Below are 286,882 nucleotides of genomic sequence, written 5' to 3'. Positions count from 1 at the left end.
CTGGCGATGCTGGTCTCGGTGGCGCCTATCATGCTCTTCATATCTGTGATCTATATACCGGAAACGCCGAGCTTCTTAGTGTTAAGAGGTTGCGATGATGAAGCTCATCGGTAAGTGATTTATTGTTTCGCTGATTTGCGGTGTTTTAACCCAAACAATTGAACGATTTCAGCTCACTACAATGGCTTCGGGGTCCACACAAAAACGTAGAGATAGAACTGGATACGATTCGTTCAAACGTACGAACGTCGCGAATGAACCTGCTAAATCGTATGTCCTCACTACCGGCTACAACGACCAGCACAGGGCAGCCACTTCCAACGCACCATCAGCAATCGGCGCCCAGTTACCTGCCAGGATTCGTACGCTCCTGGCAGCTTCCGCGTGTTTCGTTCGATGCCGTCGCGACCAACGTGAAAGCTGTCATGCGAAACGCACGCCTGGTCAAACCGGTTTCCATCACCTGTGGCCTTATGATCTTCCAACGTTTCACTGGTAGGCATTCGGTTTGATCTGCCACGAATTCTGATTAAATTTACCTTCTTCGTCACAGGTGCCAATTCGTTCAACTTTTACGCGGTAAGTATATTCAGCAAGACGTTCGCCGGTATGAACCCACACGGAGCAGCGATCGCTGTTGGATTCGTTCAGCTACTGGCCTCTATGCTGTCAGGACTGCTTATCGACACGGTCGGACGTATCCCCTTGCTCATAGTCAGCAGTGTTTTTATGTCGCTTGCCCTCGCCAGTTTCGGTTCGTTTGTTTACTACGGTCACACGAACAAGCTGTTAGCTACGGCCAACTTCGATCTGGACGAGCCGGTCGGAAACAACGATTGGATACCGCTATTATGTGTTCTAGTGTTCACAGTAGCTTTTTCGTTGGGTATTTCTCCCATCTCATGGTTGTTAGTAGGGGAATTGTTTCCCCTGGAGTATCGAGGAATCGGAAGCTCTATCGCGACCAGCTTCAGCTACTTCTGCGCATTCCTCGGAGTGAAAACGTTTATGGACTTCCAAGTAAATATCGATCATTATTTTGGAATAGTATAAGAAAAACTTATCCTATTAATCTACTACTTCATTGCAGAGTCTTTTCGGTCTACATGGAACATTCTGGCTCTACGCGTGTATCTCCTGTGCCGGACTGTTTTTCGTCATCATGGTCGTCCCGGAGACCAAGGGCCGAGACCTGGAGGAGATGGACCCGAAGTACGTGCGAACACTAACGATAAATCGATGAGATATGGGAACGCACGTAGAGTATCTAGTATAGTATTTAATGGGCCCCCGTGCTTCCTCCTTGCTTTTCCGATACATATGCTAGCCTAGCTGCTTTGCCGCCTCGGTTTCGGTAAAAGATCCCTGTGGCTGCAACAATTGCTTAAATAATCAACTAATAACTAAGGCGCTTAGAAACACTACTTATGAAAGGCAAGGATGTGGGAGTGAGTGTGAAACATTACAATGTTCCTAAATATGGTCGAGTGCGTGGAGACAAGTGATTGTATAAAAAAGAAAACGAAAAGTGTTGCTTAAGAAGGTTTTGTTATGAAGTGTGAAAAAATTTATTCTACGTGTAAATAAGATAAATTGACAGGAGTCCGTACTTAGCAAACAGTTGCATTTTAATTGGTACTAAACTTACTGCAGCAACACGCTCTCTACTGAGGTGGAAGAGTGAATCGCATGAACTGATAGTCGATTAGTTTGTTGGTATAAGTTTCAAACTGTTAACTACTAGGGAAACTACACTGTACATATAGATCCGTTAAACGCACAAAGGAGTATTGATTAACGAATAGAATATCGCAATTAGTGGCATAAATTCGCAAAGCTGGATTTACAACGTTTAGCTACATGTTCTGGTTAGGATGGCATTTGATGGGTACAGATGTATCCTGCGGAACTTGACTTCGGTGTAGAAATGCTGAGTTAGAAAGGAAACGGGGGTTGATTCCCATTTTAGAGAAACATTAGTCAAGCGGGAAATGGAAATTGACTATCACTTTTCGGTATTCTCATCTATGACCATTAGACTGCCAGAAAAATAATAAATTTTTGAAAACTCAATCGGCCCACCCCTGAGTCGATTGCTAGTCCCACCAGGAGTACTTGCTCCAAATTTGAAGCAAATCGGACAAGTCTAGCTCCTGACCAACGCTACTAAAGTTTGTATGGGATTTTTCGACAATTTACATGAAGAAAACCCACTATATCGCATTTTCCCCGCTAGGTGGCACTGTATGCATCGTATTATCACTGTAAGTGAAAGTAAGAAAGATAATTTAATTGTCTATAACTTCGCCGAAGACTGCTAGTCAACCCGGCTTTGTTAAAAGAAGTTATTAAACTTTTAACGAATTGATGTCTGAGTCAGTTGTTCATGGGGCCAGTAAATAATACAAGTCATATTTTGGTTAGAAAATTTTAGTTCAACCTGTAACCGCATAGAGGACCCAAACACTAACTTTTCATAGAAGAGAGATAAAACATCGACATGTTTGGAAGAATTACTGCAAAATGCCTGTTCTATAACTTTGTAGAAGACTCCTAATTTCTATCTCCGCATTAGGTCACCTGGGAGAGATTCTTCCTCTCCCAAAAGCTATTGTTTCTTCAGCCCGCTCTCTCAGTGTTATCCGAACTCTTCGAAAAGCTAAAGTGTGTCCCACATCAAATTGCATCATGGAAAATATGCTGTAGAAAATAACACATTGGGTATTTTCTCTTGAAATTTGGGTAGAAGCAGTTTAGAGTGTATTGTTTACATTGTATTTTTATCGCTGAAGTTTTTTCGAAAATTGGAAGAAATGGCGTCACCCGAAAAGCAACGTCGCGAATTGATTTTGCGTAAGCACCTGGTAAATCCTCAACTCTCATCGGGACATCGGAAAACAACTCGAAATTGCGCAGTCAACGGTGAGTCGTGTGATTAAACATTACTACCAAACTCTGAGCATCAAACGGAATGTAGTGAAAGTTTTTAAGCGGAATCCCAATGCTTCGGCAAGGTGTGGCCAAAAAGTTAAATGTATCCAAGTCTTTCGTTAAGAGAGCCAAGAACCAGGAAAGACTGCATACGCGTACAAAGCGCAGAAGGCTTTAAATGGTGACGAACGGCAAAATACGGTGGGAAAGTCACGGGCCCGGAAACTATACACCCAGATGCTGACGAAGCCCCATTGTCTCATCATGTATGATGAGACTTACGTCAAGGCGGACTTCCGGCAGCTTTCGGGGCTACTGTTCTTCACCGCCCAGCACAAGTTTGATGTTCCGCACGAAGTAAGGAAGCTGAAACTTTCAAAGTTTACCAATAAATACATGATTTGGCAAGCGAACTGCTCATGTGGCGAGCGGAGTGCGCCATTCGTGACTACCGGGAATGTAAACGAAGAGATTTACCTCCAGGAGTGTTTACAGAAGCGTCTGCTTCCTTTTTTGAAGCAGCACGAGAGCTCTACGATCTCGTGGCTAGATCAAGCTTCGTGTCACGAAGTCAAATATTGTCCTGGAGTGGTACGAAGCCAACGAGGTTACTTTCGTACCAAAGGATTTGACCCCCCCCCCCCCCCAACGGCCCGTCAAAAAATACTGGGTAATTATGAAGCAAGCACTACGGTAGCGTCCCAAGGAGGTCAAATCTGAGGAAGACATGAAGAAGAAGTAGGTTTCCGTGCAACCAGAACTTAATGAGGAGAGTTAAGCTTAAGGTGCGATCGTAAGGTTATGCTATTGAAGATGAATGAAAAAATATTTATCTAGTATCTATTGGCGTGCTTGTGATATTTGGAAGATATCCCATTTACAATTTCATGCGACATGGTAATGAAATTTTTACGTGAACTCTATCACAAAAGTTGGAGTATTATTCGTGGAATCATTTTTAGTTCCATGCACTTTTTTTTGAAATACCCAGCTGCTAGCGACCAGTAATAGGTACGAGCAGTAGATTTAAAAAAAACTTTAAGAAACACGAGCATCGTTATTTATTTGATAAGGTTCATTGTGATATCCGGACAGAAAACAAAAAATGCACAGAGAACCCAAAATCGTCGCTGTTGTTCTATCTTATGATAAACGCCATTTTGGGGTAAACTGAGTTAGATATGCCATATTACTCGTCTAACGAATCTCTACAAGATAGCGTTTCCAGAATTTTGAAATTTTGTTTGTTTACTGAAATATAGCGAGAAAAGTAATTAGAAATTGTGAATGTTTTGCTTCAAATCATTATATCTTGGGATTGACTCAAGTTATTATAATGTTTTAGTTGCTTTTATGTGTAAAAATGGCATAATAATTTTCAAAAGAAAAATACATGTATTTGGAGAAAAACGCAATTTTAACTTTAAACTGGAAATATTGCCTATTTGGCAACACTGTAACTAAAAATAACTATTTTTTCTAGATTCCCTGACTCATTTCCTTCGAAATGCATCTAACCGATTGTTTATAGACCAAATGAAGCCAAAGATATGAATAAAAGTTCATCATTGGTGATTTTTTTCTATAGAAAATTTTCCATGTACGATTATGACACGTCATACAAATTTATTCATCAATACACACCTATGATACGTGTGAGTGCGAATTTTGTTTACATTTTTAGTGAAAATTCGCAACATAGTCAACCGATGTTCGTAATATCTGAGAGATTAGTACAGAATAGGTAGAAGCATCAATTATCTTCTTTGAATTGTTTCTACCATTTATAAATTTCATGACATTCAATCTCAAACTTTAAAAATCGTTTTTCTCGAAATGTGCAAAATGGCGCTTGTCATAAGATAGCACAACAGCGACGAAATAGTATGCGCGATATACTTCACAGAACCAGATATCGCGTATGAGTCTTATTTTAATGGTCCAGTTCATATTATCACGTTATTCCGAGTAAAAAAACCATTAGTAACCAAAAAGTAATAGATCACGATAAGTCTAAGATAATTTACGAATACCATGATAAAACTGCTGATATCATGAACATTAGTTACACTACTTCCTGAAAATAAACTTTCAAATAAAATTTCATGATAACATGAACAGAAATTAAGAAAATCGTGACTAAGATCTTGAAATCATGAACAGAAATCACACAACTAGTTACAAAAATATTTAAAATCGTGACCAAGATCCTGAAATCATGAACATGAATTGATCTATTCATCACTAAAATATGACAATAACGTGAACAGAAATTACAAAAATCGCGACTAAGATCCTGAAATCATGAACTTAAATCACACAACTCGTGACGAAAATATTTAAATTCATGACAAAGATCCTGAAATCGTGAACATGAAGCAGTCTACTGATGACTAAAATATCACGATAACGTGAATGGGAATTACGAACATCGCGACTAAGATCTTGAAATCATGAACTTTAATCCCGCTAACGTCATGAGTATTCACAAGAATCGCGAATAAGCTTTTGAAATCATGAACAACGTTTGACTGTGTATTCCCAAATCATGAACAAGATTCACAACAAAAACTAAACATGTCCAGGGAACAACAACAGTAACCTAACCAACCATTCTAATGTAGCGCCATGTATATATGCGGGGCGAACTGGTTTTTAGAAAACACAAATAGTTTCATGAATACAAGGTTTATTATTCATGATTTCAGGAACTTGGTCACGGTTTTCGTAAATCGTTCAGTTCACGAAATCGTGACCTTTTGTTCACGAATTTATGAACGGATTTTTTTCCGTGTAAGCATGGGGCGTATCAGTTCGAATTTTCAATTTCCGTCACGACCGAATATCGTTCGATCAGGACTCTAGAAATCTTTCATAGATTTAATGTATTTTGTCTTTGGTCCGGAAGAAGATCACAAAAGATCCGATTGAGGAACTTGCGTATAGTTTCAGCCGAGAAGTCGTAATTATTTCGAAATCCATCTGACCTTGTCAGGGGGAATCATTTTTGCACGGTCCTAGAGCCGTATTAGTCCGGTCTTAGCATTCCCACTTTCTCATCAAAGTTGTGGAAACGCTTATACGTGGATGTGGATAGTTCTTTTTAGGATTTGAGTAATGAGCCTTAACACCGTTTTGATTTTGTTTCTGACAGCGCCTTCATTGATGTTTACGGCAAATGTGGCATTCATTCGACAATGATTTGAACGAATTGCAGGTCTATTACTGTCTTTAATTAGTATAAGATCAGTTTTCACGCATTTTTTCATTTTTCATGTAACCAAACAGAGTTGAAAATAATCGAAGCTCTTTTTTGACGGGTAAAAATGAACCTGATGCGACTGGTGATGAAAAGAAAAAATAATCATTACAACATGCGCGTTGTTCATTCAATTTAATATCGTACAACATATTCGTTTACAGTGCGTCAGAGACTGCTTTGATGCGTTTGATTCGCCGTTTCACGTCCGCTTCGTGCGACAATCGGAGACGAATGAAAACCTTCAATGAAGGAATGGGCAGTAGGATTGCCACATTCACAGATTTTTCTGTAATGTCACAGATTTATTTGATAATTTGTGGTCACATATGATTTTTCACAAATTTTCATGAAAATTTTACAGAATTTTAGAAATATTCCGTTATTTGCAGATTTTTTGGAAATTTCACACAGATTTTTAACGTCTCTGGAGTATAAGATGGCAAAAAGACTTTTTTGACTGAAACATAGTTTCCAACGTGGCATCCCTGATGGGCAATTGGTTCGTTTGACGATTTCGTTGCCGTCGCTGAATATTGCAGGTAGATATGATCAATTTTCATTCAAAGAATTTGACTGTTTGTAACTAATCTTCCCAAATGAACATCGTACACAATGTTCGCTTGGTTAAACACGTGCACATGTTCGCCTGCACAACCGAATCCCATGTACGTAAAGGTTCGTGTCACCAGTTTTCTGTATCTCACTCTCATCATCACTAGCATTGACTCTTATTGCCTTGTGCGATTTTTTTCGTGTATGCACCCGGTGTACGTACACGGATGTTCGAACTAGAGTTTGTACATCGTTCGCTTGGGTTCGATGTTCGAGACGAACCTGTACATCGAGACGAAGCATGTTTGAGGTTGAATGCGTGCACGAAATTATGTACACAGGTACAAACTTGACGATGTGCATGGGAAGTGTGTAACGTGAAAATAAAGAAAATAAAACAGAATACTCAGCTTCTCCAGCGGCGACCGTTCGTCTTCACCACATCAATTCACTGCACTAGCCGAGCCACCGACAAACAAAGGCTGTCTCAGACAAAGGCTGACCTTCACTATACTACACTATACTTTGTTATACACGCGGAGCTTTATTTATGCGACGATAGGATACTTTTCTATCTGCTTCTCGTTTCTTTTGCGGTAAATTTTATGCATTAGACTTGTTCGGTCTATCCACTCCTTGAATGCTTACTATGTATGTGCTAGAAAATGCATAAAAATCACACCAGAATAAAAGAGACGGGAAGAGAAAGTATGCTAACTCGTCGCTGTTGTGCTATCTTATGACAAGCGCAATTTAGCACAATTCTAGAAAAACGATTTTGAAAGTTTGAGATAGAATATCTTGATATATCTAAATGGTATAAACAATTCAAAGAAGACAATTGATGCTTCTATCTATTCTGTATTAATCTCTCAAATATTGGGAAGATCGGTTGGCTATGTTGCGAGTTTTTACTATAGATGTAAACAAATATTGTGCTCACACGTGTCATAGGTGTGTATTGATGACAAAATTTGTATGGCGTGTCATAATCGTGCATGGAAAATTTTCCATAGAAAAAAAGCATCAATTACTTTTATTCATATCTTTAACTTCATTTGGTCTAGATACAATCAGTGAGATGCATTTTGAAGGAGATGAGTCAAGGAATCTAGAAAAAATAGTTATTTTTGGTGTGTTGCAAATATGCTATATTTCCTGTTTAAAACTTAAACTAAATACCATTGTGTTTGTCAGATAGTTTTACACATAAAAACATGTTATACATCAGGATAACTAGAGCAAATCCCCAGGCACAGTCATTTGAAGCAAAATATTAAAAATTTCTCACCACGTTTCTCGCTATATTTCAGTAACCAAGCAGAATATCGAATTTCTGAAAACGCCACCTTGTAGAGATTTTTTAGTCAACTAATGTGGCATATCTAACTCAGTTTACCCCAAAATGGCGTTTGTCATAAGATAGCACAACAGCGACGAACTATGCATATTTCTAGAGCTTTTAATCAAAACGACATATCTACAATGAGTGACTCTCTTTGTTTACTTTCTCTTTCTTTTTTACGGCATCGCTATAGCATTTTTCACTTATTTTACAGTACAGATCGAAAGACGGTGGTTTTGACTAGCATATTATGCAAAGAATTGAGGGATAAATGTTAAAACGACCGAATTGTTAATAGAAAAGAAAGTAAACAATGAGAGTCACTCATTGTTGATGTCTTTTTGAAAAAATAGCCTCAAGATTTTTGTTTCTCAGTGTACAAACCACTCACAACGAAAGAAAACGATCTGATTCGATCAAAAGCTCGGGTACGAATGAAATAAGTCATTCTATTAAGTATAATGGGTGCAATTAAACTTAATCTTCTCACACTGCCTAACCGGTCAAAATTTTGATAAGCTCTTTCTGAAGCACTTGTTAATTTTGAAATGATTTTTGATTTTTTTAATTCAGAATCAAATAGTTGAGTTCTAAAAACACGTATGAAAAACACATTTTTTTCAAACAAGCACGATAAAACAAATAATTGTACAGAAATTAGCTAGGGTTACCAACCGTCATTATTTTGAAGCACGTGTCCTTAATTTTGACGAGCTTGGGAAGCGTCCTTCATTTTACGTCAAATGATTGGCTGGCGTCCAAAAGGCGCTAACCCACCTTTTTTTCGAAAATGACATTTTTGCATTTTTTGATAGTTCTATGTAATCCACGTGTACTGCCATTTAAGAATTCTGAAAATAATTTTTAGATTTTTTGCTATTAGCAATTAAAGTTTATATTGTAGGCAATCCCAATGCTAGCTGGCGTCCAAAAGGGGCTAACCCCACATTGAGTCTTATGGAAGTTTTCTCGTTCGTTTTCCGAGGTTTTAAGAAAAAGTAGTCTATTGATTCGCAATCAGCAAATTTTATGCTGTAGCTCACATATCGGTGCCCTCGATATAATACTATATGTAGTTGGACGTTGACAGGGGCGGCGAAACACTTTACGCCCGAGAGGGTAGAAAGCATAGGGTGAGGGGTCCATTAGTAAGGATTTTTTTCCCTTTTCGCAATGCACACGCTTACAATACATTCACATTAAATCACGTTCGTTTATGCAAATGGAATTGTGGTACATCGATGTTTTCAAATGTGTGTAGTGCGAGATACATGCTTTGCACATCTAAATTTTTTGAAATGGTTCAAAATTTAGAGTGGGTAATTACCCACTCGGTTATTTTCGAGTGGGTAGTACTACCCATACTACCCACGCTTTCCGCCGGCCCTGGACGTTGACGTTTCGGCCCAAACAGTCTTTCTTGAAGGTAAGGGCCGCTCACACACTTGCTATGTATGGCTATTTTCTATATAATATATATTTTTTGCACAAATGTGTATCATTGAGTTTATTTTTTCGAAAACTCCAGTGAAAGTGTCATGTCTCTACATTTTCTCATTCATTTCCAGAGCCCGACACTTGCCTGTCAATCACGCAATACTCTTCAATTTGGCGGATTTTTGTAGATGTGGACGAAATCCTCTTTATTGACACGATACCACTGTCCATCATTTATTTTGGGGCGAAAAGCTTGGTTTTGAATCCGCAGCTGGATATTCCTTGCTAGATTACGTAAAATCACTCCTTCATAAACCAAACTATCAATCAGACAATATTGCTAGATGATCAGTTTCTGGGCAACTTTATCGCCGAATACAATCTTGAATTTGCTTGGCATCTTGTTCTGGAACCAGATAATTTGTCCGGGAGCATGCAGACACAGGTTTCCTACATGGATGTGTACAGGATCAATTTTTGAAGTAGAATACTTCTAATGGTTCAATACAGAGGTCCCCTTTCAAAATTATTACTAACTCCGTAAAATTAGTGAAAATAACGAAAATGGTGGATTTTGTGAAAGCAGTAATTATCTGCGCCATGATTGGTCCGTACTATTCGTCTGAGCGAGTTAGCATTGTTAGTACGGCCCTTTGTCATCAAACGAACTACAACACATGTATAAGGCATGATCCAGAATAAAAAATTTATTTGTTTACTTTTTGATGCCAAAGCAGCTGCAGCATAATTGCAGTTTCTCGTCAAACGTGGTTAGCCTGAGCCGGCAATAAAGGATGTGTGGCACCTGAGAGACTCAATCAAATACGTGAAGTTATAAATAGAAGTACCGTCATTCGTCACTCGCTTGCCAAATGAGCAACATCATGGCTGTAACATCCGGGCGGTACAGTAAGCGGTTAAACACCGTTAACTATGTTCGAATTTGAACTCGGTTCTTTGCTGTGTGCAAAGCTTATCACGCGCGCGATTTGAAGCGAACGAGTATAGTAATGCTATGGTATGGTTCAAGTTGTGTACACTCGACGATTTGCAAAATGAAGTTGCACACATGTAATGTGCCATTAAGCGTTGGGAAAATATTTTTTTGGGCTGGTAATGCTCAAGTCATAACCTAAAGTAATGAGCCTATTGGAATACGTTTAATATTTCAGATATACGTGATGCGTTTTTATTACTAAAGCATCTGATAACATGCTTTTAGAAGTATTTCTAATGCACGGGTGGACTCAATCGGGTTTGTGCTTACATAAAAGTTAGTTTTTGGTAGGTGAGGAAATTAAGTTATTTTAGATTAGTGACCAAGAATGGATTTTAGTTTTATCACAGGTTTGCAAGCTTTAGTTTTTATACTGATCAAATTACATAAGGCATTTCCAGCAGCGGGTTTTTTTATAGAAGCTTCAAAGTGGAATTGAAACGGAAACGAACCCTAGCAGAGCGTTTTGATTTATTATTTCCAACAGCTTTTTTTAAAACTTGGATACTGATATATGCTGCCGTTCTGTTTGTTGTTTCTAGGCGGAACTTTTCCCACTGAACCTCGTGTATTTTTCAAGCAAATCGCTGCTAGGACTTTCCAAATCTAACCACTAAGATAGACCATTGCTACAGAATTAATAAAGTGTTTGAAAACTAAGTGCTGCATACCTTACCATTTGGTCTATTATGTGTTTAATTTACTCTAAGCCAATTTGATAACCCTAAATTAATTGAATTTATCAAGTGAAAGTCTTGTTCATAATTATGACGATAATTTCACAAAAACAGAAAAAAAAATTCTGATTCAACAATGTTAACGAAGTAATGCTGAAGTAACGCCCCAAACAAAGAAATTCAAACTCACATTAGTTCATTAATAGCGTTTTCGTTTTTTATTGGTGCTACACCGGTGTAGTGCACAAAAAGAGATAGACTGATTACACCCAAGTTTGAATGAGTGTAGCACCGACTACAACGGTGTAGTGCAAAGTCAAAAACGAAAACGCTATAAGATTAAAAGTCTACGTATCTGAAATCACGCAAAAAAGGGCCGTATTGTGCCAGGGCCTACTTTAATGCGTTGGATTCGTTGTTTCACGTTCGCTTCGTGCTATAATCGGAAACGAATGAAAACCTGCATTGAATGAATGAGCAGTTCGTTCGTTTGACGTTTTCGATAGCGTCATTGAATTTCGAAGATCCATGCAGCTGATTATGATCGATTTCCGTTCAAAGAATTTCAATAATTGTAACTCCTTAACCAAGTATGCATCCGTCTTTTGAGTTCCGTGGGAATATCAAGTGTATACTCAGAATAGCCATGCACCCATTTGTAATTATTTCGACTATACGCAGAGAACGCATTAGAAAATATCGCCGAAACTATTTCGTTTGTTGTTGCTAATGGCCCATTAAATACTAAGGTAGTATCATCGCGTGCCGTCATTAAGGACGTAAAACCCAATGTACGAATACTAATGGCAACAATTTAAGTGAACAAAGTTACACCAGTCAAATTAAACAGTTTTATCTAATAATCTGAAAACAGAAGAGGTCCTTTTCATAGTGACAATAAATCAATAGAATCAAATATAAATATAAACATTATCAAGTAAAGACTATGAAATCAATGAAAGAATCTCTATTTCTTTAGATAAGTGTAAACTATTGCATTTGTTTTTAACAAACCGCCATCTTGGCAGTGTGGCGAAACAATAGCGCTTGCGTGAAACTTAATTATTTATTTGTATCAAAAAGAAAGAATCATTTATACATATAGTCTGTAAGAGATGAAAAAATGGTAGCAAACTCTTTTTACATACTAAAGTAGCAGCTTAGAAGATGTATAGATTGAAACTAATCAAAAAGCTAGATAACAGCAGAAAGAATTTTTAACAAGTTAGTTAAAAGGAGTGATAATGTTTTTATTTCATCTCCCAGCATAGACCGAACAAATTTCCAAAACAGTATAGTTCAACTTGACATATCGTGGAATATGAAAACCCAAGTATCAACCTACACTATCCAACAAGTACAAAATTCTAACCTATCATTTTTTTACCTTTCGAGAGTATCAAATCATATCCTCATGGTGGTATAGAATAGACGTTTTTTTTTGGCTTAAATGTTTTTATTTGCTTTCTCCGTTCGAAATCTTATCGGTACTTATTAGAAATAAGCGTAGATGAATCGACTTCAAAAGTAAACGACAATAATAGATGTAAATTAGAGAAAGAATTATGAAGAAAACACTGTCATATCATGACAATAACTAGGATATAAAAATACTAGTTGACAGAAAATTATGTAAAGTATAAAAATATAAAAACAGAATGGAGAATCACTTTTTTAACGATTCACTCAAAATAAATAAAAGCATGACGTGAAAATCACTCGAACGCTTGACGATTCTAGGGTAAATTTTGCTAGACTAACAGAAATAAAAACAAAATTGAAAATATATACTCTAGCTTTGCTAAAAAAAAACTCGAAGCTCAGATTGAGAAAATGTTTCACGGTACCATAGCAATGTAATCGATTTAGAAGATCAGAAACCTGCTGTTTCGCAAAGTCTAATTTTCATCTTAAATACTATATCTAAAGAAAAGCTAGTTCTTGTTGATCTTTTCCAGATTTTATTACAAAAGGTCGTGAAACTAGACTGTTTTAAATCTTCAACAAAAAAAACTCACTTAGTATTTTTCGCAGGTTAGCAACTGAGTCTTTGAGACAATGAAGCAAATTAAAACGATAAAGGATCGAATCTTGTTACACAATCTTAACCAAATTGAAATCATTGCATCCGGATATAACAATTTATTGCTGTGAAGAAAACGGCTATATCGCTCGATGCTTACCGTACGTAACAAGCAGTGCAATTTCAGAACTGAAAGTGTTTGAATTTCTCATTAATTTAGCTTCGTATAATTTCCCTCATTAAAACTTTCATAAAACGTATGATTTTGTTTTTTTTATGGTACTTGCGAAAGAAATTCCTTATGATTTATATTGATTGGTTAAGAAAAGTTCACATCCCGTGCCTCAATAAATCGTTGCAGTTTCATAAGAACAGCTTGTTTGAGTTCCGTTGATCACATATTATTCTGAATTTGCATACAAATGATTAAGAATTACCTAAAGTCAAACTATGTTCAAAGCTTATTGTTAGGAACAAACGAGGATATATTCTAAATATAGAAGTACAGTATCAAAACTAATCATAACAAAAAAATAGAGAAAAACACCCAATTTACTGAAAACTCCAATAAAGTGTAGCTTTAAATGTGGACAATAAAATGATAGCGATACAATTATCAACCGACAACAGATGAAACTAGCAAACTCTGAGTAGCAAATGATAGAATCAAACAAGATAAATCCTGATGAAACGTTAAACAAGTGGTAGCGCTGTTGACCATTTTTATAAATGCCAAGTAGCGGACAAGTGTAGGATTTTTTTTTTGTTCACCGGCCTGAGGTTGGATTAATATAAAAAAACGAGAGTGCAAGTATTTTGCGTACTTAGTTGCGATGATGATAACCCGTAATACTGAAGTGTTCAAAATTAGTAGAAGATCGCGATAAAATATCAAAAAAAAACTAGTCAGAAGTAGCTAATTTCGTTCGAAAATGGTAGTATTTTGGTTCTACGTACGAATCAGTAAATTGCTTGACGAGATATAAACTTTTAACCAATTCCACGAAAAATAATCGCGTACGCCGGGACGGGTTCCAGTGTAGCTTGTGCTAAATTTGTAAGATTGACCTAAACAGAGAAAATAAAAATTATTTGCAAAAAGATTGATTGAAAAGTAATTTATTTATCTTCTATGCGGACTCCAACGGCTTATCCTCACCATCTTCGGTTTGTTTTCGATGTACATCGTAATGCTTTACAGCCTCCTCCAGCTGCTTGGTTAAGCAGTCCTGCAGAGTTAAAAGCGCAGAAATGTCGTTTTTCAACTTCTTGTTTGACTCCCGCTCACGTTCGAGTTCTCCCGTGAGCGTTTTTAGCCGATCTTCATACTGCAATTAGAGAAAATTTTGTTCTTACTGATCTGGTAAACCTGCTAAAAGGAACTAATGGAATTATAAATAGGAACGCTTACGCGTAGCATAGGACTGATGGACCTAAGAATAGTCATCCAACTATCCAAACCATAAATAAGAAGTAGCTAATTTCGTTCGAAAATGGTAGTATTTTGGTTCTACGTACGAATCAGTAAATTGCTTGACGAGATATAAACTTTTAACCAATTCCACGAAAAATAATCGCGTACGCCGGGACGGGTTCCAGTGTAGCTTGTGCTAAATTTGTAAGATTGACCTAAACAGAGAAAATAAAAATTATTTGCAAAAAGATTGATTGAAAAGTAATTTATTTATCTTCTATGCGGACTCCAACGGCTTATCCTCACCATCTTCGGTTTGTTTTCGATGTACATCGTAATGCTTTACAGCCTCCTCCAGCTGCTTGGTTAAGCAGTCCTGCAGAGTTAAAAGCGCAGAAATGTCGTTTTTCAACTTCTTGTTTGACTCCCGCTCACGTTCGAGTTCTCCCGTGAGCGTTTTTAGCCGATCTTCATACTGCAATTAGAGAAAATTTTGTTCTTACTGATCTGGTAAACCTGCTAAAAGGAACTAATGGAATTATAAATAGGAACGCTTACGCGTAGCATAGGACTGATGGACCTAAGAATAGTCATCCAACTATCCAAACCATAAAATAATTTTTTTTGATTTGGGTTACATTTTTTACCCACATCATAAAACAATAACTTAAACCGAAAATCATTTCGAGCGAAACAAAACAAACAAAAATTTGACAGATGACACAAAATCTAAACAAACCCTACCTTTCTTCCAATGTCGCCTTCATTTTCGACTGCCTCATGTTCCATGGACTGCACCGACACAATTTTAGCTAGAAATGATATCCCCTGAATATAAACCAATCGAAAATAATCTTTTCACCTAAACTCACCCTTCAAGTCCAGTACATGCTGCTCCAGTTCCTCGTTTTTGGTCCGAAGCTCTCCTAACTCGATCTTGCCCTTTTTCACAGCAGCTGCCGCTTCGTCAGCAATTTTGTTGGACGATTCGGCCGTTTGAGCGAGAACCAAGTGCTCGGCTTCTAACTTTTGCAAATGGCTAAGTAAACGATAAACGACATATTAATGAGTGCTCGCAACCCTAATTGCAACAATTCGAACCCATTCAATGTATCCATTGCCTTCCAGATACGGTCAGCACTTTCGGCCGGCTGGTTTCGTGCAACCTGGAGCACCCTGATCTGTTCCTGCAGTTTGTTGTTCTCTCTTGTCAACTCCATGGTTTTCGTCTGAGCAGACTGGAGCTTCACGTTCATCCGTTCCTGATCGTTTGTCTGTGGAAGTGATAGTGCCGAAAGTTAAGCTAAGCTACGTACACCCATCGGTAACAAAAGGTCATTTAATTTCAACCATTGTGAACATATTTCTGTGTCGACCGCACCATGCACAAGAATACGAATCCATCTCAAATGTAATCAACCCAAAGATTTGTCCGAAAAGATTTTTACGTGACCGAGATAGTAAAATTGATTTACACCCTGATCTTAGGAATTTTGAATTTTTACCAGCGCCTCCAGTTGCACACGCTGTCGAGCAGCGTTCTCCAGGAAGCCAGATCGAATTGCGTCCATTTGATTGAGCGCATCCAACGCGATCTTTAACTGATCTCTCAGATCAGTTATCTCGCGCTGAAAGTTCTTCACATCTCGCTCAAGAGTGGTCCTTGCTTGGTTAGATTCGTCCAGAGAGGATTTCATCGATGTAACCTCATTCTAACGCATAAATATCAAGTGTTAATGTTAAGATTTTCAGTGGATAGGAATGAACACTTAAAACGAAATTACTTACACGCCTTGACTGTAGCTCATAGATACATTTGATCAATCGACTGCGAACTTTTGCTAGATCGAAATCGCTTTTTGCTAGCAAAAATTCCTGGTTGTCCATTTTTGCACGGGTATTGCTCAACAAATCCATTGATTTTAAACAACAAACACGCGTATTTCAAGCCACGTGGCAATTATGACGGATGCGCCAAGAGATGGCTCCTTTGTGCACTACAATACGCGACAGTTACTCATCAGCTCACGCATACTAGGATGTCTGTTCTGAAGTGCAAACCCATATAGGTTTTCAAATAACAGTAGGTTAATTACGCTTTCGTTTTTACTTTGATTATAAAACTACTCCAGTGTAATGCGAGAAAGGGGTTGACAAGGGGGTTGACTTATTACACATAAAATTTAGCAAGCGTAGTCGGTGTTACACAGGTGTAGCTCAAAACAAAAGCGAAACAGTCATTAGTTGGCCTAAAACTGTATTTGCGTCTACAATCTATAAAACGCCAAAAATATATGGCGCTATAGGTAGCCTATTTTCACCATACTAAGGAGCGCACCTCACTGATTCATTAATTACTCGGACTACAAACAATGGAATGCGTACAAATTGGCATCAACAGCTTTGCTTCGTTGTTAAGTACCAAGATAATAACATACATGCGCTGAAAACAGTGAAATTCTCGCGTTTGAGCGCAACGAAAACACGAATTGAGTGCCCCTATTGTTGCGCTATCATTTGACTCAATGCGTTAAACAAAGATGGCAGACACTGCTCTAACCAACGGCTTCAAATGGGTAGCGTGAGAAACATAGCGATAATGGGCTCATCACCCTATTTCATTTTGTGTGATTGAATCATGGCTATCTTTGTTCCTTCTGTATTACGAACTAAATTATACACCGAGAACACTTTTCCAAACACGTTTCGGTTACATTTTAAAATTTGAAGATAGACTGTTTTGTATAAAGTATATCGACTAAAACAATCGATTGCTTTTCGGCCATCTATGGAAACTGTCCTTCAATATCAGCTTCTGTCTCCGAACAGCCTAGATAAAGAAAAATATAAAAATAGTTTAGCCTAGATAAACCGTGTAGTGTCAATAGTGGTTGTTTCAACCGGATAAGAACTATACTACGGATTACCTGTTCCGGTGGCAAAAACCCACAAAACAGGGAACTGTGGCTGTGGTCCACTAGAAGGTTGAAAAAAATCTATTATCTCTCTGGACAAAAGCAGCTTAGAGGCCGTGTGGCATTCTGCGGGTTGAAGTATCTCAACCAAGAATTGATCCACTGGGCTCCTGCTCCCATGTCGTAAGAGGCGACTGAAGACAGGAGTCAAGGTGTTTCTCCGTACCGAGGACTGAATGTCTAGCAGGACTAAAATATGCCAGTCGCGCACGGAGTGTCGTGGGTCTTACCCTTGCTGTGTTACACGAATCACTAACACAAAGGACGTTTGTTTCGTCGTAAATCGTGGATTCAAATTGTGGTCATGTCCCTAATACCCATTTCGGGGTTCGCTATAGACGATTATAAGCCAACGTGTTTGGTATCTTCTAGTTGCTGTACAACAAGTACTGATGATGAAATATGTAGTGCTGTATTCGAGTATGGTTAGAGTAACGTAAATTAATCTTCAGCATAAACGTGCAGCAACTATGAATCTATCCTGTCTTGTGGATGAAGGAAAAGCTTCCATAGCTTTAATTCAAGAACCGTATTTCCATAAAGGAAACTTCTATGTTGAAAAGCTACTTAACCCCGTCTTCGTAGCTTTCAACAAAAATGGCATGACAAATTCACGTGAAACTCGCGATATTTGTGCTGTCACGGGAAATATGACTGTTGATAACATAAACAAGAAATATTGTCTATTGTTCGGCATATTTGCCGCATAATTAACCATTCCCTTCTGATGATTTCAAAAGGGTTGTATCATACTGTGGCAGAAATGGCTTTCCCCTTATAATTGGCAGTGGTGCAAATGCTCACCCCACCATTTGGAGCAGCTCAGATATCAATTTGAGAGGCACTGAATTAATAGAATACTTAAGTAGTATACACCTCACATTCTTAATGCAGGAAACCGTCCAACATTTGCACGAGCTGGCAGAGAAGAGGTATTAGATGTAACTTTCTCCTCTGACAGTATTACGCATGAGTTGGCAAACTGGCTCGTACCAAACGAGCTCAAACCGTCGTTATCTGATCATAAGTACATTGTCTTTGATCATTTAAACGTCTCGCTAGATATCGTGACATATCGTAATGGTGGGCTCTACGAAGAGGGCTTGGCGATTAGGTTTCATGGGTATCTGCCGACGATTGAATCTTCAAATTACTTGGATGAGTTATGTTGAAGAGCTTGGAATCGCAGACGCAGGGACGGGTCGCAGGTATTTAAATTGGCTCGCAAAGCAAACAGAAATACCCTTCGATCCTCTGAGCGACGTGGTTGGAAAAGCCTCTGAACAAATGTTTCAAGTCTCAACGAGACTAGTAGTTTAAATAAGTTACTTTCGAAATGGAAAGACTTTCATGTCAGCTCGATTAGAACTGGTAATGGTGAATACTCGTGTGATGAAGATGTAGTACTCAACTGTCTTTTTGAAACACACTTTCCAGGCTGTACGGAGCCATCACTGACGACTGCCCCTGAGTTCTTTTCAGGTAGTTCTTATTATTGGACATTTGATCGTAGAATTGTGATGACCGAACCGATCAAATGGACGACTGAAAGTTTGCTCCGTACAAGTCTCCGGGAAAGGATGGAATCATTCCAGTTCTACCACAAAAAAGGATATGAATACTTCAAGCATATTTTGAAAAAGATTCTTACTTGTAGTCTTGCAACTGGATACATTCTATTAGCGAAGCGGGAAGTAACTGTAAAATTCATTCCCAAAGGTGGCCGCGTCACTCATGAGGAGGCAAAGAGCTTTAGACCGATCAGTTTAACCTCAATCCTTCAAAAATCAGTGGAACGTTTAATCGACCACTACATTCGGGACGTTAGCTTGGGCGAGCACCCGCTACATGCAATACAACATGCATATCATCGAGGGAAGTCTACTACCACCATATTACATAATGTTACCTACAACATTGAAAAAGTTTTTTTCACCAAAGCAATCAAGTTTAGGAGTTTTTCTCGATATTGAAGGTGCTTTTGACAACGCGTCTTTGAAGCCATTTTTGAAGTAGCACGAGGTCATGGAGTGCCTTACTACATCACGAACAGGATACACGCAATGTTTAGCAACCGACATCTGTGCTAATCTTTAAAACAAGTAGAGATAAGGAAACTGAGTGCACTGAGGTTTGCAGATGTCCTTAAGGTGGTATGGTGTCTATGGAACCTTACTGAGGAAATTTAATTAGCTTGGGTTTCCGACGTATGATTTCGCCGATGATTATCCTATTATGATCACCGGCATTTACACCAACACACTTTTTGATTTGATGCAACATGCATCAAATCAAAGCAACAACCAACAAGTGTTGTTGAACAATGGTGTCTTCATGTTGGACTATCAGTTTATCCAAATAAAACATTAATGGTACTTTTCACGCAACGAAAGATTACAACCGGAGCTCGTTCTTTGCAGTTTTTTGACTCTGAAATTAGTGTCGCAGATCAAGTCAAGTACGTTGGGATAATTCTTGTCTCCAAACTTAATAGGACAGCTCACATCGATTTACACTCACATGTAGTTTTCCTTTTAGAACTTTCAATATGAAAATTCCTCTTCGCGAGGAATTGTCGTGTGGCTGGATTCCCCAATCCTTCCCATCAGGGAAATGATGAAAAGACGATTCATGGCAAGGCACAAATCTCCGATCAACATGGTGAACGTGCCATTTGAGCCAGTCGCTACTGATTCCTGATTCCTGGATCCGCAATTTCTAGTGTTATAACCGGTGCAAAAGCAGTTCCAATATTATTTTCGTTAGAAGATTAACTCTGCATTCGGTGCTATTCGTGGATGAAAAAATCTGCTTCGAAGGTGCATTTATACCGGCCACCTTTATTTGAGTCGTGAACGTTGTAACGGTTCCGACGCGACGGGTTTCAATATTCATACTCACTGATATAGGAAGTCGACGAGGACGACGAAGATCATTTCCTCATCTTGACTGCTCCTTTCCTCCCAGCCAGGGGCCCCGAGTTTTTGGGGGCCCCCAAGATAGGATGAAATAAAATTATTCCAAAAAATAGCCGCATTCAATGTGTTATAACTCTCTACCGTGTTGATAATATTGGATAAGTAGCAGATCGGAACCGCACATTGCACCTTTTACCGTGTTATTAAAGAGCAGATAATCAAGCGAAATTGCGATGAAAAGAAAACGATGCATTGCATGGCCTGGATAGTATTGAACAAATTTACACGTCAATTAAACATCCCGATTCAAGTTTTTTGTGCAAAAAAATGGAATGTTTTGTACCACACGTATACAAATCTTGAAAGGTACCAACCAGGAGCGGCAACCATAACACAGTGGCAAAACTTGAGCAAGAAGCTATACAGAAAGTGGAGGAAGATTATGTCGAAATTCGCCACAAAATCCTTGTTTGGCAAGCGATTCTCGCATGTGCCAAATATTCAGTTCTTCACGACGTCTGGGACCGTGAACGGTAAAATATATTTATGGAAGACTTCAACGGTGACTTGTGGACCTCTTGAGGTATGGTACAGAAACAATAATGTTATTATTCTACTACACTCCGAAATTCAAAAAAAAAATTAAATTAGGCCACCATGAAGGCATATCGTTTTGCCGCAAAAAAAGTTTGAAAATGACTTCATGAAAGTGTGATTCAAATAGTCTACACAAATCCATCCGATCTTTACCCTAAATCTGATCTGAACATAAAAGTCAAGGCAAATGTGTGTACCTTTCATAATATCTGAAGAACATCGAGTATTTGGTAACCTATGTTGTGTGTACATTTTTTTCGATTAGTATTTTTCCACAAAATTCTTGTGCTGCAGAAATAAAATAATTTGAAATTTGAAATTCAGTTTTGCTTTGCTAAATTCAAAATCTCAGTTTACGGTAAAATGACAAATGCAAAAGTATATTACGCGTCATAGTGCGTGCAAGAATCAGAATCAGGAATCGGAATATATTGGCTCAAATGGAACATTCCCCGTATGTAGTCGGGGATTTGTACCTCAAGCCAACTCCATGTGTTTTCTCTTTCGATTGTTTTACATGATTGACGTTGAAATGAATTGTACCACTCATATTTATATAGTCGAGTAATTTCGATGTGTCGTTATGAAAACATTCTAAAATTCGTTTACGTAACAGTTTTTGTGTTTTCAAATGGTAGAAATGCTAGTTATAGTTATTATTTCTAATTTATTTTCCGTCGGTCTCTTTCTGCACTGAGTGCCTATCACCAACACCAGAGAGGCGACTCCATCGTCTGAATCCTAGACTTTCCATTTAACCACCAGCGTCGTTTTCGAAATACCAATTTGTTGAAATGGATTACTTAAAATGTACATGTTCGCTTTCCTCACCTTGCCAAACCGATTACAATAAGCGAGTGAACAAAATTTCTTTCAGAAAATATAATCTACCTCTACAACAATTCGTACAAAAAGAGGCAATATTTCAAAGAATCGTCAATTTTTTTCCTGCAGCAAAAATCCGAACATCGAAAATGAATTAACCTCATTTCGACTCACACAGTTAGGTTCAAAATAAAATGATTTTTTAGGCTGCAATGTTTAATATTGTCATCTGTAAACGAAGTAAAATTGTGCTTGAAAGAAAAAATGTGGCTTTTTCCAAATTTTGAAAGAGACTTTTTCCAGTTTTATCGTATTAGGAATATTAAATGAATCGTCAACATTGTTGTGCTTTATATCGTGTATATTTCTTTACTTTCAATACCATTGACCCTAAAGAAGGGTACTTAAAAATGTGTTGATACTAGAAACGACAAGCGGTCAAAATTGTTGTTGCTAAACTTTGGCAGCTACTTGTCAATTACAAAGTTTGATGCTCATCTATTAATGAAATTTAATAATCATTGAGCTAAAATGACCTCAGTGTTGAGAAAATCAGATTTACATGTGGAAACTACATGAAATCTTCCTCAAAATATTAGGAAGTGTGAAATGTGTTTAAGGTTACACGTTATGGAGTATGTACGAAGAAATTTTTACTAGTCTGGATAGCATTCAAAATATAGACGTTTAACCCGCCCTACTCCACCATTTCTGCTTCTTGGCGGATGCACTCTTCATCCTCAAACAACCTCTTACAACTATAAAGATCAGATTACACCGTCCGGAGAGAGCATAACGTAGTTGGTAATGCCATTATACTGTTCGAACTTCCATCACCGCATATAATGTGTTAGGCCCTTTGCCACTAGCCCTAATAGTTTTTTAGGATCTGCTCAAACCGTACTCCGTACTTGGACATTACAGCGACATCTATGGTGATTGAAATGTGATTTCGTATTTTTTCTCTATATATTTTGATTGCCAGGCTGGCATGGAGTAGAAATAGCTCCGTGATGCTGGGAATCATTTTTGATTTTCCTACCCTGCAGTCGTTTATATCTGTTCAATTATAGGGGCCCCTTAGCTCAGTAATGCCCAGGGGCCCCGAGTGGCGTTAAGACGGCCCTGGTTGTTGGATCGAGATTATCCCGGTATTCGATTGGTTCGTCCAGCTTAGCGAGAGCTCTTTTATGACGTTGAAACTCATCGTCGAGGTCATTCTTCATCGGTGGCAGATCAAATTTATGTCAAAAACTTATCGGTTAAGTAATTTTTGAATGGCAGATAACACCGCAAATCATGTTTTTTTCCGGAGACGTTCTACAAAAAGTTTCGTCACCGAGTCGTTTATCGATATTTTTACACAGAAAAATTACAGAATGTTATTTAGATGATGCTTTAAAACGTACAAAAGTTTTGATCAATTCGCTTCAGGCAAAGTTCTAAAAAAAATCGCGAAAAATATTTTTTTCACGCTGAAACCCTCCCCCCCTATCAGCAATGCATTTTAAGGTCAGCCCGTTCTGTGAGATAATAATCAAGACTGTTTCTCTCAATCTCACCTTGCATATCTATGAAAATTTAAGAACTATAATCAGGAGTTTACCCTTTTGGGATTGTTAGTTATAACAGTATATTCCGATAACATTTAAAAAAATTCCCACCGCAGATCATGTATTGAAAGTAATGTAAAATCAATAGTCATTTCGCAACACCATTCCTGAAAGCGAACGGATTAGAGCCTAATGAGATAATCACAGGTGTGGGATAAAATGACTTAATAGCTGGCGTCACATGGGTGTATCGTGTGAAGTCAACGCAAAGAGCTGCGAGGTTATAATTGTTATAAGGTTATATTAGGTTGCTGCTGAAGGGTTTGGTTGATCCGATTCATTTTTTTGCCTTTGCTATTTCTACTTGTCCTGCTCCAATAATTATGCGGATATTGGCGTTTAGATATGCATTCGCTTTTGGATTTCTATATTGTGTTGGATTGATTTTGTTATCTATTTTCAGCAAATTTAAGTTTAAAAAAAATGAAAGATATGGAAAAATTAAAGACGGATAGACAGTCTAGATCAGTTATTAGAACGGAAAAGTAGAGGTATGTGGGTCATTATATATTCGCGCCGACGCCGAGGGTAAAACATGATGATGAGTTATGTTTTATAAACGACCATGCCGTAGACTTGGAATGCACAACTCCTACCAGCAGAAGGCAAAGGATTATTCACATTTCCTTTCGATTATATCCGTATAAGCCTGTCTAGTGCTAGGTTTCCGTTCTATGTTTATATAAAATATGAAGGCTTTCTTAGATCTGGCACTTAAATCATATATGGAGCTGATTGCATCCTTCGTTACTTCTTGAGTCGATTCCATATGAGGTCGATTTTATAATATGAGGAAAGTAGCAGCTGATATGTGTTGTTCCTCGTTTCGCGATTATGATGGAGTTTGGCGATCTCTTACGTCCTCAGAAGAACGTAGGCGGGTTAGGATCGACTAAGTGGAATGGAGTGTGTGTGTGGGGGGGGGGGGGGTCCCCGCTCCAATAGGAAGTGGGGATTTGTTTGCATGTTAACTGCACTATACCTATTGGGTCGTTAGATTTCAGTTGTTGCACTGGTAGGTCACCATTATATCCTAGGAGGTACGAGTCGCCCTTCTAGGGCATACGCAAATACATACACCACTCACCCGAGCTGCCGCGTTTCGTCACGACAATATTATCGTTACAGTTAAAACTCCGCGACAATCGTTTTTTCGCTTGTTCGGTGCTAATCCACGGCATCGGAAGTAGTGCGCATTATAGCGCATTATTACACGAAAAATGCGTACTACTTCCGACGAAATTCCGTTGTTTAGAACCAGAGAACATACAATTATCGCTGGTTGGATTTTCCAGTTTTCAACTGCGTCCAGAATATCGGACACACGCGCGCTCCGTTTTGACTTTTTTTCCCTCTAGAGATCGATACTTCATTGAAATGCAGTGTTAAGTTTGGAAAATTTCTAAAAATTACATCGGATATGAAAGGGACGCTCGCGGGAGTGAACGCAATGGTGTGATAGGCCAATGTCGCCTGTTTACCGCTGTCACAAATAATTAACTGGTGTTAGCCTAAAAAGCGTGAAACATTTCAACGCTGACGAGTTTTCGAGTGAGTATCCACGAGCTGCCTTAGCCATCAAGAACAACCACTATGTTGACGACTACCTGGATAGCTTTGAGTCGGTCATCGAGGCGATCGCGTTGGTAAACGAAGTCAAGCTAGTACACTCGAAACGTGGCTTCACCCTCAGGCACTTCCTGTCTAACGAGACGGAAGTTCTGCAGAAAACAGGAGAGACGGATGAGCTAGAGCAGAAGAACCTAGATCTGAAACGGGAGGAAAAATCTGAGTCGCTCCTTGGAATGAAGTAGTTCCCATGCGAGGAAGAGTTCGTTTACGCCCTGGGGTTGAGGAAAGATCTGCAGTTTATTCTGCTCGATAATCATATTCCCACTAAACGAGAGATTTCATGGGTGGTCATGAGCGTGTTCGATCCAATAGGATTTATCGCATTCTTCCTCGTGCATGGTAAAATCCTCCTTCAGCATATCTGAGCGAAAGGAACAGAGTGGAACAGAAAGTAGCGAATGAAATCAATGAACGCTGGCAACAATGTTAAAATCTTTTTCCGCAGCTAAACACTTCGTATACTAAGATGCTATTTCCGCTCATCGTTCCCCAAAAACCTTGATAATCTTCAATTCCATGTTTTCGTCGAGTGGATGTGGGTGCCATTAAAATTGAACCACGCCGATCTTGCAACAAAATGGTGTAACGGTCCGCAGCTGAATATGAAATATGTCTGTTTCCAGAGGCAGAGTTTTAAATTCCTCCCAACGAAGTCGGTGGACTGTCGTATGACTTTCAGAAGCAGATGGAAATTAGTCAGATTCATCACCGACGACTTCTGGCGTAAGTGGCTGAAGGAATACCTTCCAGCTATCACACGCAGATTTAAGTGGTTCCACGACGTTAAGGTTTTGAAAATCGGCGACCTGGTCTTGGTGGTTGGCGGGACATCGAGCAACCAGTGGATTTAGGGACGGATTGAAACGGCCATTCCATGACAAGACGGCAGAGTGCGGCAAGCGGTGAAAAATTTCCATTAATGTAATAATAAAGCAGTTGGATGTCGAAATTCTACAGGGGTTCTAATTGGTTCAGAAGGGTTTATGCCTGTCTTGATGCAGTTTTGTAGAGTAATTGGTTTTGTGTTCGGTTTTACGAAACTAGTCTTGAAGATTTCTTCAAGAGTAAAATAAAACTAAATTTTTAACTTGGAATACGTGACTGTTGGTGTTTGACACGAGCTCGGCATATATTTGCGGATCTTTACGATGAGTATTCTCGACAATCCCAACTTACGTAACTCATCGTACTCATTCACACGATATACTAACACGCGCACATTCTGACGCAATAATCTATAAAAGAGAACACCCCTGTTCGGTGAACTCCACGTTCCGTTTGGAATGTAGTATGCATAGTAACTTGAAAAAATAATAAGATGATGAGAAGAATAAGAGACGTCTCTTTTTTACAACCGCAATACTAGAGAAGCAAAATAAGAATACAGCGATCACCCGTTTTTATCAGCCCCTCTGTTTATTTTAGGTTGACAAAATGGCTCATTAACCAAAACTGTTAATATATTCCTTCATCGTCCCTAGATGTAGCCCATACACTTACACTTACACTTTCATACACTTTCTAATTATTTGGTATAAATTTCCCTTAAGGGAGTATTCCAGTCCAAAACAATTTTTTTTTGCAGATTTTGCAACGTTAAGGGCCGATTTCTTCACCCTCGCTTAACTTTTAAACCATGGTTACCAGTACGCTTAAATCTAGCTTAAACGTTAAGCGAGGGTGAAGAAATCAGCTCTAAGACAAGAAAAGTATGCTCCAGAAAGGTTTTACTCGGATTTAACTTAATTCGTCAGCTAGAGCTCATAAAATATTTTTTCATATGAGGCTGCCAATATCGGGGGATGATGAAATCGAGTCTTCACCGTATTAACATTGTCCATATTACTCCCACTACAAACTGTTCATTTTACACCGCAAGGCATTTTATTTTTAATAGCCGTGGCGATAGAATCATTTAAAATACACTGTGAAAACCACTACACCATGAATGAATATAAAGTCAAACTCAAAACGTAGCACTAGGTATATTATATCGTATCAATTAATTTTTAATAAACTCATACGAAACTAAATCACACATCGGTGTCTCTCCGAACCATGTCCTTATCCTTGAAAAATATCTCCTCCCGATATGTCAACATCACACTCGAGCACAGAACATCAGTGTTTCCCGTACCATTCGCCTTTGGAACCGTCAGCACTACCCTGGTTGGGGTCTTCGGTCGCTTTGTGCGTGGTGATCCTAGCGGACGGAGCAGCTTTTCTCCCGGGGATACAGTTTGTGCGGCCGGTACAATAATCCTAATTTGGCTACTGGTGTCGACCTGTTCCTTTTCTTGTTGATGTCTCTTCGGTGCCGATCTAACTGTCGATGATACTGGGAAGTAGCTATTTCGGGGATCGTCGTCGGTATGCACAACGTCGGCGGAATACATTGTCGTTAGCCGTTTGGGATATATTGTCGGTTTGATCTGGTTGTAGCCGTGGTACACGGTAAGGAATTTTTCGACCTTACAGGAAAACTTTTCCGATTCGGATGCCAGGAAATTTTGTCCTCTCTCTTTTGCAAATTGGATTGCACGGGTAGGTGTTACCATCATATTTCGCGCCGCACTCGTTTGTATTAAAAGTGCTGAGTTACTGAGGGGTTCAATTGACTTGCTGCCACCTTTTATATGACCGTATGGGGTGGACAGCTGTATGTCAAGGCTTATTTCTGTTTGCCCCAGTTTGTGTGCTTAAATTGACTTATGTAAAACGTCTGTAGAACACAAAGACGAAGGGACTGCGGTTAGATAATTTTTATGTGGGGTAACTTGGTTGGTGAAATGCATAATAGTTCTTACTTTTTGCACCCTTTTTAGAAATATTTCCTCTTGTTATGGCACCAAATCTGACATTTGCTTGGTTGTGCATTTATTCCGTTTTGTGTATTCTGCATAGGAAGAACGGGACGCAACCCTTTTTGAAATAGCGAGTAGTAGGGTTTCAAAATAGCAAGGGTTACTTAAGGTAATTTAGTGTTGCCTGCTATGAGCGCCAAGCGTGCATGACGAATAATGGACAGATATATAGATTGCGTCCCCAACTAATAATTTGCGATGTTGTAAACGATTTTGCATAGTAATCGCCACCCATGCATGCTATCGTTTTCGATTCTATGACATATCGAATAAGCGCTTCTCAAAAAGTGTGGAGTTTGATGACCAATGTTTTAACATCTTGTCTATTGTACTCCAACTCTACATAGAATACATACTATACATAGTAATAAACAATCGATTATTCCACCTGCAAAAATATAGGCTTGGAAAATTTATTCAGCCTAACTATTTCAGGCATAAAAGTAAGTTTTTTAGCATTCATTCATCATAAAAAACGATAACATTATCATTACATTTGTTATTTCGTTTATTTAACACCGCTCAATGCGATAGCTTAACTGAGCCATGCATCGATTAATATTCACAATATGTAAATAAAATTAAATAAATATAATTTATATATTTTTCTTATTTCGATTATAGAAATTTTAACCTTAAGGTCATTCGACTCTTTGGGTTAGAAAAATCTATAACACTATGTGCGGGGTTGGGATTCGAACCCAGGTAAGTTGCGTACAAGGTAATCAATTTACCAACTACGCTATGCCCGCCCCTATATAGAATTTAATTATATTTTCATGAGATATTGTGTACACGATTTGTTACATAAATTTTCAAGACAAAAGAGTTATTTGATTTTTTAACGTTTATTTTAAAAGAAACGTACATAAACCCTCAAACTTTGAAGTTTATTTTAAAAGAAACGTGCAGAAACCCTCAAACTTTGAAGTTTTTTTCAGAGGCCTGGACCTAGTCTTGTGAACCAAACGACTCTGCTCAACAAATTGGGTAAATGTTTGTTATCGAGAAGAAGTCATCAAAAGACACCGCTGCACCGCTTTGGACGAATTGTTCGTAAGAATATTCCCCACAACCTGATAAAAATTAAAATTAGGCATGGCTTACCACGATCAAATTGAAAAATTGAACCTTTTATGCTGACTAGGTAGAAAGTTGGTGTCTTCGACAATGTTTTAGAAATGCTCGTAATAAAAAATTTTGTTGAACTAGTTGAACTTGTAGGATTTAATGTTATCGATTTGTAAAGCGTTTTCTATAGCAACACCCTCAAATTTAGTTTTTTAATATAACTTTTTCCACTTCAATAACTCTAAAACGAATGAGTATTTTTACAAGAGATGTGCGCGGCGCCGCCAATTTCAGGTAACATTTTTATATACAGTGTTCAACAATATTTTTACATGCAATCTTCAACAATAATTTAATTTTTACATGCAGTCTTCAACAATATTATGTGGTGTTAATACCTCAACATTTGTCTGGAACATCGTTTGCACGAAAAATCACAGCGAAAAAAGCTATATTAAATAGCTAAATTTAAGGGGTTTGCTTAGAAAACGCTTTTAAAAATCGTAACATCCTACAAGCTCAAGTTGTTCAACAAAATTATTCATTATGAGCACTCCTAAAACTTTGTAGAAGACACCCACTTTCTACCTTGTCTGTAAAAAAAGTTAATTTTTCTATTTCAATCATAGTAAGCCATGCCTCAATTTAATTTTTATCAGGGTGTGGGGAATATTCTAACGAACAATTCCTCCAAAGATACCCTATGAATATATTCAATAATTTGGCCTCTAGTGACGTTTTTGGCATTTCCGACCACTGTGCGTTGAATGCTGGCTCGTGGTGGATTCGGATTGGTTTGTAGTAGTTGTGAAGCCAACCGACTAAACTTAAACCTCTTATATCTCGTAATCCTCATCCATCAGGGGCAACCGTTAAGTACTGCTTTAGTAAGGATTGTGTTCTTGCTTATTTTGTTTTCTGTGAATCGTCATGTTTTTATCCATAGCTACTTTTCGTTACATGCTGTCAAACCTTTGCGATATATCTCACCTGCTCAGGTCTGCTGCAAATATCGTACCCTGTTGAGACATGAACCGGTCTGGGGGTGTCGACCATAAGGATTTACATCTGTTTACAACCACCTTCGACGGGTTTCTTATCCTTCTTGATGCTAGTCGTTCCTATTTATCTGCTAGCTGGTGCTGAGAACATCTTGGCGGCAGTATTTCACCCTATACCGATGCCAATTTTCGCGATCCATTCCGCTGCCGCTCTAACGGAATAATCATCGGCGGTAAAAAAATTTTAGACTACGATATCCCCATTTTCTCCAACTTCGTGTTTTTCCTCCTTAACTACAGTTGCTAGCCCTCTGACCGACATCTGCCGTCTCACTACTTTTGCTAATATCGAAGCTTGTCGATACGTTAACCGATCCTTCAGAAAAGCCGCCACCCTCGCAAAGTTTCGTCCTTGGTTTCTTCATTGACTTGTTTCTAAAGTGACCGAACTCAAATGACATTTTATGTGTCCAAACGGTTTGCAGTATATTTATTTTCCTGGTCAGGAAGATAATAAATTTTTAAAAGTATTTCAAAAGGATCATGGGGGGGGAGGGGTTGTTGCTAGATGTTTGTTCTAAACTGGGCGGATGGAGTCAACAGGGTATATTTTCAATTCTTTCGCTATTTTGAATTGATTCCGTCGCATGCTAATCTTCGGTGAAAAGCACAATAGTAGCTGTTCACAATTTCACAGAATGTATGTATGTATGTGGGTAGCCACCATCCTAGCTTGAGTCTTGCTCTTCATGCGGCTCCACTTAACAGTACGCTGAAATTCCGTTACCTTTCTGAATTCTGCATACCGCTGTATAAAGGGCCAAAATGGGGGTGGCGGACCCGTAGACAATTGCACCTACTAGGTATCCGCGGAAATCAAAGAGTTTTCTTCCAGCACACACTTAATTTTTTCTGCCATCTTTTACCGAAATCTCAACAGCTGAGATCTCAGTAAACCATTTTTTGGCTGAGATCTCCGTAAAAGTGACGTTTCATAGCTGATACTCGGAAAATATTTCACCGAAAATCAGCTAACAAATCTCACTTTACTGAGATATCAGTTTTTAATTTTGCTGATTACACAGCTGTTGGGAAATTGCCGAGCCGAATTGAGTGTGCAATATGATCTAACAGATTAAATAACGTATTTCGCGATACTTGTCCTGCTTTCATCGGAGTATCGGTTTGAATCGGAATTTGCTATATGATCGCACGCCACAACCCGCAACTCCGGATTCGGGATGAAATTGAATAGCCATTTACGGGGACGCAATACACTAAGGTTTTTTTTTACACGGGGGATACGTACCGTGTAAAAAAACCGTGCAAAAAAAAACCGCGTTAATTGCGAAATCCGTGTAAAAAAAACCGCGTTAATTGCGAAATCCGTGTAAAAAAAACCGCGTTAATTGCGAAATCCGTGTAAAAAAAACCGTGTTAATTCAGAAAACCGTGCAAAAAAAAACCGCGTTAATTCAGAAAATCGTGCAAAAAAAACCGCGTTACATTCAATGCAAAAGACTTAGACGATTTTAGGAAAAGGGATGATTTCGGAGTTTTATCAAAAATGTTCTAAGTCCTTTTGAAGGCAAAAGACTTAGACGATTTTTGAACAGGTTTTTTTGCACGGATTATGCAAGTAGCACGGTTTTTGCTTTTTCCAATTCCTTAGGTTTTTGGAAAAGTGGAAACGTCGGATCTTGAGGTTTCCTTTTGTCCCGCACTTTAACAATATGGTTGTTTTCGGTACAGTGTTAACGAGTAGGCACCAAATATCGATGCCTGAGGCCATTTGGAATACCAAGATGACGACTTCCGGTCTAACAGAATTTTCAATAACCCAATCAGTCTGCATATTTTCCGAGCGGGCCTAATGAGCGCATGATAGAGATCAATGTCTGAGGCCATTTTGAAATACAACATTGAGACTATCGGCTTAGCGATATTCTGTATAACTCACAACATGGAGTGTTTTGGAACTGGATTGACAAATATGTAGTTGCCAGAGATCTGAGTATAAATATCCAGCGTAAAACAAAAAGATACATTTATTTTTGTATATTTTGCATTTATAAGATAAGAAAAATGTGCTCATGAATGGATTTACTCGAATTTGAGTTGGTTCGTCTGCTAGAGCTCATCGAGCGAATCTTCATGCGAGACTCAAAGTCGAATCAAAAAGCTGACATAATCAGAGGGAAATAATAAAATCAGGTCTTCGCTGTATTATTAAGGGGGGCGTCTGGTGTAAAGTGCTCAAACCGAAAGTTATTTTGTTTTACGATTTTGAAGGCAAGGAAACAATGCATCTTTTATGTAATGTTAAGCTTTAAATTTGTACGTTTATTCTGTACGAAAAAAATATTTGCGCGGCCTTATTCTGCGCGGCGTGTGACGTGAGACGACGAAACTCACCTCACTTTACGTGATTTTTCTCACCCGATTCTGAGAGTCGACTCGGGTGAGGTGAGATTCCTCATTGCGGTTAAATGGGAGTCTCACGTCACCCGAAGTGACTCTTCAGAATTGGGTGAAGTCACGTAGAGTGAGGTGAGTTTCGTCGTCTCACGTCACACGCCGCGCAGAATAGGGTCGGCAGCCACGCAGAGCCACACATACGAGCGTTCCAAGAGTAGACGTCCAACCATTTCCACGTCGAGGAGCGCCGCGGCTAACACGATGACTCTTGATAAAATTGTTTGACACAGGAAATTAAGTAAAATTTGTAAAGCTTAGACTTGTAGTTACTCGATGAACCCAAAAAAAGTTCGAGTTTAGGAAAATGGCTTCATGTAAACCGAAAAATCTCATATTTTTCTGTAAAATTCGTGCACTTTTCTTCAAAATAATAGAGAGAACAATTTTTTCATTCTGTTTTCTGTGGTTCACCGACAGGCTACACATATTGTGCATTTTCATAAAAAAAAATCAAGTCAATTCTTTGATTAGTTTTTGAGTTATCGTGTTCACCAATTAGAAAAACGCGGTTTCGAAAAAACGCTATTAAAGGATACTCCATATCAAATTGCATCACGGAAAAAATGACGTGGAAAACAATCCATTTGGTATTTTCTCTTAAAAATTTGGGTGGAAGTAGTTTAAAGTGTATTGCTCACACTGTATTTTTTATCGCTGTCAGTCTTAAGAAAATTGTTGCCGATAGATTGAAATCTGCGTGTGTCACAGCAAATACGCGCGAGGAATGCATGGCTGTTTAAAACAAAAGAAGTTCAGCGTGGTCACCGAGATTGCGGGAGACTATTCTAGAGGCTCAATACTAACAACTAAGCGGATAAAAAAGAAGTCGATTTTTTTGCCCACTACACCAGACGCCCCCTTAAGATGAATGAGATGTACACTAAAGCAGAGATGATGCTTATAGAGATGCGCGAAGACTGAAGCCAAAAGTTCCAATCGAACCCAAAACAACGGTTCCAAACTAGCAATGTAAACAAATATGGCGGATTTAGGAAGTAATGCGTGGGGAGTATCGAGATTGAAATGAAAAGAAATGCATATCTGCATCCTGCATCCTCGATACATTTTTTCTAGTGCAACGAAAAACATGTAGACAGGCTCAGTAACGTAAATCAATGCGTTTCCAAGTTACATGATTGAGTATTGTGGGAAATATTTCAAAAAAGGAATTCGCCAAGCATTCATTAAAACTACAAGTCACTCGCTGTTTACACAATATTCCTGGTTGCCAAAACTAGCAGACAAATAATTTGTAAAACCGTGCAGCCAAATTTACTGTTTTTCTCGCCGCGTGTCTTTATATTTAAAACATCGTCTTGGCACTAAAATAGAAGTCACCATCTTAGATGAAAACATGACTTCCGGAATTGACATCCGGTATCTATTCATTAACGCTATTACAAAAATTCTCACATTGTTGTGGTAATTGAAAATTTTACTAAACCGAAGTAGCCATCTTGATTTTCGAAATGGTCTCAGACATTGATATTTGGCACCTACTCGTCAATCTCGTTCCAAAAATACTCATATTGATTGGGCTTTGGAGAATTCCACAGAACCGGAAGTCGCCATCTTGAATTTTAATATGGCACCAGACATCGATATCTAGCGTCTATTCGTCAATTCCATTCCAAAAATACCCATATTGATTCGATTTTAGAGAATTACAATGAACCTGAGGTCGCCATCTTGGTTTTCCAAATGGCCTCTGACACTGATCTCTATCATGCGCTCTATTAGGCCCGCTCTGAAAATATGCATGCTGATTGGGTTATAGAGAATTCCACTGAACCGGAAGTCGCCTTCTTGGTTTTTAAAATGGCCTTAAACATCGATATCTGACGTTCACTCATCAATTTCGTTCCAAAAATACCCATATTGATGGGGTTTCAGAGAATTCCATTGAACCGGAAGTCGCCATCTTGGTTTTCAAAATGGCCTTAAACATCGATATCTGACGTCCACTCATCAATCCCGTTTCAAAAATAACCATATTGATGGGGTTTCAGAGAATTCCACTGAACCGGAAGTCGCCATCTTGGTTTTCAAAATGGCCTTAAACATCGATATCTGACGGCCACTCATCAATCCCGTTCCAAAAATACCCATATTTATGGGGTTTCAGAGACTTCCACTGAACCGGAAGTCGCCATCTTGGTTTTCAAAATGGCCTTAAACATCGATATCTGACGTCCACTCATCAATCCCGTTCCAAAAATACCCATATTTATGGGGTTTCAGAGAATTCCACTGAACCGGAAGTCGCCATCTTGGTTTTCAAAATGGCCTTAAACATCGATATCTGACGTCCACTCATCAATCCCGTTCCAAAAATACCCATATTGATGGGGTTTCAAAGAATTCCACTGAACCGGAAGTCGCCATCTTGGTCTTCTAAATGGCCTCAGACATGAACATTTGGCATCTACTCGTTAATGCTGTTCCAAAAGCAATCACTTCCACTTTTCCAAAAATCTTCGAAATTCTTTGCATTCAAAATGGAAAAGCAGAAACCGTGTAAATTTGAAAATCCGTGCAAAAAAACTTGGTCAAAAACCGTCTGTCTTTTGCCTTCATAAGGATTTTTGCTAAAACCGTGTTAATTGCGAAATCCGCGCAAAAAAAAATTGATCAAAAATCGTCTAAGTTTTTTGCCTGGACTTAGAACATTTTTGCGAAACCCGTGCAAAAAAAATTGTTGAGAAATCGTCTAAGTCTTTTGCCTTTAAAAGGACTTAGAATATTTTTGCGAAAAACCGTGTTAATTGCGAAAACCGTGCAAAAAAAAACCGTGCTAATTGCGAAAACCGTGTAAAAAAAGCCGTGTAAAAAAAACCGTGTAAAAAAAAACCTTAGTGTACCTTTCATTTGAGACTTTTCACATTCACATTCCGAACACGAACTAGATAACAGTTACTCAACCCAAATAAACAGCAACACCGGAGAACAACTGTACAAATCCATGCTATACATTCCGCAACTGACTGAGGAGCTCGTAAAGATTCTACAGAAAGACTATCCAGATCTTTAAGTCTCCATCAGACAACACAGCACAGTTCAAAAACTCCACAGCCAGGCAAAAAATCCAAAAACAAACAAGATAAAAGCAACATAATATATAAAATTCCATGTTCCATTACAACAATACAGTACATTACAGTTACACTAGAATGAGTGCAACAGTTGTTACATTAGAATGAGCCACAACAAACTATCTACAACATTGTCCGGCCACAGATCACACATGAATAAGCTTGATAACTTGTCCAACTCAACCAACAGTGCAACACAAGAAATAAATAAGCTGAGAGAGGAAACTGCTCTCATAGAACACTGCATTGAACACAAACACCGCTTCGATCTTGTCCACACCACTATTGTAGACCGAAGTTTCCATACACTACCGTTCCTAGAAATGTGCCATATGCACAACACCCCAAACACTGTCAACAGGAAAATGGGCTCTGCCCATAGTATTGGAAAACACACACACACATCAGCAAACAAAACAACGTTCCAGTTATCAAATGTATCGATCCCAATATAACCCAAAGCAAATATCCCAAAAATAATAACCCTATCGGTCTAGTTTAGTGCCGCCATCAACATTGTCAATTTATGTCCGGACAGAAAGCAAAGAACACCAAAAATACATTACAGCGCCACAAATCATATTCGTGATACAGTTCTCAAAACCAAATATCGCGGATCAGTTACACCTTTATGATCCAGTTCATATTGTTACGCATACTTATTAGAAAACAGCATACCACAATCAGACGAAAAGAAATTACAAATATCAGGATAAAACTGCTGATATCATGAACATGAGTAAAAGTAATGCACGTGTCAAATTCGAAAGTGAGCCTAAGAATAAAATATCACGATAACGTTCATATAAAAAATTGTGACTAAAATCCTGAAATCATGAACATTTATCTAATCTGCCAGTAAAATACTATGCGAAGCAAGTGAATAAAAATTTAAAAAATTATGATTCAAGTTTTGAAATCTTGAACATAAATCGCGATACTCTGCCAAAAACATTCGACAGCAAACTCATGAATAAAATTTCACGGAAATGGGATGAGCAATTACGAAAATCGCGACAAATCTCGTGAAATCATATGTAAGTTGATGTGGTTTATACAAACCAGTGCATCCCCAAATTATGAACAAGCATCAAACAAAAACTAAACATGCCCAGGGAACAACCACAGTACCCCAACCAAACATTGGAAAGTAACGTCATGTATATTTTTGGAGCGAACTAGATTTTTGAAAACACAAATAGTTTCATGAATACGAGGTATATTAATCATTTATATTTTCGTAAATCGTTCAGTTCACGAAATTGTTATATTTTTTTACGAACCTATGAACGATTTTTTTCAGCAAAATAGAAGTAATAAACAAACTGATTGAATTGGTAAAATAATATTTCTTGTCCTAGTTTTTGTGTATTTTTCGCATTCTTTTTCATAGAATTAAGTTTCATCATCATGTTGATGGATTTTCAGAAATTATTTTGATGATATTACTTTGTAAGAAAATTAATCAAAGCCAATTCCTAATAGCAAACAGAAGTTTCCTTTTGTTTCGGTATCTAAGTGTTTAGGGTGATGATGGTGATTTACATCACATGATGGTGATGACTCTGGCAAAACAAATTGAAAATAGTAAACCTTCCTCCGGCTGGCGAATGATAACATATTTCTATAAATCAGCATTACAAAGATACTCAATCAATCTCCCACCCGAAGGCTCCGAATAAATGCCAAGCAAAAATAACACATCAAAATCCAAAATGACACTAATTCAATTGGTTCTACAATTTGCGCGGTGCAAACGCGTGCGGAATACTGAAACCGCCACTTCTACTTGGCCGTCAACAGTTTTACCTAATGACGGGAGAAAATAAGATAATTCAATCCATTGAAGAAAGGCACAATCTTAGTAAGGGTATAAATTGACACTGGATTCTCTGGTATCGGGTCAGTTCCAATCGTAAATCGGCGTAAGCAACAGTTTGTGTTATCATTTTTCGTTTTTATCCGCCGAAATGACTCGCCTAACTTTAACCATGTTGGCTACTTTGATAATCTATTTCGCCTACCATACTACAGTGAGTGAAGGACTTTCCGCTGGCGGTTCCAATCCGCCGGGGAATGGTGAAAATTTGGTGAACGATGAACCTGTTGGTAAAGCTGTGAATGCCTGGTTGAAGAGTGCGTACAACCGAAGGTCGTCGGGTGTTACAGGTGGAGGCCGATTTGGAACACTTGCTGGATTGCGCCGATTAGCTCCAATCGATTCAGGAGCAACGGGTGGAAGAATTCCCCTTGCTTACCTATCGGACGTCGGGCTACTCGAGGATGAGGATATTGAAAAACGGTTCGATGACTACGGGCATATGCGTTTCGGAAAGCGTGGCGGTGAGGGCGATCAGTTTGATGACTATGGACACATGAGGTTTGGACGGTAAATAGTGCAGTGAACGCGTCTTCACAATGTGCAACTGCTTAGCGGCTGGTGACTTCTTTTTTCGTTTGGTTGAGTTGGTTGCCAATAGGATGAACGTGTAAACAACAAAACGTAATAAATAATGTGCTGATCTTCAAGTGGGATTGTGTGATGATTGGAAAGAAATGCTACTAATTAGGAGATGTAAATAACAGTGTGCTGACTGAGCACATTCGAATTTCAAGATTTCTCACAAAGTGAGCGAGTGCAGGTTTTGTAGGGACTCGACTACCTTTTGGCATTTATGTTACATGTCCAGTACAGCATGCAAAATGCGGGATATTTCGTTTGTCTTCCTTCTAAAATATCTATAATTTTTTGCAAAATTCAAAACTTTTTGAGCGACTTAGTGTAATGTCACAATTAATCCTGTTAAGACATATCTTCCGTTTAATTCCACTATAGAAATAATAATGAAAAAACTATTTCTTTTAACTATCAATCAGATACAAGTAGTTCAACTATTACGTATAGTCTAGTGTGATATTGAACACTGAAGAAGACTATACGTAATAGTTGAAATATTAGTATCTGATTGATAGTGAAAAGCAATAGTTTTTTCATTATTATTTCTATAGTGTAATTAAATGGAAGAAATCTGTCTTCACAGGATTAATTCCAAAATATGTTTTGATCCGCGATTTTCAAACTTTAACCACCAAATAATTCAACTGTTACAGTTCCTCCGTCGTCTGGTCTACCAATCCCATTTTCGTTCAAACTCTCCAATGTTCTCTTCCGTGTTTACGTATGGTCCAGTACCCCGTACCAGTAGCTTCCCCCAGATCAGGTCAGCAGTCTTATTGTTTCTGGCACTAAAAACTGGATTCTAACCGCACTGCGCACTTACTACTCTTCTATTAAATTCTTCTCATAGACTGGTTAGTTTGACTGGTCTGTCTATGAAAGTACCATCCCTATCACTTGAAATACATGTGTTTTAACAGCTCGCAGTTTTCAGTAGCAGTTTGATCACTCGCACTTTGAAAGTGCGGAGTCCAGGTTGGTGGGAAGTGCACAATATTAGGTAGACTTTGTGGTCTCAAAGAAATTCACTTGGAACGCCGTTGTGCGGATTTGAGAGTGTAAGTTCGGCGAGATATCGGCGTGACATTGAACTTGAGCGGATGAATCTGAGGCTGCAAAACATGAATTTCATGTTTTGTACCGATGTTTTCAATGGAATGCTTTGATTACACGATGCTACAAAATAAAAATAATTGAATGTACTTTTAAAGTGATATAGCAATTTAATATACCCTTGATCAATTTAATATACGCTCAAAATCTTGATTTAAGGGACCACTTCAATGGAAAAAAAATGCTTGGCCACGGAAAATACTTTAGGAACACTGTTGATTACTTTGATGGTTCTGACAAGACAGACCAAGCAAAAATCTAGCGGTTTTTTTGAAAAAGTTATTTTTTACAAATTTGTATACAGTGAGAAAAAAATGCAGAGTTAGCATATTTTCTGTTTCCGTCTCTTTTATTCTGCTGTGATTTTTATACATTTTTAGCATGTGCTTCTAGGAAGCATTCAATGACGGAGGGGGTGCAGACCTGGTGCAGAGTTGCATGAAAGTGCAAATGATTAGAGATATCTTCTAAATTTCAAAAGCATGAAGCATATTATACACAAAATTGCACATTTCATGAACTATATCATGAAATTGGAAACGTATTTTTAATTTGGGAATTATTTTACGAATAAGAAGGGTTCATCGTGACTAACACACTCGGAATCAGGAATCAGTTTACGAGGCTTGAAGGGATCCTTGAATATTATTTCGTGAAACTAAAGCAGTAGTTTTATAACCTCATCCACAACCACAAAAACCTGATCATAATCAAGATGTAATAAATCATTAATCAGTTCACGTCACGTTTTCCCGAAAAATATGTTCTAGCTTATCCATCTATTCTGTGTCTGAGCTGACCATAATAAATAGAGTTTTTGCAACATGAATAAATGCACGACGATTTGCAGAAAGTTTGGTTGAAATTTGGTTGAACATTTTGTGAACTAGAGCCCACTGAACATCCAAATTCATAAAAGACACTATATGAAATCCATTTGATATTGTCCTATGAACTGGTTGTAATACTTATATTAGCTGTAACACAACTTTGAACACGTAATTTATTAACTTTCACAGTTAGGCTCAAATCTCCGGCTACATACAAGGCACAGGGCATTTGAGTCAATATATTCTGATTCCTGATTCACCTTGAACTGAACACCTTTAGTGAAAAAGATTAACAATTCGTGGTATAAGGCAGATGTTTTCAAAAAGTGATTCATCGATATTGAAAGTAGCGTTCAATACATTTTGTTAGCTGAACTGAATTTGGACTAAGTTTTACATGACTGTAGTCCACCTCATTTGTTTCGACTGTTGAAGACAGATATAAAAGCCGCCTGTCTTTGATCGGATAGTAAGATGGATGTGGATGGTCGGAATAATCATCTGCTGACAATTGTATTTCTGACACTAATTTATCTTGAAAACAACTCCACATTTTCATTATACTCTATCATTAGTGTTCATGTTCACTACTCAGTATTGCGTTTTTGAAGAATGGAAAAGATCAACATAGCAAGCATTTCGATATTTTTCGCAGTATATATTTTCTAAAATTGATATAAACTCTTTTCAATTAGCATGCTAGATAAAAGCATTGATGTCAATGAAATCATGTCATTTGAGTCAACAAACAAGCCAAACTGAAGTTAGATGGCCATGGAGTATCATTATACGCTAAATGTTTTCACAATGTAACAAATGTTCGATTACGAATGGTCATTTATGGAACGATGTTTTCAGAACATTCTACATTATAAATTGGGAAAAATTCATATCAATATTGATGATCAAAATGAAATAAGCTACATACAATGCTTATTTTATTGAGATATGTGATTATATGCTTATAAGCACATTTTACAATATTCAACATTTTCTTTTGACCATATATTATCCACATTTACGCTGTGTACATATTTATTGCAAACACCATAGTGTTGCCGATATGGCTGTAAATAAACATCCCTTCACCCAAATCTTTCGGACAGGAAATTCCGATTTTTGAGTACTTTTTGTGGAAGCAGTGAATTAAAAAGGTTTCCTTGGAATGTCACAAAGGGATCATGGTAAGTTCAGCATTATCTTTTATTTATTTACAGAGATAACTTGACTAGAAAATTGAGCTACGGAAGTGAGCCATTTTGATTGGATTTATACAGGACCTATAATTTTCTGGACAGGAAATATTTGTAATAAATGCATACACACTAAGCCAGCCAAAAGTTGTTCGGCAATTTCTTTTGACGGCTACCACAGTAAAGTGATATTTTTACGGAGCTTTCAGCAAATTATTTAAAAAATTGCGGTAAAGTTTTCATTTTTTTACGATTTTCAGTAATTTTTCGAATAATTTGGTGAAACCCGCAATATTTTTCACTGAATTTATCAGTACTTTTGTTTTTTTCGGTATATAAACATTATCCAGTAAAAAACTGACTGATTGTTCGGCAAAATTGTACCAACATTACCGAACCTCGTCAAAAACTTACAAAACAGGTACAGCAAATCATCTGTCAAATCGAGGAAACTACTGACTGACCAGTATTTTTTGACGTTTGGATAGAACGGATTGCGGAGAGTTCGGTAACCGAATTGTTTTACTGAATTGATTACCGAACGGTTTGCTGTTCAAAAACCCAGTAAAATTTTACTGTACCCAGTAATTTAAATTAAGTGTGTATTTCGCTTTTCGGTAAATTCCTAAATATTGTTTCAACTTCATTTTAAGTAGTAAGAAGATTTCAACGAAATTGGAGCGATTTATACGGAGAAACAATTTGTTTTGCGGAGATGTCACATAACCACAGTTTTCATTGAAGTTGTCCGTTAAGCAAAAAAAGATTTTTCGTAACTTTCGACCCCGAAATTTTTTTTACACAGTCATTTTTCAACCGATTTTAAAGTTTTTCAGTGTTTTGGAAAGAAGAAGAAATTTCCTTTCCAATGGTATGCTATGTTACGTTCTTTTGTTAAAATTACTATGCGGTTTCGGGAAAACAATATAAAAATTGCCATTTATTTGCTATTTTGACGTAGGACTTACGTCTTTCTTTACTATACTGGGAGTCATTTCAAAATTTTCAAAACGGATGCGTTACGTACACTTTGAACCTTAATAACTTTTCTCCTACTAAAGGAATTACTAATATTGTTTCATAAATCGAAAGGAAAACGTTCAACGCTTGCTATTGATACCTTGTTTGCTATGTAAAACTTGTTTAAAAAGTTCAAAAACTACTTTTAATGCGAATCAACATTAATGCTAGAACCTATAAATATGGGTGTCACAGTTTTTCTGAAAGCCAGACGTGTCTAAGCCACAGAGCAGAACACACGTACGTGTGCTGCTCAACGAGAAGCTGCATTTGGACTACCAACCAAATCATAGCTACTGCCTTATTGCTGCCAACCAAGAACTGTCGTCACCCTGCATGAAATTCATCGCTCTCAGAAGTGGACAGAGTTACTAATTCACAAGCTGCTCTTCCAGTGCCTGGTCCGTGAGATTGCACAGCATTTCAAAACCGATCTACTCTTCCGGAGCTCAGCCGTAATGGCCCTCTAAGAAGCCAGCGAGGCCTGCCTGGTTAGTTTGTTGGAAGATACCAATCTGTGCGCTATCCATACCAAGCGAATAATCATCATGCCGAGCGGGAAACGGCGAAATAATATTCACAACAAACGGTTCTTATTAGGACCACAAAATCGTTCTCAGAAGAATTACAATTGAAATTTCCATTTCGTGCTTTGGAAAATAACTTCCCTCTAATCGGGTTAGTTATTTTCTATAATAATATCCGAAAAATGTACGATAAAACTAATAAACTGACCAATTGGACGGAAGCAAGAAAATACCTTCCAACGTCAATTATTTGCGCTGTGCTGTAGGGAACAAACAGATTTTGGCGCGATTCGTTGGGAAATAATCAAAACAATTGTGTAGTATATTCCGTAGATTTTACCGTAAATTTTGATAGATTTTGTAAAAACATTAATTAGTCTGCTTTGATTGGTGGTTTTTGCAAATCTTTCAAGAACATTAGTAAATGTGGCAACCCTGCTACTAAGCGAAAGCTACACCAAAAAGAATGATGAAAATATTTCCATTTGTCGCACAAAAGGATGGACTTCCATCTGCACTAAGAAGTTTATAAAAGAGATCGCATTGCGATATACAATGCTCATTCGATGTGAGCTGCGAAAGGGGAATGTTCGTGTATATACGCAGCAGAAGCGAATTCGGGCAAGGTTCGAATCGTTAGAAAGGATTCTCGTCTGGTATCACCAAAAATAGTTACCTGCAAACCGTTCTTTTTAGGATGAAAACATAATGGAGAAAGAATTGAATTAGAAAGTTCCATTTAATAACTTGGATTGAGTTTGCGCCTGTCAATTCTTCTGTACATGTACCAGTGATTCATATAAGCAAATGTTTATCAAATTAATCTACAAACCCGAAGGTTTTTGCAAGTCCTAGGAAATCAGTGAATGTGGCAATCTCATTCGACATGAAATTTCCGTAAACATTCATTCAAAAAGTGCATTGGTTCAAATTATCCATGATATGATATGACCAAGTTTAGTACTACGTCAACAACGCGGTTATGTCCCGGACATTACCCACTCCTAGTTTTTTCATTAAAAATATGAAAATTGCTCAACATTTTTATTAGAAAGCGTCTTTTTCTTTAATAAAAATTTAAGGAGAACGTTTAGTTCCGTATCCAACGACTTATTTATGACCCAAATCGGTTGAAAAATGCCAGTTATTATTTTTTTTGCAAATTAGATACTTGTTCTCATAAACTTTTAAGGGGATGGTATCATATAAAATTTAAAAAAAACACATTTTTTTGCTCGAATACGTATACATTCATAAGTATGTGTGTGAAATTTGAACATGAAATTGGATAAAAGAACGAAAAATATAATTATAGCATCTTATAGTGCGAGACAATACTTCACTAACCACTTAAGAGTTCATGCGAGCAGGTTTCTAATTTGGAAAACAATTAATAACCCAGTTAATTTAAAATCGGTTGAAAAATTATCACGCAAAAAAAATTCAGTGCCGAAAGTTTCTAAAAATCGTTTTTTTGCTATAAATCAAGATTTTGAGGGCATTCAACATTTTTCATACATTGTTTTGTGTTGCATTTGATGAGATCTACAACCTATACTAGATCTTTTGAAAAGTACAAAATCACTGTAGCACCGTGTTATTGGTTCCAGTTGCATCTTTTGCAGATATAACCCAAGTGAAATCGCTGCCAACGAGAACATGTTCTACTGCATTTTGTAGTAGAAGGGCAAAGATTCATTGAACATGCTTCGCGAGACTAGTGGTTTTGAGCACCGGAGGATGCATCGATAACGCATACCGTTACATTTAATGTGACCATTCGTCTATCGAGACTGAGTTGTACGTTGCTTACAGGTATTCGTTGTTCAACAGCTATTGGTGTTCCTTGTTTCGACTCATTTATATTGGTGTACATATTGAAAGAAAAATATGTGGTTGCTCTCAACCTCTTGTAGTACCACTCACTCGTTTGGTGAGATCCGTCACGGAATTACATAGGTTCCTCGGAGACGCTCAAGTATATCCGTCTGGGAGGAATGCTCACTGGACTCGTAGTCAGTGCTGCTCGTCGTCTCCATCGGGACATCTTTCTTTTTTCCAAGGTCGTGGTCCATGTTTTCATTTGATTTACGTGCTTGGGAGTTTATCGATGGAGACCGTGACATGCCCCATAGCGTGAGGTTAAGAACGTTTCAAGTAAAAAGTCAGTTTAAAAATTCGAATTTTCAATAAATGGTTGTGACTATCGTGTTAGCTCACTTCACATTAAATATATATGAACTGAAAAATAAGTTATACTGCTCATTGCTATAAACCTTTGGAATCATTGACGAACGACATGTCAATACGCCTAATACCACGCCCTCAGAGGGATATTTCCGAATACCATAGAAAATAATTCATAATACCGTGTACCATAAAATAAACTAAATACTGGTGTAAATAATAAAATTTGAGTGAAAACTTACATAATTTATTTGCAGAATTCATTTCTTATCATACTTTTTCTTCAGTTTAAGGCGCTAAGATTTCAGCTGAGCGTTTTGTCAGCATGGAGTTCTTTCTTGATTTGCCGTTTATTTTCGTTTTTATCTTTTCCTTCAACTCAGCTCATTTTAATGTTCTCAATATTTTCCAGGTACTCATCGTAAGCAACACTAGTTGCGAAGAGGGTGGATGTGGTTTTGGGGCCCTATTCTCACAGTCACGTCACCTAGTGACTGGAGTAAATTTGTTCTAGTCACTAAGTGATGTGACTTTGAGAATAGGGCCCTTGATTTAGCTTTCTGTAACATTTCAGGAGAGCAAAACACCTCACCCAAAACGTTCAGATGCTCGGCTGGACGATGAGACATATCTAATGGTGCCGTTTCGACAAGTGATCCTGGAAAAAATGGATCTTATTAGATTATAAAAATGTACAGTTAAAAATTTATTACCTCGGTTTTCATCGAAGCTTCTGAATAATGGTTCTGCATCTAGAAAACTCCTCTTTAGTATCTGTGCCTATACTGGTACCAGTGTTGGTATCAATAGGGAACTGTTTTGTACATGTTTAATCCTCTGCTAGACTTTGAAAGGCCCAGTATCCTCAGCGCTGCCCAACCACCCACAGGAGAATCACTGCGATTAAAATCATCCACTTGCTGATGTGTCATGATTTTCTATCAGAAAGTTATTTATTTATTTAATTGCTGTCTTTAACCAACTTGGTCATTTGCCTGTTAGAAGAATATGGTTTACATGTTATGTGTTTTGCAGATATAATCTAACTTACAAAATGAGCTAATATTACTTCTATTTGCTTGAGGTCTGCGGATGTTGTATCTGGCTGTGGTTCGTCGCAGAATTGCCAAAGTTTGTCTTATATTGTCGCATAGTCCAGCCGTTATATTTGGTCGAAGAGGTTCGCGTCCTTAATAAAGCATATAATGTTATTTCTCTCGCACCGGGTCGTTTGACAAGCTCTCTTTGATGGAGCTTGATATATCATGCCTATTCCGGCAAGATTTCTCCCGGTTAGCTCAATTCCATAAAATATCGTGCTGTCTATGATGGCTTTCGACACGTTGAGCACTGTTCGTCGTTCACATTTCGGGTACCGTGCGCTTATTACTCAGATTAAGCGCTTATGACTTTCACATTCTTTTTTTATTTGTTGGCAATGTGAGAGACAGGTCATCTTTCGGTCAATTGTCACCCCGAGCACTTTCGGTTCTTTTCGAAACGGTATGTGTCCGTTTAGTTTTACCGGTCTATCTGTTGCTATATGATTAGTTTCGCAGCAGTACCCTAGTTCGCACTTATTGACCGCAATGCTGAAGCCAACGGACTCGGCCCATCGCCCAACAGTGTAAACGGCCGCCTGGATCTTTCTCCTGGTAAATACCTTTGACTTGCCTTTGGCCACAATGATTAAATCATCCGCATAAACCAAAATAAATATTCCGTTTGGAAATGCTGCGAATAGTGAATTCATTCCCAATTCATTCGTCAAAGATGCTTCCACCAATCCCTACTCTAAAACGTCGAGTGTTCAGGAACTCCTTTAAGAACCGCCCGATGTTTCCATGCCCGATGCCGCAAGTGTCTGGATAAGTTGACCAAAGGCATGAATTTACTATAGATCTCGAGCAGATCGTTAGATCAATGGCTGATTGGGCCTGATTTCGAATAAATGTTGGCCTTCCATAATCACATTGTCTCGTTTGCACCATCGGGATGACCCCCATGCGGTGTGATGGGCATTAAAATCCCCCATCAGAATATATGATTCGCCAAGCTGATTAATAAGTCTTCTCAGTTTGTTGCCGATGTCATCCGTTGCATTTGGTATGTATATTGAACCAACTGTGCATTGTCTGGAATATCTAATCTGTTTTGCCACCACCAATAGCTCGGTAACAAGTGAGACGGGTTCGGTCGCTATGTCGGCCCGGATGCCGATAGCCACCGTTTGATGTATCCTATCCCAGAAGTAGTGATTACTGAACCATTGTGACGGGTTTGTGTTATTACTCAGGTGGGTTTCCTCTATCGCAATGCATATTGGGTCTCCCTTGATGATCAATTGTTGTAGGTTGCCCAAGTTGGATCGCATGCCGTTGATATTCCATTGCAGAACAAACCAGTCACTCTTTTGCTTATCGTGCGTGTTCGATTTGCTGAATCGACCAAGCTGTGGTCCTAAATCGTGAGCTTTAGAATGTAGTGTTCGTTGGTTGGAGACGTCGTCGGGTTCAACGGGGCTCCGTTCGTTTTTTCGGGGAGCCACTGCTTTCCCTGTTACATCAGTTGCCTTTTGCGCAGCATCATCGGTCAGGTCCATTGTGGGGACGTGCGTGTTTGTAGTGCTACTAATGGTGTTCTTTCTGCTGTTGATGGTTTCGTTTGTTGCACGTTTGGAGGTAGGATTTAGAAATCTATCCTGATGCCAGGAGCATCCGGCTACTGGACTGGGGCTGCGGCTGGTGGTCGGACAGAGTGAATAATGCGATCGATTGCACGTCCCTTTATCCCGCTCTCAGTAGGGCCATAGAGATCTCGGCTCGCCCACAGCATCGTGTCTGTCCAGGTTGGACTTATTTGTGGTTTTCGTTGAACCGATGTTCTCCTTGGGAAAGGCAATTGGTTTGGTGCAGTGGATTCTGGAGCGGGCGTCCCGCTTATGCGATGCCTGGACGGCCGTCGGGGCAGCGAAGTAGACTGTGTGAACCGCCGGAGATATGTCGACGAGTGGAGTACTATGTTGTATATTTGCTGTTGAAGGGAGTTGAGAAGGAGAATTGTTTCTCGAATGGGTTGTGTTGCTTGTACTTGCCTGGGTGATGCCCAATGGTCTCGCAACAGCTGCCGCCAAGGGTGCATCGGGAGATCCCGGAACGTCCCCGGTCAGGGTCAGTACGTCCATGAGTTTGTTGGATGCATTTTTCGGTAATTCGTTTTTTTGACGTTTCCTTGTGCATGGTTGAGGGGTTGTAGGTTTAGATATTTTTTGTTAGTTGTAGTGCTGTTTAGTCCGAAATTTCGAGCGGGATTAATCCTCATTCTGACGCTTCTCGCTTCGTTGTGATTGCCGATTTTCTTGAGCTGGATCTTAATTTGGGGTAATTTGACCGGTTATCGTCTGATGCTGTTGTCTGATAGTTACTTACGGTGTCTTATTGGGCTCCTGGACTTATTTTCCGTTTTTCGCTCTTCGTTCCGTTTTCATTCAGGTTTTGGGTTCTCAATTCTGGATTGACGGGGGACCCATCTGTGGTGTTCATTTGGTTTGATGTGTCACTAGTTGTGTCGGTTTTTGGGATGGTCCCAGTGTGCGTCTTCTGCTTGATTGGTGTTGGTTGGGTGTTTTGTGGTTTGTCGTTTTATTCTTGAGGGAGAGCTTGTTTGCTGAAATCAACGAAAGCACCTCATAGGGAGGCTAGTTCTCCAAGGACTTCCTTCACCTGTTGTCATGATTCGACTAGCTGAGCTTTGAGTATGCGAGTCTCTCTATCCTTGCTGTCCTCGGTATGTCGGTTGGCGCTGTTCTGCTTTATTTTATTCAGCTCTTCGCGCAGCAGTTAAATGATTTTATCCTTCTCGTCCGTGTTGAGATTGTGCCGCTCTTTGAGGGTGTCGGTGTAGCTGGGGGCTCACTAGCGCTTTAGTTTCCGGGAAGGATATGCTATTTGAAACTATAACCTTCTTTCCTCTTCCAGGAATTTCGGGCACTCGCGATTGCGAGTAGCATGTTGAGCGGTGCCATTAATGCACTTACGTGGTTAGCCCACGCTCTCGTCAAAGGGACGACCCATTGTTCTAATTTATCCACTAGTCACTTTTTGTGTTTCTTAATCCACTTTACTAGCTATTTCCGAACGCTTTCGCCGAACTTCGCAACGTTACATCTCAGTAACAGAAATAAGTTCAAGTAAGCTCGGTTTGTAATATTTGCCTCCGACACTTCACCCGCGAACACGGGATTGGAACGCCGACTGTATAGATGAACCGATCGTAACCAGTGTCCGATTCAAAACTGTATCAGCAAGTTTTCCTTAGTGACTTTTTCGGATAAAGTAAGCTTGATTGGATTCAGTTCAAGTACACGTTGTACTTCTTTGTTCTCGAAAATAGATTTCCCAGCTTTATAAATATGCCTATTATCCTAATATAGTGCTGAATTATACAAATGACTTGTTTCTCGTAACATGGCTAAAAACTGATTCATTTGGGAATCGATTTGTGACGAAGCAAAATATGATCTTCGAAAAATGTAATTAACGTTCAACATTGTATCGACTAGATTCCTGACGGTTACCAAATTTGTTCCTAATGTTCCATCCGTGGACGTATCTACTTTTTGTGCAAATCTTGCCACGCTCTATCAAGTTCATTAAATGACAGATTTTATTTCATGTGCTTAATTCAAAATTTACAGTTCACAACAAAAATATTCCAAACTATTTTTCAAATGAGTTCATGTAGAGATTCTAAATATAGAAACATGAAGTTGTTTAAAGATCGAACGTTATGATCATAATAAGTAGGCAACTGTCCCTTACACAATAATATCACCATTAGCAATGAAAGTAAAACTTAGGCTTAGTCATTCTTTTTACGTGACTTGGAGCTCGTACTCATCGTATCGCTGTCATCGTCGTCACCTACTTCGTTTTTCGGCCGAGTCCACTTGATCATCGTCTCCGGTGACCGATACAGGAAGATTAGTTTGGCAAAAAGATCCTCCTCCAAGGTAAATTCGAGTGATTCTCTCACTAAATAGATATCCAAACAGAGTTGCAACACACGATCCACGTACGGTAGATCTTCGAACATAATCTTTGAACTTGCACCGGAGAAGATGCTGGTGCGCAACATTCTCGAAAAAACGAGAATCAATGTCGAGTAAATACCGATGATGCTGAAGCGAGGTACAATATGTTAATTATAGTATCTGCTAGGCATCACAATCCAATTTAAACCTACCCTCCTGCAGCGATTGAACTGATTGTACTCGGGAAGATTTTATCGTTGAACATGTACATCACGAGATGCGACACGCAATCAGCATACGGCATGTTCGCAAAGATGGCATACGACGGGTCGGAACAGTTCTCCTTAACTTCCCACCAGAACAACGGATTGCTGCTGTTGGTTTGGGTCTGGAACAACCGCAGCGTTATGTTGCGATAATTCTTTTCGCTGTCGTCAGCTGCAAATAAGTTTAAATTATTAAAGAGTAATAATCTACAGTTCCGATTAAAATAGTGGAGACGCATGGTTACTAGAAAATGTTGTGAACAACCGTGAGGCTCCATTATTACGATATCTACACTCACTATCAGCTGCCGGAATAAGTTGATGAATGGGTCTCAGAGCCCCACTGTTTTTCACTTTCAAAAACTTTGGCATCATGTACGGCAACGCCACTGTTATGTTCGTGTCGGTCGCCAGCATTTGTACCAGAGCCGATCGGGCCGGATCATCCGGTTCCAATTCGTACGCCTTCTCCTCTGATACGATTCCCGGGTTTTCCTTAGAATGTGATTTCCGACTGATGGTGTATCGGAACCGACAGGTTAGTGTCGAAGTAGTGTTGAGGTCATTCAGCAACCGGGCTTTATCCGGAGGGGAAATGTTCCAAATTGAGGTAGAATTAGCGCCCAGTTTAACTGCAGCCACGTCCACCGGTTCATAGTTGGATAGGAAGGTAAGTGCGGTTTTATCTTTTGAATACGGGAGCATAAACTTCTCCCACTGGTCATCGTTGAGGCCATGAATGTTATTGTCCTGTGCGGACATTATGTATACGGGCTCATAGGGACCGATGCGAAGTGTGACAGAAACATCGTACGGAAGGTTTGGTTCGCCAACGGTGTTGCTGAAGGCGAACAAAGCCAATGGGAACCAAATAAGTAAAATAATTCCAAACATCATGCCGCCTCCCATGAGATACTTCACAAGCGATCCTTTCTTTTGCCCTCTAGGAGCTGGCAAATCTTCCTCCAGCTCACGCATGCACTTCATTTGGTAAACATTGGTGAATATATCTTCCATTTTTAGCCAATCAAATAAAGTCATGGACGTGTCGGTCCAAATCCAATCCATTAAGGTACGCAGCTCGAATAGGAACGGTATGGTAATGAACAGTTTGAACCCGGTAAGGTTAATCATGGAGAAGCCTTTCGTGACAAAATTACCCAAAATTCTTGCTGGATAGCCACACCGTATTTGATAAGCTGAAAACAGTAGATAGAAACACTTGATGAGGTAGTAGTAAACCGGTGGATTGGTTGCGTTAAAGCTTCGTTCGGTTGTGGCCGGTAACACAAAGAACATCCAAATGTGCAGTCCAATTATGAGGAAGAACTGGAACAGGATTTTGCCCACCATGTACTTCCGCAAGTAAAGAGCCCGGTCTACCACGATTAGGAAGAACTGGATTATTAACATCAGAAGGAATGTCATTGGCACTTTGTTTTCCTCGAAATACGACAGGACGCCACCGTCTCCTTCCTGTGTCTGTGAATAAATGGATAAATTAAAGTATTTCGAACATGATCCGTATTTCATTGATTACTAACTCCAAAAGCCGAAAATCCAAATAGGATCACAAAAAAATTTATAAAGTCGCATAAGAACAAGTATCCGTACACGTCGGCTGTCTTGCGCGATTGCCTATCGAGTAGCTGGTTGAAGAAAGCTTTCACCGAAGCAGTATATTTTTGGAACGAATGCTTCACAATTTGGGGGAAGTAATTTTCGGCATCTTCGCTGTGGTGAGTAATGCAAACTAGCGCCGTTCCATTGCCCGTATCGTTCGGTACGTTCCGCTCGGCTCCTTCCTCGATTTTGACCATATTCAGCTCGGTGATATCACCTTGTCGGATAGTCAGAGACTCCCGGCTGTAATATAAAGCTTGATTATAAAAATGCACTTTAGGGGAATAGACTTGTTAATTTAGTGAAATGAATGACGGAAAGTACTCATAATCATTAATAACGCTATGGAGTGTCGTTGACGAATATGGGTAACGGTCTATGCGTTAAAGATATTAGATTCGGAATGTTTTGGAAGGATTCATTTTTTTATGGTAGTTCTGTATAATATGTGTAAACAGAACGCGCTTATTGAACTCATTCGAAACTCCATAGTAGTCTTTTTAAGGAAGCGTATAGTGTAAGGACTAAAATTCGAGTTTCGCAAATGGCTTCAAGAAAACCGAAAAATCTTATATTTTGCTGTAAAATTTGCTCACTTTTCATCAAAATAATAGGGAGAAAAATATATTGTGTCGCAAAAAAGTCAAGTCAGTTTAGTTTTTGAGTTATCGTATTCCCCAATTTGAAAGCGCGATTTTGAAAAAACACAATTAAAGGGTGTCCCACATAAAATTGCATCACAAAAAACGCTGTAGAAATAATTTCTCTGGAAAATTTATTTAGAAGTAGTGTAGAGTGTATTGTATACACTGTATTTTTATCTCTATCAGTTTTCCGAAAATTGTTGTCGATCGAAATCTGCGTGTGTTACAGCAAATACGCGCGAGGAATGCATGGCTGTTTAAAACAAAAGAAGTTTAGAGTGGCAACCAAGATTGCGGGACGCTATTCTAGAGGTTCAATAGTTAGGCGGATAAAAAAGAAGTCGATTTTTTTCACCCACTGCACCAGACGACTCCCTTAATTCTTCACTTTGTCTATTTGCATTCATATATTAATCCCTTCATGCTCATATTTTTTATAAACAACAACGTTTATACATTAGCCGACACCCCCTAGATATCTCCATCATTGACACAGGTGAATCTGGGCACACCGCTCTTAGAAGCCATTAGGATAAATTTAAAACAATTGATCCAACCAATGAGACGTGACATGCGGGTTACGTAAAAAAATCAATTTCGATCGCGTAATTGCTTGCTAGAGATGCAGTAACTAAGATCTGCCACGCAGATCTGAGTGGATCGTTTTTCAAACTGCGGTCCGTTTTCCTGGAGCGTGCTAAACAAAACAAACAAACAACGTTTTCTAGGGAGATGATCGATGATCTTAGATGTACGGTTAGCTATAAATATTTGTCATTTCCTCGGATGTGTATGTGGCTTCATAAGTTTCAATACTCAATCAGTGAGTCCCATCACCTCAAGTTTAGGTAACGATACTTCTTGAAAAGGAGCGACCTTCATTTGGACGGCGACTAAGTTGATGTGAATCGCTCTTTCGTTGTCTACTGATCTACTGATCGCACGGCTCAATGTTTGAAGCTGACCTTGAAGCAGAACACATCATCCTGTGGTATCGATCAAGTACCGAGTACTTTTACGTTGTGTTGCTCCTGGGGCAGCTGACACGCAATGGGCTTATTGCTTATCCCGTCGGCTTCTATGAACTGCGATTCATTGGACGTCCATTTTCGCAAATTAAATCCGTTCAGTCGGGTACCTTAGTAAAGTCTTCTCGTAGAATCTTGGGTTCCTTGCGTGTGTTTGGAATGGATGAACATGCTCACTATCTTCAGAGGATTACTAGAAAGTTGCTATGGCTAGGTATGCTGCACATGTCGTACCATGTGAAGGGTGATCGGTATTCCCGTTCTGTGAAAAGAGTAAGGGATACACCGGGAGAGGAGAGGAACCGAAGAAGCCCAAGAAGGTCAATGAAAGACAGTGAAACGACGGCCTGACGTACGTTGCGATCTTCAAAAGAATGAGAGAAGATCTCAAACTGAAGGAGCTGGGAAGCGAGAACGTGGTAAGAACCAGCCGTACTCAGAAAGGTGAGATGCCGTTCGAGCTAAAGAAGGATGCATTGATCAAGAGCTTGACCTATCGGGAACTGGTGGCAGAAGCGGTGGGAGGAGAAACGAATGTGAGGACTTTAGTTCAGGAACCAGTGGTCGAGTTAAGGAATCTGGACGAAATCACAACGGAAGATAAAGTCACAACGGAAAACGAAGTGAGGAGCGTACCAATAAAGTAATGTAACCTGGAGAAAGAGCAAATGTCAATCAGATTGACGAAGGCGTATAGTGGCACACAGACAGCAGCGATACCCTTATTACCAACCGCAGCCAACCAGCTTTTGTCGACCAGTAAGATCAAAGTTGGATGGTCGGTGTGCTCGTTACGATTAATCCCTAGAGCCACTAAACAAACGGAGAGGTCTTCCAGGTGCCTGGGTTTCGATCATCAGGCAAGATACTGTAGAAGCCCGAACAGATCAAATCTGTGCAGTGAATTTGGGGAGAAGGGACACATTGCTAGAAACTGCACAACGCAAACGAAGTGCTAGCTCTGCCAAAATAGGGACCCCATGACGGAAGGTTTCTGATGCCTAGAATACGAAAAGGCGAAGGCAAACCAATGATGATGGAGATAACTCAGCTTAATCTCAATCATTGCGCCATTGTACAGCAACTGTTGAGGCAGTCAACAACAAAAACGAAGTGCGATGTTGCAATTATTGCAGTCATATCGTTTTCCTCCCGAAAACGGTAACTGGATGGATAGTGCAGGAATGGCGCCATTTCAAGTGATGGGCGGTTTCCCTGAAGTAGTGGCCAGTACACACGAAGGCTTCATGAGCGCCAGGATTACCGGAGTATTCGTATGTAGCTGTTATGCTCCCCCACGGTGGACACCAGAGCAGTACTATCGGATGCTGAACGCATTACCCGACTCGATTGTCGGACTAACGCCGGTTGTTTTAGGAGGAGATTTCAGCGCTTGGGTCGTGGAGTCGGGTAGCGGGCTATCCAACGCAAGAGCTTACAGCTTGTTGGAAGCCCTGGCGAAGCTGGATGAAAGTCTGTGCAATGAAGGTTCCGCTAGCACATTCCGTAAAGACGGTCGGGAATCCATCATCGACGTAACATTCTGCAGTGCATCGCTGATGGGTAACATGAAATTCAGTGAGCAGTACACGCACAGCGACTACCAGGCATCCACTACACCATTGGTCAGCGAACGTGCATTGTAACGCGGAGAGTTAGGACTGGCGAGCGGAAGTGGAAAATAAAGGACTTCGATAAGGACCTTTTTGTCGAAGCACTTCGTGCTGACAGCCTCCTTCCTTTCGAATGTCGATGAGCTGTCGAAACCATTAGCAAGGCCATGTGATGTAACAATGCCGAGGAACTGCCGACGTCCGGCATATTGATGGAACGAAAGGCTCAGCATCCTCCGTGTTTCCTGCCTAAAAGCCAGAAGACGCGTTCAAAGAGTAAGATCTGAGGCAGTCAAAGAAGAGACGGATTTTTAACACTGCAACTGCCTAGGGGAGTCAAGATCGTTTGCAGATGACGATAACCGGCTAGACCCACTAGGAAGTAGAGATGTTTACGGCAATAAGAATCGTGGAAACCTGGAAGGCTGACGTCAAGTTACAGTAGGCTCACCACAAGACGGAGGTAGTGCTGGTGAGCAACCATAAAAAATGATGTCGTGATCAACGTCGGAGGACAATCCATCCCATCGAAACGTGCACTGAAGCATCTGGATGTGATGACCGACGATCGGTTAAATTACAACAGTCTTGTCGACTACATATGTGAAAAGATTGCGAGGGCAACTAATGCATTCGCAAGGATCAAGTGGAACAACGGAGGAGCAAGATTTAGCATTTAGTCTCCTGTCGAGTGTCTCAACCTCAATACTAAGGTATGGCGAACCGACTTGGCATTAATGGTTGTTCGTCTCGCGAGTGCGTACAGAACGATATCGTCAGAAGTGGTATGCGAAATTATCAGGATGATACCCATTTGCATCACTCTGGCTGAGGACTGGCCGTCGGCTTCAACGGAATCGCCGGACCCATCTCGATACCCTACCGGATAGCTCGTGAGTAGGCTAGATCCACCACCGCGGATTAGAGCGAGTAGACCGCGTCGAATAGCTAACACTAAGTCGTTGGGGCGCCAGTGAACCGGAAGCTACGCTCCACCTGGAGTCGCTGAACAGACCTTAGCACCAACTGGCTGGCCCGTTGAGTAGGCTAGGTCCACCGCCGGGAACTAAATCGGGACGAAGCAGGGAGCTAAATGGCTCACGGAAACGAACATCCGTATCGGGAGAAATCTACCGCCGGGGAATTCAAAGTGGACTATCCCACGATATCGGAACAAAAATGGGACCTAATTGTCAACGGGATAGACATCGCAAGAAATTCCGCTGCCATCGCAAGAAATTCCGATGCCAAGGAACTCTTAGTCGGAGTAGGGCAGTTCACTGCCGCATAATATCCGAATAGATCTCGGCAAAGCTGGTAGCTAAATGGTTAGAGGAAACGGATATATGTGCCGGGAGAAATTCTTCCGTCGGGGAACCCTCAGTCAGAGTAGGATAAGTTCAGCACCGGGGAAGATCGTGATAAGGTTGGGCGCTGAATGACTCACGGAAACAGGAGCTAAATGGCTCATGGAATCTATCTAAACGGCTGGGACGTGAGCTAAATAGCGACACAATAGATGAAAACAAGAAGCAAGAGAAGAGTCGAGATACTTATGTCGACTGCGACAATATGACGTGTTTGCACCATATTATGCATTGAGAGTAGACACGGATTCGAAGTCACAAAACGCAGGTGTTGTATCGTCGAACGGTAGACTAAACACATGTCGTCTATCCATGTTCCGTACACAATTTGCTTGGAATGTTCGACAGCTTGTCGTTCATCGCTAGTTAGAAGCTTTACCTTCGGTAGGTCCTCTAGTTCCCAGAACGTCTGAGGATTTTGTCTAAATTGATTCCAGTGACGAGACATATATTTTACACCAACCTACATAAGCCCACAAAATGAGCCGGATGAACTACGTTTAATAATTAGGTTCTTTACTGACATAATTAACCTCACTTTTCTTGACATTTCAATAGTACTGTTAACATGGACTTTGAAAATTTGTTTGGACATCTAGTTTCGCTCGCAGCAAATCGCCAAGAATTTTTTAAAGTCCTTGCAACAGTATAAGCGAACCGCCAAAAATGAGCACTCGAGTTCATTTGTGACGTTAGCGTAATGTATTCAATTCTCGGTGGTTTGTTTACATACGGGGTCCGGCACTCGAAATGTGACCAATCATAATTTCGGTTTGGAATATAATCTTTATTTACTTCAAAATACAAAAAAACAGAATCAGTTCACTTATGACTACCTTTTACCTTGACTATGGCTTTATGATGGTCAAACACGAATCGCAAGCTGCCCGAATGTGACATGCCGGTATTTTTGCTTACTCTCGGACAATAGTTTTCTTCAGCGTCTCGAAGCTGTCGTATTTTTTACTTCGGACATTGCTCACCAAAATGGCCAAGAGAGAATAATTAATTGAATTCGTGTCTGGTGAATATGAAATCCATTGTGTGGTCGAAATGAAGTTCGGAACGTTGGTTTTCATCCATTCTTGATTCACTCGTCCTTTGTAAGATGGTGCCGAGACGTGTTTTAGCAACTCTGGTCAGCGGCTGAAATGCTTGTCTGCCAACGGCTTCAAAGCAGCCTGCGGAACACATTTTCCGATAATATGTCGCATTTTCTTTGACGCCAGGCTCGATGAAAACGATCGGAGAGCACCCATCTGCGGTTGCAGTGATCTAAACCAGTATTTGTGACGGGTGCTGCCTCCTGGTAGCCAACCGAAGACTCAAATCCGTATATGAACGGCGGGTCTAGTAAATCCTATCGTTTTGAGAGTTTACGAATTGCTCAATTTGAAAAATGTTTTCACCAGAAAACACGATGTTTGACCGCGAACGGTCTGAAGTTGGTTACACTTCGAGTGCCGAACCCTGTAGATAAGAGCGACTGGTGGAGGGTTAAGAATGTCTTCAAAGGTTATGAAAAATCATATTTGGAGTAAATCAAGCACTCATATCTCTCAGTTAAGGGAAAGTAACGACAAAACTGCTGTATTCCAAAGATTGCCAATTAAAGAATCCGTAAACTTTTCCAAGTCATTAGATCTTTCGGCAATGTAACAAAAATCAGCTGAAGAGAGAAAAGATATCGCACCTTAAACTAATTCGCCATTGTACAGAAATTATGATGCAGTGTTGATGGAAAACATTAGACAAAGAATTATAAAAAAAAAACGTTCGGTTACCCATCGCAATCTTCCATCTTCAAAACTTTGGCAGTCTTGTATTTGAAGCTTTGAAAATCATCCATCATTGATGGTATTTCCAACTGCTTATGGGACATTTCTCTTGTCCTGAATAACGGCACGTGCTTCGCAAGGAACTGTACCATAGTTGAACGTCGCCCGGGAGTTGAACGCTGGGAAACTGGTGATTGGGACTGAGGAACATCTAATGGGAATTGTTAGTCGTTATTCTATAGTACAGGGAGTTATTAATATTATTGGAAAAATAAACAAGGATTACCAGCTGATTCAACCACATCCAAATCGGAAATAATGGAACCTTGAATAAAAGCTTCCTCGAGGCGGGTCAAGAAACGGAACCTGTAAAATCTGGATGGAAAAGGTGGGATGATCTTATCGTGTGTATGACTCGTGTACTTACTGTTTATCTAATTCTTCAGCAGACTCGATAAGAGCTTTAGTCTTTTCATCACTAGTGTCCAGCTTGTAGAAACCTTCGTCGACACCGGGTTCTTCGACAAAGTCCGATTTCCACAGTCCCAATGACTTGAGGATAAATCTATGACAGAACAACACCAGCAATAGCGCTAGATCGTAAGTGGCGTAACCTTTCTTCTGCTCAATTCCAATTATTCTGGCAGGGCTGAACGGCTGATTCGGAGGAATCGGGTTTTGATTCCACCAGAGCATTTCAAACTGACAGATACATTTCAGTATCACAACGGTCTGCGTATAGGCGATCAGTGTAACCCAAAAATTTTTCGACGGTCTCGGAAAAGTCAAAGTTCCCCACAGTGTCACCATTAAGGGTAACGGTAGCGACAGGAGACTAGCTGATTTTATCTAGAATAAATAAAGTTTAAGAAATTGTATCCAACAGTCAACTGCACTAATACCTGATTTAAGAACACCAAAAAATAGCAGATGAAATCGGTGTGAGAAAGTACTGCGTACCAGGCTGCTTGTAAAAATTCTACCACCACCGTGTGCTCCTGACTGGCAAAATCCTCTTCCGAGATGTCGTCCTCCGGGGCTTTATCGATGATATCCATGGCTTCGGTCGATTTGCTGTACGGAATTTTATTATATTAATGGAATCATTTCTAATAGTACATGCATCACGAATTAGATTAGTATTTATTGTGCAGAAAACATTTACAGTGCAACCCATACTAAATAAATAAAATTGTGTAAAGATATGATCATTGAATTGGTGTGTAAACGATGAAATACGAGAAGTCTGGTGATGGATGTATTGTGACTATTCGTTTTTTGCTTTTCAGTTTTAATACATCCATTACCCAGGATAAGTTGATGCATTTCTGCAATACCTGTCCAGCGTATCACTGGAGACAAACTTGTACGGGACTCCGTCGTCTAGTCCACGTTCGATCGAGGGAGCCAAGATTAAAATCGAGGGTAGGAAACTGCTACTTCGTCTACAGAACACATCACCGTCGTGTTTGATATGGGAAGGGAGTGTGAAGCATATACGAAAAGAAAAATACTACAATTCGCATCTATAAGGATTGATCTACCATGCGGAATAAAAATTCTAAAAAAAATAAATAAATGTTTGGATCACTAATGTAAGGGTTTCACTTTCGAACAACGCCATCGCCAGTTGCCTTGCGGTGATTGTGTTGTAGGTGACTATTAACGCCCTCAAATAATTAACGGTAACATTTGAAACTGAAACGTAACTGTAGATGCAGTTTGCAAAACTCACTCTTCTTTTGCCTGATGTTCCTTGCGAGCCATCATTGCGATGGCAGCTCCTAGTCCACTCACCTGGTGGAGCCTGTTTTGTAGGTGTGCCCAAGAAGAGTAGTGACAAGTTAGAAGATTTTAGTAGATTAGAATAATGACAAATATTTGTCGGTTATTTGTGGACTGTACATTGCGGCGAGGAAACTATTTGTAAACGAGGACATAATAATTTTTGCACAACATTTATACATAATTTTATAGACAATTATTACTGCGAGTGCATAGTCAGTATAAAAACTTAATATGAAGATTAAGGTCTAGTGTTTGTTAACCTCTTATGTTTTCTATAAACAGTTATTTTTGCTACAATTTTTTTTTACAAAATTCAACACTTTTTGGGTGACTTAGTGGAATGTCACAATTAACCCTCTTATTGCACATGTCTTCTGTTTAATTCCACTGCAATAAATCTAGAATTATAGTGGAATTAAACGGAAGACTTATTTGTATTGTATTTTCTTTTATTTTAGCATCTGACCTTGCTGGTCTTAATGAAATATTAAGTATTAAGTTGGGGAAAAGCCAGTTTGAGTGAAGCCTCATGTAAACTCTTCTCAAATTAGCGTAAAAACCCCATATCCTTTTGGTCCAATAATTAGGACTGTACAATAAAATACAATTCAAATTCTAAAAATAAAAAGGCAAATCAAAAACTCCTTAAGAGTGTGTTCTTGATGTGATGATGATGATGTGATGACACGTTGAAGTCGAAATCTGCAAACACTTCGTTGAATGTGCAGACTAGAAAAACTCTAGTAAGAGAAGTGCGGAGAGAAAAACAGCATTTTTGGCAACGTATGCCCCAGCATTGTATGGCAACACGTCCAATGTTATAAGGATAGACAATGTTCGATTGGATTCGTTTTTTGACAGCTAAACGCAAATCCAATCGATCCAAAATGGAGTCTCCGCAGTTCTCTTTCTAGTTTTTCTAGTGCAGACATGTCTTAAGACCAGCTTATTCGTCCCGGCTCTTCGTTCAGAGGTCGTTAAGGGGTCTTTCGAACTCCCTTCTCAGGCGAATATGAGTACAACACATGGTTTCTTGTCCTTCTAGCAAAATGTTCGTGGAATGAGAACGAAAACGTAGGCCTTCTTGCTTGCCATCACCTCCTGCGACTACGATATTAGTGTTCTCACCGATGATATATTAAACACCGAGCTATCGACGAACTTTGCATTCTACCGATACGATCGCAACTCTTCTAGTAGTCATCCGTCATCTAAGCCGTGGAGGTGGTGTTCTTATAGTGATAAAAAAAACTCTAACTGAACTAAAGATGCCCGGTTGTGAACGTTTGGAACAGGTTGTCGTACGCGTTTCATTGTCAGGCCGATCTTTATTTGTTTGCTTCATTTATCTGAGGCTGAACAGCGATCTTGACATGTAAAACATGTAAACTCTGCGTTCCAAAACATTCATGAGAAAGCCAACCAAAAGACAATGTACTTGTTGCAGGCGATTATATTCTCCCTCATCTAATATACTGGACGAAAATGGTTTAGATCAGGCAATTGCGGTTTTCTACTAGGCCTTATATGAGATTCTTCGTCGTTATGTTCCCAAGAACGTGTCAGTAGAAAGCAGATTATAACGCAGAGCTTGGTCGCCTACGCAGCGTACGCCGGAAACAACGAAAGCGATACTTACGTCACAGGATCGACGACAGCAGAACTATTCTTCCTCAAATGGAACTGTAACACAAAACAGCCCAAAATAGTGCATTGCGTGAGTATCTTAACCAATCCGTCGATATTTATAAAGAACAGAAAACATTCCGGGGGTATTCCAAAAACCAGTTCGCAGCCCACAGCCAGTCGATGGATCTTTTTGCAGATCAGCTCCGACATGTATTTACTAACTCTCCTGTCTATCCATCATAACAGTAACTTGAAACTTGTAACTTGCCAACGCGTAATATCAGCCACCTCCGTCCTAACGTAAAAAATGCCGATGTATTTTGAGCTCTATCATTGGTCTGTTGAAAGGGTCGGGTCCGGATTGCTTGCTTCCTGCGTTCATAAAACATTGTGCCCAAGCCCTTTCTGTACCAGTAAGCATTATTTTCAAGCGTCCAATCATGTAAAATACTTTCCTAAGAAGCGGCTATAGTGCCTATTCTTAAGGGTCGAAGCACAGACAACATTGAAAACTACAGAGGAATCTTGTTTACAATGCGATGTATGCAACATCTTCCACGTCCGTACGGATTTGTAAAACACGCTCGGCCACCTCGAACATGGTTACACGCGCAAGCTGTTATGAAACAAACTGCTGCGACTAGAATATCCTTCATGGGTAACAAGATGGCCGTATTCTTACCTTTGCGAACGATCCGTGTTTGTTAGAGTTGGCTCCACACGCTCAACCGTCTTTGAAACGCCAACCGTTGTCCCTCAAGGAAGTCACTGAGAGCCATTTATCATTTTCTTATTCATTAACGATCTCCGCATTCCCATTAATTCAAGAAAACTACGATGATGATCAGAAAATCTGCTGTGCTCCAAGATGATATCTATCTATATGTATAAAAGTCAATGTTTGCATGTATGTGATTTATGGACTCCCAAATGACTTAATCGATTACCGTAAAAATTTATATGTAGTGGACATTTGTTAAGGAGCGTGTTTGTGTGCTACTAGTTGGGGATTATCTACCCGCCAGATGGCGCTTCGGAACAAATTGTGTTTTACTCATATTTCGTTGAAAGTCGCAGCTACGCGCGATGGCTATTAGCTAATAACCAATATTAGCGGTGATGCTTGTTGAATGGCACGTAGATCAACGTCGAGAAACGTAGGGTTATATGTGTTTTCTGTACTCGACAATTCTAAACCTTTGTCAATATACTTTTCAAGTATGTGTCGTCGAGAGGGTGGATTCTATCCGTAACCTGGGAGTGTTATTCGACAGAAAACTGTGTTTCGTCGAGCACATCATTATGGCTGGTGGAGTTTATTTTAGACGGAACGCTGTAGATTTTGTGCATTTCTACGTACTGAAATTCATATACTGTGCCCTGATTCGGAGCATCTTGGAGTACAACGATGTTCAAAGTAACCGGATGAAACAAGGTCGAAGAAGCTTCGTACGATTTGCTCTGAGAAAACTGTCTTGGAATGATCTTATTCGCCTTCCACCGTCAAATAATAGATGCAAGTTGCTAGATTTGTCAACGCAGGGGTCTCGCCGAACTTTTCTGCAAATAATGTCCATTTTCGATGTGTTGTCGAGCAATATTGACTGTCCCGACATTCTTTAAATTATTACTTTGTTTGTTCTTCCTCGTGTTATAAGGAATCGTCCGATTCTTGTGAATTTCTTGGCACAAGCAAACGAACCGAATAATTCAGTAGACAGATTTAGCGAATTGATCGAAACTTCTCTAATGTATTATCCCTAAATACATTGATAAATTAGCATTTCAGACAACAGCATTAAGTGTACCAAAGACAAATAAAAAATGCTTTGTTTTTTTTTTTGGCACGGCTCAACGCGTTAGCATAACTGAGCCGTGGATCTCATTTTTTACGATATAAAAATGAAGGAAAGAAAATTATATGTCACTACCTTCGTTGGGTGCTATTGGCGCAGTTCACTGCCGCGTGTTGAAATCTTCTTTCGTGGTGGTGAAGCAGCGACATTCGGTGCACTACACTGTGGATCAATTAGTTTGCCTTCTCTCGTGTAATTGTTCACATCCATTTCGTCACCGATACTGCTTTCTGGATGCTCACTTATTTCTTGTTTTTATTTGATCGCTATTGTAAATATGCCCTCTTCTTCGTTCGCTTCTTTGTTGGTGGTACTGGTTATTGGCTTGGAGATATTGGGCATAGTTGTTGTTGAGTGAATATTTGTTCCTGTCAGATCCGTAGATATTAGGTTTGCAGCCGTTTGTGGTTTAGCACCAGATATTTGCGCGCTGTTTTTGATTATAGTAGACAAACTATCCTTAGCTGCTTCTGTTTTTCGTAGTGTAGTGATTCATTACATAATTGGCACGTAAGAATCTACCCTGGGTGTGTGACCAGCGTTCTCTGATTAAGTCCCATTTTCGGTTGGTCTGCATATAATGGTCACGTATGAAAGGATTGGTTTGGTCGGACGCATTCTCACCACACGAACACCATTTAAAACACGCGGATGGAGTTCCTCCGAGTATGAGCTGCGACGGAATCCACTTCTCCGTATCTTGACATGTATGTATTAGTCACGATTTCGGGGGTGCGCGGAGATAAGTCATGTAAGCGAACTTCTATAGAGTCATTGTCAATATATACGGGAATGCTGATTTTAACATTGCTGCATTCAGCGGCGTGCTGGATATTGTTCCTCGAAACGAATAATTCCGCTTGAGTAATGTCATTAAAAATAATTAGCACGTGATGTGAAATATGATTCAGTTGATAGGTGTTAACTTCTGCCAGATTTAGTTCCATCTGCTGTTTTAATAATTGCGATCTTTTGCGATCCGACGACGTGCTTACCCTCTCTCGAATCTCGAAGAATTGAGATGCGTTAAATCGACACGCTCTCGGCGATCAGGGTTCTACAATACGGGGTATCAAAGCATTTATTCATCTAGGTCATTGAAGTTAGCTGCAACAATTGACAACAATTGCACTGCGGGATCCCGAGAAACGCCGATCGTCTCGTACCAATCGGTAGAACTGACAGTTACTGACCACGGAAATCCCAGCACCTTAAAAGCTGAGCTAATCGAACACTTCAAATCGCACTAGACCAGTAAAACTGACCACCTAATTAAAGTTAGTTTACCCATGCCCAAACAGTTTAATACGCTGGTTTCCATTCATTACCGTCTATTTGACCACCTCCGTGTATTGACTAACAGAAACTAGTAAAGCCCACTGGGACTACTACTTTTCATTTGACCACTACCAATTCTTGATACGCTCCGTAGTTCCTCTAGCTATTGCGTTAAGAATGTCTGGTTTCCACTGGAGCAGCGCTACCAGTGACGGTTTCAGCATACAATGAACTTTTGATGTTATTTTACTTGTATCGAAATATTGATGAACACCGATGAAACATGCTTATTAGATTAGATTAGATTGGTTTTGTATTGTAATTTTGACCTTTTATGAATAGGCTAGGGTAATTAAAATGAGCAACTGAACAATTTTGTTTGTTTCACCATTTTCAAGAGAAAATAAGTTTTGGAAGCCAATATTCTTAAAAAACAATGGCATTTAAAGGCGTAATAACATATTACTGTTTTTGAGGGAGCTGGGTTTTCTTTGGCTTAACACAGGTCAAATCATAATCAAAATGCCATACACGAACCCGTCTGCTGATTGAAAACAGGTACTCGAGACATTCATACCCCTTAAACAGTTTTTTTTTCTACAAAAGGGAATGGATTGGTGTTGAGCACCTACATTGTGATCGCTAATCGAAAGGGACCATCAAAATGTGTACGTTTGTTAAAGGAATGCATTCAAATGTAAAAATTTCCTAAGAACTAATTAGTCCCGCCAGTTAATTTGTTATGTTAGTATAAATAGGGTGCACTAATATGATTCATGAGGCAGTGCGCCATGATAAAAGCATTACCCTTCATCCGTAGGAATATACTGATCGGCGTATGTAGCGGGAGATGTTTGTTCGTGGCTGTCTGCAATAGTCACAGCTTTTGATGAGCTAATTGATGAGGTTCGTGGTGGTGGTAGTACAGATAGCTGTGGCAAAGAATGTGGTTGTTGTTGATCGGTAGCTATACGCAATGAACTTCTACTACTGTTTACAGAACTACGGCTCAAAGCAACTCTACTTTGTATTGGTGTTCCAGCGCAGGATTTGACACTACCGCTACTAGCACCAGAACGCGAACTACTAAAACGAAATCAAGGTACACATACTGAAACTATAACGATTTGGGACATGCACGCTTGGGGTTATTAACATAGGTAATGACAACACAAGTTAATTCGACACTTAGTTACCAAATTCACATTAAGGTACGTACTTTCCCGATCGCACTGCACCTTGAATAGGAGTCCACACCATACTGGTACCGGTTCTCATGCCCGCTCCAAACCCAGGTGTTTCCTAGAGCAGATTTTGTTTTAAATAGATGTCATACAATAAAACTAATAAAGTTACCTTCAAAGTTTTCTTTTCCTTGGCCAACACTTTCATCACGTACCGGTAGCTTCTAGATACACGATGCAAGCGTAATGTCAACGAACCAATTGCACCCGCTATAAACGCTACTACCAGATGCAAGCCGGTAAAGGATAATCTCGACTTCTTCGGTTCATCAATCCGTTCTTCCTCTTCCCCATCCTCATCATCACTGATCAGCCGAGCTTCCTCTTCCGCAGTGGTTTGTTGTGGTCTCGGATCTTTACTCGTGCTCGGTTTCTGCCCATCCGGTTGTTCGGTGTCGGTGTCACGCTTCAACCGGCTCTGATCCTGGCAGGATTAGGAGGAAAATATTTAATCGTTGTTTTCTGATATAATTACCAAGAAAGCAACACATAACCAAAGCCGAATTCAAATAATTTCAAATGTTTCAAACGTGATGCTATGGGTTGTAAAACTGGTGGTAAATAGAGTGGTGCAATTCAAGCGACAGCAGTAGTTTCTAACTGCCTACGTATGGAGGTTTTGCCATAACACCAGAATAGATGATTCGATATAGAAGATAATGTTTAAATACATGTACAGTGACGATCACGATGATGATAGGAATCTTATAAATTAATAGCAATGATTTTTTTTTGCGTAGCCTGCAGTTGAACTTACTTATAAAAGCGTTTTAAAGATGTAAATAGAAATTCAAAAGGGTATTTTTTTAGTGCACCGATTAAATTTTGTGCATAAGGGCTCAACAATAACTAACATAAAAGTTTGCTTTAAATGTTTCGGATCCTCCTCATCCATCAGTAACTAGCGACAACTTGGGGCCAGTTAGATGGCAAATCCTAACTAGCACCAAATTGACGCCAGTTAGATACTAATCCAAAACAGTCACAGGTCAAACCAACAGACAATATTTTCGATTCCGCTTTCTTATCAGTCAACCAGAACGCTCTGAACCAGCCAGTTATATAGTTGCTCACGCAAGACGTGTGACTTTTTTGAAATAAGCGTGTAACTGGCGCCGATTTGAACTAATCATCCAACTGACCCCTAGTTGGTGCTAGTTACTGATGAGAAGAACTCGAAAAGTGGGATTTTTCTAAAGGTATGTAGTAATACAAAACATATGACACAGTGCTATTACATTACCTTCACCTTTCTAGTTTCTCCTATTAACGTGCACTGGGCAACAGGACCGTGCAAAAATTACTTCCCTTGGCAATGATTTGCCTCAAGGTGCGATGGATGTTGAAATAAAATCAACTCCCCGCACAGTGATCACCTTCCATACAAAAGTCGGACAAAACCTCAAAAGTGGCCCGAATTTGATGAAAACTTCACATTAGGGTAATTTTGTGACGCTGAATTCATATATGATGTTCATTTTTTTGTTTTTTAAATCCTCAAAATTTTTGCGCTTAGGGTGGTTCGAAAATTCAACATTTACGAATATAAAGTGCACTATTTCCAAAAATTCATTTTCAAAAAATTAGGTGCGGTGAATTTTTTAGCAGAATACACATTTTTTCAATTGTTGATAATGATAAGACACATCTATAAATTATATTGCGAACCCTGGGTAGTCAAAGGCTACCATGCGTCTCCTTCAGACGTATCACGAAAAATCACCTTTTTTCATACCTCGGGGCAGAAAGGGGCAAAACAAGATATTCATTTTCGGAAAGTACACTAATTTTCAAGTATAATGAACAACAAGCGATCTTTCCGAACCGTTTCAAAAAAAAGTACAGTCACTTTGAAAATTATAACTTTAAACTATTGCTCGATTTATTATTCGTTTTTCATGTCTGAGCGAGAAGAAAGGCTTGTATCGACTAAATCGAATGGCAGCTATAAGTCCAGCGAATAACCTTTCAAATGAAATCAGTTTGACCCCAATCGGAATCTTAACTAAAAAGATATATTCATTTGAATAACTTTGAATAGGTTTGAAAAGAGTTTTCCTCAGAATTCATCATCTATTTCACCTTTGAAGTTCTGTATAAAATTGAACTCTCGTCTTCGGGACTTAATATTTTGAGAAGACTCTATTCAACCTGTTAAGAAACAGAGAAAAATGTTAAATCACGAAAAATCTAAGATAAAATTTTGAGGTTTTGTCCGGCTAGGCGACACTGTGCCCCGTCTCAAGCTATATCCATGATCTTTTCCGGGCCAAAGACATTGAATTTATTGCAAATTTTTTAAGCTTTGGCGGAACGATATACTGCCGTGACAGAAATAACGAAATAGTAATAGTAAATAGTTTAAAACAGGCAAATAATATTACTGGCTACAGGCCTTTCACGAAGATGTGCATAGTATATGTACCAGTTAATCGGGTTGCAGTTGACGGGGTCGTCTCGGATTTGAGTTTGAATTACGCGGATCTGCTGACAGATGGGGTTGGTGGTTTTAAAGACCCTGTGTTTCAGCTTGGGAAGATACCGGACAGCAAACGTTGCCATTCATCATCAGTCGCAGCTGACGGGAAGAGAACATATGTCAACTCAGACTCCTATCGGGTGACCTCCGTCTCTGCTCTATCTAACTACCAATCTTTTTGACAAGGCTCTTTACTTGTTCGCCATTTTGTTTGATCATGAACTGTAGGGGAATGTGTTCGGTTGTCGGCACAGTTTTGTTTTTGGCTCACAACATTACTACAATTGAACAATATACGGGAATAAGCATACCAATGGAGAGCTAGAGGCCATAGCTAATAACTTATTGAAGAATTTAATTTATTTTGTCAACTTAAAAAAAGTCATTAACAATTTAGTAAAATGATATTTTTTACCATTTTGAAAAATGTGGTCGGTTGTCGGCACCCTAAAAAAAATTACTGAAAAAGGAAAAATATGAATGATGATCATCACGATTCAAAGGGAGAAGGAAATTTATTCAGTTCAACAACCATCAAAGGCATTATGAACATCTTTCTTCATCAGAACCACAATATGTGTATGCGAAAAACTAGTGCGAATATTACGCACTGCTAATGCACTGACGGATCGCATTCACTGCCATTGAGTTAGTTTCAGGTAGTCTATTTTTTACCAAAGCTTCAGACAGATCAGATAGAAGTCAGTCAAAGGGGAGGAGGGCTACAGGGTCACAGCGAACTCCCCGCCCACCAAATTATCAGGTCGTGACAATCTGGTATATACAGTGCTACCTAGCGGTGAAAACACGCCAAAGATCGATCTCTGGTATCTATTCGTAAAGCCCGTTCCAAAATATCCATATTGATTAGGTTATTGAGAGCATTTGCCACAGAAAATGGGGTGCCGACAACCGACCATGTTTGGGTGCCGACAACCGATTTTAGTAACCTTTTTGAAAACTGATCAAAAGAAAACTTGTGGCGAACATGTCGGTGCCATTCAATGCAGAATCACAAAATAGAATAAATTGACATCGAACATATTCAATGCGCATACTTTTTAGATCGATTTACTTCTTTCTGTAACACTAAGCAAATCATTAAAAAAAAACTTTTAAGTAGAATTTCACTTGTTCAAAAAATATATTGGTTGTAGAACAGAACATTCGAGTCTGTTTGCTTCAGCAATCGGCACAAAAAGATCGCGCGAATATATCACACAAATAATATTTATCAGAATGTCCATATCTGGTTTCTGTCAAAAGCTACATAGGGGTACCGACAACCGACCAGTGCCGGCAACCGACCACTTTCCCCTACTAATTGCTAACAACTGGTACATACAGCCACCCATTGTAGCAATAAGGTTTGTTGTGGGAATGATGTTGTTGACCGTATTGTCACAGCTTTAAATATTTTTTATAAGCATCTTAGCTGTTACCACGCAATAAAATCAGCAAACGACGTCCAAAGATTTCATCAGTTCTACAGTGGAATTGCGTAAGAATTATCTCGAAAATCGATTTCTTTAAAATTTTAATAAATAATTTGAAATACGATGCATTTGCATTATGCGAAACATGACTTACTTAAGAAATAAACCTCAATTTCCATGATTTCAATATTATTCGCTTAGATCGACTTTTGGTGTCAAAAAGTGCTATTCTTTCAAACGAATCGACCTCCCCTCGACACCAAGCATTGAAGTTGAAGTTGGCCATCAACGGCTTTGCGATATTGCGGAACACCTCCCCGCACCTAGGCGGGTAAGAGTTAAGTTCAGTTTCACGATGATAATCGATCTACCTCACTCCTTTAGATTTGTGACTACTTCAATATGACTATTTTGAACTTGGCTGAAATGATATGGATTTCGGCTCCCCCAGCACGCCCGAGCGCTTTAGACTTGTCCCTTTGCTCGACAATGCTGCGGTTAGATAACGTATGGAAAGTAATTCGTGATCCCCACGGCAGCGACAATCACTATTGCTATCGCTTTAGGGCCACCGAATACAATTATTGTTTCGCATGCCCTCAGACGAAATATTGATTTGAAGTCCAATCGAGTCCACGCAAGAGCCTACTCCGAAGGAAGAGTGCGAGCTCCTGGCTGGTTTGATTCTCGATACCGCGATTCAAGCTTAGACTAAACGCGTACCAGACGCGAACTCTCGCGGGCGTCCTCTCTTCTCATGGTGAGACAAAAAGTGGTCCGAGCTGTACGCGGATAAGGCAGCCGCGTATAAAACCTTCCGGGACGACGGGCTATCCGTTAGCTATCGGTAGTACGCGATGTTAGAAACGCGAATGAAGAGTTTGATGAAAGCCAAGAAACGTAGCTACTGGCACCGGTTCGTTGACGGGCTCACGAGAGAAACATCGAAGAGTACTCTTTGGGGCACGACCCGGCGCTTACGAAACCGAAACAGTACTAACGAGGCAGCTTGCAGATGACGGTGTGGTCTCTATTACAGCCGTCGATTTGCAAGGACCACTGCAAGATACCTTGGACAATTTGTCCACTTGGGCCCTCCAGCTGGGTATTGAGTTATCCACGTAGAACACTGAACTAGTCGTATGTTCAAGGAAGCGTGAACCAGCGTAACTACCAACTTGTTAATGCGATGGGTTCAACGTTATCGTTTCAACGCAATATCGTTGAATCGATAATTTTTCCGATGAATTCAACGGCGTTGATTTTGCGTTAATTTAATCGTTCATCGTCAACGCACTTCGATGAAATTAACGTTAACGAAAATTTTGCGTTGATTTCTGTTTTGAGCACGTATAGAATTGTGCTTATGCTATCTAGTAGATGTATTTTTTATATATGTCTAATACATATTGTCTTTGAATAAATAATGTTTCGTACTGACTAAAATGCTACGTCAAAACCTATTTTAATTTGAACATTTCTCTACTTATATTAAAGTCGAAAATGTTAGATTAGATATAAAACAATTTATATTTGATTTTAATTGGACTACCAGACAATTAAATGGATCCAAACATAAGTACAACTAAAATATTTCTAAAGAAATCTAATTAAAGACGCCATATCAGTAACGAAATGAATATGGGTGAGGCTTGCACAACGAAATAATTTTATTAAGTAGACCTAAACTCCTCTATGCCATTCGTATTGTCACCTGAAAATATGGTCACTTCTGTCTGATTTTTTTAAAATGGAAAGAAAATGCATTACATATGTGGTCTGCCATAGTCACGGAACGATACAAAGGTGTTGAAATCAACATTTTAACAGCAATCAATCTAGCTTGTGTACACTCCTGAAGCAGTATTCTCGTCGCATTGTTGAGAATTTTGGTAGCGGCAAATATTTAATAAATTCAATAACTAACTACATTAGAAATGAACAAAACTTTGAATTTCAAATTATGCTGCATATTGACAGCTTTTCCCAAGATAGGCTCTTCGTGAGAATTTTTAAATTATGGGAAATTTACCATGAATAACGTTTTTATGTTGCGAAATAAAGAATTTCTTTTTCTTCTTTTATTAATGACTAAGAGTGAGATCTTTTTTTTGTGTTTTTAACGACATTCAATTCGCAATGGACTGGAAATTGGAGTATATTTTTGAAAATTAAAAGCCATAGTACTCAAGGGAGAGCAAGGACGCTTTTCTAAACTTTCTTCCTTCACCTCCTTGCTCTCTCTTGAGTACTATGGCTCTTAATATTGAAAAATATACTTCACTTTCCAGTCGCTTGATAATTGAATGTCGTTAAAAGAATTAAACATAGTAGTCAATTCAACCATATTCAATTCAAATAGTACTCAATTCGCCCATATTCAATTCATAACCTCAATTTACAGATAGATGACAATCGCTAAGGCAAATTATAGGCCACAGAATTTTATATTCGATCTTTCATACACGACTGGTCTTGAAATAAGCTGTGCCGTTTATATTTATAGATTCGCGAAATGTTCATGTTTCATTTTGAAAGAAATTTTTAAAAAACTTTTAAGAGGAAAAGCATTGAAATTTCTATTTGCGATTTATCAAAATGTAGAATAGTTATGTATGGATTATTATTTTTTAAGTGTACATAGCTAAGTTTGCTTTATACATCTTCTTTGACTACATTGAAAGTAATTCGAAATATGTAACAATCACAATTCGTACAAAGCGTAAGGAAATTACCAGGTGCGCAATGAACAAAAAAATCATTGTTTCAGCCACTCATGATTAGTGCGGTCGTTTTTGCTATGCTATCACAATTCGTACAAAAGGATACAATACAACAAAGAATCATTATTTGTATCCAGCATAAGAAATGCGAGAATTGGAAAAAAAAATCTTTTAACACTCCGGAGCCGCTGTTGCCCTAAGACGATTTCGCTAGATTTTCAGAGCAGCGTGCACTCAGTGTACTAGCGCGACTGCCGGAAGGTTAAAAAAATAAAAGCGAATTACAGTATGCGGGTGCAGCTAAGAGAAATTCGCTCCGATATTTCTAACCTTCAAATGTTTTGTTGCGATCTCAATTGCCATTAAAATAAGTTTCATTTTAGAAACATTGGGTCACCCGGCCCAGGCCCGGCTAGCTACAGTTCTTTTCTTTCAATGAACTTGTAATTTGAAATACAAATGATCGAGCGTTTTCGGGCTTTCGATTCTCTCACTGATAACGCGACAAAAAAGAAGCTTTCGATTTCATTGGGTCTTAGGAGCGATGCTTCTTGAAGTCACAATTTTAGCTTGCCATTTTGAGGGTTAAAAATGGTTTGCTGAAATTGTTTCCACGAAATGATACGTAATCATTTTCATTGAATGTATTGAGCAGTTTCACACCTGTTCAGTTATGGGGCCCCTCAGTTTAATAGTGCCCAGGGGCGCTGAGTAGTTTTTAACACGGCTCTGGCCGATGTATATTCTCAATAGTATGACGCCACCTGCTATTCAGCTGATGATACATGGGACATGGTTCCATGATCGATTGCCATTGCATGTGGACTTGCACAAAGGAGACATCTTTGGGTCTATGCCTACTTTAAGAATGCTCCTACAACTAACCTCAGAATCTGTACTTTATATAAAATTAAAAATATACCTCCTTACAGAAATATTTTTAAATATAAATTTAAAGTGTGAATAAATTATACAATTTCTCCGATGAAAAAAAAATACTTTCAACAGAATTCAACGCAAAAATTTCCGACAACGCAAATGTTGAATTCAACGAAGTGCGTTGACGATGACGATGAAAATAACGTAAAAATCATCGCCGATAATGGAGCTAAATTCATCGTTATCGGCGGTAAAGTTGAATTCAACGTTAACAACCCTGGCAACTACAGCTTTAATTAATGGGTCAAACTATTGTTCTAGTTTCAAATTTAAAATATCGCGGGGTCTGATTCGACTCTAAAGGTACCTAGAGATGTCATATTAGCTATTTGAAGCAGAACTGCCAACAAAGGATCAACTTTCTCCGATCAGGCTGTACCAAACAGCGATACTGTCTGTGATGGAGTACGAGTATTTCTGTGTTCACTCTGTTGCAAACATATATTCCATCAAACTGGAGCGAGTCCAGTATTGTTGTTTGCATATTGCTTTGGGTTGCATGCACTCGACCCACACGACGAGTCTAAAAGTGCTGGCGGGTGACCTTCCGCTGAAAAATTAATTTTGGGACCTTTCATTTCGATTGCTCATCGGATGCGATATCTTGAGCCCGTTAGTAATTGCAAATGTCGAAAGGCTTGTCGAGCTCAATTTCCATACCTGATTTAAGTCCTTGTACTTCGATTACATGGCACAAAATATCAATCCTTCTTTATATTATCCCAACCGTGTTAATCTCTCTCATGCTTCTGATTCAACTGTATTCTGCGACACATCCATGAAAGATGAGTTTCGTGGAATCCCCGATCTCATACGTCCGCAAGTGATCCCAAACATCTTTCAACTGCTGCTACAAGATGTTTTACACCGACGGACCAAGTCTCGATAGCTCCACCAGCTCCGGTATATTAAATCAAAACCTCGCCGCCTCCTTCAAACTCAATGATGCTGCTTCAATTTACGTCGCAAAACTATTCAGTATACCTTTGGGATTATTGATACTTGGCCCACCGATTATTATTTTACCATATCGGACACCATCAGCTCAATAGAGGTTCTTCGTTCGATGAAACCTAGCAAGCACATTCCGTATTTCCTTAGGAAAATATGGGAGCACTTGCATGACTTATTTGTAAGATTCTAGAAGATTACCTAAGTTTGCATCCCTTCGCATTGCTCCATTCCTGGGAATGAAGAAGAGAACTCTAACTAAGTGGGTGGGCGCTTTAGAAGGTGACATCTACGAAAGACAAATTTGCTACAATACATTTTTCAATATCTCTCGTCTGAAAACGCTAGAAATTTATCAGGCCTCGCGGAGCAATGGAGAGTTAGGACGGTAGCTACATCCTATTATCCCGAAGATATCAACGAAACTTTGGTTTAGAGGAATGGATGTGAATCGGGTTTTAATTGCTGTCTCGGCTCATAGTTAATCACTACATGTTAGATGCTCATCGTATTGAGCACGCGAATAGTGGTATCTGCTCTTGTGGCAACGGTTATCACGATATCGAACATATAGTCTGGGCATGCGCAGTTCAGCTAGCTCTAATCCAATGTCCCGGTTTGGGATGTACTGTACTGGCAAGCCACGCTCTCCGCTATATGCCCCTCGTATACACCTTTCTAAAACCATCAATGTACAGATTTAATCGCCCTTTTCATTTTTTCGCAAGTGCTTTCTTCTACCTGTATCGTGCAACATCGACGGTTTGATGCAACTTCAAGGTGACTCGAAACATCTCTGTCGAAAGAGTAAACAAACACGGGACCTACAGCTCAAACATCACACGCGCAACGCCGCTGTGTTGCCGATCCGCATCTGAGCTATACTACGAAATCATTTGGAGGAACCCCTCACGCCTCGAGGAAGACCGCTCTGCGTCTCAATGCATTAAATGTTCCACTTAATTCATGATTAATTACTCTAATAATCTCCCTGCTAAAAATCCTATATCGCATTACTATATAAAAACACACTAAATGACGCCCTTAATCTTACGAATATTATATTATCCCCTCTTGTATATGTATAAGTTAGCTGTAAAATTTCTTTAGTTTCATGATAAAAAATAATAATTAAATGGGTAATCGCCTAGTTTTAAGAAATTCAAAATGCAAAACAAAACAAAAATTGGCACCTTTAATGCAAACGTGCCTTATCAAATAAACGAATTGAATAAAAAAAATCTGATGGTTGATTCAAGTGGAAGAAATACCATATTGTAAAATAATATTGCTAGGAATACAGGAATGAATGATAAAGCGTTGTCGTGGCAAAATTTTGGCAAGTAATGTAATCATTGAATGACAGACAGTTGCAGACAGATCACTAGAATATAGCATTATGTTGTATATGTATATTGAATAAGACACTGCGAAATCAGTTAGAATATGTTTTTCAATAAATATTGGATGAACAGAATTATTTACAATTGAAAAAGCCTATAAAACCTACAAACCAGGTGTAAAGCAGTGAAAAATTAAGCGTAATAACTAGAGCGTCATAAATGCTCGGCCAGATCACTTGAATATAGTATATAGATTACAGGTTATCTAACTACATGTAATAGAGGGTAGGAGAAGGCAGAATGAAACACGAGCAAACTCTAAAACCATGTCGCAGCCCAGGAAATACGATCAGCTAGAAATGTCACACTGTTAAGGATCATATGAGGTACAGGTATTCAGTTCGATGCACTAGCCGAGAAACAATAGAGAATTCAAAAATCTACCAAAAAACAAAACTCACAAAATGAGTATGGCGTGGAATTGGTTCGGAAATGGCGGAACGATCCGTGGCCGCTGTCCCGGTCCGGTCAGTTGGTTCACGATCGCGGATGAATGATGCTCGCCGCAAAACGGGTGATGATTTGCGTCGGACAACCGGTGTTCCAGCGGTTCCCCCTGGATCGGCGGTTGTCTTTGTCGCTGACACTTCTGTCTCCTGATTTTGCGCTTCCAATTCGTTTTGCTCTTTGATTTTCGCTATCAACTACAACACGTGTAAAGGAAAGGGACGAAAGCGGGCGGTGCGAAAAATGGTGCCCGCACGGTTCGTAACGCGAATAGGCGGTAGTCGATCGACAGAGTTGATTTTTGAAATTGGGTGAAATAGTGCACGTGAGCGTAGGTGATATTGTGTGTCCGTTTCGATTTGAAATTTAAAAGTTTTGATTATAAAATTTGCATCAATTAGAGTATCGCGAATACCTAAGAAACCAAGTTCGTGGTACAACCATATTTAAAAACAAACTTTATAAGAAAAAAAAACCAATCGCAAAACGAACGCGAATTCAAGCCAGCATGGGGTAGATTTGCTTGATACTTTACCTTTCCGAGCGTCAGATGTTTGCGGTTCATGCGACGTTCCGCTGTGGTGTAATCCTCGTCGGAGTCTCGTGGTTGCATCAGGTCCAACTCAAACTCATGCTCTGTGTCTTCAAACATGTAATAATCGCCGGACCGAATAGCTACGTAGAAGACAGAAAATAAGATAATGTTAGATCCTCATTTTACCCATTTTTCACTATTGACGTTCAGTCAATGTCAATGCATTGGTCACCTAAATGTATTCTTCGACAGTATTCGTGTATTTGACAGTTGTTGCTATTTGTGCAGACACATTAATATTTACTGTGGTTGAAATAAATAATAGTTTCAATTGTGCTATTTGGTAGTAATCTTTAGAGAAAAAAATTAGTTTTTGGGTTATAGTGTTACTAATAAGACACCTCATAGGTACCGTACCGAGCAGCATAAGGCCGAATGGCACTGCATATTATGTCCGTATAATTTCCATCAATACAAAAATAGATCTAAAATTGAAAAATAACACATCTTACTGTATTAGTTATTATTTGAGTTGGTAATACTAAGCAGAAATTCATTTACAACAAAGGTCCATTTCTAGTAGTTGTTAGCTATACGCAAACTTCTAAGAACGTGACGTTTTTTAGATCTTTCTTAAGGTTGTAGTTCAAGAGCTTTTATGTTTGTTGCCGGACCCATTTTGATTTTAATATTAATACAGAATTGATACTATGTTAGAAGATTCGGGTGACTGGAAAATGCTTAAAGAATTTGAATGTGCGAATGGAAAATTGCAAAATAAAAATGGATAACAAAATTTATTTGTAATTGTTGTTGATCAGCATCAGAATACAAGAAAAACTAACATGAAATATTATAATGATTTGAGTGCATAATTTGATGAATAAGATGAAAAGACAAGTGCGTAAGCCAATTTACGAGTAAGGTCCACTAAGACCTTCAGCGATTTTGTTAGTAGCTAGAAGCGCTTTGCAGACAAATAACAGATTCATCGAGAAAATCAAATTATATTTAACTTGTACAAGAACTCCTTTCGATTCCCGACACATGTTTTAGTCACAGATGAATTCCGATGAGAACAGTCAGACCTTGCTGAAAAAAGTTAAAATTATTCCATCCCAATAAAGTTTAGTCGATCCTTCTGAAACGAGGACTAGCGAGACATATTCGAAGCGATTACCACAAGAAGCTTTCACAAGGAATTGAAGTTGAAGGTTTCCAGGCGATTATGACTGAAGTGAGCATGATGACTACTTCTGTTAACCATATTTTGATGTTCATAGTATCTACTGAGGACTATTTTCTTAGTACATCAAATTCGTGAATATTTTCCGAACTTTTTAGATAAGCCGAAATTGTCGACGATTTCAGTTTAGAATATCAACGAAACCAATCGCCATAAATTCACTAATTTATCCGAAACATTAGTATTCTCTAATAGATGCCAACAAAGTCAGAAGCACTGATCGCACCATTCTACCTTGTCTTATTGACTGTCCTAATTCAGTTCATTCTATTCCAAATGAACAACGAGTTCATCTTCAGGTACACTTGAGTCACACTTGCCATGAAACCACCAACCTGTTCTGTTGAGATTTCTTTAGATTGGACGTATGTATCATGGCGACAGTTACGAGATACAACTGTAAAAAGCTTATTTTTCGATACATAGTTGTTTGTTATACCAGATAAATGGTGCTTGAGAGAGTGCAGCAGAAGTTTTCGTTAGAGGAATTTGACGAAAAAACTTAACGTATTCTTTACCCGCTGATCTGTTCTCCGAAATTTTGCGCCACAGGCTCGGTCGTGGGGGCCGGGAATCTATAGAGAAATAAGGCATATAATTTCATAATAATTTAAAAAAATCAGATGTGGGATAAGAGTTAGCAAAATCAGTAGCGATTCAATTAGAAAAAATAAACGGTGGGGTCAATAAAAGCAAAAAGCATGTTTGTACTCTTTGTATTTAGATACACAGCAGCTGGTGCAATGTATAAGCTGCGAATTTCGCGTGCTGCGGTAATGGGAGTGCATGGATTTTCGGAGATATATTACCTTAAATCTGTATATTCGAAAAATACCACGAGATTAAATTTAACGTAAACGAACATTTTGTTGGCAAATATTAACTTTATTTCTGACCATTTGTTATTTACAAAATGAATACGTACCACTCTTGGGAAATCCGAAATTATTACGTATTTGGGAAGATTGAGTTAGAGTTATCGAAGAGTTTATTTACACGATTAACAATTGGTGGGCGATCAAACTGAAATTCATTAGGAATTAAATTGTCCTATCATAGAACGCCAACCTATTATCCATGAAACGAAAACGCATATTTACAAGAAGCCGGTACAGGGGGATGGGTAAATTTTCTGGATTGAAAGCGAACAACACCGAGAAAGGAATCAATTCTATTATAATTACACTCATGATGCGAAAGTGGCGAACGGGATCTTGCCGAGCGAATTGAATCCCGAAAACCGGCTTCCCCGACAGGACCCCAGAAGCTACGAGCACGAGAACGTTTTCTGGCCGCTCCCGTGGCAGTCATATCATCATACCGGGTGGTATCGTCGTCAACAAAGAGAGAAACCAGAAAACTGGATCGCCTGCGACTGGGATCAACGGTCAGTTCTTCCGGTGCAATCGATGTGCCCATGCTGGACTGACGGCGGTGCTGGTGGCGTAGGGTTGGGCGGGGTGAACGCGGTGATCGTGGTGTCGGAGCCTGATCTACACTATCCTGGAAAGGGAGCTTTGATTGCCTGTTAGATGAATCCGAGAATTTGAATGAATGGATTACTTCTCCTGGAGCTAGATTATTTGAAAGGCGACGCTGCCTTGGGCTAACTGTTAGTTCATTGGGGCTAGGCCAGGACACTACGTTTAAACTAGATTGTCGGCGATGTTGACGAGTTTGCATTGCGGTTTTATTTGGGGACAATAAAGTGTTCGTAGTTTGAATTACTAAAGCCGGTTGTTCCTTCTGAAAGCAAAAAGTTTATTATTCATACACATATTTATTACTCTACCTGCTACCTCGCACGGTGGGGGTGAAAATACTGGAAACGTATCATCTGGACTGCAAACCCTTGCTAACAACTCGTTCGGTGATTCGAAAGACATGCGTTGTGGATCCAAATAAGCGTCCAGTGAAACAGTCATCAGTGCAGAGCTGGGTGATGGAGCCTAAAAAGAAAATTGTGTATATTTACGAAGCTAAAAGTACGAGCTCTAACGAACACAAACCTGTGTATGATAGGATCCCCTACCAACGGTCAGTCCTCCATTATCAGAGGGAATATCCGGAATTCCCTCGCCTTCGATTATCATTGAACCTCCAGCGATTTCATCCTCGATTGGTGTATGGTATCCTGCATATGACGACAAACTATGAGTGCGTGCCATACGCTCACCATCTTGTTCTGACCAAAATCGATCAACGGAAAAGAAAATGGAACAGAAATCTCTCTCGTTAGTGACATTTGAGATGCTCGAAACCAAGTTCGTACTACTCTAGCGGAAGTGTCGTACTACCACGTGTCGTGCTATCCACTATAGGTCACTATGGCTCTAAGGTGGGAGGGATTCTACGAGTTATATTTAACGTCAATTAAAGCAAACTCAACTCAAAACACGATTCGATCCTGTACTTACGTCCCAGTAACAGAAAAATACTTACTCATTTGCTTATCTCTCCCAAAATGAAGAACGAAAATTATAATTTGTTTTCTACCCGGTTCTCACTTTAACTGATTTTCGCGGAAATCAACAGAAACTCGGCACAAATATCTAGATAATCTGTACATGTCAAGAAGATGCAGTTATTACCTTTGGCGTGGGTGGTCGGATCATGCACTGGTTCCAGAATCTTCTGCTGTGTCGCTTTGATACGATCCATCTTCATTTTGATCTTTTGCAGAATTTGACTCTCGCGTTCAATTTCTAGCTTGACATCTTTGATTCGAAGCTCCTCGATCAACTCCGCTCCTCTGAAAAGAATCATGAACGATAAGTGGTTTAGTAATTTCGCTTAAAGTTATTTTGATCGTTCTTTATTTTTGATCATAGCATCCGGAGGCAGATTCGTCTGTATTATGAATTCATTTAGTATAAGGTCATTTAGCATAATATATAGTTGACATAATGATTTTTATCTTTAGGAAAACTGTCATTCTGCATAATAATCATATTACTTCAATGCGCATATTTTCCTTAATGAAAATCGTTGGCTATGGTCCACTAGGAGGTTGATACTACTATTATCTTTCTCCGAACGAAACCTGCCCGGAGACTGGTGAAGCCAAATATTGATCTACAGAGATAGGGAAAATGACAAGTTTCCTGAAATTTAAAAGTTTTCTCAGAAATTCATAGAGCTTTTACCCTTGAACACGTGCATATTCCGCGAAAACTGCAAGAAACATTGTTGAAACTCGGCAATCTGTAATCATATTTTCTGGCTTCTTTGAAGTGTGTAGAACATTGAGTTTGTTGAACATGCCATCCGTGGAACTTACAGTACTTTCCTGGTAGTCGTCATTAGACTTTATTGATTTCGAAGGAGTTCGTAGCGCTACACTGAGTTTTTTAGAATCTTTTTTTTTTTAAAAGTTTACACTAAATGTCTTGAAACTTAAAGAATTTCGTAAGTTTCGAAGATTTCCGTCAACGCCAACCAACAACATTTGAATGAGAAACATTGACATCAATAACTTAATGTGGGTGAACATGCAGGTTATCAAAGTCTCCCCGGAATACAAAAACGGACTTCAACTTGAAATCATTTTTGGGCAAATAGCTGTAAGCGGACAATTTTAGGTAAAACCATCCAATCTTGTTCTCCATACATCAGTACATGGTTTAAAAATACTAAACTTTAAAAAAAATGTGTTGCGTCTAAAATTATGTAATGATTACTTCGAAAAGTGATCAATGTCACCCCGGTTTACGGTACTTTACATTTAAACAGACCTTATTTTGATGCATTTACTATGAATAAATCATAATGGGGCGCTTATGTGGTCATTTTTCACCTCTATGCAGTGAACATGACCGCACACCGTCTCAAAGTTTACTGCGTTGCAGTGCAAATCTTGTCTTACTTAGTGACAACCGCTAGTGTTTACATTTTTGTGTTTTTGAGATGTCCGGTTTGAAACTAACTGCTGTCTTTTGAGAGTTGTTCTACTGGAACTGTAGAGCTATGTTCTTGGAAGGGCTCCCCGTCAAAATCACTCAATACAATTGCCGACGAAACGGTAACTGGCACCCACTAAAACACTGCTTAAAACCAATTGCAGTAGCCCGTAATTCTGAATGTGATATTCATTGTATGATTCAGATATGTGCGGGCGTAGGGACTTCGCGATAGCGTGTATCATCGCGATGGACTTGAGCGTTTGTACGTTAACGTGTTTGATCGCTAGTGCGTTTGTATGTCGCGTGTGCTAACGTGTATGTAGCTTCGCATGTATAAATTCTATTTTATGACAGTGTGTTCTTTCGCATATTCGTGTGTGTTCTTGGATTATCGCACGCGAACTGTGAATGTGTTATACTTAATTATCGTTTTATGGTTCAGATGCTAGAAGAAAGAGAGTTCTTCCATATAACTAGAGTTCGCGGTCACGTCGCCATGGAATATGTTGTCTAGTGGATATGAGCTTTATTTTTTGATAGGTCCAACTAAATGTATGGACCTAAGTTGCTAGGACGGAGGGTAAAGATTTTCGGACGTGACGCGCGAACACAGGAGTTTATGGGTTCGCGTTTGTAACTTCGTAAGTACTAAAATGTTCACCTAATTGCCGGAATGTTATCAAGTTTGTGCGATCGCGTGCGTAGGTTTGCGTGGATTAACCGTTGGTATGTTAACGTGTCTGTTGCATGTGCTTACGTATAAGTGACTTCGCGTGTAAAAATTCGATTTTATAACCGTGTGGCCATTCACATATTCTTGGATGGTCACGCGGCCCGTCATTCTGATATTTAGTTTTCAGTGTACGGTTCCGATACTGACAGGAAGTGAGTTACCCCATTTCACTAGAGGTCCTGGCCATGGAACACGTTGCCTAGTGGATATGAGAGCTTTCTTTTTTTAATTGGTCCAATTGAAGGCCCTAAACTGCTGGTATCGAGGATAGAAACTTCCGCTTGAGACCGCATTTGAAAGTTTATAGGTGCTGAGACATTCATCTTATGGCCCATGAGTATAGAATGCGTGGATGATCGTGAAGGGCTAAATCATTTGTATGCTAACGTAATTGTCGCGTGTATAATTGTTGCCATGGAACGTGTTGTTTAGTGGATATGAATGTCATTTTTTTGGTCCACCTGAAGACATTGGACCTACGCTACTAGGGCCAAGGTTCAGTCCTGAGACCGCGTTTGTAAATTAATAAGTGTCAAAACGTTCACTTAGTACCGGGGTGTTATCCTGTTTGCGAGATCGCGGGCGTAGGTGTGCATAGATGATCGCAAAGGACTCGAGCGTTTGTATGTAAACGTTCTTATCGCGTGTGCTAGCGTGTATGCAACTTCGCGTGTAAACATTATTTTTTGTAAACGTGTTGCCATTCGCATATTCGCGTGTTCTTGAATGATCGCGCGCGCACCGTGAATCCGATACCTGATTTTTAGTGTACGGTATAAATGCTAGAAGAGATAGTTTTCCCATTTCACTAGAGTTCCCGGTCATGCCGCCATGCAACGCGTTGCAATGCAACGTGTTGTCTAGTGAATATGATCGTTCTTTCTTTATTGGTCCAACTGAAGGCATGAATCTAGGCTGTTAGGATCGAGGGTAGAGATTTCCGGACATGACCGATTCATGATCGCGTGAGCTAAAACGTTCACTGCGGTGTTTTAATGTTGGCGAGAACGTGGGTAAGTATGTGTGGATGATTGCAATTGTATGCTCTCGTTTGTGACCAGGTTTGTGTTATAGCGAACGCAACGTTTGTGAGTGTTAGTATGAATCTAATTTAAGATATAGTAATAAATGGAAAAATAATATAGCGAATAAAGAAAAAAGGAAATAATACTAAGTAGAAACCGATTATTATTTTTGGTACACATGAGTAGTTAATAAACAAACTACTAGAAGTACAAAAAACAGACTAATGGAGTAGAAAAAAGAACACATGTAACATGCAATTAAACTACTTGAACTGAGGACATTGATTTACCATTAACGACCATCGCATGCTGACCGGAAATGGATGATTCACGTGCGTCGGTGAAATAATTACCTTAATCTATCCGATCCGCCCAAATGAATCGAAGCGAATGCACGAATTGAGCACCGGTAAAAAGTGACCATCGAATCCTAGGAAGAATTCCCCACTATTCTATCATATACGCCAGTTCTGCATCCATTCCCTGACCTAGCTTTGCTAATAGCGCAGGGGAATCTATGTTGTCTGTAAGCAAATTGAAGATGAAGAATCCTTGCAGAAAAATTGACCTATTCGCAGCGTAGGGAGATTGATGAGCGATTTCCATATGGAGGCAGCTGTAATCAATTTTGCCAGGTCAGCCGACGAGGCGCAAACCTGATGAATTTGGACAACATTCAAGACGATTAATGTGATACGGTGCCCAAATGGTAACACCATATTCCAGAATACCGCATATAAGTGCGATGTACAGAGATTTTGGACAATAAACATTGAAAACACGAGTGTTGTGTTTTGTGCGGTAAACCGTAGTTTACGATAGTGATACCTATATCCTTGACGGAAGCGGCTCGTTCCACAGGAGCAGTTACAGTGCGAGTGATTATGTTGCATTTCACTCATCTTGTTTCTGTAACACCAATCCATGACCCTTTCGAGGTTCATTTGCAATGCGTGACAGTCCACCATAGTTGTTATAACACGATACATTTTCAGAACATGACTTTAGACGACGACAATTCACTGCAGGGGTCGTTCATGAAGAACACAAAAAGAAGAGGTCCGATAAGAATTCCTTGAGGAATGTATGTAATGTGGAATGGATCTGGGAGTATAGTTCCAAGTCGCACAGAGGAACTGCGACTTGACAATTAGTCAGCTAGTCCGGAAATCCATTGCGTCTTAGTTTTTCCACAGCAAGTTGATAAGAAACACGATCAAAAGCTTTAGAAAAATCTACATACAATCAGCGTCTATACGTTCATCATCAGATTAGTCGTTGTTGAGTGCTTTCTTACAAAACCACCATGCTGGTCCGAACTGATGAAGAAGAATTTTGGGAGGCAGCTTAGAATTGAAATTCCTCTACAATCTGTGACATCATGTACGTTGACGGTTTTGTGGATAGCCGTAATCATGTCTCCTTTCACTTCGTGGGGAAAGTGTTCTTAGCAAGAGAACGATTGAAAAGTATAGATGCCCATTCGAACTGTCAATATCGCGTAGATTGATAACCTCATGTTCGCCGTCATGAATTCGAATTCGCGTTGTAAATCCCGCTCGAACGATTGGTCGTTTTTTCTTCTCATTCTAAAGATTCGTTTACGAGCCTTTCTAAGTCGATTCCGAAGATTTTGAAGCTCTCCATTCCACTAAAGTTGTTCGCTATTCGAGCGGCGCATACGTTTCCTCCTAGGCACTAGTTGTTAAAAAATTAAACCCAGTTCGCGATAAATACTATTCTCAAATTCATCCAAATCGCCCGTCACTAATATCTCAACCCAATTGATACGTAAAATTTCCGCATACAATTCATCATGATCGCACTGAATCAAGTCATAAAATAAATCAGCATAGTCATTCACAACCACGGCGAAGACAGTGTCGATTTTCAATATAATCGGATAGTGATGACGATCCAATTTCATTATGGCAGGGGGGGTCCCAATATAGCACTCCCCATTCTTATTTACATATCGTAACAACAATTTAAACCAATTTCATTGCTGTTATGTAATTGAAGAAAGTTTTTCAAAATAGTTAAGACCACATAAACATGCTGTGCAAAATGAGGAGGGGGTTGTTTAACGGAGAATTATCCATGGTGATATCCATGTTATGTTCTTGGAAGGGCTGGAAGGTTCGTATCGACTTCACCAGCTCATTGAAATACTTGTCACCTGTCGCATATTCCTGCTATGTACAGCACTCAAGTGTGCGTTATGAATCCTTACGATTTTCACGACACACTGCTTTTGCTTCGTTTAGTTGGTTGTCCCAGAATGGTAAGAGAACATTCTTTACTTTTAGTCGTTGTCTAGTTATTGGACAGGGTTGTACTAAGTTGTTCCAAACGATCCCAAAGAACTCGTTGTAGGTCTGATCTTCTTGAGCTTTCACGTCAGCGTCCACTAGGGCATTGTACACATTCAGATCGATTTTTTATAGTTGATGGCTTGAGATGGGTGCCGTTCCACACAATATGGGAATATGATCACTACCGTACGGATGATCTAAGGATTTCTGTTCAGTGAAGATGCTTATGCCAAGCGATACTAGCATCACGTCGACGAAAGTGGCTGAATTTGAAGCATCTACCCTGGTGTATCTGCCATCGTTCAGTATAACAAGCTGCGCGGTATCTACGGCTACTTCCAGAGTGGCTGCTCGTGATTCTTGTCGATAATCTTACCTAATGCCAAAACATACTACTTGACATGCAACCGCATATAGGGGAGCCCGGGGCTGGTTGGCTGTTGGGGTAAGTATCCTTACATCCACAAAATCATTTTCTATAAACACGAGAATTTTAATTTCAGCTTTTTTGCATTTTAACGACATTCAATTAGCTAGAGTTTACTGAATAGGGAAAGTTATGAAAATTAGAACCATAGTACTCAAGTGAGAGCAAGGATGTGAAGTATACAGATCGGAAAACTAGAAGTGGCAGGGTCATTAGAACAGGCTTGATATCTTACGGGCTTAACTTTTGTCTTCTGCTGATAAATTGTTAATTTCAGCGTTGTCACTTTCAACCACGTATTTTAAGTTGTTCTGCAAAATGAAACGATCGGCTTGTACAAACGTGTTGAATGATATTAATACTACATTGCGAAGAAGGCACGCGACTTCCGCAAGACTAAGCTGCATTTTTACTTTTAGAACGAATTCAGCTTCACAAAAACTAGGTCAAATTGTACAAAAATTAAAGTCAACGACCGCGGTGTTCGGTCAGAGTAGAGCTTTTTCGTCAGCTTTACTCATGATGACAAGAATAATTCAATGTTTCCTTTGTTCCGAGATAATGCACACTAGTTCAAGAGGCCTGTTGTTCACTTAACTCGATTGTAGGTCTGACTGCGGTAGAGATAGAAAGTAGACTGATTCGCATCGCCCTTGTTGCGGATACATCGAGAAGATGTTCCGGCAAGTATTTCTGCATCTGGATTATCAGCCGTTTCGACGAAATTCTCCGCAGTACAGACCCAAATGAACCTTGCCGACTTCTTCAGTGCTTGTACAGTTCAGTTTTTAACTGATCTGAAAAATTGAACTTCACAAGCACTGAGGTAGTAGACGAAATACGCTTATGTTCAATTTAATAACACCTGGTGGAATCAAAAGGAAAACGTTCCTTTTTTCTCAGCATTCTACCAAAATTCTCCAGAAATAATAAAAAAAATTGATAAAACAGTCGAATGTTCGTTATACCAAATATCCGTTATACTAGGTCTCTATTATGCCAAATTGCCTTATACCAATTTTATTTGTCTTAAATATCCCATTTTTAACACAGACAAGCGTAAATCTTACCTGGAAGCCAGAATTGTACTGGCCTTCGTCTCGTTGATAATGTGACAGAAGTAGTGACTAGCGAATATTCGTCTTTGCAGCAAAAGAAAAGCAAAACAGACTCCGTCCCAGAACAGGCCGGAATCATCGTAAGGCACGTTGCATCGATCGGTATCCTGATTCAGGTCAGTCGGACTTTCCGCCGGTCGTTCTCCTTGAGAGGATAGGCACGATATTCCGAATAATTGCACCAGCCAACAGTTATTCGTCGTAAGTTCCGTCAGGCATAGGCATCCTACCATCTGAAGCAGTGTTTTCGTAGTTATCACAAACACGTTGTAACCAATGAGCATGTTCCAACTGAAGGAAGAAAAAAGTAGGCCGTTAATATTAAGATTTAATTAGTTATTAGCTACACCCACCTTTTCAAAATCGTTCTGATCGGCCGAAGGTAGAAATCCGTACCCTGCCATAGGAAGGTAAACGATCCTATCAGATACCCTATCGAGAACAACGTAACTCGACTGGAGCCAGTTAGAAACACAATTGCCAACGTAAACCAGAAAAACACAAGAAAAGCTCCTCGTTTCACCACGTCCAACCAGTTTCTCACTTTGGCAATAAAATCCGGCGTTGGATTCGTGAATGGAACCGTACCCAGCGAGTCGATATCGTCCAGCACCGATTTGTTACTACCACCGCCAAAATCGTTCGGGCAGGAAGAATAGCGAGCTTCGATACGAAACACTAGCGTTTGTCGACATAGGAACATCAGTAGCAAAAAATCGGCTACCATTTTCGACGCCTGTGCCCGGAATTCTTCAGTATTCTCCGGTAGCATTGCCCATATCCGGAAGTGATCCAAAAATTCAATATCCCACGGATAATCAACACATAGCACCGGAGGAAGCCCTATGAAGATAACATACTGCAACGGTATCAGGACGACTATAAACCAGGTGATGACTTGCCACACCTTTCGCAGACTTTCGCGTGTCATGTGAAACATTATGCAAACCCAAACAGCGTAGAAACAGGAGAAGATATCCATCCTGGAGGCGATTACTACTATCAATGAAACGAGCGAGATTTCCACTCCGAATTTGTAGAATCCATAATTGAACAAGAATTTCAGCATTTGTGGAATGTCCTTGTCGGCATCCAATCTAGTCACGTTCGGGAACATTAAATGAGGAGTTCGTGGCGATCGCCCAAGTCGTATCCGACGGATAGTTTGGCGTAGCACAACAACAGCGTGGATCGTTACCACGATGATATAAATCAGATATGGTCGCACTAAATCCAACAGACTACTGATTGCACTCGTTTTCTGGAAACCAATCCATTTCGCATTGTTCATTTCCATGTGCGTTATAGTTAAATTTATGTTTGAACAATTACTTATATAATTGTTTTCGTTGATGTAGTCTACTTGATACATCATGGTTGTGATCAGAAAAATGGACGAAATTAACGACATTATCCGGGTGATCATAACAAGCGAACTGGTGTGTGATTTAACTGCAAATACTGTCATAAAAATATATAATAAATGCAGGAAGCTAACCGTCTTGACACTCAGTGAGAACGCAACGATCAATATGATCTTCAGTAGGTGAATTTCAGAAAATAACCACACTATTTCGGCAACTTCCGATAGCCGACTGATCAGTTTTTGAGCGAATCCTCTGATTTCGTGTTTAGAAAGTTTCCGGAAGCGAAGATCCTCCAGTATTTCCGACGTAGTATCTAAATTATCTTTTTTCGACGCTTTTGTATTTTCGTTGTCTTCCTCCGGATCTTTCTCTATCGGTGGAGCATCAGTCATGCTGCTGTGCTTTTTCCGCCTCGCGAACGTTCCGTAGGCGGAACTGGTTTCCGAAATCAAAGGAACGTCACTTTCTTGGCTGAAAATTTTAGAATTCTAGTAGATTCATATTTATCTGCTTGAGAATTATTTTAACTTACACGATGGGAATTTCTGAAATTTCCAGAAACTTTCTATGGCAATAATGAAGTTGGATGACGGTGATGATGACTATCATGGTTGGGTTGACCAGATGAAGGAAGAGTTGTTTGGTCTCGTACAATTCTAGGCCGATATCTTTTTGCCTGTTGAAAGGAGGAATAATACCTTTTGAACATAAATTCCTAGTGAAAATTACAAAAAACATACAACGTATCCGATATCTTGAGGTATTCAGTCCAGTAAAGTGGGAACTTATCAAATTGGTAGGTGTATACTAGCACTAGGATGGACATGGAATATACGATGACCGTCAGCCAAAATGTGTACATCATTTTGCGCCAGATTTTGAAAGAAAACTGAAAAAGGATATATTATTTTAAACATCGGAACTGGTGCACACTTATCGCATAAAATACCTGGAATGTGAGCACAAATATCAAAAACAAAGCCATATAAATTATCCGGAATCCGGTCATACGGTTCCCTGTCATACCGGATAGGAAGAGCGTTATTGCGACAACCCAAATCCAAAATTTGATCAAGAACGAATTGATCAATGTCCCGGCACGTGTTATGAATGCAGAAGATTTTTTGTCTGGCAGTCGCTTAGCTTCGGTTCTGGAGGCTGCCGTTGTCGCTGCACCAACCGTCACCTGCAGCGGAGCAGCCAAATCAGCGATTGCCGAAGTTCGCCGTTCCATTTGCCTTTCCTGGATCATCTGCCGCAGTGAGATCCAAAACATAGTGGTGAACAGTGATTTTATCATTAGTGGTAGACATGGATAGTCACGATACTTCAGTAGCCCGATCTGAGCAAGATTAATGCCGGTTATCTGTTGGGAAAAGATAAAGCTTTACACTAAACTATCGTAAATGGTTTGAAAAATACTGACATTGACGGTGGACGGCAACTCGTCATCGGTGAGCTTCATTCCGTACAGATACTGAGCCAACAGCAAAAGTTCGGCGTAGATGACTAGGAAGGGACTAGAGTTCAGCATGTTCTTCCGCTGATTTGGCATAATCCAGATTAAATTGGCCCATATGAGCAGGACAAAGGTCAACCAACTGTGATACATTATACTCCACGTCTGAGTTGGGAGAAAAAGATTGCACAATTTTAATTTCAGATATTTTTATAGGAAAGCTATAGGTATCTTCAAACTTACCATCATGATCACATTGGTAAAAATGTAACTGTTCTTGTAAATAAAGCTGGCCACGTTCCCGGTGGCAATCATAATCTGCTCAAAAAAGCTCGTTGAATCGTCTTCTTCTGAAAAATGTTTACGGCCTTATGTTAGATTAGAAGATTATAAGGATTATGTTTAAAAAACAATCAATGCAAAGTAACACATATACGCACGACAGGATATTGCGCCATTCGGTTGATTATGCAAATAACAATACACGTATCGTATTCATTCAGGCGTTCAGAGTTTTAGATCACGATAATGATGCAAATATTTACAAAATGATGAGGCAGATGAGCAGTGTTGGTATTAATTGGTTTTGTGTTTTGTGAGCCACACCGAATGAAAAGAAAAAAATTAACAATGTTTTAGCTATATATGTACATCCATTGTTAAATTTAACACTAAATACACTTACCAATCGTATGCATAGCTATGCTATCATTGGGAATTGAGTTCTGCGCATCGGACGTGGAAGCATCTCGTACCCTTCGTGTTCCACCAAGCATCAGCTGTAAATAGCCGTTGAAGGAAACAACACAATTAGAATCATAATCGCTAGTTATGAAACGCGACAATCAATAGGGAAACCTGTACCCGTCGTATGAAGCAATCAAAGGACAAACATATTGAAGAAAGCCAATGATACTAAGATAAAGAATCTCGTTAATCATATAAGGTTCACGAATGTTAAAGAACTTGTCAAACACAAAATGCCACAGCTTCACAGAACAGAAATTTATAAGTACATGTAAAAGCATAAGAAATAAAAAAAACAATTGATACGTACAGGTGTTCGCTCGTCCGGAGCTTCGGACGGTGCCGGTTGAGTAGACGATGGAACGACCACTAATACTCGCCTAGATTTGTCCGCCTGCTGATAGAAACGCCCCGTGGGTAATTCGTGCTAATAAATCACATCGAAGTGTGGCGAGAGTTTGTTTTGAATATCATTCATTGTACGTTCCGTCGCAGTTGCAGCAGTTGGTGGTTTTGGTTTCAATGATATTGCCGGCATTCGTGAGGTGATGACGATGATAGTGATGATGATGATGATCATGATTGGCAATTATGATAAATCGGTGGTTTAGGAATTTCATTTAATCACGATGGTGAAATTTTTGTGGGTGCGACGTGGATGATGTTTCGTGAGAACAAAAGAAAAAAAGCGCACACATGAATTAACAAAACGAATTCCAAAAGCGATAGAATAGATTTTGTTTTTGGAGACATAGAAATAAAAGAAGAAAAAACAAGTATAAGATGTTCGTAAATTTGGAAAATTGAAATTTTATGTTAGAAAACACACGAAATTAGTATTTTAACAAAAACTACAATGACTAATATGAAACTATATGCATATGAGAGAGTCTACAAATAATAGCTAAGCAGGTCAGTTTTCAGTGTTCTTAGTAGATAGATTAAGAGATATTATAATCTGTTCGCTCTAAACTGAGAGTTTGTTATTGTTTTTAGATGTCTTTAGGGCTCCATATTTATGTTCAGGTAAACTTTTACCACTTTGGATCAATAAATATAAGAAACTCTTCAGTTAGGTTGATTTCTAGCGTACACTAAGAGAACAATCCAAAATGTGCTAAAAATATTGGATTCAAGTAAGACTTTTCGTGTTACACAACTTTGGAAAAGACTTCACAAAAACTTTGCAATATTTTATATGAGATAAAATAATAATTAACAAGATGTTTTTAGACTCGAATAATGAAAACTTTATTTAGATTCTATTATGTATCCTGTCGACTGTTCCAGAATACAGTCAGGTTTTTTTTTCCGCGCAAAAAAACGCATTGATTGGAAAATCCGCATAAAAAATTCCTTCATCGGAAAGTCCGCGTAAAAACCAGCGTTAATTAAAAAAAATGCGTAAAAAACAAGAACCTTTGAAAGCAAAAGACTTATAAGAGTTGTGGAAAAATAGAAGAATCCTTATGGTCACTTCAAAAATATGGGTATTTTGCAAGAGGTTTCGATGAGTAGTTGTCAGAGCGATGTTTTTCCGCCATTTGTAAACCTAAGTTGGCGACTTCCACTTTGGCAAAATTCACTATAACACAGTCAATATCGGTATTTTTGGAATTTTGAGCATACCCTTATTGATTGGAATTTCGTTAAACCGGAAGTTGCCATCTTGGATGACACCTACTCGTAAAAACCATTCCGAAAATACCCAAGTTGATTCGGTTATAACGAATTTCGTTAAACCGGATCATGGATTTCGTACATCGATCTCTGACACCTACTCGTCAAATTGTAAAAAATGCGTTGAATGTCTTCAAATCGATCACTACCATCCATATAATGTGAGTTTCAAATCATCGAACAATACTCTAAGAATGACCGGAAACGAATAGGGTAGAAATTTACAAACCTGAATAATTTTTTATAGGAAGACGAATCATAGTTTTCTCGATGCAAAAATCACATGTTGCAAAAATCTCTTGAAATCATCTACATACCAATCTAAAAGCCTGTCCTGACAGATAGTCAAAGTCGATAGTTACCTTTTGTCAAAAAAAACATTATGCTGGATCATTTAGCAATCTATAATAATTCTATTATTGTAAATCTTGCTTTAAAAACACATTACTCCTTCGCATAATAAGCTTTCACCTCACTCTTCATTCGGTTTTTGATCTTGAGCTCATCAGCGTACGAGAGTCGTCCATGCATATAATTCACACTATTGGACTGCCCATGACCACTAGAGATGGGCGGGTACGGGTATTTTTACCCGATACCCGACCCGAACCCGTACCCGTAGGATTCGGGGCGGGTTCGGGTTTTGTTATCACCGGGTACGGGTCGGGTCGGGTTTTTACGAAATATTTCGCATTTACCCGTATAAATATTTTTGAATGTTTGGGTGACCTTTTCCCGCCAATATCAAAAAGTGATAACTTATCCTCGTAGACAAATATTAAAACAAGCGTTATATTCCCATTTTGATATACAGTCGTCCTATAGGTCAGCGTGAATTGAATGAACGGGACTATCCATAGATTTTCAGCTGGAAGTTCATAATCTAAATTTTGCTATACTATTAAACGGGGAAACATTGCTTTTTGTAAAGTTTCTCGAGCATTTTTGAAGTATTAATGTTGTAAATTTCCTTCACCTTTCCAACATTCAGAAAGACAAACACTGTATGGGAAAGATATGACTTCTATCGACCTGTTTAAGGAAAATTGTCTAGATTAACCACCAAACATACAAAATGTAGATTTTTTATGGTTTTATTGACAAAAACGTTTAGCGTTACTACAAAATTTATTGATACACAAGATTATTCCGATTAATCAAAAAAGCAGATAAATTGTACCCTTTTCAATTGTAAAATCATTTAATAAATTACAAAACAATCATGGATAGAAGTTGAGCGTATTTAGAATAAAATTGATGTTTGTTTAGATGTTTTTTGGAAGAATTTATCTTATCGAAAATTTACTAAAAGAAGCCCATTAAACTGAAATATACCCTGATTTTAAGGTAAAATAGTTTCGCAAAAAATGTCCTTGCATTTCACTAACTACACCGTGATTAGTGGCAGCTTCTATGTCAAATGCTGTTGCCGAGAGGAATCTGGAACTGTGGCATTTCTGTTTTCGTTCACATGTAAAGATTTATGCCGAAAGATAAGCATTTCTGAACTCAATAAATCGAGTCATTTTCAATGTAAAATCGTATACTGAATCCAGAATCCAAAAATTTACCGTAGAACAGTTTTCGATTTAGAGTGAAGAAATAAATTTCATCTTTAAAATAAAATGTACGTTTAGTAAAGCACAATTATCTACGGTTAAAGTACATCGACATGGAATATTATTATGTTAAAGTTAGGATAATTGCATGTATTTTTGGTTGACCGAGCATTCTGTTTTAATGCGACTAATAGTTCTGACCGTTGTTACGAGTTTATAAAACTTTTTCTTATTTTTTTCTCGTTCAATTAGAAAAATGAGCGCTTGGTCCATATTTTGGGCAAGAAAAAGCAATTCAGAAAATTATTTTTTAGGAAAACTGAAAGCTTACTAACATCCAATGAATATAAACACTTGTTTGTTTGAATCAGATGAAAATTGCGAAAGTTATTCATTTTTTTTTGTAAAATAGAAGAGTTTCTCTGGGTCAATTTTTTGAACCCTCCCTTTTTCTTTTAGAATTTTGTTAAAAAATAAAATGAAGAATTTTGAGAGATTTTGAGCTATGGTAATATTCAACTATAACAATAATTTCAGGCTAATTGAAGTGATAAGTCATCGAATGATTGGTATACAATACTGCGTGTAATATTTATACGGGTTATACAGAAAATAATAAGAGATACAAAATTCGTTGCAAACTTAACCCTTACACGTCATAAAGTTCATATCTTGAAATTCAAGCTGCAGGACTATGTTTTGTGCAATAATAATACAAATTTTGCTACATACTACTACATACGTCAAGTATTGTAAAGCTAATATTTTTATTTTCCTAGAGCATCTAGCAGTTCGTACAAAGCTCATTTTAGTTTTAAAACCTGAAAATGTGAAGTTCAAAATAATTTGAAGAACCTAAAATATTTTGTGGCTTACTCACGCACGTAACACTTCTGCAATGTATTTTAATATAGAAGTTTTGTGGATCAGTGCAGTGAAATCGATACGTCGTAAAAGCCTATGTGAATTTAGTATAATTTCAAATTACAAACTTCTAGCCGTTTTATTAAAACTGTTCTACTATAATTTTTTTGAACTTCTTGTTCGGATTCAGCACACATCTACATCGAAAATGGAAGTGATATATTGAAGTTCAGAATTTTATTTTTATTTTGTTTACCAGTGTCCCTTGGCCTGGATAACAGTTTTTGAACGTAATAAGCGAATTTTCTTAAAAAATGAAAATACCGCTATGTAGCCTTGGGCTCGCCTACTCCTTCGAATCACGTAGATTAAATTTATTGATTGAAAATCGGGATCGGGTCGGGCACGGTTTTTAATTTTTTTTAATGTGGGTTCGGGTCGGGTACGGGTTCGGATTCTTTTTCATGCTCGGGTACGGGTCGGGTTCAGGTTTTGTATTTTTATAAAATCCGGGTACGGGTCGGGTTCGGGTAAGCTTACAAAAATAATATTCGGGTTCGGGTCGGGTCCGGGTACGAAAAATCCCATACCCGCCCATCTCTAAATTGACCACATATTTGCTGTATAAGCAAAAGTGGAGAAATGTATCACTATATCTTTTATCGGTGCTCTCAAAGGTCCAGTGAAGCACTGACCAGATTTGACAAGGTGCCACAACAGGGAGGTGCTGCAAATCGATTTCTTCAAGTATATATAGCAGAATAAGATGATGATCGAGTTTGATCAGCTCCCAAAGTAATTCTACAACGTCAAAAAAGTTCAAACATTCACGCTCTTACCCACCAAAGGTCATCATTGCCTAAGTTCCGTTAAGTAATACTTCAACGTTATAATGTATGCCTAACGTCCATTATGCTAATCGTCCATTATGGCTAAAGTCCGTTATGCACAACATCCGTTATCTCTAACGTATGTTATGCCAAACGTCCGTTATGCCTACGTATTTATGCCTAATGGGATACACCCAGATACCACATTTTCGAAACTTTCAGAATGATTCTATCATGGTTTGGGCAGAATTTGAACAGCGCGACCACGCTTCAATTTGCATTATATCACACAAAATGAATTTAGACGGGTACATTGAACTCATTTACAATATTCTGATTAATTTTAACAACAGTTTGTGGAGAGAAACGTGACTTTTTCAGCAGGATACTTTAACAATGCATTCCTCAAACGAACAAAATCTTTTCTCGCATCACGAACCATCGCTGTCTTGGAATGGCCTGCTATCAGCCATGTTAAAAACCCAGTAGAGAACATTTGGGGTAGTTTGTGTCAGCGTGTATGGACTAAAAACAGCAATTCAAGAACCTTGGGAATAAATCGCCATCTCTGTCCTGGACTTATTGGTTGATTCAATCTCACAACGTCTAGCTAATGTTATTAGAGCTCGAAGACGATGAACAGAGTATTAAGTCGTCAACTGAAGTATGATTTGAATAATGGTTGATCCGGATTAAAATTAGCTACGCTGTTATTTTCAGCTGATTTGCGTGGAACAACATTTGTGGAAAGAAGAAGAATATACCTATCCAACGGTATGCTATATGAAGCTGCTTTCTAAGAAATAATGTGCGATCCCTAATTTAGGCAAAATCAAATAACTCCGCTATTTTTCGATCGATTTTGATGATCAAAATGTCGTTGGAAACGGAATTAAATGCTTTTTCGACTTGTGATTAGAACTTGGACGTGCCGTTGGAAAATTTTTGAATTTTTTGAATGCTTTCATGAAAAAAATCTCAAAATATTGGTGATTTTCATATTGCTGTGCGTAAATCGCGCATTATTTCCCACAAAACTGCTTCATATAGCATGCCGCTGGATAGGCTTATTCTTTTCTTTCCAGGAATGTTAAAAAAATGCAAATTGGCTAAAAAATTACAGCAGCTATTTTTTGGTGTAGAAAATCCTAAAATATGGAAATTGACTAAACGTGGTTTTGTGTTGCATTTGAGTAGACCCACAACCTATAGTAGGTCACATGAAAAGTTCGTTTAACGTTTGATTATTTGTAGCAACGTGTTATCTTTCTTAGGGATCATCCATAAATGACGTAACATTATATGGTGGAGGGAGGAGTTTTGTATTTTGTGATGATGTGTGACGACAGGGGGTCATGTCATGCTACGTAGATTTTTTAAAGGGGAATAACTAACATCGGTTTTTTTTTATTTTACGTGGACAATGGGGGGGGGGGGGTATTACCGTCAAGCTACGTAATTACCAGGGGGTATTTAGAGGTTTGTGACGAAATGCTACGATGGGGGAGGGGGGGTGTTAAAAATCACTCAAAAAATGCTACGTCATTTATGGATCGTCCCTTATTTACACTTTCAGTGACAAACTGATGCATACAGTGCTTTCTCCCTGTAAACTGTTATAAAAATCCCATATAAACTTCGACCATGTTAGTCCGGTAGCAAGACTTGTCCGATTTAGCTCAAATTTGGAGAATAATTTTCCGGAGGGACTGGGAATCAAATCAGGGATGGGCGGATTGAGTTTTCCAAAATTCTTTTTATTTCTAGGTAGTCTGCTGTACATCCAGACAGGTATACTGAGAGGCTGAGTTACTTGACTGGTAGATTGTGTGATTCCGATCATTTGAATTGAATTTAATCCTGCAATGCAGTCACGACACTCCAGATATGTTCCATACATTATCAACCTTTCTTTTTTCTGCTATTGCTCTAGACAAGAAACTCTGTTTATAATCTTATTATCTTCACGATCTATGTCGCGTGCTTGTGAAATCTTAGATATTATAATCTAATAATCTTTTTTTATCCCCTTATGGGCAGCTAGGGCCAAGGATGGTGGCTAGCGGGTTTCACACGTTCTTGACCTGACGGACGAAGCCACGGTGCTTTGAACACAGGCAACGGTCCCCCGGTTGCCAGACGAACACCTATAAATATTGCTTGTGATTTTGTATGTATGAACCTAATTGTGAGCGCTGTGGTGGTGTGTGCATGGAAGGTGTGAGTTTTAGCGTTCGAGTTCAGGGATGCATATTAGAGTGGCACACGGTCATATAAAAAAATGCTCTGAGCAACTTTTTGGGTACCAATTAGGCCATAGAACAACTGTGCAAATTCTTACCACGATTGGTAAAACTATATTTTTGTGTCCACTGTTTAAAGTTTACATGGGATTTCATATGGGGAAACTGACTTTCACAAAATAATTCCTCCGGGAGTCGCCCATTGCCTCCTAAAAAACGATATATTGTTTTCATAGGAAATTGATCAAGGAAACCAATTCTCGAAGACCGTAAATCGATTTGACACTTGTGGAGAAAGATATTAAGCAAAAACCAATTGATGTCTGACAATTGAAAAATTCAATTCTCATAGCATCACTACTGCTGACGGTCGAATTATATACAACATTTTTTAACTCTATTTTACTGTGTATAAAAAACCTCATTTTATCCCTCAAAAATCTTGTGGTGGGACCAAACAGCTCAGGTTATTGATTTGGACCCAATAAGAGCAAGCAAAAAAAAAGTTGCATCTAAATCGAGACCCACCAGTAGTGGTGCTAGAAAAAATGATTATTTTATCCTCAGAACATCGATCGGTTTCTGCCTTATAACTTTTTTCCAGACTTCCCAAATGAACATCGAACACCATGTTCGTTCTAGTTCTGTGCTCATCTTAAACCCACATTTCCTGTGCAAACACGAACGCGCTAATGCGTAGCAAAACACGTACGCATGTTCGTCTGCACAACCGAACCCCATGTACGTACGCGGTGTTCGTACACACAGGTTCTTGACACTAGTTTTCTCTTTCTATCACTCATCATCACTAGTGTTGACTCATTCTGTTTTGTGTGTGCCTTTCTTGTGTACGCACACGGTGAACGTACACGGTGTTTAAACCTAAGTTTGCACATCGGCCGCTTGGATTCGGTGTTCGAGGCGAACCTGTACACAAAGGCAATGAAAGTTTGAGGTTGAACGCGTGCACGAAATTTTGTACACAGGTGCAAACTTATCGATGTTCATGGGAAGACTGCTTTTTTCACAAGCATCAGATCGTTTCGTGGTCTTCGAGACTTTGTTTCATTGTTAAATTTCCTATGAAAACCACATATCGGTTTCTAAGGAGGCAATGGACGACTCCTGGAGGAATTGTTTTGTGAAAGTCAATTTTCCCATACGAAATCTCATGTAAACTTTAAACCGTGGGCGCAAAAATACCTATAGTTTCACCGATCGAGCTAAGAATTTGCAGTTGTTCTATAATCCGAAAGGTATCCAAAAAGTTGCTCGGAGTAGGTACCGTAAACCGGGGTGACATTGATCACTTTTCAAAGTAATCATTACATATTTTTAGACGCAACACATTTTTTTCAAGTTCAATATTTTTAAACCATGTACTGATGTATGGAGAACAAGATTGGATGGTTTTACCTAAAATTGTCCGCTGCATGTTCACCCACATTAAGTTATTGATGTCAATGTTTTTCATTCAAATGTTTGCTTAAACTAATTCTGGAAAGATACTCATTGTTAAATAGATGTTAATTGGTATTATACAGAGTATTTCAATGTACTTAAAATTCGAGTAACCAAAATTCGTATAATTTGTGTCCAACTAGAAAAAAAACCTTTAAAACTGCTAAAATTATTTTATTTTTTTTTATTTCGATTATAGAGGTTTTAACCTTACGGTCATTCGCCTCTTCGGGTTAGAAAAATCTCTTTGGAAAAATTTCTAACCCTATGTGCGGGGTCGGGACTCGAACCCAGGTGCGCTGCGTACAAGGCAATCGATTTACCAATGCGCTACGCCCACTCCCCCAAAATTATTTTATTTCAGTGCTTTATCAATGTACAAAAAGTTTCATCCATTTTAACACGTTGGAATATTGAACAATAAAAAAATGTTGTGAATTTTAGATTAAAAAAATTTAAAATAATTGCCAACTAGTTTTTCAAAAAATGTATTTAAAATAAACAATCTCTTAAAACTAAATTTGGCAAATCCCAATCTAAAGGAAAATAAAAACTCGCTTGTAATTTATTACTTTTGCTCAAATCTGAGATTTATTTGTTATATAAAAAATAGACACTATACGAAGCTTTGTAAAAATATGGTAAAGTCAAATTTCGGTTTTTGAAGTTTTTGTACCCAAAAACCGAACAATATACTCAAAAAGTATAACAAATCAGTATTTTATAAGTTTAGAGTAAAAATCATTTCAAATTAAAAAGATTCGGTGGACTATTCTGGTTTAATAAGCGATCTACGAAAAAAGTTTCAAGTTATCAAAGTCACCCCGGTGATCAAAGTCACCCCGGTTTACGGTATCTATTTTTTCTGTCACCCTAGTGCATATCTGTCTGGGTTGGCTTGGGTGTTCACTAATTGTGTAATAGTGTGATCGCGAAGGGCTCGAGCGTTTGAATGCTGGCGTGTATTTAACTTCGCGTGCATAAATTCGATTTTATAATTGTGTCGCCATTCGCATATTTGCGTGTATTCTTGAACGATCGCGCGCGGACTGTGAATCTGATAATTAATTTTTAGTATATGGCAGAGGAACGTGTTGTCTAGTGAATATGAGCATCATTTTATTGGTCAACTGAAGTCATGAGTCTAGGCTGATCGAGAGTAGAGACTTTCGGACGTAACCGATTCATGATCGCATGAGCGGTGGGTTAATGCTTGAGACCACGGTTGTAAAGTTATAGGTGCTGAAACGTTCACTTAATCACCGGGGTATTTCGGGCGTATTTGTCTGTTCGCGTTTGTGACCAGGTTTGTGTTAACGCGAAGGCTAGGGGCGTTTGTGCGTTTTGGATAAGAGATTGAGAGTGTATAGGAGAGAATATGCAATTGATTGTGTTAGTGAGTGTTAAGATATAGTAATAAAAGGAAAAATAACATGCCGAATGAAAAGAAAAAATAATATGAAAAGAGATTAAGTAGAAGCGTATAAATTGATTCATAATTTTGGGATAGATGAGTAGTGGAAAAGTAACCTAATAGAAGTAAAACAAAAATAGACCAAAACAAAAATAGAAGAAAAGAACGGCAGGGATGCATTTAAAGTTGCTTATATTTGGGAACATAGTCACTTTATTTGACGGTTTGGTTTGCGTGGATTTTGAACATTTGAATTGATATGGTCCCAATACTTTGGACACCTCACTTAAATTTTAAATTTAATATATTGTGCAATTGAATGATGTTTACTTTAGATTTGGGTCTAAATTGGTATGAACCCAATACTTTGGCTAATTCACTCAAGATTCAAAACATTGTGCAAATTGAATATTTAATTTCGATTATGTGAAATGAATCAACAACCATAGGATACTGCGTCGGTCAAGATCTAGTTGAATTGACAACAAAAATAATTCAATCTGCCAGTCGTCAGGGTATCCCTTAGTATCTATCCACCACCTTAAGCCCGCGTTGTGTAGCTACTAGATAATGGGGACCACCAGAATCCAAGGTCTCCAAGCTACAAATCTCTAAGCATAAAAATGGTAGACTGGAGTCCACCGCCAAGCCCACGACTTATGTATTAGAATCTAATAATGAGATATTATTCATTAAAAAGAATTGAGCTTTACTGGAAAATTTCACATACAAATATTTTGGCCGTGGTTCAAGTATTTACCAATATTGTTCATATTGAATGCTTTTGTTCAACCCAGCATAAAGCACCCAAATTATTGTTTTAGTCTTTCCTTCGAGAATGGCAATGCACACAACTTTAAACTAATGTTTCGGTGCAATAGTGGTAAAAAAGGTAACAATGTCAAATATTTCCACCCACCTGCCGACAGTTCTCGCCAACAAAAAGCCAAATAAATTCAACATTCGTGTCATGTCAATCAAATAACGAATACACCTGGTCGACGACTAATCCTTTTCTGACATCTGACATCTCTCACAGGCAATACGGCAGACACACAAAAGAGTTAACCGAATTATCCCAGCAAATGTATGATTCATACCTACACACCCACTTATTTTCATTGGTGGGATGTTTCAGCAATTCAAGATTCAGCAATTGAAATCTAATACATTTCACGGGTTCAAGGAGCAATTATAATAATTGCTTAATTTTCAACATTTCTTGAATTGCCGAAACTTTTAGTCGTTGAAAATTCAGAAAAATGCTGACTTTAATATATTGTTCGTAAATTGAGCTCCAAAATAAATCCCATAAACTAATAGAAAGGCAAAACTAATCAAATCTAAATCAAAACTAATCAATTAGCATGCATAATTTTATCTCTAACTACAAGTGCCTACGCAACTAAATCAGCCAAAGCAAAATCCAATATCGGTACTACTCGGGAAAGAAAAAAAGAGGCAATCAATCAGCTACGACAGGAGCTACAAATGGAAACCAAGAAGCACGATATCACCTTTCGCGCAGCTCCACGCCACCGATCGCTGGTCAATGTCTTGCGAAGGATATTTTTTCTATTCATGCGAAATGAAATCTGCCGCTGAAGACGGACTCCACTCTCGAGCTGGTAGAAGAGTTCCTGGCGTTTGTACTCCTTTTCCGTTATCTTTTTTTCATGAGTGAGTTCGATAAAGCGTGTAATTCGACAGCCAGCATCAACAGCAGTAGCAGCGGTAATTAATGTAGGGTTGACATTAGTGCTGGTTGCCATCTGCTGGTGCCAGCATGCTGGCAACCAGCACTCTACCAGCATAATGTAAACGCATGCCATCTGCTGGTGCCAGCTGCTGGCAAGCGTTTACATTATGCTGGTAGAGTGCTGGTTGCCAGCATGCTGGCACCAGCAGATGGCAACCAGCACTAATGTAAACTGGGCATAATAGCAGTTTCAAAAACGGGCCAATTTTGTTTGCGGTGATGGCAGTTTAGCAATTCAACAGCCACGTTAGCGCATTATTACGAATTTGAGGAAAGAGTTACGTTAGTTTAAAGTATTAGCAGCTAGTTTTAAGATAATTCATTCACTCGAACTAGCGGTTAGTGACAATCCTAGGGAACTACAATAAATGCAACTATTGCGTGTGAGCATGTTAGTCTAGCCTGGCAGAATTCCAGTTTACAGCTTAGTGAGACTCCGAAGATGGTGTTCATACTTACTCTTGGTCTCATAAGAAGTGATGAGGTGATTGATATACAATAGTAACAGATCATAAGTACAATCGGGTTGAAATAATAATCCGAGCCTAAATCGCCGTTGAAGTATACGTCGCGAATGTCGGTAATATTGTCACACGTCGAGGACAATATGGGCGTCAGTGCAAATATTCGTGCGAGCGTTTCGTTTGCCGGTAACAGCTGTTGAGGCCATGGATTCTGATATGCCAGCAACCCGGTGATGTGTATAATTAAAAATACCATTGTTATCCTTAAAACTATTCCAAAAGCTCTGTGAAATAATGTGTTAATTTGTGATCATTGAATTAGTTGAGTTCAAGATTTGTTGATGAACCGTACCTGCTCAATTCTTTGTAACAGGCCCACCACGTGGCTGATCCCAAAAATATTACAAAATAGATCCCACTGGGAACTGAGGGTTGCAACACAGCCGCCAAGCACAACATTGCTACACTAAGCAGCACTCCAAATTTCGTTAGGAATGCCAGTTTTTCTCGACTCACTGAGCTGGTTTCGAATCGCACGGAAAGCATTTCTGGCGCTTCTAACGATGTCGGACTGTTGGGATCCTGTTCGGATCCGATATCCCCTGCAGCCAACTTACTCAGTATTATGAACACGATGACAGCCGTGAAGCTCATAATGATCTCCGGCGAGATCCAGTAAACAACCATCGACGCATCTAGTTCGTCGAACTTCACCAGACCGATGTGACGGAGGAGAATTTCCCAAAATTGGCATGAGTCGACGAGTTGGTACCCGAGTGCTACAAACACTATTTGGAAGGCAATCTGCCCCAATAACAGCAATATGCTGATTGTTATGTATATCTTAAAAAAGACTCCAGTGGAACCTAGAAGAAAAGGTTTAAAAATATGAATTATCATTACTGTTAGCAATCGATTACCAACGACAACCTACCTTTTATACTTCTTGGCATAGCTACTGGCACAAATGGTAGACAAAGTAGGAAGAGCAAATACGGAAGCGATAGTCCTACCGGTCTCATCAGGCAACCTGGAAAGAAGAAGCATATGTACTATCCTAAGCGTAATACTAAAAACAAAACACTATTTAATGCAGGTATCCCATACTGCTTACGAATAGCTTACAAACAGTCTAACCAGTGTCTAATCAAATTAGCATACAAATATTAGTGGCTCTCCTGGGTCGTATTATATTTGAATATTTGCAGCAGGTTCGTTTAGATGCGAAACAAGTAGGTATTCATAACAGTGATAAATCTGGAATCCTCATGAGAAAAATATTCCAACGTTACCCAAGGGTGTCAATTAGTGATGCTGCACGTGCCACGTGTTGAACAGATTTAAAATTCTTGTCAAACGTCAAAAGAAAATCACGCAACAAGGTGTGATTAATCATGTATCCATTCGTCGCGCTGCTAGCTAGTAAACTTTCGCATGTTTGTTGGCTATGTGTACCCAATGAATCGCAGATAGTGGATTTTCATTCATGGATTTCCAACCGAAAGAAAATCGTGAAAGGTAAGACGGCAGGCAACGTGGTAGTGTCTGTCTATGTTTTCTTCTACACATCGAGTAAGTTGGTCTGGTGAAAACATGTGGAACATAGGATACGTATGGCGGTGACATCGATCTGGCGGAAAAGTCCGATAACAGTAAGAGGATATGGGACTAACGATATTGGCAAATATAGCATGTCTCTCAACAGCGGTTCTGAGTTAGGAAAATGAGAAGACACTCGACGAATAAGACCTTCGAAACGTTTACGAGGAATTTTTCTCTTTTTTGTAAATTATTGGAGACAAATATGAAAATGTAATCAATCGCGTTTAAAAGGTACGATTTTTAAAGTTACAGACAGATCAGCATATCTTCTCGATACATCTGCACAATCGGGGTACAATTTTTTATACTATTTTCTATCCGAGGCGGTGGGATAGTACAAAACCGCACACGACCAGGAAGCGAAAATCACTGCCATCATTGAATAGGACAACAAAGCGAATAAATAAACCGCGTGTAAAAGTTCATTATGTAAGTCGCCAGGAAGGATAACGAGATAGCGCTGGTGGTAGCGGTGGTGTTGGTGGTAAATGGGGGAAGGATGAGACCTAAGGGCGACCACGGCTATATTGCCACTTTCCGCTTCCTTTATTTGCTACATTTACCTCACACAACCGGTGGATGTTGGTTGTTTCACGATCTATTTCCCATGCAACCTTTGTGTTTTCCTTTGTTTTGAGTAAAATCCTACATTGTTGCCAACAGAGCATAAATAGCTTCCATTCACAACGGAAGTAGGAATTCAACACGACATATACATAGGATAGTAAACCAACCAAATATCTATAATTGACGGCTCGTCCATCAAGTCAAAGCATAACTATGCTAGATTAGATTTTTTATTATGTTTATGTCTCTCGTTAGGCATCCCAAAGCATTGCCAGAGCCCAAGAATACACCTTTCTGTTATCAGTTGACCTGTTTTCGTACATGTCAAAAGTATTCTAGTCTAGTAAATTCTTGTAAATCATTCACTGATTTTCTGTGGACATTGCTGCTTTCTTTCGTTTGATAGGGGGTGTGCCCTTCTACTCGAATCTGAGAATCCCTTCATACTTACAAATTGCCAGAATGAGCGGTAGTACTAATCGCTGAATCACCAAACAGACGAAGTAGTTGGCCATTGTGGTACGAAATCCAACTCCTCTTGCACTCCTGAAATTAGATTTGAAAAAATAATTGTTTTATTCAACGTGAAACGACTAATTACTTAACATAATCAAGCTGGGTGTCTGCTAGAAGCAGCCACTTACTAACTTTCCACGCGATAATTAATCCCATATGAGCAATAAACCGCAAGGGTGAAAGTAATATCAATCTTTGGAAGGCTATCTTATGACTTTACTGGGCAGTGTGGCGAAAAGCCACAGTCCTCCTCGAAAGGCATATACGCGAATGGTACTGCCTACCGGACCTGTCCCACGCTAGCACATGTTTATGCTAACTCGATGGATAGGTAGGTTTAATTAATTAATGCATATTATGGTAACGGTAATTCATGCGACGGAACTAGTGTCGTTAACAAAGGGACATATTTGGGTGCGCCTTTTCGCAAAAAATAATTCATAACTTACGAGCCAACCCCTAAATCAAATCTAGATCATTGTACACCGAAGTATTTTTTTGGGTTTCTGTAAGTTCAACGGTTTTCTAGGTATTCATAGATTATGTTATGACATCACTCTGAAAATCGCCAACCTCGTCCCGGCCTGGAACCATTCAACTCAGTTTATCGAGATCGGAAAATGTCTGGGTGTGTAAGTTGCTAAAATGTCTGCTGTCAGAGATTGCTGGTTCGATTTTCACAAACTTAGTTTCAAATGATAGGTACAAGTGTAAAACCTTCCTATCGGTTACTATTGATTTTTTTTGTCGATCGGAGCTACGGTTCCGGATTTACGGGTTGAAGAGTGCGGTCACACAGCAATTTTACATATAAATTTATTAAAATTAAAAATTAAAATTAACTTTAATGTCAAATGGCTTTTAATTGTATGAATCATCGAGATTTGATGCACCATCAAAAAAAAAAAAAAAAAATTTAACGAGAATTGACTTTTGTAGGCACATTTTTGTCTCTCTCGTGTAGAAAGGTTATGCCATCATTCTAAAAGTCGTCAACCTAATACCGGCGGTTTTTACATATTTTAACAGGAGCGCAGCTTGCTGTGTGCAGCGTGGGGTCACCCCCTCTTCCTCCCTTCTTCGTCGCAGTGGTCGTCGCCATTGCTATCGGTTCGCATTCTTATCTTGTTGACTATTCGCTGCAATTGGTTTTTTACGGCTGGTTCGCAGAGCCTGACACCAACCCCCTGACCCAACTTTCCGGAGGACCATGGTGCACAGTTGAGCTTAGAGTCCTTCACTGGCACTCGGGCGATGATCAGCCGCCCCTAACATGGGAAACAGACGCTGTTTTGAGCCGCTCCTTCTGGAGATCAGACGCTCAGGCTTGCAGCAGCAAACCCCCCCCCCCCCTTCCCTGTCAGCCTTCCCACCGGGGTTGGTTACCCGATCTTCCCTAAGGTTACTCGTAGTTCCCGGCCAGTACCACGGGGAGGTAGGGATAGCAGTTGCTGGGAAGAGACTCTGTATAACGCATTACCTAGCCTTTATCGATTTTATGTGGCTTATTTAACGTTTTCAAAAATCTAGCATTTATATTCGAACGACCGAAAATAAAATATTGAAAATATCTTAGGATGTAAAAGTCGAATAAAAAAAAGCGTAAAAATCGGGCAGGGGTCCTTCAGCATAAGAATCGCTTAGAAAGTTCTCACCCAAAAAGTAGGCAAGGATGAACCTCCAGTATAATTCTCTCGCAGGAAAATTCGTATAACGTTGCCTTCAAGATTAAGAGTCCTTTGTAAGAATCAGATATATCTTTTAGTGTTTTTATACTGAAGATTGTTTTTAATCGACTCTTATATCGAAGAGCTCCTGTCCGATTTTTACGCTTGAAGTTTATATCCTATTTTTACATTCTAATATATTTAAAACGGGTTCTAGAAAACATGATCTGTTTTCACGATTTTTATTTTCGGTGTCTCATTTAGTCCGCATCCAAATTTGTTTTATATAATATAGATATTTTTTGTATATCGAATAATAATTATAGTTACTCTGATTAGTGAAAATCAGAATACCATCGCCCAAGCTACTTTTATCGTACTTGTTTCTGATTTAGAGGCTGTTCCACTTTTAATGAAATTGGGTAGGTATTCAATTAAAATATCTACCTTCACAGTAAGAAACGCAATCGACTTGGAATTGGAATATGCTGAACAGCCAACATAGCACTTATTTAACTACAAAACTTATAAATAAATGAACAGCGATTCGACAATGATTAAACTGACCAAAACTTATCAGAATTTTCAGATTTAAGCAAAATTATAAAAACCCGATCTGGTACATCACCGGTCATGTATAAAAAATGTAATTTATTCATTAGAAAGTTTAAAATGAACATAATCTACCATGAAACGTTCATGATTAATAAAGGCAGAATTGCACCACTAGGTGGATTAAAACAGGTTTTTATATACATGAGTAGTGGAAAAGCAAACTAATAGTAGTACAACAAAAAGAGACTAATGAAGTGGAGAAAAAGTACACATGTAAGGGATCATCCGTAAATGATGTAGCATTATATGGGGGAGGGGGGTGTTTTGTAATTTGTGATGATGTGTGACGACAGGGGGGTAGGGGGCATGTCATGCTACGTAGCTTTTTTAAAGGGGAATAGGGGTTGACCTGATGTTACGACAATCTTACCCGTTTCAACTAACATCGGTTTTTTACGTCGACAAGGGGGAGGAGAGTTAGCGTCAAGCTACGTAATTACCAGGGGGTATTTAGAGGTTTGTGACGAAATGCTACGATGGGGGAGGGGGGTGTTAAAAGTAACTCAAAAAATGCTACGTCAATAATGGATGGTCCCTAATCAAACTACATGAATTCATCCAAATTCCAGCGAATCGTATTTATTTACCATTAATGACAGTCACATTCTATTAGGATTTTGTCGCACTGTGTTGAAACGATTCACGTGCGTTGGTAAATTAATCGTACTTTAATTGATCCAATCCGTTCTTCCCGAATTAATCGAATCAAACGCTCGTATTGAACACGCAAGATAATAAATTACCCTCTATTCTATCATATAGGCCAGTTCTGCATCCATTCCCTGACTCAACTGTCACACATACACAAATAGACATACGACTAGCACATAACAATTGTACACGAATACTAAAAACTAAAATTATTACTATACTAACAGTATTAGGTTTCTACTTTTACATTTGTTTAATGGTTGATCGCTAGTTTGGGCTGGTGCAAAGTATGAAAAAACACAAAACATAAAGGGCTCATACGCCTTGTCGGTCTCCTCGATGCACCACTATAGAGGCGGAATACAATAATGATCCTAAAGCAATTATCAGTCGAAGGTTATTTAACCCATTATAACCCAGGTTATTTCACCCATTATAACAATAGAATTAAATTAAATTTATTGCTTACTTGTTTCACAATGAAGTATGAGGTGTAATGATCCCATTCGTGCAATAATAAAGCAGTTAGAGGTCAAAATTCTACAGTAAATAAGCGCTAAACGATGGATAGTTCTGCGTATGAAATTTCCTGCGCTAGGATATAATGGGTTAAAACTGATGAACGAAATATGCTTGATGATGTTTGCAATACCATCAAACCCATCAACCTAGGGGAGGATTTTTTTTTAAATGCGAAGAAACAAAAATTGAATATGATAACGCGAGAATAACATTTCAGAAAGTAGATGGAAATCATGAAAAATTGCGTTATCAGTTTGTCTTTAACAGGTCAGGATCGGATTTATGAGCATTTGATTTTTGTTGCATTATCAAATATATGAATAGCATCTAAGCTAGATATAAAAGAGAAAAAAATCAAAATAGTTTAATACAGTGCACTGCAGTGGTTATTAATGGTGTATATGGTGTAATTCAATGGTGTAATAAAATTTCGTATTCGTCTCGTTCTCAAGATTTGAGTTTTAATGGCATTTACTGCGATTCTAGTCCGTTGGTTGAGCTCACACTTACGCAATCCTAAGATGGTGGTCAAACGGGGTCATCTCTCTCTCTCCCTGATTGGTTCAGCAACAAATCAGAAGTGCCACAGGGCAGTACTCTGAACCCTTTGCTATTCTCGTTGTTTATCAATGACGTTTCCCGCCTACGTCCTCCAGGTACACGCTTACTATACGCAGATGAGTGTGAGGGGTTACGGCTCAACTGAGGAAGCTTGGAAAAGCGACCATCTTGGAAAATGAAAAAAGCAGTTTCATATAACAGCGTTGGAAAAGTCTTCATGAAATTCAATCAATAATACTCTACCAATGAATGTATTATTCATTTTCGTATAGATTTTTCCAACGCTGTGAGAAAACACCACCTTTTTCGTTTCCCAAGATGACCGCTTTTCTAAGCTTTCTCAGTTGAACCTTACAAAAATTAATCAATAAATTTGTCGAGTGATTTAGCTATAACAAAATGACTGTCAACATTCTGAAGTGCAATGTCATTGCTTGTTACCGTATGAAACAGTCCAGGCCAACAGACAACTTGGAATAATATTGACGATCCTGGTACTTTGCGTGTCCTCTACTGCTCTTATGTCCGTTCTATTTTAGAGACAAGCTGTATTGTATTGGATGCACACTATGATGTATGGGTTCATCGCATCGAGAATATTCAAAAGCATTTTGGGTCTGCTTACTGGAGTCGAAACATTGAAACGTTGACGGAAGAAGTGTTTATCGAAAACAGCTCATAGAATCCTACTGGGTATCATCGCTTGTCCTTCGGCGATAGAGCAACCTGAACTCAACTATCCACATCGTCCTCAGCGACATCAAAATCTGATGAGTATAGGACAACACCGTACGAATTATGGGCTACACGAGTATATACGTAATATCGCACTGGAATTCATTCGACAAGCCGCTAGATTTAATTTTTGACTTATATTTCAGATTTAAATATGTTTCGATTTTTTGTATCATTTTATTTTTAAATCTGTGTATTGTTTAATATTTAAGAATGGTCATGTTTCTAACTCAAACCGGTTTTATGGAGGTTTGAAAGCTGTTCGATATGTAGACTGGAACGGTATCTGTTTATGAACTTTCATGAGTGCGTTTCGACTTCGTCTCATCAGAAACCGACACTAACTTATTGTCGGAATAGATTAGCGCCGGTTTGAGGCTGAATCCCTAAAACGACAAGACACTTTATGTTTCAATCGAACGACTGGCAAAAGGTGTTGTCCCGTCCGAGTAGATGTTCTGTTTATGACGATGAGACACAGTGAAGCCGAAACTTGTCTTGGTTTAGCCGGCCATGACTTTTTTATGTTAATATTTGTGCCCTTCACGTACAAAGAGTGGTTTCACCGAAAATTTTCGCCCAGGGGACAAATGTTGTTGCTTACCCAATTTTTTCCCCTTAAAGGGAACTATAGCATAGTGCTTTCGCATTGACCTGCTAAACCACGACAAGTTTCGATTTCACTTCAAATTTTCGGAAATATTTTCGTTCCATTATTTTTATTTTCGATGGTTCGAAAGTAACACACACAACGAAAAAAAATCTATTTCAAAATATCTGACCGAAGCTCGTTCATGATTGCTTTCCGCTAATTTCATGCATCGAGCCGCATATCTTGAACTGAATAAATTCTGAAATCAATCGAAAGCTGCTTTTCAAATACGTCATCGAATCCAAGCGTCATCATTCTAGAGTTGGTTGTGTTGCAATTTATCAAAGTACAACTGCATCTATAATGGCTATTATCCATGAATCCATGAGCAAGTTAGTGAAGAGCATGACGAGAATTTGTCTCTGGTGGATAGTAACGGGAACATTTGTGCAACGGAAATTGTGCCAAAAAGGGTTAAAACGTTGCTGATTGTTGTATAAATTTCGCCAGATACAATTACTAAAGAGAGGTAGTTTTTAGTTACACGTATTTATATACAGATCTAAATATTCCGATTGTTGTTTCGAGAGATTTTAACATAAGCATTTCAAATTAGGAAAATATGAAATTTGTCCATTTCATGAAGGAATGTCTAAAGCTTCGTATTTTCTCTACTTCTTCTCAAGCTAGTATACTTGGAGATACATGTATAGATCTCATTTGTCAAAAATGTCAATGTAGAAAACCGCAGATATATTTGGTACTTTTCATATTACAGACTAATACCATAGACTAACAGACACAACTCGAAAACAATTCTTCGCCCGTTTTAACGGTCATTTTTAAATATAGTTTTAGTTGAAACTGTGGTCGCCACTATGGCGCCAGTGATATCTACGCAAGTATACGGCGGATAGGCCAATACAGAAAAAATGTTTCCGAGCCTGACCGACAACTCACTTGTTTTGGCAAAATTTCGAATTGATGTTTTTTTAAAGAATTCGCAAATAGTATTATGTCTGTTAGTGTGTACCTATACTTCGTTTGATTGGTGTAGTAGCTTAATTTGTCATCTGCAAAACACAACACATGGTAAAAATATAACCGGTTGACAATCTACACACATCAGAATCGCATTCATGAACAAAAGAAGACATGAACATATAGAGTAAGCTGCAGAAGTCCAACGATCTTCGAATCCAGCGAACATCAAAGGTTCTTTTCAAAGCCACCATAATTATAACAAAGAATAATTTGAAAACGTGATTTTGTTGAAAATCATTAGATTTGAATTAACAAACCGATGTGTAGTCATGACGCTCCGGTTATGTCACAGGCATTTTTTTTTTATTTATTAACAGATTAAGGCCGAAGTGGCCTGTGCCGTATACAAAAGATTCCTCCATTCCACTCGGTCCATGGCCGCGCGTCGCCAGCCACGCAGTCTGCGAAGGGTCCGCAAATCGTCTTCCACCTGGTCGATCCATCGTGCTCGCTGCGCGCCACGTCTTCTTGTGCCGGTCGGATTGCAATTGAGAACCGTTTTCACCGGGCTATTGTCCGACATTCTGGCTACGTGCCCGGCCCACCGTAGTCGTCCGATTTTCGCGGTATGACAGATGGGCGGCTCCCCCAACAGCTGATGCAGCTCATGGTTCGTTCGCCGTCTCCATGTGCCGTCTTCCATCTGCACTCCACCGTAGATGGTACGCAGCACTTTCCGTTCGAAGACACCAAGTGCGCGTTGGTCCTCCACGAGCATGGTCCAGGTCTCGTGCCCGTAGAGAACTACCGGTCTAATCAGCGTCTTGTAGATGGTCAACTTCGTACGACGGCGAATTCTGTTCGACCGAAGTGTCTTGCGGAGGCCAAAGTAAGCACGATCCTGCCACGATGCGTCTACGAATCTCTCTGCTGGTATCATTGTCGGCAGTCACCAGTGAGCCCAAGTACACGAACTCTTCAACCACCTCGATTTCGTCGCCACCGATGCAAACTCGAAGCGGGCGGTTCTCATTCTCTTCTCGTGAACCTCTTCCTATCATGTACTTTGTCTTCGACGTGTTGATGGCAAGTCCGACGCGCTTGGCTTCTCTTTTCAGTCTGATGTAGGCTTCCTCCATCTTCTCAAAGTTTCGTGCAATAATATCAACGTCATCGGCGAAGCCAAGTAGCTGAACGGACTTTATGAAAATCGTACCACTCGTGTCGATCCCTGCTCTTCTTATTACACCTTCCAGCGCGATGTTGAATAACAGACACGAGAGACCATCACCTTGCCGTAACCCTCTGCGTGATTCGAAGGGACTCGAGAGCGTCCCTGAGACACGTACTACGCACATCACCCGATCCATCGTCGCCTTCACTAATCGCGTCAGTTTGTCCAAGAATCCGTACTCGTGCATAATCTGCCATAGCTGATCTCGATCGATAGTGTCGTATGCGGCTTTGAAGTCGATGAACAAATGATGTGTGGGCACATTGTACTCGCGGCATTTCTGCAGTACTTGACGAAGAGCGAACACCTGGTCCGTGGTAGATCGTTCGCTCATGAAACCCGCCTGGTACTGCCCCACGAACTCTCTTGCAATTGGTGATAGTCGACGGCATAGTATTTGGGAGAGTACCTTGTAGGCGGCGTTCAGCAGGGTGATTGCTCGGTAATTACAGCAATCCAGCTTGTCGCCCTTTTTGTAGATAGGACACACGACACCTTCCATCCACTCCTCCGGTAAAATCTCCTCCTCCCAAATCTTGGTAATCACCCAGTGCAGCGCTTTAGCCAGTGGCTCGCCACCGTGTTTTAGTAGCTCGCTTGGTATTTGGTCAACCCCAGCGGCTTTATTATTTTTGAGCCGGCTAATCTCCTCGTGGATTTCTTGGAGATCCGGAGCCGGTAGTGTAATGTCTTCCGCGCGTGCTCCCAGGTGCGTTACCGTGCCATCCTCGTCGTCTGCTGCATCGCCGTTCAGGTGTTCTTCGTAGTGCTGCCGCCACCTCTGGATCACCTCACACTGGTCCGTGAGAAGATTCCCGTTTGTATCTCTGCACATGTCGGCCAACATGTCACAGGCATTACCCACCTATCTTTTTATATGTTGTATATAAATATATAAAAAACACGGCTCAGAAAAACTAACACGTTGAGTCGCGTCAAATAGAAATATTTCACATTTAAAAACTCTAGAAAATCACCAAAGAAAGCGATTTGAAACTAAGATATTTTTTTTCTTAACATATTTTTTCAACTCTACCGAAAGAAAAAAAATATATGCACAAATGAGCAATCCTTCACACTTTGAGGTGGATTGATTAATAAACTAATAACTTCAAAGAATAGGAAAATTAACCCTTATGGAAGATTATAGCAATATTCATCCCGTTTTTGTATATTTGAAACCTTTTTGTGCTCGGGAACAATGATTTGAAACAGTGATTAGGAACGCCAAAAACGTAAACAATTTGACAAAAATTGAAATTAACTATGGTTTACAATGATGAAACTAAAACAAATTAACTTTTTATACTGACGAGATAGAAGTTGGTGTTTTCGACAAAGTTTTAGAAGTACTCGTTATAAAAAAATATTGCTGAAGAACTATTAATTAACATATTATTACTATCACAATATCAATATTAATTGTCATGTGAACCATATTTCGTAATGTGCATAATAATATTATAGCTTGATTAATTGTCGTAAAAGGGCGAAAAAACTTACTTTCCTTTATTTTCTAGTTTTAGCACATTGTTGCATTTAATTGGTTCTAGTCTTCCTTTCTGGCTTTCTGTTCTAAAAGTTAAAGCCGAAATTACCCAAACGGTCAACTCCAAATAGGTAAAATTACAATTTCAATGGAAGATCCATTTTCGGTAGTATTTATCATCGCAAAATCAAATCCAGATGAATTTCGCGAAAAAAATGTTTGACAAAAATATGATCCTTTAAAAAACGTGTCGGCCTGCCGTTTGTAAGTAACTTATTCCACGCCGAACGTCGCCGCACACGGATTTCGAATAACGAATTAAAGGCGAAAATAGCTTGCGTTGCCGCGAATCCGCGTGGACCAACATGACTGGTGCAGCTTTTGTCGCACTACCACGCGGTAAGCAGGCGTGGTAAACATATATTCAGCTTATAACTTTGAATTCAAAGCGATGACATATACATATTTATACATCAACCGATTGCAAATAATTCAAGGAAGAAAGTGTATGATTTTCTCGCGGTATATTGGAAATTGATATCACTAGCAAAATTTTGCCATTTCGCGAAAAATCAAAACATTGAAATGAATCAACGCACGTCGCTTGTTATTGTTTGTAGAAATCGAAAAAAATGTTTTTGGCTATAGGACAAAAGTAAGTTTTCCGGCCGTGGTACCTTTTCCAAAAAAAAAAGTCGCCGGCGAGAATATGCTGCAAAGCCACCATCTTGCGATTTATAAAACTAGTTTTATAAATCCCTTTTTACAGGATCTCGATACATCCCTTTATTAAAAAAAATTCTGAAATACGCCCACGTTCTCTACAGTACTAGAACTCCTTAACGCAACTTTCTCTTAAGATGGGTTACAATTATATGTAATAGAAAATGAATGGCTTTTTTTCCTAGCTTAGATGGAGATTTACGATAAAACTATGTAGTAATGCTTGTTAACACATTATTTCCCAACCTACTATATATAGTAGGTACTAAGAATAACTCCTATTACGTAAGCAATAACGCAGAACAGGCATTATCAATGAGTTAGTATTGTTCCTATACACTTGCAGAATACGTTTAAAGAAGTTAGAGCGGTTAAACCGGTGTTTATGTTTTGTTTTCATTCAATTTTACCTTAAAAGGTTACACATTTTTGCAGGCTGAAAAAAACGTATTTCTGTAAATTAGATATTCTGAAATTACATACGCCGAGGAAAATTTTCCCAAAATTTCATTAAGATTGGAATACTACAACTTGAGTTACAGCTATTCATAAACCGCTACCCATTGATCACTCGTACGCGGTGCGTAGTGTTTGGTACGCTGGACCGTTGACTAGCTGCACCGATAGTCAAACTCGATTAGGTAATTGTTTACTTTAGCTACTTTTCCCCCTGTAAGTGGAAAACATGTTTTTCTTTCGTGAATATGCTAGTTTAGTGTTGCAGATTCATAAAAAAGAGGCGGAAAGCGAAAATTTTTAATAATTTATTAATGAGACTAAAAATAAGTTCTACCTACTAACCTTGCACATAGGGTTATTGTGCTCCCGAAAGTAAGTTTTTTGGCGAAGCTAGTTTAATGCGGCTTTGCCGCATAGCCGAGTCCAAGGATCCGAAGCGGCGCAAAGCCGCTGAGGATCCGCTGGACGAGCCTTCCTTGTACTTGTCATCAGAAACGCAAGCAAACCTGTGATCCACTCGTTTGCCCGGTATACTCAAACATATGGGCTATCCTTAGTTTAAGTCCGACTGAGCGGCAGCGAAGTCGGACAGCACCCAATTGAAACGATGTGGCGTAGCCACATTAGGCAGTGACAATAATTTAATTTTTGCCCTTGAATACAATCCTATTGTTACTAAATAAAACATTGTTAATGCCTAATGTGGCTACGCCACATCGATTTTTTTCTCATGCTATCCGACTTCGCTACCGCTCAGTCGGACTTAAACTAGGGATAGCCCCTATGTTTGAGTATACCGGGCAAACGAGTGGATCACAGGTTCGCTTAAGTTTCCGATGACGAGTACGAGGACGACGGTTATGCGGCATAGCCGCATTAAACTAGCTTCGCCAAAAACCTTACTTTCGGGAGCACAATAACCCTATGAACAAAGTTATTAGGTACAATTTACTTTAAAGCTAATTAATGAATTATTTAAAATTTTCGCTTTCCGCCTCATTTTTATGAATCTACAACACTAAACTAGCATATTCACGAAAGAAAAACAAGTTTTCCACTTACACGGGGGAAAAGTAGCTAAAGTAAACAATTACCCTCGATTATCTCGAAGTTGTATTTTGTCGAAAAGTTCATTCGCGGCGATCACGATATCTCAGGAACTAATTAATCAATCAATCTGAAATTTTCATTAGTTGTTCCTTATTATACCAGCTACTTTGGGTACAAAAATAATTTTACTGGAATGACCACATCATTTTTTTCCGATCGGAAAACTCAATTTAGGATGCGCATGAAAAATAAGTTGAGCAATAATGAGTTGTTTGCAATACCGTCAATTCAATCAGCCCAGGGGATGAAGCGTATATCGGCAAATTTTGGAAACAAAATTGAAATTTTGAGGTACCTTCCGAAGAATCGCTTAGCATATATAAATTGCAATGAAATAACCGGTTGAAATGTTGTGCTAAAAGGAAGACCAAATATTTGTTTTCCTTCATATTCAATTTCTCGATTCAATGTGTGTACAATAGACCTGCTCACATTTATTTACTTTTCTTTGGAATGCTGAACGTTCTACAAGTCTTAGGTCAGAAAAATAGCTCATTATGTTATTATCTCAAAATTGCATGTATTGAAAATGATTTTCAACCTGTAGAGATCTAATTTGTCCGACAAAAAAACGAATACAAAGATATCATGATATGCTCTCGAAATTGATGACATCAGCTTGACCGATCTAACGGCAAGATGGAATTCTATAAATATGTTAGTAAATTTCTTCCAGCACATACCTATCTGTTTTGACATCCACCAAATGATTGTGTGTCGCTATATTCAACCGGATTTGAAATTAAATCTACGGTGGCGAGTTAATCTTAGGTCATGAAAAAAAAGTTAATAGCTGGCACATACCTAGGGCTGCCGTTTCATATAGAAGGCACACATAGGTGGGATAGGATGATTCTTTGAAAATTCCTTGCAACGTTATGAGTTATAGGTTCTATTTGTAAATCTTGCCAAGAAAACAATCATCTCAATGTGGAAGACACGAGGAAAACTATTCCACTGGGTGCAATCTCAACATCAAAAGCAATGCAAGGTGCCGCGGCTCATTAGTCTAAGCAATAAATTTGTTTTAAATGCGTTCATTCGATTATCATTCCGAGTACAGCATGCGCTTGAATAAATGTTTTATTCATAGTGCTCGCCGTTCATCTAATAGTAAATATAGAGAATACGATTTTTAGACGTTGCTTTCTACAACCAATAAAAAATGATTGAATCTAGCGGAATCACTCATGCTATAGGTCAATTCTAATACACAATCGCGGAACCTTTTCGAGATAACAAAAATGATCAATTCAATTCGTGAAACACGAAGGGGCCTTATTGACTGCAATGAACTTTTTTTTTCCTTGAAACTACATTCCATATAGATTTCGACATTCTTAAATCTTAATTTGCTTTCTTGTACATTGTTGCAATTGTTAATTCACACTGCGCAAGATTTATGCGTTTCTGTAATGCCCCCCTCTTTTCATGCCAACAAATCTGAAAAAACTTAAACCGAAAACTTCCACTTGTTTACTGGCTTAGTTGACACACCTCTCTGACGAAACACATGCAGACTTTGTTAGTATGGGACAACGAACCGGCGTATTTTTTATATGAATTTTATAATCAAGCAATGTTGACCGGCTCACTTTATCTCGTAGTTCCATATGGCTTCTTTAGTTAGAATATGACATCACCGCTTGGAATCAACCGAATTGCCGTCAAATGTTGTCGACCAAACCTTCAGCATTAAACGGAACTTTGTGGATTTTTTCCTATTACAAGATATTGTGTGACGCATTAATTTTTGTATTACTATTACTCCATAGTATACGTGATCGGATGCCAGTCGGTTGTTAAAAAATACCAATTTAGTAAAATCAACAATTGCTGGGAAATCTTTAATAATTCACCGTCAATTACCCATCGGACAGTGGCTATGTGAATCAAACCAGTGACAAAGGTAAGTTGTATGCGAACTGGGTACAATGGAAAAAGCTATATCTATAGATACTAATTACGTTGTATAATGATTCATGGCCGCTGCTTAGTCTCAATACACGTACATCACGATCGATTCAGCAACTGAGCAACAGTGCACGGAATGTACATTCACCGGTATTGATGCCCGATAGGATTACTTCTTTTATATATTGATCAAATCAGAATAACGCACAATGAGGTGCTTCAAGTTGTTGACAATTTTGGGGAAAGTAAAGCGCCGTCAATTCAATGCAATGCATGATATGTAGTTGTGAAATGTAATAGCGGAAAGCGGTTTTACCGCACTAAACAGCAACACAGCAAAGCGAACATTGAGAAGATTTGATGATTCCAGAGATTATGGAGTATTAATTCAATTGTTTTCGCTGGTTTTGATAATCGTTGTGTAGTGGGGCTTTGATATATCATGAAATAAAAAAATTACAAACATTCCCATCCTTAGTTCACACTTTTCTTAGAAATCAAATTTCAAATCATCTAATAATGGCAGAATTTTATTAGTACAATTATTTTTAGCATGCCGAAACACATCAAGTCATATAGGCTCATCAAACGTCAACAAAATAAACAAGATATGCAAAGTTGATGAGCACTTAGATGTTATTTTTAATTGATACATTTTAAGTTTTTAGCAGCACACAAGCTTTCAAAATCACCAATTTTTATCACACAATATCATTATTTGTGTGCATTGAAGATAAATTTGAGTATTGTGTTACTCTTAATTGGGTTTTTTTTCGAGAGGTCTCCTACAAAAGCTGTAGAGTTAGGGTCTTGGAAGGGCTCCCTGTCAGAATCACTTACTACAATTGCAGACGAGACAGGAAATGTCACCCACTAAAACGCTGCTTAAGGCCAATTGCAGTCGGCCATGATTCTCAATGTGATATTCATTGTACGGTTAAGATATGTGCTGGCGTAGAGACTTCGCGATCGCGTGTATCATCGCGAAGGACTCGAGCATTTGTGCGTTAACGTGCTCGATCGCGTGTGCTAAAGTATATGTAACTTCGCGTGCATAAATTCTATTTTATAACCGTGTGCCTTCCGCATATTTGTGTGCTCTGGAATGATCGTGCGCGGACCGTGAATCTGATACCTGATCTGTCACAGTGGGACGAGCCCGGACTTAAGTCCATACATGAAGGTTATGCGATATTCTCACTAGTATTTTTCTCGTTTCAGCTGAGCCATCAGAGACATTTTCGCGAGATTTTAGGTGATTCGAACACAAAATGAATTTTTGACAGCTTTTTCAAGGGCATAACTCATGTGTTTTTTGCATTATTTGACCATAGGAACTATATACGGTTATTCTCGTTTTTCAAAGAAACGGTTGATTTTATGAATTGCATTACTTCACCAAAATTATCCGTGTGATAAAATTACATCGTAAAATCACCAAAAATAAGCCACTACAGTCGGGTCTCCTACTACGCGGATTCCTACAACGCGGCTTCCTACTGCGCGGATTCCTACTGCGCGGTACCCGCGTTGTAGGATACCCATAGCTTATGGGATTTCGACTAATTGGGGCTGTGGCCGATTATTTCGTCCGTGTCAACATGTAGCGCCATACTTTCTTTGGCAAAGTTGTTGTACTCACTTGGGCCTACAACTTAGTGTAATTGGGTATTCAATTAGTTGAGAATTATGCCGCCAGGGGTGCTATAAAAAAGAGTAAATAAATCGAAATTCTCGTCGTAAATTCGACTATCATCAAATGGATTCAATGTCAAATATATCAAGCACCTGATTATTTTGAAAGGTGGTGTCTTCGGTGAATTTATAAAAGAAGTTCAGAGCTTCTGGATGGTAGAAAGTATAACTCGCAATTACCCCACCAGGCGGCGCTAGTGCTAATGCAATTATTCAACACATGTTAAAATAATTCTATATCTCAACATCGTGATTAAATAGACTAGTACTGCAAAGTTGCTCGAGACATCGAGGACTACCCAACGGTAACAGATTAGTTTGGAATATTCTCACTATGCGGCGCTAGTGAGCGTAGAAGCTTTCAACATATGGTAGATTATGATATATCTCAAAAGTTAAAAGTCTAATAACTAATGAGACTAATGAGAACTAACTAATGAGAATAATAGCTAATGAGAATGAAACTTTCTTAACATTATAGATATATTTCTAAAGTCTGATAATTTAGGAAAACACTGTTTTTGATAAAGTTCTCTAGGGAGACAAGTGCTGTTTGACAATGTATAGGACAATTTCGATTCTACCCACTAGGTGACGCTAGTGAGCACGAATTTTTCCTTTCAATTTTTGCATCTCAATATAAAGGCAGTTTAGAAGGGTGGTGTTTTCAACAAAGTTTCTCGAGAGCTCGAGGACTACCCACCGGTAACAGATTAGTTTAGAATACTCTCACTATGAGGCGCTAGTGTGCGTAGATGCTTTCAGCATGGAGTAGATAATGATATATCTCAAAAGTCTAATAACTTAGAAAGATGGTGTTTTCGGCAAAGTTCTTGAGGAGGCCAAAAGCTACTCGATTATGGATAAATTAAAGTTGAATGGACCCGCCAGTTGGCGCTAGTGAGCATTACTTTTTCATATCCTGTATCTCGAGATCATGATCATTTGGAAGGATGGTGTCTTTGCAAAATTCATAGATAGGTCGGGCACTGTCCTAAGGTGAACATAATTAGTTCTGAACTTGCCCACTAGGCGTCGCTAATGAAAATGCACCTTTCGCAACCTTATATATTTCAAATGTCTGATGATTTAGGAAAACGCTGTTTTTGGTAAAGTTCTCCAGGGGGACAAGTGCTGTTTGACAATTTATAGAAAAATATCAATTTTACCCGCTAGGTGGCACTAGTGAGTACGCATTTTTCCTTTCAATTTCTGCATCTCAACATAAAGGCAGTTTGGAAGGGTGGTATCTTCAACAAAGTTGCTCGAGTCGTCGAGGATTACCCAACTGTAACAGATTAGTTTAGATACTCGCACTATGCTGCGCTAGTGAGCGGTGATGTCTTTAGTAATATTCATCAGCAGGTCGAGTTATGCCTTACGGTGAACAGATTAGTTTAGAACTCACCCATTAGGCGGCGCTAAGGAGGATGAAACTTTCAGAATATTATAGATCTTTTTTTAAAGTCTGGTAATTACTAGGCTACGCGAGTAAGCACGCATTTTTTTAAATTTCACCATTTCAATATTAAGGCAGTTTAGAAAGGTGGTGTCTTCAACAAAATTGTCTGATAGGTCAAGGACTACCCAATGGTGACCGATTAGTTTGGTATACTCTCACTATACGGTGTTAGTGGGCGTGGAAGTTTTCAGCATATGGTAGATTATGAATTATCTCAGAAATCTAAAAAATTAGAAAGATGGTGTTTTCGCAAAAATTTTTGAGGAAGAATAATGACTACTCGATTATGAATAGATTATTTACTGTTCTGATTCTTGTTAATTTTATTTAAATTTCTGAAGTAGCCTCAAAACGGATAAGAGGATAAATTCATGCCATCACCAGACAGCTCTAGAACTATCGATAAATTTCACTGAAGAAAGCCTTCTTCTAAACTGTCATGATTTTGAGGTGCTAAAATACGTAAACAATTTCTTTTTTTTCTAATGCCACCTAGTAACTGAAATCCACGTTAATCTGATAACATCATTTTCATGAATTATCAAACTTTTGACTTAAGCTACTACGTAGTAGATGTTGTATTCTCCCTAGCAATCAGTGCACTATGGTCCCAAAGCTGTATTTAGGAAGACAAAACTGTTTGCGCTTAACCGTTGGTTTTAGATATATAGTATCTTCGGCAAACTTTCTTAGAACTTCCTTACCGATTTTTTTATCTTAGTTGAATTAGGGTGGTCCTTGTGGTTAGGATGTTCAATGTATCAACTTCTTAGATATGTAAAATTCAGCTACATAATGTTCTACAAAGTTATAAATCAATCAAATTGAAGCAACTTTTCTGAAGAAACTCTGTGGCTATCTCTAATGGTTCATGTGCTATGATTTTTGCAATATTTAAGGTAGGGTGGCTCTTTAAAAGTTGGTTTTCTATTAATATCTTTTTATGGGTTAATTTTTCGTTAATACTTTGTTCTAGAGGTTTTTAGAACTTTTGTAAATACACATTTTTGCCGAAGCAATGAAGTTTCTATCTCTTTTGTTTGCATAGTTACAGGCGATTTACCCAACGAAAACCTATTGAATATGGGACACTTTTTGAAAACACAACATTCTACCTTACAACTACATGTTAGCGTGAATTTACAATAGTGCTAATAGCGTAGTATAGTAAACTCTAAATAAAAGTTATCTATTACGTGGCCAATAAAGCAACCGTCATCATGCATTATATAGATGCTAGGGAATTATGCTTTATTTTTACCATTTTTTTTGTTAACCATTTTTGTTAACGACCTATTGAATCAATTTGTCAACAGTTTTTTCGGCATTTAATTAGCAAGGGACTGGAAGGTGAAGTATATTTTTCAATATTTAGAGCCATAGTACTCAAGGGAGAGCAAGGTGTTGAAAGGAGAAAGTTTAGAAAAGCGTGGAAGGATCATATATGCAAGCTTAGAGCTCACCGGCGACTTAACCTTTTGTACCGTACCTAGCTGTCGGAACCGACCGCATGAAGTAACAAGTTACTTTACGCTTGTTCGGACATGCCGTAGACTCAGGTGATTCGCATTTCTAATGCCAAAAGACCCTGACTCCTACAGTAGCAGACAAAAGGTAAAGTCGCCGGTGAGCTCTAAGCTTGCATATATGATCCTTCCACGCTTTTCTAAACTTTCTCCTTTCAACACCTTGCTCTCCCTTGAGTACTATGGCTCTAAATATTGAAAAATATACTTCACCTTCCAGTCACTTGCTAATTAAATGCCGAAAAAAATTATGCTTTATAAGTTATTTTACCAGTTCGCGGTTAGCGATTTTCAGACCTCTTACTTTTATTTGTTTTGAAGTAACAAAAAATTGAGAATCTTTCCGTAACTTACCCACAACCGTCATTATAGTCGATAATTAATTTATAGTTTTAAACATTGCATAAATATTGGAAAAGCATACAACAATTTCCGCTGCTATGAATAACAAACTCGTTTCAAGATGTTCTTTTAAGATAACAAGACGTGAATTCAAGCATTTTCTTTCTTGCACTCGTTTTGAGCACTAGTCCAAACCAAAAAGGATTTACTTAAGTGAGCATAGATAATTTTTGTTGGCCGATTTAGAATTAACGATAGTTTGCAGCTAACACTACTGTAAATCCACTGTACCATTTAGATGTACGGTAGACTGTTCTTTCAAAAACGTTTACAAATCGAATAGAATTGCCATGACATTCGGCATTATCACACACATTGACTATTTCTCAGTTGATTTTACCATAATAAATTGAGCGATGAAAACGTGACCCCGTAAAATCACTATTTCCCATTTGTCATTTCATACATTGATTTATCGTAAATACTTTGTTTGCAGCACTTTTAGAACTTTGTACGGCGAATATTTTTGCTGAAGTAACCAAGGTATTATCTCGTCTATTTGAAAAGTTATGAACAATTTTTGTTGAAAAATACACCATTTTCAAAAATTAATTATTTTTTTTTCACAAAAATAACGCTCCCGCAGTTTTTCACCAAAAACTAGAAAAGTTCCGATCTTTCAAATAAAATTAAAAGATTGAAAATCCATTTGCAATGTTGGAAGATATATAGCTTTGAAAAACACCATTTTTGTTTTGAAAATCGCCTGTAACTATGCAAACAAAAGACATACAAACTTCATTGCTTCGGCAAAAATATGTATTTATAAAAGTTCTAAAAACCTCTAGAACAAAAAATTAACGAGAAATTAACACATAAAAAGATATTAATAGAAAACCAACTTTTAAAGAGCCACCCTACCTCAAATATTGCAAAAATCATAGCACATGAACCATTAGAGATAGCCACCGAGTTTCTTCAGAAAAGTTGCTTCAATTTGATTGATTTATAACTTTGTAGAACATTATGTAGCTGAATTTTACATATCTAAGAAGTTGATACATTGAACATTCTAACCACAAGGACCACCCTAATTCAACTAAGATAAAAAAATCGGTAAGAAAGTTCTAAGAAAGTTTGCCGAAGATACTATATATCTAAAACCAACAGTTTAGGCGCAAACAGTTTTGTTTTCCTAAATACAGCTTTGGGACCATTGTGCAGTGAGTTCTGAACTAATCTGATCACAGTAAGATAAAACTCAACCTGTCGATGAATTCGACTCATCCCAATTATCCTGAAAAAAAAATCCTAAAATTTGAAAAAAGCTTGCTCACTAGCGCCGCATAGGGGGTCCATTCCATTTCATTCTGTCTTTAATCGAGCAGCCCTTGATTTCCTCAAGAACTTTGCCGAAAACACCATCTTTCTAAGTTACACTCTTGAGATGTATCATAATTTACCAGGTCTAAAAAGTTTCTGCGCTCACTAGCGCCTCATAGTGAGAGTATTCTAAACTAACCGTTGGGTAGTTCTCGACCTCTCAAGCAACTTTGTTGAAGATACCACCCTTCTAAACTGCCTTTATGTTGAGATGCAGAAATTGAAAGAAAAAATTCGTGCTCACTAGTGTCACCTAGCGGGTTAATCCAAAATATGTTTTACATTGTCAAACAGCACTTGTCCCCCTGGAGAACTTTATCAAAAACAGTGTTTTCCTAAATTATCAGACTTTAGAAATATATCTATAATGTTAAGAAAGTTTCATTCTCATTAGCGCCATCTAGTGGGCGATTTCTGAACTAATCTGTTCACCGTAGGATAGAGCTCGACCTGCCTATAAATATTGCCAAAGACACCACCCTTCCAAATGATCATGATCTCGAGATACATGCTTTGAAAGAAAATGCTCACTAGCGCCGCCTGGCGGGTCCATTCCAGTTTAATCTATCCATAATCTAGTAGCCTTTGACCTCCTCGAGAACTTTGCCGAAAACACCATTTTTCCAAGTTATTAGACTTTTGACTTTTGAGATATATCATAATCTACCATATGTTGAAAGCTTCTACGCTCACTAGCGCCGCATAGTGAGAATATTCCAAACTAATCCGTTACCGTTGGGTAGTCCTCGACGTCTCGAGCAACTTTGCTGAAGACAGTACTAGTCTATCTAATCACGATGTTGAGATATAGAATTATTTTAACATGTGTTGAATATTTTCATTAGTACTAGCGCCGCCTGGTGGGGTAATTGCGAGTTATACTTTCTACCATCCAGAAGCTCTGGACTTCTTTTATAAATTCACCGAAGACACCACCTTTCAAAATAATCAGGTTCTTGATATATTTGACATTGAATCCATTTGATGATAGTCGAATTTACGACGAGAATTTCGATTTATTTACTCTTTTTATAGCACCCCTGGCGGCATAATTCTCAACCAATTGAATACCCAATTACACTAAGTTGTAGGCCCAAGTGAGTACAACAACTTTGCCAAAGAAAGTATGGCGCTACATGTTGACACGGATGAAATAATCGGCCACAGCCCCAATTAGTCGAAATCCCATAAGCTATGGGTATCCTACAACGCGGATTCCTTTTTCACGCCCCCAGTTAATCGCGTAGTAGGAGACCCGACTGTAGTTGGTTTAGTTAGTGTTTAGATAACTGTTTGTCATGATTTTTTATTGAATTCGAACTTCTAAAGCGATAACAACAACGACGCCCGCGAATGCCCGCGATCACACTATGCTCATTCGAAAGCTTTTCATTTTCTCTTTAAAATGAGCCTATACTAGTTTTGCGAAAACTTGCGATAAGCAGTCCAAATTTGAAAAAACTGTGAATGGAGACGCATGGTTATTACTGATATTTAATTTGAATATTCACTTTATGACTAGAATAATGACACTAATTTATGCACAACTTTCAAATAGCATTTAGAGCATGATCTACAAGGATTTTACTAGTGATCAAGAGTGAGGAGCCAAGTGAGAAGTCTGGTTTTTCAAGTGGTAAAGGAATTAAGAATGTTTAAAAATCAGTAAATATTTTCAACCGTCTGAAATGTGTCATAAAATGTTTCATGAACTATTTTTGCTAACTTACGCAATAACTGTCAAATTGAGTGAACACAGTTGAGTTCTAGTCATTTGGTGAGACTATTTTTTCCGAGTTTGCATAGCACTGATATAGCTTAAGGGTATGCGATATTATCCAAATAAAATAAGACCATTTTTAAATGAACCATATACGCGAAAAAAGGATTTTGGATTTATTTTAATTTAAGGTATGAAATAAGCAATCTAAGCAGCTTAAAACACACCTGCGAAAACAAAATCGTTAACTATCTTGTTGATTAGTGAATGTAAATCAATATTCCACTAAGACGCTCAAAATGTTTGTTTTGAAAATGAAAAAAATGTAGTTTTCATACCAAGTAACCCACTAATGAATTAAACGTTCCAAAATTAGACAATCACATCTTATTTGATCCTTAAAAATAATATAGTCATTTCTAAAGCCCCATTATGAGATGTCAATCAATTCGTTTCAATACGGAAAATAAATTTCAAAATTACAATTGAAAGAAATCTTTATAAAAGACAAAATATTTACTTTTGAGCCACTCTAATAAGTACTAAAGTTAATTTCTATTTTCTATAACCAACATAGGAATTCAGCGCACAAAAATGTCTTGTAAAAAAATTTGAACCTTCACAACAAAATAATTATTTTTGAGCCACCCTAATGTATAATGAATTTTTTTTTGCAAATGTTAATATCAAAAACGATTTAGCACACGAAAATTAATATACACAAATTTTAAGAACGATTTAGAAAAAAAAATATTTTTGAGACACCCTAATGAATAGTAAATGTTCATTTTTGAAATGTTTTAATATCGAAAACGAATTCAGCGTACCAAAATTACATAAAAACGTCCTTTATGAACCGATACGGAAAAGTTTGGACTTTAGTCCACCTTTTGTTCTAAGTCGTGCCACTGTGCTGTGGTGTACTGTTCAGATTCTAGAAAAGAGTGAGTTCTTCCATATCACTAGAGTTTCCAGCCATGTTGCCATGAAACGTGATGCCTAGTGGATATGAGCTTTAATTTTTGATTGGTCCAACTGAATATATGGACCTAAGTTGCTAAGATAGAGGGTAAAATTTTCCCGACGTGACCGATTCATTGTCGCGCGAACACGAACATTTGCGGATTAGAGTTTGCAACCACGTTTGTAACTTCGTAACTATAACGTTGACCTTATTACCGGAGTGTTATCAAGTTTCCACGATCGCGGGTGTAGGTGCGCGTAGATGTTCGCAAAGGGCTTGAGCCTTCGCATGTTGACGTGTTTGTCGCGTGTGCTCGCGTGTATGTGACTTCGCGTGTATAAATTCAATTTTGTAAACATGTGGCCATCCACATATTGGCGTGTGTTCTTGGATGATCACGCGGATCGTCATTCTGATATTTAGTTTTCGGTGTACGGTTCACATTTTGACAGGGACTGAATTACTCCATATCTCTAGAATTCCCGATCATGTCACCATGGAACGTTTTGTCTAGTGTATATGAGAGCATGCTTTATTTTTAATTGGTCCAATTGAAAGCATGGTCCTAGACTTCTGGTACCGGAGATGGAGATTTCCGGAAGTGACCGATTCACGATCACAAAAGCGAGAGCGCGGGAGTTTGTTGGTTCTGAGATGTTCACCTTATCCTCGGGATGTTATCATGTTTGCGAGATCGCGGGTGCGTGGACGATCGCGAAGGGCTCAACCATTTGTATGTTAACTATTTGTCACTTGTATAAAATCGGATTTTTTGTCGCCATGTGTTTAGAGGATATGAGCGTCATTTTGGTTTGGTTCACCTGAAAGCATTCACTTATAAAATAAATTCATAAATGGAACAAAAATTATTATACAATACACGAATCCATTCGTCATTTTCTGCAACGAAACATTTTCGTGCATTTTAAATAGTTGGTTTCATTCATTTCCTGATCTAAAAATATAGCGACATGAACGAAAATTTTCGCGATTTCTAAATATTTAGTGTACATTGCACGAAGTTCATCGTAGAAATCGAAACTATTTTTCAGTAGCACGATTTCATTTTCGTTTACCAAACAAGTTTTTCGTATTTGTTTTCATTTGATCTTTAAGGATCGATGATTGACAACATCGATTTTTATATGAAAGATCGATTTCATTTCAACTGTTGACAACTATTGAGTACTCGAGTGATTGTGATATTTTTTGTTCGTGACATTTACGGAAAATGTTTGCGAAAGTAACATGCACTCTCGTAGAAAGGGTTTTTGTTAATATTGTGGGGGTTCATTAGCAAAAACTGTGATTAGCGTTAAAAAATTTCTTGGGTTGATTACGAATCTAATTCGTTAATAGCAACAATTTGCTATAAACATCTTTCGTGGTTATGAGTTTTTTGAAAAAAAGATTGTGCCAGGTAGATTTTCTTCTATATAAAAAAATCGATATTGTCAAACATCGATCCTTAATGATCAGATGAAAAGATAAACGAAAATTTTGTTCGGTGCACGAAAATAAAATCGTGCGACTAACGAAACATTCATGACATAAACAAACATTAGAAAAATAGTTTCGTTTTCTACAATGAATTTCGTGAATGTACACTAGATATTTAAAAATCACGAAAATTTTCGTTTCAGTCACAAAAGATAGTTTCATTTTCTACGATGAATTTCGTGCAATGTACAGTAAATATATAAAAATCGCAAAAAATTTCGTTTCGGTAGCAAAAAATAGTTTCGTTTTCTACGATGAAATTCGTGCAATGTACACTAAATATTTAATAATCACTAAAATTTTCGTTCATCAACAGTCGCCATATTTTCAGTTCACGAAACGAAAGCGTCTAATCTATTTTAAGCTGATTTACGAATAAATTCGTCAAGCGATATGAATTTTTTGTGCATTATTCTAGGGATTCTTCGGGAAAAATCGTTCATATTACGAAAGATTCGTGTATTTTATCAAACAATGCGTTTGATTAATGAAACAGATTCGTAATAAGCCTAAGAAAATTGTTACGTGGTTTTTACGAAAAACTCGCAACGAAAAGGATCACGAAAGGCTCGAGCGTTTGTATGCTAACGGTTTTGACGCATGTGCAAGCGTGTATGTAACTTTGCATGTATAAATTATTTTCTATAACAGTGTGGAATGATCACACTTAATTTTTAGTGTATGATACAGCTGCCAGAAGAGAGTAAGTTTTTAAGTTTTTTTTCATCTAAATGCAGCAAACGATGTTTATTTACCATTAACGACAATTGCATTCTGTTAAACTTTCATCATGCTATGCTGACCGGGAATAGATGATTCACGTGCGTCGGTAAATTAATTGTACCTTAATTTATGCAATCCAACCCTCCCGAATGAATAGAATCGAATGCATAAATTGAACACCGGATGTATTGACCACTATTCTATCATATACGCCAGTTTTGCATCAATTCCCTGACCCAGCTGTCACAAATACTCAGACAACAAACACAGATAGGCATACGACTAGCACATAAAGATTACAATTATTACAAAACGACCACTAGTAGGTTTAGATTTTTTTTTCTTTTTTTAATAACTTGTGCACGATGACGATGTCGACCGATAAATGGACTCACAATGACTCCGTCCACCAACAGTGCCTTTAAACAGTGGAACAATGACTGCAAACACGGCACACAGTAAAGTCAATCCACGTACACTCGTCAGTCGCCCATACTAAAGGTTGATCGTTAGTTTAGTCTGGTGCAAAGTATGAAAAAACACAAAACATAAAAAGGCACATAAGGAGTCTCGGTCTCCTCGGCGCACCACTATCGAGACGTAATGCAATAACCATCATAATTGTCTGTCAGAGGCTCTGTAGGACTGATGCACGGAATAGGCTTTATAATGTTTACAATACAGTCAAACCCATTAACCTAGGCGAGGGAACAAATGTTTAACGTTTCGAATTTATAAATAAATCGCACAGCTTTATTCTAGATTCTTTCGTAAGGCAGCTTGTACTATCTTTCGATGTCCCGGAAGAAAACAAGTTCATCAGTAAACAGAACTTCTTTTCTTTCGGGACATCGAAAGTAGGAAGTATGTTAAAGCTGACCAACTCTGCCGAAAAAATCCGTACACCATTCTGCAACGAAGCGCGATCGTTCACCACGGTCAGGTACACAGACCGCATGGTGTACGGATTTTTTCGTCAGAGTTGGTCAGCTTAGGTATGTTCATAAGCAATGATTTTAATTTTGAGCAGGAGCAAGTTTTGGGCATTGGTCAAGTGCCAGATCCTGAATATACAAAGTCGAAACGCAATCATTTCGATTTCTATATAGGTGGCACAAGTGGTGGTGAAGTTTCAATATTTGTTTTCGTTTTGGCTTCGGTACTACCGCGCAGGGGTTTCCAGAGTTTGCTGATTGTTTCCAATGATGACGCGTGATAGCCTGATTGTTATAAGTACATAGCGTGGTCTGAGAAAAGACATACTAGTCTAGTCGGCTAAATCTAACCATTAACTCACGAAAATGTATAATTGGTGGAAATCGAGCACCGATGCACAACCATGCACTGCTAGGCCCCATGCAAAACTGACTCAGACATCACATCGTTAAAAGTTTAATAACTTCTTTTAACAAACCTGACTAGCAGCCTTCGACAAAGTTGTAGACTATTAAATTATCTTTCTTACTTATTTTCACTTACAGTGATAATACGATGCATACAGTGCGACCTAGCGGCGAAAATGCGCTCTAGTGGGTTTTCTCCATATAAATTATCGAAAAATCCCATACAAACTTCAGGCACGTTGGTCCGATACCTAGAATTGTCCGATTTACTTCAAATTTGGAGCAAGTTCTCCTGATGGGACTAGGAATTGACTTTCAAAAATTCATTATTTTTCTGGGCAGTCTAGTGTGCAGGGTAACGAAGCAAGGGGTAAAGATACTTCAACCGCATTCTCACCATCCGAACACCGTTGAGAATATCTGGGAATAAATGCCTCTATGTATATTTATTTCCCGAAGTCAGATAATGCTTCGTACTGGAGATTTGTGCACATGGAAACAACACACTTATCTTGACTTATTTCGGTAACCCACTAAGCCTGGCGCCCTTGGCGAGGCCAAGCCGGCCACCCGCACGCTACAGACCTACCTGTCACCTTACTGAAATGCATCAAAGTACAGACAAAAACTAAGTCCAAACGCGCTGGGTATAACGGTTAAGCCTGGAGTAGATATAGTTGTCACAGCTTGACACGTTTGCTTAATCTTAGACACAATCACCTATGCCAGTACACAAACAGAAATTCAATTTTAACTAGTTTATCATTAAAAGTATTTCGATTTGTATATCTATCTATTTCGGATTGAGTTAATACTTCCGTGAAATTTAAATATAAACGATGCAATATGCAATAGGATAATTAATTTTCATCTCTTGCAATACTAAACTAGATGTGAAATAAGTACGAAGATGTTTGTAGTGCTGACTAAATAGAACAGAAATAAAAATTATAGCTTTCATCCGAAATTAAATTCACTAATCGATAACCAATAAGCAGTAAATACCGTTGGTCCATCAATCTCTGTTGAGATTGCAGTCAAATAAAAAGATAAGAAACATAAAACAATATTTGATTGACGTGTGCATCATCAACCTCCGTAGAATTTAAACAATTTCAACCGTCGGTCGATGAAAGAAAACGTCAATCGAAATTAGTCATTATTTTATATTTAACGATGAACTAATTTATATCAATAATGAGATCAGTTGGATTCCAATTGTTTGTGTACTGGCTGATACGGTTGTGTAACGGCTTATGTGATGGTACTCAGACTGAAACAAACGTTACAAACTGATACAAGCGTTTCAAGCTTTGGCTCATGCAAGCATTTCAATTGTTGGGCCCCGTGCTGAGATGTTCTTGCTCATGTTTCAACAAAGCAATGTTCGCCCAAATATCAAGGAAGCGAAATAAAAAAATTAACTGCATTTTTGGTTAAAATTATGATTCATCGGTTTTCCGTGTATCATTGTAGTCCCGGTGTTGATTCTTTGGGCAAACTCTTTTAAAATATTTCAAAGTAGAGACTACACGTATCGGACTTGCTGGGTTAAACACTGATACACACAGATAAACCCCAAAATGTACCATATCTGCAAACAGTGTGACATCTAAAGGTTGATAGGCGACGACAGACTACAGCGGACTGGACATATGACGGGAATGGAGGAAGTAATGCTAACTAAAGTTATGTTCAGTAGATGCTCTGGTAGATGTAGTCTACTTTGAGACCGATCCCACGCCTTCTAATGGTGTACAAGAAGACGGGAGAGTAATGGTCCAAAATCGAACAACCTCGAGTCTGCAACGCAATGGGTTATGTTTAATGCGGGCAATGATGATGATAATGCGGGTGATTGTAATAAATAATTTGGTCTAATCAAAATCACAAAATAAAATTTCAAAATAGTTTCTGATAAATTCTTCGAATTTGGTAGCATTTCCTTGAGCGCGATGTCATTAACAATTCGTCTCCGAACAGAATTAAATATTGTCTTTCGTCCTCAATACAGTACATTTAATCAATGCAAAAAAATGTCAAGTGAGTTTGGAATGGAAGCGCGTCAGATATTTCGCGTGAAATACCAATATAATAATTTAAAGCGGTGTTGAAGCAGATAATCGAAAAAACAGTTAAGTAACCACGTCAGCCGGAATTCACAACTTCTATTCCACACTCTGGCGACGACGAGGACACCAAAGAAGTCATCTGAAAGTACAAAACCAGACGCTGCTACTGAAAAAACAAGTTATCAACATTTCCTTCAGCGGTTTCATGATTTTTCTCATCATTTGCAAATCTCTCATTTTCTTGCCTGAATGACAATGGATTATTTGTGTTATTAATTTTTAAATAATTTGCAGTATTCATACTCTTCAAATAAAAGTGAAACCCCTGATTTTCTAGGCGTTTACATTGTTTTAGTTAACCCCGAATATAGTGACCTATCGTACGCCCAGAATTTAAAAAATTCGAAAGAAAGTATCTTGAAAAATATTTAGCCAGCCATAAAATCATTATTGCCAGAATGTTACAAGATGTATAACTTTTCCAACGAATGCCTGTTTGTCAAATTCAGTGCAAAAACGTCATCGCACAAGCTCGCCAAAAAACTTTCCTAGTTGACCCCACTCTACTCTATACCTTCAAAGTTGCTAAAGTCTTATTTGATGATCGGAAGAATTCTCTTAATATTACAGGTTACCTTGAAGTTAGTAATACTTCTCAGATACTTGTCGGAAATACCGTACATAAAGGCATGCAAAAGTTTTCGGTCAGACTTTTCTAATTTTGCTAGTTTTACTTCATTGAAGTTAACTATGAGCTTGTAAAACTTGCAAACACTTCTTGAAGCTTGAAAAATTCTCCAGGATTGCTTTAAATATTGTTGAAGTTTCGTGAGGTTTCCAGAGATTCTAAAGATTTCATTGAAGTTCGCAGAATTACTAAGATTAATTAACTGCCCATGATCGCATATCAGTCCCATAAAGATAGGAAATCCCATAGAAAACGGAACAACTATGCGATCATGGGTAGTTACGAGTTTGGTAAAACATGTGTGAACATCGTGAACACTCTGCTGTTTATAGAAATTGTTTGAGTGCATTAAAATTTTCTGAAGTTTGAAGTAAATTTCTAAATCGTATACAACCTTCGAAGTGTCATCCTTAAAGATAATTGAGATTCTCTGAAGTTTGACAAAAAACTATGAATGATCAGAATTTCGTACAAATTGTCTAAAGTTCTAAGGATCTCCTTCTATCTTCTTAAATCTTGTAGGATTCCTTTCATATTTGATAAATTTTCATGATACATTTGTTGTTTACTTAAGCTTTGGAATACTATGCTGGAGTTTGCAGAACTACTCTGAGTAGCACAGAATTCTTAACCCTCCGGAAGTCGCGCTTATGACCCACTGAACGAGCAGCCGCTGATGCCCTAAGACGATTTCGCTAAATTTTCAAAACAGCGTGCACTCAGTATACTAGCGCGACTGCCGGAAGGTTAACATAACCCCTCTAAAGTATGCAGAAGTAACATGAAACCCGTAAAACTTCTATAAAATGTATCGCATTTTGTTGAAGTTTACAAAATAAAGCGAAAAAAATTGTTGGTCCGTGTACTGTACATACTATCGAGGCAAAATTTACGTACTATCGATGGTACGAAATATCGATACGTATACCTGTATTATTTTTCGCTCCTTTCATTCCGAAATAATATTTAGCAACCAACTACTACTTTATTGCGGGATACAAAACAGCTGTGAAATTTCGCATGTAGTGTAGTTTCCATTTCTGCACACAGTTGAATTTAAATTAAGTCATAATATCAATTTTGAAACACAAAATTATTCCGGCACTATACCGAATAGCGACTTGATGCCATTTCGATGATCTTTCCCTGGTAAAACGTTTGTAAATGGCACAATCGGCTTCGGTGAAGTTAGAGTGTCACATTTAGGATGCCGGCGAGTTAGCCGACTCGAGTTTAAGACATTCCGATACTGTTGTTGGCAAGTGTATCGCTAATTGGCGGCTCTAAATAAGGAAACTAGATCAACGACTTTGAAAGAGCTTAGCAAAATGTTTTTAGGTGTGTAGTGGACCTTAACAAGGAAACCAGACTTGCAGTGACAAACCGCAGTTCTAACTAAGTAGACTCACGTGACTGATGGCTGTAATCAACAACAACATAACTACATCATGTGCGACTAATAGGGTACCATCATTTTCCGACAAACACAAATTACATTTGTATCGTAATTATATGCAACCTAGGCATTCATTATTTGCACCGACACACCTTCATCCCAATACAATATTCAATCATAGAATGCCCTTGCGAAAAGAGTTTACAACAAGACCCTGGCAGTGGGTAATGACGTTTGCTGGCGTGCGACTGCTACCATATCGCATTTCTCAATCTCCAGACGTCTGCCGGCCATTCGCTCACAGTCAAGCTTCCCACGAAAGACAAGTGCACAACAAATGCACACCACGCTACCTAGGGCAGGGTCTGCGCTAGTGGGGCAGGGTCTCCGCGCAGACGAAAAGGGTCAGTATTGAATGCAAACCGTTTTGTGAATTTGAAATTAAGTGAAACTTCAAACATAACCGAAGAGTTTTCTTATCGGAACGTTGATTGAAAATTAGGTCAATCAGCATGCAACTACCTATTTTCCACTGTGTTACTCGAACAGCACGTGTAAATCGAATTTGGATATACAATAAATCTTATCTTGATATTGTTATGAATTTCGTAAATCACGCATTCTTCTTGTTAGGAACAAATAAATAATTTTAAATTGTGTTGAGAAACAGCGTGAAAAACCATTTAACAGCCAAGTTCGACGAACTACTGAAACCTTAGCAATGTTCACAAGTTGAATTACTCGTTCTATGCCAGGCAGAACAACACAACAAACGAATGCACGACAAAGTGGCAACAGTATCGTCTTCCCCGGAAAGTGACAAGTAATGTGTGCCTTCATGATGCGAAACAGCTAAAGAAACAACGTCTAAGTCGGCATCGTATAGCCCACATGTAATACAGCAGAATAAACCGGCCGGGGAGCCGGTCTCAGAGACGACAAAAACCGTCGAGGTCGCGAGTCGCGATAATTCAGTTGGAAATGCAATATTGCGTCATACCCGTGAAATGCGAGGAATTTTGCCTTGTGCAGTCGATTAGATTGTTACTTCGGGATATCACACGTTCCTGTTCGGTGCGATTCGAATGTGTAGATTCAGTGACTCAAGTAAATAATATAACAACAAACGAAAATATTTTAACTAAAATATTCACGTCGAGCTTCTGTACATACTGAAATTGTGTACATTCATGCATAGCAAAAGTTTTAGTTTCCAATCATTGCTCGACGAAATGTTTTCACAGTGGAAAAACGATTTGATATGATTGGGCTTACAAAATTAACAACACTGATGAACGTACAAGTAGTTGAGTCACTTTTTTGCTTGTTACCAATTGGCGGAGCTAATTATAAAGAAAAATTTACAGTCGATGTGAACATTTGAAAGTTAGGGTATATCACGCATATCTAAATCGCATCAATGGATTACGGTAGTACGATAAGTTAAACAAGATGTTCAAATTTGCAATCTGCCGGCGGGCATAGCGTAGTTGGTAAATCGATTGCCTTATACGTAACTCACTAGGGTTCGATTCCCAATCCCGCACATAGGGTTAGAGATATTTCTAAAGAAATTTCTCCAACCCAAAAAGGTGAGTGTACTTAAACACTTTAACCGCATTTTTTCGACTTTAACTTAAACACTTTAACCGCATTTTTTCGAAAACACTTTCTTTGAGCTGGTCGGAAATGTAACTCGAACAAATGATTTTTAACGTTCCGAAATTTTCACAGTATTTCCAAAAATGTATTCTCCAGCGATGTACCAAGAATTTTTTTTTTTTTTTCGAGAATTGTCCTACTGGAGCTGTAGAGATAGGTTCTCGGAGGGGCTCCCCGTCAGAATCACATACTACAATTTGCAGACGAGACAGGCAATGTCGCCCGTGATTCTGAATGTGATATTCATTATACGGTTAAGATATGTGCTGGCGTAGAGACTTCGCGATCCCGTGTATCATCGCGAAGAGCTCGAGCATTTGTACGTTAACGTGTTCGATCGCGTGTGCGTTTGTATATCGCATGTGCTAACGTGTATGTAACTTCGCGTGTATGCATTCCATTCAATAACCGTGTGCCTTTCGCATATTCGCGTGTGTTCTTGGACAATCGCGCGCGGACCGTGAATCTAATACTTTATTTTTTGGTGTACTGCTAAGATGCTAAGAGTGTGAGATCCTCCATATCGCTAGAGTGCCCGCTGACGTCGCCATGGAACGCGTTGTCTAGTGGATATTTGCTTTATTTTTTGATTGGTCCCACTGAATGTATGGACCTAAGTTTTTAGGACAGAGAGTAATGGTTTCAGGACGTAACAGATTCATGAGTGCGCGAAAACGGACGTTTGTAGGTTCGTGTTTGAGACAGCGTTTGAAACTTCGTGAGTGCTAAAACGTTCTCCTTATTACCGGGATGTTACCAAGTTTGCGCGATCGCGAACGTAGGTGTGCGTTGTTAATCGCAAAGGGCTTAAGCGTTCGTATGCTAACGTGTTTGTCACTTGTGCTCGCGTTCATGTGACTTCGCGTATACAAGACTGGATTTTGTAACCGTGTGACATTTCCTATATACGCGTGCGTTCTTGGATGGTCACGCGGACCTTCATTCTGATAATTAGTTTTTGGTGTATAATTCACATTCTGACAGGGAGTAAGTTACCCCATATCACTAGAGTCCTCGGTCATGTCGCCATGTAACGTGGTGTCCAGTGGATATGAGAGCTTTCTTTTTTTAATTGATCCAATTGAAGGCATGCACCTGGTCTGTTGATATCAAGGATAGAAACATCCGGAAGTGACCGATTCATGATCGTGCGAGTATGGGAGTTTTTAGGTTCACGCTTGAGACCGCGTTTGAAAATTTATAGGAGCTGAGACATTCACTTTATCACCGAGATGTTATCATGTTTACGAGATCGCGGGTGTAGGTGCCGGGGATGGCCGCAAAGACTCAAGCATTTGTATATTAACGTGATTGTCACGTGTATAATTTTGATTTTATAATGATGTAGCGTGCAGGGATGCCAAAGGTACCGGTAAACTACATTTTTTCGGTATATTTACATTTGTACAAGCCGTACAGCCCGCTACAGCGACGCATCACTACAGCTCTTGCCAGAACAGTAGCCAAACCGAGTACATTTTCCCGTACAGCAGTAGAATACATTTTTGTTTTGCTACTGTACTCCGACTGCTCGGTGAGAGTGTGGCGTAGTAAAGTTTGTTCTCTCGCTTTGTACACTTTTCTCTGCATAGTCAAAGGGAGAGGCCCGCACACGAAAGTTTTAATGCCGGTCGTGGCGTAATCGAACCGCATTCATTGTCTTCGTTTTTTAAAAAAAATATTGAATAGATTAAAAGTATTAAAAAGTGTAAAATAAGGAAAGAGAAGCTGTACCGCTCGCGTCTGGTGGCTGTACTGGGAGCAGTATTTTTTTTTTGTCATGTTACTGCTTTGCTTACAGACTGCCGTACAGCGCTGAGCGTCCTGCACTAGCGAACGGCAGTAGCGTCAAAAGAGAAATGAGAATGTAGGCAGAAAAATTACAGCCGCAGAAAAGGTAGGCATTTTGCATCCTTGGTAGCGTGTATTCTTGTTTGATCGCGCGCGGACCGTGAATTTGATGCTTAATTTTTAGTGTATGGTACAGATGGTAGTCCGTTTCCCTATGGGGAAACTTGAGTTCCAGGTCATGTCACCATGGAACGTGTTGTTTAGTGAATATGAGCGTCACTTTTTTGATTGGTTCAACTGAAGGCATTAGTCTAGACTGGTAAAACTTTCGGACGTGACCGTTTCATGATCGCGCGAGGCGTGGGTTAATGTTTGAGACCGCGTTTGGAAGTTTAAAGATGCCACGTTTACTTAACTACCGGGGTGTTTTCATGTAGGCGAAATCGCGGGCGCAAGTATATGTGGATTACTGCAACTGCATGGTCGCGCCCGTGGCCAGGCCTGTGTTATTGCGAAGGCCACGAGCTTTTGTACCTATATGAGTATAGATAGCGTATAGTAGAGATATACTAATAAAAGGAATCATAACATGCTGAATAAAGAAAAAAAGATGCAAAGAGCTTGACTAGAAGTGTATAAATTGAACAATACTATTTTTGTATACATAAATAATGGAAAAGCAAACTAATAGATGCACAAAAGAAACAGATCAATGAAGTAGAATAGAAAAACACATGTAACATGCAATGAAACTCGTCAAAATGCAGCAAATGTTGTATATTTATCATTACCGACAATTGCATGCTGTTAGACTTTTATCATACTATGCTGGCCGGGAATGGATGAGTCACGTGCGTCGGTAAACTTATTTTACCCTAATTTATCCAGCCCGACTTTTCCCAATGAATAGAACCAAATGCTAAGATTGATCACCAGAAGTATTAGCCACTATTCTATCATATACGTTAGTTCTGCATCCATTCCCTGACCCAACTGTCACAAATACTCAGACGAATACATACATAGATACACATACGACTAGCACATAACAGTTGTACACTAGTACGAAAAACTACGATTATCACAAAGCTACAACTAATAGGTTTCTACTTATTCTACTTTATTAAATTAATTTAATTATTAAATTAATTTAATTAGTATATGCACGATGACGAAGTCGACCGATAAATGGACACACAAAGACTCCCTCCGTGAGCCCCGTCCACGAATACCACCAATAGAACAATATTTGCAAACATGGCACACAGCAAAAGTCAATCTACGTCGATCCGCCAGTCGGCCACGCCACCCTCATAGACCAGTGGTTTAGCGTTGGTATGCGCTGGTGCGGAGTATGAAAAGACATATAACATAAAAAAGGCGCATAAGCCCTCTCGGTCTCCTCGATGCACCACTATCGAGGCGTAATGCAATACTCATCTTAAAGCAATTGATGCTTGATGATGTTTGCAATACCGTCAAACCCCTAAACCTTGGGGAGGGTATTATAGAAATTTCAATTGATTTTTGAGAAAATATGTGTACTGTACGAATATGAGATTGCGTGTATATTTGACTTTCTTTAGAATTATGATTATTTTTGAAAAAATGAGCATTTGTAGTACAAAGATAATTATTGTATCTTTCCTTTGCTATCTAGTAAACTATTTCTACATAAATAAAATGTCTCGTAAACTAATGTTTTACTTGTAAAATGCATATAAGCATTCCGCATAGCGGTGCACGAAAATGAGATTGTGTCACTGTATACTGTTTAAAATCTCTATATTGCGCGCTGATTCTCTCAACACTGGAATATTGTTCTGCTATTTGGAACCCTTACTACCAGAACGGCGTCGACAGAATCGAGGCCGTCCAACGCCGGTTCATACGCTTTGCACTCCGATATCTTCCTTGGCAAAACAGATTTCAGCTGCCAAGCTACGGAAACCGTTGTCACTTAATACAGCTCGATACTCTAAGCATCCGGAGGGATTGCTCTTGAGCCCTGTTCCTCTCGGACTTACTGTCTGCCAGGGTGGATTGCCCTACAATCCTCGGACGCCTCGATCTTCAAGCTCGCGTTCGAGCTCTGCGCAATAACTCTCTTCTGCGAGTCCCGCTCAGGAGAACCAACTATGGGTGCCAGAGCGCTGATACCGGACTCCAGCGTGTGTTTAACAGTGTGGCGACGGCTTTTGACTTTAACCTGACAAGGAATTTGATAAAAACTAAAATAATGTGCATTCTGAAATGTAATTAGTTTAAGTAACCACCATTGAGGCCAAGGGATCTGTTGGTGACGGTACAACAAATAAACAAACAAATAAACAAACAAATCTATAGCTTATACGAAAGCTTGTTCGTATAAGATGTCTAAAAATATATAAAGTGTTAATCTATGTTGTCAATTTCGGCAGATAATTGTAAAAAAATGCAAAAAACGCCATTTTTGCACATTCAAATATTCATATCTGAGAAACTAAACGTCAGAATCAAAACCAAATTAATAGCGTTCTGTCTGGCTGATAGGTCTTTCATTTAAAATTGGTTTGGATAAGATCGGTTCAGCCATAGCTGAGAAACACGAATGAGAGTTTGTCCATTACATACACACACAGAGACACATACACAGACACACACGCAAACACACACATACACACACAGACTGTGCCAAATCGTCGAGCTGAGTCGATTGGTATATATGACTCGGCCCTCCGGGCCTCGGAAAAAATCTTGAAAGTTTGAGCGAATTCTATATATTTCTTTTATAAGAAATGTAAAAAATTACGGGAGATTTTCAAAAAATTCGCCAGCGAAAAATGCCTCACCAATGTCATCTTGTGATTAAATTACTTGAAAACATTTTTTTTGTACTTTACAATTAGTAATGTTATGAAATTCCATTTTACAGAATCTCGATTCATCTCATTGCGTCAGAAAAAATTTCCGAATTATGCCTAGTTTTCGGGCTCTACAGTGCTCCATAAAGTCAATTTAGGGGGAATTTTAACTTTTCGCTAAAGTTAAATAACTTAGCATTGTAATGTATTTATAAAAGTTGTTGTATTTTGCAAAGCATTTTTTTCGTTTAAACAGAGGCCAAGGCGGTTCTGATTTTAGTAAGTCCTTTTTAGCGGTTTGAGATGGAACTTGACTGTCTTCAATGAAGTTGTGAAATAACACGTTTTTGAAAAAAATGCTAAAGACACGCAAGCTCCATCTTTCATACTTTCCGTTGCACAAGAAATCCTAATGTAAGCTATAGGGTGTTCCTTAAAAACGGTTCTATTTGTATAACTTTTGTAGTTTCTATTTTACACTAATGCAACCTTTGGACAACTTGGAGATTGCTTCAGGACGCATAATTTGTTCATATTCAAAGTTATGAGAAGTTTTACTTAAAAATCCAAATTTTCCAAACACTAGTATCTTCGTTTAGAGCACTTAACATAAAGTACCGTTACTACCATATGATATATCATACTTTATAGCATACACCACCACAAAATGACAAAAACGATATTTTTTACATCTTGCATCTTGATTTACTCAAAAATAGTTTATTTTTAGTGAAAGGTATATCTTAACCAAAAATCAAAGCTGCAAAAATTTTATTAATAAAACCATTTTTAAGAAACGCCCTAAATTTTCCGTAACTTTCTGGTAAAATAAAAAGTACAACAACGGGGCGGTCATAGCATAGTTGGCAAGTCGATGGCCTTCTACGCAGTTCACCTGGTTTCAATTCCCAGCCCATAGTTTATTCTAACTGGAAAAAAGAGGCGAATCACTCTAAGGTTAAAACGTATATAATCGGAATAAAATACAAAAAGCTGTTTTAATCCACCTAGTGGTGAAATTGTGCCTTTCTCATCTATCCATACATAATTTAATAGCTGGTTACGATTAATATAATATTGTGGTAATGTCTATTACATTCTTATTACACTTGGTATGTACAACTGTACAACTGTCACGAACCTGATGAGTTACATGTCGACGCTGATAGACTGGACACCAACAAAAATATAATACTTGATTGACTTAATCAGCGTGAGTTCAATGTTGTCTTCATGTTAACATAATTTGAAATACTTGGGAGCGGTGGGAGGATGCGTCTGGAACCACCTAACTTATTTTGATATATGGGGTGCATGAAGGGAGTGTGTGCCATTCGCCATTGTGCTGGCAAGTATTGAGCTTTTTTAAACACAACGAGCACTCGATAGCTTGCCATATTCAACATACGCGTCTAATGTCCGTACAGAGCAACATGAAGTATCAGCGATTTGAGCAAAGCAAGTTTTGTGTACATCCATTAAACCCATTTTACAGCATGGCACATAAATCATTGTGTCTAAAAATGTTTTAGTAAGAGTTGTCCAACTGGAGCTGTAGAGCTTGGTTCTTAGAAGAGCTCCCTGTCAGAATCACTCACTTAAAATGCAGACGAGACGCGAAATGGCTCCCACTGAAATACGGCTTAAGGCCAATCACAGCGGACAGCAATTCTGATTGTGATATTGAATGTACGGTTCAAATGTAACATCGTGCGCTTGAGACCGCGTTAATCAGATCATAAGTGTTAAAGTGATTCCAAAATTATCGAGGCATTTTGTGTTTGCGAAATCTTGGGCGTAATTGTGTCTAGATGATCGCGATGGTATGTTCGTCTTTGTGTATCATCGCGAAAGTATCGGGCGTTTGTAAGTTAAGGTGTTCGAGCGCGTGGGCGTTTGTACGTCGCATGGACATTCGCGTGTGTTCTTGAATGATCGCGCAGACCGTGGATCTGATACTTAATTTTCAGTGTACGGTTCAGATGCTAGAAGAAAGTGATTTTCCCCATATAACTTGAGTTCCCGATTATGTTGCCATAGAACGTGTTGTCTACTGGATATGAGCGTCGTTTTTTATGATTGGTCCAACTAATCCTAGGTACGAGTAGAGACTTCCGGACGTGACCTATTCATGATCGCTCGAACACGGGACATGCAACCTCGATTAAGACCGCGTTCATAAGTATATATATAATCAAGCGTTTCTTTTATCACTGGAGTGTTTTCATGTTTTCGAGATTGCGGGCCTAGGTATGCGTGGATGATTGCGAAGGGCTCAAGCGATTGTAAGTTACTGTGTTGGTCGTGTGTGCTACTTCGCGGGTATATATTCGTTTTAATAACCGTGTCGCCGTGGAACGTATTGTTTAATGCATATGAGCGTTCTTTTTTTATTGGATTGAACTTTTTTCCCTTTTTTATTAACGACTAATAGTGAGTCAATTTGTCCCTTTTTATATTGCAACGACATTTAATTAGCAAGGGACTGAAAGGTGTGAAATATTTGTCAAAATTAAGAGCCGTAGTACTCAAGGAAGAGCTAGAAGTTGAGGAAAGAAAGTTTAGAAAAGCGTGTAAGAGGGTCATATAAGCAAGCTTGGAGATTCCCAGCTATTTAACCTTTTGTTAAATTTTAATTAATTAGTTTGAACCAGCTGAAGGCCTATAGTTAGGCTGCTAGGGCCGAGGGTAGGAACTTCCGGATGTGACCGATTCTTGATCGCACGAACACTGGCATTTGTAGGTTCGCGCTTGAGGCCGCGTTTCTAAGTTGTGCTAAAATGTGCACTATGGATGGATCTAGGGACTTCCGGACGTGACCGATTCAGGTTCGCATAATCGCGCTTGAGACGTCGTTCAAAAAATCCGTAAATGGTAACATATTTATTTAACCCTAGACGTTTCTATGTATGCGAAATGGCAGGCACAGGTGTGCTCGTGGTGACATGATCGCATGCGTGAACTGATGTCTTATCGCGAAGGACACGAGCGTTTCTGCGTTAACATGTTAAATCGCGAGGACGTTTTGATGTCGCGTATGCTAGCGAGTGTACAATTTCGACTGTTTTAATTGGTTTATATTACCGAGAAGTCGTTTTTATAGCTTTTGGATATTCGCACGTCTCGTCATTCTGATGTTAATTTTGAAGATACGCTTTAGATAAAGGAAGAAAGTGAGATCCCCCATCTCACTGGAGTGTCCAACTATGGCGCCCTAAGATTTGTTGTCTAGTGTATATAAGATTCAAATTTTAGAGTGGAAGTTTCCGGACTAGTATGATTTATGATCGCGTGAGAGCGGGTGTTTGTATGTTGGCACATGAAACCGCGTTTTTAAATTCACAAGGGCTGCTACGTCGACTTAATCGCCGGTTTGTATACTTGGAAGACCGTGGGCATTGGTATGCGTAAATGATTGTGTTTGCGATTGGGTTTGTATTATCGCGAAAGCAACGAGCGTTTGTATGGTATTGAACACGTTCTTTTTATCGTGTTTGAGTTTGTATGTCGTGTATTCTAGCGCGTTTCTAATTTCGCGTATAGTAATGCGTGTCTCCAACCGTGTGATCGTTTACATATTCCTATGTGCCTAAGAGTCACTGAGCAATAAAAACCAAAAAAATGAAATTAGTTAGACATTTTGTCAGTAAAGGGTAGATGTCGTGACAATCATGCTGAACGACAAAAATGTTGTAATAAAAAGTTCGAAAGGCAAAACATACAGCACATAAAGAAAACAACATTAGTATTTCGAACTTTATACAAATATTACAAACACTAACTAATGAGTGAACTTTGACTTGGGTTGGTATGATCCGTCATAATGCAAAATAAGCTTTTTAGTATCTAACTAGTGCCAATTTTGGTTTTAGCTTATATTTCTCATCTAACTGGCCCCAAGTTGATGCTAGTTACTGATGAGATGAGTTCGAAACAGAAATCTGTCTAGGACTTCATGAAATTTCGGGAACAAAGTGGTTACAAAAAACAGATTTCTGGTTGAGACTTCAAAATTAGTTCTGGAATATTCTACACAGAATAGAAGAATATGCCTTACCAGCAGAATGCTATATTATGCTGTTTTGTAAGAAATATTTCGACTTTTTCATGCAAAAAATGTAAATTACTTATCATTTTACTGCAGAAACGTCTCATTTATAATGCTAACTTGAAAGAACATTCAATTCCAACGGCGCTTTAATCATCAAAATCGGTCAAAAAATCATGGCGTTTTTCAATTTGAGATCTTTTATGTCGCATTCTCACTACGATCAACATTGCATCATAGCGATTATTTCGAAAGTACATTTTTCTCTATGTGTCCTTGCGGAATCCTAGCGAATTTTTGGGTGCCGAAGAACCCAGAAATGGTTTTTTTAAGTAAATCAAGATTTTGATTGAGTACAAGATTTATGAAACATTGTTTTGTGTTACATTTGATGAGACCTACAGCCTACAACAAGGTCACACGAAAAGTTCAAAATCACGGTAGCACCGCGTAATCAGTCGCATAGCTATATAATCTAAATTCAGAAATAATCAAGAACTGAACATCTAAAGCGACACTTCTATTATTATCTATGTCTATACAAGACTAATATTTATTCACGTGCCTGTCTAGCTGCAGGGGTTCCATTCGCAAGCGCCGTCGTATTGCACTTTTTCTTGCTGCAATAAAAATGCTCTGTTCTTTATCATAATGCCCAAACAGAATGCTCCATCATTGTCAAAACCCGCTTTGAGAACTATGTCTAACCTTGGGTTACTTTCTGTAGCGAACAAGGCGATGTTATTCCGACAACTTTGAAATCAGATCGGGCCTGATCTTGCGTCAGAAACGGAGCATTCTGTTTTAACCATTCAGACCTTCCGCCGCACATGTTTACACTTCACCATATCCACGCGAATGCGACGGAAACAATCCGAACTGCCCATTACCAAGAACGATTATTGCCCACAACAAGCACATCGCGAATTCTATTTTTGTGGCACTGTATATGAGCTGTGAGGCATCACTTTCGGCTACAATAACATATCGCCCCTTAGCGCGCTTCCGATTGTGTAAGCAATGTATCAATTTCTCCTCTTTTTTTCTCATTCGCTCCATGACTTATCATGCAACCGTCAATCACGCGTAAATATTCCGGATTTTACCCTTGAGTCAATCGCTTGACTTCGATTCGCGACCTACACTTTCGAGATCAACAACGTGGGTTAAGCGTTCGGTGGGTTAAACAAACCAACAATTCCAGCTAAGATTGAATGACTTCCTCAACCTAATTCAGTGAGACTTAATATTTAATGTGGTACCAGCCGCTACCTATAATGTTTGTATTTGAACTTCAAGGTTTGAGAACGTTTCTCCAGCTTCGAGCAGTTGGTAATAAATCTTCTACCCGCAAGCAACTCACTGCGGAATAGACATAACGTAGCACGCGTACACACAACATACGGCAAGCCGGCGCGGAAAGGTTAATTTAATTGTCGGTATAAATATTTGAACAAAGCCATTCATCCGATTCAACCTTCACAGCGAGGTTCGGATTCACAAAATTCATCAATCTGTCTACTAGACATGAAAATTGCTACATTCAAACTTCACTGATGGATTCGCTCATGAACCAAAGTATTCGTCCGTACCAAGTAATATTATGTAAAAATATGATTAGCCACTTACCGAAACAGTAGAAAATGGCAACTGAGGTTAATCCATTTGGCATTCGAGGCGGACTTCTAGAATATTGATACGCTGTACAATCTAGACAGGATGATTAGCTCATCGTGACAACGGAAACCTATTACTTCACTACCGCAAGACGCTGAAAATTTTCGCTAAGAAGGGCACTTTGAAACTACGGTTGGCTATTTTACACTACAGTTGTCTCTAATTCACAATTTCAAACACTCGATGATCACTTTTGTTTTGATTCCGCATAACCGAAGCTAGGTATCATTTACACGTAAATCACCAGCAGACAATTGATGATCAGGTTTTTCACGCATTATGAATCATCACCATGTTTGACGCGCATCCAACGCTAAAAATTATAAACATTTCTCTTCTTTTATTAATTTCGTCGCGAGCGTTTTCGCGGCCTTGTTGTATGTGGTATGGGAGACATGTGGTGTGCTGATTGGTCTGAAAGGGAACGAAAGAGAAATTTATTATGTGATTAGTTTGCAGCGAAGTCTTTCTGTTTAATGACTATGTCGCTGGATCCTATGAAAACTGTGTATTGTTGGTGCTAGATCACCAACACAAACTGCTGATAACTTTTGAAAAATGTTCTATTTTTGCGGTTTATACTTCAAAAGACAAAATCGTCTCTTCCGATGCATTGATGTCAAGTAAATCGTAAGAGATTTTGTAATAAGTGTTACCATTCCTCTGCACGTCGGATCTTTGGATTGTACCTTTAATCATTGCCAAATAACCAAATAATCGGGATTTTAGTTAACTGATGCCACCAATTCCTCATGCGGTAAATGTTGCTGGTTACTACTCCCTTCATCTTCAGTTTCTGTTTCATTATCACCCCATTCTTCTCTATTGGACCAAAATTAGAAACATTTCTGTAAATTCAGCTTTTCTACGATGTACTGGGCTCCGTTGTCGTTTAGCCATTCCTATTATTAGTTTAATTGACATGGCCCCTTGTGCATAATAGCATAATTGAGCGACCGAAAATAAGCGTCGCAAGAGCAAAATATGACTCGTAAAACTTGCTTTAAATATATTAGAATTAAAGCGCACTTTTAAGCGATTCCTATGCTGAAGGATCTCAGTCCGCTTGAAGATTATATTCGATTTTTACTAATATATTTAAAGCGGGTTTTACAAAGCATCTTTTGAATGCTACTGCGTTTTGAGACCCTTTTCCTCGACATTGAAGCATTAGCTGCCTTGTCCGCCGCAACTTGGAGATTATGCTGTCTGCGTTCTCTCGCGTTATCGGACACGCCCATGTCGTCATTCTATTTTCTTACTGTTCATGATCGAATGTTCTTGCTCTTATGGGTTTCTATTGTGTATCCACCTCCACAGTTTTTGCTTCTTTGTTGGTGGTACAGTGTGTATTTGTTACTACCTAATCCGCAGGTATTGCTTTTGCAGTCCTTTGTTGTTTAACATGAGATTGTTGTGTGCTAGTTTTGGTTTTAGTCAGTGGCATAGCTAAGGGGGGTTTTGGGGGTTAAAACCCCCTCCAAACTAAAACTAATTGGTTTGAAAAAAAACTCATTGATACTAATTTAAGTAAATTTTTCAATAATAATAAGTAACGGAATCGTGTAACTGATCTCGTAGTCAAGATTTCAAATCGTATCAGTATCATATAAAATACTTGCATGAGAAGACTCCAATAGAAACTGATTCCGGCGTTCTGAAACTAATCATAACCGTAAGATTTCCAATCATGTTGAGCTCACTTTTCAAGGGATGTACCGAAATATGAACAAGCGGCATTTTTTTGTTTGGAAATCAAAGCTGGAATAGGATGAAAGCCTATGAGATCACATAAATTTCAACATTCATGATTTAAGGATCAATTGAGAACATCTCAATAAGCGACCATCTTGGAGTTTTTTCTCACACTGTTGGGAAAATCTTCACGAGAATGAATCAATGTATTCGGGCCATGGGTAGAGTATTACTGATTCATTTTCATGAAGATTTTTCCAACGGTGAGAGAAAAAAAACTGTTTTTTTTCGTTTTTCAAGATGTCCGCTTTTCCAAGATTTCTCAGTTGAACCTTCAGAATGCGCAGAGTTGAAACGAAAACTTAATATGATTAATAACAAAAATAACACTTTCGAATAGTAAAAACAAAATTACGAAAATTTGCACTTTACTTTTTCTCTAATAGGTCACAATCGATTTTATGAACAAATAGAACATCTTCTGATAACAAAATTATTGGCCTTATATCCTCCTAGAAGTAGTCGTGGAGAATTTAGTTCTCAAAACAAAGAATTGATGTCTTTAATGAAGTTTTCCAGAGGGCTATTACAAATAACTTTTTTGAAGACATGAATGATCCATGCGTTTAGGGTACCGTAATATATTAGACTATTTGCGTAAGAAAATCTTTAAAATAAGATATTCTGATATTATACATACAATAAATATCTTTTGTTTATTATAAACAATAAAATTCATATTTTGTCGAAGGTATTGAGTAACTGACTCTCAAAAGAAAAAAATATATGGATGGAAATTTGATTAGGAAAATTTCGCCAATATCGTTTAACAGTTCGATATGCTGCATATATGCCTTCAGCAAAGTTATTTTAAATAACATTCTCAACAACTTTTCTAAATACACGTTGTCTCTTACTAATTTTTGCACCATAATGACTTCTACGAGAATTCACTACTAAAATTATTATATCAGAATACGAGATGTTTATGTTTAAAAACTTCTTCGAAGTTTTTAAACACTCCGAGATGACGGAATTGTGTCATTTTATTGTAATGAAAAAATTGACATTTTATTTATTCCACTTTGAAAATGTATATTCTTCAAATTTACAAGCATATTATAAAAGGAAGTGTTATGTTATTCTTCTTGTTTGTAGACTATTTTTTTAAAGTTACATCCAATTCTAGAATTTTCGAAAAATAATTTATTTTTATCAATACCACCACCAAACCGAATTTCTGACTACGCCACTTGGTTGTAGTAGACGGGCTATCCTCATCCTATGCCGGGCAAGGCTTTCCACTATGTAACATCCCATTGTAGAATTAGCACATAGGAATATGCCAAAGGCACGTGACCAATCTCACCTGATTAAACAGAACATCTTCGAGTGATTTGCATGAAATGGGATTGGATTGATCGGATGCATTCTTGCCAAACGGACACTGAATACCCGGGAAAAAATTCCTCCAAGTATGCTTTGTACCCAAGTCCACCTCTCCGTATGTTTTAAATAAGCCGGTAGGGACACGCGAAGTCAAATAATATTAGCGAACCTACACAGTGTCGTTTTCTATTTTAACGCGAATGCCTGTTTTAACGTTGCCATATTGGGTGGTGTTTTGATTGTTGTTCAGCGAAACGAATGACTGTGCTTGAATATAATCAGCACACTATGTTTGACGGGGTGAGATTGTGAAGGGTTAACTTCTGACAGCTTGAGCTCCATTTGCACTTTTAGTGATTGTTCTACAGAGTCATCTCGATATTGAAGGGACCATCGAGATATACAACGTAATGGTATTTTTAGGCCATATTTTTTTCAGGACATCATAATGCATACCAAGAAACGAAGATAGTGCTCGTGTTAAGGCGGTAATATGCTCATTTTTACACATGTATGTAAAGCTTTTCGACACAGTTGTATACGTTAAGGCGTTACACCATTGTAGAACGCGAAAAAAGTGGTATATTTCGGGAATTTACCAGGACACAATAAAGAAGCGAATCGAGATCTTGTTAAATCAGATTTATAATACCAGTTGTAAAGTATACACAATAATTATTTCAAGGAATTTTGTCTCAATGTGGCGGCTCTGAAATATTTCGAGTAGGAGCGATTTTTTTTGAAACGGTCGGACATCTATCTCCCGTAATTTTTGACGTAGTGCTTAAAACTAAAGTTTTAAGATTCCTTAAAATTATAGAAAGCGACCAATGTAGCTCTTTTTCGATATTTTTATTTTTCACGAATAGAAACACTTTTCAATCGAAAAAAGCTAAAAATGTCTAAAAATCGACCCAAAATTGCTTCTTAAAAAATATACGACATTCAATTAGCTAGAAATTACTGGGTAGGGAAAGTTATGAAAATATAGAGCCATAGTACTCAAGTGAGAGCAAGGATGTGAAGTATACAAATCGGAAAACTAGAAGTGGCAGGTCATTAGAACAGGCTTAATACCTTACGGGCTTATCTTTTGTCTTCTGCTGATGGGGGTCGAGCTTAGGCAGCATAACTACGAATAACTCAATTTCACCAGCATGTTCCTTGACAAAGCCAGGCTTGTTCCTCTTTACCGTGTCGGTTCTCACGAAAATGTCGAGATACAGAGGATTTTTCACGGCCAATCTGAAGGGACTTACAAAATAGTCGAAATAAGAGAAATATCGAGAGATAATATCGAGATAGGGAATATCGAGAAAGAGAGTTAACTGTATTTCTCAAATAGCAGGTCTTACGGACTATTTCGAAATATTGATAATTCCACAATTCGCAGTGAGATTACATTTTGCCGTGGATCAACACTTATCAGTATTACACACAATAAGTAAGGCAACGATATTTTGGTACATTCTTGGTGCAGTAGAAATCGACACATCGCTAGGTAAACTTGATAACTATAGCGAAACGATTGTTAGCTTTTGCTCCGGTTGAGATTAGAAGGTAGACTGTAGCATATCCTTGCTGTACTGGCAGTGGCTAGTTAAGCCAAAATGTAACTTCATAGAACTTAATGAAGGGTGAACTTCGTTTGGTGAAGCAGCCCCCTTTGTATACTTCCGAATTCATAGTCTTATCCGTCACAAAGACATTGGTTTACTTCCACCAAAACAAACTGGAATCCGTCAGGGATCTTGCCGCGAGCAGTGTAGAATTTAAGTCTCAGTATTTGTTTGAAATTGGCATTTGCGTATGTTTTGGAGCCGATCAAGAAACATCCCTAGAGTTTTGCCAGTATCTGTTCGTACAGCTTACGGGCCCGGATTCTGGACACTGATTGTTGTTTAAAGCATCGGTTAGATTATTTACGCGCTTAGTAACATTTGTAGCATTTTTTAAGACGGATTCACCGTACAGCAGTATTCAGTATTTTCGCCAAATCATAGTCCGAGATGTTGGGATCAGTCTTGGTTTTCCAAATGACATTCAATGACGATAAACGGTTCCACTTTGACGCTTCATGCCGAAAAATATGAATTTCATCGTTAACGTTGACGAAATGAGAAAATATAACCCTGTTCCCTTTAATTTTACATAAAATATACTTTCCATGCGCAATGACATAAAAATACAATTAATAACATTTAGAACAAACGTCACATGGCGAGTAAAATTGCGTGATTTGCGAAATTCAACGTGTTTGTGTGTGCATTAACTTTCTATTCCCACTGGCCGGCAGCAGTATTTTGAAAAAAAATCTTCTGCATATGGTCCTATCACCCCAAGCAAAAACTTAATCTAGGAATGTAGTAGGTGTTAGCTCTACCGACTTTCCAATGAGCCATTTCAGAATAACATAAACCTAGTGATGCATTCCGAGAGCATTTAGGAACAAGATACAAGAAGTATGGATCATAATTCCAATTATTCTATGTCTCCCTTTATCTCACTCAGTGTCCAGCAGAATCCGAGAAACGAAGGAATCCTTAGACTATTCTATTCTATTCTAATCCTTGAAAAGCATCCTGGAAAACACTGCAGTTATTCTTCTGTGTCTTTCTATTCAACATTAAAATTTGAAGCATATCATAATATGTCGCCAATATTAAAACGGCCAGGCTTACTGTGCAGTATCAGGGACACTCTCGAGTCCCTTTGAATATCGGAGTGGGTTACGGCAAGGTGATGGTCTATCGTGCCTGCTATTCAACGTTGCGTTAGAAGGTGTAATAAGGAGAGCGGGGATAGACACGAGTGGCACAATCTTCAGGAAGTTCGTCCAGCTTCTTCGCTTCGCCGACATTGAGGCGATGTCGGAAACGTACATCAGACTGAAAGCTGAAGCCAGCAGGATTGGACTTGCCATCAACGTTTCGAAAACAAAATACAATAGAGGAAGAGGTTCTAGAGACGACCATGTGAACCTCCCATCCCGAGTTTGATTGACGGTGACGAAATCGAGATGGTCGACGATTTCGTGTATATTTGGGCTCACTGGTAACCGTCGACAATGATACCAGCAGAGAAATTTAGAGACGAATCTTGGCGCATATGGCGCATCGAGCACGGTGGATTGACCAGATAGAGGACGACCTGCGGACCCTTCGAAGACTGCGATGCTGGCGACAAGCTGCAATGGACCGAGTGGAGTGGAGACGGCTGCATACAGCAAGGGACAACAAGGCTCTAGCCTGACCGGTAAGGTTAGTAAGAGTAGTGGAAAAGCAAATTAATATAAGGGGTGGGCGCAGCGTAGTTGGTAAATCGATTGCCTTGTACGCAGCGCACCTGGGTTCGAGTCCCGACCCCGCACATAGGGTTGGAAATTTTTCATAAGAGATTTTTCTAACCCGAAGAAGCGAATGACCTTAAGGTTAAAACCTCTATAATCGAAATAAAAAAAAATTAATATAAATACAACAAAAACAGACTACGGAAGTAGAGGAAAAGAAAACATGTAACATGCAATCAAACTACTGGAACTCCTACAAATGAAGTTTGTTTACCATTAACGACAATTGCATTCTGATAGAATTTTATTATGTTATGCTGAACGGGATGATTCACGTGCGTCGGTAAATTAATTGTAAGGAGGAAGTGGGCCAATTCGGACCGCTGGCCAATTCGAACCCCCAGTTGTTTCTCAGCTATGGTAATATTATGAAAAGCGTATATATCATTTTCATGGCTGTCATGTAGCTCTGTTCTATCTCACAAAACTCAGCGGTTCTCAGTTTTTGTGTGCATGCGCTAGGGGCGAATGTTGCTCCGGAGCGCTTTTTTTGAAAAATGTGTGACCCGAAAAACAAAATTTTTGTTGACAACAACAATTAATTAAATCAAGTAGATTATCGTGATTTTGGATCTGCCGGATAATATCTTTTATTTAATATCTGGTTTATGTCGAGACAATCAACTGTTTTCGTTTAATCGGAGTGTGAATAATAGGATATAGGTTGGTTAAAATCGGACCTGTTGCCGCATATACGATCTGATACGCGATCGCGAAAAACTGTTTGAGAGAAAAGTGTGCGCAGTCGGTCGAGCTTTCAGGAAATCATTTCTCCGGAAAGATCTTCCCGGAACGTTGCAATCAAGCTTCGCTAATAGCGCAGGAGAAGCTATATTGTCTGTAAACAAGTCGAAGATGAAGAGTCGTTGCAGAAAAAATCGCCTATTTCGCAGCGTAGAAAGACTGGTGAGAGCGCAGCAATCTTCGTAATGGGTGTTCTATAAAAATGGGATTTTTTTCAGTCTACATGACTGAAAAAATTAAACAAAAAAAATTCAATGAATTCAGTATTTCTTATTAAAAATATCATGTTTACCTTTTTCTGCTCAAGATACTAAAGCGTCTTCTTGGCGTAATGTAAAGAAGCCGCTTTAGTATTTAGTAGAACGGCAGAAGAATTTTCTTAAGACACTCCTCCTGGTACACTTGTTGATTGATGGCTAGACCACTCGGTTTTGAACCACGGCTTTGAAATCCCTCTGACCAATATGGTGATGTACAGCATAACCTTTTTCAAATTTATGTTTAAACTTATATTTTACTTCGGAGGGTGTGGCCGACTTGTCACTGGAATAGTAGCTGTCATTTCCTGGAATGTGTGTCTTCGAGAGCGGAAAGTAACTTTCGTTGTCCAGCGCGAACGACGTGCTGCGATAGTTCTTCGCTATCCACCGGCACTGCTCGTCCGTGTACTCGAGGGACCGAGTCTTCTTCCGACAGATGATGTCCTCTATCTTGAGGGTTCGTTTAATCAAGGTATGGGAGCAGGGATATTTTCGGCCGGCGTCACGCAAACTCATTCCGTCCTTGTTGTCGAACAGCTTTTTCAACGCTTCCTTCTACTTCTTCGTCATTAGCTTCGGATCTTCGACCGCTACCGACCTTCTGCTCCATGCTCAGGGATGCCAAGATCTGGTAAGCTGAACTCACGGGCACGTTTTCGTCTCGAAAGTGGTCTACGGTAAACTTTTTTCCATGATGACCGTGCGTTTCGTAAAACCGCACAACACGCTCGCGGAGTGCTTGCTGTTTCGACACTATATTCGATTTAACTGACAGCACCCGAGAAAGAAACATGCCACCCATTTCTAGGTAGTTCAGAGAGCAATTCTCTTGGAGAGAGAAAAAAATACGCTTTTTACTTTAATTACAGAAAGGTATTGAATCCATGCTTTTTTTTATTGAACACCCGTTACGGCGGCCGCTACAATACAATTAATGTGGACGGCGTGATACGGTGCTCAAATGGTAAACCCATATTCCAGAATACTGCGTACCAGTGCGATGTATAGTGATTTTAGATAATAAGTATCAATTAAATTACGAGTATTGCGTTTGATTAGCTTAAGTGCAGCGTATGAAACATGTGCGGTAAACCGTAGTTTACTGTCAAGAGTGATACCTAGATTCTTGACGAATGCGGCTCGTTCTACAGGAACAGAACACATCAAGTATTCTAAAACAATGAGCGATTGTACTCGTGCAAAAGTGATTATGCTGGATTGCTGAATGTTTACACTCATCTCGATTCTGTCACACCAATCCATGACCCTTTCGAGGTCCATTTGCAATGCGCAACAGTCCACTATAGTAGTTATAACACGATGCATTGTCAGATCACCTGCATACATGACTTTAGGCAACGACAATTCACTGTAGAGGTCGTTCACGAAAAGCACAAAAAGATGAGGTCCGAGATGACTTCCTTGAGCAGCGACCGATGTGATGCGATTTGAAAGCTACGATGAGATCCAATTAGTCAGCCATTCCGGAAATCCAGTACGCCTTAGTTTTTCTGCAGCAAGCTGATGAGGAACACGATCGAAAACTTTCAAAAAATCTATATACATCGCATCGATCTGTTGCCGTTTTTTTTACAACCAGCGTCAACACGTAGCTCATCAGATTAATAGTTGTTGAGCGCTCTCTTGCAAAACGTGTTTTACTGCGGGATAGATAACATCTATCAACATACTCTCGAATATTTTGGGAGGCAGCTTAGAATTGAAATTCCACTACAATTTGTGACATCATGTACGTTGCCGGTAATCAAAGTCTCCTTCCAGTTCATTGGAAAACTATTCTCAGCAAGGGAACGATTGAACGATAGAGGAAGCGATGAAGAGCGTTTCTTGATAATCGATGGTTGTAGCCCATCCGATCTCGGTCCCTTCGAACTGTCAATACCGCGAAGAATGATATATACCCCAAGTTCGTAGAATGATGTGAACATTGGCAAACTACTCGAGCATGATTCAGATAGAGGTGGTGAGTTAATGCTTAGCGCGTTTTGAAAGAATGGCGATAATAGATTCTCTGACTCTGCAGGTGTCGTTGACGTCCTGTCTCGATAGTTGACACTTTCAGGGATTCCACTTGAGAACGTATTGTTCCGCAGGTAAGACCAAAATTGGCTGCACTCAATTCAGAAAATATACGAGTAATCTAAAATCTCTAAATCCCGCACGAATGATTTACCGACATCGCTTCTTGGTCTAAAGAACCGTTTTCGAGCCTTTCTCAGTCACTTCCAAAGATTTCGCAGCACTCCGTTCCACCAAAGTTGGAAAATTGAATCCAAATCGCAATAAAAACTATCCACCGATTCATCCAAAGTGCCCGTCGCTAATAGATCAACCCGTGAAATTTCCACATTCAATTCGTTATGATTGCATTCATTGCGCCATAAAAAAAAAACGGCATCGTCATTCACAACCACGGCGAACGCAGCAACGATTTTCAATAAAAGCGGATTGTGATGACAATCCACTTTCATTAATGGCAGGGGTGGTTCACTAAATCACCATATTAAGCATCCTTTCCGTGCACGTTCGTCAAATAGTTTACTTGTTGTAAATCAGAAGAGCAACATTTCCATTAGCAGCATTTCGTGTTCCGAAGAGGCCTTAATTGGAATAAAATATCCAATTTTGTCGTCGAAGCTCCAGCGCAGGAAAGGTAACATGTAGTCGCCCAAAACTACCACCCTATTCTGCTGGTACCGATTTGATCCTACAGTTGATTGACACAGGCAGCAATTGTCACACCGAGCCTTGCAATAGTGACGCATTTTCTTGTATTTAGTGCAATGCGGCAATGTATGACACGCGGTACGGACAGCCGATTCTTCTCGAAGAAGATATAATTAAGCGCAAAGCTGTCCTGCCAAAGGACACCCAATACGAGTTGGTAGGTTCACACAAATTTTTCCCTGTTTAGTCGGATTGCCATTCAAAATCTTTGCTCAATAAAGGAAAGGGTTTTTTATTTTATTTATAGAGGTTTTAACCTTAAGGTTATTCGCCTCTTCGGGTTAGAAAAATCTCTTATGAAACATTTCTAACCCTATGTGCGGGGTCGGGACTCGAACCCAGATGCGCTGCGTACAAGGCAATCGATTTACCAACTACGCTACGCTCACCCCTAAAGCAAGGGGTGCTTGATACAAGCCTCCGTGCTACAGTAGATCAACGCATGACAAACTCGAATCGATGACCACACCATCGATCTCAATGATGTAAGCGGACACGTAGACAAGGTATTCCTTCATAAAAATCTAACGTCATTTGCTTGTTTTCCCCTGAATATCAAAATTAGGTGGCGGGCTTAGCGTAGTTGGTAGATCGACCTTATATGAATTTTTCTAAACAGAAAAAAGAGACCAATGACCCTAAGGCTAAAGCCTCTATAATAGAAAAGAAAACACAATTATGAGCAAATCTGGGCGAACTTTGGAGATATTTGCCACGGCTGAATATTTCTGAGGCACTTTTTTCGAAAGCTCTGATCCGAAAGAAGGCCATATTTGGTCGGATCGATTTCAATGGTTTAAACAGAAAGTTGGAGTGCTACCGATTTCCTTAGCAACTAGCATAAAGAATGTACAAAAACTTATATCAACAATATATAATAAAAGCATCTTTGTATCACACGAATTTGCAAAAATGCAGGTGGGTAGTGTTTGACTCATAACCGGAATATGGTGACGGTACTTGAACTGGAAATTAGAATCTAACGATTTTCAGCGTAATCAACAATCCACCAACCAGGTCACAGCTCCTAGAAGCTGTCTCCTCAGTATACTGGTCTTGATATACAGTCTCCCAAATTGACGCTCGCTCTGTCACCTTCAAACACCTAGCGTAAACTAATTTCACAAATATGCAGTTCAACGTTTGTGGCTGGAATTTGCATCAAATGAGCGACAGTAAAACACGAACGAGATTTGCTCCAAACTTTAGGAAATCGGTTTTTTTAATTTATGTAAGATTACAACTACAGTGAAGACCTGATTTTATTAGCACCCGATTTTATCAGATTTTTGACCCGACTTTAGCAGTTTCATATGAAAATTGATAGTTGGTAGTTTGATGGGCTCTAGCAGACAAACCAAATTGAATTCGAGCAAATCCTTTCTTGAGCATATTTTTCTTATATTAGAGATCCGAAAAATTCAAAAAAAAAAATTCATTTTTTTTTACTGTTTGCACTGTCAGACCCCCTTAAGGAAAATTTAAGCTAAATAGTCAGGAAAGGTTATGAGGCTATATCTAGGGACTAAAGAAGAATATTTTAAGAGCTTCGGTTTCATAAAAAGAAAGAAAAATATATGTCCTGATTTTATCAATGTCCCGGTTTTATCAGCCTAAAATTCACCAAAGAGCTGATAAAAATGAGTCGTTACTGTATTGGAAATCGAAAGAGAAAGCGAAAAAAGAGGGCTCTTATTTGCAGATTGGACCTATTGAAAAAAAAGTCTTCAAATATTCAAATAAATTCTTCGGATTATTGTATAATAGAGGCGGGCTGAAGTCCCTTATATATCGTCCTCTCAGTAAAGCGATCTGCATGTACAGTCTCCCAAAAATGCTCTTCCCGTTGCCTTCATCCTGATTTTGCATGATATTACAGACAACTCTGCAGTAAACTTATATTCAAAATTTCACAAAACTTCAGTGTTCTGTTGGTGCTCCATAATGATGGCTTTGTCCGAAAAAGGCTAGGAAATTTCGATTTTCCGCATCGCTTTCGAAAGATTTTCAGAAAATTAACTACAAAGTTTTTTAATAAAGGTCACACATAGTTTGAAATTTAATAAAATTGGGTTCAAAAGATTCCGATGTGATGTGTTAATTTTACTAGTAGACCACTCTACGGCCCTGATGCTATTCGTTTAATTTTAAAGCATGCTGAGAATGACTAAGGAAGTAACATAAAAGTAGAGCATGAGGGAAGCGCCAAGACTTAATGAATAATGATTTCCTATAGCAAAATTTGCGTCATCCATCCAGTGTCTGAAATGCATACGATCAGATTTATTTTCCTCAGAAATAATAAGATTTAAAAGATGGTTAACAATTGTACGCCCGCCAAATATAAATGGCCTCCAGAGTCTCAGTTGCCAAGATCTATGAAGTTGGGGTCGTATATTTCAACGGCAGGCTGTAGATTCCGCCTTCGGCTGGGGAATGTAGTTGATAAACAAGGTCGTCTTTTCGAATGAAGTCAAATAAAGATATTAAGGTATAAATAGATATATAAATAATGTTTCAGTTTACTGAGTTGAAGAGTGAAGTGGTACAAAAGCTTTGTTTTGGGCATATTCCTTTAAATCCATGAAGATTTTTTGACACACGTTTCTTAAAAAACGCCCACTATTTGTTTGGCTATGTTTACATCTCATAATCTCTACTCCCACCGTACGCTAGATGACAGAAATCCACACAATTTCATTCTACTAAGGGCGCCTCGCAATCGTGATGAATCACTGCCGCGCTTGATCTCTGAATTGGATAGCAAACGAGACTTGTGCCGGCAGCCGATCTTGCTTCTCACGGCTATATACACCATTCATCTTGTCAACCGTGAAACAAACCGGCTATAATTTTGACGGTGGAAGGTGGTAAAGCGACCTTGAGGGTGTCACAAGTTTCGAAATCCCGTCACTTGAAATATATTTGATAGTCCTTCGAGTGTGAAGGAAATATGTCGCATTTTATGACCGGTATGTGTTAAGATAACGCAGTGATTCAACTAATAATAGCCCATTTAAAATTATTATAAACAAATTGATCAACGATGGAAAAAAAAACTGAAATAACATGAAAAAATTAAAATTTGCTCCGTTATGTTGTGCTTACCGTTGTGTTTATCTGTGACTGATTGGTTTACATTCCAAAAAATAAACGTCTAAGCGAGACATTCAATAAATATAAATTATTCCGTTGAATTTCGATTAGTGACTCAGATTAGTCAGGTTCAAATTAATAGAAAAGATTGGTCTGATTCTTCGAAATCCGCCGGAATCTGGATTACGTCTTCTTCGTTGCACCAATGCCAATTTCACTATCGGTTCCACTTAGCACTACCATCGATACTACTATTTTTCTTCCACTCCATCTACACACCTCAAAACAACAAATTTTCTTCCAGTTTTGGCCACAAACAGGCCCCGCTCCACCAAAACCGACATCGCTGTCGAACGTAGGTATATATTTATTTGCTCCGATTTGATAGAACGATTTTCATCGCCTCCTTTGTTTTATATTAACTATCCGCGTCTTGTTATCACCCAAAACTCGCTCTCACTGCCGGTACCAACGTACGTTTATGTACCTTCCGCGCCGTTGCACTTTATTCCTTTACCTATTTACTATCTGTTTATTCGCTACAAGTCCATAAAAAATAGCAGGCACCACACCAGAAAAACCTTCCCAGAAAGCGCAAAAACACGTCCGTACTGCAGAAAGAACGACTCGGTTATGGCGGAGGCGAACGAACAGTGACAGTCGAACAGCTGTTGTGATTCTGCTGACGATTCCCTGTGACTGAGATTCTCACGGGCGCGCTTTCCTACAGGTGTACTTGTTTACAGCGACAGTGCCAGCATGTTTCCACCAGAGGCGCATCGGTTGGTGACATTGAAACGTCAACTGTGTCATTCAGAATTTCCATTTTCCGTGTTGTGTTCCGGTGATTTATTCGGAGCAAATTTTACGATTTTTTCGCCTAATAGTACCAAAAATCATTTCAAACGGATCGTAGAAATACAACCCACAATCATGACATCCATGGAACGTCTGGTTCCGTAAGTATCGATATTACTGTGAATTACATCAGATTAGTTATATGAATGGGCGTTATTTCCTCGATAGCTCGGTCCCATCGGTTGCCCGCCAGCCCAGCCTGGACGATATGAATCTGGATCAGTTCCTGAAGATTTCAAACTATGAGGACACCGTCAAGCAGCTTGACATTTACTACGGGATCGGTACGTTCAATTTGATTCGATTTCACTTTCAGTTTTGACTGATTGATTCGTCCTTGACTGAATGTTGTTTGTTATTTATTTATCTTATACGTACGTTTATTTTTTTATTACAGTCAAAAGACAACTGTTGCAGTTTCAGAGTCCAATCACCGGACTGTTTCCAGTGTTGAGCACTGATCGCGAAGTGGGTAGTATTCGAGATAGCGTTTATTGCGCGGCATCAATTTGGAGTCTTTACCAAGCTTACAGGTGATTTGCAACGGAAGCAAACTTTCTGAAACGGATTAGTAACTATTTACTTTCAGGCGAATCGATGATGATCGCGGTAAATCGTACGAGTTGGGTCAATCGGCTGTTAAGTGCATGCGTGGGGTACTCGAATGTTGGATTAAACAGGCCCATCGAGTGGAAAAATTCAAATCACGTCAGTGCGCGGTCAATGCCCTGCACTGCAAATTTCATTTGGATACGGGTGAAGAAATCTATTCGGATGAAAGGTACAATCACCTGCAGATTGACGTGGTATCAATCTACCTCATATTCCTCGTTCAAATGATATCATCTGGGCTGCAGATCATCTACACTCAGGATGAGGTGGCTTTCGTACAAAATCTCGTTTATTACGTGGAACGAGCCTACCGGACACCGGACTACGGAATGTGGGAACGAGGATCCAAGTACAACGATGGAACGCCGGAAATTCATGCTTCCTCAATCGGGATGGCCAAATCGGCACTGGAAGCCATCAACGGGTGTAATCTGTTTGGGGAGAAGGGTGCCTCGTGGAGTGTTGTATATGTGGACATCGATGCGCACAATCGCAATCGAAGCATCTTCGAAACCATGTTACCTCGCGAATCCAGCTCTAAGGGAGTGGATGCGTCGCTGATTCCGACTTTGTCGTTTCCAGCTTTCGCATCACACGAGGATCGTCTGGTCGAAATGACCAAAGCTAACGTCATAATGCGCTTGAAGGGTAAGAAGGGCTTCAAGCGGTTCAGCCGGGACGGTTATCTTTCGCGGTTGGAGGACAAAACGCGTCGTTACTATCACAAGGGCGAGATCAAGGAGTTTGATGGATTCGAGTGTGAGTGGCCGATGTTCTACACGTACATGATTATTGACGGGGTGTTCAAGAACAATTTGGAGCAAATTGAAGAGTATCAGATGGAGCTACGGAAATGCATGCACTCGGATCAAAACGGGGGTAAGTGAAGGTTGGTTTGAGGGTACTGTAATGGTAATGGAATATTTTGTTGCTACAGATCCAGTTGTTTCGATGTGCTACGCACCGGATGGCGACGGAATGTATACCCGGGCCTCGTCTCAGGCTCTGTTCCTGTGGGGTCAATCGGTTTTCATTATCGCACAGCTGCTGACCGCTGGTCTGCTGCACATCAACGAACTGGACCCGATTCGTCGCTATCTGCCGTCCTATAACCGACCGCGCAAAGGAGGTCGCTATTCTGCCTTTCAGGTGAGTTTCCTCCATCACGAAAATATGTTTTACTTGTACAACAAAATTTGAATGAAAAAAATGCGGGTTATATCTAATTGGACAGCAACAATTCAAGGTTTTCTAGGGAGTACCAAACATATTTTTCCTATACAGACTACTTTTTTGCGGAATGGAAGGTGACAGAATTAACGATGTTTTTATTCTCTTTTTCACTGCCCTCTCGTACACACATGCTGCCTTACTCGATCAAAAATAACGCACGGTTTTTTGGCAATGTAAATGAAACATTCAATCAATCATTTGATCATCACTTTCTTCTACTCTGTAACCACACCACTACCACACAAAATAAAACTCACAGGCTAAGCCGGGAATTGTAAGTAAAACGCTGCTTTGGTTTGAACGATTCCGTAGTTATTCCGTAGGATAGAAACGAAAACTCTGCGGATGAGAACTTTGCTCGTTTACATTGAGTTTTATTCGTTTTTTTTTTTGTTTTCGTTTGCATAGCTTAGCATCATTTACTTTAGTCCATTTTTCCTTCAATTAATCAGATCTGTGTGGACTAACCCCTGTATTCAAAATTAGTGTATTTTAGTTTGTTGGTAGGCTCATTAACTCTAGCAGAAAATCGTGGTGTGGAAAAGTTCTGTCGGTAGAAGAACCTACCCATCGTTTATTTGCTCCTGGATACTAAACTGATTCCTAATTAATTGAAAGCATCGATCGGATTCGCATGTTTTTAGGAAACACACATTTTTCCCAGTTCCATTTTTTGCATAGTCACGAATGTGAGCGCGATTAGAATAGTGTATGGATCACAGGGATTTTTGATTTTTATGTCACTGGAGATGGTTTCGGCCAATAGTCGTAAACCATCACCAAAATGTGAATCAGTAATTTGAAGATAAACCAATTTTCTTTTCTTTCTATTCAATTTCTATTCAATCGCTTAACGTGACTATTCGCCCCGTAATTTCAGCGTACCAAAATTGGAAGTGTAAGTACTGGTTTGAATATTTCAGATATTGCGACTGATTATGGATGTTATTAAAAGTAGTACCTCTCCTACCCCTTTCTTAATTAGTTTTAGAATAATTCTTGTAGGCAGCGCGAGAGTATCTTTCTACATTTTCATGGGTGGCCATAATGTTGAGTCAATAAGTTGGTTTTGTTAAGAAGAAGTGTTGATTTTTAATTTTAATCAATATTCTGCTGTACTATATAGCAGTCACATTTATAGCTGGCTGAGCTCATGTGAATTATCATGGATATTCTTCACACGTCCTCTTGTTAGTTAAATATACTGCATCTTTAACAATGGACTATTATTAATGTTTTGATCATTTTTTCTTGGTTGTTGAAGTTTGTTCACTTCTTCATGGTACCCCGCAGTTCGAGAATTTTTGGTTTTAAAGTGCTCTTATTTCATATTTCTTTTGTTGAAGAATTAAATCGATTTCTGAGATATGAACGATAAATGATTTCTGAACATTGAACCTTTTGAAGTTAGCAATACTTTACAAACTTACATGTTATAGAAGGGTTACTCTTAGGGCCATTTATTGTAATGAATTGTATTGTTAATTGGGGGTTTGACCTCAATGGGTCATTTGCCCTTAAAATCGGTTTATCATCTTTTTTCTTTTTAGTTTTATCATCTATCATCATCTTTAGTTCTATCATCATCTTTCACTCTGTATTATATTGTTCATATACTCATCGCAAACTAATTAACTCCACTTCAGCTCGGATTTTACAAGTCACAGACCGATTAGCAATCCGAAATTTCTTTGCACAATAGTTGCACTAATTGAATAACAGCAATCGGAAACGCCTCTCATTCTGGTCACCCGATTCCTTTAGTTTTCATTAGCCGCTGGAATGCTATTTTTTAAGTTGCCACCCATAACCAAGTATTTAACTGAATATTCAAGGCCAACTTCTACTTTTTCTTCCAACCAATAATGCTTTCCACATGGGCGCGTGTATATGTGTGCTCCATTTGTACATACGGCAAACGAACGAACTGGGTAATATACGCGAATCAACCTGAAACTCCGTGCTCCCTAATTCAACCAATATTCAATATAACTCAATATTGAACTAAACCAATTTTTAATTTATCATACGTAAAAACATACCGCTATTACTGTTGTCCCCACCCTGTTGATTTTAATGTCTTGAAGGCCCTCGCGGTAATGCACCGTCCGTTAGTGTTGTCGAAAGCGATCGATGGCGAAGCGACAACCAATGACCAGCACCACCAACACCAGCAACACCACGTCGATCACCACAGTCACAGTCGCAAGGATTCGGAAGTCGAGCAGGATCAGCAGTCCGTGGTGTCCGATGTGTCGGAGAAGCGAGTAAATAGATTTGCCTAGTAGTGGTTTTTTCAGTAGCAGAAGTAGTAGCGTTGGTTTTCGTTTTGTACACATATCAACTAGGTTTGCACAGAAACTGTAATATATAGCAGACGTAGATTTCTGAACGGTTTACGACTGTTTGCAAGTTGGTAGGATTGATTGTTTTCTTTATTCGTAGGCATAAATCTTCCGTAAAACGGAGATTGTTGCATTGTGTGAACAGGAATAATGCTGGTATCGACATGCATGCTTTAACACTAATTACAAAACTAAAATATAATTTAGGTAAACTGCAGCCGATTTATGCTAACTAATCGAGCTAGTTTGCGTCGAGGATGAGCACATTCGTATTGTGACTTTTAAAATCACAAACACTTCGGCTTCTGAACAACCACTCAAAATGCATGCACTTTTATTATATCTAACTGAGCAACTATTCCTAACCGTTGTGTTGAACTTTGGATTCATTGAGCACACTCGTTGAGCTTGGTTATGCTAGAGCAAATACTAGTCCTCAAACTTCGAGCTTTTCTGTATTTTAGGGGTGAGTATGGTGTTGATCCTGGATTTTTTTCCGGGACGGGAATTATTGAGTTGTTATCAAACGGATTAATTAGGCACAAAAATATAAAAGGAGTAAGGATGATGAACAAGTTTACACTAGAAGAAGGATTAAAGGTCGGAGAGACTGTTAAGAAGGACGGAATTCCGGCCAAACTTATAAAAATCGGGAGTGAGCGGTTGTACGAAGCAATCTACTACATGATCGGCGTGGCAGAAGAAATACTCTCGGGTTAGTTGGATTGCATTATATGTCCTATCTACAAGGAGAGTCATGAACACGAGTGTAATGACTATCAAAGTACAACAATCCGCAATATCGTCTTTAAGGCACTCTTCCGTGTTCTATTTAGTAGATTACACAAAAAGTACGATCAACTACGGACTAGATATTTACCTTGAAACAAGTGCTAGATAAATTTCGAGAAGACAACCTGCTGACTCAAAATCTATTCGTGGATTTCAAGACACTGTGCGATTGAGTGAAACGACACGAATAGTGGTTGCTGATAATGCTTGAACATGGCTTTCAGGCAAGTCAGCTTTGTATAATGCTGCATGGGTACAAATCAAGCGTCAGAATAGCCGATAGACATCTGACTCGTATGTAACGTTATTGCTCAACACAATCTCATTGTGAGTGTAACGTAGCACAATCTCAGTATAAGTGTTTCAAAACACTAAACAAATAATTGATAGGCGCACAACCTTTACCTTCACTCATTACACTGAACTATAAATTGGATGGATCAGTGACTAATATTGACTGCCCCGGAACTGATACTTTGAACGCATAGCTGTCACTTCATCTGCTGATTGTTAGCATCGAAAATTCCTATTGAAACTAATCAAACATTCCGAGGGACATTGATTTAATATTAGTCCAACATTCGGCCATAATACGTAGAAGTTGAAGGAGACATACTATCGAGTGTATATGAAAGAACGATGTTGCGCTCTATACTGGTCAGCACAGAGAAAGGTGCAGATGCATAAACCACGAGCTGTATCAAGTGTACAACCATGCTGACCGACGCCATGGCTGACAAACCACGGGCGACTAAAATGGGTTGGGCATGTAGTACGAATACCAGATAAGAGAGCAACTAAAGCTACGTTCAGCAGATAACCTGGACCTTGGTGCAGATCTTGCATTCGTGGGCAATCTTTCGTAATATTCATTATTGAAATCTTCGGAAATAAATAAGTTATTGGGCTTTTTGGGACCAAATATTGTGAGCTGAGATCTCCATAATTTCTTACATGTCTAGTATATTTTTAAAGGCAAATCAATTGTTTTTTTCTTGTTTCAAATCTTCTTCATTACACGCACGCGGAAAAAAGGTTATTGTTGCCGGTTTATGAATGCTTTATTGAGTGAAACATCGATAAGCTTTCTAAAGAGTATTGTTTAAAGAGTGCGAAATCGAAATACAACAAACGAAAGCGAGCAATATCCGACGCGAATAACTTTAGACTTTGCGAGTAAAAACCATTCCTAGTCAGATAATAATGCGCGACGTGTTGCCAGGGAAATTGAGTCGATTACTTTTCCGGTTCATTAATTTCATGGAAAAGTAACGCTCTATGATCAGCCAGAATTAAGCTAAAATTTCTGAAGAATCTAGGGTAATGTGTCTATTATGGCAGTAGAGCTCATGTCCGGAAAAATCGTTCATAAATTCATGAAAAAATCACGAGTTTGTGATCTGACCGATTTACGAACATCATGGCCTAGTTTTTATAATTATCAATAAACAAACTCATTAAACTATTTGGTTTTTCCAAAAATTAGTCTCGCAAAAAATGTACATAGCGTTACATTCTAATTTTTGGTTGGGTTATCTGTGAATAATAGATTTTGTGAACTATTTCACTAACACCAATGGCCAGTCGTAACTAATATACTAGTAGTCATGAACCAATTCACGAATACTTAAATATTTTATGGTTTTGTAAACTATTTCACAGGTACACGTAGTCAGTCGTGACTGCTGTACTAGGAATCATGAACCAGTTCACATATCCATGAATAATATTTCTGGTTTGGTGAACTACTTCACGAGCACGAATGCTGAGCTGTGATGAATACACTAGGAATCATGAACTAATTCTCGTATACATGAATAATATTTTAAGATTTTGTGAATTCCAAGTTTCGTGAAATAATTCACAAGAAAATATCCGGATTGTTTTGATTTTGTGAACTAATTCACAGCCATGTAAACCAGATCATGATCAAGATGTAATAACTCATGAATCAGTTCACATCATATAGCTGAACTCTGAATAATGTTCCTAAATCTGAATGAATAATAATCACGAGTTTTATGAATAATGTTGATAAAGTTGTTAACTAGGGGGTGGACGTAGCGTAGTTGGTAAATCGATTGCGTTGTACGCAGCGCACCTGGGTTCGAGTTCCGACCCCGCACATAGGGTTAGAAATTAATCATAATAGATTTTTCTAAACCGAAGAGGCAAGTGACCTTTAGGTTAAAACCTCTATAATCGAAATAAAAAAAAGTTGTTAACTAGTTTACGTACAGAAACTCTATTTGATGATAGGTCGGAAACCGTGACTGAAGTTCAAAAAACAAAAACAAATATCTTCACTAATAAAAGCGTTATATAGAAGAGATACATCAACCATTAAGTATCCTACGCCATATCCTGATGATTTTTACGCCCACATTATTTTTCTTGTCGGCTCTTTCGGTAACCTAACCTCACACGCATTTGCTATAGCGTTAATCATTTATTGACAACCAAGTTTTTTGTCGTTAAAGTGGGGATAGGTGACCAACTATGAATGTTTTTCATTTTAAATGTTATACTGCATGCAAATTAAATCATATTTCGCACATTCAAATCAAAGGACAAAAGGATGAACAATATTTTTTCATACGGGCCTACGAGTTTTTATATTTGCCGGAAGAATGGTTCAACTATTCTGAGGTAGTTCAAGTATCCCCACACGTGGGGATACTTGACGTGTTTTTTCTTTGGAATTTTACGCAACATTCCTAAACTTATTCGATTGCTATTGAGAGCTGAAATAATCACTTCACTTTTTAAGTTAATTCGTTCATTAATTTCAAAACTTGGGTGAGGAGAATATTGGAATAGGATTTACGTTGCGTTGCGTAAGCTCGGTATACTTCGTAGATTACAGATTGATAACTCATTCTCGCACAGACTACTTGAGCAACTATGTTTGGGAATAACAATTGTCCCAGTCCAAGCAAAAACCTGACCTGAGAGCCACCATTGCGGGCTCCGATTATCTTTACCGTAACTGGGGATATTTAAAAGGAAATGTTGGTGTGGTATTTATTTCACGGACCAGTAAGTACCACGGATTGGGTAGTGGGTAGGTATTGAGTCAGGATTCACTTGAAGCAAGCGATGCGACTGTGAATATAGTTTTGTGTTTGTTATACTTATTGATTAGAATAAATGTATTAATCATGTAAGAAATTTAGACTGGATACCGATTATCGAGAGTAAATTCCGTGAGAATCAACTTGAACTCCGGACAGCTGGCCACCGGGAGTGTTGTTTCCAATTTAAATTTTATTGATTTAAGAATGCGTGTTTTTGTTGGGAATCTAGATTTGAATTTTTCATTACAAGTGAGATAACTCATAATATGGACAAACAGTTATGATAATGTCAAGTTAGTTTTGTCACTAAGTTAGTGCCGGATTCTGATGAGATGAAGTTGAAACGCAACTTCCATAACTAATTTAGTGTACATCAAAAAAAGTATTTCTTAATTTTCATATAGGATTATTTGTAGAATACGTGAATACGAGCGACAATCACGACCATTGAAGGAAAATACAAGTGATTGACAACCTAATGCATGGACTTGTTAGCAATAACGGAACCTGAAAAAATGCAGACGCGGCGAATCTTCAGTATGTATTGATCCGTGATCAACGATACTGAACTGATACGGAACTGATCTTCTATCAACTATTCATTTCTACGGTAGTGTTTTCACGTCTCGATCCGTTCGCACCCTCTTATTCTGCTACTATCGGCAGATGGCTGATAGCACCCAGTCAACACCAGTCTAAGAACCAAATGTCATCATTAGACTCGCGTGGAGGCATGAGATAGGAGATTTGTGAGAACCACCGTTTGACGAACGAAAATATTAGAATATGATAAAAATAATTAGCTCTTGAATTTTTTTACATTTACCATCGAGAAAGAATGTGTGGCTTCTTGAAGAAAGCTTATTTATTTCATTCCAAGATTCGGATCGTTTTAATATACTTTAAGAAAATTGTTGCATTTAACACATCAAAATCGTACCAATAGCGAAAACGTCAAGTGCTTTAGAAAATATCTTTTTCTTCGAACTTGAAAAAGAACATTGGAGCGCAATTTCGAAAGCACTTGAATTGAATGTATGGGAAGATGACATAGGCACTCTTGGATTGATTCCTATTGGCTGATTATGTTTCCTTCCTTGTTTTACTAATTCCTGATCATTTTTCTCTTTTGGTTCCATAACGAACTAAAAATAACGAGAGACGATGTTTCGTTACGTGTTCAATAATTGAAACGAACCGTTGCCTCGCTCTCATTGTAGCATAAAGATGTGTGTTGACAAGTTGGCTGAAGAGATGAAATCTAAACGTTAGTCGCAACATTTCAGTCGTACTGTTTAATTGCCTATTTATGTCCTACTTTCGTTCCATCGTGTAGTGTGTACACTTTCATGGACATCAATTAGCAATCATAGAGAGCGACTTAAATAATGCTACTGGTTGCAACATTAAGTTTCTCGACTAACAGAAAATTTTGGAAGCAAGTTATAATAGATACCTATATGATTGATTGACAATCGGTGATTTAACAGCAATTTGATGGAAAGAAACAACAAAATCATGACAGTTTGGCCTATTGCTACTATATACGATATTTTCAATCAGCAAAGTTAATAATATGTTAAATGCGGGTGCTGTGCGCTTATGTATATCAGAAAACCCGAATTTTTGCCATCTTTTACGCTAATTGCTTTAACAAGTCGTCGCTGTTGTGCTATCTTATGACAAACGCCATTTTGGGGTAAACTGAGTTAGATATGCGACATCACTCGTCTAACGAATCTCTACAAGATGGGGTTCCCAGAATTTTGAAATTTTGCTTGGTTTTTGAAATATAGCGAGAAAAATGATTAGAAATTGCTAGTTTTTTGCTTCAAATCATTATATTATGGGATTGGCTCAAGTTATAATGAAGTTTTAGTTGCTTTTATGTGTAAAAATGTCTTAGGAACTCAATCGCAGAATAATTTTCAAAAGAAAAATACATGTATTGGGAGAAAAACGCAGTTTTGGCTTTAAACAGGAAATATTGCCTATTTGGCAACACTGTAACCAAAAATAACTATTTTTTCTAGATTCCCTGACTCATTTCCTTCAAAATGCATCTTACCGATTGTTTATAGACCAAATTAAACCAAAGATATGAATAAAAGTTAATAATTGATGCTTTAGTTGTATGGAAAATTTTCCATGCATGATTATGACATGTCATACAATTTTTTCCATCACTTATGACACGTGTGAGTGCGACTTTTGTTTACATTTTTAGTGAAAACTCGCAACATAGTCAACCGATCTTCGTAATATTTGAGAGATTAATACATAATAGGTAGAAGCATCAATTGTCTTCTCTGAATTGTTTCTACCGGTTGTACGTCATTTCGCGGAATACCATTACCCGGTATACCATATTCCGGAAAACCATATCCCAGAATGTACCATTTCCCAGAAAACCATTTCTCGGAATGTACCATTTCCCGGAAAAACCATTTCCCAGAATGTTCCATTTCCCGGAAAACTATTTCCCGGAATACCATTTCCCGGAAAATAAATTAAACCACGTACCTTGCCACCACTCATTTTGATTACACTTGCTACGCAGCAAGTGTCAAACAAACTACGAAATTCTCTCTACTTTAGAACATAAAAAAAAGTTTGGAAATATGTTTGGAATTTTATTGATTTTAAATGTAAGTTAGAATAACATATCAACAGATATATTTATTTTGGGATTTTTATGGATTATGCATCTAAAAAATCTGCGGTTTTTCTTTCTTATACATGCATGCTTCCTTGTCGTTATTTTTGGCATGTTTTTGATTTCTACTTCTATGTAGTTTCACATTCTTTTAAGTACTCTTTCAAAATATTCTTAAGTACTAGTGGTCTTAACATACCTTCCTCCAAGGAAAATTTGACAGTTCATAAATTTCACAGTTGACCGACGAAAACGGGTGCTTCGAGGTCGACAGATTAATCAAACGACCAAGTTGGGTTTCGTCGGTGGACAATTTTTGTCACAATATTAATCGCCAGATTTAATCTATGTGAATCTGGTTCCAGTTTTAAACTATCAACTAATCGATCGATTTAATTGGTTGAAATAGACCGATTTCAACAGATTTCGTCTGTCATATTTAATCGGTTGTCGCGTCGGCTGACGTCCATGTTAAACCCCCATAAGAATCGGTGCAACAATCGACCGATTAATTGGTGGCATAGTCGGCCGATTATGCCGACGCAAGCCGATTTAGTCATTGGGAAAATCGGGAGGATATTCTATGGGGTTATAACTTTTTGAATTATAATTGTTATTCTATGAGCTTATTCGCCTTCTTTTGGAGATGAGCAAATCATGAAAAATATTTTTGAATTTGTCTTCTTTAAAATTTGAGTACTTTTTTTTTGGAAATTAATAATTCATAACAATCTTCTTTGAGACTGCCTTTTTTAAGCATAATCTGTTTTCTGGTACTTTATTGGTTTATAAGAGCTTGTTTTTTATTAATATGATCAGAGAGCAAAGATAAGGTGTCAAGCGAACCAAACAAAAACTTGGAATGCAGAAGAATGTCATCATGTTTTATTCCAGCACACTCAATCAATATCTATAAAGCTTATCATATCTTGATTGTAAATTATATTTGTCGCGGAATAATGTGAAATAAAGAATAGAGGAGAATAGGTTAGTTTAGTTTAAAAGTTGGTAGCTCTCTCGGTGTTCCATCTAAATATACGTAAATGGAATGACTCATACAAAAGGAAAAATATTTCTTTTTCACGGATTCCTTGTTAAAATAATTGAACAAATCCAAGATTACTCTTCTGTAACGGCGAAAATGAAATCCTTTGATTTCGACGATAAATTTAACCCATTCCTCTGGATCTCGAAGACCATTCACGAAAAAAAGTGGTTAATTATAAACGCTCGTGATAATTAAAGTTTTTAGAAACCAGAATTCTCTGTATGTAACCAGGCCACGTGTATGCAGGTCCACAAACATCTTGGAAGGTAAAAATCACATGATTCGTTGGGCTGTTTCTATAAACTCAGCTCAAAATCTCTTGTGGATTGTTCATGATATTGCCTTCTATAAAATGATAAGATTTTGAATGCTATAGAATACCATATATGGGTCATTCCATGCGAAGTAATCAAGGCACGTGTAATCGACCTTCACGGATTTGAACCAAATTTGGAGCAATTGTTCATCTAAGGCCAATATATAAAAACCCAAATTTTTGTGACAACCCTCGGGTCAAAACGGTATAGGGCGATGAGCCTATTTGCGCCATGTTTCTATTATCACCCTACCCATTTGAAGCCGTTGGTTAGAGCAGTGTCTGCCATCTTTGTTCAACGCATCGAGTCAAATGGTAGCGCAGCAATAGGGGCACTCGATTCGAGTTTTCATTGTGCTCAAACACGAGAATTTTACGGTTTTCAACGCATTTGTGTTATTATATTGGTTCTTAACAACGAAGCAAAGCGGTTGATGTCAAATTTTACGCATTCTATTGATTGTAAGGCAAGAAATTATCGAATTAGTGAGGCACCTGGTGAAAATAGGCTCATCACCCTATCTCAGGATGCGCTCATATTATATTGGGATGATAAGTGTTTTTTATGTAAAAATTTCTGAGGAACGCGATGGCATTAAAATTTTAAAATTAAAATATATGTATTGAGAGAAAAACTAACTTTAAATATTTAACTGAAAAAATCGCATAGTTGGCAGCACTGCCGGCAAAAAATAATATTATTTCTAGACTCCTTGAACAATTTTCTTCAAAAGCCACGGTTTGATTCTAGAGTAAATAGAACCGGAGATATGATCAAAAGAAAATCAAGTGTTTTGGCAATTTACCATAACGGGGGGTGCTCCCATGACCCGAGGGGTGGTTCAATTGACACAAAAATTTGGGTTTTTATATATTGGCTCTAGATGAACAATTCTTTCAAATTTGGTTCAAATCCGTGAAGGTCGATTTCAAGTTTGCATCTTTTTTGATCACTTCGCGTGGAATTACCCATATGTAAGTCAACATAGCTCTGGATTTGTTCTTAAAGTTCAAATTACATGTTTACTTTAGATTTCAATAGTATAAATAATTACCGAGAAAAAGTACATTCCGGGTAATGGTATTCCGGGAAATGGTACATTCCGGGAAATAGTATTCCGGGAAATGGTACATTCCGGGAAATGATATTCTGGGAGATGGTACAGTCTGGGAAATGGTTTTCCGGGAAATGGTACATTCCGGGAAATGGTTTTCTGGGAAATGACATTCCGGAAGATGGTTTTCCGGGAAATGGTAAACCGGGAATCGACGTACAATCGTTTCTACCATTTATAAGTTTCATGATATTCAATCTCAAACTTTGAAAATCGTTTTTCTCGAAATATGCAAAATGGCGCTTGTCATAAGATAGCACAACAGCGACGAAGTATTTTTATCCATGATTTCAGATCTTTCACACTATGCTCTCGTCATTAGAATCGATTATTGTTTAAGCATTAAGCAGATAATTAAGCACTATTAATGAATTTTGTTAAATGTGACAATAGCAAAATAATACTGATTTAGGAGCTTTACTTCTAAATTTCTTGTTCAACATTTTCTCATCAATTTGTTCGAGCTGCTGGAAACACAAGTTTGTTTAGAGCAGCCATATTTTTCCGCCTTTTAGCGTGCGTGATCGAACGAGCTGGGAGTCCCCTTTATAGTGCTGAGCAGGATGCGTCAACGAGTTATTCACCAGTAGACGTTTAGAGAGAGGATATATGTAGTGATAATCAAAGGCCGTTACTTCAACTACACCATCTTAAACGTGTTCATATGAAGCGAGACTATGACAACTGCTCGCGGCGAGACGCTATCAGAAACATGGATTCTCAGATATATCTTGAATGGTAATGTGTAAACCGGTAATCGAACCGAAAAATCTGCACGCCGTTTCGAACGACAACGGGCAACGATATGTGAATTTAGCAATCTCTTAGGAACATAGGAACCACTGCCAAGGCAGCACTAGGTACGACAACTTCGAATCGAACGAATGACACTCGCTGGTCTCGTTAGCGAAGCAGAAGAATGCAGCAAGAGCGAGGATGCTGCAACAGCGTACGAGGAACAATACAGACAAGCGCCGAACGGACGAAACATCAGAAAATTAAAACAAAAGGATCGTAACAATGAGAATGGAGCAGCTGTCTTAATTACACACTAAAGTTCTATCAAAGGTGGGAACCATCTCACGGACAAGTGTGAGGTGAATAACAGGTGGAAGCTATGAGGCCGACGACAGTTTTTCAACACTGGATCTATACGAGGTTCAGGAAGAGATCAGACGGTTAAGGAACAATAGTCACTGGTAATCATCAATGTGAGCTATTCTCACACGTAGAAGTGGCAATGACTAGAGCTAGATAGTGTGTCCCACTTTCAGGAAGGGTGATAAGCTTATCTTCTTAAGAATCTTGTACAAATCAGAAGTCAAAAAACGCACCGCCTGTAAACAGCAAACAAACGAAAAAATACTACCCGTGCACTCCGCTACGTATACACTATAGCAACAGCGAAGACCTGTTACCCCCAACTACGAATAAAATAGGTAAATTACAAAATAAATTGCGCCCATTGGGGCAGTACACAATTGCGATTTACTTTACGCAAACACGTGGAACAGTTAATCAAGGTGACAATAGAGCTTGTGCTTACAGAAGTGTCACACATACAACTACATCATACGAGGAATGTTCAATTCTTTTTACGGTGTAGAAAAACATGCAACACGACGTGTAACATGAAAACGTCAAAACCAACATCTCCGTGTATATGAATATGATATGACGGATATTCGCTTACACGATTTTGCACCGCGCACTAGCACAAATTATATTAAACGATAAATGTTGAAGTTTGGAGAAGGGGAATCCGTCACAAACGATATTTGGAGAAATTGTTTGTGTGCAAATTGCAAATGCGGCTGAGCCAACCTATACCCTTTTTACTTTCGAGAGCAGATCATTTAAAAGTGTAATTACATCCCTAGAATGTTAGGCACGTATCCTGGACAGACATTCACGTGCCAGTTCTGTAACTAGACGGCACACTATGGTAAGCCATGCATCAAATCAAAATAAAAAAAATCATCTACTACAAAAAATAAATACCGAGCAAACAATATTCCATGGTATCCCCAAACCAATAGCTAACATACCTAGGGAAGTAATAAACAAGAAAAAAGAAGGCTATACCAGAGTCACTCGAAAATATAAAATGCACCAAACGTGTAACATTGAAATCCAAAGCCGCTCTAGCGGCGACGACATGGACATAAACACGAGCGAGGGAGAAGGCAGATGGAACGATCAACAAGGAACGGAAAGCAGTGCGCCCAGGATTGATGGCAGCAATAATATTCGGTTATTTTGATTAATCAATAATAATTTTTTTTTTTCATTGAAATGTATATTATTCCAAAAAAGCGAATGACCCTTAAGGTTAAAACCTTAATAAATAACAATAAAGTAATAAACTAGATTGCTACAATTACCGGGAATCACATTGCTGAAAACCCTATGAAAAATACTCTCCCACAATCTTTGTTTCGTTTCTCATCAAGCAAGAGGGCTCGTAGGGCAATATCAAGCGGGTTTCACTGGGTCTCGTACCTCTATACGATTCGGTAGAAATATCGCTAATACAACCTATTTACAGATATCAGAGCAGCTGAAAGTTGAAAATTGCCGTTTTTACCGTGCGATATGTTATCGACCGGCTTCGATATGTTATCGATCGCAAGAGTGTAGGTCGGAAACCCACAGCAAATGTGCTGGAACTTCGAATCTGCAGCTGGATTAGGCGTTGAGGTCGATCATGGGAAGCCCATGTCACATTGATCGAGATGTCGCTAAACAATACGGATATCGTTAATTTCGAGCCTCCAAGCAACCGAACAGGACAATGATACAGAATTTAGTGGTCACAATACGCGCGCGGAGGTTCTACGATCAGGTTCTGACGAAGTACAGAGGATATCTTCTCATGGAAGAAAACACAAAAGGGATTTCAAACAGTTTCGCGGACAAAAGTTTTATCTGGTACGTGATATCGCCAAAAAAAAAATGAAGTTTGCTTTTTACGCTAAATTTGCCTAGGAACAGATGATCTGGCATGGCATTCGCAGCTGCCGACCCAAAACCAATGTTCATCACGAACAAAACGATAAGCTTGTAGCTGTATAAACAAAAGTGCATGGAGAAATGTATACAACCTTTTTTAAGGTTCCCAATGATCCAGTGATGTTCTGGTTAGATTTGGCAAACTGCCATTAAAGTCCTGACGTGCGACAGTGTGGAACGGTGACAAGGCGGATATATCTACTCATCTGTCGAAATTGTGCCCAAACGAAAAGTATTTGGACAAGTTAAAGAAAACTGGAGACGCTGCCCTAATGGCTCGATGTTGGGAAAAATGGCCGTTGAAGGCTAGTTCAGTATCGGGACGTGGGAGTATAGGATCAATTTTGTTTTCGCACATTCCATCCAGCACAACTTTTAATACTTCCCGTATCGAAACGAAACTTTCATTACACGAGTGTTTTCTAAACAAATGCTTCGAATTTCACAAAAAAAACATGCCTACTTATCATATTCTCGTCTGAAAGTCCTTCAGGAGGTCGAGGTTGAGCTGAACCTACGAAACGCAATGCTTTCAGGGAAAGATCTCAATTCTGGAATCGACTACAGTACGTTATACTTAGTACTTACAATACCAACAATTCTTGTTCAATACAATCGTCCTGTTCTGTTGGAAATAATTGTTGCAATTCCCCAATTCTCGATTTCAACAGAAAAATATATAATTTCTGTCACATGTAACTAAACCGTAAAGATAACAAAAGCAATTCGAAAAATATGTTAAGGTTCAAGTTACCTTTTTTGAGCATGTGTTAGATTTGAACGCTGGGTAGTATGGGTAGGAAAAATTGTGTTCAGCTTTGCCACCAGATTATCCATTTAAACCTTTTCAAAACTCTAAAAGAAGAATATCAGCCGATTTATTAGATCACAACGATTCAAATCATACAAAATAGCTGCTGGAAAAACTATCGGTTTCGCTAAATGGTGCTTTTGAAAAAGTGGCTGTGATTTTTTGTCACACTACCACACCATACTGGGGTACGCAACACAACTGCGCAATGAAAAAACCACAGCCACTTTTTCAATAACACCATTCAGCTAATCCGATGGTTTTTCCAGCAGGTATTTTGCATGAATTGAATCGTGATGATCTAATAAATCGACTGATATTCTTCTTTTAGAGTTTTGAAAAGGTTTAAATGGATAATCTGGTGGCAAAGCTGGACACAATTTTTCTTACGCACACTACCAAGCCTTGAGGTAACTTGAGCCTTAATGTATCTTGAGCTAGTCCAATAAACGCACATTCATTGTTAATATCATTTGCAGTATCTTACAACATCCCATATACCTAACACTACCAGAGTTCTTGATCGAATGTGCTTAACAAATATATTTTCATAATATTTCTTTTAATAAATTGTAAGGTTTTATTTTGTACATATTTCTGATAACCGTGCTACCATTCTATTTAGTAAATCAATAGACAACACTCATTTCATAAATATTTCTCGACTCGTAAACCAACAAAAAAAAATGTTAGGGCACAGCTACAGACTTGGTGGTTCAAATCGTGCTGATCACCGAATCGATGCGCCTGCAAGCTATGATGGCCACCTACGGAATTCAAACACAAACTCCAAATGAGGTAAGAACTATGTTACCGATACTAACGATAGCAGAAATTAGCTGCCAAAATGCTACTTCCATTATCCGTTTCCATAGGTTGAACCCGTCCAGATTTGGTCCTCTACGCAGTTGATCAACGTGTACCAGCAGTTGGGAGTAAACGAGAAACTAGGCTTAACCGGACGACCTTCGCGACCAGTTGGTTCGTTGGGAACGAGTAAGGTACTTTTCCCCGTGGAAACCATATCGAAGCTATGTGCGTCCTTATGTAAATGCTCTCCTTTTTCAGGTATATCGCATATGTGGCATGACGGTGCTCTGCTATCCACTGATCTTCGAAGTGTCCGATTTCTATCTGTACCGTGACATGGCTTTGCTGATTGACGATATAAAAACGGAGCTGCAATTTGTGGGCAAGTACTGGCGTTTATCGGGTAGACCGACGGTTTGCCTGCTAATTCGCGAGGAGCACATGCGTGATCCTCAGTTTAAAGAAATGATCGATCTGCTAGCCATGCTGAAAAAGGGTTACTGTGATGGAATGAAAGTTCGTATCGGTCGCTTGCAAAATTTGATATCAAGTTCCTGTATTGAGCATCTGGATTTCATGTCCCACATGGACTTACCCGATCCCAGTGAATCGTCATTCGCTCAGATCCATCACGATTACATTGGATATCAGAGCTTGACGGATGTACCCAGGGCACAGTCCTACCGCGAAAAGAAAATAAGTGCTGCTGAATACCAAACAAAATCAACAGCCGATATTGTCGAAGGGTTGAGAAACACAGAATCGATATTTTTACAAAGTCAATTACTCGGAATTCTGCTACATCGCGAGGGTGCCAATTACGAAATCGCTGGCGATACGGTTCACGCTCGATTAACTGAACTATACTGTCGTGCCGGTACTCTTCGATACTGGCGAGCTGTTCGCTACTGCAGCTCTCTACTGCGACACATTGTCGATTCAATATCGCCCTTCATTACAACTGTGCTGGTGAACGGAAAACAAATTACCGTAGGAGTGCTCGGTCAGCGGGAAACCGTTTTCGATAAACCGATGACACCGGAGGAAATCCAGAACGTGATGTACTCGACGGTTCAACCGTACAACGTGATCTACGCTGTGTTGCAGCAGGAGGTAGTGCTGTACTGTGGTCGCCTGATCGCAACCAACCCGGATATATTCAAGGGTATTCTAAAAATTCGCGTCGGTTGGGTACTGGAAGCTATGAGGCTGTATCTGGTCATGACTGGCAATGAGGGCACTGACATCGAAAATCTTTCCCCCTTCCATATTCGAAAGCTATTGCAAAGGGTTTTAACGGCAAGTGAATATACCAGCGAAGATTCGTAAGTATAATGTCAAAAATTTTCCCAATATCTATTAATATTCATTCGATTAAACAGTGGTTTCAGCGCCCTACAACGTCGCCAGCTCGAAGGATGTTTGTTCCGCGTGCCTCACTCGTTCTACAACCACGTGTGGGATGTTCTGGAACGGACACCACTGGGCATTACCGTGCAAGGTCACACTCTTCCAGCAACGACCACTCTGTCTAACAAAAGCCGAAGCGAATTCTCGTTCGCCTTACAGGTTGAAGAAATGCTGTATAAAATCGACGAACCTGAACGTCGCCAAATTGTCGTGGAGTTACTATGCATCGTAGCTACAATTCTGCGACGCAATCCCGAGCTTCGGTTCAATCAGATTCTGGATCTGGACTTCCTGCTGGAGGATTCTTTTGCTATGTACTGCAAGGATCATGGTTTACCGGCCACAAAGGATATTTCACCACTCTTTTCGTTATCACAAATTCAAACCACCGGCTATCTGGCTCGGGCTGCGGTTAACAGTGTACTCATGCGATGCGCACTGGCTTCGGACATTTTCGCCGAAGACGTTGAAGATCACTGCCGGGTGCAGTGAATTAGAAAGCTGGTGCCACTTCAAACTCAAAATATAGATTACATTTTACTTTCTATTGACTGTATTTTACCGGACGATAGAGTCACAAAAGTTTAGTTCGATCTGCTTCCAAAGAAAATTTTAGCAGCAGTTTTAAAGCTGATTTGGCCATTTATATCGATTTTGATAAGCTTTTGAAGCCTTTAAAGTTAAACTTACCCTTGTAGAACAATATAACCAACTCATAGAATACTATTATTGTTGGAATATTCATTAGAATGCTATTATTAAAATGCATGAGCATATCGAGTGATTTTTTTTTTCTTTTGACATATTCGAAAAAGTCATAGCCTTACGAAAATTGAGAAGCTACGGTACAATAGATATATACCCTCCTGTCAATACCCTCCTGCAAGTCAGATAATATAGTTTTCGTCATTTAGTTTTTTTTATAATAATACGGTGACACCTCTAATTATCAGAGTCAGGAGAGAACAAAGATGACCAGGAAGAGAAAAATATTTATTTTCAGTTTCAGGAATCGGGAGATAAAAGGCATGGGTTGCAAACTCGGACGGCCTTCACCAGGAAGAATCATGTACTGGGATGCCGAGTGGTCGGCTCAGATGCGGACCGACAACACATCGAGTTGCGAGTGTGATGTTTGTGCTGTAGAATGTTTGTGCTGTAGCTCACTCGACAGAGATGTTTTGTATCGCCTTGAAGGCGCATCAAACCATCGTGGGCTGGGTGTACGGTACAGGCGGGAGAGGATACTTTCGAAAATAAAGCAAAAGAGGCAGTTAAATCTGTATATTTATAGTTTTTAGGAAGGTGCATACAATGACGTATAGAGAGGATCTCGGATTGCCAGTACATCTCGAACCGGGACGTTGGGTGATTTTCTTCGGGCCCGAATCCAATAGTTGAGATCTGGCAGCACTCAGTGCATGCCCAGACAATATGTTCGATATCATGGTAACCGTCGACACAAACGCAGACACCTCTATTCGCGAGCCCAATAGTCGAATATGAGCGTCTAACGTGTAATGATTGGATATCAGCCGAGACATCACACGAATGAAATCCCGACCCACATCCATTCCTCTGAATTAAGATTTCGTTGATACCTTCGGAATAATAGAATGTAGCCGCCTTCCTAACTCTCCATTTCTCCATGATATCTGCAAATTTTCTAGCGTTCTGTGACGAGAGATATTGAAGAATTCATTGAAGCAGATTGGTCTTTCGTAGATGTCACCTTCTAAAGCGCCCGCCTTAGATAAAAATTCGCTTCTTCATTACCTGGGATGGAGCAATGCGAGGGAACCAAAACTAAGATAATCTTGTACGATCTTACAGACAAAGCACACAGTAGCTCCCATATTTTTCTCAGAAAATACCGAAAGTGCTTTCAAGGTTTATCAAATGGAGAGCTTCTATTGAGCTGAGGTTGTCCGAAATAATAAAGTAATGATCCTTGGGCAGAGTATCATTAATCCCACAGGTATTCCTACTGAAAGTTCTGCGACGTAGACTGAAGCAGGATCATTCAATTTGAATGAGGCGGTGAGGTTTTGATAGAGGCTTGACCTGTCGATGAAACACATCTTGTTGCAGTCGACTTCTCGAAATTTACTATGAAAGATGCTTGGGATCACTTGCGGACGTATGAGATCCGGGATTCCACGAATCTCATATTTCATGGGTGTGTGGAAGAATACAGTTGAATTAGAAGCATTAAGGAGATTGAGGATAGGTTCGAATAATATGAAGAAGAATTAATAATTTGCGCCATGTAATTGAAGTACAAGGACATGAATCGGGTTTGAGAATTGAGTTCGACAAGTCTCCCGAAATTTGCAATTACTAACGGGTTCAATATATCGCATCGGATGAGCAATCGATACTCGTGGCGAATTCGATACCCAGCTGAACGGCTTAAGCAGACAAATTGTCCAAGGTATCTTACAGACGAAAGACCATGCTGGTGGAGCTTCTCAGAAAGAATTTTGATAGAAACTGAATCAAAAACCCCCTTTGTATCTAGGAAAACTGATGCCATCTGCTCTTTGCTAGCATAAGCCATTGGAATTTCTGTTGAGAGCAGCGCAAGACAATCGTTCGTCTCTTTGCCTTTGCGGAGACCAAATTGTATATCTGACAGTAAGCCATTTGCTTAACTCAATTGTCAAGGCGAAACAAGATCATTTTCTCGAACAACTTTCGGATACAGGACAGCATTGGAACGGGTCGATACGAGTTGTGGTCGGAGGCTGGTTTTTGTAGTTTTTGGATGGCGATGACCTTCACTTGCCTCCAAACTTGAGGAACAATATTACATATTATTATTACATCATAAAAGGGCGAGTAAGAATTTCACCATCGAGAAAGGTGATTCGTTCGCGATACCGTAAGAGGCGAAGTGCGGTAGATCTTCTGTTCCGGGCAGAGTCCAGACAAACCTTGGCGAATTCGATTATCCAACGGTTTGAATATTCCTTGCTCTCGTTAGTACTTTTTCGGTTGCGCATATGCCAGGCCGTGCCACAAAGAGTGCTTATCGATGTTTCTCTCGTTAATCCGTCAAAAACCGGTGCCAGTAACTCCGTTTCTTAGCATTCATCAAACTATTTATTCGCATGTCTAATGTCGCGTACTGTCGATAACTAGCGGGTAACCCGTCGTCCCCCGAAGGTCTTATACGCGGCGGCCTTCTCCGCATACACGTCTGCATGCTCTTTGTCCCACCATCGGTTGGGTAGCCGTCCGCGAGAGTTCGCGTCTGATACTCGTTTAGTCTGAGATTAAATCGCGGTATCGAGAATCAAGCCAGTCAGGAACCCGTACTCTTGTGTGGACTCGATTTTGTCGGATACCGCGGACTCGTACCTTTTCCAATCAATATTTGATGAAAGGTCATATGACACACTGATTGTATTCGGTGGCTTTGAACCGTTAGCAATAGTAATTACGATTAGCAGATGGTCGTTGCCGTGGGTATCAAGGATTACCTTCCACATGCAATCTAACCGCAGGGATGTCGAGAAGAAAAACGTTCGAGCGCGCTGGGGAGCAGTAATCCGTGTCATTTTACCCGTGTTCAAAATGGTCATATTGAAGTTGCCGCAAAGCTTCATGGAGTGAGGTAGATCGATTATCGTCATGAAGGCAACCTCATTCCGTACCATCATCTATAACTAGCCTCGCTGCGGGGTGAAATTCCGCAATATCACCAAGCCGTCTGTGGCTAATTGAGGCTCTAGGGGAGACAAGATTTGGGAGCACTTGGGGTTTTTGATGTTCCTGGAAGTGCTGGGAACTCCATTTCTGACCTCAGGTTTTTGAGACTGGGAGCTGCTTGCTTCGGTTTTGCACCAGTACTTCCTCGAGTAGTTATTTTTGACAACTTCTGGCCTTTACAACGAAGCTTGGAAGAGATTTTCCTCCTTTTTCTACTGCTTCTAGGCGCAGCAGAAGATGTTCTATCCTGGGGTTCATCACAATCGCCTTCGTCTGTAGACAAGTTAGTACAGATGTTCGTAGGGTCCGATGGTGTAGCTTATCTTTAACATTTCTGTCAAAGGTCCTCGCAATTCTAAATCGGATCGGAGACTACCCCGGCACAATCAACCTTATTTGATGGTGCATATACTCTACACTCTTTCGTGAAAGGCTCGTAGCCAGCAATATCATTTGCCTGGTTTAAGGGATTACATACTTTTTTATTTTTCAAAAAATCGAAATTTTTTCATTACTTTATCTGAAAGTACTACTCCTTGAGAATATTTTCCCAAATTATAGAGATCCGAGAAATAGATCGATAGTTACAGCGCTTCCAAGCGCGCTTCGTCTACCAAGAGCAGTGGTAACTTGAAAGTTTAAACTCGATTTTCTCAAAATCTCGTTTTTCCAAAAATGGTTTTTTCGTGATCACGATTGCCAAAAAACCACTCAACCTTTAATTTTTTTTTCAATTGATCGCAATTAATTTTTCTCGTACCTTAACGATTCCTTTTTTACGCATAATTTTTTGTTTTGTAGATGAGAATTTTTAATAAAATTTTTAGAGCCTAAAATAGCGCTTTTCTAGGAAAAGCGTTCTTGAATGCAGGATAAACTTATTATTTATTCAACTAATCATTAAGGTACGAGAAATACTAATATACCAATGCAATTTTTTGAGTTTTGAGATTTTAGTTGATCTATTGGTCTTCAATCGTGATCACCGCAAACCTCAATAATAAAAGAGGCTTCGAGGGAAAAGCCATAACTCCCTTGTTAGTCCGTCAACAACGAAGTTTGGAAGAGAAAATGTTCCTCCTTTTTCTATTACTTCGAGGTACAGCAGAAGATGTTCCCTCCTGGAGTTCATCACAGTCGCCTTCGTCAGTAGACAAGTTAATATAGATGTTCGTAGGGTCCGTTAATATAGATGTTCGTAGGGCTATCTTTAGCGTTTATGCAAAAGATCGCTTAGAGCGTCCCTGAAGGAAACGCTTAAGGTTCTCCTCGCGCTGTTTGTATGCGGGACATGTCGGGAGATCATGTGCATTTCCCCCACAGTAGATACTTTTCGACATAGCTTCAACAGGAATCATCCACATGATTCCCACCGCATTTGCAACAACGCGCCTTATTGCTAAATTGGGAAGCTGTGTGTTCCAATTGTTTGCAATTAGTACAGTTCATGACACACGGCACAAAAAGGGACAGGCAGACGAACCTTGTCAAAGAGGAGGTAGTTAGGCAGAGAAGAACCAGCGAAGACTCTGGAGTTGACATATGTCCTCTTTCCGTCCGCTGCGAATGATGCTGAATGCAAATGTTTGCACTCCAGTATCTTCACTGGCTAGAGCATGGGATCTTTAAGAAAGCCAACCCCATGTGTCAGCAAATCCGGACAGTTTAAACTCGGATCGGAGACAACCCCAGCACATTCAACCGTATACGATGGTACATATAACCTATATTCCTTCGTAAAAGGCTCATAATCAGCAATATCATTTGCCTAGTTTAAGCTATTTACCACCACAAACATCAAACATTTTTTGTCTTTGGCCCGGTACAAGATCATTTTAAACCGGGCTGCCGATTTTGTTTCGACATCCATCTCACCTTGAGATGAACCACTGTCAGGGGAAGCAAGAATGGGGAGTGTAGTATTATAGACTTGTGTATATAACAGTATCCAGACGGCTTACTAGAAAAAATACTGCTCACTGGCCGGATAACGGTAAACGCGCACACACAAAAGGGAAAAATAACTGAAACCTCGAGGCGGAGAATGCGCAAGATAACCTTAGCAGCGGGTTAGCACTATTCTTTTTAAAATTGCACTGCACGGACTGGAATGATCGACCAATCGGTCCTAGAGTCATAGAACGAATGAAGTTAAAACATGACTATTCATCGAATGTCTATACCGTATTCGCTGCCTTCGCTGCTGTTGTCTGTTGTGATCCGTTAAGTGGAAACGATATGGATCATGCTGTCGCAGTGTTCCACGGAACTGTATAAGAGATATTCCGCCGCATAGTTACTAAGAAACGTGTCGAAAGAAAGGCGGACTATAAGTATCCGTGGTGGAACCTTGATCTTCGTCGTCTACGCAACATGCTCCGAGAACAACGCAAGCGATACTTCCGTCACAAGACCGACGAAAACAAAGCTGTTTCGCCAAACCGAACTTCAATTCTGAAACTTCCCGGAATAGTGCATTCGGTGAGTATATAAGTCATGTCGAAACAGCAACCTTCGGAACAACTCCAACGTTCTGGAAAATTGTGAAAAAGCAGACAACGTGCTGGGGGTATTCCCGTAAATTTTTATCTCGGGGATGCCAGCGCGCAATTCACAGTCGAGTTCGTAAACCATTTTGCGGAAAACTTTTGCGGAGTATTCACCAACTCAGCTGTCTCTCCGTCACAACAGTATATGGACATATTACCATCATTGACCTTTCTATTCCCGGCCAGGCCTGGATAGCATGCCTCCAATATTCATAAAGGGATGAGCACGATCGTTATTTCTGCCGGTTGGTCTTATCTTTAACGGCTCAATCACTGAAAACGTCTTCCCGAGTGTATGGAAAGAAGCGGCTATAATTCCAGTTCACAAGGCTGGAGACATTCATAATGTTGAAAATTACAGAGGAAATTCGCTTTTGAACTGTTTGGCTAAAGTCCTTAAACAATTTGTTTACAATGTGATGTATATCATCGACGATTGTCAGCTCGGATTTGTGAAGCAACATTCTACTACTTCAAATTTGATTATGTACATTATAAGATGTCCCCTTTATTGAGAAGCGTCAACAAACCGAAACAATATATTTTGACTTCTCAAAAGCATTCGATAAAGCACCTCACAACATTGCTCTTCTCAAACTGCAAATACTAGGATTTCCTCCATGGTGAACTGGATGGTTGCGATCTTATATGTCTAGTCGATGTGGTTTCGTTAGAATTAGTTCAACATGTTTTAGCCTGCTTGATATGCCAACTGGAGTCCCTCAAGGAAATCACCTAGGCACGTTGATTTTCATTTTATTCATAAACGACCTTTGCACTCGTATCCAATCTGGAAAACTATTCTTCGCCGACAACTTAAAGATTTTTCGTTCCATTGCTTCTGCTGCACACTTCAAGATGACGTACTTAATATTGAACAATGGTTCTGTTGAATGGCATGCGGGTACACGTTGACAAATGTTAGATGATAAGTTTCAGGCGATCGTTCACTCTATCCCATTATGAGTACTTGCTTCAAGGCCGCGCCATCGAAAGAGTGATTTAGTAGTGCTGTTTGATAGAAAGCTTAGCTTGTCGGGTCACATCACCCCAACGACGGTGAAGGCGTTCGCAATACTTGGTTTCCTGATGCGAAATACGACTGACTGACGATTTATACGCTCTAAAATCTCTATTTTGCTGGTTGGTGCGAAGCATTTGGAGTATGCTGTGCGAGTGTGGTCTCCATCACAACGTCTAAATGAACGCGTACAAAAATCTTGCGTGCAATATGTTCTAAGAAATTTGCCGTGGAATGACCATACCCGTCTACCACCTTATAACGATTTGACAAGCCTCTGCAGAAGTTAACGAAAAAAAGAGTTCTGTTCTTTTGGGGCGACTCAGACGAATCTTTTCGGGTAGTAAAAGCAAGACTTGCAAGTACCAGCTTGGATGCGTGGAATTATTACATCTGCTGTAATGGGTATTGCCTTGAACTACGAAGAGATTAAAACAGCGTTTATGGAAGGTGACGAAATACAACAGGAGGTGAAAGCTTTGAAAACTGGGTGTTGTGATGATTTACACCTACCGTTCAAAAAGTTACATCAATAAAGTTTACTGCTATCATGAATAGTCTAGAAAAGCAGGCAGGCGAGTTTGCTGGATGTAAATGTTTTACGCAGCACTATCGTGTCTACGTGTTCGCTCGGACAGTGGAGATCGACGGTGTAGTTACCAAACCGAGTCAGAAATGCGAAATCCTGCTGAAGTACGGTGTTGGCTGTTTCAAGCACCCTGAATTCGACAGGCGAAGATACTGAATTGCAAACATCGCAGAGGATAAGAAAATATCATATTTTTCAGTCGACTTGCTTCGGACTTCACAGAATCTTCTTTTCTAAATTATATTCGTCTGGGCACGGTTCAGCGCGAAAGGCACAGTGAACAAGTCTAGCCTCCTTGAATGTTAATATACTGTGTTTGGGCAACTCAACCTAATAATGATGTGAACATCATGAACACGTTAGAGAGCCTTGTTTGACCCCTTCCGGTACAAGTTTGGCCTTGCTGAATCATGGGCAGCGACATGAAAATTAAGTTTTTACATTGGTTTGAAGCAGCATGTTTCTCCAGATGTACATGATCCAAGATTATCTTGGATCCGCCAACGATAACGAATAACGATAATATAACGAAACTTATTGTTGCCCCTTCCCCTAAGGGTTAGCTACCTATTATTAGAAGACAACGTCATCAAACTAACTTAAGGACAAATATTGATTGTACAGATAAATGGTTTTATTATTCAATAGTGTATGTAGATTGTTTTGTTACATGGGTTCTAAACAGTCTTTTCAAAATTTGAGCGAACCTCAACTGTCAATGATAAATGGAATTACACACCTATCAAACTATTTGGTGGAATAGTTTGTCCACAATGACTAGACTCGACAAACCCCCTGCACAACTAAATTTCCTACCAAAACTTCAGCTTAATCTTGTTAACGTGCATAAAAACAGTCACCACGCAGAGCATGAATATGTAATAGCTTATGATGATTAGGGCCGCCGGGGGCTCCAGTAACAACGTTTGAAACACCATATTAATCAGTCCGGTTAGTAAGTTGGCACCGAGGAAGAAAAGCAACCCGTTGCCGTTAATAGCTTCAAAAATCAGTGGAATGTACCAGATGCAAAAATCGTCTCCCTTCATTATCTGATCCGGCGATTTTGGTTCCTCGAACCGTACAAAGTAGATGAACACTTCGCAGAACATGAACAGGGCGCACATCGTTGTCCCGATGGACAGAATCCAGAATACGTATCCCATGTTAGCGAGACGCCGTGACACGCCAAACATATCCTCGCAAACGAAAATCATTTTCCAGCAGACGCCGGCTACGATGCTGAGTTTGATGGCCTGTTTGATGAATTTCTTCGCCGGTTGAATTTCGACCGAGGGTCGCATCACCGATCCTATGTTGGTCGAGGCCAGGTACAGGGCTACATAGCCAGGTATGGAAGCGATGCCCTCGCGGTTCGCTTCCACAAAGTTAGATCTTCCAGTTTTTTCGTTGAGAACGTAACGAGAGACTCCTAAATGCAGCATCATTTCGTGGCAGCACAGGACAGTTATCGCAATGAACTTAGCAATCTCCGGATCCTTAATTATATCCATGATAAAAGTTCCGGCGATTTTAACGATAGCCAACGTGATGAAAAAATTCCAATGCACTCCGTACTCCGAAACATGCTGCTGATAATCAATCTCCTGTGTCACGAAGAAACGTGCTACTCCCAAAACTATCAATGGAAGCGTTCCCAGCAGAACATTCCGCACTCGCAGCAGATCCAGTTTCTGGTCTTTATCAGCTTTATAAACGATTCCATTGCTAAATACGTACAGTCCCACTCCAACATCCATCAAACCGAATCCGAAGGTTTCCGTTTTGGCCAGCTCTCGTGGAAAGATACGGAAATCTACCGCTAATATACAAACAGCCGTCATCAGATTTATAAGTGCCCTGGCTGCGGTCATAAATTGTGGTTTTCTTCCCGGAATCTGCACAAACGGCATCAGATGGGTTTTGTGTCGCATTTGCTGAAGGGCGGACAGGCTGGTTATCAGCAGCAAAGCAACGGATATGTTGCTAACCAGCTGGCTCAGCACGGTAACCATAAGCACGAAGGGAAATACTATCAGGAAGAATTCCAACAAAAACCGGCCGGGAATCTGCGTGATGGCTGCTGCAGAGATAAGTTGAATTGTGTGGAAACTGGTGAAAAACGATGGTACGATGTGCAGAAAAACATTTAGCGCCGATGTGCCGTTGTTGTTTTGAATTGAAGTCTCTTGGAGTATTCTATACTCGACCGGGTCCATGGTCACAAAACATATGCACTGTTTTTATCGATATAAACTATATTATTTTGCAAATCTTCTGTCTGATAGTAAAATAATTTTTAGCGTTTTTACACTGTTTGTTGTCATAAATAGTAAAAATTTATTTTGTTTATTTGAATGGTTAGTGAATTTTCTGTCAGAGGCGCGCGGGTGATGAAAAATATTCATCACATCATCAGCTAGTGGGGTTTTTATTAGACTGACTCAGAATAGGAAAAAATTTGCGCGCCTAACGCATAGTTAAAAACCATTCGTGACATAGTCCGAACAATAAACCACAGATAACAGACGTTCAGGCTAGAACAAAATTTCTTCAAAAACCTGTGCAAACTTTCAAATTGATATACGTTGAAAATCCGTGTTTCACTATTGCCATCTGCGCAACTGTTTGCTACACGTGTTTGACAGCTGCACTCTAACTGCATTGTAGTGAACACTGCGTCATCTGCAAACGTTTGCCAAACATGTTTCAGATGTCTGATTTATTCGGAATTTCAGCAGCGGGTATTTACACACGATTCAAATCGAGCCTAAACGTCTGTTATCTGCACTCAAAAAAAAGTAAACGTTATGCCTATTGATTTTACACATAGATTTTTGCAATTAACGGAGGCATATAGACACTATTTGCTAACACATAAACCTAATGTGTGTATTTACAAGAAATATTAATCTTACATTCACATTTCATAGCTATTAGGCACATAAAACCCCATTCTATAACAATATGCACATATAACTTATGTGTCTGCATACATAGTTTATACAGTTGACACATAGAAGGTATGTGTGCGCGTGATAACAATAGCATTTCTTCTTCATATGAATTTTAAGCGGTTTGAAGCAAATAGAATTAACGTTTGGATTTTTTTCAGTGTGTGAATAAACCTATATTAGGGACCATCCATAAATAACGTAGCATTTTTTGAGTAATTTTTAGAACGCCTCTCTTTAAAAAAGTTATGTAGACACTCAATTTAAATTATTGGGTACAGTAAAATTTTGCTGGGGTTTTGAACAGCAAACCGTTCGGTAATCAATTCAGTAAAACAATTCGTTTACCAAACTCTCCGCGATCCGTTCTATCCAAACGTCAAAAAATACTGGTCAGTCAGCAATTTCTTCTGAAAATGGCGACTTGACAGATGATTTGCTGAACCTGTTTTGTAAGTTATTGACGAGGTTCGCTAATGTTGGTACAATTTTGCCGAACAATCAGTCAGTATATTACTAGATACCCAACAAACAACGAAAGCTGAACAAGCCTTTATTACGAGGGAACAAGCTGAACAAGAACTGGACAAACCATTATCCAGCATAATTGTTTGTTGGGTAATGCTCATGTGCCGAAAAAACAGGAATGTTGGTAAATTCACTGCAACATATTGCGGGTTTTAGCTAGATTTGTGGTATTGTAAAAAAAATGTTCGAAAAAAATCGTCGTTTTTGTATTGTAACATAACCTAACGCCATATTCCCGAAATGATTATCCGGTTGAAAACAATACCCCAAATGACAGAAACAATTTACGGTATGGTGTGTTTGTTGTCGAATCACAATATGCCAAATTGTGGAAAAACAATAATACACATAATCCATTTATTGTTCTCGTTTATGCGGGATATATTTGTCGAGAAATGTAGAATTCTAGGATGCACGGATACGAAAAATTACCAAAAGTTGAGCTCTTTGACTCAATCTCGGGGTATCGTGTAATAAGTTAAAATTAGGTAAACCGTGTTGAAGGTTGTTTCCCTTTAACCACGGCAAAAACCACAACTCATTGACAGGTTTTTTATAGTCAACCTTGAGTTAAATATGCCTAAATTTAAGTTGAATCTACCTATGTTTGAGTATACCTCAAACAACTCAAAAGTACCTTATTCCATGGAAGGCCTCGACTGAGTCGAATCTCTCTCTTCGTTTTTGACAACACTAATAAGTGCAAAAGCGACGCAAAACTCAAAGCATCCTAAATTGAAGTTAAAAGAACATATTCTGTTGGTTGTTTGAATTCCGTGTGGGTTTTCAAAACGATCCATTGACATTTTGCTCGAACCGAGAAAATCTAGTGTAAAGTATGGAGAAAATACTTTTAATTACTATTTATGAACTAAACCGCTTTAAATACTAAAAAATCGTCTACAGTTTTATTTTTTTCCTTGCTTTAGTGGTTTAATACTGTTAATAAGAAATTGTAATGATTATTATTACTATTAAGCAAAACTTGATAATACGACCTTTTTCTGTCAATACGACATTTTACCAACTCACGATACGTCCTTTTCCCTGCCTAGGACTCACATACGTCGTGGCGCATAGGACTGATCTCGAGACACGAAAGCACATGTGACCGTTCAAAAAATAAATTTAATCTGTAATTACGAAACAATTTCATTTCAAGTTGAGTTAATCCTTGAAGCTTTAGTTCACAGTTCATCTACTTCCCAATAGAGTGCGCATTAGATGTTTCATCGAGTTTAAAAGAAAAACATAGAAATCGATGAAAAGTAGAAAGTTTTGTTGTTTCCTCTCTATCTTCTCATACGCGCAATATAAACATAAGGCAAACGTCGAATGAGCCGGTTTTTTTTGTTTTTATATTTTTTGCCGATACGACGTAGAATATGTAAATTAAAAATCATATTTTTTTGGAATTCCTATTAGTTTTGTACCACTTTGTGATTACTTTATCGGTAAGTAATCAGCATATTGTCATTTACAACAACTATTTTTTTGCTCTGTAAGGGGTTGTCGGATTTCGGTTGGAAAAGAATGGTATTTATTTCTCTGAACTAGCATTAGATGTTTTATTCGAAAAACAATTACGGCAATAATAAAATTTTTAAGACGTAAGTGAAATGACATATTCATTTAAAAAAATTGGACATATGCACACTGAATTTGGTTCGACAATTTTCCAACAGCCGTGTAGTCAGCAAATTTAGAACATGATATTTCTATAAAGTGAGATTTGTTAGCTGATTTTTTGCGAAATATTTTCCGAGCCTCAGCTAGGAAACGTCACTTTTACTCTACTCTGTTGAGATTTCGGCAAAAGAAGCGAAAAATGCTGAGATTCGGCAGAAAAATTAAGTGTGATAGGTCGTTTTTTTTATATAAGCGTATGTACAGTTGTAAAAATAACTGAAGAAAAATGTCGCTTATGACATTTTGTTATGCGCGTATCTCCACATCGAGGTTCTAATATTGGTGTGTTTATACGACCATGGGAAATAAAAAGGACGTATACGTTGTTTGAAAAAAATATGATTAATAAAATGTGTACGACGTTTTTTAATTTAATGAATAATTTGGTACACGCAGAATTTTATTTATGCATCGATAGTATACTTTTCCATCTGCCTCTCGTTTCTTCTGCTGTAAATTTTATGCATTGGACATATTCGGTCTATCCACTCATTGAATGGTTATTAGAAGTTTATGCATGAAAATTCATAAAAATCACAGCAGAAGAAAAGAGACGGGAATAGAAAGTATGTTAACTATGCATATTTTTGTTTCTCAGTGTAGTCCGCCGTTTTTGGAGAATCCTATTCGTGTGATACGATAGCAACCCAGTTAAAAAGGGCAAGTTGCTGGCTAACGGGGTGCTATTTGCCAACCGGATGCGCTAATTGCCCTTCAATTTGTCAGCAAATTGCTGGAAATTAGGGGGCTATTTCAAATGCAACATTTGGGCGATTTGCCGCCGTCATTTTTAGCCGCTCAACCCGCCCTTAAATCGCCCCTAAATCGCCCACACTGTTAAAATAAAGTATCCATTAATGCGTAGAAAACTACGCATTTTTCAATAAAAGTGGAATAACCCATTAAATGGGTAAAGAGTTTGTACCCATAAATGAGTACAGACATTGTACGTCAACCTGGGTATAGTTTACCCATTATTTTTCGCAGAATTGTTACAACAAAATGCGCAAAAAATACCCATTTATGGAAATCGCGCCAGGATTAAAAATACTGTCAATACAATTGTTTTTGAATTAAAAAAACATAAAATAGCACTCATTTCACATTATTGTCTCCTTACAAAAGTAGGAATCTAGATAGAGATCCTATTCTAAAACTCCTTAACAAAATAAAACCGCCAACTGGATATATTTTTGATGGCTGGATCTTTTGGCTGTTCTAAAAATGCCGAACTAGTGCATATTTGCAACATCCTCAGTAGTCTAAACAGCCGTTGTTTTCGGAGCATTGCCGAAATGTTCCGTTTCCACCACGGACTTCGATGCAGGCCGATAATTTGCAGGTTCCGCTACGATTCTTAGTTAGCAGGTTAAATTGCTTGAAATAATTCTTAAGGAGTTTTCACCCATTGTTAAGATCAATAAACCCATTGACATTACCTCATCGAGTAGTTGTGAAATGGATAAAAAATACTCATTGTTAGAAACAAAAAAATACCCATTTTTTGATAGCTTGAATAACTTCCGAAAATGGGCAATTTGAATACATAAAATGGGTAAAAAAAATTTACCGTGCAGGGAACGCGCCATTTAATCGCCTTTAATTGCCTACTATGAAAATTACAAATAATACTTATTTTCGGATTCATTATGTATTCACCTAAACCTATCACTACACTAGGTAATCACCACCAAACTATAGGAAGAATCAATGGTGAAATTGGAATTGCACACCAAAACTTACCACAATCTGACTATTATTAAGAGTTTAGGTCAGAGATCTTGTTCCACTATATTTACACACGATTCCACAATTTCCCACATTCGTTGCTAAATGAAGTGCACTAGACAAACAAAATACAAGCGAGAACAAGCCAATTGTTTAAAAAAAACTAATTTAAGTATAAGCCAAACATGAGCCGCCATGTTTGAAAAACGCAAAAACAACCAAGTCTTTTTCAGCCGCCAGAAAATTTGTCTAAGTGTTGAAATCGCCTTTAAATCGCATTCGCAAATTGCATTTGTTCCTAGGGGCAATTAGCATAGGCGAGTTGAGTTAAACGTCAAACTGTTTAAATCGCCTGACCATGTTCGTCCACATTTTTTAAGGTACAAAAAGAGTGGTGTAGTGTAGATATCTCAGTTTGTTTACATTTGTCGCCTTTTGAAAACCTACCCGAGAATTATTTTTTATGTATATTTTAATACTCAGTTTAGGGTCAGTCGCACAAGGATTTTACTTATACCCAGGGTGCATTGTTTGCAGTGTGTGGGTTCCGCGAGAGTCGTCGCCTCACTTTATGACAGCGAGAACGTCAGCAAAAATTTGTGCAGCTGTGGCACTGTCATCGGCCGATTCTGTGTATTATGTACTTATATTTACTCATCGCCCGTCGTCAAATCTAAATACGAAATAAGTTTTTATTCCTCGGGACGACGGAAAAACTGGCCCTTGAGGGTTGCCCGCTTAGCACGACATTAATGTCAACCGGTATACCATGGGGATGAACGTAAGTAGACAGATGGACCTGGCGGAGAACGAGTATCTGAAACGATTTGTTGGCAAGGATCACATCCCGGTTTACAACGATGAGTTCTGGAACAATTTCCTGCAATATCACATCAATTTGCCGACTAATAGGTGCGTTGTCATTCTTATCAGTGCGAGTAGTTTCGTGTTCTTATCAGACGCACCGATGATGATGTGTTGATTGTTTATTTAATGGTCGTGCGTTTCTATTTGTAGTCAGGAGCAGTTGAGTTTGGATTCGAGACTGGAATCACTTTGTCAGAGTTTCATCAGTCACAACTTATCTACTGGAAACTTTGGATCTCTGATCAGCCTGTATCTGGTGAAAGTTTCCGAGTTACTGGCTCTGTCCGATGCAGAAAGGTACTTTGGGTAGAAGCTAAATAATCGAATGGGGGTTTTAATGCTTTGTTTTTTTGTAGCTCGGTGCATATTTGGCAGGCTTTTAATGCTTTGTTCATAATTCGATGCTTGATTAAGTATATGATCGAAACAGGTTCCGAGTATCAGCTATTGCAACATTTCGAAGCAGTTCCCACCAACGAGAGTCTGCAAAATTTGAAGCAGGATGATTTAGAACGAGCGGAGGTTGCTCTAAACGTCGATCCTAAATTGATTGCAGACACGAAAGCAGCTGTTGCCAAATTGGTCGATGGAACGAAATTTGAGACGTTTCTTGAGGCGTTGGTTAATATTATTGTTGTAATACCTGTGAAGTATGACATGGTTACTTTCAACTTTGTTGGATAAGTCAAATCGGAAACTTTTTTCAGAGAATTCACATATCATCTGCACCTGGAAGCTGTGAACTGTTTGATTGTATTGTTGTCGGTGAGTCAGTTTTCCCAGCATGGAACAGATAAATCAACAATTTTCAGGTAACTTTCTGACTTTACACTTATTCTGCAAAAGCCAACGAACCCTTATTTCAGGACTATTTACAAATGTCAACACGCAAACACATTGATGAGTGCCCTGCTTCACTTCCTGAGTCGGATGATGCAAGTTCCATCCACGATGTTCGGTTTTGGCAGCGGTGGTTCGTTCGTGTTCGGAATTGCCGAGTCGCTGTGGTCCATCTTGACCTTTGCGCGTAAACAACCGGACGTGCTGTCTGCTCACGACTTGCCTACCGCATTTACGGAGCACTATCCATTGGCTAATCAAAGCCTCCTGCTGATTCTGATACTGGCAAATCACTGCACAACGAAGGATAATCCGTACCGGATCAGTTTGTTCGGTTGCTGTGATTCGCAAGGTAAATTAGCTTGTTGCATTCGTTTTTTTTGATCGAATGGTACATTACACTTTTTTCAGAAGATACTCCGAACGACGAACCGGTAACTTTCAAAATAGACTTTTCTTCCCTGTACAACACGCTGTGCCGAATAGTGACGATCGATCAGGCAACTTTGCTGCTCTATCTGTTGCTGCATCGAAACCAAAGATTCTACAAGTACGTGATGGCGCAGCAAAATTTGCAGCAGTTGGTGAGTTAAGTTTTGATACTGTTGACTGGATTGATTGTATTCTGAGCAATTCTGATCGTTGTGAGTTCTTATGTTGCCTACCTTCTTATTTTAGGTAATTCCGATCCTTCAAACTCTATACCATGCGCCAGACAGTACTTCGCATCACATTTACATGTCATTGATTGTGCTGCTAATCCTGAGTGAGGATGATAACTTCAATAGGAGTGTTCATCAAATTGTAAGTAGAAAGTCTACCTGACAAACCATCTATTGTAAACCATTAATTTCAGATCCTAAAAAATATAACCTGGTACACGGAGCGATCCATCAGTGAAATATCACTCGGAGGTTTACTCATCCTCGTAGTAATCCGAACGATCCAGTACAACATGCTCAAGATGCGGGATAAATACCTGCACACCAACTGTTTGGCCGCACTCGCTAACATGTCCGGTCAATTCCGTTCCCTGCATCCGTACGTGGCTCAGCGACTAGTTAGTCTTTTTGAAACACTGGCCAAGAAACATGCTCGTCTCGATCAGCAGCTGAAACTATCGGCCAATGGGAATGCGACCAACGTTACCGTGTCCATCGCGGAGTCTACCTCGGACGATATGGTAAGTCGATGGCTCTTTCGAAAGGCCTCAAGCAAACTCGAGCATGATCTTACTCTTGCAGTTACAGGATCTGTCGGTGCTGGAAGAGGTGCTTCGAATGGTGCTGGAAATTCTGAACTCCTGTCTGTCCCATCAGTTAGTTTACTGTCCGAATCTGGTGTATACCTTGCTGTACAAACGAAATGTGTTCGAGGCTTTCCGGAGTCATTCGGCGTTTCAGGACATCATTCAGAATATTGACATGGTGCGTTGCTGAAATCGAAACCGACCGGGATTTTAAAAATGATAACTTTGTGTCCGTCTTCGCAGGTCGTAGGGTTTTTCTCATCCAGGCTAGTTCGGGTGCAGGATCAGCGGGGCGAGCTTGGTGTTAATGAAGTGCTAGAAGTGATATCGAAAGGAGCTAGTCAGTGGTCTAGCGATCGGTTGAGGGTAAGGCTTTTCTGGTATATATTGAAAATCTTAAATGTTTTCTGTTTTTCTAGTCAATTTTTTTTAAAATAGCTATTGACACCCTATTTCAATTATCCCCCAATCATTATTTCTTGAGCGTTTTTTCAAAACGTCATATCTGCAATGAGTTACTCTCTTTGTTTACTTTCTCTTCTGTTAATAATTCGGTCACTTTAACATTTATCCCTCAGCTCTTTGCATTATGCATGCTAGTTAAAACCACCGTCTTTCGATCTGTACTGTAAAATAAGTGAAAAGTGTTATAGTGACGCCGTAAAAATCGAAAGAGAAAGTAAACAAAGAGAGTAACTCATTGCAGATATGACGTTTTGAAAAAACGCTCAAGATTTGTCTGTAAAAACATTCTTCGCTAGCACTATCTCGGACTACTAGATAATATAACACTTATTAACTAGTTAATGAAATTTGCGGAATCCGACACAAACTTAGTGACAAGACATGGAATCCTAGGTCGACGTTCATCCCTTCGACAAAGTCTGGTATCCGGTCTAGACGCAATATTTCAACTCGTTCTGATCCTCTAGCTTGCCCGCAACTCGATAACCGATCGACGGTCATGCCTTCTGCACTCCCAGAAACGTACTTCCACCAGCCAACACGAAAGCAGCCAGCTATCGAGTTCGCCAAAATGAACTTTCAAGCTACACCGTCGTTTCCAGCGGAATTTGGTGGTGGCATCAACCACAGACGAATCCAAGATCGGCGTTCATTCCCTCGACGAATCCCGACATCCAAACGGGACACAATGCATTCGTTCCAGGCTAACAATCAACACCGATACGGCCTGATTACTCGCAACCAGGCAAAGCAGTGACGATCCCCTACGAGACAGTGTGCGTTTTCAACCGAAGCCAGATTTCGGCGCGACTGACGGTTTTGATGGATCTGCCAGGTTCGACGGTACATTGAAGGATTGGCCGCCATTCGATGCTATGTTCAAATCGTGGGCTCACAAACGAAGAGAACGTGTTAACTCCGCGGAAGTGTCTGAAGGGAAAGGCATTGGAAGCAGTTAGATGCGAACTCCTTCACCCGTCAAACGTTGCAGACATACTATCGACTCTGAAAATGCAGTAGGGACGGTCAGATGCAATCATTCAGTCAATCGTCAAGAGGATCGGTTGTCTCCCAGCACAAAACGTAAAGAAACTCGAAACGGTGTTGAATTTTGCGCTGGCGGTGAAGAATTTGTTCGCGACGGTCCGTGCTTGCGAAGTCGATGATTTCACCTTTAACGCATCTTTCCGTTACGAGCTAGTTGAGTATCTGCACACATCCTTAAAATTGGACTGGGCAAGGTACGCTCGGAGTTCCTCGAATCTTCCAAATTTCGAAAGCCTTAGTGGGTGGTTGTATACTATAGCGGTGGATACTAGCACAGTGATGGCTACGTCGGGGCACGATCTTCCACTTCAATTCAAATGCAAGTACCACGAAACCATTCGATGTACTCAGCAATCCAAGGTCGACTGCAGCGAAGGTTACTGCCCAAACCCAGTGTGTGGCATGTACGGCAAACTGCTTGACCGTCGCAAAGTGTGCCTCATTTGAAGCTTAGCTACGACTCGAAGAGGTCGGCAGTAAAAGAGTGTAACCTATGCCCCGCAAATGACTGCACAAACACAGTGGTTCCTGTAAGTAGTAAAGACAGAGTGGAATAAACGTGTGCACATTCCTGCATCATCCTTTCCTTCGCAACACCGACTCCCAGCACGCTAAGCCATCGACATCGAAATCTATCCTATTTCCTCTTCTTCCGAACCAAATTGTCCGAAAGAAAGCTGTAACTTACATCAAGGGCACCCGGCAGTGCTATTCCATATTGTGCCAGTAGTGCTGTATGGACCGAAGAAAGAAGTGAAGACCAATGGCTTCATTGACGATGGGTCCGAGCTAACTCTGATGGAGCACACGCGGAAGGTAGAAAAGAAACCGCAGCAGTTCGGTGTTCGTATCTCCGGAGTACGAAGCTCAAAAAAGTACAACCTTTCGGGGATCCACACTGTGTCTTCGTTGTAGATACGACTGCAGACGTTATTGGGTTCAGTTTGCAGGAGAAGTATACGTACCCGGCTGGACTGCCACTCGAAGATTACCGCGATATCAGTCCGAGATCTCTAATTGGCCTAGATTACGTAAATCTCGGGCTTGGAATCCAGTCGTGAAGGAAGGCGAAATGAACTGATCGCTGTTCAGATCCGCTTGGGATGGACGATTTACAGCAAGTGTACAGGTAACGGAGATGCCGGCGAATACGTGAACTTTCACGATGTGGGAAGATGTGATCGTTCGACTTCCAAACAGTGAAGGGATGGCTTTCAATCGATGGAGATGTCTCGGAAATCGTTTGAGTAAGGATCCAGTACTAGCCGAGAGTTTGAAAAGAAGATCCAAGAACATGTCAAGAAGGGTTATGTGGAAGGTCTTCAAAAAAGTATGGGCATATTTGGCTCCTACATTCGTTGTGGCGAACCTAAATAAGCCCCGGGCAAGTTTCCTCTAGTATGGGCCGCAGCTTTCACCGTCTATGTTTCTTTAAACCATATCAGCTAACATCGCTGTTCTCGGTACTGATCCGTTTCCGTGAGTTTCGAGTGGCAGTATGCGGAGACATCAGGGAGATGTTTCACCAATCACCATCAAGAGGCGGTCGACGTAATCTTCAAACAACAGTACGTTGATGATATACTCAAGAGCAGGCATTGCATTTATCGCTCATATGAGTAAATGCTCCCGGATAGTTTGCTACTGCGACAATAAAAATTCACATTTTCACACGAAAAGTTATTAGCACTCACACAACTTCTCCGGATAAATACAACGTGTTATTTCTCCGGATAAATAAAACAGCCGGAGAATGAGTGAATGAGTTTATCATGGTATCCTTTTTTCGTTCGCTGCTTTGCTGTCGTTATTCCAAAACACGAAAAAACAAGTCTATCATACTTCTTTGCCGCTTTTCTTTGTAATTAAATATATTTTTTGAAGTTTTAATTGATTTCCACGAAATTAAAATTTTATCACCTTCTCCGGTGAGAAGGAAAAAGTCAAATAAATTTTATCCGGAAAATCATTCTCACGCTATTTGTGGAGACGGAGAATTTTGCGACTCATCTTATCTCGGAAAAGTTGGACATCGGATAAGCTACTTCTCGCGTGAGTGAGAGAGAATTACAATGCCTGCTCAAGAGCACTAAACCGGGCGAAAACGCATTGAATCTCACACAGGGAAGTCAAAAAAAATCACGAGCTAGCTGGGTGGTGGAAGTTCCGAAATGTTACCGAATGTCAACGACTGTTAAGGCGGGGGGGAGGAATGCACACATGTACGGTATCAATGTCGTCTATCTTCGATTTTGCGAGTGGCTCACGATTTAAAGCTTGTTGATAGAAGCGAAAACGAGAGTAGTCTCATTGAAATTCCTGTTCATCCCGAAGTCGGGGCTGTAAGCGGCCTTACTCGGCGTCAAATTGGCGGATACGATAATGGTACCATTGTCCTTCACGGTTAGCAAGCAGTATTTCTGGACAGATTTCAAGGACGTGTTATGCTGGCTGAGATCCGACCACCGGTGATATAGCCCATTCATTGCGTTTCGCGTCAGTGAACTTTTAGAGCCGAAAGGAAGTTGGCGTTGAATCCCGTCGAAGCAGAACGTCGCCGATGGAGGGACAAAGTAGCCACATGTTCCCAATCTATTGCCGGACAGTCGGTGGTTGCAGAAGTTCTTGGATAAAACGAGCACATCTGGCCTCCCCTTCCTAGCTTCGGAAAACTGACGACAACGGAGCTTCGTCCACATCTAATAATTTATTCCGGAATTATGGATCCTGTTATAAAAGGCCGCAAAAATACTCTAGATGGACCACCATTCTCCGTAACACGGCTTTCGTTTCCCGGTACTTCGACAGTTTGCAGCGCTCCACGAGACACGAACAACGTCTATATGAATGAGATCGTCGTGCTAGCCGCAAATCACTCTGCGAGAGATGAGCGGACGAAGATGATTAAGAACAACCCACTGTTCCGTTGCGCCTTCCTAGACGAGAATGGAGTTGCTCGTGTCCGCGGTCGAACATCAACACTTCGAGCCCCAACCCTACGTAAAACTGGGACTGGAATACGAAATAACAAAGCCGCGCACGGAGCCTGTGGGTCACCAGGCGCACCCCACAGTATGTTTGCCCTTACCCTGTCAAGCGGGGCTCGGACAGAGTTTCCCTAGCTAGTCGTGGGAACGAAACGGAAAACTCTAAGATCACTGCAAACATGAGTTTGGAGGAGATTGAGATTGTGGCGATAGAGGTGGAAGACGAGAAGAATTGCGTGGAAAGCAAACTTGGAGAGCAGCTTAAAAGCGGCTCATTGGAGGATGATGTGTCCTGCACTTCGTCCGTTCTCAACTCTCCAGATAGAGACGATGATCGGACAGTGACCAGGGACGACATAGACCAGTCCGGTGGACCAACCGGAACAAGAGGAACAGGAAGAACTGTTGGGGAGGAGTGTTAAATTTGGCAACACTTGCCTCAATAATATGCTACACTTGACTAGTTACACTATCTTGGACTTTTCGATCATTCCTTCTATTCTTTTCACGTTGCGATACTCGAATACATTGTTTAACCGTAGTTTATGCTATATTTAATATACCGATATTCGAAATACCCCAAAATAATATGGATCCGAATTAGTTTAAAATGTTTCTGGAGCACCAGACAAATCTGTTTTCGCAGCTCCTTCAAGGAATAAAAAGTTCAAATAAAAACGTTGCCGAGCAAGGATCACAAAATCGCACACAACCTTCAATGCAACGGTCGAGCGCATTTGATGTTCAGTAATCGAGTAAAAATCTCAGAATGTAAGCTTTTTGCTGTTCGTGGTCGGAGAACCGGCACGTAAAAAATATTTCAATTTCGAATTGTCGGAAGAAGACATCGATGCCATCGATGTAATTGCAAGAATCTCTTCGAGCTGGTGTGCAAGACCAGCAGCAAGAGATCGCGAAAAGTTAAAGAGGTTAAAGACGAAAACAGTGAATCGAATGAAGAACAAGCGAGTAGCAATAACTAGTCATCTTTTAGGGAGAGATATGCGAAGACACCATATTGACCAATGAAACTGTCAAATTTTTGAACCAGCCGATACAACCCAGCCATTATTTGAAAGCACTGCTAGCTTTTAACAATGGAATGAAAGATTCCCAATTTGTCCGTTTTTTCTTCCACGCCTCTCTGACTATGAGGATAACTAGCAATGAATGGCGACTACGACATCGAAAAAAATATACGATAATTCAAACAATGGAAGTATTGTTATAGCAGAATTAGAGCTGAAGTTTGGCATGAGTTGGAAGAAAGTAAAATGCGAGTCGCATCCTGGTGCAAATACCAGATTGATGGGTCTAAATTAATTGAGCAAATTTAAGGGAACTACAAATTTGGAGATACAACTAACTGAACTTCGTCCCAAAGCCTTGAAGGAAGCCCAATAAAAGTCCTAGGATCGTCGATTCCGACTGATTCTTTAAGTTGTGGATGTTAACCACAGAATACTACTATCGGCTAAAGTTTCATGAGTATTAGGTTTTGTTAAATTCTGTAAGTCAGTCACATTTGGTCGACCGTATTCCTCTTAGTCACAAAATTTGTTGCAAGTATACAGAATTAAAGCACAACAATAGTGGAGGAACACAGCAAATTCTTTCGTGGATACGGAAAATTTTCTGGTACGGTTTCACTTAACGTAGACACCAACATTTTATCATCGATTTAACTACCTCGCCGGGTGCCGGGTTCAAAAAAGAAAACATAATACCCAAGGAAGTGATGCACACATACTGGGTGAGTAATATTGTCATCATTCAGCGTAATGGTTCGGAACCTGAAAGCATATGTATATTGTACTAGCTGATACCTATCGCGCGTTGCTGCGACTTTTAACAAAGTAGGAGGAAAACACAATTTGCTCCGAAGCGCCATCTGTCGGGCAGAAACTCCCCAACCAATAACACACAAACACGCTCCATAACAAATGCCTACTGCGTATAAATTTTGACGGCGATCGGTTAAGCCGTTTGGGAGTCTATAAATCATATACATACAAACATTGACTTTTATATATATATATATATATATATATATATATATATATATATATATATATATATATATATATATATATATATATATATATATATATATATATATATATATATATATATATATATATATATATATATATATATATATATATATATATATATATATATATATATATATATATATATATATATATATATATATATATATATATATATATATATATATATATATATATATATATATATATATATATATATATATATATATATATATATATATATATAGATAGATAGATAGATAGATAGATAGATATAGTAAATAGTAATAGTATAGAACTATAGATATAAGTTGTATAGATAGTATAGATAGATAGATAGATAGATAGATAGATAGATATGCCTCGACCCGATACCTCTGAACAAAGCATTAAAAAGGACCAATCTCCAATTCAATCTGTTGAATGAAATACTTCATGAATTAGGAAAGGCAAAAATGTTCTCAACCGTATGTACTAAATTTCTGTCTGACCGGGATATCGAACACGTTCCTCTGCATCATGCATGAAAATTGCTAAGCGTTTGCTGAAGAAGGCTGAAGAGACAGAAACAGATTTTTGGTGTGCATTAACACACTGGAGAAACATACCAAACAAGATTGGCTCCAGCTCAGTTTTGCGTCTGTTTTCTCGTACAACACGATGTGGAATACCACCTTCAAGCATGAAACTTATCCCGAAAGTTGTCGAGAATGTCCCTGCATCAATAGAAAGGAATAGAAGAAATAATAAAGTGATCTAGGACAGAAAATCGTGAAACTAACCGACTCTTCAAATCGGTTCACCCGTTTTCGTGCAGTAAATTCTGAAACTTCTAAATTGTGGACTCCTGGTAAAATTTTGGACCACCTTAGCGAACGCTCATATTTGGTCAACGTTGACGGAGCAAATTATCGTTGAGCTCGGGTTCATCTGAACCCGCCTAAGCAACCTTCTACGTCGCCAGATGTACAGCGACATAAGAGAACTGGATCTTCGGAACAGGAGAGAGGATATAATCTTCTAGAAGAATACGAAATGCCCGATACTCCAGATACAAGGAAAAAATTTGCCCTCATTACCTTCGGTAATTCAACAATCAAATCAATCGAGATTGTCTACCATGCACCTACCTGGTGGTGAATTCCAGGCACAGGTTTCGAATCAAGTTGTCAAGTTGAGCAGACCAAAAGGATCAACATGCCTACGAACTAAATGTAAGAATTTTCAAGTTGAGTGTGAATAAGCTTTTGTTTTAAGTGGGGATGATGTTATACTGTATGCTAACCCATCGTTTCGATATATGTATTAGGGTGGGACAAAAATTAGATTAAAGCTCCGAGCAACTTTTTGAGTGCCATTTGGGCCCTAGAACAACTGTGCAAATTCTTAGCTCGATCCCTGAAACTATATTTTTGCGCCCACTGTTTAAAGTTTACATAGGATTTTGTATGGGAAAATAACCTTTCACAAAATAATTCCTCCAGAAGTCGCCCATTGCTTCCTAAAAATAAATCGTTATGTGGCTTTCATAGAAAATTTAACAAAGAAACAATGTCTCGAAAACCACGAAACGATCTGACGCTTGAGACAAAGGTTATTAAGCAGAAACCGATTGATGCTCTGACGATTGATAAAATATTCATTTTTTCTAGCACCACTGCTGTTGGTTGTCCAATTATACGCAATTCTGTTTTAATCTTCTCTTAATGTGTCTAAATCATTTATCTATACTGTTTGGTCACTTCACAAGAGTTCTGAGGGATAAATTGAGGCTTCTTTTGCACATAATAAGAGAAAATTAAAAATTTTGCATATAATTCGACCGTCAACAGCAGTGATGCTATGAAAAGTGAAATTTTCATTAATCTTCAGGGTATCAATCGGTTTTTGCCTAATAACTTTTTCCACAAGCATCAGATCGTTTCGCAGTCTTCTAGACTATATTTCCTTGACAAATTTCCTATAAAGATCAGACATTTATTTATTTTAGGAGGTAACGGGCGACTCTTGGAAGAATTAATTTGCAAAAGACGATTTTCCCATACGAAATCCCATGTAAACTTTAAACCGTGGGCGCAAAAATATAGTTTCACCGATCGAGCTAAAAATTTGCAGAGTTGTTCTGGAAGCTAAATGGAACCCAAAAAGTTACTCGGAGCCAAAATTTATTTTTTTCATATAACCATGTCCCACTCAAATATGTATCTCAACGTAGCCATTTTGTTTGATGATTCAGAATAACTCAGATTGTCGAAGTGATCAGATATCTAAAAGTAAAGCTCTTTGAAATTCATTATATCTGCACAACTCGGTCTCGTGTGAAGAATACACCGTTTTTTCGAGATCGGATTGTTGCTACAACGGAAAAGGAACGGAATCAACGAGTGTACCTATTCGATAGGCAGAATTTCTCAAAGTGAACTTTTGAACTGGAAGAATTGGGTTTGCTGTATTGCATCAAGAAGACAATAGAAGAGGTGGATTATTGCTTTTAAGAAGACTGTCAGAAACTGGAATATGCCAATCTTAAATTTGGTGGTGTTCTTTGGTGAAACAGTGCCTAAATCATATAACCAAGTAAAAATGTTCCTATAAACGTTTCCAGTAGAACAGTGTTCAATGGAGCTCGTAAAGTTGAGGCTACTAAATGAAGATGTAAAACAGCAATGCAGTGTCGAAAAACTGGAACCAAGTGCAGCATTTGCTGGTAGAAGCGGAACATTTACCTTCAAATGTCACGTTTGTTACAAGTGAGAACACAAACGGTGAGACTGTCCAGAGAATGAGTCGGGGCAATCGACTGCCAAACACGCTAAGCAGAGAAAACAAAAGGCGCAGTTGGCTGATCATAAGGAAGATGTGGTTTTCGTGATGACGGAAGACGAACGTGGAAGCAACAAATTTCGGTGAATTATGGATAGCGAGAACATGGTTGGCGAAAAAATTTATTTGTCACTTTTCATGACACTCCTAGAAAAATATGAGAGCATCATCATGAGGAAGCGGAAGTAGAAGTCGGTCATGTCGGTAGCGCAAGCGATCACTCAAAAGCAGCAACTGAAGGTGCTCGCCAAGGATGTTTTCCTGCGAAGCGCTACGTGGTCGTGATCATGGACGACAAGACGTTCGCACGACGGCAAAGGCAACTGCAGGAAAAAGGAAAGCAACGTAAGAATGTCCTCTTGTGGCAGACAATCAGCAGGGATGTCAAAGCCGGTATGCTTTTCTTCGCAACCTGCAGTTGAACGGGGAGATGTAAAACACGAAGTGCGTACTGGAAGTTGCGGCCATCATTAAGAAACTGAGACGACTCAGTCTATTTGCAACCATCAAACACATCGGTCACGATACTCAGTGTGCTCCTGCTTCTATCCGAGCCAGTGCAAAGCGAACAAAAAAAAAACAGTTACTTGTATGCATTGTCTGAAGAACAAAGGATCCCGTTATTTTTATTCTTGCGTGACCTATCATGATGACTGAGTCTCATCAACAAAATGTGATTATTCGGCCTAACACAGTGGCCATTGACTTCAGGTCTTCGCATAAGACCAAGTATTCGTGATGTGGAACATCTGCTGAAGGTGAAAATGCAGCTTCGGTTTTCGAAAGTCACCTCCATACAGCTTGAGCACGTCAGGCATGCGGTGCTGATAACCTTCAACAAATTCGCCCAGGCGAAAAGATTAATTTCGCAGAACAATTTAACATATGTGCTTGTTTGTGACAATGCTAAAATCAAGATCCCTATATACATGGATAATGGAAATATAGAAGTTAAATTACACGATTTATCTCCACTTACTTGCAAAGTGGCAATTAAAAGATTCATGTCGTATTCCGGAGCAGTGGAATCTATTACGGAGGACACATGGAGAAACTACTTCCCAGGTATTTCAAATGGTGTCTTTGTGGTGAGAATGCGGGTAGACCAACCCATCCCCTCCTACCTTACCCTGCAGCACAAAACAGAAGGGGGTGATACCATTACACAGCGAACTCTTTGTACATATGAAGGACAAACTAATACGTGCCAATTCTGTGAACAAACGGCGCACTACGGACAAGCCTGCCCAGAAACTGCTAAGGAAAGTTGCAGAAAAAATACCAACGCCCAAGCCCCAATATCCTTACCTGAACCACAATCGGTTGCCAAATTTGTGGCTGCAGTTAAGGCAATAATGACAACTGCAAACGCTGCGTCAAGTACTTCAAACTTAAGAAATAATTCCACCAGAGAAGAAGTGACCCGCAAGGGCAAGAAGCCAGGAAGAACATCTGATCGCTAGTATCAAGGCAGTAATCAAGATGATGATACGGACGTAAACGACAACGAGAGAGACGTGGATAACCTTGAAGTTGACGAAAGAAGGAACATCTTGCTATATTTGCTATTGATGAGGCGAAGCCGAAACGCAACATAGTATGATAGGAACATCTTCCCGACGCGAAAAAATATCTCCGCTCGCAATAGCAAGTTGCGCGCACGGGATCTTACAGGTTCAAAATAAAATTTATCGTTATTTTTATGTTTACTTCTTGTAAATATATAAAAGACCCATGGCTCCTCTAAGCTAACGCATTGAGCCGTGTCAAATAAATCAATTAAAAAAAAACTGAGATGGAGCGTTTGAAGATCCTATTCGTTCCCAAGAAAGCCCCTCCCTCCAACGTGATTGCCCCCAATTAAAAATGTATGCACGAATCTGAAGTGGAAGATTTATTCGAGCAATTTCGCGTCGAAAAATGAAAAGGAACTGATCAATCAGGTGACCAGTGTGTTGAAGAATATGTCAACATCTTTTTTCCGACGGCTATAATCAAAGTTCTGGTCGTTTATCCTTCCCACGTTTAGAAATTCTAATGAAATCGTTATTCCGCAACCAGCAAATCGCGTAAATGTAGACAATTTGACGTGACATCTGGAGAGATCAAGCGAAAAATCTATTAAATCAAATTACCTAACTAATCTTTCAATTCATTATCCTCTCATTTTGCAGAAATTCCCAGACCTCAAATTCAAGTACGTCGAAGAGGACGCACCGGAGGAATTCTTCATCCCGTACGTCTGGACGTTGGTCGGCAACGCGGGCTGTGTTCACTTTAGTTCCGAATCAATCAAAGGTGTAACGACGGAGATCAGTTGTTAACCGCATGTGCCGCCTGGTAGATTGAACCATCTGCCGGTTCTGACTACTTACACGGTTTTGGTATCTTCCACGGGGCTCGATGATGGTCGCATATTGTAACTCTTAAACCATATGGAAAGTGTAAAGAGAGCAATGTTAATCCGAAAATTCAATCAAAAAAATCAGTTTGTTCGATCTGTGAATGCGGTCAAAAACGGTTTCGCAGATGCCGAACAAAAGTTTAGCGTTTAGAACACAGTTGTAGCATTCCTTGGATAACATGATTTGGAATACGATTATTTATTTCCTTGAAATATTTTTTTTGTCCATTTCTGTGGTTATGTTTTATCTTACTTAACGAAAGAAGCTCAAAACTGTTGTGCATTTCTGTACATAGACCTGTTCCGAAAATCGGATGCCTGTTAGCAAGATAGAAAAATTAATCTTTATTCGCATTTTTGTAGGCGTGACATCTACTTTTTTGTGCAGTAACTTCGTTTCTTGTTTTTTTTATGAAATTGATTATTAGTTTCTATAAAACATAGATTATTTTCAAAGTTATTCGAATGTAAAAGATAGCTTAGCAGTTTAATCCAAATTCGGCACAACAAATGCTGAATGTGAATTGTAAAAAATACGACAAACAATAACAAAGAGCAGAGAGCGAATAACAATATGAAACACTGTACTAATTTCAATCAAGGCGTTTCAAATTAACTGACGAAAACTAATTTCTTCAGCAAGAACTGTAGATTTTATTGAACTGTTTATTTATTATCAAATAAATACCTTAAAACAAAAAGTGTATACGTGTATATAATACTAGAAGTCGAAGGACATCGATCGCATTTCAGCTTTTAGCTTAAAGCCTAAAAAAGTATCACTTGGTGGGGCAGTTGGTTGGGGGTACTTGGTCGAACCAGTATGTCCAGAAGGCGACTCCCATCGTGTACGGAAGTGCGACTTTCCCCGTCATAGGAATCCGGAGTTTCGGTTTGAATTTGTACCGCAAGGTTTTACCAGGAGTTGTGAGTGGACTTTTTTTTTTGTTCGTATCGGCCGCCTGATCACACTCCTTTACATGTGTCCATGCACTTTTCGTACGTTAGGAAGTTGTTAGCATTGCCGTCGCAGCCGCCGAATGTGAACTCGTGGCATGTTTTGGATTCTGGGTCGTATCTGAAACAATGATGAGAGAATAATGAATATAAAATAAAGCATGAAATGGTGTTAATTCAAATTAAAAGCTTTAGCAGTACGAGGACGATTATTGTAACGATGACAGAATCAAGCGATTCAATTTAAAAGGCCGTCCGTAATGCATAAATATTTTATTTACGCAACAGACTGCTTCAGTACTGGATTCGTTCCTATTCATTTCAAAAACACCCTCACACCATCAATAAACAATGTATTATTGCTTACTGCCAACATTTATACTCTTGTGTGATTCACTTTAAAAAAACTAAAGGGAACAAATTTATGATATGCAGAACCACTCTTGCATGGCTTATTGAGGGGAATTTGAGGTATATTTAAGGAATATTCAATGGTGCGAAATTTCAACGTCAAATGTTTATTCACGCCTGAATTTACCGCAACCAGCATTCAATTTAAACGCCATTTCTTTTATCTCAAAAGGTGGCAACCAGATTTATAAATAATCGAAGCTCTTTTATGACGGCTGAAAATGAACCGGAACTCGTGGTGAATGCAAAAAATATTCATTCAAAAATCCATGTTATTCATTCAGTTGAATATCGTACAATTGAATACTTTACGCTGACGTCACAAATGAACTGAGTGTTCCGTTTTGACAGTTCGCTTGTACTGTTTACGTGGACTTAGAAAAATTCTTTACGATTTGCTTCGAGCGAATTTAGTCGTCCACAAATTTTCCAAAAAAAGTCCATGTAAACAGTACAAGTGAACTGTAAAGAAAAGTGAGGTTAATCTCAAACCCGAAATGTTGTAGAAACTTATCTATCGAGTAAGGCAAAAATCTTATATTTTCGGCCATGGTCCTCTAGGAGGTTGATAACAGTCTATTATCTTTCTCCGGACAAAACCAGCCAAAGAGGCCGTGTAGCATTCGGCAGGTTGACGCAAATGGCATGGCAAATCCATGTGAAATGCCTCGTGCATGAGTATTTGCGAATAGTAACGCATGTCTTATATCCGACTGCACCACATAAACAGGAAATATGCCCATTGTTCGGCATACTTGCCGCACAATCAATTACCACTTTCTGATGATTTCATAAGGGTCGTATAATAATGTGGTCGAAATGGGCTTTCATTCATAATCTACAGTGATGCCGATGCCCATCACTAAATTTGAGGCAGCGCAGATATCAATTTTAGAAACACTGAGTTGATGATATACTTAAGTAGTACAAATTTGAATATACTCGATAGAGGAAATTCTTAACATGTGCACGGTTTGGCAAGGAAGAGGTGTTAGATGTAACTTTCTGTTCTGACAGTACAGCACAAGAGTTGGCAAACTGATTAGTACGAACGAGTTGGAACCATCGTTATTTGATAACAAATACTTCATCTTTGATAATTTTTACGTCTCCCTGCATATTGTAATATATTGTAATCCCAAATCTATGAACTGGGACCTCTGACTTGGATGTGGTCATGGATAAAGCAAAGTCACTCATAGTAGCAGCACACAAGACTCTTATTCACTTTGAGTTGTATGAACTACTACAAGGAGAAATCCATTGCACAGTAAAATACGCTAATTTATTGTCGCTTGTATTTACAGATTTACTCAGGTTTTACGATTGAAAATAGCTTTTTTTACACACAACTACTCTAAACGGACAAATTACTCGGTAACTAAATGAAAGTACAAGAAACATGCACCAAATACTGGAAACATCAGAGTATCTAAAGACTGTTTTCTACCAGAATACTTGTAGTGGGAATTGTCAGATCCTACCACGTATCTTTAAATCCTGCGCAGTTGAGTTCGATTTCCGAAATATATTATGACCAAATCAAAAAAAAAACAACTACTTCCGTAATGTTTGATTTTTTACGAATACAGTGAAGATCCGATTTTATCAGCATCAGATTTTATCACCCCGATTTTGTTAGGAAGCTTGGGCTACTTATCTATCTTTCCGGTCATCATATCGTATAGTAGATACTCTTCATATGTGTATCTACAAATGCGATATGATACCTGGAGCAGATCAGATCAGGAACAGGAAAGAGAACTACGAACAAGGAAACAAACAACAGATGAGAAATCGTTTACTTATTTGTTATAACAACGATATTAATCACAATTATTTTGCTTTTCTTGTCTCGTTTCAGCAAACCAAAATCTCTCTAACATCTTTTCACTTTCTGCCTCCGACTGTCCTCTATGAAATGTATCTGAAACTGGTGGGATTGATTAACAGCTGGCGCCTGCTTGTGGAAGAAACTGGTGTGCTATACGAACTAGCACATACGAACAGTTAGGCTTTGTGGGTCCTCAACTTGACAGAGTCTAGATGGGCGGATAAACGTCTGCCAGGGTGTGGGCTGAGAAATGACAATGACAATCCGATTTTATCAGCTCCCGATTTAGTTTACCCCCGATTTTATCAGCTTTTTGACCCGATTTTGTCAGCCTCATATGAAAATTGATAGTAGTTTGATGGGCTCTAGCAGACGAACCCAGTTGAATTTGAGTAAATCCTTTCTTAGAGATCCGAAAAATGCAAAAAATATTTTTTTTTTAATTTTGCACTGTCAGGAAAATTTAAGCTAAATAATCAGAAAGGATTATGAGGCTATATATATAGGGACTAAAGAAGAATATTTGAAGAGCTTCGGTTTAATAAAAAGAAAGAAAAATAGGGGAATTATGGTTAAAATTGACACCTTAAGCTTAACGATTTTTCTGGATTACCACAAAACTAATAAAATTATAGTTTCTGCGCAGAATTCTTCTTCAGAATATTCCTAATAAGGCCTAATTTTTTCAGTGCTTCAAAAATTTAATTTCAATAAAAATTATTGATTGCAAAACTTGGAAAATGGACTTTTTTCAGACACTGCGGGTAAAACCGACACCCCGTTAGGGTAAGATCGACATTCCCTTTAATTTCTTTTCTCTTCACTTTTTTATTAAAAACGTAATATGTGCGTCTGTAATAAAGTGTATGTATGTGCACATAAGTATGTGTGATATAAATATGTGTTTTATCTAGCTTCATCATGTAGTACAGGGAATAGAGTTCGAAAGCGTAGTATTATAAACAAGAGTATTTTTTATGTTATAGGGTTATTTCTGGGTATGGATATTGCCAAGTATTCTTTCCGCACAGCACTGTAACTTTCTGTGCCATTTTATGTCGTAAGAGAAGATTTGCTAGCGTCCTTCATTCTGATAATAGGATTTATTCACTTATAAGTGACACACACACTTCGCAGTAAAGCTACATGATTCAAACTTTTGTTTTTTCGTGACTCTGATCATCAACGATCTACTTTGGTATACAAAAGATTATTGTCTCACTGTGATAAAGTTCATCTAGGACAAACCAAGAGAATACTAGAAATTCGGTTTGATGAGATTTTTGCAGAAATAGCAATTATTGATAGAATCTGATAAGAAAAAATTCTGAATTTTCTTTTAAAAGTGACTCAAGAAATAAACACAATAAAAGCATTTCTGTGTATTTCTGTTTTTACTATAGGTTGATAATAGTGTAATTGAAGTGTCACAAAGATCCCTGCCTTTTGATTTATGATGCATTACATAAATAAACACAACCATCTTAACAGCATCTCGGTTTTACCCCAACTAAAGGGTGTCGGTTTTACTCCAACAGCGAACATTTTTTCCAAAAAACAATAAAAAATACTGAATAGCTCAAACTCGTCTTCAGTGCACCCAGCTAATCATAAGAGAGGCCAATAATAATGAGTATAAATAAAAGTTATAATTTGAAAAGCTTTTGTTCGATTAAAACCTTAAAATCTACCAACAAAATCTTACATCCAGACGAGTATGAACGCTGCTGTCGATATTAATGATAAACTGCTATTATGAAATGAATAATAGTCCCTATATGTCCCGATTTTGTCAATGATCACGTTTTATCAGCCTAAAATTCACCAAGGGGCTGATAAAACGGGTCTTCACTGTATATATGAAATGCGTATTCTAAAAAGTGTATAAAACATCGAGCAGTGTTATAAACTTATCAAAATACATCCTGTCCATTCATCTTTTTAATAGTTTATAGGTAAATAAGCTAAAGCTTAATTCATTTGAAAAGCTCGTTTACTAGTAATTGAAAGCAAACACAACAGAGTATCTGTCTGTTGTCAACATGACGCAGGATCTGAAGTCATTTTAGACATATTTGAACGAAAGGCTTTACTTACTTCTGGCCAACTATAAAAAATCTAACTGCTTCATACACGATATTAAAAAAAATTAGCTGCTACTTCGAAAATGGCCCTGTAATCGAATAACAAATTGACGTATCCGAAAGTAAACAAGCCTTTAATACTGTACAAATCCGAAAAAATAGTGTTTCCAAATGCTTTTCACGGCAGAATCAGACAATCTTTACTGTAATTATTTCGGTAGAGGGAAACCATGGGAAGAACTGATTTTGTATAGCAATAAGACCATTTCCATGACAATTTTATTCAGTTAACGAAAGGTTTACCGTTTTATAGTTGTTGACCTCGGAAAATAAGCTATATTCAATCGAAAAACGTGAATAGCTCTATAAATAAAAAAAATTATCATTTCACATAATGCCCTATATCTCGAAAACTCTAATAGTGACAATGTTGATGTCTTCGAATAAATTATTTGTGGTAAGTTTCTCTACAACTTTGCTGAAGTGAGTATTATTCTAGCTGAATTATTGAAGACAATAAATTTCGTAATTCACTATCATGAGGATTAATCATCGATTCAATGAGAAGAAGGGGAGTTCCAATCCAAGAAATTTCTTCAAAGTCAGCATACATCAATAGTTTAGGCGCAATCAACAAAGCATCCTTTTGCAGGTCGTCAAACTGTGGGATAACATAGTTCTCACAAGTTTCCTACCTAATGTCTCCACGTGAGTCTAAGGCATTTGGTTCTTAGACCGGCGACGATTGAGTGCTATCAGCCCCAATAAGACTTTAATCTGATTAGTATCGATGATCACGGGTTAATTCGTACTGAAATCGTCGCGTCTGTTTTTATGAATCTAATTTCAAGTTCCGTTTTTGCTAACAAGCCCGTGCACCAAGCTAACAATACTTTGTATTCTGTGTGCTGAGTATTACTCGAGGATCTTTAAGGGGCCGTGCACTAATTACGTAAGGCTTTTTTAGAACTTTTCAACCTCCCCCTCCCCCCAGATAAGAGTTCGTAAGATTTTGGTGAACTCCCCCTCCCCCCTACATAAGATTTTATCATGATTTTCGTAATTAAAAAATCATTGTTAATTAATTAAATATTAAGATAGCAAAAACGATACTTATAAAATTACTACAAGAAAATTGCATAACCTTTCTATAGGAGAAAGGTAAAAATGTGAATTTGCTGTGTGGCTACACTCTTCAGTACATAAATCCGAAACCGGAAGTCGGAATTAAATGAAATTCAATAACAGCCTATGGGATGGTAGTATCTTTCATTTAAGACTAAGTTTGAGAAAATTGGTTCGGCCATCTCCGAGTGATCGATGTGAAATTTTTGACAAAATTTAACTGTAATCATCAGCAGTATTTTTTTTTGCATCTTAATTTTTCAAAGTAGAAATTTCAGAATAACTGTTGGGAGATATTCAGAAGCTCTAATTTGGTCCACATAGTCTGCTTCGCTATAATCCACTTCATTTGAATCTATTTCCTTGTGATGTAAAACCTCTTCTGACGTGAATTTATTCTGAGTTCCAACTGTGACGCTTATCGTGCGCGTAGCTCCGACATGGCCATCTTTGAATTTTCTTGTAGTCAGTTCACACTCTGGAAATATTCGGTCTACAAAATTTTTGACAATCGCATGATAGAACATTTTCCGGATACCTAGCGGAAGCGGAAATTTAACAAAATTCCATAACTAATCTAGTAATTATATCCTGCCGTAGAACACTTCAATTCGAGGTCCGCCCTTCCTTGACTATGATGTTCACTATGTGCTCGTTTTGTGTGATCTACATCATGTTCATGGCAGAAATAAGAAATAGTACTCTTTTCTAATGAAAAGAATATTTTTCTTATAGATTTCATTTTTCATACTTGTTTTATGATATTACGTAAGAAAGGACAAACCCTCCCTCCCCCTTAGATAAGAATTTGTAAGATTTTTTGAAACTCCCCCTCCCCCCATATTCCCTTTGTGAATTCGGTTACAAAACCTCATATCATTTGTTATGTAACTGTAAGTATGGTAAAGAGTTATAGGATTTATCAGTAGAGTTCATTATTGCTCCGCGAGTGACGAATCCAAGATATAAAGTCATGGTTCCGGTTCCACGGTACTAAACCTCTTAGTACCTATAAAATAGCGGTGCTGGAATATTTTGTCAAAAAAACTAAATAATGCCGTAACGAAATAAAATGTTAAAAAATATACTTTTGTTGGTATGGGACATACACAAATGACGTAGCTTTTTTCTGAGATATTCGAAACCCCGAGGGGGGGCCACTTTTCCCCTCGTACCATTTCGATACAAATTACGAATTTCTCCCTTGGAAACAACGTATCTTCTGCCAAGACTCCCTCCCCCCTTATCACCAAGAAAAATTTATTCTTTTTAGTAAGATTCTCTTAAATACATTTCCTAGAAATTGGTTGAGTACGGCTTTCATCAACCTTTATATTCTGGTCTTAAAATTTTGCATAAAAACCATCCTTTTGGGGGCAAAATTATTCCGTTAGAAATTTGCTAGAGTTTCTTCATTTCGTGGCATTTGATGATGAATTTTTTTTTAGTCCGCTGCCTCCCAGTTACTGCAATTTTTGCTGGTAATAATTCTGATGTGATCATGCCTTGATTTACAAAGTCAAAAAAATTGAATACTGCTGCGAAACCAACTTCGCTAGCTAAGAAAGTGAATTTTAGTCTATCTACACTAGAGTCTTTTTCTGGCGAAGGAAACGTGTGAAAAAAAATCAATTTCTACTGCTTTGTTACTTATCCACTGTACAAGTAGTACAGTGTCGTTATTCGGGCTGCACAGTGAAATAAAAAAAACTGCTGAAACATGCGTGGAGGAGGTGGAACACTTCCAAAAGGTGATAAGGGCGTCAGAAGTTTAGCCAAAGCTGGAATCATCTTTATGAAGATGTTTCCCGCGTAGACGGAAGATGATGAAATCGAGGTACACCGATTTGCCCCGCACACTAACTTGGAGTTCTTTAAAGGAATCATGTTGAAAAAAGTAAAGGTGGAATATATTTTTGAAGAAACTATTTCCCATGTATTTCCAACAGTTCATATCGTGAGAATCCAGGGGATGAAATATATTCCTTCTTATCTAACTTTGGATGCAAATCACATATAATCAAACAACGCTGATCACAAACTCAGGTCAGATCCTTATGTGCCCTATTCGAGTCGATGTTAGGAATTAAGTTGGCGTTCGTTCTTTTATAGATCCATATTTAACATCAAAATGAGTACAAGCGTAATTATAGGTCACAAGCATATTATGTCGGCATACATCGAGTAATGGTAACCAACCCGAAATCAATTTAACCATGCTAGTTCCAAATACACAAATTTAATGAAAGGTAATTGTTAATAGATATAATATCCAGTTGCGTTCAACGGCAGTTATATACGGTGATCTTCTAATGCTTCCTTGCTAAAAGGTTAGGTTAATTATATTTGCCACCAAAATCACAACCCTGTTTACCACTTGTAATATGCATATAAAAGAAGTGTCACAATTCACTTGACTTTATATTCAAGAATATGTAAAAGTATGCGTCGGTTGCAGTTCCCTATATAGTTCGACCGAGTTTCACATTCAAAGAAACAAACAATTTTATTACACACGTCAAAACGTGTAAAATTCTATTAGCAAACAGAATAATACGTCACAATGCTGTTTACGTTAAATGTAATTTTCATTTTTCTTAGTGTGTAAAAATATTACAAATATAACCAACACTTAATGGTGATTCATGTGAAAGATTAATTATATCACGAGATGGAGTAATCGTTACTCCATCTAATGATGCAATTAATCTTTTCATGAACGATCACCTTTTTTCCGAAAAAAAAAATTCCGCGAACGGAGAAACTGTTAAAATTACAACAATGCTGTCAACATGTGCTGGTTCTAATTTAGAGCAAAGTTGAAATTGCATCTAACATTGCAAACACTAACACTGTCACCTTGGAGTTTTCCCACTATTTTTCCCCCGCTTCGCGAAATTGTCACAACTTTCACCAGTCAGCTTTACTGCATCGTCGCACATCCTCATACGTTTCCACACTTATTTACTCACCTCCACCTCGGCAGCAGTGCTCGACACACTCCCTTCCGTACGGGCAATTTGCATTTGTCGTTCTTGGCTCCGTAGTCGACTCGGTTACTGGGCAGCAGCAAAGCACTCGATCCTTCCCGCTTCTGTAACGCACTATCGTCATCGAACTCGTCGTAATCGCCCAGATATTCCAGCATTTTGTAGAACATTTTTCCACCCACGCTCGACAACTGATCCCACGTATCGATCGGTTTCGCTTCACTGACACACGTGGCCACTAGGAATGTTACCGCCACGCCAAAGAACAAACCGCTGGCACTTTTTGGGAATTTCATTTTGATCTTATTCTATTTGATTTACTTCACTTCTCTGATGGATTCAAACAAACCAGCAGTTTCTTTTTTCAAGTTTCTTGTTTCACTTCTCTTTGAATACTGACTCCGGTTCAGTGGCGAGATCTTATATTTATTATGTTGGGAGGCACGATACGAGCTTTTCCTCAGGTTCGCCATCCGATCACACCTGTTTTCCCACCTTCTTCGCGCGGTGTTTGGGCAGGCCCTCTGAGCGTGATCGAGCGAAGCGCCGTGCTGCGACCGGCAGGTACGAACTCGGTGTGGGTTACCGTGACATAGGGTGAACTGGTTATCACTAGAAAACTGCGCTTTTCTGTTTGCATGGTAACACAAGTGAAGAAGGTGGACTCCTGGAGGCAGGGCCGCCGAGAGGGGAGAAGGACGGGGTATTTCCTCCGGACCAGGAGTTGTGGAAGGGGTCCATACTTTGAACAGAAGGAATGATTCTGACGAATAATATTTCAATAATAATTTATTTGCAGCATGTTTGGAAACAAATATATGATTTTCTCAATTAGAAATCAAACATTTCATGGTGAAAATCAAACATTTCATGGAGAAAATAATGTTAGTGGCTTGGTGAAATATCATAACATTTTTTGATTTTGTAAGAGTTTTGTAAATGGCATAATTTTTTTTCTCTAAAACAACGTATTTTCGATTGTAGAAATTATGACGACGTCGTAATTGTTTTTATGGACGATAAAAAATGAAGGTGTTGCAACTGATAAGGTCAAACTGAACAGGGGTCAAAAGTTAATCCTATCCAAAACACATAAAATCAATCGTAAATTATACCATGAAGTATACACTGTATGAAAGACTAATCAAAAGAAAACTTTAAAAACTCAAAAACGACTTTAACGTGCTGTGGGCCAAAATACATACGAGCTTTTTTGTGTTAATAGTGTAAAATTTATTTTTTATCTCATGGATTTTGACTGACTATTTAAATTTTTTTAAGTATTTTTGAGTTCCGGGTTCTCTAAAAATTAATTTTGGTTCGTATTTTACTAATAATTCGAAACTTTGCAATTTGTAGATGGGTTTCAAAAACTAGTGGTTCATGTTTTTGCTTAAATATATGATTAAAATAAATAATGCAATCATTGGTCTAATTGCGATTTCTTATCTGTTTAGGACGATACCGCTAAATGGATCACGAATCTATTAGAAATTAGAATTGCTCAAATAGGACTCGAGAAATGAATTTTGAATAACTTCACAAATCAAGAATGAATATTATGCTATATTTCTCCTTATTAGAGAACAATTTAGGTAAAAACTATTTTTTCTCTATTAAGAAGAAAATTGTTTAAAACGATCTTCGCGCGTGAAGAGCTCAAAACCTATAACTAAATTAGTTATGGAATTTGTGTTTCGACTTCGTCTCATCAGAATCCGACACTAACCTAGTGACAGGGACAGCAAATATAGCATAGTGCATATTGCATTGGCCATGTTTCTCATCAGCTTAATCAGAATTTCTTTTATTGCGGGGCATCATGCAAGACTATGGATTTGCTCAGAAACACAAATTGTGTTTTCGTTTTTTGGAGCTAGCGTCAATCCGGCGCTAGCTTAGCTCCATCAGTAAGTTAGAGTCGAATTCTGATGAGACGAAGTCGAAACGCAAATTCCATTACTAATTAAGAAAGAACATGAAAATCCACGAAGAGAACGATTCATAGTAATTTCTCGTGTTCATTCAAAAATATATTTTTTCAATACGAGAACCCGAAAGTTTATTCATTTTTAACTAACTTTCTTGATTTTAATATTTTTTCCATTTTTTGGCATTTAGTCAGAGAAATTTCATATTCTTCATGTCATCTAGAGTTTCCATTCATTTCAATTGTTTTCTCTTGTTCTATTGTTTCATATTTTAATTTTCTGCATTTTTTGTTGTTTCTTTTTCCATTTCATCCAGGTTTTTTCATATTTTCCTTTCTATATTTTTACCATTCTTGCTGTTTTTCAAATTATTTTTGTCCTATTTTTTCGATTCATTTAATCTTTTGATGTTCTTTGCGTTGTATCCATCGTTTTATTTGTTGTATTTGCATCCATTTGTTGAATTGATTTCATTAAATTTATTGAATTTATTTCACACAGTTTGAATCTTTACGATTTTTTTTGTGTTTTTCATATTTCATAATAAAGCTATTTTAGTATTGTCTCTATCCGCACTCTTTCCATATTTTTCATTAAAATCATTTTTTTTCTATTTTTTTCGTTTTTTTATTTATTGTTGTGTTTCATTACCTTCAGCCCTTTCCTTTTTTGCCCATTTAAACAATTTTGAATTTTATGTTTTCCATTTTGTTCATTTTTTCGTTTGAACATTTTTCCCATTATTTTATTTTGACCTTTTTGTGTTTTGTCCATGATTTCTGTTTTCCATTTCATCTAAATTTAATTTTTACTTTATATGAATTTATTTGTTATTTAACCATTTTATTTTTTAGTCTTTTCTTATTTTTCGTTTTTGTTATATTCCTTTTCTCCCAGTTTGTCTAGCATTTCCATCTTTACCTATTTTAACCGTTTTTATTTTACATGTTTTTTGTGATTTCACATTTGTCTGTTTTGGGCTCTTTCCACTTTCCTGTTTTCTATGTTTTTTGTTTAATCTTTTCCGCCCAATTGTTTCCATTTACTTCTACTTCTATTATTCCATTGCACTTATTCAGTTCTAAATTAGTTCATTTAAAAAAATAATAAATATTTTTTTTATTTTTCAAAGCTGAAACATTTATTTGTTCCATTGTCGTTCTTCATAATTTCTTCTATTTTGAAATAATTTCAACATATTTACCGTTTTCCTGTTTTCAATCTCTCTATTTTTTATTTCGTTACATTTTTTATATTTTAAACATGTTGTATTATTTCTATACCTAACTCAGTGAATCCATTTCGCTCATTTCTATATTTGTTTACTTTTTGTAGCTTTGTTTTTATGTTTTTATTATGTTCATTTTCCTTCCTTTTGTCGTTTTTCTGGTTTTCCATACTTATGATGATTTTTTTTCATTTTGTTGTTAACCCTTTTTTATTATTTTAACCATTTTGCAATTTTTTTTCTATTTCTTCAGTTTTAGTTTACATTCCTTTTTCATTTTCCTTCGTCTAATTTGATTTATTTATTTATTTAATCTGTTGTATGTTGCTATTTTTTCATTTCTTTACAAAGTTTTAAATTTTTCTTTTGTCTTAATTTTGTTCCTTTTCTGTTCTTTCTCCTCTTCGCGTTATTTCATTTTAGATGTTGGTACTTTTAAGCTTTCTCGTTTTGTTCCATTTTATCTACTTATTATTTTTTTCTCGTTTGTTCCTTATTTATTTATTTATTTATTATTTTTCTATCTTTAAATTCTACTTCCATTGAATGTTGTTTTCGTTTATTTTTTTAAATTTATTGCGTTTCTCTTATGCTACTGCAATTTGCACAACGTTGCAATTGGAAGGTTTTTAATAATGCTCGTATCAACTATGTAAATGAGGGACTCGCAAAAATCAGTTTTCCGCGAAACCGAAAATAGTTAACGTTATTGAGCGATTGTTTGTTGATTCTTTGTCATGTTACCTTTTGTCCCTATGTTAGGTACACTGTAGCAAAATTATAGTGTTAGTGTAAGTTGTATGAATAAGCTGTGAAATGTATCATTTCGATGTTTGTAATCTGTTGGTACATAAGATGAGGAGGTTATATGCCTGCTGGAGAAAGGGTTTGAATGAAACCTAGCTCCAGGGGGCCTTTTCCTGCTCCAAAAAAGGCAATAAGTTGATCTAGAACACAAATCGTACTCAAAAAGTTACTCGGAGCAAGATTATATTTTTTCATACAACCGTTATCTACTCTATGTGCAGGTCAAGTAGGCTATCAAATACTGATGAGTCGAATACGAAACGTTTATCATAACATACACTATACAAGTTATACTGCCCATAAAAGCATAAGAGTCCCATGTTGAAAAACAGCAAGCCGAGAAAAATGCTGTTCAAGATTTACATTTTCATTGAGCTTTAGGGATGTGACAAACAAGTTTGGGTATTTTTTATATTTTCTAAAGAAACCTGGTAATTTTACTTGTGAGTTGTGATTCAGTGGTGATACAGAATACAATTCAACAGATAACTCATTTTCGACCAAAATCTATATATTATGCTTTTATGGGCAGTATAGGTATTGTGCGTTTCTATTAATTTTAAGATAAAATCATTCAAAACCACCCCAAAAGACGGTCTTGTATCGCGAACCTACGAGAAGGATTGGATGGCGTAGAGAAATAGCCTCGTGCCAAAGAAACAAATAACTGTAAACATAAATATAAACGACAGCTAAATAGCTTCATGCGGAGTGCACCCCCATGATGTCGCTCGCGTGACGTGATCGGGGGCAGTAAGATGCCAATTAGTTTTGGGGGAACCCACTGAAAGCGCGGAGGTGAGAAATGTTGTCATCGATCGTGGTAGTTTCCAGTGGTTTCTCGATCGGTTCATTAAATTATGCCAAAACATGATAGTGCGAAAAAACCACAATACTACCACTTCCACTCACCTAGTGGAGTGACAGTTACTTTTCCATAAATTAATAGATTCATTTAGAGTTGAGTACCTTCGAAGTAGTGTCTGCGATGCATCACGTTTATTTAGTTGTGTAGTACGGAATTTTCCAATGATTACGTGACCTGTCATTAATGTATAAGGCAACAACTGCAGTACTCGCAGCCATGTATCGGATCTATGCGTTCGTTACGAGTCAGCCTGCAGCTTGGTGCCCTGGGTCCGGAATGCCATTGACCGCTATGTTGTAGCTGTGTGGACTGTTAGCGAGTATGTTGGAACGGTTGTTGTTGTTATTATTATTGTTTTCGATAGGTTGATCTCTCTATTGAGGGTGATTTTTTTCTCAGATGTACATACGATCATGCGGAACACCACCGTGAAATTGCATCGGAAATTGGTGAAATAAATCTGGAAAGTTGGTTTTCCTGGCCTGGCAAGATGTGTTGTAATAAAATGGCTTTGCTGCAAGCGATCGGTTCACTTGATTGGACGCGGGCAAAATTAGCAAATATTTGCATAATCGCATTAGGGTGCAACATAAAAATTGCTTGGTATCACTGAACGAACTCACTTGTGGTGTCAATATCATTGATGCATGAATGGCGTTTCACGTTGCACATTTATTTGTTCTAGTTATCCCAAACCGTAGATTCGCTTTGAACTACACGAATTAGTCAGAGGTGAAATCAACTCACTTCCGATGATATCGAACATACCCCGCAGATGTGACATCTTGTCAAATTAAAAAAAAAATCTTTCATTGCAAACAAATTTCAACATCGCTATCCTTCAATAATCGGAAAGTTGATCTGTGAGAATAGCTGCGTGGTCGATCGCCTGCCACTAAGTTTGCCCACGCCGAAATCCATAGGTCCCGGTTGATTGATTCGCAAAGCGAAAAGTGCAGCAACGGCGGCAATCGCAGGGTGACATCAACTTCAGTTAAACATTTCGTTTGTTTGTTTTTGTAGTTTCGCTGTAGAGCCGGTCAACCGGAGGTAGACGGTTGAGAAATAGTTTCTTTCTCACATTGAAGCGCAATAACATAACTAATATCAGTACGTGTGCCGACTTAGCATGCAACACGACTGCCGAATGTCACGCACCGGTTTGGACCTCGAATTAATCTAGAAACATTTCAACATTGCTATGCACCATATTGTTCTGCTTTTTAGCGTCGGTAATCGGTATCACGGGAATCCCCTGAATTTATTGAGACTATCATGGATTGGAATTCACAGCATTGCGATACTTATTCGACTGTGATTTGACCGGAATTGGAAAGAAATTCCTCCGGCATGTTTATACATAATGTGTCACATTAATGCGGGATGTAAAATAAGCTAAAGACGTATGTTCCCTTTCCCTTCTCGGATACATTTGCTTTCCGACGTTGAACTAATCGTTAATATTCTCTCAGCAAAGCACCCGCACAATCCGACTTTAACTCATTTCAATTTCAGTCAATTTAGCGCACCGCCATAAATGAGCCTCCGACGTCAGTAAGCGATTCGAATTGAATATATGATTTAATGAAATTAATTCACTGCATTGTCATTGAGCAATTACGCACTCCGCCCCGTCATACAATTATGAAAGACTCCAATCGGTTGTCCAAATGAAATGATGGCGACGATCGCTAGGCATCCATGCAATTGGGGCATTTGAATTTTCCGATCATTATGAGTGAACGAACTGCTTCATCCTGTATCGCTGCATCCCATTAAGTGGAATTATCAACCAAACACCGAACAGATACATCGAATCAATTATCTCGTTAAGGTTATTTACATACCGATTCATGCTTGCCTGAGTTTTCATAATGGACACTTATAATTGAGTGATATCGCCCCAAATGAATTATCCGTTCACAATGAATTAGAAATAAATTTGAACCTTCGGTTAACATGTCGACGTTTCTTGAGAACTTTCCGGATGAATAAATAATTGCCCATGCAGCGTACATGGGAGTATTTGACTGAAAAAGCTAGCTGAGTGTGTGTGTAAAATCTATCCCATCTCCCACTGGCTGGCAGCGCTTTGCAGAAAAAAATTAAAGGGTTGTGTACAGGACACGACCACGGTGACATTGAAAATATAGCTTTTTTATCTATCACATATATCGACACACGTTCTTGTTCACTCGCCTGTTTTCATATGTTACAATTTGCTATATACCCTCCCCATTAAAACATAATTTATTGAAGGTCTTTTAACGGTAATCTATTAATTAATCAAGTATCTCACTAGGTGATTGGCATTATTTGGCTGATCCATCTAGTAAAAATAGGCTGGTCTGTCCAGAAAATATATTCAAAAGAAAAGTTCCATATTGAGAGCTGTGATGAGGAAACCCACGCCCGCCAACGGAAATATACAGATTCTTCATAAAATATGAAATTTCATTTTCCATTTAAATTTTCAATAATGTACTAATGAACTTAAGTAAACAATCTTAAGTGTAAGTATTTCTTGATCGATTAGTGGTGGAAAAATGAAATTATTTGATAAATTACATTGTTATGCAACGTTCGCACTACCAGTTAAAACGGGTTTTTATGCTATCTTGGTGACATTTTTCTTGTTGCTAATTATTAAAACGTGTTATAACTCTGTAGTGTAAACATTGTATTATTAAACCAATTCTGCAGCGTTTTATGTTATATAGGTGTTTTATGTGGTAATAGGACTGACATAATTATATCTTCAGTACAGCGGTTTGTTTCATAATTTAAAACAGATTTATTTTAAAATTTAAATTAGTATACCCAACCGTATTTGTTGTATACCTTAAAACGCAATTAGAACTGTGTTTTAAATACATAGTGTAGGACAGATATTCTGACTGGTTAAACTGGGAAAACAATTTTAAGTCCAGTAACGCTTAAGACATGGCTTGAATTTGAATCGAAAAGTTCTGTTTTAAAATTTTCCGTTGTGTGCAGTACGAAACAAAAGTGTTTGAAATTAGAAAACAAGAAGTTCTGCTGGGAATGTGATTGTTTCCGATGCAATTACACTCAGATTTTTCACGCAGGGGATACATGCCGTGTAAATGAAAACCGCGTAAATTTAAAAAAAAACGCGTTAATGAAAACCGCGTAAATTTCAAAATCCGCGTAAAAAACCTGAGTGTACTCTCCTATATAAAATACTACGCTGCTGAACAGTGCAATAACTACAGAAGCACGTTGTCAGATGCCTTACTGATAAAAAACATATAACCGAAATATGAAACATGAAAACCAATTGGCTCTTTACCCTACGCAGCTACAAAGCGCCGTAAACATGGATTAACAAGTTACAACGCACACGCATGCATAAAAATAAATATACACTCAAGTTTTTTTTACGCGGTTTTTTTTGCGCGGTATTTTTTTACGCGGTTTTTTTTTACGCGGATTTTGAAATTTACGCGGTTTTCATTTACGCGGATTTTGAAATTTACGCGGTTTGCATTTACGCGGTTTTTGAAATTTACGCGGTTTTCATTTACGCGGATTTTGGAATTTACGCGGTATCCATCAATGAGGTTCCCTTTATCGCGGATTCTTAAATTTAAGTGGTCTTCATTTACGCGGATTTTGAAATTTACGCGGTTTTCATTTACGCGGATTTTGAAATTTACGCGGTTTTCATTTACGCGGATTTTGAAATTTACGCGGTTTTCATTTACGCGGATTTTGAAATTTACGCGGTTTTCATTTACGCGGCTTGTATCCCCCGCGTAAAAAAAAAAACCTGAGTGTATTTTTTTCAAACGCAACACTCTTAAGCAGCACACACCGTATTGAATTAAATCCAAACCACCCCGCCCACCCACTTTGCAAATCATTCTGTGACACCATGCTGGTACCCGACAAATCCGCACACGGCCACCGCTGCCGAAAATGCATAGCGTCTACCGCTTATTGTAGTGCCCAGACGCTGCAGCCATGATCTTACCCGTTCGACATAAGAACAAAAACTGATTCAAACGGGTACGCGTCACCTCTATTTATAAACTAACCGTATATGGTTTAGTCACTTAGGTGCGAGTGTGTGCAAATGCCAACGTTACCGAAAATCGATAGCGCTTATTGCATCGCCCGGAGACGACGTTGCTCGTGTGGGATAAGAGCAACAACTGATTTAAACGGACATGCGTTGCTTCTATTTATGACTTTTCGTGTTTCATTGAGCAACTAAGCTGCCCTCTTTTGACGGCTGTGTCTGAGAAATCTGCCTCACGAATGGTATTTTTCCCGTTTTTTGTGAACTGTTTAATTTTACCAATTTCCAAAAGTCTACTTTTATTGGGGAGATATTAAATTATTACCAATATTTAAGTTAGGTGTTTCTGAATCGGTTGGTGTATGAATGATTAAAATCCATCTAGCAATATCGGAGTTAAAAGCGTGCAAACCTTACATAGTTTCGTTACATGGGAGATAGTTTAGATTTTAGAATGACACCTAGCCCCAGATAGTGGAGTAAGACATTTTTAATGTCAAAAGAAGTTTGCATGCATTTATATGTATGCATGCAAATAACTTGATTCCAGGATTTAGGTAGGTGCCAGTTCAATTGATTTTCCGATTACCAATTTCGTATATAGGGCAAACCGTGTTCCGAGGTAATCGTTCCATCAACCAGCCCCGCATTAATGTAATGTTTGTATTAAATGGTTTTTAATATTACAATAAGACTTTCGATTCAATCAAGTTTAGATATCGTGACGCATTTAGTGTATTTAATTTAATATAATGTAATAGATATATAAATTAATAATATACCGGTTTTTCTACGTTACCAATAATACACAGAGAATTACATCCAGTCTTCGACAGCTTATCCCCCATCCGCCCCTCGTCTGCCGCGCTGTTAACCGCACTCATTGGGCATACTCGGTCCATACACTCGCCGAATACTCGCCAGAAGTACACTCCAGAAAATGCATAAAATACACAGCAAAATAAAAGATACCAAAATAGAAAACATGCAAAGTTTGCATATTTCTGTTTCTTAGTATGCGCCAAGAAACAAAAACAACATGTCACTCACACTCGGACGCGATTCCCATGCACCCCATAGAATACACCTCCAGTAAGCACTCAATAAGTGAACAGGCCGAATACGCCCAACGCACAAATTCCACAGCAGAAAGAACGAGAGACAGGCAAAAAACATGCCACAGATGGAAAAATAAGTGTAGTGTGCATACGCACTTTTCAGTGGGTTCGTCCGTCTCACTTTCGCAATAGCTTAGTTCTTCTCACCAGGGATGTAATGCACCTCAGAGCAAAAAAGAGAACAATAAATAAAGCTCTTTGCACTTTTCATGCAAACCACCGCTCTTCTCTTTCACAATAAATCTTTTCACTCCGATGTGTGTCGCTCCCATACGTGCATTCTACTCCATGGCTGCGCACCTCAAAAAAAAAACAAACCAAAAAAAAAATTAAAAACGTTCTTCCGATCAATCCTAATCTGAATTGAAGTTTGATTCGCCTTCCTATCTGCTTGCCAGTTAGGGGAGACACAAAAAAGGGCCTTTTCAAGGTAACTCTTTGCGCGGAATCGTGCAGCTCCTTGTGCACAGATCTTTCGCTTTCAAGTTTCTCTTTGTCCGGTCGTTCTGCACATCGCAGTGTTTTAGTGCTGCTCTATTTTTCATCGTTGTATTTCGCTCTTTGTGCACATTGTGTAAGCAAATATCAAGCCTGCTTCTCACACTCTCGTTCACAGCAACAGCGTTCGCACAGAAATGCTGAGTGCCAGGAGCGGAGGTGTATTCGTTTGCCTCGCTTGTTTTCTCTCCAGAGTCCAGACAATGCTTCTAGGGGGAAGAAAAATTTCCGAGAAACGCTTTTTCGAGTCGTCCCTCTTCGGGAATCTATTTCCTCTGACGTATTCCATAATGTTCGACTGTCACACTTTCCAGCGAATAAACTCATAAAATACATCATGAAATGACAGCACTTTACGGAAGAGTTTTTCACTTCACACGCGCCGAATCGATCGACTTGTATCCTTTGACTGAAAGAGCTGGCGGAAATTCAAAAATTCAATAACCGTTATCGTAAATATTATACAATATCATCTATTTTGTGATTAGTTCGCGGAGAGTACACAGTGACAAGCCGTGTAGCTTTACCTCTATCTAGTAATTTTCTATCGAGGGTCTACCCCAAAGGGAAGAAGAACGTGTCCGGATAAGAATAAGAAGAGTGGCAGTTTTGACAAGCACAAAACAGATTCAAGATAATCTGCTTAAGGTGCATGCATGTGTGTACAATAATATTATTGGTGGCAAACGCCTTGAGAACCTTAAAAAGGCTGAAAGCACTAGTTTCTATATTCAAAACATTGTATTAATTAATTTCGATTTTAACAACTTCTTTTTTCTGGAAGTAAAGCAGTATTTACGCAATATATATGTTGCCCATTGTAAAACCAAAACTCTCGCTTTACGTATGCCTATACCTTATCTGGCATCATCTTGGGTTTTCACGTCATTTGCAGTTTGACAAGACCAAAATTTGACAAGACCATAATTTGATGTTGGAACGGTCTATCCCTGAGAATCATCATAGGAAGGGCAATCCCTCGTTTTCTATAGGGTACTTTGCAATCTGTAGCTGTATTAGTGTGTTCAACGATTTGTTTTCTCTCCATCTGTCATAGGTGGAGGAAATCAAGTCCAAAATAACTTTTTTTACAGCGACACAGAGCATTTTAACACCATTATAACTACTTTAGGCGAGCTATTTGAAATGTTTAAATTGGCTGACAGTTTTACATATGATAGCTGGAGGAAAACAAAGCCCCCAAATAGTGTGTGTGTGAAATGATTTACATAGAACTCTATATACACGGAAATCTCAATTTCAACACCGTCACTTTCAACTACGTGTTTTAGGATGTTCTGTAAAACGAATCTTTCTGCTTGGCCTAATTTGTTGAATGATATCAGTGTTGCACTGTGCAGATGATGATACTGAAGGTAGGCAAAGCCGAAAGCAAAGCTCCATTTTCACCTTCAAAAAATATTTCATCTCATGAAAATTCGATTGAATGGAGCAAAATTTTAAGTCAACTACCGCGGTGCTACAGATGGGCTGGTAAGCTGGCTGCTCATCTGCTTATCTGATCATAAATAAATCGCCTTTAACCATTTTAATGTCTCATTAGATATCGTCATATATCGTAATCCCAAATCTACAAACTGGGATTTGTACGAAGAGGGCCTCGCGACTAGGAGTTATGGGTATCTTCCAACGATTTAATCTTTAAGTGACTTGGATGAGGTCGTGGATAAAACAAACTCACTCACAGTTGCAGCATACCGAGAGGCTTGTCCGCTTCGAGTTATGCGTGCTTCTAGAGGCACACCTTAGTAGAATACCGAACATGTTCGATTCAAAGAGTTACATAGAAGAGCTTCGAATGGCAGACGGGTCAGAGGAATTTAAGTTGGCTCGCAAAGCATACAGAAATATAACAGTATCGAGAAAATGGGCGATTGAAAGTTTTGCTTCGTATAAGTCTTCGGGAAAAGATGGAATCTTTCCAGTTCTACTTCAAAGAGAATTTGAGTACCTTAATAATGTTTTGAAAAATTCTTACTTAGACTTGCAACAGGATACACTTCATTAGCGTGACGGATAATAATTGTAAAATTCATTCTCAGAGTGGCCGCGTCTTTTATGAGGAGGTAAAGAGCGTTGGACCGATTAGTTTGACTCACAACAATGGAACGTTTCATAGAACACTACATTCGGGATGTTAGCTTGGGAGAGCACTCGATACATGCAATACAACATGAAAATCAGCGCGGGAAGTCTTTTTCCACCCTGTCACAAAAGCAATCATAGTTTAGGAGTTTTTCTTGATATTGAAGGCGCATTTAACGTGTGTTTCGAATTCATTTTAGAGCACGAGTACGAGATCATGGGGTACCTTCATATATCACGAGCTGGATACACGCAATGCTTAGCAACCGAATTTTGTGCTCACCGCTGGGACAAGTAGAGATAAGGAAATTCAGTGCCTGTGAATGTTCCCAAGGTGGTGTGCTGTCACCACCACTATGGAACCTTGTCGCCCATGGCTTGTTGAGGAAACTTAATGAGCTTGGGTTTCCAACACATGGTTTCGCTGATGATTATCATAAAATGATCACCGGTATATGTATTAACACATTTTTTGATTCGAAGCAGTTGTGTTGTTGAGCAATGGTTTCTTCATGTTGGACTATCAGTTAATCCAAATAAAATATCTTTTGCTTTTCACACAACGAAGGATTACAAACGGAGCTCATCCGTTGTAGTTCTTTGATACTGAAATTGGCTCGCAATCGGTATGTTGGGATCTGCACAACAATTGTTAGACCAACAGGAAGAAGTCATAACAATCCAATTAAAGTTAAACAATTTTCAGAGGGTAGTCTCGATGGCGATGACTAGTGCGTTCTCGCCGACTCTTGAACATAAAACCACTATATGTGTTTCTGAAACAAGAAGCACTTTCTTGTGCATACCGTCTCAAGGTTGCTGGGCTCTGGAACAGTAACCCAATAGATCGTGCAACTAGCCACACAAGATTATGGCCCCAAATGGTTACTTGAGATGAGTTTACACACTCATGTAGTTTTCCTTTTAAATTTTTCAATGTGAGAATTTCTCCTCACGAGGAATGGCTGTCTGGATGGATGGAGCGACAATTTGAAAAATACGTAATTTGTTATACTGACGGTTCTTTGTTGGAGGGCCAAGCTGGTGCTGGTCAGAAGAATGAAATTAAACTAATCTCATTCGTTTGGTAGACTAGTACCGAAGATTCCAAGCAGAAATCTTCGTGATTCAGTGTAGCGTACATTCGGTACTTCAACAGGGAATTTGCAATAAAAGAATCTATCTTTGCTCTGGCAGTCAGGCTGCCCTGAAAGTACTTAGTTCAGCAGATTCGAGATAGATCGAAATAAGTAAAGGATAGCATTCGAATCGATGAATAAAAAGTTCATGCAATTCAGCTCGTTCAGGTTCGAAATATTGATCAGACAGGACTCAAAGTCGAACAATAATTCTTTGTTGTCCGTGATGAACTGATGTACTTTGTTGGAGTCAAGATACTCTGTTGTTCGCAAATTAATAAAGGCAAATAATGTCCAACAAAGTAGCAGTGATGAAAATATGGAAGAAAGCGACAATTAAGAAAGTGGCTCGAATGAAACGCGGGCGTTACTGAAAGAGTATTTTCACTGCCGCGAAAAGAACATCTCCGCATGTGTTGGTTGATTACATGAGAAGAATACGAAGAACGCAATTTAAATATATTTTTCATTATTTATTTGTTGCAATTGAAATTATATAAAAGTCACACAGCTCCATTAAGCTCACGCATCGAATCATCGATCCATGTTAAATAAACGAATTGATCTTCTACAGCTACAACTTCTGGTAATTGCAAGCTGTTTATTGATCAATAACGGCCAGGTTCGAACGTAGATTGCAGTAGGAAAGTAAAGGATGGTTAGTCCGGCACTTGTTACTGCTAGGGATCGTATATACTAACGGGTGTTCAATAAAAAATGACAGTGATTTCAATATCTTTCTATAAATAAAGTAAAGAGCGTAATTTTTTTTTCACTTCAAGAGTATTGCTCTTAGAAATGGGTGCATGTTTCTTTTCGCTCGGGTGATGTCAGTTCAATCGAAGATGGCGTCGAAATAGCAAGCACTTCGCGGGCGTGTTGTATGGTTTTACGAAACGCATGGCAATCGTGGAAAAAATTGAGACCAAAACGTGCCCGTGAGTACAGTTTACCGGATCCAGGCATCCCTGAGCGTGAAGCAGAAGGTCGGTAGCGGCCGTCCGGCGAAGATAATGACGAAGAAGAAGGAGGGTGCGTTGAAAAAGTTATTCGACAACAAGAACGGAACGAGTTTGCGTGACGAAGAACTACCGCTGGACGTCCTTCGTGCTGGACGACGAAAGTTACTTTCCGCTCTCGAAGACCCACATTCCAGGAAATGACAGCTATTATTCCAGCGGCAAGTCGGCTACAACCCCCGAAGTAAAATATAAGTTTAATCATAAATTAAAAAAAAAGTCATGCTGTACATCGTCATATCGGACAGACAAATTTCAAAGCCGTGGTTCAAGCCGACCGGTCTGACCATCAATCAACAAGTGTACCAGGAGGAGTGTCCCGAGAAAATTCTTCTGCCGTTCTTAAAGGAGCATCACGCGGATGGGAAGTACGTCTTCTGGTCGTTCGTGAATTACGGTTTGTTAAATTGTGTCATGTTCGAAATTACGTCAACTATAAAATTCATATTTTTGGTGTATAGGGTAAATAAACTATCCGAGAAAATTATGACCAATATAAATTGCTAAATGGCTCAAATACGTAGAGGAGCTTAAGAGCCCACTGCATGGGGTGCATCCAGTCTAGAGCTGAACAGCTCATAGTACGAGGAGTTTAATTGCGCAAGAGAGGCTCCTAGTAAATTGCCGCAAATCTGATAGTAACGCTATAAGGTGCGAATAGCACAATCAAGATATATATTGATGGAGAAAGCACATATCGGCACAAATATTCCAATCAACTTCGCAAAACTTGAGTGGATTAGTTCACAAGAAATCTTCAATTTGTATACAGCACACTTAAATACATATTATCTCTATTTGTCAATATGAACTAATTGGTATATAAGACACAGCAATACAGGCCTCGGAAAAAATCTTCACGGTTGGGCGATTCCTATACCTTCTTTTTTATGAGGAAGATACAAAATTTCCGTTTTTCTAAACTTATATTTTTACTGATTGATTCCAAATATTATTATATATTTTCAGCATTTGTAGTTTTCAAATTATTAACAGTTATATCTATAAATCTTTTAACTAAATTTGTAGCCACTGATTGTGTTGACATCGATGTGCCAGCCCGATCAGAATGAAATAACAAGATTATAACAGAATACAATTTTCATAAAATATTGTGTTATAAATTTGGTCTCGTTAGTAGTTAAAATAACAGAAAATTATAACAAGTAACAACGCAAGATATTCTTCTGAAATCTTTTTGTTATGTGTTTCTGATCGGGAGGTGTATAAAAATTGTCAAGCAAAAAAAAATCCCACACTCTATTTTCTAAGCATGATTTGCAAATGAGTTTATCATATGATATTTACATATGACAAACCAAAACCGGCGACCGGCTTTTCTACCGCGCCAAATGATATCATCCTCAATAAAAAAGCGAACCTACACAGGTCCAGCTCGTTCATGGTACGTCCACCATGGTGCAGATTCTGAATCGCGTTTGTGGCACAATTGGAATCAGTCGCTAATAAAAACATAAATATTAAATCATATTATAATTATGCAATAGCATCGCATCACACAAAACCGTCCCGAAGTGTCATTTGAGGTAGATGGCACATATTTACAGCAGGAACACCTTCTTCACGTGTATGAAGTCAGCCAATTTTTTTTGCGATCGTACAGGTAAATGATATGCACCAGTCAAGCGTGAGCTCGGTAATCGTGTAAATTACTACATTTGTCAAACGATTCGTGGTGGCCCAATAAATACGAATGGAATTTCTTCCCACGAGTGACTAAATGATGGCAATATAACACGCTTCTGGATCATTCCGTCGAGCTGCTGGTAAGTGACTTACTGATAGTCAAGAAACAAATGAAATGCACCATACGAGCTAAGAACGATGAATTCATGCATGCAAAAATAAGCATGATGGTACCAATCATAAAATGAAAAGTGATTACATTCGCAGAAATATGTGCCCTTTTACCCGAGGACAAAATCAGCTAAGAGAAGATCGGCTAACTATGTTAATAGAAAATGCAAATATGTACATCTTTTATTTGCCGGTATAGCTTGTATGGCAATCAGGTCAAACCATTCACGGTTTGACTCACTCATTCGGTTTTCAGTAGGGTGACTGAAAAGTCGAAATTTTGATCTGCTCTTTATACATTCTTAAATGCGAGGAGACTCGTTCAGAATGCAATAACACAATTATGACAGGATGCAATTTTCGTAGTAAGCGGTTTCATAGATTTGGTCTCGTCAGTAGTTTAAACAACAGAAAATTATAACAAGTAACAACGCGAGATATAGCTTTGAAATCTTTCTGTTTTGTGTTTCTGATCGGGAAACGAAACGAATTTTATCCATGTCGGCAAATCCCTTGCCAGAAGATTTGTTTCGGTTGAAATTTACTGTCGTAAATAAAAAAAAACTTTATTGGAATGACTGATTAACAATTAAAGGACTTCGGACGACATAAAGTCTGATGTATCCTTCCCTTCACCGTATCGATGGACGAAAATTTGTTTTTAGTTATATGAACAATGATCACCCTACGGAGCAAGACATCTGCTTGTGTTCGGTAAATTTATTCCAACCTGCTTTTATAAACATTAAGCCAATGAACAAGATACACTTGACACTTTCTGGCAACTTCCCCACTGATTGTGCCACCCAGCGGTAACAATAAAAATATAAATATCGAGACAATGACATCCATACGTGCCGTATGGAAAACCGGGGAATTCCCATCACGGCAATAAGTTATATGGTATTTTCGTTGGTTTACCAGTATTCATTGTACGTAACATGAAAGGTGCACTAGCAGGATCCTCTGTGAACTAATAGTAATTGAGGTGCCTGATTTATGTCATGGTCAGAAATCAAATCCCTTGGTTAGCAGCTTTCCATTCCATACAATTTCAACCATTACAATATCTTATGAGTAAATAAAAGGAATATAACTCAATCTTCGAAATTTTGTGTCCAAACTGCTATAACTCTGAGAGATATTAGTACTGCATGTGCGTAAAGTAACAGAATTGAGAACCTACCCGTACTTTGTGCGAAGGCGAATGTCGAACAATTTCTGATATTCCTTCTATATCAAGATACACCGTGGCATTTGATGTATTGTCGTACCCATTCGTTTGTTCGTGACGATCAAGAACCCGTTGCATAAGGACGGTGACAAAGATGTCGCAATTAAGAGATAAGTTCTCTTTAGTGCTCAGAACAAGTAACGTACGTCAGGTCATCGCGTTTCAGTACTGTAAGCAAACCGGATATCACAGAATCATCTAGAACCAGAATTAAATATAATCGAAACTCCTTTTTGACGGCTGAAAGTGAACCTGATGCGTCTCTGTCTAGAACGATCAAAATCAGTATAGTGTTCATCACTTCTAAAATACAGTGAAGACTCGATTTATCAGCCCCTGATTTTATCAGCCCCCCATTTTGTCTATCCCCGATTTTATCGGCTTATTGATCCGATTTTTTCGGCTTTATATAAAAATAGTTAGCTGGTAGTTTGATGGGCTCAAGCAAACGAACTAAGTTGGATTCGAGTTAATCGTTTCTTGAGCATATTTTTCTTATCTTAGAGATCCGAAATATGCAAAAATGAAAATTTTAATTTTGTTTTAAATTTTGCGCTGTCAGACTCCCTTAAAGGGAATTTAAACTAAATAGTCAGAAAGGGTTATGAGGCTATATCAAGGGACTAAAGAAGAATATTTAAGAACTTCGGTTTATTAAAAAGAAAGGAAAAAAGATGTCCCAATTTTTTCAATGTCCCCATTTTATCAGCCAAAAATTCACCAAGGAGCTGATAAAAACGGGTTTTCACTGTATTAGCATATTGAAGGACGAAAATACAAACACTTTATACCAAAAAAGCTCCTGGTTAAACAGATGGGGACAGTTGTACCCCCTGTCACTTCCTGGAGCCGCCAGTGGGTAGTATCCGTTGTTTTATCTTTGATTGATTTATTTATTGGAGGAATTCATCGGAGAAGCAGGATTTGCATATTATGTCGCTGTTGTGCTATCTTATGACAAGCGCCATTTAGCACATTTCGAGAAAAACGATTTTTAAAGTTTGAAATTGAATATTTTGAAACTTATAAGTGGTATAAACAATCCAAAGAAGACAATTGATGCTTCTATCTATTCTGCATTAATCTCTCAAATATTACGAAGATCGGTTGACTATGTTGCGAGTTTTTACTATGAATGTTAACAAAAGTCGCACTCACACGTGTCATAGGCGTGTGTTGATGACAAAATTTGTAGGACGTGTCATAATCGTGCATGGAAAATTTTCCATAGAAAAAAATCATCAATTTTTAACTTTTATTCATATCTTTGCGTTCATATGGTCTATAAACAATCGGTGAAATGCATTTTGAAGGAAATGGGTCAGGGAATCTAGAAAAATTGTTATTTTTGATTACAGTGTTGCCAAATATGCTTTATTTCCAGTTTAAAACTAAAACTGTTTTTCTCACAACTCGTGTAATTTTCTTTTGAAAATGTTTATGCCATTGTGTTCCTCAGACATTTTCATACATAAAAACATCTAAAACTTCAATATAACTTGAGCAAATTCCTAGATACAGTGATTTGAAGCAAAAAACTCACAATTTCTCATCATGTTTCTCGCTATATCTAACTAACCAAGTAGAATTTCAAAATTCTGAAAACGCCCCTTTGTAGAGATTTTTCAAACAAGTAATGTGGCATATCTAACTCAGTTCACCCCAAAATGGCGTTTGTCATAAGATAGCACAACAGCGACGATTAGTTAAATGAAAAATAATCAAATTTTGCGTTCTTTATTTCATGAGCTGTTCTTCAAAGTAAACATTTTTTTCTTAGACAATCGCAACTTGCATGTACATAAGCAAGAACAAATCAAACTAAATGTGTATTGCCTATCGCTAAATTCAATATAGATTAAATTTCAAATTGTTTTAGACGTGTTTCTATGATCATCCTACGAATTGGAGCATGTTGCTTTGGCTTAAATCAGATAATATTTTCAATTCAGTTCTGATATTGTACTGTTTCTCGGAGTCGGTATTGATATATCAATTCATCTATCAAGGCGAATGACCCTCAGTGGTTAAAGCCTTAATAAATATAATAATACAGAAATTCCATGAAAAAAAGTTATACGATCTCTCAGAATACTGCAATATTTGGTAGAATCGTTCTTTACTGAAAAATATTGGATACATATTTTTTTATTTCGTCATTAGCGTGCCTTTTTCCACGTTAGACGGGTTCAAAAAATCGTGATTTTTCAAAACTTTTGAACCACTGAACCGATTTTCATGGGTTATAGGTCAATTAAAAGGTACTTAAGTGTAGTTTCAAGAAAAAATATTAACTTTAAAAAATGTTATGTTTTGTACGAACAACATACACATTAAATGGATTTTCTTGATTTTCACTGCGAGGGGCCTTCAATACTTCATGCTTTTAATTTTTTATTTGAAAGATCATTTAAGTCTACACAACATCTCCAAACATATTTTTGAACCAGATCTAGAGGTTTTTTGAAAATAATAAGTAAATGTGTCCACCCCACATACATGGCAACGATGTAACCGCATGGTAGTTCACCATACACTTCGAGCGAGTCACAGCAACTGTGAATAAAGCTGGGTGCAACATTCGTGACAACCTGGGGGTTGTCCATTAACCACACTGGTTCCGGAGTTACAGGTTGGTAATTGCGGTCACATAGATATTTATCATATAAACCGGTACAATTGTAATACCTCATAGGTTTAAAATCTGTTGAAATAAACATCAATTTACTTTAATTCACAGGCCTAGATCACTGATGGCGAATCAAGAATTATTGTCCACTATCGATAATTCTGGAAGTCCCGGGGTTCCCGGCAAATTCCAGATCTAAACCCACTTCGACGATGACAACCAAATTTCACTAACCTGGTCTCAAATGGAAGGTATAATATGAAGTTCGGTGTTGAACCCTCCACCCGATCAGAATGAAATAACAAGATTATAACAGAATACAATTTTTGTAACATATTGTGTTATAAATTAGGTCTCGTTAGTAGTTAAAATAACAGAAATTTATAACAAGTAACAAAGCGAGATATAGTTTTGAAATATTTCTGTTATGTGTTTCTGATCGGGCATCTATCCCTCCACCTCTCAACCCCCAGCCCTCTCTCACCCCCACCCTCTCAGACCAACCTCCCACATGTATTCCCTTCATCCATCCCGTATACTACAATAAGTTGGAAGATTCCCGACGCATCCTCCCTCTCCCACTAATTATAACTCTTCCCTTCTCCACCATGAAGTTAACATGAATACAACACTGAACTCAGGCTTATTAAGCTTATAAACATTATATTTTTGTTTGATTCAAGTGTATCAGTATCGACATGTTGCTTATCAGGTCTCAGCAAATAGGTTGAATACTCTTTTTTCAAATCCGAGCAACACTCCCAATCTAGCCAAAGTGGACGCTCGGTAAAAATATTTTGAACGCGAGGGGAGGGCAAGATCTGCAATGTCTGAATGTTTTTCTACATGGTTAATGGACAGCCCCCAGTTTGAAACGAATGTTGCACCCAGCTTGTAAGTAATCATAGATTTCTTAATGCACAGCTGATGCGACTAGCTGGAAGTGTATGGTGAAACACCATGCGGTTACATTGTTTCCATGCATGTGGGGTGTATACATAGATTTTTTATTTTCAAAAAATTATATCTCCGAAACCTCTAGATCTGGTTCAAAAATATGTTTGGAGATGTTGTGTAGAATTGAATGATCTTTTAAATAAAAATATAAAAGTATGGAGTATTCTGGGCCCCTCGCAGTGAAAATCAAGAAAATTTATTTAATGCGTATTTTGTTCGTACAACACTCACTGTTTTTTTTGGTTGATGATTTTTTCTTGAAACTACACTTAAATTCCTTTTTTTGACCTATACTAAATGAAAGTCGGTTCAGTGGTTCAAAAGTTATGAATTTTTAAAATAACCAACTTTTGAAAAATCACGATTTTTTGAACCCATCTAACGTGGAAAGCGACACCCTAATCACGAAATAAAAAAATATGTATCTAATATTTTTCGATAAGGAACGATTCTACCAAATATTGCAGAATTCTGAGAGATCGTATAACTTTGTTTCATGGAATTGCTGAATAATAATAATATCAATTCATAGATAGTATGATGAGTCATTAATACAAGCGGAGTTACTCCACGCCAAGGGTTCGATCTGCTTCTTTTATTTGAGTTAGGGTCTTTAAAAGTTTAAACGGCAGCATGAGATACTGATCAAGTTTGGAAAGTTTGCCAAACGTTAATTATACCTAGTTACCTGGTCAATGATTGGTTCAGGAGATTTTGAGTTATGGTGTATATCGCATTTTTTCATTCACCCATTTTTCAATATCTTACAATGAATTGTATGGAAATTGACTGAATAGACTAACATTGTTTGCATCGTTAACGTATATTTAATAAAATTAATTTCGAGCTGACTCACAGTTAACCGGAGCCACTTCGAGATTTTGCTTTTACGGTTAAGGCTCGTCCGAACATTTGGATCAATATCAGTGACTCTCCAGGCCAACCTGTATTTCACGCGCTATACTGTGGCAGTTGATTTCGGGTGCTGCCAGATTCATCCTTAAAAATAAAGTTTTGTCTTAAGAATCCTTAAAAGTAAAGTTATGTGTTAATAATAGGAAACTAATATATTTTTTTGTTCTTAAACACAATTTTAAACACGAAATTTATTATGGAGGTGTGAAAGTTAGTATCCCCGTGTTAATAGCATACACAGTTTTTTAAAGATTATTTCTTACATAAAGAAATTTTAATGAATAAGACATGCTTATAGCGTGTGAGTAAAATGCACACCTTCTTGTATCCATGGAAATTATAATCCCAGACGATAATTAATGTTTCTACAATTATTTATATTATATAGAATTAACACTATTTTTAATACACATTCCTTTCGTTTTGTTCTAATTGAACCTAAACTTGTAATATCTTAGGAATAAGTAACAGTTTGTTCCGAGTTTTTTAAATATTATCTTGATTTGGATAGTGAGTCATGTCCTCTCTGTTCATTTCATCTACGGTTCTCTTACTCTGAACCCTTAATCTACATCATTAAATTATAGCAGATTCGCAGTGAAATCCAGAATTAAAAACCTCGCGTCTCCACAATATCGATGCCAGCTCTCCTAAATACATCTTAGTTTATGAACACTGGATTTCTATACGCTAGAACAGAGTGAGATTTGATTACTCCATCAAATTTACGCGATAATTCGTTAAACCCTATTCCGACAAGCTGTTGATAAATTTCAATTAAACGACATCGTATAACGATATGGGGCTAACAAACAGGCAAAGTCCCCCTCCTCCCAAAGGACAAGTGGCACTCTCGGCAGTGGGTGAAGGTGAGAGTGTAAATGAGTTGGTAAACCACACTCACATTTGCCTGTGTGCAGTTTTATCAACCTCGTCAAACGATCCAAGCCATGTGTTGTTCGGTTTGAGGTTACTCGCAACGTAAACGAGAGCAGGGCGGCTGGGGATTTTGTCCTCAAGTGATTTACTCTTTTAATGCCGGAATAAATCAGTTCCGCCGAGCTGAACGATGTTTGTCAAGGCTCGTAAATTTTCTCACCTGTTGTTGCTCGGTTTGCCGGCGAACCTCGTTGCGTGCGGTTTTAGAGACGTGGGCATGGAAAACAAATTATTATTTATTACTCTGAAATCACTTTTACGCAGGGCGCGGTGAAGCATCCGGTTTACTGTGTTTGAAGCTACTACGAAAAGTTGGCGCGAATTTCTGTCAATTTTGGGGGCCCTGGGGATTAGCTTGAGTGATGGAAACGCAAGCCAATAAACATATTTCCGGAGTTGTGTGTGTGCTAGAGACACTGCAGAACCGATCGTTGAAGCCACCGAAAAATCGCGTCACTATTCATTGTCGCACAAAGTAATTTAATCAGCATGGTGTGTTTTACAATTGCGATAGCATTTTTTCAAATTAACATTATAATTACTCGTTCTTCATTTTCCAAGAATATCTGGTGATATCATTCTAAAGAAACATATAATTAGTAAAAAACACCTTGCAAATGGGTTTGCCATTTAGTGAAAAATAGTAAAACTTCCAACTAACAAACCCAGTTTTCATTTCTCTACCCTTCCGATGACGGGAAAAAATTCTAAATCAAGCGAACTTTAAACACAACAAAGTACTCGATCAGCATCGTCATCGACGCAACAAAATGTGAAATTAACAAACGGTAAAATTGAATTTATCGGCATGAAAAAATGCAGCATAGAAAGTTCCTAGGGAACATCCATGTATAACGTTGCTTATTTTTCAAACTCGTGAGCCACTTAAATTCGAGTACTAGTAGAATTACTTATAAACAGTAGAGCGCATTTGAAATGCATCGCATTCCTACCTCTAACGATATTGTTCTGTACGCGTTCGCGACTCGTACGGCCATCAGCCGGAACGTCCTGTTCAGGTTTTCGCGGTTCTGCTTGGTCTTCAGCGCTACACCCCAGGCAGGAACTCCGTATCGCAGTAACGACTGCCGACGTTTGGCATGATCCTCGCTATTGCGTTCGTTACCTTCGTCGACTTTTCGAAGGCGTAGTCGACGTGGTTGTTGGAGCTTAACCAGTCGCCAATTATAACTCCTAATTTCTTCAGTGCACGCTTGGATGTAATCACTAGCCCTCTGGCGCCGATCTGCATCTTTTGAACCGTTTTGCAGTTGCTGACCAACAACATCTCGGTCTTATGGTGATCTACCTGCAATTTGACGCCGTCCATCCAGCTCTCGATAGCGTCTAATATCTCCGTCATCGACATCTCCACTGCTTCAAGTGTTTCACCCCTCACTGTTAGTGAGACGTTGTCCGCGAAAGCCACCACTTCCTGAGCAGCCGCAGTGTCAATCGTATATCCCGTTCCAGAGAGTTGAACCGCGAAAGGAGCCCTGATGAACGCCTTTTGGAACACGCATTGAATTCTGCCCTTCGTTCGTCACGTACAGCAACACTCTGTTCTGGAAGTAGATCTTCAGGATCTGGCATAAATATTCGGGGAACATTATTCTGTGCAGCGCTGTGGCTATGGCTTTCCAGTTGGCGCTGTTAAAAGCATTCTTCCAAACTATCGTGATCACACCTCAGTATTGCTTCTGTTTAGATGCCCTCTCAGTATTTTTAAGTACTGTTCAAATTGCCTGCACTGATGATACTCCTTTGCTAAATTCGTCCTTCGTCCATTTCGTCAGCCTGTTAAGGATGATTCCTTCCAGGAGTTTCCCTAGTGTATCCAGCAGACATATAAACCTATACAAGGCGGGATCGCCCGGTGCCTTCCCCGTATTTGGCAGCAACACCAGCTCTTGTACCTTTCACATTTCGGCGAACTTGCCTTCATCTAAACACTTCTGCAGCACCATTCTAAACATGTCCGGATATGCCTAGATCATTTGGTATTCCATCCGCACCGGTGGCTTTCATTGATTTCAGTCGCGTCGACGTTTCTGCGAGCTCGTCGTTTGTCACTTGCCGATCGTCCGTGTTTGCTCCTTCTTCTTCGCCGTACAGTACCGGTGGCCAGGTAGTTGGATCGTGATTCCGAAAGAGACTCTCAACGATTATTTACAGCTTACTTGGGTATATTTCGAATCGAGCTACGGGCCCTTCACTTTCGTCATCACGACACGGTACGCGTCCACAAGGGATTAGCGGCTACTTCTCGGCACAGCTCCTTTTGGAAATCTGACTTGCTAAGCTTGATCCCCCGTTTTAAAGCTTTCCGAAACGCCGCTTTGCGATCCTCCCTATTGGTTTCGCTCCACCAGTAGGCTGGCCTACTGCGCTGCCCCAGTTTTCGTGACATTCTGGCGTCACAAGCCGTCACCATCTTTCTTGTTAGATCAGCCGTATCAACGTTCTCGGTCCTGCTGTCCGGCTGAAGGGTCTCCACGAAGAGGTTGAAGGCTTCCGTCTTCCACTTTCGCTCTTCGGTCATTCTTCTCCGTGCTACCACAGAGTTTCGTTGGATGTTACGGTAGCGAATCGCCTGGGCGTCGCTTTGGGTATACTTCTCGTATATTCTCCAGTTCATGTTCACCGTCAGTGGAGGACTGCAGAACGTGATGTTGATGATAGACTCCGTCCAGTCTCTCCGAATTGTGCTAACAGAAACTGCATTGCACAATCGTACTTCTATCTTCGTCAGAGCTTTTTGAAAGATCCACCCTCTTTTGTTGGTTACTCTATTGGCCCACTCCACAGCCCAGGCATTGAAATCACCGCCAATGACTTTCGGCCGATCATCTGCTCGGTTACCTGCTCCAGCATTTGGCTGAATTGCTCTACTGTCCACATTGGTGGAGCGTAATAGCTGCACAGTAAGACGTCGATGATTTTAGCGATCACGAAGCCCTCGTATGTGCGTTCTACCACTTCTTGATTGGGAATCTGCCCATAACTTGTATCACAGCCGTTCCCGTTCTATCGGCCACCTAGTTACGTCACACATAGTTTGTGTCGTAGACTGCCACAACAGTTTATGTGCGGTATCACAGTAATTCAGATTTATCTGGGTTATCTCCATAATCGTTGCCCTGCAGTCGCCCTATTGTAGGCAGGGCATTTGAAGACACCCGTCAGATGGTCGTTTCCGTCCCCTGGATTGCAATGTAAAAACCTGTGTGTACACCAGGTGTATGCACGCCGCGTATGGACATGGGGTTCGATTGCGAACATGTGCACGTTTTTATAAGAAATAGCGTGTTTGGGTTTGTACACCGACTAAATCCTAATCTCTTGTAGGAACCAGTTCACGAAGCATAAATGTATTTATGAATGATAATGAGTTTCGTGAAATAGTCCGCTTGAAAATATAACTGCTTTGATTTTGTGAATTAGTTCATAACTACAAAAACCAGATCAGATACAATAAATCATGAATCAGATCGTGTTGTATAGTAGGACTGTAAACAATGTTTCTAAATATATGAATAAAATCACAAGTCAATATTTAGGTTATGAATAATCATCATAAAGCTGTGAATTAGTTCACGTACAGAAAAAAAGGTTTCGTGATGACATAGGGTCAACCGTGACTGAAGCTCACAATCAAGCGTTATGCAAGAAAGACGGAAGAAAAATTTATCAAATTTAATTAAATATTAAAACGGGACACCTAAAATAGGTAAAATAACAATTTCAATGGAAGACTCTTTTTCAGTACAAGTCAGACTCGATTATCCGGGGATTTCAAAAAAATCTCATCTAGGATAACCTAGTCAAACTTTTTTTTGTGTTACTTTATGAATTTTAGCTTAATTTGCAAAGAAATGGGAAATAAAATGATAAGGGTAAATTTTCCTATTATGGTAAATGTAATTGTACCTATTTTGGCCCTAGTCGATTTTTCAGAATATTAAGGTGTGATTTGTTTTTTTTTTCACTTGGTTTTCATTTATTATTTATATTGGTAACGAGTTAAAGGTATGCATTAGTTGTATAGCTATGATTTGTGCAAGAGTTCTAAGACAAACTTTTTAATACGGGTCTTCCGGGGTTTCGATTTTCCTGGGTAAATGATTCAATTATTCGTATACTAAAAAAATAAAGTAAATAAGTAAACTGGAGGTCGGCTGTTTTTTGGCTCCAGTTTAATTTATGTTGTGGTGTCACATACCACAGCTAACGTTTCTTTTAACCCTCATTCTAGTTAGAAAAGTGCGTGTTGTGCCTCCACAAAGAAATTCTTGTCCTTGTCCTTGTAGTATCATTTAGTTGACCAATGTTGCACCGGATTGTCAGGTGGTTACTACGCTGTAGTCTTCGCAAACTCTCCCACTCATGTTTGTTACCAGCGAAAGAATACAAAAGATTACGTAGATGATGGGTACCCGGCCTCGAGAAGTAGTGCTGGCGCCCTCTTTACATAGCCTAACATCCATCCTTGCTTGAGCTACCCAAGAATTAAAATCGTTTCCAGTGACTGCCGGATCACTTATTAGAATCTTGTTAACCCTTTCCTGGCCAAATTTTGTCTACAATTTTTCGTTTGAACTGTTGGAATCATGAAACACGAAAAACCTGCTTTATTAACCCTTTCATGCCCAACTTTTTTCTAGTGCATGTAGGATTTCAAAACTATTTTTCCATGAAAACGGTGAGATCAAGAAACACGAAAAGTCTTTTTTATAAAGATAGTTGCTTTCCTTGCAGTGCTAGAAGCTACTAAATTTTTACCTTCCTATGCTCAATACTATTCTCCTAGAATAATTAGAATAGTCCAATTACGTGGAAAACGTAGCTAACGACAGTCTAGATTGATAAGTTTTATCTGTTTTCAATAATATTGTACCATAACGAATTCATTTTCCGTTGTCAACGTGAACTGTTCCTGGCAGCACTGCTCGATCGGAATCCAATCAGACTAATTGCAATAACTTCAGTCCTAAGGCTGATCCTTGTAACTGTTAATGCTCAAATGAAAGGCAATAGTCACATTTATTTGCCTTACTTGCTTTTGCGAGCAAATCTTGCCTTAATCAAAAGTTATAACTGTTTAAACACGTTGTTGTCCACAAACAACATGGGCATGAATGGGTTAAATATAGGAGGTTCTTTCGCAGTGTTAGAAGCTGCTCAATATTTACCTTCCGCTCTAGTCCAATTGTATGGAAAAGGTAGTTGAAGGCAGTAGAAAGTTTTATCAGTTTTCAATAATATTGCCAGACTACGAAAATATTCCAAAACTTCATTTTCATCATTAACATGAAACCATCCCTGGCAGCACTGCTTCAGCGGAACCCAATCAGATTATTTGTAATAACTTCTGTTCTACTGATAATATTTATAACTGTTAGTGTCAAATGAAAGATATTAGTCCCAGTTATTAGTCTTACTTGTCGTTGTAAACATATGTTGTGTAACCTTAAAGTTATAGTCGTTCAGAAACGTGGTTGTTTATTGACAACATGGGTTTGAAGGGAATCAATTGTTGAAGGGGATAATGGGAGAAGAGCAATATTGTGTCCAAGTCCACTGCAATAATCTTCTCAGAATTGTATCTTGAGAAGGATTTGCCCAGTCCTCAGAAAAGCTTTTCTCTAGAATTCTGCATCACAATTCAGAGGAAAAAAAACAAACGTAGAAATACTGATAATGATTCAATCGAAATTCTGAAATAGATTCCATTGAAATGCTGAGCAAATTTCAATCAGAATCCTGGTAAGCATCCAAACAGAATCCTGAGGAGCATGTCATCATTATCCCGAGTAGAGTAGGTATAATGTGAATTTATGTGTCAAAAAAGCTTGAAATAACTGATGTGTATATTGCGAGAAAAATCTGCTTTTAGTTTAATACTAAAAAGTTGAACTTTTGGCAACACTTTCGTTTAAAATTAGTATTTTTCTAGATGCTTTGAACAAATTCTTCAAAAATCATCTCGTTAATTGATTCTAGTGTAAACAGTAATAGAGATATAATACGAAGAAAGACATTTTTTTAAAATAATTTCTTAAAATTAAGAGCGTTCCCATCAGTGCTGCGAAATTTCATAATTAGTTATCTATTTCTGTTTGAATTAACCGAAACCAACATTCAGATTCAACGCCTCTCTCATTCATTAACTTTACAATTGACAGAAATTTCATGCAGAATCGATTGCTTGAGTGCAGAAGAAATATAAATTCCTTCACCAACCAAAGCATTCATTTGTTTTTATGTGGGCAGTTTGAAAGCAGAAGTTGGTATCTTCTACATTTTCGAGCATAAGTGAACTGCGTAATCTCTATCTAGTGCACTTTTATTCAATAATCTCTCTCTCTCTAGAAACAAAACTCAGTTTGCTTCTGAAATCGAAAATGTCCGAACATAAATGAACTGTGTCGGGAGAACGAATGGCGAGGGTAACGAACCAAACATTTCATTCATCGCGACGGGGATGAATTGAATTTAGTTTCCTTCAAGTTCACGCAGGGATGTCAATTTTTTAAAGCTCTGGTTCCCATGGACCAAGGGGTGGTTAAAGTGAACAATAATTTAGGTTTGTACATATTGGCTCTAGATGAACAATTTCTTAAAAACTGGTTCCAATTCGTTAAGGTCGGTTCTAAGTTTTTGTTGTTTTGTTCACTTTGCGCAGAATAACCCATAGGTATAAGGCTATTTTTGAAGCAAGCCAAAATTTGAGGGAAGGTATCTAAAGTTTCCCAACCATTCCTCGAAAAAAAGTTCTATTAACCGCAGTGATCGAATTAGCACTATAATGAGTCATTCTAGTTGTAATTATCAATCGATTGCAATGAATGCAGGCTTCCATTTTGAAACAAAATCCTAGAAACACGAAGAAATTGAGAATTTTTACTTATTCAGCCAATATCTTTGAATTCAAAGCCATGGCATATTTCCAATGAATGTCAAAAAACTTTCTTCCTTAGATTGTAGCCTGCGTTAAATTTAATCGATTGATGTATAAATATGTATATGTGATCGCTTTGAATTCATAATTATAGACTGAATAATTTTTTACCACGCTTGCTTGCCGCGCTTCCATTCATTATCGTTTGATAATGCGACAAAAGTTGCCATGTTGGTCCATGCGGGCTCGCGACCACGTAAGCTGTTTGTGCCTTCAATTCGTTGTTCGAAATCCGTGTGTGGCGACATTCGGCGTGGAATAGCATAGTAACAAATGGCGCACCATTTTTTATTCTCGGCGGCATGTTGTTAAGTACTTAAAGCAGTGTATGCGGCTCTTTTTCGAAACAAAAAAAGCTTCAGAAGACTTTTTTCCATGTTGTTATAAGCAATTCTTTAAAAAATGAACGAAAATAAGATTTTTCGGATCGGAGAAAATCACGATGAATCTGTATCTCTTGACGATTCGCTTGCTGATTTAATCATTAAAGTTGTCCAATTTGGTCGACCGAAATAAATTTTTGAAGTGCAGCGGTCTAATGATTTTTTTTTCACAAAATCCATCTGGAAATATTATCGAAAAATGGATCTTCTATTGAAATTGTAATTTTACCTATTTAGGGTTGCCCGTTGAGAAATTTTAACTCAATTATAAAGTACATGATTTTTGTTCACGATGATGTTATCTTGTTTGCCGAGTAGATCCAATAAATGTATTTGGATATGCGCGCTATGATTCCCAGAACGCCCGACAGCCTTGGCCGAAGGCCTCATTGAAACTTGAGACTCGAGCATTAGCCTTTCCAATCAAATCAAATTTATTTCTCTATGATTCCTTCATTCAGTCTTTGGCAATGAACAGGATACCACTGGCGATGGGTTAGTTTTTTATAGTGGGCACAAACTACCCATAGCTTGGTATGACGTTCATCATCACAAACTTTACAAAATTTCAAACCGCTATTTCATGCATCGCCATTTATGGATTATCCTCTACGAAAGAAAAACTTTTTCCACACATAATTCCCCTCGGTTGTACCGCAGCTGGCGCTAGTGGTTCACCATGCGAGGGGTAGGGACTGTAAATTATTTTATTATTTCAACACCTGTTGCATTGTTGAAAATAAATTTCCCGCCCCGAGCGTCCCAGTTGAGGGCTCGACTTCAATTCCATTCCACATATGTCTAGAATAGTTGCGGAAAAATCACTGCTCCTACATCTGAAGAATTTGTTGCCAGAGCACGGTTAACCGCTCCCCGCTGAAGAGCAGATTGAAAATGTGCGCAGGTGGAAAACTGGGCTGCCCCATCCCGCGAGGCAATGGTGAACGGTATAATCATCACACCGATAGCAGAACGGAAATGGGTTTTCCACCGTCGTCAGTGGAAAACTGCGGTAAGCGAGAACTAAATGTATATTTATTTATGGATCTCGAGGCTTTGTTTCCGTCTTGTCTAGTGTGCCAGCGAGTAGAGACTTAAAATGACATAAAATTTAATACACACGCGACTCTGTGATGCTGAGGCAGAGATATGTACTAGCGGCGGCATGGCCAGCCTGGATGGAACGACATTGGTGTGTAAATATGGGATTTATGCGGACGCACTTACCTACTTGTTGTGCAAAGTGATAGTGTTTTAAGTGGAAGTAAACATAAATTATGCGCCATAGCTCAACACACTTTGAAAATTGTACGAAACAAATGAATAGTGGCGGAAATGGGTTTTTAAAATTTATGTGCTGAGGTAAATTTGTTTCAAAGAACCATTTGTGTTTACATCGTTTACTGTGACGAATTATTTTTGCCAGGTGCTCTAAACTTTGGGGCAAAAAAAGGTTTTCAAGTCACATAAGCGAAGCGTTATGATGTGCATGATGTTTTTGAGCTTCTCATTTGATGGGAAATAATCCAAATATAATGACACATTTCAACCACATCATTGCTAACATTCAATATGTTGTTTGACGAGTTGGTTGGCAAAGGATCTGGAAAGAGGCATTAGCTCATTAACAACAACATTAACTCTTAATGCTTATGTTGTTTATGGGCAACAACGATTTATACAACTATAACGTTGGGTTTAAGTTAGATTTGCTAACACCAACAAGTGAGGTTAATAACTGAGATCATTATTTTTCATTTGAGCACTAACAATCAGAGGTATTACCCGTAAAACTGAAGTTATTGCAATTAATCTGATTAGATTCCGCTGGACCATTGCAGCCAGCTCAGGTTTCGGTTGATGTTGAAAAATGAAATTGATAAGGATATGTCCTGAAATATTATGTAAAACTGATAAAACCTATCAATTTAGATTGCCTATATTAGATATTCTAGATGAAATTGTCCTATTGAGTAGCAGAAGCTAAAAATTTAGCAGATTCTAGCACTGATAGAGAAGAACCTATGTTGATCAAAACAGGTTTCTAATGCCATAGAGCCCTATTTTGATTAGGGTGGGGAGTTCTGTTACAGTGCTAGAAGCAGCTCAATTTTTATCATCCTATACCCTATACAATTCGCTTCGATTATTAACAATAGATCGAATGCATGAAAAGTTAGTCGAAGACAATCTGAATTGATAGGTTTGATCAGTTTTCAATAATGTTGCATCACAACGAAGAAATATCAAAATTTTATTTTTGAGCTTGAGCATGAGCATGAGCATGATGACCGTACAACTCTTAGTTGCTACGCCGTGATTGATCAGAACAAGCGAAATTGCTCAGAGAATCAACGAATGGGACCTGGGAGTAGTTATCCATTCTCAATGTGCACGTTTCGAGAGTTCTATACTTTGAAATGCCAATCTGGATTCACCTTGATAAGTAATACGATCTATGCAATTCTCAAAAGTAGTATCATGTGTCCATTGCTCTGGGCAGCTGGCTGCCGAGAATTTTTGATAGATTTATCGTTTGTTGAATTAATTTGGAAATGCTCGGTTTGTAAAAAAAACAACTTCAGCTCTGGTTACTGACAGTCGGGAGTGTTGCTTATGTTTAATTTAATCAAACAACAATATCATGAAAAGGGACTATCTTTAGCGTCTCGAGACATTTGTCGAAAAAGATATCGTAATAGCTACGTAATTGAATATTTTGTAATACAAGTATTATTTATCGTGTATAAACGTTGGTATTTTAGAGCAAATAAAACGACAACTATGTATTAATTTCATTCCCCTCGAACAATTGAATAAGGTGCCGATTGATTTGTTATTTGCGCGCGTTTCTAAGCTAACTAAAGCGTATTTTAAACGTTATAAAATAAGCACTACCGAAATACCTGAAACGACTAGCGTTGTATGTCGAATAGACAACCGAAGGCTTTAATTTTTACACTAATTACTAGAACTAGTAACTGGATCATACATGATTCAATAGTCATCACTTTACTCAGACAAGACCATGCGTATTCCCCACGCACATAAAATGCCCAATGGATTAGTTTCCTAGTTGGTCAAATAAACACTAAACAAACGAAGAAATTAGTTAGTTATCTTTCTCTCAGTTTGAATAAAATCACTTAGAATCTGACTCAAAATTTGGTTTAGTTAGTATAAAGGCCTCATCTTGCGCATTTTTGCGCCGAAGTTTTTATATCATTTTTAGTTTTTATAGCATATGGAGACGCCTTGTAACAAAAAATATTTCTTACAAATTGGTTGCCGAAAAACATTATATTACTGAAAAATAGTGAGCTTTACTAGTTTTATCAATTATTTCTGCTTTTCGATGTGATTGGTTACTAATATTAACGTGTATATTTACCCTTCAACGACTGACGCTTGCCAATGGGTTTACATAAAAATAGTCCAAATACCAATTATGAAATTACAAAACTGATAGCAGAAATCGATTCAGCGACCCAAAATTAGTTAAAACCCAATTTCTAGCCACATAAACCAGTTTTTATAATTTTGTCACATCTTTCTATAAATTTGATACTTTCGTAACTTTTGACGGCGCCGTTGATTAAGTGGTAAGCGTGACCGCCACTTATTCCAGTTGGTCTAGGTTCAATCCCAGCCAAGGTCGTTGCGATTTTTCTGAGGTGAAAAAAATTGTCGTCACGTCTTCCTTCGGAAGGGAAGTAAAGCCGTTGATTCCCGGTCCATGAGTTGATGGATCGATAATCTATTCTAGATAGTAGAGTCAGCTCTTTGGCGTCGGTAATGCGGAAGTAGAATCCAACTTCTAAACTTACTAACAAATATCCTCCTCCCGTGATACTTGTGGAGTGCGCAGTAGTTTGTACGGCCTCTAGCAAAAGCAAGTATCGGACTAACATTCCTTCTTTTTTCTTCTGCCATCTATGTTCGGGGCTGGCCGGCGCCGGTATTGATCAATAACACAGTTTAGGATTACCAGGATTACCAGGAGTTGCAATTGAAAGAAGTTTCGCTCCTCCCAAGCAAAATTATTTACTGATTCCCTATGCAACTTCAGCTAGTTCAGATCGATAACATAGTAGCAGCCAGGAGTGGTCGCACAAGCTCAAGCTCAAAAAATTTGATAATTTCATAACTTCTTTTGATGTATTAAATAAATTTTCTTAGAAAGTGTGACTAATTTAATTATTTATTCAGCTTTAATGTTTTATTAATTTTGTTCAGTTTTATCGAGTTATTAAAATATTAAAATGTTATTTTTCATTTCATTTCATCTTTTATATCAATTTAGTTCATCTTTATTTTTTTAAATAATTTTGATTATTTATTTTATTTGTGCTTTCAAATTTTATTTTATTTTTCAAATGTGCAATCGAAAAATGAAGTGTGACATATTGTTCAAGACATTAACGGAAACAAATCATAGTTTTTTCGAAGAAATTCACGCCTTTTTCTGTTGATACCGCTTATCGGGCGGCACACGCTTCCTTCAGCCACGGTTTTGGATAGCTAATTACACTAATTCTTAATCCGACCAATGTGCCGCTGGCGAGCTGTGCTCTATTGCCTGGCTAGATATGGCCAAAACGTAACTAGACCATAGTGCGACTTTTTTGTAGGAGACGAACCACTGCGACCTCTAATTAGATCTATTGTGGTATCGGGGACCTAATTAAGGGTGAAATATGTTTGATATGGAACCCCATTTTACCACTCCCAAATCCATAGCCTTATCCATCAATTAATGCTGGATCTTCATCAGCATCAGGTCGTATAATATATGTGATCGGATTTTGACTGCTATTTGTTGTTTTGGAATTCGATTGGTTTCTTTTTATTTTCTAGGTAACATTTGTAGCACATTTCGGAGACGGAGTCGCCAACAGTACAGCGGTTAGTGTTCAGTTTTTTTTTGCCAAATCATTGTCAGAGATGTTGGGATCAACTTTGATCTCGAACCGTTCGTTCGTCATTCACAAGAAAGCTTTTGTTGGAATAGCCTCCGAGTAGAATAGGGAAAAGATAGAACACCTTCCGATAGCACTTCATAAGCAGCTTCAAGCTGTAATTTATTATCTGAGTCATCAATTTCTTAATCCTACTTATCATATTAATTCAACTTACATTATAAGTGTTCCTTTTATATTTCCTACCAGAGCCATTCAACAAATTATTGCAGCACATTTTTGCACTATCATGTCGTGTTTGACATTGACAGTCTGTGCATCCAACCAAAAAAAAAATAAGTGACAAAGATTTGTTAGTCTGTGCATCCAACCAAAAAAAAATAAGTGACAAAGATTTGGTAGTCGCCTTGGTAGCGCTGATATCCCAAATACCAAATTTGGTATCAAAGCCCAGTTGCCAGTTATACCACATATACTTGAGCATGATATGCCCTCAACAGCTTTCTTCACCTATGAAAGATTCTGCTTGCATACAAAATGAAGCAAAGAAAATTGGTGTAGTGGACGCACCGAGTCGAAGCTACAACAGCAAATAAAAAAGAAAACCAACTGCTTTTTGTTCTATCAATTCCCAGCATGGATGGCTCTTCTCGACTGAATTCTTTCAATTCTAATTTATATCGATTTCCCACAATACAATAAATACTTGGGTTATCCATATTTATCGTTTACGCGATAACTGATAATAGAGAAGGGGGCTGGTGTCTACTAGAAGGTTGATATCACTGTTATCTTGCTCCAAACTCAGCCTAGAGGTCATGAAGCATCCTGAGCGAAGCCAAGATCCAGATATTATGCGTTTCTGCTCTCTGGTTGCAAGAAGTGACAAAAACAGCACCCATCTTCGTTTACTGCCTCTTTTAGACTTTCTAATTTTGTGTATTAAAATAGTAAATTATTTATTATAATCCTAGAGAAAATTTAGAATATCGCGTAAGTAACAATGAGGGGGTTTTTCTAGGCCCGTGCGCAAATTCTTAAGGGAGTTTGATTTTTTTTCGTCCCTTATATAAGGAAGGTATAGAAACCCTCAAACGTTGTCGATTTTTCCGGGACCCAGAGGGCAGTGTCTTGTGTCGACTTGGCTCAACAAATTGGGACAATGGCTGTTATCGAGAATTGTCGGACTCTTACTGTGGTGATTTGTAGTAAGCCTACCGACTAAACCTATATCTCTTGTTCTTCTCAATCCCTATCTTTCCGGGGCTACCGCTATTTATTACTTTATGTCAATTGTTTAAGTTTTTTTCCCATTGATGATGTTTCTTGCTTGCTGTCCAACCCTCGTAGTTTAGCTGACCTGCTCAGGTCATCTGCAAACATCACCTGTCGAGACGTGAACCGATCCAGAGATGCCGAATATAATAACTTACATCTCTTTAAAACCATCTTCGCAAGGTTGCTTATCCTTCTTGGCGATACTCGTTCCTATTTATCTAATAGCTGCTGCTGAGAGGTTTCCGGCGGCGGAATTTCTCCCGATGCCGATGCCATTTACTTCTTAGTTACTCTGGCACAGAGATCACTTACGATGAAATTTCTCTAGACAATGATATCCCGATTTTCTCCAAGTTCGTATTGTTCGTTCGTTATTTTTACTCATAAGCTGCTTTTTCTGGCTCGATCTACTCACAACTGTTGTTAATATCGCAACTTGTCGAGACGTGAACCGATCCAGCGATGCTGACCAACTTGATTTACATCCTTTTACAGCCACCCAAGCACCGTACCTTCAAAGACTTGTTTATAGAATGACCGAACTCAAATGACATTGTGTGTGTCAATACGGTTAGCAGTATAGTTTTTTTCCTGATCAGGAAGTTAAGAAATTTTCAAAAGTAATTCAAAACTCTCATAGGAGGGGTTTCAACCCCCAAAACCCTCTTCTTGCGCACGAGCCTGGGTCTTTGTCTTCTGTTCATTCATACTATTCGGTCGTTTCAACATTTACCACTCTACTCTTTGCATAATATTCTAATAAAAATTGTCGGCTTTCGATATGTACTGGAAAATTGGTGCAAAGTGTTAAGGTGACGTCGTAATAATCGAAAGAGAAAGTAAACAAAGAGATTCTCTCAATGTTACTTACGTCCTTTTTTTAAATTTTCTCCAGAATCTGGTCGTAACATCCCTGGTTGATTTCTAGTAGTTAGAAAAATAATAAACGATGTGCGCGTAAAATTATTATTATGTCCGTCATGAAAGTACAATTTTTATTTACAGTTATGCTTATTTTGGACCGCTCAAAATTATTTCACACTTTAGTCCAAAGTGATCAACAGTTTTCAACTACCGCAGCAGTGGACGAATTCACACATGCTTGGTTTAATCTTTCCTTTAGCAAATACTGTGCTTATAGAAAATTTGGCATAATAATTTGTATCTACAGGAATTCATTGGGCATATTTTTTATTTCTTTCTGTAGAACCTGCACCTCCAAATCCATGCTGCCAGCACGGAAACAATATAATTATAGCACAGCTCCCATCGCTGTCTTACTAGTGTACTCAGTACTGCTCCTGAGTAAAAGCTTTGTCGCATTCAAACGGCTACAAATGATAATATAGATATATATCGAAGCATAAAAAAACCGCCTAACTTGGAAAAATCACCATAAAAACATCGCATAAAATATAATTCAGTGCATACCGCTGCATCTTTCTGGCAGATGTGTTGGAAAACGGTATTCTATTTCAAAACTATTAGGTCCCTCCCGAAACTTTTGCTGGCTACGTGCTTGTCCAAGTTTAAAGTAAAAATTGTTTTGGAAGAAAAAAGTTGGACATAAAAGAGTTAAGGCAAAATAAATGCCTTATCTCTCTAATTTTTAAAGCAATGCGCTTTTATACTATTTTTATTTTTTTTCACATGAAGTAAATTTTATATAATGGAGTAGTTGATGATCTTTATATATCCCTGTTGCCAAACGGATGACAAATCAAATCGATAAAAAGGTAAATGATCACAATAGGTACTATAGACAGAACGATTTACGATCTCATATTACCGTACTATTCGAGTCATGACTGTTCATCCACGAATCTTCCAACAGGCAAAAGAGTAACCGAAAGAAACAAATTGAAATAAAAATTTATGGATACGAGGAAAACCACCGTCTTCTTGACTACCCTTTTAGTATCCAGTCGCAGTCGTTAGGGTAGCTAGTTGCAGCGCGGTGCGGTAGTTCTTCCCCGGCAGTCTCATCCATTACGTTCAAGCACATCGATGACTGTGGCCGACTCATATCGTAATTGAGGAGGGGGGGGGGGGGGACCATCGAGAATTGATCTAACATATCGAACGGTAGAAAATAAGTGAAGCCGCTGCTGCTTCCGCTCGCTACGATGCCGATAGGGGTTCGATTTCGCTTCTAGATTGTCGCTGGCAGTCGTCCTTTGACCGGACATGGCCATCAGCATCTGAACTGGCAAGTTTATGGTCTCCAGTTTCCATTGGTTCTGCCATACATTATGTTACTCAAATGTTGCGATCCACCGGGAACCGATGCTGTAGGGTAGTGAGGGAACATTTTTAACCGCAACAGCGAGAACACAACAGCTTCCGTTAAAGCATTTGCAGCCAAGAAACCGAACACCGATCCTAATATCTTTGATGACGAAAATTATTTACACGTTATGGCGATTCCATTCTGCGACCAAGTGCCTCCATTTCCCACAAGGCTCCTCACCAGTTAAGGTGGGAGGAAATAAAATGTATCAAAAAATTACACCGGAACATTGGCCAATGACATTGAGCGGAGGGACTAAGACGAAAACGTGATGAGACAAGGAAGCGAATCCCTGTGGAGGCTGTTGCTGACGAGCATCGAGAATGTAACTGTAGTTGGTAGACAACACTAATAGAGAATGTTTTACAGCCCATTCCCCGCCAGTGTATTTTCCCCACCCCTGGCAGTGCCTGGCAAGGAGTAGTAAAATAATATAATTTATGACCGATGCTAGTTGGCTGATACGTGACGTAGTTATGGGTTAAAGACGAAGTCATCGGAAATCCGGTTTAAATTCTCATATATGTAGTGTGGAAAATGTAATTTTTTGGTAACCTAATTATACTTTAGCCGATTGATTAGTCTAAAGATGTCGATCAAAGCTTTTTAAGTTAAGTTTTCAAGTAAATTTGTTAAAATAAAGAATAGATTTAGATTTTAGCGAAGTAATTACGGTGTCCATCATAACTCAAAATGTACTGAACCAATTGTTTAGAGATTTTGTAAAATTCTTCCTGGATGTCTCCTGTTAACCACGACAACTTTTCTTTTAATTATTGTTCTACTTTTCCAATAAATTATCCAATTTTTTTGAGCGAAAATCGGACTTCCAAGTGTTACGAAAAATTAAGGGGTTATATACAAAGGTGAAACTCAAAAAATCGGAAAAAGGTACATGCTTTTGAAAATATCTGTGCGAAATTTCATCCAGATCCGAGCACTAGATTTTAAATTACAGCCGTCTGCGACCCGCTGGTCCTTCCACGAATGAAGTAAACACAAAACTTTAAACGCAATTATCTCAAAATGAAGTTTTTTGAAAAGCATCGTGAACGTGATATATCAAAAACTGTTCATCCGATCTTCAAATTTTTTCTTGAATTGTTTGTATTTACATTCTCGTGTACTTGAATGGTTCCTTTTTCATCTTTTGTAATGAATTTTTGTTTAAAATTTTGAAAACCACAAAACTCCAATTTTTTGGTCAACACGTTTTTTGCAAGAAAAAAAATTTCTTTTAGGAAACCGATCCGTTCAAGTACACCACAATACATTCATCTTCAATAATCTTTTTAGTATTTGGATTTCTGTTGAGCGGTTCGGCTTGGAGAGCGTTCACCGCAGACCTCTGCCAAAAAACACGCTTTAGGGGATGGGCCATAACTCCGACAACTTTGAATATTTTGTTCAATTCAACTTGTTTTTCTATTTTCGATATTGCTACCACTTTTTCGCCACAACTTTGTACAAAACTTCAGGCCCGATGAGAAGGGTGGTAAGCCCAGGCAATTGCCCTGAGGCCCGGGTCGTATTTGGGGGCCCGCGCTTTTACCCAGAGGATGAGCGAACACGTCCGGTATTCATAGCAGAGCAAAAAATAGTAATAGTAATTTCTTTGTAATCGTTCACCTTATTAAATTGTTATATGATGAAAGCGTAAAAATGAAAACTTTATTTGATAGTTGACATTAGCTAAAACAAACGTTCTTAAACGAGATGTCTACTTTGTGTGCAAGTTAAAAAACGAGTTTTATTACTTGAATCGACGGAATACACTTCAAAACGTGGAGAAGCCAATTCACAGTATTTTCGAAGAAAGCAATAGAGCGTCTAACAGGAATGCGAGCGCACGGACAAACGCATCCGTCCTCTTCTACGTTCGCTTCTTTGCTGGTGGTGCCGGTTGTTGGCTTGGAGACACTAGGCGCAATTGTTGTTGAGTGAATATTTGTTCCTGTCAGATCCGTAGATATTGGTTTTGTAACCGTTTTTTGTTTGGCATAAGATAACGGTGTGCTGTTTACGGTTATAGTAGGCGGGCTTTTTAGCTGCTTTTGCACAATGTTTTCCCTTGTGCAGTGTCTTTTTGCAGAATTCGCGCATAGGAAACTACTATGGGTGCATAATAGGTGTTGTCTGATGAAACGTCCTATTTTCGGTTGATCCGCATAAAATGATTACGTATGAAGTTAGGAACACCCGGGAAAATGCGTCTCTTTACATAAATCTGTTAAACACTATGCCAGGGGTGTGTGGAAATAATTCATGTAACCTTTCGAGACGTTTCTTAAGGGGGGCGTCTAGTGTTAAGTGCTCAAACCGAAAGTTATTTTGTTTTACGATTTTGAAGACAAGGCAACAAAGGATCTTTTGTGTAATGTTAAGATTTATTTATTCATTCATTGTGTACGCAAAAATATATTTTCAGTCGCGCAGAGCCACACATACGAGCGTTCCAAGAGTAGACGCTAAACCTTTTTTCACGTCAAGTGCGAATAGGATAACTCTTGATAAAATTGTCTGACACATGATAATCAATGAGATTTATAAAGCTTAGACTTGTAGTTACTCGATAAACCAAAAAAAAAAAAAATAGAAAAAAGCTCGAGTTTCGGAAAATGGCTTCATGAAAACCGAAAAATCTCATAATTCGCACATTTTTCTTCAAAATAATAGGAACAAATGTTTTTATTCAGTTTTCTGACAAGCTACACATATTGTGCATTCTCATAAAAAATCTAGTAGATTCGTGATTAGTTTTTGAAAAAGGGCGTTTCGAGAAAAAGGCTATTAAAGGGTATCCTACATCAATTTGCATCACGTAAAAAACGAAAATAACTCATTGGGTATTTTTTCTTGAAAATTTGGATAGAAGTACTTTAGAGTGGTTTGTTTACACTGGATTTTTATTGCTGTCAGTTTTTCGAAATATGTTGCCGATAGATTGAAATCTGCGTGTATTACAGCAAATACTAGGAGGACTAGGAGACTATTCTAGAGGTTCAATACTTAAGCCGATGAAAAAGAAGTCGATTTTTTGCTCACTAAACCCCTTAAGATCTATTGTTGAAAGTACAAACTGAGCTAAAGCTGACCAATGTTTACACCCTACAGTTTCACCATGTTAGACATAGCGTGCTGAATGTGGTCCAGACCATCAATCCAGCACAAGCGTTTGTTTCGCGAAACGAAATATATCGTTGGTTGGGGAGATATGAAATAAGTACCTCTGTATATATAGGCGATGACATAAACGAGGTACGAATACACGAATTCGCACCGTGCACTTTTAATTACGATGTTAATCGTTATGTACACCCGAGTATTCGCGAATTGAAAAACTCGTAACTATGGCAATTTTACCCGATTCGGATACCATGGCCTAAGAAGCTGTCGAAATTCTCCTGTCTGGCACGCTATCTGTGGATGTGTCAATGTGAGCCAACCGGATAATAGTAGAAACCACGAGCTCACGAGTTTCTCATGCTGAACTAGAGCACTTAGATTTAAAAGGGCCCGACAGTAATACAAGCCTTGGAACCCGACGCGGCTCTCGACGGCCCAACCCCTTAAAAGAATCGAACGAAAATGGAAAAAAATGCGCAGTTGCTGGGAAAATTATGTGAAGCAATATTGAGCAAAATTTCAAAACGAATAGGATTTTAAATTAAAATGTGCACCGAAAAACATTTTGTGAAATGTAACTATCACTCGCTCAATTTTTATTATTTTACAATGAAAACATTTTTCAAATTTTGCATTTTAATATAGAAACTAACACTTTATATCGCCATAAAATTTCACAAGCGCTTGTTTTTTACGAATTTACCTACCTACCATACACTCCTCCATAATGATAACATTGGGACTATTTAGAACTCATATTTGAAATCAGCGACCCAAAATTACCCAAAAATATCCCAAGTAACCAACAAGCATTATAACGTAGCCTAATATCTGCTTTAGATCCACATATAAAGTTGTCTTAAAGAGCCGTGAAGCCCTAAATACTGATATAATGCTGGTATTATGCCAGAAATGGCGAAATATAGTGCTATTACTGTCCAGAGATTAACGAGCTGCAGTACTAATGCTATTATATAGCACCAACGTACAAATATCAAATTCGAAAGCCTTATATTGGCACTACTAATGCTATTAAAAAGGTTCAGTTGGCTGTCATTGTCTGCCATGGTTTAAAAACCATTTCTTATGTTTCCTGTTTTGCTCATCAAAAAGGAAAATTTTAAAATAAAATGTTCTGTTTAAAACCATAATTGATTGTCTTCTAATGCATTGTTAATGAATATCCTCAATGGGTTTTCGTTCTAACATGATATGAATGTTTTACGAAAATTACCTTCACTAAGTCTCGAACTGAGGTACCTTGCCTCGTCCTTCACGGTAAGTGCACTACGTTTACTCCCTGGACTATATTGCATATGTTCGATTGAAATGAAATATGCCGAATATAATCTTCAAGAAGAGTTGCATAACAAATAAACCCACAGCATTACAATATCATTATATCGGCTTTTTATTTGCTCTATAATTGCACTAAATGCACTTGTAAACACTTGTATACGTTATATCAGCTTTATATACGCATATAGAGCAAGCGGTAATGCTTTTTTGCATTGCTAATGCTGTAATGGAGTTTCAATGCAACATTAGCCTAATTCTCTAGTAGATTTCTCATGAGCCCATGCTTCCATGGAAAAGTAGATTGAATAAATGAGAAAGGCTCTTGGTGGATTAAATCAGGTTCTTTTTTTACAACTACATACTGCTTTAATTTATCATATTCATTCGTTATCGAGCACTCAGTCGAGATAGAAGTCTTTTGTCATCGGTCCGTACACTCTATAGCGACAAATAGTGTTAATCCGCGTTCAAGGTTATTTACACACTCTGCGCCTAGTTGAGGTTTCAGTATTTTTTCCCTTCTTTTGTGTTTCTGTTTCTGAGTACCGTTAGCCGGTCAGTGAAGTGAAACAGTGTTCTTCTAGTAAGCCGTCTGGATACCGTTACATACACAAGCTAAGTATTAGTTTTCGTTTCCCCTTCTTGGTTGTCTTAATAACGTGCACTGGGCAATAGGCCCGTGCAAAAATGACTTCCCCTGACGGCGGTTCATCTCAAGGTGAGATGGACGTCGAAATAAAATCGGCTCCCCGGCTCAAGGTATATCCGAGCTCGGCCACCGGGCCATTTGTGATCTTCTTTCGGACCAAAGAAAAAAAGTGTTTGAATCTGTTGCAGATTTCTCGAGTTCTGACGGATCGGTATTCGGCCGTGACAGAAATATCGAAAATTCGCCCTGATAAGCTTCGGGTGGTGGTTAACAGTTCAACTCAGGCAAACGATATTGCTGGATACGAGCCCTTTACGAGGGAGTACAGGGTGTATATTCCAGCTAGCAGGGTTGAAGTCAGTGGGGTCGTTTCCGATTCGAGTCTGAATTGCGAGGACCTGCTAAAATATGGGACTGGCTGTTTCAAAGACCCCATGCTTAAGCCAGTGAAGATACTGGAATGCAAACGTTTGCATTCAGCATCAGTCGCAGCTGACGGGAAGAAAACATACGTCAACTCAGACTCTTATCGGGTGACCTTCGCCGGCTCTGCCCTGCCTAATTACCTCCTTTTTGACAAGGTTCGTCTACCTGTTCGCCTCTTTGTGCCGCGGGTCATGAACTGTACTAATTGCAAACAATTGGGACACACAGCCTCCCATTGTAGCAATAAAGCCCGCTGTGGGAAATGCGGTGGGAATCATGCGGATGATTCCTGTGGTAGAGATGTCGAAAAGTGCCTCTACTGTGGGGGAAACCCACATGATCTCCCATGTCCCGCGTACAAACAGCGCGAGGAAAATCTTAAGCGTTCCCTTCAGGGACGCTCTAAGCGATCTTTTGCAGAAATGCTTAAGATAGCTACGCCACCTGTCTCTACGAATATCTTTACCAACTTGTCTACTGACGAAGGCGACTGTGATGAACCCCAGGAGGGAACATCTTCTGCTGTGCCTAGAAGTAGTAGAAAAAGGAAGAACATTTCCTCTTCCAAGCTTCGTCGTAAAGGCCAGAAGGTGTCTCTTCATGGTCCCCCTAAAATAACTACTCAAGGAAGTACTGGTGCAAAACCGAAGCAAGTCGCTCCCGGTCTCAGTAACCTGAGCTCAGAAAAGGAGTTCCCAGCACTTCCAGGAACATCAAAAACCCCAAGTGTTCCCATATCTCAGCCAGAGAAAGAAAACAGTGCTGGCTTAATAAATTTCTCTGACATTGTGGACCGTATTCTTACAGCGTTAAACATTTCTGACCCCCTTAAAAGTATCTTGATAAGCTTTCTCCCCGCAGTAAAAACATTCTTGATGCAGTTCACTGCGAAATGGCCCCTCCTTTCAGCGATTGTATCCTTCGATGGCTAATTCATCGAACGAGGTCAAGGATTTAATCACTGTGCTACAGTGGAATTGCAGAAGCATTATCCCGAAAATCGATTCGTTTAAAATCTTACTAAATAATTTGAAATGCGATGCATTTGCCCTATGCGAGACATGGCTCACTTCAGAAATAACCCTACACTTCCACGATTTTAATATTATTCGCTTGGATCGAGAAGACTCTTACGGAGGAGTACTTTTGGGGATCAAAAAGTGCTACTCTTTCAATCGGATCGACCTCCCCTCGACACCAGGCATTGAAGTTGTCGCTTGCCAAACCAGAATTAAAGGCAAAGAACTTTGCATTGCTTCCACCTACATCCCCCCTAGAGCCTCAGTTAGCCACCGACGGCTTTGCGATATTGCGGAACTCCTCCCCGCACCGAGGCTAGTTTTAGGTGACTTTAACTCCCACGGCACGGCATGGGGTTGCCTTCATGACGATAATCGATCTACCCTACTCCATGAGCTTTGCGACAACTTCAATATGACTATTTTGAATACGGGTGAAATGACACGGATTCCTGTCCCTCCAGCGCGACCGAGCGCCTTAGATCTGTCCCTCTGCTCGACATCGCTGCGGTTAGATTGCATGTGGAAGGTAGTCTCTGATCCCCACGGCAGCGACCATCTGCCAATCGTAATTAATATTGCTAACGGTTCAGGGCCACCGAATACAATCAATGTTTCGTATGACCTCACACGAAATATTGATTGGAAGAGCTACGCGTCCGCGATATCCGAAAAAGTAGAATCGACACAAGAGCTTCCTCCGGAGGAAGAGTACGGGTTCCTGGCTGGCTTGATTCTCGATACCGCGATTCAAGCTCAGACTAAACGCGTACCAGACGCGAATTCACGCGGGCGTCCTCCCAATCCATGGTGGGACAAAGAGTGCTCAGACGTGTACGCGGAGAAGGCCGCTGCGTATAAGACCTTCCGGAACGACGGGCTGCCAGCTAGCTACCGACAGTACGCGATGGCGGAAACGCGCATGAAGAGTTTGATAAAAGCCAAAAAACGTAGCTACTGGCGCCGGTTCGTCGACGGACTAACGAGAGAAACATCGATGAGCACTCTTTGGAGTACGGCCCGGCGCTTACGAAACCGAAACAGTACCAATGAGAGCGTGGAATATTCAAACCGTTGGATATTCGATTTTGCCAAGAAGGTTTGTCCGGATTCCGCCCCGGCACAGAAGATCTACCGCGCCGCGTCCCCTCACAATAACGCGAACGAAACACCGTTTTCGATGGTGGAGTTCTCACTTGCTCTCTTATCATGTAACAATAAAGCCCCAGGGCCAGACAGAATCAAATTTAACTTGTTAAAGAATCTGCCAGACTCTGCCAAGAGACGCTTGTTGAATTTATTTAATAAGTTTCTTGAGGGTAATATTGTCCCTCATGACTGGAGGCAAGTGAAGGTCATTGCCATTCAAAAACCAGGAAAACCAGCCTCCGACCACAACTCGTATCGACCGATTGCGATGCTGTCCTGTATCCGAAAGTTGTTCGAGAAAATGATCTTGTTTCGCCTCGATAATTGGGTTGAAGCAAATGGCTTACTGTCAGATACACAATTTGGCTTCCGCAAAGGCAAAGGGACGAACGATTGTCTTGCGTTGCTCTCAACAGAAATTCAAATGGCTTATGCTAGCAAAGAGCAGATGGCATCAGTTTTCCTAGATATAAAGGGGGCTTTTGACTCAGTTTCTATCAAAATTCTTTCTGAGAAGCTGCACCAGCATGGTCTTTCACCGACTCTAAACAACTTTTTGCTAAACTTGCTGTCCGAAAAACATATGCATTTTTCGCATGGTGATTTATCGACATCACGAATTAGCTACATGGGTCTTCCCCAGGGCTCATGTCTAAGCCCCCTTCTCTATAACTTTTACGTGAATGACATTGACGAATGTCTTGTCAATTCCTGCACGCTAAGGCAGCTTGCAGATGACGGTGTGGTCTCTATTACAGGTCCCAAAGCCGTCGATCTGCAAGGACCATTGCAAGATACCTTGGACAATTTGTCTGCTTGGGCCCTCCAGCTAGGTATCGAGTTCTCCACGGAGAAAACTGAGCTAGTCGTATTTTCAAGGAAGCGTGAACCAGCGCAACTACAGCTTCAATTAATGGGTCAAACTATTGCTCAGGTTTCAACTTTCAAATATCTCGGGGTCTGGTTCGACTCTAAAGGAACCTGGGGATGTCACATTAGGTATCTGAAACAGAAGTGCCAGCAAAGGATCAACTTTCTCCGTACAATAACCGGAACATGGTGGGGTGCCCACCCAGGAGACCTGATCAGGCTGTACCAAACAACAATATTGTCGGTGATGGAGTACGGGAGTTTCTGTTTCCGCTCCGCTGCGAACATACATTTCATCAAACTAGAGCGAATCCAATATTGTTGTTTGCGTATTGCTTTGGGTTGTATGCACTCGACACATACGATGAGTTTAGAAGTGCTGGCGGGCGTCCTTCCGCTGAAAAATCGATTTTGGGAACTCTCCTATCGATTGCTCATCCGATGCGATATCTTGAACCCGTTAGTAATTGCAAATTTCGAAAGGCTTATCGAGCTCAATTCTCAAACCCGATTTATGTCCTTGTACTTCGATTACATGGCACAAAATATCAATCCTTCTTCATACTATCCCAACCGTGTCAATCTCTTTCATGCTTCTGATTCAACTGTATTCTTCGACACATCCATGAAAGACGAGATTCGTGGAATCCCGGATCACATACGTCCGCAAGTGATCCCAAGCATCTTTCATAGTAAATTTCGAGAAGTCGACTGCAACAGGATGTTTTACACCGACGGGTCAAGTCTCGACGGCTCCACTGGCTTCGGTATATTCAATCAAAACCTCACCGCCTCATTCAAACTCAATGATCCTGCTTCAGTTTACGTCGCAGAACTTGCTGCTATTCAGTATACCCTTGGGATCATTGATACTTTGCCCACCGATCATTACTTTATTGTCTCGGATAGCCTCAGCTCAATCGAGGCTCTCCGTTCAATGAAACCTAGAAAGCACATTCCATATTTTCTGGGGAAAATCTGGGAGCGCCTGCGTGCTTTGTCTGCAAGATCGTACAAGATTACCTTAGTTTGGGTTCCCTCGCATTGCTCCATTCCAGGTAATGAAGAAGCGGACTCTTTAGCTAAGGCGGGCGCTTTACAAGGTGACATATATGAAAGACCAATTAGCTTCAGCGAATTTTTCAGTATTACTCATCAGAGAACCCTCGAAAGTTGGCAAACATCATGGAGCAATGGTGAACTGGGAAGGTGGCTACATTCGATAATCCCTAAGGTATCGACGAAACCTTGGTTCAGAGGGATGGATGTGGGTCGGGATTTCATTCGCGTGATGTCTCGGCTCATGTCCAATCACTACACGCTGGACGCACATCTCCGGCGTATTGGGCTCGTGGATAGCGGTATCTGCGCTTGTGGCAACGGTTATCACGAAATCGAACATGTTGTCTGGGCATGTGCCGAGTACTGTTCTGCCAGATCTCAACTATTCGATTCCCTTCGGGCCCGAGGAAGATCACCCAATGTCCCGGTTCGAGATGTACTAGCAAGCCGCGATATTCTCTACATGTCCCTTATATACACGTTCCTCAAAACCATCAATATCCAAATTTAAATGCCCCTATCTTTTCTCTTATCATTCCCAGAAGTGCCCTCTTCCGCCTACCGTACCCCAACGATGGTTTGATACGACTCCAAGACGAGACAAAACATCTGTCGAATGAACCAACAACACGAGATCTACAGTACAACATCACACGCGCAGCGCGGTGTGTTCCCGATCCGTATCTGAGCCGTACTACGAAATCGTCTGGAGGAACCCCTGCCGGCTCGAGGAAAACCGCCCGGCGTCCCAATACTTGATACATCCGTTCGAATCTATAATCCTGGTCGTTGATTCCTGATGCCGGAAACTGAAGTTTATATCCCCCCCCCCCGTTCAGTCTTGTCCACCCTCTCCCCCATGTCTCTGATACACAGATGTATGTCTTCACCCCCTTCTCCCCTTGAATATCTTCCCAAAACTTATTTGCCCCCCTATCTTCTAGTGTTAGTTGATCAATCCATTCGAATCTGTAATCCTGGCCGTTAATTCCTGATGCCGGAAACTGAAAGTTTATATCTCAACCCCCCCCCCCCCCCCCTTCAGCCTTGTCCACCCACCCTCCCATGTCTCTGATACACAGATGTATGACTTCACCCCCTTCTCCCCTTGAATATCTTCCCAAAATTTATGTGCCCCCCTATCTTCTAGTTTTAGTTGAACAATATTTAATCTCGTTAAGAAATGCGCAACAGTACCACTACTTTAAAATAGTCCTAATTAATTCCCCTTAATCTTGAACCACTCTTTCTAGTTATCTCTAGTTAATAAGCTTGTAAAATGTTCCGCTTAGTTAATAATTATTTTTTCTACAATCTCCCTTCTAAAAATCATAAAGTGAATTACTATACAAAGAACACACAAATGACCCGTCCCCCAAATCTTACGAATATTATATTATACCCTCTTTTATATGTATAAGTTAGCTGTAGTTTTTTTTAGTTTTATTATATAAAACAAAATAATATTGAAATGTGTATCCCCCTAGTTTTAAGAAATTCAAAATGTAAAACATTGAAAAAATGGCACCTTTAAGCTAACGCATACGTGCCTTATCAAATAAACAAATTGAAAAAAAAAAATTTATCATATTCCATGAACAAGGGATTATTGGGAGCTTCTCCTTGAAGTCGATTCTAAACCCTCATCCTACATTACACGAGAAATATCTTGCGACATTTGATCACACTTAGTCAATTGTGAAGCGGACACTTGAATTCGGCAAAGTGATCGTAAAACGTTTACCATTTCCAAATGCATGGCATAAAAGTTCGCGTACTTTTCTGCTCACCGCTCAACAAGACAGCAGAGCCGGTGGTCGTAACACAAGTCTGATGGCCTTCCATAACCGAGAACGTGCCCCGGGACTGAAGTGCACACGAGATGGAACCGGAAGTGAAGCAGTTGCAGTACTCGTAAAACTTTGCAAGCAAGAAACCACCTCGTGCATGCTGTAGCCGCACTCTAACCACTATCAATTTGGGGTATACGACTTTGAATTCACTTCTCAGTGTAAATAAATGAAGCGAACAAAATGTTTTCTCCATAATTTAGAATATTCTTGGACTCTTTTTTTTTAGCTTCTGGCTTCTATGGTCCACACCAATCGGAAAAAGGGGTTTTGCTGCTGCTGCTGGAAAACCTTTCGCTTTTCGGCTTCTGGAGACATGGAGCAAGTTGGGAAATTCCGACTTCCCATGGAATGGCGTTCCACACCATGTAGGCGAATGTATACACACACTCTGCTCTTTTATTAATGAGCAACAGCAGCGGCAACGGCAAGAGGATGCTAGCGCAACCAAATGCAAGTTAGTTTATTTTCTCCCTGCTTCATCTTGGGGTTCACTCTTCCGTGAAATGTTTATGTTGACTCTTTTTTTTCAGCGGGTGCCTAACCACCCACTTTTGGACGATTTTTTCATCGTGCTGGAAGTTTTTTTTATTTCTCTATTATGGCTGCGACCGGACTCATTATTAATGAGCCAATGTACGTGTTTATGTATACACGAAGCTGGGAGAGTGCAGACCGGTCTCTGGATGTTTTAGATCTGCGAATGGAGAAGACAGAACCATGTTTCGGTGTGTTATGGTAGATTAAATTCAGGCATGCGATAAGAAATGCACGAGATGCTGTTGATTCTTTCGGAAAGGGAAAAAAATGCCATGCGACGTCAGATGCATTTCCCAGCACAGTCCCGATAAGCAACTACCTAAAATTTCATTTTCTGCGCGTATGAACTTGGCGAAAATAATTGATTGTACTACGTAAAATTGTTTTCTGATCAAACTTCAAGTCATGTTCCTTGCTATAGTTGTAAGTTTAATAGAAATAAAAACTTGTTACTGGTGCGAGGAATATGACTTCAAGTTTTCGTAGTACAATCGATGGTTTCGCCATGTTTTGTTTTATACTTTACAATGCATTTAATCATTTTGTTTTAAATCTCTAATACGCCATTGTTTCTCTACTCAAAAATGCAAGCACGACTAGAGCATGGCAATCATAATTTTTTAGTTTAAATTTACGCTGTTTCCCGCATTCTTCTGGTTGACTCAGAAGAGTCGAGTACTCAGTGGTGGCCCCACATAGCTGAACTCCTGGTTCCTCTATGTTTTCTGCTCGATCCAAAGTGAAACACAAGCGGCTGGATGTGGGGCGACGGGGCACTCTCGGGAAATGGAATTTTACGACTTACTCCCGCATGAAAATGCATACAAAATAATTAAATATAAATAATTCAGAAACATGCTTCGGGGTTAGCAGTTGGAACTGACTTAGGGATCCGAGTTTAGTTGATACAGAAACAGACGGATGTGCAGTTTCGAATGATAGGAGGTTGAAGCATATTGTAAGGGGTAAGGGGTTGTACACCTTTAGAAACATACTTTGAACTATGGAAGCATTTCTCCTCATCTCGTTTATGAGTAAAGAACCACGAGAAGTAGGGTAAATAATACCCTAATCGAATGTTATTGTGTTACTCACCGCCTAACATCAAAGTAACCTGTTTTCAATTAATTACCGATGAGTGGGGTTTAGAACATCATAACTGGAGAGCTGGATGGTGGCCAAATATCCTTCGCCAAATCGGCAAATATCCCTGCTATCATTTCTGAAGATGGTACTCCGTGTCATCTCGAGTCGGCAGGTGATACGGAGTACCATCTTCGGCTTCGGTTTGTATTGCTTTTTAATCTGTGGAAAGACATACTCATTATATGACATTTTTCAGCATAGCACTTTTTGAGTTCCTTTTTTGGTCCCAAATGCTTGTGCAAAATTTGGGAGCGGTTGGTTGCTTCCAGGGTTTACGCATTGCGTTCAACATTTGTATGGGATTTTATATGGGAAAATGAATTATTTTGCAGTTTCGTTAATAAAGATCGCCATTTCACTCTATATGAAAAACCATATGTGTATTCCCCAAACCCCTTTTCAGATTATTTAGTTTAAGATAATGAGTACATCTTCAGTTTGTACCGTCGAATTAAGAAATAATCTTACGTGTTTGAATGCTACTGTTTAACGACTCAGCTGTTATCTTATTTGAAACAGTACAACGGAACTAACCATTCCGCAAGCATGCATAAATTGATAACACGAGCGTTCACAAGCTTAACATATTTTAAAACCTTATTTCATACAATATATACGCGAACGGAGGTCTTAGTGGAATATTTCAAAGGTTTTCTTCCATTTATTTACACTATTTTGAAACATAGTGGAATTAAATGGAAGAAAACCTTTGAAATATTATTTAATTCTTAACCGTTCAGAATCCGATTTAAATAAATGCATATCCTTAGATTCCTTGATGTCTTGGAATTGTTTTTATTGAAGTTTTCGTTTGAGAATCTAGGAACGAAACCAGAATGACTACTTCAAACAAATGTTTTTGATGACATTGAGTTATGTGCACGCAAAACTGCGGTGATGTTAGCGAACCTGGAATATATTGCAAGTTGGAACCCAACTCAATTGCCAGCGCTGAGTTGGTTTTAGCCTCAAGCGACAACAACATATAAATTTTTAGGGGTAAATGCTAAATGTTGTAGATGGTATTTCCCACAGCAACGATTGTAGTATGATTCATATTTGGGTCTATCGAAATATTAAAAAAGTTCAGTTCTTCACATTTACAAGGACGTAATGGCTTCTTTAAACATTTTTAAATTATATAGGCTTCATAGTTCTTTGAAGTTCTTAGTTCTTATTCTGAGATTGGATATCAGCCCATCATATCTGCACAAGTTAAACTATTTGTTAATATTAAGTCATTTTTAACATTTAGGTTAATCCATACGTTTCAGGATGTTCACTGAGTGGTAGAATGTTCTGGAATTGCTGATCCTCGCCCCCACTCCTCCTATGATTATTACACGTGGAATAGTGGGAGTAAATGAGGAAGGAACCTAGTACCTACTCGTAAATGAAATTATAAAAAAGCTTATTGAGTCTAGGACTTGACAGAAGTGTTTTCCAGCAGATATTTTTTTAAAACGACTTTAAGAGAAGAAGAAGTTAAGAGAAGGAAATATAAATGCACCTAATTAAAATTAAAATAATAAAATATTCGTATTCCATATGCAAACCTCATAGATGACAAATAGATATTTTCAATTATCATTTGGTCTGTTGTTCCAATTTATTCAAAGCTTATTGTCTTATATAGAAACAGGGTTTACAATATGTCCGCGTTGTTTACAATCTTTGCTGAAAGGTTCAGTTGTTGTATCGATTCAAATAAGACAGTAACTGAGTCATTAAATAGTGGTATTCAAACATATAAGACTACTTCTCAATTCAACGGTCCAAACCTGCGCTGAAGATGTTTTTTTTATTTTAAATATATTTGACACGGCTCAATGCGTTAGCACAACTGAGCCGTGGATCTTCCGTGGTTTTACAATATGTAAAAATAGAAAAAAATATCGTTACAGCCTGTTCGTCGGGTCTTGTTGACGCATCTTACTGCTGCGTGTTGATATCCTCTTCCTTGGTTGTGAAATATTAGGTGCGTTGTCTGCCGCACCTTGGGGGTCATTCGGTCCGTTTTCTCTCGTGTTTTCGTTTATGTTCATGTCGTCATCGGTACTGCATTCATCTTGCTCACGGTCGGATGTTTTTATTTGTTGTTTGTGCTTACGTGTCGCTATTGTAAATCCTTCTTCATCGGTATTTGATTCCTTATTGGTGATGTTGGTTGTTGGTTTGGAAACATATGCTGTAATCGTTGCTACTTCGATGTTGGTAATGGCAGTTGGTTTAGTGGTACTGGGTTCGATCGTTGTTGAGCTGGGGTTAGTGAATGCCCGGTCCGCAGTCGTTGGTTTACCAACCGGTTGTGGTTTAGCGTACGACGACTGTATATCGGCTTTGGTCGTATCACGTGGAATTTCCTTAGTAGTCTCTGCGCAAGGTTTCCCGTGGTGTAGCGGCTGATCACAATATTGACATATAGGAATTTGCCCTGGGTACGTGATTAGTGTTCGTTGAGAACCTTAAGGTGATGTGCATGTGAAAGTCAAGTAAGAAGGAATAGGTTTTGTCGGACGCATTCTCATCACGCGAACGCCGTTGCGGTGTCCTGGGAAGAAGTTCCTCCAAGTATTTTTATTTTATTTATTTATTTATATATAGGTCTTCGACTATTAATCGCACAGACTGGCTTATCAACTAATCCTAATACTAAAAGTACATCTTGCAACATTAAAATCGAAAAAACATGAAACTTCATTAAACACGCGACAACATACATTTAACGGGTTGTTTCGTCCGAATTGCGTACGGCACAACGGTAAACGGAAAAAGTCCACTTGGCGTGTTTGTCTTCTAGGTGCATTGAAATTAAGTTGACCCAAGAGTTGGCTGCTTTCAATGTTCCCGTCCAGGATGTCAAAAATAAGCATTCGTTGATGTTTGATTCTCCTGTCAGCAAGCGTAGGCAGGTGGATTAATGCGCAACGTTGCACATACGGCGGTAAACGAACTGGGTCGGTCCAAGGTAAAAGGCGAAGAGCATACCTGATGAAACATTTCTGCACCCTCTCAATGCTGTTAATGTGGACTCCGTGATAAGGAGCCCAAACAGGAACGGCATACTCCAAGATGCTGCGTACAAGCGAACAATAAAGCGTTTTCAAACTGTACACATTTTGGAAAGACTGAGTGTTTCGCCTTAAAAATCCTAACATGCAGAACGCTTTGGCGATAGTAGACGCTACATGCTCGGAGAAAGTTAACTTGTTGTCCAAATAAACTCCCAAATCTTTGACGACGAAGTTGCGGTGCAAGTTGGCTGACGACATTTTATAGTTAAACATGTTCGGCGATAGGATCCGAGTGAATGTAATCACGCTGCATTTTTCTATATTCACCTCCATTCCATTGATGGTGCACCAATTTAACAAAGCGTCAATGTCTAGCTGAAGTAATTTACAATCCTCCAAAGATTTTATAAGTCGGTAGAATTTCAAATCATCGGCAAACATAGATTTCGGAGATTTCAAAACCGTGCCAAGATCATTTATAAACAAAATGAAGAGCAATGGTCCAAGATGACTGCCTTGTGGCACACCAGAACAGATATCAAAAGGTGTAGAAAGTGTATCACCTAATCGAACAAAAGCGCTTCGTCCTGCGAGATAAGAAGCAATCCAATCTGTTAACCAGTCCGGGAATCCAATGCGTTTAAGCTTCTCGACAGCAAGGCGATGCGGAACACGGTCGAAGGCCTTTGACAAGTCAACATAAATGGAATCAACTTGTTGTCGCTTGTCAAGTTTGTCGATGATGCTGGATACATACGCCATAAGGTTTGTGGTTGTAGATCGTTTACTGACGAAGCCATGTTGTTCCTCAACGATGATATGACGCACAGACTGATAAACAATGTCGTATATCAATCGTTCAAATACCTTCGGGAGGCAGCTGAGAATCGATATCGCCCGATAGTTCTCCACATCATGAACGCTACCACTCTTGTGCACAGGTGTGATAGCAGCAGATTTCCAGTAACTAGGAAAAACAGCGTCAGTCAACGATCGATTGAAAATAACGGACACTGGAAATGCGAGAGAGTCCGCACAGTTTTGGATGAACGATGGTGGTAAATGATCGGGTCCCGCTCCCTTGGACGCATCTAAAGACTGCAACTTGACGAGAACATCCTCACGAGAGAAAATAATACGAGATAAACTCAGGTTGTGCAGCGGCAAAGTGCTCAGGTACGATTCCAACAAAGGTGGTGAGTTATTACTTAACACGCTTTGGAAGAAGGTCGAGAACATGTTTGCGGCATCCAATGACGTAGCAGCCGAACTTCCTTTATAGCGAACATTAAGGGGTATTCCTTTCGAGCTCCTACGACGGTTGACGAACGACCAGAATGATTTAGGATCACGTTGAATATTGCTTTCGATGCGTTGAATATAGTTGCGATAGCATTGTGCATGCAAATTGGTGTATTGACCCTCCAAATCACGGAGTTCGGCTTTGTGCAGTGTGCTCCTGGACTTCAGGTATCTTTTCCTCGCTTTCCTCACCCGGTTTTTAAAATTCTTCAATTCCGCATCAAACCATGGCTGATTCTCCCTTCTCCTAATACGCGTTCTAATTGGAATAATTCGTCGCATTATTTCGTAAAGTGTATCATAAAACACAGTGACAGCATCATCAACCGAACCAGCAGTAAGAATTTCGTCCCATTGAATATTCGCTACCTCAGAATTCAACGCTGAAAAATCACACCGATTGAAGTCAAAATCGCAATCGACTGCAGTATCGACACATTCCGTATCCAAATCTAATATCATTATAAACGGTCTGTGATGCGAATCAACTCTCATCAACGGCAAAGGGGGCTCGGTTAGCTCAAACATGCTTGGCTCATTAACAAAAGCAAGATCAAGTAATCTATTGTTGTCATTTTCGAGATAATTGATTTGTTTCAATCCGGAAGAAACAACAAATTCAACAAGAGACACTTCTCGTTCAGAGGTTGCATTGCTGGGTAGAAAAGCACCTATATCATTGTCATATAACCAGTTCAGATGGGGAACGTTATAATCTCCAACCACGACAATAGTATCACACTCAGCCGCTCGATCGCTTATTTGCTGTATGCATGAAGCGTGCTTTTCGTATAACCCGGTTTCAGAGTTAGGAGGAATATAAACGGTACATATATAAAGACAGCCGGTATTTAATTTGACTTGGACAACTATTTGTTCCAAGCTATCATCATCGATGAGGGAAATTGCGCCGCCGCGCTGATGTGTGCTGGTGCGAGGGTTACGATCGCATCGATGAAGCGTATAGTTAGAAGTTAGTTCAGCATTCAAAAATTTATCATTCAACCAAGTCTCGGTAAACGCAATAATATCGTACTCACAGATGGTTAGTGCCCCATATAAGGATTTAATCTTTGTTCGGAGACCTCTCACGTTCTGATAGAGCAGAGTAAACGGATGGCGTATGCATGCATTTCTAACCAGCTGATCCGGAGTCAGAATGCGGGCAGAATGAGAGAGATGGTCAGGAGTAATTTCACTATTATTGCCCGATTTTAGGTTGGATACGAACCGGGGTACGGAAATTTGAGGGACGAAAGTCAAACTGCCGGAAAATAATTCCTCTTTGCCATGTTGACGCTGAGAGGGCAGCATCTTTCAGGTGCGGTCCGATTCCGACTTTGAATGATATAAAAGTCAATTCTTCAAGCTTTTTACCTTTTGGAACTAACTTCGTCACATCCACAGTCTCATCGGAGTTAAGATTCTGCTTCACTAACTCGGCAATTTGGATATCCGTAGCTTCTGGAGAGAACCCGGAGAGATAAAGCCAAAACATTTCCGCTCCATTTTTCTTGGTGACGAGAGGAATATTAACGGATGGCTCGAATTCTTTAGTGCCAACTGACGCACGCGGGACGGCACTAACATTTTCATCCATTTCGAGTCTTCGTTTTTTTCGCAATCCACTAGTGCCAGGCAGAGGAAAGGAACGCAGTGGCGTTGTCTCAGAATAGCGCTGTAGAATGGCATCGATTTTAGTTGTATGTTGGTCAACTGTTTTCTTCAGTTCTTGAAGTGTATTGTGATGCTCCTCATTCATCAACTGCAGAACGCTGCTTGTTGACGACATTGCGTTTCTAAAGCAGGCATGAGACATCATCTTAGTACACGCATAACACATCCAAAACAACTGAGAACTGCTTTTCATTAAATCGCGAACTTCAGCAGTTAGTTTGACGCACTTGAGATGAAAATATTGGTGGCAGAATCCATTGCAAGCCACTTCACTCTCTTTCTCACAATCGTTAGCGCACACACCACACAACTTGGTAGCCATGATAGCTTTATCAGTGACTTAGCCACGAAACAAAACTTATTTCCTCGTAGATAGGCACTTCGGCGGTCGGATTACGCAATACTCCACAATATTCCGGTAGATCGTTTGGTAATGATGATGATGATCGATAAGTGATAGACGAAAAACATGCGTTAAATGGAAAAAAAACCAAATTAATAACGAGCAAAATCAACTACGACTGGTTTGTTTACCTCCAACACAAGTAACACTATTCAACTCTCCATATTTTGACATGATTTTTTTGATAACGGAGGAACTAGTACGTGTGTCAGGTCATGCATCTTTACTTCAATGCTGTCAACTTCTATATACGTTGGGATACTGTATAAAATGACATTACATTCGAGTAGTCAACAGCCACAGTTTGCCCGCAACGGGACATACTCATGCGTTGTATTGTCACTCATTGTTTGTTCACATTAGGTAGAAGGAATCAATTTTTGCCTTTGTAAATAGCAGCGGAGGCCAGAAGGTGTAAAGGCCAGAAGGTGTCCCTTGCTCCGAAAGTGTCATCTATTGGAAGTGTTGCAACCAAAACGAAGCAATTAGCTCTTGGTCTCGGAGGATTAAACTCAGAGAAGGAGTTTCCAGCACTTCCAGGAACATCAAAAATCCCCAAGTGTTCCTTTGTTTCAGTTCGAGAATAATCACAGCACTGGAATTATCAAACTCTCGGACCTAGCGGACTGGATAATAAAAACTTGCAATATTAATAATCCTATTAAAAGTCTTATGTTAGCTTTTCTCCCTGCATTAAGAACATTTTTGAAGCAGTTTATTTTTTATTCCGAGTTTTTCGTGAAAACCACGAAACGATTTTCGTTGGTTTATTACGAAACGGCTTCATTAGGCAAACGCAATATATGAAAGTCTCAATAATATTTACGAACTCCATTCGTTAATCCGTCAACGTCAAAAGAGCTTTAATAGAGGTATAATATGGAGTCTGGTTGCTATACGTCGGATAATTGTTGATCATCACGACGGTCTCGGTCTGACTATTCAGTAACCGTGTCCGTGAAGATTTCCTGAACCTCTTTCGCTTCCAGTTCATCCAGAATCCGGAGCAGTTGCTCGTTGATTTTTTATGAATAAGTTTGAGTTTTTCTCTACCGGAGCAATGTCAAACTAATATTCTATTAAATACGAATTTTTTTCTAAGATGAACGAAACGAATTCGTGTGACCAACGAAATTGTTCGTAATATACTCAACTGTTTATAAAAATAAACGAAACATTTCGTTCATTCGCGAAAAATAATGTAATCAACGATAATATTCGTGCAGTGTACACTAAATAAGTAAAATGTACGAAAACTTTTGTTCATCAAGCGGCCATTTCTTCACACCACTTTCCTAAGGTAAACGAAATGAATTCGTGCGACCAACGAAATCGTTCGTAATATACACAAACATTTATTAAAATATACAAAACATTTTGTTTCATTCACGAAAAATTATGTCGTTATCAACGATAACATTCGTGCAGTGTATACTAAATAAGTAAAATTTACAAAAGCTTTCGTTCACCATACGGCCATTCTTGTTCTTGGAATGAACGAAACCTACTACTTACAATGCACAAAACTACTTCGTTGCGAAAACGACGAATGAACTCGTTCATTGCATGATCAATTTCATTATTATATTATAAACCTAATAATTAATGAGAAGATGCTAATGTGGAGTTTTATTTCTTTGTAAATGCTGAAAAAGAGTTGTTATGCAACATTAGTGCAAATATAAAACCATTATTGTGCAATGTCTTAATGCTTGTGGCTACCTAGAAAATATTTATAATGTCTTCAATTGTTATTATTTTTCGTATAAATCAACGTGTTGCGGGTATAACAGTACAAAAATATATGTTATATGCTTTTATTTTCTGCAATGTATTGCAACTCTTCACCAAAAATATGCGTGTCGATTCTATACCTTTCATATGACTTGTAATTTGTTCAACACGACAAGGAATTGTTCAACACGATGGGGAATTTGTCAATTTGCCATGTTTTGCCAGATGTTGAATTCAGAGGTCATTATTACACCCAAAACAAAAATCTCTAGCAATAATTGCAAGTGGCAATCACTTGCAAATAATGTATCGCTTGCAATTTTGCAGTTAAAGCCGCTTGCAATTGTTGCAAGCATATAAAATTACTTCATCTCTCTCTATACGTACATACGTTTCTTCAACACACTGTTAAAGGATTACCACCACATTCACGTGCCTATGCTGGTTGGTATAGCAACGCACGACGAGTTTTTATTTTCTGTCTACTTTTTATTCATTCCTCACCAACATCATCAAACGCAGTTTTGTGGTTTATTCATTACACACGAGACAGCATCAAATTGCGGATGTGACGATTGTACGAGTTTTAACGTACTGTTCTCAAGTGTAAAGACATATCAGTGCTTATAGTCAGCGCTATGATGCGCAAGGACGTGAGTTCAAATCTGGCTGCGTGTTTTACTTTTTTTATTAATCGTGAAATCATCTGTTTATATATGACTTTTATCCACTTATTACTATCTGGTAGTATGGTTGGGTGGATAAATTATTGCTTAGCGATCTGTTTGTGCGGGGTTCATTTTTCAATGCCAACTGTCTTTTTTTCTAACGCATATTGGTCACCAATACACATACATCGCTAATACATAGGCAAAATTCGGTTTTTCTGTTTCTTGCATTGCATGCAAGGAAGCTTCTTGCAATTTTCGCACATTACCAGAACGCTTGCAATTTTCGCTCGTATTTATTGCATTAATGTAAGCGAATCTTACCGGGTACGTTTTGGGTGTACAAATACTAAGTTAAACATTGACAATCTACCGATGTTCATGTTAAGCTTGCATTGTGGGCCCAGTTCACCATTCCCCACTCAATTATCAGTTTTCCAATTGAACCAGCATCCCGGCGATGTGGTCCACCAACCTAGGGCACTTCTCACCTGCTACCCCTCACATTTCTAGACCGATAATTTCTCTTTAATGGCTACGAGTGTTAAATATTTTATTTATTAATTAGCGTTATTTATCGACTCACGGCACACGACCAGCATCTCGAAAATTACCTTTCTTTGTCGCCCTTCGGTGGTGCCGGAGAGTTTCTCGGGAAAATTCGACCACCACCCACACAACGACCATTATTGTGATGGAAAAATAAACTTCAATGAATGGTGGTGCAATTAATTGCCACAGCGCGCTTTTGTCGTCACAATTTTGTCGCCGGCTGCTCAGCTGCTAGCCTAGCGGAACGGAAGGTGGAGGGAGGTCGTTTTAATAAATGTGACAGGCAATAAATAAATATTTTAAGCACACTCCAGCAACCGGTGTGGAGAACCGATGGTTTGGCGTTAGCATTCCAAGATGATTGCAACATTGTGACTGGTTTCGCTTTCATGCTTAAAGCGTTATAATGATGGGGGAAACTTATCGACACTTTCTATTGAATACAGTTACTTCTTAGTACCTAATTTATTGGTGGGGAGTTCATTGAAAATAAAGTGAAGGTGGAATTGGGCTGACAAAAGTTTTCAACTTTTGCATGAGATCATTATTTAGTTCAAGTGCTAGCAATTTTTACTCTTTGCCTACGAGCTCGAGTTTTAGATGTAATTTTCAGACATCAAGTATATTTGTTCAATTTGTGTGCGTTATCAAAAGGTGATAAATTTGCAATAGATCGTAAGCAATACCGGAACACTTACTTTATTTTTAGCTATCGATTATTGCGGTGTCATTAATAAATTATACAACAATTATTTTTTCAATAAATTTGTATAACAATTATTTTTCAACAATTATTTTCCAACAATTATTTTTCAACAATTATTTTTCGAACGAATCCGACTCCCTTTTGATTTTGGTATCCTATTGTTCTAGGCGAGGATTTGTGAAGCCTCTTTTGCCGGCGTCGACAATAAAACATGATGATGAGTTATGTTCAATCATTAACCATGCGGTAGACTTGGGTGCAACGCCCAACTCCTACTTAGCAGAAGGCAAAGGATTCTTCACATTTCCTTTTGATAATGTCCAGTTTCCAGTCCAGTCCAGTCCTAGTTTTTCGTTCTAAGTTTATAACTGATTCACTCTAGAATACTTATCCGTCTTCCAATTTCATTTGCTTTCGTTTCTCTTAGTCTTAAAGTTGCCGAAAATAGACAATAAAATCGATATAGTAGAACCTTGCGACAATTAAAACATAGTAACAATTATATAATATGGAAAACTGCCAGAAAGTTTGGTACTTTTAAGGGTTAATAATTTGTTCATATTTACTCGAAGATAACATCATTGAACATGACAACATTAGAATCGTACATATTTGGAAGAATACGATCGATCGAAGTACGACTACATGCCTCAAGCGAGGTACGATTACATGATCTGTCACCGTGTACTTCCGATCAGAGTATTTCAACTCCTACTATTTCCCACATGATCCCCCCATGCAGATGGTATTAATCAGACTATGCTGTGCGACTACATAGGTCAGGTCAATACGTGCCAGTTTTGCAGTAAGGTGGTTTATTACATGTGCTAAAAAAATTTTTTAGGCTCATACTAAGCACATACAACTGCCATTTCGAATAAAGTAAGCGAATAATACACATTTAGCAATCGTTTGTAGGTAGCGCAGTAATCTATGTAATGCAGTCAGAATACAGAGCCCTGCTAAATTACGTGTAGGAAATGGCAGCAGTGAGTCAGTGAATTTTAAACCCATACCGACTTGAAAGTTTACACAGGTTTTTAAAAAAATTTTGTTCTAGTTAAATGTCTGCTATCTGTTGTACTTTGTACAGCAATCCACATTTTCTTTTATTTATTTATTTATACATTAATCACGACTGCGCCAAGTACATCAAAATCAACATCCAATATCGAGATCGTGATTCGCAAGAACAAGAAGCAGACAGATACATTTGACACTGCAAATATTCAAATAGTTTGAAAATAATCTTTTACGTCTTACATGCAGTAAATATATAAAATACATACGATTCAGTCAAGCTAATCACATTTGTTATGTAAATGTAAATGAAAATTTTATCATTAAAAAAGAACCTTCATTTTTGATAACTGTTGGGCAAGGCTTCCGGAAACTGCCGCGTTTACGTTTTTCCATGTTTAGATCCAAAGATGTTATAACCGCCTTGAGTTTACTATTCAACGACCTACGTGTGGCATCAGAGGTTCCATTGGTATCCCGCTCGACGATGCTGCACAGAAAATAATTCGAAACTGCTAGTATACCAAATTTCCCAAGTGGATCTCTGGAGACTACGCCTAGGACTCATATGAGTCGGAAACTTGATTGGCATGATAATAGGAACCTGGCTACGGTATGGTGCTAGCTAACTGCTATGCCTTGGCTTTCGATTCACCTTTTAATGCTGGTTAAAGTTTCCTTTCATCAGAAAAAAAATATTAAAATTTTCTAAACTGTTGTTCCTACAGAGCCGGATTTTTAGTTGAATCATTCATGAATTGGCCTCTGCGTAGCGCATTCGATTTTTAGCCATTACTCGTCGGATTGCGAATATCGAATATCTGATTTCCAGTGCTATTGACTTCGTTGAACTTGCTGGATTTTTTAAAGTTTTTTATCTACTACTAACCCAGCTCCGTGCAGCCCTATTGAAACGGCACTATTATTTTTATATTTCTGTTTTTTTTCCGACACCTTTACCGACTGAACTTGATCCTATACGCTTGCATTGACGTGCAATAAAACGACAACGGTTCACCGATATCTCTCTACTTTTTAGACTTAACAATTATGTTGGTTTACATAGGACACTGGCAGGGCGAGCTACAAAATGGCTGCAGAATATGTCGGAATCGTGTTCCGCAAGCATGAGGTATTGCTATTTGAAACTTACTGCAAAAATTTGCCGCGCACCCTATACTATCAAAATGGACAACTTTCTATATAATACATGGCACATTAGACCAGAAATGCAATTTAGCACGAAAAAATTAATAGCTTCTTAAGCTTGCCTTATTTTTTTAATTAAAATGTTACTTTTTTGTTAGATACTCGTAAACAATATTTTTCGAAAATTATCTCGATATAATAATTTTTTATTTTCATTTTTTTTTATTTTGATTATAGAGGTGTTAACTTTAAGGTCATTCGCCTCTTCGGGTTAGAAAAATCTCTTAAGAAAAATCTCTAACCCTATGTGTGGGGTTGGGATACGAACTCAGGTGAGCTGCGTACAAGGCAATTGATTTACCAACGACGCTATGCCCGTCCCAATCTCGATATAATTCCACCAACTAAGTAAGATATAATCTTACTCAAATAATAACCCTGATGATGTCAGATCAGGTAAATTATTGCTCCAATCAGTATGTACCAAAAACCAATAAGCATTATAACGTAATCTATTATCTGCTTTAAATCCGCATATAAGGATGTCTTAAAGGGAGGGCTAGCTCAATATTCTAATACAATGCTGATATAATTTCAGAAAAGGCAAAATATTGTGCTAAGATTGATAACCCGTTCTCTATCTTACTAATGCTATTATATCATAGTACCAACGTATGAATGTCAAATTCGAAAGCCTGATATCGGTACTACCCATGCTATTAGAAAGCTTTAATTGGCTATCATTTTCCGCGTTGTTTTTTTTTTATTTTTTAACGTTTATTGTAAAAGCAACGTACAGAAACCCTCAAACTTTGAAGATTTTTTCAGAGGCCTGGACCTAGTCTTGTGAACCAAACGACTCAGCTCAACAAATTGGGTAAATGTTTGTTATCGAGAAGGAGTCATCAAAAGACACTGCTGCATAGTGGTCGGAAACCCCAAAAACGTGAACTTAATTCACTAGAGGCCAAACAATCGAATATATTCACAGAGTATCTTTGGACGAATTGTTCGTAAGAATATTCCCCACAACCTGATAAAAATCAAAATTAGGCATGGCTTACTACGATCAAACTAGAAAAAACTTTTCATGCTGACGAGGTAGAAAGTTGGTGTCTTCGACAAAGTTTTAGAAATGTTCGTAATGAAGACTTTTGCTGAACAATTTGAACTTGTAGGACTTAAAGTTATCGATTTATGAAGCGTTTTCTATGGCACCACCCTTAAATTTAGTTTTTTTTTAATATTAGTATATTTTATTTAATATAACATATATTTAATATTTAAGCTTTGTTCCTAGTTCTCTTGTATTTTGATAATACATTTATCGTGTTGTTTGCATCAGGTGCGCGACGTTAGACATTAATACGTTTGGCATAAGTTCGTTAGGCATATTGGACGTTAGGCATAATGGACATTTGGCATAATATACGTTAGGCATAATGGATGATTGGCATAATGGACAATAGACATGATTCTAAAAAATATGTAAAAGTAATCTCAATTTTTTTTTATTGTAGAGATTTCAACCTTAAGCTCGTTTTTTGGGTTAGAAAAAAACTACGCTTTGTTATACCATGTCCTTATATAACTTTAACGAGAGACAGCCAAATGAAAAATACCATGCAAGATATTTATCACCTGCAAGTGAAGAATTTCTTTTCTATTTTGTTGTGG

General features: G+C 38.8%; 8 protein-coding genes across 15 annotated transcripts; 4 read left to right on the top strand and 4 right to left on the bottom strand.

Annotated features, from left to right (window-relative positions):
• Window positions 1-14,327, top strand: LOC131679446 (facilitated trehalose transporter Tret1-2 homolog; the record flags this gene model as incomplete). The annotated part of the gene is made up of 4 exons (XM_058960175.1): window positions 1-110; window positions 173-495; window positions 554-1,020; window positions 1,091-14,327. Coding segments are annotated over 4 exons (1,053 nt in total), but the record flags the coding sequence as incomplete, so codon positions are not given.
• A 418-nt stretch (window positions 14,328-14,745) lies between these two features.
• Window positions 14,746-16,525, bottom strand: LOC131683651 (uncharacterized). Its single transcript, XM_058965804.1, has 6 exons — window positions 16,427-16,525; window positions 16,144-16,350; window positions 15,740-15,912; window positions 15,511-15,677; window positions 15,383-15,450; window positions 14,746-15,113 (listed from the first exon to the last, which is right to left on the bottom strand). The coding sequence occupies exons 1-6, from the start codon at window positions 16,523-16,525 to the stop codon at window positions 14,916-14,918; spliced, it is 912 nt and encodes a 303-aa protein (XP_058821787.1). The 3' UTR covers window positions 14,746-14,915.
• A 21,061-nt stretch (window positions 16,526-37,586) lies between these two features.
• Window positions 37,587-38,233, top strand: LOC131680711 (callisulfakinin-like). Its single transcript, XM_058961419.1, has one exon. The coding sequence runs from the start codon at window positions 37,675-37,677 to the stop codon at window positions 38,095-38,097; it is 423 nt and encodes a 140-aa protein (XP_058817402.1). The 5' UTR covers window positions 37,587-37,674; the 3' UTR covers window positions 38,098-38,233.
• Window positions 38,234-49,381: 11,148 nt separating this feature from the next.
• Window positions 49,382-162,379, bottom strand: LOC131683624 (piezo-type mechanosensitive ion channel component-like). Of its 2 annotated transcripts, XM_058965758.1 has the most exons (32): window positions 161,774-162,379; window positions 148,433-148,894; window positions 106,325-106,419; window positions 104,639-104,734; window positions 104,057-104,570; window positions 103,700-103,988; window positions 91,741-91,857; window positions 91,369-91,462; window positions 90,927-91,051; window positions 90,651-90,848; window positions 90,174-90,590; window positions 89,965-90,113; window positions 89,757-89,900; window positions 88,211-89,695; window positions 87,810-88,148; window positions 80,929-81,089; window positions 80,347-80,522; window positions 80,137-80,286; window positions 79,901-80,083; window positions 79,522-79,840; window positions 78,856-78,912; window positions 77,092-77,231; window positions 76,511-76,753; window positions 66,291-66,602; window positions 66,154-66,236; window positions 65,742-66,020; window positions 59,286-59,457; window positions 58,811-59,232; window positions 51,875-52,196; window positions 50,630-51,812; window positions 50,277-50,502; window positions 49,382-50,211 (listed from the first exon to the last, which is right to left on the bottom strand). In XM_058965758.1, the coding sequence occupies exons 3-32, from the start codon at window positions 106,386-106,388 to the stop codon at window positions 49,893-49,895; spliced, it is 8,778 nt and encodes a 2,925-aa protein (XP_058821741.1). In that variant the 5' UTR covers window positions 106,389-106,419; window positions 148,433-148,894; window positions 161,774-162,379; the 3' UTR covers window positions 49,382-49,892. The 2 variants fall into 2 exon arrangements, with proteins under 2 accessions (XP_058821741.1, XP_058821740.1); XM_058965757.1 differs by lacking the exon at window positions 91,741-91,857 and adding an exon at window positions 102,999-103,148 and having other exon boundaries at window positions 79,522-80,083.
• Window positions 162,380-162,557: 178 nt separating this feature from the next.
• LOC131683620 (probable phosphorylase b kinase regulatory subunit beta) lies at window positions 162,558-182,632 on the top strand. Of its 5 annotated transcripts, XM_058965743.1 has the most exons (12): window positions 162,558-162,720; window positions 162,788-162,903; window positions 163,017-163,152; window positions 163,209-164,110; window positions 164,169-164,380; window positions 164,724-164,738; window positions 165,345-165,362; window positions 166,552-166,731; window positions 180,330-180,434; window positions 180,512-180,637; window positions 180,705-181,771; window positions 181,829-182,632. In XM_058965743.1, exons 1-12 carry the CDS (start codon window positions 162,695-162,697, stop codon window positions 182,346-182,348), a joined length of 3,423 nt encoding a protein of 1,140 aa, XP_058821726.1. In that variant the 5' UTR covers window positions 162,558-162,694; the 3' UTR covers window positions 182,349-182,632. The 5 variants fall into 5 exon arrangements, with proteins under 5 accessions (XP_058821726.1, XP_058821727.1, XP_058821728.1 ...); XM_058965744.1 differs by lacking the exon at window positions 165,345-165,362; XM_058965745.1 differs by lacking the exons at window positions 164,724-164,738; window positions 165,345-165,362.
• Window positions 182,633-190,341: 7,709 nt separating this feature from the next.
• Window positions 190,342-192,050, bottom strand: LOC131683617 (uncharacterized). The gene has a single exon (XM_058965739.1). It carries the CDS (start codon window positions 191,946-191,948, stop codon window positions 190,542-190,544), a length of 1,407 nt encoding a protein of 468 aa, XP_058821722.1. The 5' UTR covers window positions 191,949-192,050; the 3' UTR covers window positions 190,342-190,541.
• Window positions 192,051-197,153: 5,103 nt separating this feature from the next.
• On the top strand, window positions 197,154-211,999 carry LOC131683608 (dymeclin-like). 3 transcript variants are annotated; one of them, XM_058965724.1, is made up of 11 exons: window positions 197,154-197,540; window positions 197,646-197,792; window positions 197,852-198,145; window positions 198,203-198,307; window positions 198,362-198,687; window positions 198,750-198,919; window positions 199,014-199,139; window positions 199,192-199,518; window positions 199,580-199,762; window positions 199,828-199,950; window positions 211,132-211,999. In XM_058965724.1, exons 1-11 carry the CDS (start codon window positions 197,398-197,400, stop codon window positions 211,279-211,281), a joined length of 2,094 nt encoding a protein of 697 aa, XP_058821707.1. In that variant the 5' UTR covers window positions 197,154-197,397; the 3' UTR covers window positions 211,282-211,999. The 3 variants fall into 3 exon arrangements, with proteins under 3 accessions (XP_058821707.1, XP_058821708.1, XP_058821706.1); XM_058965725.1 differs by having other exon boundaries at window positions 197,165-197,540; window positions 198,747-198,919; window positions 199,586-199,762; XM_058965723.1 differs by having other exon boundaries at window positions 197,167-197,540; window positions 198,747-198,919.
• Window positions 212,000-212,054: 55 nt separating this feature from the next.
• On the bottom strand, window positions 212,055-221,145 carry LOC131683609 (putative Kunitz-type serine protease inhibitor). The gene is made up of 2 exons (XM_058965726.1): window positions 220,745-221,145; window positions 212,055-212,439 (listed from the first exon to the last, which is right to left on the bottom strand). The coding sequence occupies exons 1-2, from the start codon at window positions 221,056-221,058 to the stop codon at window positions 212,328-212,330; spliced, it is 426 nt and encodes a 141-aa protein (XP_058821709.1). The 5' UTR covers window positions 221,059-221,145; the 3' UTR covers window positions 212,055-212,327.
• Between the last annotated feature and the right edge of the window lie 65,737 nt (window positions 221,146-286,882).

Source organism: Topomyia yanbarensis, chromosome 2 (genome assembly GCF_030247195.1).
Source record: "Topomyia yanbarensis strain Yona2022 chromosome 2, ASM3024719v1, whole genome shotgun sequence".
NCBI lineage: Eukaryota > Metazoa > Arthropoda > Insecta > Diptera > Culicidae > Topomyia > Topomyia yanbarensis.
The sequence above is the reverse complement of the archived record's forward strand: the minus strand, read 5'-3'. Positions and strand labels throughout refer to the sequence as shown.

What these genes read in the sequence shown, in the direction of transcription:
- LOC131680711 (XM_058961419.1), top strand. Translation starts at nt 37,675, where the DNA reads ATGACTCGCCTAACTTTAACCATGTTGGCTACTTTGATAATCTATTTC.
- LOC131683608 (XM_058965723.1), top strand. Translation starts at nt 197,398, where the DNA reads ATGGGGATGAACGTAAGTAGACAGATGGACCTGGCGGAGAACGAGTAT. An exon ending in GATAAATCAACAATTTTCAG is followed by an intron (nt 198,308 to 198,361) that starts GTAACTTTCTGA and finishes CCCTTATTTCAG; the next exon opens with GACTATTTACAAATGTCAAC. An exon ending in ATAGGAGTGTTCATCAAATT is followed by an intron (nt 199,140 to 199,191) that starts GTAAGTAGAAAG and finishes CATTAATTTCAG; the next exon opens with ATCCTAAAAAATATAACCTG.
- LOC131683651 (XM_058965804.1), bottom strand. Translation starts at nt 16,525, where the DNA reads ATGGACAACCAGGAATTTTTGCTAGCAAAAAGCGATTTCGATCTAGCA. An exon ending in GCATGTACTGGACTTGAAGG is followed by an intron (nt 15,451 to 15,510) that starts GTGAGTTTAGGT and finishes TATCATTTCTAG; the next exon opens with CTAAAATTGTGTCGGTGCAG. An exon ending in AAGGCGACATTGGAAGAAAG is followed by an intron (nt 15,114 to 15,382) that starts GTAGGGTTTGTT and finishes CTCTAATTGCAG; the next exon opens with TATGAAGATCGGCTAAAAAC.
- LOC131683624 (XM_058965757.1), bottom strand. Translation starts at nt 106,388, where the DNA reads ATGGCCAACTACTTCGTCTGTTTGGTGATTCAGCGATTAGTACTACCG. An exon ending in ATTTCAGAAATTCCCATCGT is followed by an intron (nt 89,696 to 89,756) that starts GTAAGTTAAAAT and finishes TAAAATTTTCAG; the next exon opens with CCAAGAAAGTGACGTTCCTT. An exon ending in TTCGGAGAACAGATCAGCGG is followed by an intron (nt 77,232 to 78,855) that starts GTAAAGAATACG and finishes TCTTCTACGTAG; the next exon opens with CTATTCGGTCCGGCGATTAT.
- LOC131683620 (XM_058965743.1), top strand. Translation starts at nt 162,695, where the DNA reads ATGACATCCATGGAACGTCTGGTTCC. An exon ending in AGTCTTTACCAAGCTTACAG is followed by an intron (nt 163,153 to 163,208) that starts GTGATTTGCAAC and finishes ATTTACTTTCAG; the next exon opens with GCGAATCGATGATGATCGCG. An exon ending in GCACTCGGATCAAAACGGGG is followed by an intron (nt 164,111 to 164,168) that starts GTAAGTGAAGGT and finishes TTGTTGCTACAG; the next exon opens with ATCCAGTTGTTTCGATGTGC.
- LOC131683617 (XM_058965739.1), bottom strand. Translation starts at nt 191,948, where the DNA reads ATGGACCCGGTCGAGTATAGAATACTCCAAGAGACTTCAATTCAAAAC.
- LOC131683609 (XM_058965726.1), bottom strand. Translation starts at nt 221,058, where the DNA reads ATGAAATTCCCAAAAAGTGCCAGCGGTTTGTTCTTTGGCGTGGCGGTA. An exon ending in GCACTGCTGCCGAGGTGGAG is followed by an intron (nt 212,440 to 220,744) that starts GTGAGTAAATAA and finishes TCATTGTTTCAG; the next exon opens with ATACGACCCAGAATCCAAAA.